The sequence below is a fragment of the Mus caroli genome, unplaced genomic scaffold (assembly GCF_978045245.1).
Source record: "Mus caroli unplaced genomic scaffold, Mus_caroli_1 scaffold_6, whole genome shotgun sequence".
NCBI lineage: Eukaryota > Metazoa > Chordata > Mammalia > Rodentia > Muridae > Mus > Mus caroli.
Window position 1 is genome coordinate 128,776,041 of NW_028227261.1, and position 288,358 is coordinate 129,064,398.

At 37.0% G+C, this 288,358-nt stretch overlaps 1 protein-coding gene, 1 non-coding gene and 1 pseudogene across 3 annotated transcripts; 2 read left to right on the forward strand and 1 right to left on the reverse strand.

Annotated features, from left to right (window-relative positions):
* The first annotated feature begins 18,511 nt into the window (after window positions 1-18,511).
* On the forward strand, window positions 18,512-18,614 carry LOC115031081 (U6 spliceosomal RNA). The gene has a single exon (XR_003836646.1). It is a non-coding gene; the product is annotated as a U6 spliceosomal RNA (small nuclear RNA).
* A 19,446-nt stretch (window positions 18,615-38,060) lies between these two features.
* On the forward strand, window positions 38,061-211,693 carry Fut9 (fucosyltransferase 9). Of its 2 annotated transcripts, XM_085839450.1 has the most exons (4): window positions 38,061-38,773; window positions 114,049-114,135; window positions 155,932-155,999; window positions 208,732-211,693. In XM_085839450.1, the coding sequence occupies exons 2-4, from the start codon at window positions 114,122-114,124 to the stop codon at window positions 209,817-209,819; spliced, it is 1,170 nt and encodes a 389-aa protein (XP_085695576.1). In that variant the 5' UTR covers window positions 38,061-38,773; window positions 114,049-114,121; the 3' UTR covers window positions 209,820-211,693. The 2 variants fall into 2 exon arrangements, with proteins under 2 accessions (XP_085695576.1, XP_021016966.1); XM_021161307.3 differs by lacking the exon at window positions 155,932-155,999.
* A 74,974-nt stretch (window positions 211,694-286,667) lies between these two features.
* The window catches only part of LOC110293800 (KRR1 small subunit processome component homolog), a 2,119-nt pseudogene continuing 428 nt past the window's right edge, over window positions 286,668-288,358 (reverse strand).

Sequence of the window (288,358 nt, forward strand, 5' to 3'; positions counted from 1 at the left end):
GATTTAAGATACAATTTGCTAAACGCATGAAACTCAAGAAGAAGGAAGACCAAAGTGTGGACACTATCCCCCTTCTTAGAATTGGGAACCAAACACCCATGGAAGGAGTTTCGGAGACAAATTTTGGAGCTGTGACGAAAGGATGGACCATCTAGAGACTGCCATATCTGGGGATCCATCCCATAATCAGCTTCCAAACGCTGACACCATTGCATACACTAGCAAGATTTTGCTGAAAGGACACTGATATAGCTGTCTCTTGTGAGACTATGCTGGGGCCTTACAAACACAGAAGTGGATGCTCACAGTCAGCTATTGCATGGATCACAGTGCCCCCAATGGAGGAGCTAGAGAAAGTACCCAAGGAGCTAAAGGAATCTGCAACTCTATAGGTGGAAGAACATTATGAACTAACCAGTACCTCGGATCTCTTGACTCTAGCTGCATATATATGAGATGATGGCCTAGTCGACCATCACTGAAAAGAGAGGCCCATTGGTCATGCAAACTTTATATGCCCCAGTACAGGGGAACGCCAGGGCTAAAAAGTGGGAGTGGGTGGGTAGAGGAATGGGGGGGGAGGGTATGAGGGACTTTTGGGATAGCACTGGAAATGTAAATGAGGAAAATACCTAATAAAAAATATTTTTAAAAATTTAAAACAAAAAAGAAAAAAAAAAGTAATGATGCACCAATTAAATTTTAAGCACGGCTGCCTGAATTTTAACCTTAAAATAATACCAGTGGACATGCAAACATTCTTATAAGGCACCACCCTGAGATAAGTAGCTTCCTGTCAAGTTATTGGTAAGAGAGAGAATCAGTCTTCATTGATGAGAACCAAATGGCTAACTTTAAACAGATTTATATATGAACAGACTAAATAGACTCAGGAGGTTGTATGCATATAAGCACAGCAGAAATAGTAATTAAAGAAGAGGTCATGGATTTGAAGAGGGAAAGAGTGGGATGGAAATAATGTAATTACAGTACTTGTATATGAAATTCTCAACACAAAATAAAATAAATGGAAAAAAGGAAAGAAAGTTAAAAAATGTTTTCTTGATTTGACTACAAGTCTTGAAATTAGACATCAGTTAACTTCCTGCATTTCATTAGCTTAGTGTAGGGCTTCATAGGTCCCTCCATTAGCCATGCTACAAAACTAGTGGGTTCATTTTATGCCAACAACCACATCTACTATCATTCCATACATATAATAGCCACATTGTGTCCATGATGCAGCACCTATACCACTCCTCCCCATCCTCTAAATCAAGAGAGGATGAGTATCAATACCGATGGTCCACTTAGAACTAAGTATTTAACAATAACTTAATCTCAGTACAAGCAGCAATTATGAATCTCTTAATTGACTGATGTGCTCTATACTAATATTTGCTCTGATTAATACTGGGAGCAAAACTAATCTGTCAGTATAAGCATATATATTTAGAAGGTAGTTTGACATGTCCATGTTTATCAAAAACTGTTCTGTGTTGCTCCTTAAGGCCAATGACCTATCTAACCACTTTAATATTTATTTATTTATTTATTTACTTATTTATTTCCAGTGTGTGGGTGATTTGCCAATATGTACATTTGTGAATGAGTTGTGTGCCTGATGCAGGTGGAGATGAAAAGAGAATAGGTAATATGATATATATATATAAAAAAAAAGATGCATTTGAGGAAAGACATAAGCAAAAGTATACACAAGCTGTCTGTCAATAAAAATAGAGAAGTACCCAAACTATGCTTCTAATATCCAAATTTCTCTGTTTCAAAAGCCTTGTAAAATGGAGCCCCAAGCTTTGACTAAAGTTTCCTTGTTACTCTGTACTCTGTGTGGACTTTCATTTCATTCTTAATATGAGGTCAAGGACCCGAAAATACCTGGATCAGATCCCAAACACTGGTAACACCAGGAATAAATTATGCCCTGTGGAGTGGGTTACTAATCCAGTAAGGTCAGTATTATATTATGCAGGGTCCACTATTGGATAAGATCATTGGTAATTTTTTTCTCCCAGTGTCCCACTTAGATTCCAGTCTTTACATGACATGAAAGTTTAAATACATCTTATTGTTTGGCTTTTCTCCTCCATCTCTCTCCTGGAAGTAAATATGCATATATAGCTCTAACAGGTCTTGTCTTTATGATTCTCCTGCCTTCTGCCTCAGCCTTTCCAGCAGGGTACATTCTATCATGTGCCACCATAATTCTCTCAACATATCAGTTATTTTAAAATGAGTTTACTATGATTAAAGCTACCTATCTTGACCAATAACAATAGCTTCTAGTTCTCTGAGAATTGTTGAAAACTTTGCATTGTTACATTACACCCTGTCATTATATACATGTTTGCTTAAACAAATAGTAGAAAGAACACTGTGTGATCCTTTCTTCGAAGAAAGTGTCGTATAATAAATATTATAAGTAAAGCATCTAAACAAATACTGTAGGTATGACAGATTCATCCATACTATTTGAAAGAGACTTTTTATGTAAATTCAATAAAGCCTATTCATATAAATTCATACTGTAATATATGATAAAGTTTCACAATATCATAATTATATTCGTATCACAATTTTAGAAGTAGAAGCCATTTCAGCCATTTATGAAAACTACAATACTGAATTTTGCGATTTGCTAATACTATTATTAGCAGCCTTTCTGATTTAATGTAAACAGCCCTGAAACTGTAAGCTGTAATTCAGTCATAATTTTATACTTTTGTATTTGTCATATTTTTATTAGCTAAAAATAAAGCTCACTAGTTATTGTCATAAGCTCAATTTACAAAGAACAATGTATGATAGTTATAGGCTGTGTTTGTTCTATTCTTACAGTTTATTCAACCAGATGACAGTGTGAATTTACATCTACAATGTATGTTATTGTATACTGCAGGCCAAAGTGGAGACCAGTTTTGGAGTTCAAAGAACTGGTGCAGACAAAGCATACCACTGAATGGTTCTGTGTATCTCAACAAGTGTAGCCATTCTCTAGAACGGCTGCAGAAGCAGACTCCAGTAGCACTGGTCTTGTGTATGCATGTGTTTTAGTAACTATAAATGTACATGTTTCAGAGACTGTCTAGTTAGGCAGTTATTGGATGTTGTGCGCTGTGTGATAATGAAACACACACAGATGAGATAGTTTTAGGAGAAATATGGATGCACTGTCTCCAAATCATCCACTGTCAGAAAAAAAAAAAGTTAACTTTCAACAGAAACATACTGTGCTGAAGGACGGTAGGTACTTCAAGCCATTTGAAAAGAAAAAAAAAAAAAAAAAAAAAAACAAATCAACTGTAATCATTATTGACAGTCCCCCCCCATTCCAAATTTCCATTGCTAGATTGATCATTTTAAATGTAACTCACAATACCTATCTTATTTGTTAAGATTAACATCAGCACTCATTAGTTTAATAAATAAATAAAACATCACATGAAGTGTATTGAGAATTTCAAAAACTATTTAATCACTTTGTCCATTCTAACCTAAAAGTAACAACTACAGCTTGCTTCTACCTTCATGTAACATCACCTTCAATGTACTCATAGAGTCGAAGAAGGTTGTCTAACATTACAACCAAGCATTTTAATTTTGGAGCAGATTTAAAATCATTCAATTAACTTTAAATTTTCCATTCAAACTAAGGACTACATCTATTATTGTATTGCAAGTATTTTCCTGTAACCCAACCTTTCTCCTTTACTTAAGTTCTTTATGAATGTAAGCTTAGAAAACTCACAATGAAAATGGGAAAGAAATGGAAAAGAAAGACTAAGAAGGGTAAAATGATAGCAAAGGTTTCCAAAAAAAAGTCATAAAGAATTATATTTAACTATTTATCTTATAAAGCCTATCACACATGTAAATCTATGTATACAAATATATTTGTAATTTAAATAAAAACTGTTCATATAGGCAGACAATGATCCCTCCAAGAACCAAAGACCATCTAACCAAACCCCCAAACCTAACTTTAGAGGCTCTCTTTGGGTCATTGTCACCCAGCAAACTCCTAAAACATACAGAACATACAGGCTATCTTTAGGGATATGAATGTGTATCTATATGTATATACATACATACACACACATATATATGGACATTAAGTTGAAAGAGAACAAGAAGAAGTACATGGTAAAGGATGGATAAGTTAATTATTTTTATTGATTTAATCATATGACACATTAACATATTAGAAGTAATGGTATATGGTATAAGTGTACATGTTTTTAAATTGTCTCATATATACCGCAAAATGCCAGAGGAAATTAGAATTGTAAACTAGAAACAAAAATGGAGATAATAGAAGACATCCAGAAGTCTGCCCACTGGACGGCCTGCCTGAAATGGAAGCCACTACAATGGTCAAGTGTTGTGGTGGAGAGATGGAAGAGAAAGAAAAGCAAAATGGTTTCAGCCCTATAAATAAAGACAGAACATAAGATGACAGGGTAATGAGGAATAGGTTAATGTGAGTAGCCTGTCCCACTACCTGAGATGATGGCTAACTTCTGGTTGTACTGTAGCTGAGAACAATGCCTGGTCTATGGCCCTGCAGCAAACTCCTAAAACACAGCACAGGTCTGTGTCTGTGTCTTTGGCCCATTTTGCCACCAATGGCCAGGCAAACATCTCTAATCTGGGCTGCTGCATGGTACCATATTGATGCCCAAGCACTGCACAGAGCTGGCCCAGTCCCTCACTGGATACCACAGGCATTCTGGAGAGCTGACCTTACCCCTTCCCAGCTGCATAACCTGAGAGAGTATCCCCTAGCCATGTCCTTTGTGTGTGTGACCTGACTTTGTTGTGTGTATGTGTGTGTATGTGTGTGGGGATGTGCATCAGTAAGCTGGTCTCTAAGGGTGTGAGAGCCTTGCTGGATGAAGCAATTGGGTGATTTATTGATGGTGTGAGTATAGGAAAGCTGGCAGGCTGACAAACTCAGCAACCACCCAGGCCTAGATGCAAGGCTTGGGGTTGGCCTCTGCCAACATCGTCTCCATCAATAAACTGCTAGAGCACAGGAAGGGGCCAGTCCTGCAGAACCAAAGCTATAGGATCTCCGTGACACCAGACAACAACAAGATATTGGAGAGGAGTCCTGGTAATTGATACTATAGCAAAAGCTAGAGACCCTAAACCAGGTCAAGGACTCATTGTAATGAACACTTGAATAAGGTTCATAACCATGACACTGACACACTCCATTTTTTATGGTAAGATTAACTGTTGTTGTTGTTGTTGTTGTTGTGTTCTTTTTTTTTTGTCTGTTTCTTTCTTTTTTCTTTTTTTTTATTTTTGCTTTACTTGGGTGGAGGTTGCAATGGTGAAGGGTAGATATGAAGGAACAGGGAGATATGTAGGATTGGAGGGCATGATGTAAAATTCCCAAAAACTCTATTAAAAGTTTCCAAATATGAAGATAATAAAATTAGATAATTTTTGAAATATTTGGTTAAAATGAAAATCAGGATGTGGATAGTGAAGAGTAGGAGATTAAAGATAATATATACCATCAAGTCAGAGGATGAGACAGAAAAGTCATCTTTATCCTGTGAGAAAGGTCTTTTAGGGAGGGGCACTAAGATTTAGAGATGAAATGAGTGAAATTTGAATAGAAAAAAATCAATCAAGCTGAGAGGAATGAAGGCACAAGGGAAAAAAAGCAAGATTTTCTTTTTAATAAAAGTAAAACTATTCTCTTATTTTTCCACACTAAAAGAAAAAAAGGCAAAACTGTAGGTACTGATGCTGAGAGTGACATCTGCAGTGAAGGAATCAGACTCTTGCTGTTTGCTTGCCTCCTGTATTCATTGGTGATTCCCTGAGAGCATTGATATGGGGCCTTCAGCAGGCATAAGAAATTTTGAAAGTAACACATCAAATATAATTCACTGACTGGATTATAATGCAATATTTATCGCCAAAAAGAAAATCAGTGGTCCTAGCCTTGTAATTTGTTATATTACCTTTCAAGTTATCAAAAGTAAATTATCAGGATATAGAATGTTTCAAGATCAAATATTATCAGTCCATAATATGACAAGTTATGTGATTTCTTTTTTATAAACCTCTTTTTATTCTTTATCTTACTATTAAGCAGAGTTTGGCATGACCATTTGAACACCGTCAATCTTAAAGCAAGTGCATTTAGAAGATTTGCTCTGTGTGTGTGTGTGTGTGTGTGTGTGTGTGTGTGTGTGTGTGTGTGTGTGTATGTGTGTGTGTATGTGTGTGTGTGTATACTAATGACCTCAATAGATTTGAGTGGGTATGTGTTTGCTGAATCATGGTCAAAATATTTCTAAAATATAACAACCACACATGTCAAAATAAACTACTGAGTCTAAGGAAAGGTCTGCTAGCCATTTTCAAATGGCATTTTGCTGGAATTACTATGACATTTTTCAGCCTGGACCTCAAACTGTGCTTATTGTGGTTGGTTGGTTGATTGTTTGTGTTCTAGGGATCACTCCCTCAGCTTTAAGCCTGGTGAGCAAGTCTTCTACTACAAAGCTATATCACCAGCCTCAGTTATTGACATATTTTATTGAAAACAGATTCATCTATTTTATTAATCAGGAATACAATATGCCCTGATTATAAATTGCCCCTCTCTACTTCTTCCAGTTCTTGCCCACCTCCCTTCTCTTCTGAATATACCTGTTTCTGTCTAATATTTAAAAGAAGAGATAAAAACTGAACATGACCAAATAAAATATAGTAAAATGAAACAAAAACTACTGTATTGAAGTTGGACATGTTGACCAAACAAAAGGAAGAGTTCCAAAACCAGGCAATAAAAATTTTATCAGTGAACCAACAGAAACATATACAACACAGAGGAAAACCTCATGTGAATGAAGCCAAGAACTTTTGTGATTCATGTTTTTGATATTGAAAATAAAACTAGATTTTAAGTTTATCAGGATATCTGAAAGGGATTCTTTTTTCTTTTCATAAGAAAATACATGTATTAGGTTAGGGATGTAAGGTAATTTATTCACCTAAGTAAAGTGTTTATGTATGTCTGTAGGAATATGTATATGTGTATGTATGTATACAGTTATTTTTGGTCAGTTTATAAACACATACATTTATTTGGTATCTTTTGTTGCTGTTTTAAACATTTTTAAGTCATCAAAATAATTTATAATAATTAAATGCTTTTTAAGTATACATGATATCTCCTGAAGGTAAAATTCATATGGACTCAACTGGATTTTAAAATCTATTTGGAACACTAAGCATGATAGAAGTAGAAAAAAACTATGAAATCCTCTATGAAAGGAAATTGTGGTAAGTTCCTGATTAGACATAAACCATTCCATCTCAGAGGGAACATGCACAGTGTACTTGGTGGTTTCATAGAATGAATTGGGTAGTGTTCCTCTGTTTCTAGTTTGTGGAATAGTTTGAAGAGTATTGGTATTAGGTCTTCTTTGAAGGTCTGATGGAATTCTCCACTAAACCCATCTGGTCCTGGGCCTTTTTAGGTTGGGAGACTATTAATCACTGCTTCTATTTCTTTAGGGTTTATGTAACTGTTTAGATGGTTTATCTGATCCTGTTTTAACTTTGGCACCTGCTATCTCTGTAGAAAATTGTCCATTTCATCTAGATTCCAATTTTGTTGAGTATCAGCTTTTGCAGTAGGATCTGATGATTTTTTGAATCTCCAACATTTCTGTTGTTATGTCTCCCTTTTCATTTCTGATTTTATTAATTTGGATACTGTCTCTGTCCCCTCTATTTAGTGTGGCTGAGGGTTTATGTATCTTATTGATTTTCTCAAAGAACCAGCTCCTGGTTTTGTTGATTCTTTGTATAGTTCTTTTTGTTTCTATTTGGTTGATTTCAGCCCTCAGTTTGATTATTTCCTGCCATCTACTCCTCTTTGGTGTATTTTCTTTTTTGTTCTAGAGATTTCAGGTGTATTGTCAAGCTGCTAGAGAAAGCTCTCTCTAGGTTTTTTTTTTTAGAGACGCTTAGAACTATGAGTTTTCCTCTTAGCACTATTTTCATTGTGTCCCATAAGTTTTGGTATTATGTGTCTTCATTTTCATTTAATTCTAAAAATGTCTTTAATTTATTTATTTCTTCCTTGACCCAGTTATCATTGAGTAGAGTATTGTTCAGCTTCCATGTGTATGTATGTTTTCTCTTGTTTTTGTTGGTATTTAAGATAGGCATAGTCCATTGTGATCTGATAGGGTGCATGGGATTATTTCAATATTCTTGTATCTGTTGAGGCCTGCTTTGTGACCAATTACAGGGTCACTTTTGGAGTAGGTACCATGAGGTGCTGAGAAGAAGGTGTATTCTTTTCCTTTAGGATGAAATGTGCTATAAATATCTGTTAAATCCATTTGGTTCATAACTTCTGTTAGTTTCACTGTGTGTTTAGTTTCTTTTTCCATGATCTGTTCTTTGTTGACAGTAGGGTGTTGAAGTCTCCCAGTATTATTGTTTGGGATGAAGAATGTGCTTTGTGCTTTAGTAAAGTTTCTTTTATGAATGTGGGTGCCCTTGCATTTGGAGTATAGATGTTCAGAATTGAGAGTTCTTCTTGGTAGACTCCTTTGACCAGTATGAAGTATCCTTCCTTGTCTTTTTTGGTAAGTTTTGGTTGAAAGTCGATTTTATTCAATATTAGAATGGCTACTCCAGCTTATTTCTTAGGACCATTTGCTTGAAACATTGTTTCCAACCTTGTATTCTGAGATAGTGTCTGTCTTTGTCACTGAGGTAGGTTTCCTGTATACAGCAAAATGCTGTGTCCTGTTTATGTATCCAGTCTGTTAGTCTATCTTTTTATTGGGGAATTGAGTCCATTGATGTTAATAGATGTTAAGGAAAAGTAACTGTTGCTTCCTTTTATTTTTGTTGCTAGAGGTGAAATTATGCTTGTGTGGCTTTCTTCTTTTGGGTTTATTGGAAGATTACTTTCTTGCTTTTTCTAGGGTATAATTTCCCTCCTTGTGTTGGTGCTTTCCATTTATTAACCTTTGTAAGGCTGCATTTATTGAAATATATTGTATAAATTTGTTTTTGTCATGGAATATCTTGTTTTCTCTATCTATAGTTTAATTACCATAGATAATTTTTAGAGTTTTGCTGGGTATAGTAGCCTGAGTAGGCATTTGTGTTCTCTTAGGGTCAGTATGACATCTGCCCAGGATCTTCTAGTTTTCATAGTCTCTAGTGAGAAATCTGGTGTTATTCTGATAGGTCTGCCTTTATATGTTACTTGACCACTTTCCCTTACTGCTTTAAATAGTCTTTCTTTATTTAGTACATTTGGTGTTTTGATTATTATGTGACAAGAGGAATTTCTTTTCTGGTCCACTCTATTTGTAGTTCTGTAGGCTTCTTGTATGTTCATGGGCATCTCTTTCTTTAGGTTAGGGAAGTTTTCTTTTATAGTCTTGTTGAAGATATTTATTGGCCCTTTAAGTTGGAAATCTTTGCACTCTTCTAAACCTATAATCCTTAGGTTTCATCTTCTCATTGTTTCCTGGATTTCCTGGATGTTTGGGTTAGGAGCTTTTTGCTTTTTGCATTTTCTTTGACTGTTGTGTCACTGTTTTCTATGGTATCTTATACCTCTGATATTCTCTCTTCTATCTCTTGTATTCTGTTGGTGATGCTTACAACTATGACTCCTGATCTCTTTCCTGGGTTTTCTAAATTCAGGGATGTCTCCCTGAAGTTGACCAATCAAAATGATTTCTTTATTGTTTGTATTTCTATTTTTAGATCCTGGATGGTTTTGTTCATTTCCTTCTCCTGTTTGGTTGTGTTTTCCTGTAATTCTTTAAGGGATTTTTGTGTTTTCTCTTTAAGGGCTTCTACCTGTTTACCTGTGTTGTCCTGTATTTCTTTAAGGAAGTTATTTATGTCCTGTGTCCCTGGATTCCACTGGCCTGAAAAAGATTTTGATGATAAAGTTGCCTCATGTGTAAACAATGAAGTGTTATGTTATTGATTGCTACTAAAATAAAACTCAAATTGATACAGTATTAATTTTAGCATATTTGGGGCAAATTATATACATACTAGACAAATTCACAGCAGGTCTAATTTAATATTGAGTATATGAATTAATGAGGTTTAAATATTTGGCAAAATCTTCAGCATTGTGATTAAAAAGTATTGTAATCTAAATTGAGAAAATTAAAGAAAGTTTTGATTATTATGTGTGTTTACAGTTTGTTGTAATAATGTTATAGATTAAATTACACTACACTCATCCATGTAAGATACAATGTGTTAAAAATATAATGGACTTTTTATCTAACATTATTAGTATCCATATTTTAAAAATGGCAATGTGGAACAGAGACACAGAGACTTTGGAATCAAAGTTGTGAATTATGCATCTTCAAATCATCAGCTGATATGAAGCTCCCAGCACACATACAGTAGAGGACTGTATTGAGGGTTTTGTCCAGGTGCTTCCTTTGGAGAACCTGGGTCACCTTTTCATTCGATGGGTTCTGGGTCTGCAAACTGGCTCAAGTCTGGATATTGATTCACAGCAACTTTCCCTTTGCCAAAATCCAATGTAGCCATTCTTTCCATTGTTTGAGATTATGTAGAGCAAACAAAAACTCAGTAGACTTGCTATCTATTTTATGCCTGGAAACACCATGATTGATTGATTAGCCAATATCATATGTTCACATGAGTCATGCCACCATATAATTCACTCCACTTGTGCTGACAATTATGACTTGGGCCATTATGAATATTATTTTGCCTGTGCTGTACATTACAATAACTATGATCACCTTGCCTTTGTCAATTCAGTTTGACTATCAGGCCCTGACATCTTGGGGCTCAATGAAACCTGTTGTATTTAATTTATCCAACTGAGCAGCAGTTTCTCTGTCCTTAATTTCTGGCACAAGAAAAGGGACAACAGCTAAGCTCTTCAAATGTCTTGGTACCACTCTTACCATTTTGCACCTTATAAGATTAGTGAAGGGTAGCCAGGCGGTGGTGGCACACTCCTTTAATCTCAGCATTTGGGAGGCAGAGACAGGTGGATTTCTGAGTTCGAGGCCAGCCTGGTCTACAAAGTGAGTTAAGGACAGCCAGGGCTATACAGAGAAACCCTGTCTCGTAAAAACAAAACCAAAACCAAAAAGATTAGTGAAGGGCATGTCCTCTGTCCATTGTGGAGGATTAGATTTTAGACAGCATTTCCACCTTAGTATTCTAACTACCTTGAATTTTAAAATTCCTTCCTCAACACTAAGACAAAGGATATCAGGCATCTCCAATCACTTTTCAGTATGCCATCTTTTGACAAATATTTTAATCAAATTTTCAAACAAATTTTGACACCTTTTTTTAACTGTGCAAACTCCACTCAGTGTTCTCATATTAGTAAACTCAGCCTGATCTCCATTTTATGTTCCTTCCAGTATTATCCCATACCGTTATAATCCATTCCCACACATATTCCCCAGTCTTCTTCTTAAATGAATTAAAACTCATTAAGCTCTTTAGCAATGTAATATACTTCCTCAAGGACTCCACATTCTACCTCCCCTTAAGGCCCATCTTGATCTTAATTCTGGTCATAGGTCAAGACAAAAATATTGGTGGGCCCTGATGAGTATCAATATTGTCTGACCTAACATTTCCTTCAGAGAAAGTCATTGCTGGTTTAGCAGACAATGAAAGATTAATTTCCTCTGTCAAAGATGAAAATGGCAATATTCAATAGGTAGGGCTGAGGGTAGAGAGACTATTCACACAAGGTAACTCCTTGAGTGTTTATCTCATGAGGTAAATCTGAGGGTTTAAAGTTTTCAGCTTTTACTGATGTTATGCAGTGCTTGTAGACAGGAGCCTAGCATGTTTTTCCTCTAAGAGGCTTTATCAACATCTGACTGAGACAGATGCAGATACTTATACCCAACCATTGAACTGAAGTTGGGCACACCTATAGAGGAATTAGGGGAAGGAGTGAAGGAGCTGAAGCAGATGGCAATCCCAAAAGAAGACCAACAGTGTCAACTAACCTGGACTCCCTGGAAGCTCCCAGCAACTAAGTCACCAACAAGGCAGCATTCACAGGCTGGACCAAGGCCCCCTGCACAGATATAGCAGAGAACTGCCTTCTCTGGCCTCAGTGGGAGATGAGGCACCTAATTCTGTAGACACTTGCTGCTCCAGGGAAGAGGATGCCTGGGTGGGTTCAACAGAAGGGAGGGTAAATGGGGTGAAGAACTCTGGGAGAGAGGTCTGGCATTGGGGGACAACATTGAGATGTAAATAAATAAAATAATTAAAAATTTTCAGCTTCAATATAGTCCTTCTGTACATCCCCATTCCAAGTTACAGTATCCCATTCTTCGCCAATTAATGTCCTTACTTTAAAGAGGTCCTGTGGCTGGGATTGGATTTTTTGCTGCAATTCAGCCAACCTTAATATGAGGGTTTTGGCTTGATTTTCCACATGTTGAGTTCTGTGGCTGCTGGAAAGAAGATTCTCTCCTAGTACACTCTTAGAAATCTTTACACTGTTTATGTACACCTGGAACCAGTGAGTTTTATCACTGATTTCACTGTTTTTGTTCAAAATATTCTGAGGTGCTAGACAATGGTTAATTTTATCACAGAGCTCATCCTTACCCTTTGCCAATGTATTCAGAGATGCTAAGACCAACTGACGACCACTGTCATTTTTCTTATTTACCCCAAACTGCCAATAGTTTTATACACAAAATCAACAAAGTTCTTGCTTCTCACAATTGGAAAATTGAGATAAACAAATGTGTTTATCTCCTTAAGGTTGTAAAGCATAATTCATACTAATGTCTTTTAGAACTCTCTGAACTCCCAGGAGAGGGGCTACAATAATAAAAAGGGCTTCAATAATGGTACATGTTAACTAATTGGAAATTTTTGGAGTTTGGAAATATTCCAGATAATTAAAATTTTCATCCTTATACTTTTCTTGCTCTAGAACCACTTCTGCATCAAAATCTGTATTAATCAAGGCTCTCTAGGGTAACCAAATATATAGGATGAATCTCTCTATATGTATATAGAAGAGGATTTATTAAAGTGACCTTCAGACTTCAGTGAATGGAAAGTACAAAATTGAGTAGTTGTTTAGTCAAAAGCCCAAAGGTCTGTACTGGTCTTCAGTATATGTTGAAGTCCCAAAGAAGTAGGCTCTAATGCCAGCAAAGGAAAGGACTTGATAGCAAGAGCAAGGAGGAAAAGAACAAAATACTTCCTTCTTCTGCATCCCTCTATAGAGTTCTAGCACAAAATATGGCTCAGACTAGAGGTGGATTTTCCCAGCTCAAAAGACCTAGATAAAAGACATGTCTTTCTTCCTCAAAGATCCAGATTAAAAGTGGGTCTTCCCTCTTCAAAATCAGAAAAATTCCCTCAGAGGTATTCCCTCAATCTTGGGTTTTAGTTAATTTCTTATGTTGTTGACAACTAAGAATTGCTATCACAGATAAGTACACGATATAACCATACCTTTACTCAGCTGTGGAGTTGATATTTATCGAATAAGAAAAAAAATATTCTTTCATGGGTTTGTTTCCTACTCAGAGAAAACACAAGGTCAAACCTCACTGCTACAGTTGTATTGGCTTACTAGTATGAAAAATCAGGTAGTGCATAGAAAAGGGCAGAATACCTTCAGTGAACACATTTCAGTTTCTTTGGATATACATTCAGAAGTAGAATTATACCACTACTGTTTTCCAGTAAAAATTAAGTTACATTTAATTAAAGATGCTAGCTTTTGTTTTATAGGTGTTTTTTTTTTTAAATCATATCTCATGATGCTGGTTATAGGGGTTTTTTAAGTCCTAAAAGATTGAGCTTTTTCCCAAGGTCATAAGATTGACCCAGAATGCTTGAGATTGCTCACACAATCATGCAAATACACACACACACACACACACACACACACTGCTACTGAAGATGTTTCAAAATTCCAGTGTCAACACTCAAAGAAATATATTTGTCAACCAAGAAAATAAAAGTCACAATGCACCTTCAAAATCAATGTATTAAAAAATTGGAAAAATCAAAATCCAGGAAGCACAGCTCAGGAGGAAGAGAGACGAAGACCTGCAGACTGTCTTGTTACCCATAGATATGCCCTCCAACTCACAGCACAGGTGGACCATAGACACCTACTTGGTACCATACTACATAGCACAAATGGAAAATATCACCCAAGGGCCCATCAGCAACATGACAGCCTTCAGTGGAAGACACCACAATATGTGAGTATATTGTGGTCTTAGGGAAGACAAAGAGAAGTAGAGCAGTTTCAGCATTATGAAGAGAGATGGAACTGGAAGACTCGAAGGTAGAGTGGAGTAACCTGCTGTGAGCCCTAATATCTGAGGTCATGGTGAAGTCACAGACCAAGGTGCCCCTCAGTGCCATGTCTGGGTCCATGGCTACACAGCAGCAGGGGTGAATGTTGATGATGTCTGTGACTTCCATTAACACTAAAGAACATTTGAACTTCCCAGTTAAGGAAGCTACTGGGGACCACATAAGTATCCAGTGCCTATGCATAGCTGGCCCTGCCCCTCACTGGATGTGGCACTCTGGAGACCTGGCATCAACTGGAGCTGATCCTTGTGGTGGGAGTATAGGTAAGCTGGCCGGAGGTCATGAGTGTGGGATACTAACCCTGCCATTTGTCTGCCAGGACCTGGCATCGGCACACAGTTGATACCTCTCATTCAATTTCCAGTCATGAACACAGGAGAACTAGTCTTGCCCATCACTAGCTGTGTAGTACTTGAGAGAATTGGCCCTGCACCTCAACTGGGCACCACAGCAGAGCAATGAATAAAGATTACGTTGGTAGATTTTCATATATTGAACCATCCCTGTATCCCTGAGTTAAAGCCTACTTGGTCATTCTATGAAGCCACCGCTACACTGATACCTAAACCACACAAAGACCCAACAAAGAAAGGTAACTTCAAACCAATTTCTCACATAAATATTGATGCAAAAACACTCAATAAAATTCTTGCAAAATGAATCCAAGAATACATCAAAAAAAATCATTCACCATGATCAAATAGGTTTCATCCCAGGGATACAGGGATGGTTCAATATATGGAAATCCATCAATGTAATCCACTACATAAACAAACTCAAAGACAAAAACCATATGATCACCTCATTAGATGCTCAGAAAGCCTTTAACAAAATCCAACACCCATTCATGATAAAAATACTACAGAGATCAGAAATGCAATGTCCATACCTAAATGTAATAAAAGCAAATATTCAGCAAACCAATAACCAACATCAAACCAAATAGAAACGTGAAGCAATCCCACTAAAATCAGGGACAAGACAAGGTTGCCCACTCTCCTCCATCTATTCAATATAGTACTGGAAGTTCTAGCCAGAGCAATTAGGCAACAAAAGGAAATCAAAGGGATACAAATTGAAAAGTAGGAAGACAAGGTATCACTACTTGAGGATAATATGATAGGATACATAAGTGATCCAAAAAATTCCATGAGAGAACTCCTACATTTGATAAACAACTTCAGCAAAGTGGCTGGATATAAAATTAACTCTTAACAAATCAGTAGCTTTCCTCTACTCAAAGAATAAAAGGACTGAGAAAGAAATTAGGGAAATAACATCTTTTACAATACTCACAAATAATATCTAATATCTTGGTGTGACTCTAACCAAGCAAGTGGAAGATTTGTATAACAGAAATTTCAAGTCTCTCAAGAAAGAAATTGAAGACTTCAGAAGATGGAAAGATCTCCCATGCTCATGGATCAGCAGGATTAACATAGGAAAAATGGGAATGACCAGCAGTCTAAACTAATCTGGACCCCCGGGATCACTCAGAAATTGAGCCACCAATCAGGCCACATACACCAGCTGATATGAGACCCCCAACACATATACAGTAGAGGACTGCCAGGTCTGGACTCAGTTAGAGAAGATACACCTAACCCTTGAGAGACTTGAGATTCCAGGGAATGGGGTGGAATGGTGGAGTGGGGTGAAGTTGGAGTCATTCTCTTGGAGACAGTGGTGGAGGTGGAGGAAGTGTGAGATATGGAACAGTCAAATGGTGGGCCAGGAGGGGGATAAAATCTAGACTGTAAAAAAAGATTAAAGGAAGGAAGAAAGGAAGGAAGGAAGGAAGGAAGGAAGGAAGGAAGGAAGGAAGGAAGGAAGGGAGGGAGGGAGGGAGGGAGGGAGGGAGGGAGGGAGGGAGGGAGGGAGGGAGGGAGGGAGGGGGGAGGGAGGGAGGGAGGGAGGGAAGGAAGGAAGGAAGGAAGGAAGGAAGGAAGGAAGGAAGGAAGGAAGGAAGGAAGGAAGAAAAATGGCCATCTAACCAAAAGCAATCTACAGAGTTAATGCAATCCCCATCAAAATTCCAACTCAATTCTTCAGAGAGATAGAAAGAGAAATTCTCAAATATATCTGGAATAACGACGATGACAACAACAACAACAACAACAAACAGGATAGCAAAAACCATTCATCCCTAACCTCAAGCTATACTACAGAGGAACAGTGATAAAAAGCCACATGGTATTGGTACAGAGACAGGCAATTAAATTAATGGAATAGAATTGAAGACCCAGAAAGGAAACCACACACCCATTTCTTTTTTATTTTAAGATAATAGAATTATACTACCACCATCACCTCCCTTTCATTTCTCCCTGGAAACTTTCCCATATACCCCTCCTTGCTGTCTTCAAATTCTTGGGATCTTTTGTTCATTAATTGTTGTTACCTGTTCATTAATTGATATTACATGTTGTTACTTGTGTAGGTATTGACCTGTGTGAAGGAGGGAAAAAGATTAAAGGTGTGACACAAGAAGGGATTAAGGGAGTGATGACTTCAGAGCACGACCACACCCATCCAGTTGGCAACTTATGAAAAAAAAATACTAAGGAAAAACTTAGAGACAGAACGGGAAGATTGAGGGAAGTAGATTTCAGATTTCAAGACAGTCCTAGTCTACAGAGCAATTTCTTCCTTCCTGCTGTATGAGAATATAGATGTGGATAGATCTCTAAATTTCTCTATAACACCCTGTCTGCCTGCACTCTACCATGACTCCTACAATAATGATAAAGGACTAAACCTCTGACCTGTACACCAGCCTATAATTAAATGTTTTCCCTTATAAGTGTTACTATGCTCACAGTGAATCCTCACCGCAGTAGAAACCCTAACTAGATACAACCACTGGCATTGGTGAAACACTGGAAAAGATTATTTTAAATATCTGTACCTGGTGATTTCTAACCAGTTGTTTTTAGTAGGAATATTGTTATCACATATATTCTTCCCTAAACTGAGGTTAGAGACTGTGTTTCACTTGTTTTTAAATTCTGTGTTGCTCTTCACACTGGAAGTTCACGAATGATATTTGCTCTACATGACTTAATAGTTCAAATATTCAATTTCTATGAACATTTCGCTCTATTCCTTGATAATAGCATTTGTTAAAATGTCCATAAAACTAGATGCTGGTGACAAGAAATATCAATCATTGATGAAGTAAGTAGAATGAAAGCGATTTTTGAATCTTTGGTAGGAATACCTATAAAGAAAGAGTCAATGAAAAGTTTACTTTCATGTTCTTTTTCCTATTGAAAAATAATTCCAACCTTTAAATACTTAATTTAAAATTTATTTTTATTCATTTATTTTATTTATTTGCATTCAACTTATTGAGATAAACAGGTGATGCTTTTACATATGAATGTGTCAATCATGGAAATCTATTCTCTGCCTAAGAGATTTTTTTTTTATCTTTACACTGAACCATATACAGTGATAGACCTTATATATGTATGTGAAAGTTTGTGTATATAAAATCTTTATATCTATAAAAAGAACCATATATCAATAAATATGTATGTTCTGTCTTGAGTATGTTTTGTGCTGTTGTCAGGTATAAGATTTATGTATTTGCCACAAGTAGTTGTCTTATCACAGAAAGCTTTAACTTAGGAAACATTTTATAAGTTCCTTCATCGACTTATTTTTATTGAATTGTGATGTTTCATGCTTCAAAAGCAGCTATGTCAATAAGGGAATGCACTTCTAAAATAGAGGCAGCATTTCATTTTTCTGGACTCTATCAGAATATAATCTTAACCCCAGGCTTTAAAAAGACTATAAAATATTAAAATAAATTGTTTTTATTATGTCCCACTAACATTCAACTACAACAGAAGAATTTTATTTTTGCACAAATCACAGATTTTCTTTTTAGAATTTCTATTAAATATTTTATTCTTATCTTTATAATGGAATATTACATGAATATTAAATGAAAATTAGGAAATCTATGGTACCTGCTAGAATATAAAAAATGCTTAATCATACACTAAAATACAAATTTTGCTTAATTCCATTTATATAAAATATATAGTGAAGGAAACATCATAGAAATAAAATGCACTGAATGCTTAGGCAGCACATATACTAAAATTGGAAGAATACAGAGAAAATTAGCAGGGCCCCTGTATAAGGATGACATGCAAATTCATGAAGCCTTCCATATTTAAAAAAAAAAAAAAAACAGAAAAGAAAAGGAATAAAATGTAGAATAAAACTGCAAATCCTAGGAGGAAGAATGAAGAGAGAGCTACAGGTATTTCTGAGATCTGTATAGGAGTTTATGGAAAAGGTTCTGAAAGTATATAACTATACTTATAAGCTAAAGCTACCATATTACTTATTTAAAACTGGCTAAAATATTAAACACTCTGTTGTATTTTCTACTACAACAAAACACTTGAAAATTGACATTAATGAAAATTAACATAGACACATTTTATTTAGTTTAATACGTGTGGTTATTCTGAGATTAATGCATTAGAAGAATGTGATTTGTACTTCTCTATGATTATAATCTATAAATAAGAATATGCTGTGTCTTTGTCTTGTATTACCTTGCCATTTTAAAGACATGTTGTCTTTTAGTATAGAAATTACAATGAAATTCCATGTAATCTATATGAAATATAATTCAAAAAACACTTTCATAAATATTATGGTCAGATTTTTTTAAAAAACAATGTCAATAATTTTGTTTGAAGAAAATATTTATTTGTAGAAGTTGAGAGTAAAATTATTAATAATACATTTATTGAGCTTAAAATATACTTAAATAATTAAAAATAAAAAATTAAAATATACCTAAATAAAATAATGAACATCATTAAGTAATGTACAAACAAGAAGGCTTGCCAATATTAAATTATGTGATGATGTACACCTCTAACCTGAGAACTACCCAGCCATTATTATCTTCCCAAGATATCAATATTCCAACGTGGAAGGATGAAGCTCATGATTTCTCAAAACCAGCAAACTAGCTGTTGTTAGTTGATAGCGTCTGAGTGAGAGAACATTCTTTTTTTTTAAGGGTGTGAGCTCTGGTAGATCAACAATGGTTTAGTGAATGACCACTAGTGAGCATATTAACAATAAAAATTAGACATTGTGAGTTACTTATTAAAGGGGACTATAATAAAATCTGGTGGGAGGTAGGGGGACTGGGAAGACTTAGAAGAAGCAGTGGGTTGATAAATATGCATGCTTGATATTTTAAATTAATAAAAGTATATTTTTGAACTATAACAAATATATAAGTATAAACATATAAATATATGTAATAACTAGTAATGCAAAAGGTCATGAATCTTAAAGAAAGTAAAGAAGTACATTTAAGAGGGTTTAGAGGTAGGAAAGAGTGGGAAGACATGAGTTATAGTATTATAATTTCAAAAAAATAATAGATCCAATTAAAAATAATAATACATTTTCTTAGATTTATGTTAATAATCATTATTAAATAACTGTGTGTTGATATTTGATCCTAAGAGAATTTTTAAAATAATGTGACATAGTTTTCAGTAAGAACAATTAATAAAGAAAGGCAATTAAAATAGAAGACAAGGACAGTGGATAAAATGTCATCACTACTTTCAATTTCACTGAGTCTAATCCTCCCATCTTCCTTTGTTTTCCCTTTTTCTCCCTCTACCCTCCTTGCCTTCCTTTTTCTTCCTTTCTCTTTACTCTTCCCTTGTCACTGTAACAATGTTTTACTTCATTTTTTTTTTTGCTAGAAAAAAAATCTGTGAAATTGTTTGAAAGATTCTGTTATTATGCAAGAAAGAAATACAATCTTATCTTATATACCCACCCCTTTAGGCCATTCATTTTTTAGTTTAAGCTATAATTTACGCCTATTAGAATTTAAAAGTTAGAGGGCTGATATCCAAAATATATAAAGAACTTAAGAAACTAGACATCTACAAACCAAATAAACCCAAATAGAAAATAGGGTACTGATCTAAACAGAGAATTCCCAACAGAGGAAACTCCAATGGCTGAGAAACAGGTAAACAAGTGTTCAACATCCTTAGTCATCAGGGAAATGCAATCAAAACAACTCTGAGATTCCATCTTATACCTGTCACAATGGTTAAGATGAAAACCTCAAGCAACAGCTCATGCTGGCAAGGATGTGAAGCAAAGACAGTCCTCCATTGCTGGTGCGAGTATAAACTTATACAATCAACTTGGAGTTTTATAAGAAAACAAGGAATAGTTCTTCAAGACCCAGCTGTACCACTCCTAGTCATATACCCAAGAAATGCTCCAACATACCACAAGAATTCTTCCTCAACTATGCTCACAAAAGCTTTGTTCATAATAACCAGGGACTGGAAACAACCTAGATGTTCCTTAACCAAAGAATGGAAGAAGAAAATGTAGTAAAATACAATGGAATATTACTCAACTATTAAAAACAGTGACATCATGAAATTTGTAGGTAAGTGGTTGGAACTGGGAAAAAAAAAATCATCATGACTGAAGATCTGGGGAGAGAGAAAGAATTCTGGGATAGAATCAGTCAGGGAATTCCCCTGGAAGATGTGACAAGAAGGACACATGGTATCTGAACACAGGTAACCAAGCATGTGGCTAAGTTATAGCCAGTCAGAGAGGAGCCTAGATAGATGGCCAAGATAATTGTAAATGTATTTTGATTCTGACTTTTATTTCTGGGAGCATGGAGCTGCAGCCTCAACCAGGCCTAACTTCTATAGATGGCACCCAACCTAATGGCAATTAGAATACAATCTTACAGCATTAAAAGGCACAGGTAAAAAGTGGGGGAAAGTCAGGCTAGCAGGACAAGAGGTCTGGTCTCTTAAAACAAACAAACAAACAAAAAAACAGATCAAAGCTAAAGCATCCCAGAACAACTAGAAAGGAAGTTTCTAGGCAAGGAGCAGGCACCTACAGAGAGACCGTATAGAAGGTGGCTTTTTAAAGAAGCCCTAGCTAAATTTAAAAGTAGAACACAGAAGTAGGTGCTTCATCCAAGGGCAGAGCCGCTGAGGGGGAGTAACCAGGCTCCCATTTACACAGGTAATGAACGCAGCAGATACAGAGGCGGAGAGCAGAACAGTGAAGCCTTAGGTTCTCTGCTGTGGCCAATTTGCCCTGTAAGCAATCAGTGTGTGTGTGCGCGCGCGCGTGCGTGTGTGCGCGTGCCCGTGTGCGTGTGTTTGGTCTTGGCCAGGCCCAGGACAGCATCTGGGCTAAAACTGAGAAGGTTAGGCTGATTCCATGACAGACTTCAAATTGGCAGTTAAGAAGAAGAGGCCTAAAAACTGGACAAGTCCAGGCAAGCCCCGGCAAGTCAATTACTGATAGAGAAAAACCCACGCTCCAACCTTCAGGCAGAGAAAATACAACGTACCAGCCACCTGGCCTAAAGCAATTTCCAGAATTCCTCAGCTACTTTCTCATTAACAGTTCTCAGAGTGCTCCTGCAAGTTCCCAGCCTCCACACCCAGGTAATGGAATGTTTAAGATGCACCCAACAGATTAACATAGAGGTCACCTACACCGGACCTCCCTAATATGCTTTAAATCAGGCCCATAAGCTCACTTGGGTGTCTATCTTGGTAATGGGGAGACCCCAGCATGCTGGACTTCTGCAGAATAAAATTATATTTGAGTCCAGGATGTCATTCTTCCGTGAATCACAGACACTTAACAAACACAGAAACACAGGAGACAGAGACAGGCAGATTTCTGTGCATTTTAGACCAGACAGGGCTACACAAAGAAGTCTGGACCACGCCCTCTGCTGATAAGATAAAGCCGATTGCAAAGGACAGTCTAAAATTCAAATTGAAACATTCCCCCGCCCCCCACCCCGGGTATGTTCTGACAAACATCTAATGCAATATTAAACAGTATAATTTCATACTCTTAAATATTGAATACTTAGCCCCAAACCTAAGGCAACAATTAATCTTTTTACTCTGAAAACTTTTCCTTTGAAATGTAGAATATAACTAGACTCACACGCCAAAACTATCCTCCCCCCCTTTTTTTTTTTTATACAATGTGCTATTTCCTCTGTGTGTTACAAAAGTTTGATAATCTACATTGATTTGGTATTTAATAATATCTTTCCTATGAGGATAATATTGTTTGCAAATTTTTTGGTCATCAAAGGACATCTTGGTAATTTTAGTCTTTAGCATTTATAAATAAAGTTTTAAATAAATTGGTTAAAAATTAAGAACACAATTGCTAGATTTTATAATGCCTATCTTCCCTTTTTATTTTTGCCCTTATATGTATTTCTTGTGCTTTCCCTTTTTGTATTTCTTTCTTTTGTTTGTTTTTGTCCTGTTCTGGTTTGTTTGTTTTTATATTATTACATATTATTTTATTATTTTTTTTAGATGCCTATTTGTTTTCTAATGAAAGAGAAGGGTTGTGAATTTGAGTGTGTGTGTGTGAGGGGGGGGGGGGGTGAAGACGACCTGAAAGGAGTTGGAGGGAACAGAAACCATAATTAGAATATATTTTATGGAAAAAAAAATCTATTTTCAATAAAACAGGAAAAAAGGTTTCTCTCTCTTTACTTATGAAATATAACATTGTGAGTATCTATATTAGGTGTCTCCCCTTTAATAGGAATTAGATCTTCATTGACTTTTGTCACTCAGGTTCAAAGTTAAGCATTTTTTAACAACAATTATTATTTCAGATAGCTTGAAAGTGAATGGCTGAAACTGATTTTGTTTTCTGTCAAAGAAACTCCTGCTACACTGGGGACTAAAACTTGGAGGCATAAGAATAACTCAGTAATAGAGTCATGCATTTTATCCACGGCACTTAACAAATGATCACGTAAAAGCTATTTGCCAAAGACACTACAATGGAGATTAAATTAATGAAGTATAAGAGACAAAATATCCAGCTCTAGCTTATTGAAAAATTGCAGATTGTCTTCAGTACAAATACCAAAAATTAAGATTCACAAATAATGGTACTTCTTTGGAACATAGAATAGCAAGTGAAAACACAGGCAGCAACAGAAGGTGCATTTGTGTGTCATTCATACTTTGCAGAGCAAAATATATTTAAATGAATATGCCTGGGAAGAAACAAAGAGGTTGAGACAATGAGACAGACAATAGCAGGAAGGAAAAATGTAAAAGCAGATCTCAACTATGGGGAAGAAAACGGAGTAAATGTAGCAGAAAAATTCTTTAAAGAGGAAATGAAGTATACAAAAGCTGCATGTGACACAACGCAATCAGTCAAGGTGAAATTGCTACAACCAAATGTTGGCAACTAAGTGTGTGCAACCTATCAAATTTGTCTAGAGCCTGAAGAATGAATCAGTTTGCATAACAGAAACAGCTATTTTAGAAAGGTAGATCTAAACTGAGAGTGATATGAACTCATTATAAAAACAAAGATAATTTATATGAAAATTTAAGCCAGGACATTAATCTAAATAAAGAATCTGGATTGCACAATCATATGATAAAAACATTAGTAAATATTAAGAATGAAAGGAAAAAAACTACTAAAATTCTGATACTGGGTGTATAGATGTTAAAATGTTTAGACTCAATAAATACTATCTTAGGCAAATTTGTGTATCTGTGGAGGGGTGGGTGTGTGGTGGCAGGGGGATGTTCATACACATGAAGCCCAGAATTCAGGGTTAACTCTCATGCCTCAAGAGAAATCCATCTTTGTTTCTAAGACTGAATCTCTCATAAGCCAGAGGCACACTAAGTAGGCTAGCCAGACTAACAGTGAGCTCCAGGCATCTGCCTGACTGCTCTTCCCCAGAACTGGGTACCAAGCACTTTACTCCAACACACTTGGTTTGCTTGATTTTTTTTTTTTTTTAATATTTGCTCATGCACTATCCAACTTTTTTTTCAGAGCACCAGAGAATTTACATTCTAAGGGTTAAGAAGAGTCACGTAAATAAAGTTCTCATGAGTCCAAGGTGGTATAAAACCTCAAGCCACACGTGGCAAAACCATATTTTTTCATACAGGCATATAAGTACCAACAGCTGAAGTAAAATTCTTCATAGATCTTGAAAGGACAATTTTCAGCCTCATACAGTGAATAATAATAGAACTACTGGAGGTATCAATTTTGATTGCAAGATATACTACAGAGCTATAGAAATAAACATGGCACGTTCTTGACACAAAAAAGACATATTGATCAATGGAATCAATTTGAAGATCCACGCATGAATCCACATATGTACGGACACCTGATTTTTGATACAGAAGCAGATAAACAAACCTAGCTTTCTTAAGTGTATTTTGGAGACAGAACCCACATCCTCATACTAATACAGCAAACACTACTGAATATGAAAAAAAAAAAAATATATATATATATATATCCATTAGGCAATTAAAATTATTTGAAAATATTGTATGTTGTTATATTTTATTATAAAATGTCTAATGTACATACAATACATTCTGATCATACTGGCCCCCTTGTTCCCTTTTCCCTCTTCTGCTCCCCCATTCCTTTCTTGACTTTCTTGTCTGTCTGTTACTTTTATGAGTTTTTAAATACCATCAATGCAATGAAATAAATGATACTTGTCTATGTAGGTCTGAGATGTGTTTGCTTAACATGCATTTTTATTTAATATTTTGAGCATCATTTGTTTAAGAACCTCTTTGCCCTAGAGAAAAATAAAAGACAAAAGAATAAAAGAAAAAAATACAAATTTTATACCTAAAATTAGTAAAGAAGTCACTTTTTCTTTTTTGACAAGGTCCCACAATGTAGGCTTAGTTGGCCTAGAACTTGCTATGTAGACTTGCCTTGTCATGAACTGACAAAAATCTGCCTGTCTCTGTCTCCACCTCCCTATCACTAGAATTAAAGGCATCCACACATTCATTAGGCAAAGAAAGAGTCTTAAATATAGATACATCACAAAACTGAGTAAATACTTCAAACAAATTCTATATATTAAAATGTATCTTTGGGACTCACTCCTGATGACTGTCAGACACTTGATCTACTCTTGGCCCCAAAGCCACATGAGCTGGACATACAGAACCAGTTTTCTTCCCCTACCATTGTAAGACTCTGGTGAGCCATAACTTACCAGTGAACCCTCAAGTGAACAACACAGAGCCAGGAATCAATGCAAAAGCCGGAGAAATTTTATTGTTCCGTCATGCTGGAGTGGTCATGCACACAAAGAAGAGAGAGAACGACCCCACACAGCATGCTTGGCAAGTTTTCATACAAATTTCAGAGCAGCAGCCATTAGGCACAATGTGACTGGAGAACAGTGTGACTTTTAAACTGATTGGTCTTTAGGTGAAAGAAAATGAGATTTTGTATCTTGTGATTCATGTAAAAGAGTTGTCTATGAGCCCCCTGGCCTGGAGCCAAGAACAAAGCAGAACAGACAGGGCTGTTGTTAAGACATTCCTAAGAACAGCTTGATTGTACAAGCAGGGCAATCTTGTATGGGTCAACACCACCTGGCTGGAACCTCCCCTCTGTCTACTGCCCCTTGACGTTGGGTAAAGTCATACATCAACTGGTTGCTATGTGAACAAAGATAAGTCCCCAGCCCACAGGAACAAAGTCCTGATGCCCTGTAATCTTTCTGTTAATGTTTGAATAAGCCAATAGTGTATAGCTATGCTGAATCCACACCCCTAAACCCCTTACCCCATAAAAACCCCTAGCTTTCGAGCCTCGTGGCCGATATCCATTATCTCCTGTGTGGGATGCATGTCAGTTCGGAGCTCTGTAATCAAATATTCTCATGTATTTACATCAAGATGGTAGTCTGTTCGTGATTCTTGGGTGCACGCCGAATCAGGAGTTGAGTGGGGGTTTCCCCACTAGGTTCTATCATAGGGAATGAGGTGGCAAGGACTTCCCTTGTCTGTAGATGGCCAATGGTTGCAGAAGGAGTCTATGTGCTCTGGGTCTCCCCCATCCCCTGTGGTCTGAGGAATGTAATTAGCCCCTCCCTTCCATTTAAATCTACCAAGTCAGCTCTACAGGATACACTAAAAGGAAAACTTCAGTCTTGGGTTAACAATATCAAAGAGATCAAAAGGAACAGAAAATCCCCAAACAATTAACCAGTGAAGGTCTAAGAAAACAGCAACATCACAACAAAATAATAGGAATTAATAAGCGCCATTCAATAATAGCACTAATGGTCATAATTCTGCAATCTGGCAGGCTAGATTAGAAAACAGGGTCCACCTTTTGGCTTCCTCAAAGAAACCTCACCATCAGAGATAAACTACAATGTAGGGTAATTGGCTGGAAATGGTATTCCATGTAAATGGAACTTAGAAATAAACCTCCCTAGCTATCACATTTTGATCTTGCCCACCCTTTGACAGGGATTTCTGTATAGACTTGGCTGTCCTGGAACTCACTATGTAGACTAGGCTAACTGGACTCACAGAGATTGACCTGCCTTTGCCTTCCAAGTGCTGGAATTAAAGGCATTCCCTACAACACCCAGCCTATCTAGCCACTATAACATCTGACAAAATGGACTTTAAACAAAAACTAGTCAGATGTAATAGTAAAGAATATTACATACTTATTAAAAGAAAAATTTAGCTAGAAAATATTTCAGTTCTCATTATTTATTGCCCCCAATATAGGCACCCAATTTTATAAAAATAACAGTTAGATATTAAATCATATATTACCCCTAACATGATATTAAGTGACTCAATGCCCCACGATTACTATTAGACACACAAAATCTAGACAAACTCTGGGGTTAAATAATAAAATAAATGACATGGACATCTATTCCATCCAAAGAGACTAAGGAATATATTTCCTTTTCATCAGCTCAAGGAATTTTCTTCAAAATTGACCACAAATTAACACATAAAACAAATAGAAGACAATTAAAATAACATCCTGCATCCCATGAAATCTCAAAGTAGGAAAGTGATGATCAACATCAAAAAATAAAAGAAAGAGTGAAAAGTAAACAGATACATGAATTCCAAACAATGCACTCCTGAAAAAAAATAGATTGAAAGAGAAATCAAGAAGAAACCAAATACTTTCTAGAATTGGGTGGGAATGAAAGCACAACACAGCAAAACATACTGGACACAGTGAAACTTCACCTCACTCAACACTTCAAAACCTGGAAAGACCTCATTTACTAACTTCATGGTGCTCATGAAAGGTTTCGAAAAAACAACCAATCATACCCAAAAAGATCAGTGCTAAAATTAATGAGGTAAAAATAAAAAGCATGAAAAGAATTAAAGAAACAGAGTTGGCTATTTGAAAACATTAACAAGATTGATAAACCTTTAGCCAAATTAACCAAAAGAAGGAGAAAACTGTACTTAATAAATTAGAGATGAGATGTAAGAAATTATATTATATTGAGGAAAATTTAGATAATTACAAAGATATAATGTAAAAATCTGCATTTCATCAAACTGAAACACCTAGAAGATACAGTTGAATTTCAGCAAACATACATTGTACCAAAGTTAAATTGAGAGGGAGTAAATAATTGAAATAGCTGAATAACATCTATTGGTGTATAACCAGAGATTAAAAATCTACCACCTCAGTGAGGAGTCATGAAACTGAGACAAGCCTTTTCAAGATTCACAGACATGGGCAGGCTAATGTCTGTGTGTCTGTGTGTGTAGACATCTATTGATGTATAACCAGAGATTAAAAATCTACCACCTTAGTGAGGAGTACTGAAACTGAAAGAAGCCTTTTCAAGATTCAAGAGACAGGGGCAGGCTAATGTCTGTGTGTTTGGGGCCAAACTAGTCTAGATACTGTGTTTCAGGAGAGCAAGAGCTAAAAGATGTGACCCCCCCATCTCAAAAAAAAAAAAAAAGAACCATTCTCCTTAAAAACAGCAATCTACCAGATCTTTGCGAAGGAACAAATATCAACACTCCTTAAAATTTCTTAGAAAATAGATTTTGAAGAATAATTTTAAAATTATTTTTATGAAGCCAGGTTTACCATGATATTAAAACCAAAAACTTCACAAAGAAATATATAGACCTATACATTGTAAAAATTTTCAAAAAAATATATGAAACAAAGTTAAAAACATATCACAAAGTTTATCCACAAAGATCAAATTAATTTTCTCATAGAGTTGCAAGAATATTTTGACACTCATTAATCATAATAATTAATAAACTTTATCATCCATAAAAGGGCAGAAATCACACCATCATATATTAGATGAAAAGAAGATCTTTGACAAAATTCACCTTTTCCTCATGTTAAAAGCAATAGAGAGACTAAATGTGTAATGGGTTCATTACCACCTAATAAAAGCAGTTTATAGCAAGGCCACATCCAATATGGTTAGAAGCTCAAAGGATATCCAAAAAGAACAAGATTAGAATATTCACTCTCTGTATACTTGCTCAATATAATGCTAGAAGTTAGCAAGAGGAATAACACAGTGAAGAAAATCAAATAGGATTTGATACAAATAAATATAGAATTCAAATTATTTTATTTGCAGATGATATAATTTTATACATAAAAGATCCTAAAGACTCCACCATGAGATTTCTATAGCTGATAAATACATTCATTAATGTATCAGAATTTAAAATAATCATAAAAACCCTACTTATATATAAACAGCAAACACTGAGGAAAAGAGTAAAGAAAACAATACAACCTCCAAATACGTAAAAACCTCTGTAACAACTCTAAGAAAATTAAAAACTTGAATAATAAAAACCTCTGGAGTCCCATAGAAGGAAAGAAATTGAAGAAGGCATCAGAAGATGCTCATGGATCAACATGATTAATTTTGAAAAACAAAAAAAGTCACTCTACCAAAGCAAACTACAGAATAAAGGTAGTGCCCATTGATTTTCTAAACAATTCTTCACACAAATGGAAAAAACAACCGTAAACTTCACAAGGAAGCAAATGAACAGAAAAATTCTGAATGACTAATACACTCCTGAACACTAAGAATACTGCTAGGGTAATAGCAGATTTTGCCAAAGAAGCTAACAATATACACGGGGGAAAAGACAGAATCATCAATGCACACACACACACACACACACACACACACACACACAGGGGTGTGTAAAAGAATGATACTGGATCTTTTATTCTAATTATGCACAAAATTCAATGATAAGAACTGTTATCTAAGCTATACAATGAGCACTCAAAATGCAGGATATAAAGATAAACAATCTGTTATCAATAAAAAGAAAAGTCATACTTCAACAAAGAAGATATATAAATCAAGTATTCATATGAACAGATCCTAAATATTGTATATTATCCAGATATAAAAATTAATGTAAAAATTAATGTAGTGATGATATAATGTTATGTAATTGTTGTTATGTCTCAAATTCAAAATTGGCAACAGAAAATTTTAGCATAGATGTAGAACAAGATGTGGATGTGGAACTTTCATTCACCGCTGCCTGGGAGAGATCAGGGTAGAGGATACCATGCGCCCCGAAATGAAGAACAGTAAAGGTATCAGCTTACTTGCAAAGCAGAATGCAGTCTCTTTATTCTTAGCCCTATTGTATCTGTTGCAGCTCTGATTACAAAATACGTAGTGTGTAAGGCAACAATGTACTAATGGTTGTCTTGTTCTCTTACTGGACAAAGAGTAGTCTTTTATACGTTACTAATTGAACTACTCCCCTTAAGATAAATGTGAAGAACATGACTTCTGGCTAAGAAAATACTTGCTGCAGTGTGAAGACAGGTTTTCTGTCAAACTCTGCAAACATTCCCTGCTTCATTTTGGCAAGTGCGTTTTCGTGGCTTGATGTCAGTTCAACAAGTCTCCTCTAGCTATAGCTAACCCAGAAAATTTAGAAAACACTTTAGTTTCTTACAGCACTAACCATATTCTTACCATATAGTCACCAATCACACTGAATAGTAATAAAGAGGGTTGAAAACAATGTCCATACAGCAACTGAATATGGTTGTTTATAGCAGATCCATTTATAATTCCAAACGTTTAATGCAAGAATTATTTTCCATTAATAGTTTAAACAAACTGTGGTCCATACAGCAAATGAAATGGGTGACAGATGAGATTCAAGCCACTAAAAGAGATGAATAAAACTTTAGTCTGTATGAGTAAAAAAAGAAACTAGTCTGAAAAAGCCATATACTGTATGGTTTCAAATATAAAGTAATTTGGAGAATGAAAGTCATCTTTGAAAATCCATGAGTAAACAGGAGTTTGTCAAAGTTTGGGAAGGAAGGAGCAATGTACAAAAGAAGCGCAGAGATGTTTCAGAACAGTAAAGTCATCTGTGTAGATATAACTACTGTTATGGACACATATCATTATAAAATTGCAAAATGCATACAAATACAATGTACGATTTTAACAGTCAGTCCCAAAACAGACTGTCCACATGAAGTGACAATGGTGTGTCATTGCAGACAAAAATATGGGAGATGATAAGAAGACCTGAAGGGGGAGTGAACAGAGTGAACTCTGTCAGTCTTGCTACAATTCAATGCCACTCCAAAAGATGGAGTCTGTTCTCAAAAGGAAAATGTTTAATTCACTCATATTACTATTATGAGTTAACATGGTTTTAAGACGAATAGTCTTAAGAACCCTGAATGTTCAAATTTTATTTTTATCGTTTGCAGGACCTTGGTAATAATGAAGAAAGAACAAAAGAGCTGAAAGCTACCCAAACAAGACAAAAAGTGAGGACAGAACATTAATAAACCCGTATAAAGAGTCAATTATTCAAGAAAAGAAGGAAGGGTTGATCCTGCTATCACAGCACAGTGGCTTAACATTATATGAATGCTGATTAACACAGCAGGTGGCATCTAGCAGAGACTTACACCATGCCCGCCTTCTTGCTAAATATTCAACATGTGATGCCTACATCAATCATTACTTTAAAAATTATGTAAGCTAAGTGCAGATATTTTATTTATGTCTTATTGATAAGACATATGAAGAAGCATATTAATATATATTTTGAAATAGAAGCATCCTTGCATTCTTGATTAAGTAGTAGATACATTGAAATGATATATTCATTACTGCTGTGATTCATCTATTATAGTTTAACTAGAATTTTTGAGCTGATGCATTCAACATTGGACTTACATGTATACATAATATTTCACCTTTAATTCTGTTAATATAGACACAGCTTAAAGCTTTCAGATTTCTGTTAATATTGGCTTGGCTTCTTTATCTGAATCTCTCTGTATCTGAGCACTATAATTGCTCATGTGGCAATGTTAGTGTTATTTTATCTAGGATGCACATAGTCATTTGTGTTTTATGTATAATAAAAAGTGTATATTTAATTATCTTGAAAGGCCTTTCTTTTTGCTGAACACAATTTGGCCTTTCTACAAGTTTGTCCCTAGTTGTTAGCAGTTCTTGTATACTTCTTGTGTGCATGTCAATTTTCTCTTTTTTAATCGTTTTGAATTCTCTTATTGGAGAAAAAACAGAACTCTTTTTTGTGATCAAATCTAGAAATATTTATTTTCCCATTGTATAGAAATAAAGAAACATATATATTTATTGATATGGACAATATTATTACTTGTAATTATTTCACTTCTTTTATGCTGCTTTTATTCCTTATAGCTCTGAATTCTTTTCAGTGTAGTTTATTTTCTATTATTATTTCTTTATATATATTTTTTAAATTTATGAAACTTTTATTTTGTACTTTATTATTTAACACTTATATTTTACTTCTTTATAAATTGAATACTGTTCTCTGTTTTTATAGGGTGCATAGGTTAGTTTACTAAAATAATCACTGATAAACATCAAGTGTTTGGTTCTGGGAGATAAATTTGGAGCTGGGCAAGTCACTAAAGTACTCACCACCCATATTTAAATAAAAGTTCAGATTCTTAGTACCCACATAACATACCTGTATTGCGTGTACTGTGATCCCAGCATCTTGAGGTGAGGGGCTTTGAGGATTCCAGGGACGTGATTGACAGCTATTCTAGCTGAGCATCAGAGCTTCAGGCTCAGTGGGAGACCATATCTCAAAAATAAGGTGGAGAGAGATTGACAAATTATATGACATTGGCCTATAGCCTACACTCACACACAGACACACACACACACACACACAGACACAGACACACACACACGAATGTGTGTTCATACACACACATGCACACAATACACTTATATGTAGGAACATGTATACACACAGAACGCTTCCTATTCTTCCATGTCTTCCTCCTTCAGGGTATATTTCTGCCATTATTTTGATTGGTTTTAGTGGCTTTAGGGATTTTTTTTTAATTTCTAACCATGGAATGTTCATCACCTTTATGTCCTATTTTCTTTCATGTTTCTTCAAAGTTGACTCAGATGTATCACTTTACAATGTGTGGATCAATGAAGCTTATATCCTAGTTTATTTCTTCATTTCTCATAGTTTTATAAGTTTTGGATCAATAGATAATTGTTTTCAATATAATAATTTGAACTATTAGCCTCTGATCCAACATATTTCTTTCTTCTATCTTAGAAAGCTGCACTTCCTTTTCTAGTTTAGTTTTTTTTTTTTTTCCTCTACAGGTAGGTTCCTGAGAATAATATTTCTGGAATTCTCACAATCATTTGTATTCATTATACTTGAAGGGTCTTTAGCTGAAAAGAATAAAAGAAAACTATAGCTGGTACTCTTTTCTTAGACTGCTGCAGGTTTTGTCCACTAATATTGGATGAAAAGACAAGCATGATCAATGCCTAGCCCAGTTGTAGTCAAAGAGGCCTCCACTGGTGGCTGATGAGGGCAGATGTGGAGACCCACAGCCAAACAGTAAAAAGAAAGGAAGACCAAATTGGAAATCTCTGCTGTGTCCATTCCCTTGAAGCTCTAGGAACCCCATGGAAAAATATAGGAAGAATTGTAGGAGCTAGAGAGGATGAGGACGCCAGGCAAACACAGCCTACAAAATCAAGTAGAACCCATAGGGGCTCATAGAGCCTGAAGCATCAATCACAGAATTTCCAGGGGCCTTCACTAGTTCCGTTGCATATACATTACGGTTGTTAGCTCAGGTTTAGCACTCCTAACAGTGGGTGTTGGTGGTGTCTCTGACTTTTTAATCTGCTCTTAGGACCCTTTCTTCCTACTGGATTGCCTTGCCTGAACTTAATATGAGCATTTAATCTTATTGCATCACTTATGCCTTGTTTAGTTCATATCCCTGGGAGGACTGCTCTTCTGTGAAAGGAAAATGAGAAGAAGTGGATCTGGGAGAGAGGTTGACATTGCAGTTGGATGTATTAAAAACAAAATGAAACAAAATAACAAAAAATAAATGAAAAGAAAAAAATGAAAGTCCCAGGAGGAGGAGGAGGAGGAGGAAGGAGGAGGAGGAGGATAATGGTATTTTTTCTTTAGAAGTTAGCATTCACCATTCTGAGGATATTTATCTGGAAATCATTGTTTCTGCCTAACATAAAAATTGAAATCTTTCATTTTGAACAAAGGTTTCCTAATATATTTAAAAATATTTCTTCTTTTCATTACTAGTTCTTAATCTTTTGGGCCTTCTTTTTTCTAAATTGGCTTGCTTATCCCCACTCATTCTTTTCCTATATTACTTCTCTGGCTTTGATTGTTTGTTTTTCCATTTCTCTCCTCACCCTTACCTTTACCTCAGTACCTACCTTTGCTGTCTTCCTACCATTTTTGTTCTATCTCATCATTGATCTTCTTCTCCCACTTCTTTTCTGAGCGCTGCCCCCTATATCACCAGTTACTATTTTTCTATCATCATTCTCTCAAACCTTGCATTTCTGTCTGTGGTTTTCATGCTTAGAGGCAAGTCCTTTGCTACACCTTTATAAAGATTCATGTCAGAATATTAAAACAGTTTTTCAACTTCTCCATAGCAACATTTTTATAGTATAACATTTTTAACAACTGACTTATTTCAGCTCCTCTCAAGGATTTTCTTGTTTTTCTATTGATACTGTGTCTATTTTTAGCTCTTCAACATCAACTAAATTAACATATTTTTCATCAAAGTGAGAAAAGGAATCAGTATCTCAGGATTTCCTAAGTCTCAATAAGCAGCTACTACTTGCAGTCAGTGCTCCTGTCTAATCATTACACATCCTGTGTCTTTCAGGGATTTACAGGTGGTATCTCATCTCTCCGATATTGTGGAGAAGGAAACAAGGCAGGTTTCTGCAACCAATGTGATGATCTAGCTTTAGCAGACTCCCCTGAGGCCTGTGCTTTTTCTTTTGTAGTCATGGACCAATTCTTGTTCATAAATATATTGTGCCAAGGAAAATAAATTTCCCATTCCCAAGTGAAATTCTCAGTTTCTGAAGTACAGGTCTGTCTGTACATTCTTAGAGAAGATGACATTGGGACCACTCTCAGCAGCCCCACCCCTTTCAAGTGACATTTACATTTGATCTTGGCATTTTTGATAATTTTTTCATGTCTATTCAAACAACCACTTTCCAGTTCCTGGCCCCCATAGGTTTGTACAAACACATTAATCTATGGGACCATACTTAGCTATAGTATAATGCAAAATTACATTTAGTCCAACATCAAAAGTTTCCATAGTCCACAACAGTCTTAAAGATGTAAAGAGTCCCTAGTTCAAAATCTCTTCTGAGATTCTTGCAATCTCTTAACTGTAAACCCCTATAAAATTAAAAAAGCAAAAAGCAGATGTCAGAATTCCAACATATCATGACACAGGGTACACATTACCAATCTAAAAGTTCATAGTGAGGAAATACTGGAATATATCAAGATCAAAAACCAGCTGAGCAACCTCCAGACTCTGCCTGCCCATGTCTGATGTCCAACTCCTTTCAGTTTTGTTGACTTCAACACAGTTGATTCTCTTTGGCTGGTTCCACACCCTATTAGCAGCTTTCATTATCATGTATCCCATAGCTCTGGCATCACTAATATCTCCAGTCTCCAAGGCAACTTCAATTTTACAACTACTTGTTCCAATGTATTGAAACTACACATGATCTTCTGGACTCCTCCAAGGGACTTGAGTGACTTCTCCAGCTCTGCCCTCTGTAGCACTCTAGTTCACTCCATTCTACTGCTGCAGCTGTTCTCTGTGGATGTTCCATGATACTGGCATCTCCAATACGCTGGAGTCTTTTCCTGCAACTAGACATCACCAAAAACCTCTTATAGGCTCTCCTCATGGTGCCAAGCCTCAATTTTTTTGCATGACCCCTTCAGTCCTGGGCCATCAACTGCAATTGAGGCTGTACCTTCACTAATGGCTGTTGCTGGCCTTTTACAGTGTCAGGCCTTAGCTGTTCTCCATGACCACTTTGTGCCTTCAGATCCAGTACCATCTCAAACTACAAGCAAGAGGCAGAGAGCACACTATAGATGGTAGAAGACTTTTTTAAAACCTCATGCCCACCCCTACTAACATGCCTCATCTAACAAGGTCATATTCCTTAATTCTCCCCTAATAGTTGCAACCACTGGAACCCAAGTATTCAAATTTATGAGCCTAACGAGGTCCCTCTCACTTAAACTACTACACTTATAAAAAACAAAATCAAAGGATATGAAATTGAGGTGGGGATAGGGTTAGATTATGGAAGGATTTAAGAGGTAGGGTTTAAAAATACAATATATTGTATGAAAGCCCAAAATTCTCAACTATATGAAAATTATATAAATCACTACATTAAAGTCGGGGATATCCTAATCATATATGAGGAAATTTGTATTTTGTTATTATTTTATTTATTTACAGTTCAAATGTTTTCTGCCCATGTGATTCCCTTTCCCCATTGCCTGGAAGTTTGTACTTTATTAATTCTCAGTAACCACAATTAATTAAACATTTGCATTCTTCATGATTCATCTCTGAGTAAGAGTGCTGAGTGGGATATTCACTTCATCAATCATTACCTTTCCATGTTCTTTAAATGATTAATAGTAGGTGGGTCTACCTGGTGTACTGATGTGTGTCCATGCTGGACACAGCAGCATGTGCTCTAGAAGCTGAGGCGTCTGGCCCATTGGCCCTTACTGAATAGATGGTCCTCTTATTCTGATCATCAAAAAGACATGAAACCAAATATTTTCATTGGCATGCATGCTGAACATGAAAACGTCTAACAAGTTAGAAACACTGTCAAATAGTAATTTATCACTAAAATGTAACTTTTATTTTTCTTCAAGCAAAACAATACAGGAAGAGATAGAAGGTTTTCAATAATATGTAAGGCTGGCTTGTTGCAGTAAAAATGTTTTTCACACTGCATTCATAACTGAGAAAGCATTTATTTTAATATGAGTACATTTGTTATATAAGGCATAATTATGTAAAGTAAAATGTCTAAATTATTTTAGAGACTAAGATCCTTTAGCACATGAAGATTTGTACATTCAAAAAAGCAGTGTGAGCCCATGTACACATGCTTGGTGCACATATCACACACACATGCACACACACACATGCACACACACACATGCACACATGCACACACACATGCACACACACATGCACACACATGCACACACACATGCACACACATGCACACACACATGCACACACACACACACATGCACACACACACACACACACACACACACACACACACACACACACACACACACACACCAGAACTTCCTTTCTCCAGTGCTCTGCTAAGAAGTACAGGGATACTTACTGTATTATTTGAAGAGAGTTTAACTAGAATACTTTTTCTACCTGTATCATTACACACATCATCCACTTGCTTCCTGTCTGCTGCCTATTTCCAATTAGAATGCGAAGATTATGAAACAAAATCAAGGTTCACAGAAATCAATCAGCGATACTCTGATTGTCGTTATATTTACTAAATGTGTGAATTTATTTCTTGATTCTTGAGTGTAAGAGGAGGCCCTAAATATACTTTCTATATGTATTTGAATCGTTGTAGTCTAAAAATAAATTTCGAGGATTGATTTGTAGTCCAACAAAATAAACAAAAACTCTGCAAAGTGGAGCCCCATCTATCTATTTATCTATCTATCTATCTATCTATCTATCTATCTATCTATCTATCTATCCATCTTTCTTTCTTTTCTTTCTTTCTTTCTTTCTTTCTTTCTTTCTTTCTTTCTTTCTTTCTTTCTTTCTTTCTTCCTTCCTTCCTTCCTTCCTTCCTTCCTTCCTTCCGTCCTTTCTACCTTTCTATCTTTCTATCTATTCATCCATGTATCTATCTATCCATCTATTTTTCTATGTGTCTATCTACCTATCAATTTATATTTTAATGTTGCTTACAGAGAAGAGTCAATTCTGAGCACAACACTGCCCTTCACATTTACAACCTTCCCAAATCACTGAGAATTTGGTTCCAGATAATCTGCCCCTCCTATTTTAGTTTAATTTTAATCACCCCCCAACCTGACCCTGGACTTTAGCTGGTCAACCCCAGCGAAGAACAAACACAGGCAGCAGATACAAGAGCTGGAGAAGGTTGCCCGCATTGAGCTCCCTGCTGTCGCCTTCTGGCTGGACAGTCCGTGCCAAAAAGCGCCTGGGGGTGGGGGTGGGGGTGGGGGGACAGCAATAAGGAACTGACAGAAGCGGTTGCCGAAAGTCCACAGTTTGACCTAAAAGGAGAGTGGGGAAGGGTGGCAGACTGATAGTCTACATCTCGGAGACGCAGCAATGGAACCAGTGGCTATGCGTGCGCGCACAGGTGCCACAGGCCTGGAGAGCAATGCTGTGTCTCTGCAGCCTCCCAATTCAACACACGCGGCGGCTTGCTGAAACTGCATCCGCAGACGAGCGTGGGTACTCTCAGGCACAGCTACCGGAGGAAGAACCAAAGGAAAGGGCGCGAAGGGGGTTAGCATGGAGTGGCAGGGTATTGGGGCAAGACCCACAGGCTCATTTCAGAGCTCCTCTGGTGGGAACCTGAACCCGGCTGCTATGCTCCTCCCTTCTCTTCCCAACTCTCGGTGATCATCTCCATCTCCCCTCGCGCATCCCTTCCCCCCCTCCCTGCTTTCTTTGCTCTCCCTCCCTGCCGCGTGCCTGCTCCCCTCCCCCTCTCCTGGCTGCTCTGGGCAGCAGCAACCTCGGCAGCCCCAGAGATGGGAAGAGAGCGCGCGGGGCGCTGCAGCTCTGGAGCCCTGGCTCTTTCCTCACCCGGTGCCCTGAGCCCCTGCCGCCGCTCTCGCCTCCTGGCTACCCCCGGACTCCGGCTACGCTAATAGGACAGCGCCGCCACCACCGCCAGCCCTCGTCCCGCCCGCGCCGCGCTGCCCTCACGCGCCCTGGATGGAGCTTTCCCTCGCTGGGATCGGTGAGTACCAGAGACTCTAGGGGGTCAGGCACAGGACTGAGCGCCCACCAAAATCGTTAGATGAGGCACCCCGACCACCTGCTGGGTACCCTCCTGGCACAGGTCCCCGGGGACATTTGGTTTTAACTCAACCAGCCTGGAACTTGAACCCTTTCTCTTCCAGAGATAGCTGCTTGTACATTAGTCCCTTGTCACCCTCCTGCCTTCCCGCTGCTACCCTCATTCCCCTGGCAGATAGCCTTCTCCTGGTGTCACTTCAAAGAGAGTCATTGCTGCCCTCGTTGTCCCCAGGTCTTTCTGAATTCTGTCTTCTGCCGAGCGTTATCGCTCGGACCTAGGTTTCTCCACAAAGTCCTCCCCTGACCCACCTCCCCTCAAAGCCTGACCACAGAGTCATTGGTCCTGCCATCCCGTTCCTCCTCAGAGACTTAGTGAATGCTGACCTCATTCCTTCCACATGATGCTGTCTTGAAGCTTTTCTGACACTCACCTCCAAACCCACACTGACACGCGGTGTGTTCTGTTTATTGTGTCTCTGCACCTGGGCTATTTAGGTGATAATCAACCATGGAAAGAGGACAAAAACAGGAAATCTTTTGGGACTAAACTTTTTGTCATTGTTTCAAAGTGCCCAACTATTTACATCGCTTAGATTCCTTCTTGTCTGAGGGGCTGTCCGCTGAACACAGGGAAGGGCCCTTATTATTTTACCTGTTATCCCACAATCTGCCTTTTTCTCAGGTCTAGAGCAGAGCACCTTACACGGTCCAGCTGTGAATCTCCCTAAGTTACGCCACCAAACCTCGGCGGCAACTTTTAAGGATAGGCAGCTTTTTAAAAAAAAGGTGGAACCAGACATACCGTTTACAACCGCTTTATTATCGTTGTTATGATTTTAAATTTCAATAAGTTAAAGCCCTTATTTTCTTTGTGTTTATTGACCTAAGAGCGGAATGTTGCACAGAGAACTTCCACACCAGGCACTTCAGGGGCGGTGTAGGTGTAGGTGTAGTCTCTAGCTATCCTAATGAGTTTCCTGAATGCAGCAGACCTTCCTGCTGGAATCAGGCTTATCATTTGTTTGTGGTTAGCTTGAACAAAAATAGGCATTGTGTTCAAAGAGTGAATCTGCCTGGGAGTGGAGGGTTGCTGTGAACAGGAAAGGAGGTGATTTAAATACTAAAATTTTTATTCAAGATTCCTCTGTGCTATAGTGAAAAGCAAGACCCATACAACTTATGATTTACATTCAAACAACTTGTAAAATATTAATTTTGTGGTGGCACCTTACTGCACAGAAGTGAACATAGGGTTAATGTTTGAGGAAAATTGGGAGTATTCAAAGAAATGTAAGAAACTTTGAAGGGGAATACCCTACTTAAGAATGGACTGTGTGAATAAGTTTTTTGATATTACTGTAAGCAATTTAAGGGGAGTGAGACTTGACTTGCCATTCTCCTGTTTGCAGTTGGTGGAGAGGATGATGTTTTCAGTCCTCTTCTTGAACAGGCAATTCTCCCTCTATATAAAATAGAAAGGGAAATTTGATCAAATATACGATGAGTTTGTTTACCAATGATTACCTTAAAAACCCCACATTTCCCATTGTTAAGCATTTTATTTCATTTTGCTTTCTTGGTAGTCCTTGTCGCAGGGCAGGAGCAAAGTGACCAGCAGTGGTTTTCAGCCAATGTGTTCAGCTGCACCAAAATTCACAAGGGCCAGGTGTACTACTGTTGGTTTTCTAAATACGGAAATTTGCCTAATTAACCTTACTGTTGGACTAAGAAAAATACTCAAAACTATGTATTAAGTTTGAAACTGCTGCAGACGTTCACTTATGGCATGCCGAGTGGACAATAGGTGACTTAGAAGATGAATGAAAGGATCTTTTACATTTCCCCCTGGAGATATTTGTATTTTGTTTAGCAATAGGGTAATTGGTATGTACAGTATATCCAGCAATATTGAGTCTTCACTGAATAGATACATCACAGTTGAACGAAGCAGAGGTTGGAGTAATGCTGAATGCTCTGTTTTTGTGGTAAGCAGAAGTTCAGATCAAAGCATTCTAACAGCATTGTAGTTTATGTCAAAATATTAACACTGCCTAAGAATCATCTATGAACATGAAAATGAATTTCTCATAAAGTAGAGCAGAGGTTCTTGTTATGGATTCTTATACAGAACTCAAAACCCTTCTGGATTTAAAAATCCTGTAGTTAGGAAGACTGCAAAATCATCAAATAGAACAGATGAAGAGACAGGAACACCAGTATTGGAATGGTGCATTGGTGAGTGTGTGATGCTCTTCTTTACATTGCTACCAAGAGGACAGGTGTAAAGTCAATATTTGCCTTCTCAAAGGGGATCAGCAGTTGTGTAAATGACATAGGAATTTCATCAACAAGTTGTCTGTAGTCCATGCATGGTTTTACTGAGAATGTAAGGTGAAGAGATAAAGGCTGAGGGAGATGAACATGGGGTGAAAATAAAGAACCTGTGACCACCAGCTTGAAACTTACCCAAATGAGGATAACTGAGCACAATCCCTATTATTTTAGGTAGTAGCTGTTTTCCAGTGTGATTTTTCAGAAGCCTCCTTTTTTATTTTTCAGGAAAAAAAACTAACACAACATTTTCTCTTTTTATGAAGTGATTATTTCTTTCACTAGAATCTCAGATGCAAAGGCAAACTCATGTAATCTGTCTAAGTGAACTGAGTTCTAAACAAATTTAAAACCAAGACTTTGGACAAGGAATGTATAAACTAATACTTAAATTTATAATGTTTGATGGAGGTAAATATCTCATGCTGGCTAATTTACATTGGTGAACATCTTACTCGATTTTATGTACATTTACATATGATTTAATTCACAAAAGTCTATATATTAAAACACACACACATTTTCTTAGCTGAAAAAGCAGCCAATGGAATGGATAGCAAGTCATTATATAAGCTTTTTTTGTAGTTTTTTTTTTCCTAGCTTCAGTATATACAGTAATATTTAACAACAAGCATTCTTAGAAAACAAAGACTGATCATTTCTACACTAGCTTTCTGTCTCAACCACAGTCTTACAGTTTTTGAGGATGCGTGATTATGACTTCTACATAATGGAATCTCATGTTTCATGCCTGTAATTCTGGTATTTGGGAGACTTGAGACTGGAAGATTTTTCTTTCTAAGTTAACCTGGGCTGTACTGGGAATCACTCATTCAAAATGACAAAAGGAAAGCTCAAACCAACAAAAGACATTTAAATTTTCTGGTGGGACTTATGGCTACTGGAGACCCACCTCCATTCATTTTACTGCAAATGGATGACATTGAAGTTAGGTGTGGATTAGAGAATTTGAAGAGCATTCTGTTTCTGTTATTTGAATAATGATTTACCCAAGGTTCCTAAGTACTTACCAGATTCAGAATTAGATTCCGGCTTCCTCTTTTCATGCTGCATCTGTCTTTCTAGAGTATAAAAACAAGCCCCTTCGTTGTTTCTGAGAAAGGTAATGCAGGATAATTCAGTTTCAGCATGAAAGAAAATGAGCAGGTAAACACAATCAAAGGTTTGGTGCTGCTCCAGGGTCATCTCAATGCTTCAACTTTACTCAGCATAGTTGATGGTAAGCAGCCTTCCCAACATTTAATTGATCACTTTCTTCTTAAAGCTTGGGAAACACTTTAAAATCTTACAGTTACAAGGCTACTTAATACATCCATTATTCTTTTCACTTCTTGTCATTAATCGTATATCATACAGTGTAAGTTTTGTTTATAGCAATATTATACCACAGATGTTTTTCATTTTAACTGGATTGAAAAAATTCCCCTAAGTAGGTGTTGGCTTCTTTAGGTATGGAACAGAAACGAATTTGGAGTTTCACTGGTCTGTTTACTTAATCCTTGCTTCACTGCAAAGAGAGTTTACATATTGGTGTGCTTATTTTCTACTTTGTTGTTTGTCTCCTATAGACTTGAGTAGCTTGGGGAGTTGGGGAAGGAAAATATGTCTCACAAAGTTCAAGACCACATCCTGGCATCTGTAAATTTATTTTCATCGATATGGGGATATGGGGTCATGAAAAAAATGACTATGTTAATGAGGAGCCATCCTTATTACTGGCTCAATACTAAAGTGCCAGAGGCATTCTTGAACATGGAGGCTCATCACTGCCACCTTCCCATGGAAAAAGAATGAATTACTGTGTGTAGATAACTGAGTCTTATCACTTGGACCACTATTGCTTCATCTACATGTGGCTAGATTGGAGTTATTGAAGAGAATTGGTTATGCTGAATTGCTTGGTAGCTTGCTCAACAGATGAGGGACCATGTCTTAAGGGTTCCTTGTTAAAGTAGTTGATCTTAAAACCACTCAAGATGGAGATGTGTCTAACAAGAGAATTGTATTTTTAAGGTTTCTGTGACCTAATTTCTTTGCAGCGCATTTCAGTCTTCATTAACTGAGATCTTACTATACTGTATGATCTGATCTGATGAATACAGACACATGAAAGCATATGATATAGGCTCTGACTTCAAACACATGACAGTTTAGCTGGATAGGCTGGATACACAGCTTGTAAGTGAAAAGGAGTGCTGAAATCCAGACTGATCTCAACCCAGGACTGCCCAAACTTCCTGAACAGATGATCCAAGAAAAAAAATAAAGAGAATACAACACAGGCATATCTTCATTGCATTTCCTATATGGAACTATGTTATTACTAAGACTTGAAATGAAATTAATGTCCTTCCTTAAAAGCATACAATTTTGTTGCTGCCTTTATTTAAATATAATATCAACCAAATACTGATAATACAGAAATTTATTATACATTATTACAATTAATATACTCGAGCATTTATAACTCTTACAAATAAACACATTAGATGATTAAGTTATAAGGTAAATTTCCAAGGAAAATGTAACTATTTTGTATACTTTCAATAAGTATACAAATTAGATTAGAATGTACACTTTTGCTTTCAGCAAACATTCACAAGAAAGTGAGCAAACATGGGGAAGAAAGCTATAAATAACCCCTATATTGTATCTTTAATACTTACAAGTCAATAAATGCCTTTAATAAGAGAGATATTTAAACTAAAGTAACTAAAATCTGTCTTATTTGATAAAGAGCATTTACTGAATAGTTACACCAGAATGTTAAAAAAATTTATTTGAAATATTAAAATGTATTCTTGGGAAATAATCTTGGAGAGATTTGTAGTGTAGACCAGGGACTGGAAGTTTATATTCATAGTTATCAAAATTTATGGTACTATTATAGTATTTTAGTTATTGCAAAGTAATGGTATGTAATAGCTCCTTAGGATACATGAATAGTTTTAAATGAAAAGATTATTGTATGCACATGAAGAATTTATTTCTTTAATGTTTGCTCTTAGTTTCCCAAGAGAATAAAAGAATCTATCTGATTTGTAAAAATGTGTGTGTGTGTGAACAGATCAAACGAATTGTTATAGCAAGCTGTAACCACGTGGAAAAAGTATATTAGAAACTTTGTTGCATGAATGTGATTTGGTCTTTTATCATAAGGGGTCTTAAGCAGACAAAAGCTTGCCTTGACAGAAACCATGAGCCATTCTAGGAGTTTAATCTGTGCATTCAATTGCATCAACAGCTGGGACTATGGGACCAACAGCTGGATTCAGTGGGAGATAATCCACTCTGAGCTAATAAAGTTTATTAACTCTCTCGCTGTCTCTGGAAAGCTGCTATATTAGGATATTGCCTTGCATGCTGACTTAAATTCTATAATTAGATCGGTGGTCACTTTTTTTCTCTATAATAATTCAGAAGTTTCTACAGAATGATATGGGAAGAAAACAAGAAGGATCAATTCAAGCTACTTTTGCCTTGTTACCATGTATCACATGTGTGTTTGTCCTTTTTTAAAATATTATTTTCTGGTACTTAACTGATAATATGAAGTAGGCACATGAAGTGCTATTTTCTATTATACAAAGTTATTAAACAGACTCACAGACTTTTGTCAGTAGAAGATCTCTGTTGAAACTCATTGAAGGTCCTTCATTTTCTACAAAGACAGGTAAAAAGGTGACCTGAGTATCTACATCCAACACACCCAATCCTCTTCTTCTGAAATCCCTGAACATGTACATATTCATTTAAAAAGATTAATTTTTATTTTATACCTTTTCCTGTGTAAAGTGGTATGTATGCATGTGTGTATTTATGTGTGTGTATTTGTATGCATCACATACATGTCAAAGCTTTTGGAGGACCTCAGGCATCAGAACCCCCAGAACTGATGTTATAGAAGGATGTGGGCTACTATGCAGGCAATGGGAACCATACCCAAGTCCCATGTTGCTATATTTTCATGGCTACAGAATCTAATAATTCTGGTTGAAGCAGTCTAGACTCATACAATAGTCACTTTCTTTTCAGAACTTTCTTTAATCTGTGGCATTGGCTGCTCCATTGTGTCAAAAATATTTAAGTTCTCACCAGCATCTGTCTTAGAAAGAGGAGTTATCATTTCTACATAGTGTTAGTGAGCCCCAATATCTGGATTTCTTTTATCATTCTGATTGCCTTCTGAATTATAACTGAAATAGACAAAGACACAGAGCACAAAGGCTAGTACACATGCACATGTGTCTTGTATTGATGATTTCCACAGTTTTGTTTTGTTTTTTTTTTTTAACTCAGGAAATTCCCTCAGAAGACAAAAGTTACTAATAAAACACATGCATGCGCGCACACACACAAAGAGAGAAAGAGAGAGACAGACAGACAGAGACAGAGAAAGAGGGACAGAGAAAGAGAGAGAGAGACAAGAGACAGAGAGACAGAGAAAGAGAGAGACAGAGAGACAAAGACATAGACACGGAAAAATTAAATAAAGCAATTTATGTGAACCTATTGTGACTTACAAAAGTTCCATGGTTGCCAAGATAGGATAAGCTTAGGTGGGATGTAGGCCTAGAACATTATATTTCTTGCCATTTCATTGTGGCAAACATATTTTAAAGAAATATTTTCAATTGTTCTTCTCACAGGAAACAATCAAGGTTCTAATGACTGACATAGTGAAGTCCTCATTCATCATGGTAGTATGTGTTCATTTTTGTTAATACTCTCAGAAATCCTGAGGATCCTACGTCTATCACGGACAAATCTTCCTGCTATTATTTCTAGGACTGCACATGTGTAGTTGCTCCTTCTACTGAAGAGGATGCAGTTCTGTTAACAGGAGAAATACAAACAACTGATAGCTGCATTTTACCTATTTTTTATTCATTATACTGAAACAACTGCATTGATTCTCTATGAATAACAGACAAAAAATTTAGAAGAACCATTTATTGTTCATTGTATGTTTGTTATTAACTCCTATAGATTCCCTAACATTTCATAAAAAACTCTGCAAGGGACCTCACCCACCTTCCTGCAGGAAGAGCAGGAGTGATGTCAGTCTTAGCATTTTATCTTTTTTGGCAACATTGTCAACATCTAAAGTTTGAGATTTTTTTTTGTTCTTGCACCTCAGTACAAAAGCCTGGCATAGTTTCATAGATGCTCTCAAAAGATTATAGATTTCTAGGTTAGAGGGAAAGGAAAGTTTGTTAGTCATAGAAGTTTCAAGCAGAATTAGCATTTTTGTACTGTTTGGGGGCTCAGTTTCCATAAGTCATAAAATACCTTCACATGTCTACCCATAAGAAGAAAGGCAAATCTTCAGAAATACAAATCCTTTGTAATAGTAACTATGCCTCCCTTTGTTCCAAAAGGTAATTCTATTTATCCCTTCTGAAAATTCTTGATTTACAAACATCTTCAAAAAAGAGTGAAAGCATGCTCGTTAGTGATCCAGACAATGCACAGAAACATGAAATGCTCATGAGAGATTATGTTCCAGTGATGACAAAGAATTTCAATAGATGCTTTTATCAGGGTCCTTTCCACCATATGCTAAATGTTCATCCAAATGATAAGATGCTTTTTTAAACATGGGATGCCTGAGATTTATGAATCACTAAACTTTTAGAAAAAAATATGTTGTGTTTGATTTTGAATTAGGTTTTAGATTATTTTCTACTGAGTATATTATAAAATAAAGATCGTGTCATTGAAAATGCTGTACAAGTTAGTACAAATTTGAGCTCTAACCACAGACGATAATAAATGTATATTTTATCTGAGTAGATTATAAATTAAACTCAGTAAAAATTTGCTATTTATTGCTCTCATGTCCTTAAAGTTTCCTTAATAAGTTTCCTTAGAAATTACATGAAAGTTTTCCAAATAATCAAAAGCTTAATTTTTGCTATCACTTAAGAATATTCTAATTTAAATAATGCCTTGGGGTTCATAATGACCATTTGTATAGTAATAGTCATTTAAATATATAAATTCTTTTTTTGTGACACAATGAACTTTTAGAGTTTTATTCCACTTTATATACTTTTATAAATTGAGAAAAGAATCTCAAATTGCAGGAGTGACTAGAAACCAATAACTTAAGTTACTCAGGATTGATGTTACTTTTCTGAATTTCTAAGCTGGAAATTTCAAAGTTTCGAACTTTTGCATCCACAGAACAAACTACTGATGTACTTTGCCCTGAGGCACAGTGTCTTTCTTTCTTTTTTTTTTTTTTTCTTCTCACTGTGTTCTTCTCTTATGTGAACACATATTCTGCTCACACATGGTTTCTTCTGTGTTCTACTCTTATGCTAACAGATGTTCTGCTGACACATGGTTTTGCAGTTTCCCACACCCTATGTCCATCACCAAGGCTCTGACTCTGCAATCTGCAGTAACTTTTTCTTATCTCTCAGGTACAGTCTTCCAGTTCGTCCCAGTTTGAATTGGTCATTCACAATCTACAAATCAAGTAAACACAACAGTAAAAACAACAACAACAACAACATCTAGCCTCAAAGGGACACAGTATTTTCTTCTGTGAGGGGAAGAGTTGAGGCTCTGACATGATGATGCTATCTTGTTCCCTTCGACTGGCTGCTATGGGCTGATTGTGTCGTCACTTAAATTCACACTGTGTACTTATTTTGTGTTCCACAGTATTATGGAAAGTTAAAGATGACAAGTTCTTGACATTATATTCAACACATTTTTTTTTTATAATGTTCATAATTGGTATGCCCTTAGCAACTGTTTTGTGTCTACATTGTCCCATTACTTTCCTGCAAGCTTATCAAGAAGCTACTTAATCATGATGGAATTTAGGAAAATACAAAGTGAATCACTAGACAATATGTTTCTGCTTGAACTATGAATGGTGAGGTAGTAAGACAATTGGTAGAGGACATGGTGATAACCTTGTGAAAATATGATTAGCTGAACATAATATGAATACAAAAGCTCCATAGAAGGAAGAGATGATAAAACCACCATTTGTAGCATGATAAAGACAAAAATCTATCTAACCTATATAGCTCTACGAAAACACTACTCTCTCTCTCTCTATATATATATATACTATATATATATATATATATATATATGAATTTAAATCTTATTTTAATTTATATTAAAGTACAAATTCTATGGACTCAAAATTGAATAGAATTACTAATTGAGAGAGTAACATCAAATTTTTTGGATCTATATGTCTCTTACTCCTTCACGTAAAATATTTGGGTGCTAAAAATGTACAATTAGATAACATTAGAAACTTCTACAGTACTAACACTAAATTCTCATTCAGCTAATGTGAGATAAAATGATTCAAGTTTTGCTTAAACAGGAAGTGATACCTAGATAACCCAATTATGTAGTTAGCAACTCTTGGGTCGGTAGGAAAATTTAGGTTTGATGGGTATATAGTAATATAAAAACTAGCATGTAATGAGTAATTAAAATATAATTAGAACCATATTTTTGTGAAAAAATTAAGTATGCCTTTGAAAAGGCAGTTTGCTCTTTTAATTATTATTAAGCTGCTATGGCCCAACATTTCTTACATTTATTAAATTCGTTAACTGAAGAAGAGCCTCTCTTGTTAAGCAATTCTGGAAAGAATATAAATCCTCCTCAAACAATAATAGTCAGAGGAAGAACAAACACAAACCTTTTCTGAACCCAATAAAACACTGAGCTCACTGGGCCTCCAAATGTTCAAAATTATTTAAAGGTCCATCCATGAAGAAATGAGTCATGAGTTTCTGCTGGCTCTGAAAAGCTTATAGTATGATCTGACCACAGTAGAAGTGCTGATAAAATGACCACGAAAATATCATCTGGCAATACACTAAAGTTTTGACAAATGATTGAAAATTGGACAGGAGATGTAGAGAAAGAGAATGAAACCTGAGTGGCTGCTTGAAGTGGCTCGTCCTGATTTTAATTGGATTTCTACTGGGTATTGGCTTGTGAGAAATAAGAAAGTGGTCTGAGAGCCAGAAAGAAATTTCTCTCAGGCATCAGGTCTGTCTACTAACATTGGTTCAACAAGAAAGCCCCAAGACCCTCCCCAAAACATCATTTTAAGTTCAAAGCAATGCAATGTACATAAAAGACTAACTTCTGGTTAGAGTAACTCACGTCTCCAAATAAAGGTGCTTAGACTATAAAGGTATAAACCATGTCCAGGCATAAATTATGAGTATAAATCTCAGTTTACCCTGCATTATAAATTTAATAAAATAGTTACAAAACAAAAAGAAATTTAAAGAAATAAAAGCATTGCCAAGAGTCTAAAACATTAAATTGGACTTGGAATAATATAGAAGTTGGACTATCAGGTGGATTCATTAAGGAGACTAATGAGAAAACATAGAGGAGTGAGGATAAGAAAGCATTGGGGTGGGGAGGAAGGGGAGAAGGAAGGAGCAAAAGAATGAGAGGAGAAGGAGGAGGAAGAAGAGGAAAGGAGGAAGAAATGAAGAAGAGGGAGAAGAGGAAAAGGGAGAGGAAAACAAACACATGAACAAAAATCAAGGAGCATTCTCTATGAACTCTTGGACCACATCAAACCACTACACCTATGTGGTGGTTTGAATATACTTGGCTCAGCAAGTGGCACTATTAAGAGGTGTGGTCTTGTTGGAGGAAGTGTGTCATTGTGGGCGTGGGCTTTGAGAACCTTCTCCTAGCTGCCTGGAAGACAGTAGTCTTGCCTGTTTAAATTCAGAACAAGATGCAGACCTCTCAGCTCCTCCTGCGCCATGCCTGCCTGGATGTTGCCATGCTCTCACCTTAATGATAATGGACTGAACCTCTGAACCTGTAAACTAGCCCTAATTAAATTGTTTGTTTTGTTTTGCTTTTTGTTTTTTAATAAGAGTTGCCTTGGTCATGGTGTATCTTCACAGAATGGGAAACCCTATCTAAGACCACCTGCAGTTGAATTTCCAGAGGGGGACGGGGGAAGACAGAATAAGGAAGAAACCCTGAAAAGGAAGAAGGAATATTTTTTTACAGAAACAGGAAATAGTCTTGACTTTTTCAAGTCCTGCAAGATAATAATCAAATCGTAATTTTAAAGCCTCAAGAGAATTAAAAACAAGGTAACTAACAATAACAAAGAGTTAAAATACACATGCCACTCTATGTTTGGATAAAATCAAATTTGAAATGAAAAATTAGGAACAAAACATACAAGGATATATATGTTAATGTTTCCTGTTGAATCAAAATAAGATCTAGACAGAAACCTGGTGTTCCCTAAAAACAAGAAGTATTCTAGGAATAGTAAACTAAAGATAAATGTAAGGATTTTTTTTTAATATTGCTGCTGCTTCAAATAACAGTTAATTGTTTAAAAATAGTAACACAAATTAAGGGCTTGTTATCCATGTAAATGTAAAATATATTATCCCTGGATTTAAAAAATATATACTGTAAATTTCTTTCATTTTACATAAAGTGGAATAATATTTATTGCTTTGATGCAGTCTGTGGTAGATTACTTTCATTTATTACAAAACTGACGTCCAGTGAAAATACCTTGAAGACATATAACTAATACACGAATGGTAGAGAGACTGGCATTACAAAAATGGAAGTAATACAAAGGTGAACAGGAAAAAAGGTAGATGTAAAAAATAGAAAGCAGTTACCATAGCTGTGAGGTAAAGTTCGTGAGCCACAGTTGAGCTTAGAGAAGAAGCTAGTGAACAGCTATTCAGCCAAGGATAAACTATTCGATAACAATCATGTCTCACTGAATATTAATCAGTTACGAGGCATGTTCTTGCCTGGTGGCTATACTTATAATGGTTTTGAATTTCTATTAAGCCTAAAGTTGCTGTAAAAATGATCTATTGACAGCGTATGAAATAAAAATTAAAGATGTGTAAAAGCAATTCATCAAAATTATTAACTAAATATTATGTTGTGAGTGAAAAATTATATTATGGACTTAACTCAAGAAGCAAAATTTAGCAGATCAGATGATACAGATAAATCTACAAGTCTACCTGAATATTTCAGATTTCTTGTCTCTATAATCACAGATGAATAGAAGTGATCAAGAATACATACAATGTCATAACTGTGAGTTATAAGACATATTCACTTAGGACAGATTTTTAAATATGTATTATAATAAACTAAATGCAGAACAACAAAGAGCTATCACAAGTCCATTATGGAGAAATGCATAATAAAATAAGGTACAAATTTTTGAGCACTCAATTCAAATATATATGGTTGATAAAGAAATATGTGGGGAAAAAAAACCTGTCAACATTTGTAGTCATTAGGAAACTGCACTGTCAATTAAAATCAGAGTAATATGCCACTGTACACTGGGTAGAAGAGAAAGCAAAAACAGCCCAAGCACCGATCCTTATCAAGGGCAAGGATGTGCAGAGGTTGTGCATTCCTAGACGGAATGCAAACTGATAAAGGCAAAACAGGTAAAAGCATCTTCATAAAACTGAACCATGCAAGACCTATGACTCAGGAATAGCATTTGCCTGAACTGATATTTACTAATGTAACATGACAATAAGTGTGTTGAAATCCCAAAATGAATGTCTGTATCCAGAGTTTGCAAAAAGGGAAACAGACCTAAGTGACCATAAATTATTAAATGAATAACAAATCAAAGTACTCACACAATATATTATTCATTGGTAAATACTAACTCTTGTACAGTAAAAAGTGTTCCTCAAAAAGACACGTGCTACAGTTACATTTATATGGCTTTTTTTTTTTGAAAAAATAACTAAAACTTAGAAACAAAACAAAACAGAAAGCAGTGATTTTTCAGGTTTAGATTGGGAGGCTAAAGCTGAATTTATAGCGAGAAGAGGAAAATTTCGGATGATGAAATTGTGCTACATCTTGATGCAATTGGGTGGATCATGGGCTGTCACAAACCTTTGCTCTACCATAACAAGTAAACCACAGATCCGTCATGCATCCAGACTAAACAATTGCCTTAGCCAGACCTAGCCTATAACTTGCCAGTTTGCAATCCTTTCTTTGAATAATCAAACATTTTAAATTGAAGGTGTGTCTTGGGACTGCATTCTTCTAACGTGTTCCACTACTGATCTAAGGAAACACACTTGACTGTTATGTTTTGAATTAGATTGAGACTTCAAGAAAAGTGTCGTGTTTTAAATGAAGAGTTTATGAAGATGTGTATTAGGATAATGTGCACCGTAAACGTTTCTGGACTTGATCCCCAGAATTGTCATACTTAGTTTCTTATGCATCATTTTGAATGATTAATTTTCTCCTTCTACGGATAGAGAGATCATGGCTTGAGCTTTTTACATGCTGCTCTATCCAACCATGGTCTTATGGTTGCATGGTTAAAAGCCCATTTCATTAGTAGTGAATGCCCCGCATTCGAGTCTTTATTGAAGGAAAGAGACCCAGAGGAAAGGCAGCAGGAAGAAAGAAATACGTCTAACTCAATGTATTTATTGTGTGCTGTGTAGTAAGGAGCTGAGTAAATTCACAGTATATTATTTCTTTAAATAGCATTCCTTAAGAAACTTTAAAACTTACATGTATATATGAGAATTAAAATAGTAAAAATAAGTGAAGTAATTTCATATAATTTTCTACGTAAGAAAATAGGCAACCAAATGCACCCATTTGTTCAAGGTTCAAAACCCCTATTATTAACTGGCTATGAAAACTGGAGGTCACTTTATTGTTGTCTCCACATTCATGTCATTTCGTAATGTTCAGGTCACAGTTGCATCCAGGCTCTGGCTGTTGGAGGCTGTGTAACTAGAGAGATAAGAGCATTCCATTGGGATAATATGCTTTTGTTTCTCTTGGCTACCTAAGGAGGGATGAACAGTATACATTATTAAAGCAATTATAGAAAAACTTCAGGCCAAATTTACATGTTGTTCAACTCAGCATGAAGGTGTTTGCCTCCCAGAAAAAAAAATTATGTGTTGCCAACGAGAAAACAATGAAATAAAAAGAAGTCTACTAGAGCATGTGGTTTGCAGCCCGCTACAATGTGTGATGAAATTCCATATAATGAATTAGATACTATTGAGAGAAAAGAAAGGAACTTTTAAAACAAAATATTCTCTTATAAAAGGTTAAAAAAAAGTTTAAACATTGTTACCAGTCATTTCCATAGTACTTTAAAGCTCTGCTCTAAATTTTCAGTGTGTTATGTATATTGTATTCCACTGAAGAAAGATTATTGTACTAGATTTCAGTATTGAAAACTTTAGTGTTAAGTTTCTAAACAGAAAATTTCTATTAAATAATAATTATTGGGCTCATTCATAGAAAAAAGGCATGTGAAGGACTAACCTCTCATTCCACTGAAGTGTTCATAAATAGACTAGTCATAGTTTCTTACATAGCCTAAAAGTTTGGAAAATTCGACAATATTGTACAAAGTCTATTCCCTTTCAGCATAAAGTTATTTTTTTGAGGCATAAAAAATCTTATTGAAATCGATCAAGAATATATGTATAAATATATAAGCAATCTACTTATTGACCTCTGCTTGTCATCCAAAATATAAGCCCACATAAACACAGTTAGATGTAAACATATTTATGTACATGTATAGACATACTATGCAATGTATAAAAAACTATGCAAGGTATAAAATATATATAAATATGCTTACATTCAAATGTGCAAATACATACATATACTTACATAATTACATATAGGTCTTCATATTTGTAAATGTATCGAGAGGTACATACATACACACTTATACACTTATGCCTAACTTACTGAAATGCTCATAGTTCCAGAAAAAAGCCAATCTTATGTATATAATAACAACAAAGGTTTTAACATAGGAATGAAAACCACAGAGATAGAAAATGTAAAACCACACAGTCCTAAACAAAAGGGATTAACTGGCTAATGTCAGTAGTGGTTCTCAGGTATGTTCATGTTCATTTTTGCTTCTTAGAAATCACTCTCCCTTTTGTCTTCTCCATTCCTACATCAGCCACTGCATGAGAAGGCACCAAGTAGAGGTAAGGATGGGGTTTGAGACAGGGTTTCTTTGTATAGCCCTGGCTGTCCTGGAATTCATTTTGTAGACCAGGCTGGCCTCGAACTCAGAAATCCGCCTGCCTCTGCCTCCCAAGTGCTGGAATTAAAGGCGTGCGCCACCGCCCATCGAGGTACGTTCTTAATAGGGAAACATTAGTACCACCAAATGTGGGAGAAACATGTACTACATCACGGATCAGTAACACAGAACACCATCACCCTGTCACAAGATGATCATGTGATCAGGCACTGTTCAACCCTGATGCCCACTTATTCTTTGCTGTATAGGGGAAGTGATATCCAACCTGAAATCCAACCTGCACAACAAAATGGCAGCAAAATGTAATCATAAATCAACATGCAAATGGGCTGTGACATACATTTTATGCAAAGAATGGTTTGATTTCTAATATAATTTCCTTGAATTACTGCCTTATTCAACAAACAGCTATTAATCTGTGTGTGAGCCTTCAGTATAAAATAAATGATCGTTGATTATCAAATGAATCAACTGACATGAATCAATTTGAGAAGCAATGGAATGAAATGTGTTTATTAGTCACTATTACTATGGGGCAGTTTGGTTCTGAGATTAGGAGCTGCCACCTGGAAATCTTGGTACTCAGCATGGTCTCCCCAGAGCCCCACATTTACAAAAGGCTGTTGCTTTGCTTTCATTTGTTTATTTATTTTACTTATTTATCCTAGTAATAAATATTAATTTCTGCTTTCTTCACAACTCCCAAGCCTCGAAGGTGGCCAAGATATCCTTCAGAGGGAAATAGATTAAAAAAAAATTATAGTATGTATGGACTATGGAAAATCAATCAGTAACAAAAGAAAATACACTAACAAAGGTGAAAGAGAATCTTAAGTGGATCCTGCTAATCTACTCTTTAATTAAAGCTATGTACCATACAAATCCAACCAAGTGGTTTCCAATCTGGAAATAGTAAAATTCCGGGCACAGTGAAAAGATATTTGACTGCCTGAAGTTTGAAGAAAAAGCGGGATAACCATGAGGCAGTGAAACATTTTCAAAAAAATAAACATTGGGTTTATATATTATAATAAGATAAAAACAACGAAACCTGAGTAGGACAAACAAACAAACAAACAAACAAACAAATCATAAACAAACAGTCAAAGAAAAGGCACAAGAAGCATCTATAGACAACGGGACACACATACTGGCTGACATAGAAATCCCAAAAGACACAAAATTGAAAATTACCATATATAATCAAAAGACCTTTAGGGTATGAAAAAAAAGGGGGGATTGGGAGAGGATGCTGAGATAAGGCACCATGAGACAAATACATAAATCAACAAAATAATTTTTAAAAACCTCCAAAAATCCAAAATACCATTGATTTGTGTGTGTGTGTGTGTGTGTGTATGTGTGTGTGTGTGTGTTGGCTATTTACTGCTAGGCCTGGACTTCAAAGTGGTTGTGTACCCAGTGAGATTCTGTTGTAGAAAACTAATATTTTGTATGCATGTGGTTTCTTTTACTTCTTTCTGTTTTTTGTTTGTTTGTTTTTTGTTTGTTTGTTCCTTGTTTTTCTGGTCTTGTTTCTTTGTTTCATGCAAATCTATCAGTTGGAAATAGCCTTGGCGTTAGGGATAGGAGCGGTGCCCACCTCCCTCTTGGCACTGGGACTCAATCTGATGAAGATCTGTGCAGGCCCTCTGCCTGCTCCCACCATCTCTATGAGTTCCTGTGCACTTTGTTTCTGCTGTATGTAGAAGGCTTTCTTTCTTTGATGTTCTCCATCCCCTCTGGCTCTTCTGTGTCTTCTTCCTGAACTATGTAGCTTAATGTGGAAACCTAATTTAATCATTAGATATCCCTTTAAAAAAGAATTTGCTTTAATTATGAAAAGTTCTAGGAAGGATCTCATATTGCTATAATAATAGATTTTGAAGACTGAATATATCCTGAAATTTGTTTCTCTAATTAAATCACATCCAGAGTTGTGCTAATTTGATATGTTGAAGTTGTCATGAAAGCCATAATATTATTGTGCTGCATGATTAAATAAGTTCTTCGCATAACTGGCTGTCATTATAGTTTCCTGGCCAAAGTAATTTGGAGGTTTCTTTTATTTTCCTTTCCATTTCATCTGTATGATCATTAATGAAGATGTCTTCACCTAATAATAATTCACAATTAATCATGATTATAATTAAATCAAGCATAGCACATTACAAAGAAAGATTTGTTTTCTTCTAGACAGTTCTTTTTATGTTTTTCATTGCTAGGCTTGTTATTTCACTATAAAACCAGAAACTCAGCTTCACCAACTGCTGTGGTGTGTCTGTTCTATAGTATCTCAAGTAGACAAGAGAAAAGCATTTTCAAATGTCCCCAAATATTCTTCTCTTTAACAGGCAGTGTCTTTAAAGAAAACCTTATAGTTTTAGCCAAACTTGACTTCTACCCGAAACACATCAAGATATTATTAGAACACAGATTCTGATTCAGTAACCTCGTATGAGACACGCGATTTTTGTATGAATTCCTGTAAACTGATGTTCAGGAACTATGCTTTAAGTAGCAAGGATCTGATAAACTATAAAGCAAAATCATCTAGCTCAGTGGTCCTTAAGCAAGACTTTGAGTGTCTAGAGCATTTAACCAGAGGATTTATTATTCAACAATTCATAAGACACTCATATGTACATAAATGTGAGTATTTTTCTGGAGTAGAAATTTTAATTTTTAGATTCTTTGAGAAGCTTATGGCTTAATTGTTTTTTAAAAATTTTCTTTACTTCATATATGTGAGTACATCATCTCTGTCTTCAGACACACCAGAATAGGGCATTGGATCCCATTACTGGTGGTTGTGAGCCACCATGTGGTTCCTGGGAATTGAACTTATGACCTCTGGAAGAGCAGTCAGTGCTCTTAACTGCTGAGCCATCTCTCCAGCCCCCTTATGACCTAATTTATGTGACTTCTATTTAGTTCATTTCATTTTAGATAAGCAAACTGAAGACCAAGGGGGCTGAGATATCTGTCACAGTTAGTCACAATTCTCAGACTTGCCTTCACTGTTATGTGACCCAAGCCAAAATAAATTGTAGTCCTATTAGACTGTCATAAAAGGCAGTATATAAGTGATAATAAAGAAAAAGTAAAATGGGAATAAAAACACACTTAAGCAGTCCAGCCCTTTAAGGATTTAAGGCCATTTGGCATAGATTAAGAAACTGATACAGAGTCATGAACAGATAAAGTCATGCATAAATAATGTCCTCCAAAGAGAAGGATAGAAAAAACCCAAAGACTGTGACTATGAATGTAGAGGCAAAGGAGTTCAAAAACAAAGTAAAATTTAAGGTCTAGGAGTATATTTCCTATTTGTTCCAGAGTTCAGTTTCAAGGACTGAGAAAAGATAAAGATGAGGATGTGAATGAGGAGGAAGAAAGCACACAGTTTTATAGACTAACTAACATGATATTTGTTCACAGGCACTACAAGATTTAACCTAGTTTTTATTTATATCTGATAGAAAAAAGTCATTTAAAATCTGAGAACTAGTACATCATTTTAAATTTCTTTTATATGCTTTGAGCCAGAACATTTATATTTTGGGTAGAGATTATATCTAATAACTCAAGTTACCTTTCTCTGCCTGAATAAAAAGCATAAAATTTTTATTGAATAATACAGTGAGGTGAAAATTTTTCTTTTCTTTATTCCAAAAAATGCATATAAGCATGATTTTGTAAAGAAAACAAACTAGCATAAATTCTTTGAAAGAAAACTTTATTACCATTTTAGTAGTATAATTGATGGAATTAGGTATATTTTCACTAATGTATATAAGGTATACCTATTACCTTCTTGCTTTCTTCTCTCCTTCTGTCCCCATTTTCCTATTTATTGTCTTTAAAATTTGTTTTGATTATGCATATGAGCAAAAACATGTAAAGTTTGTCTTCCTGAGTACAGTTTACTCTATTTAGCATGACCATGTCAAGCTCAGCCATTTGTGTATGTATTCTAGTACAATTTGAAAGCAAGCATTGTGGGATTTCCAGAGCTATTCACCTCTTGATCTTCAGTTCCTTTTGTAACAGTATGTATGCTCTTAAAGAATCCCTCCAGTGGTGGAGGAGGGGTTGCTTTAGTAGTTGTTTTGTCAGACTCCTGAGCCATACCTGTAAAAACTTCAAGCTGTGCTGTAATTCCAAACACTCTTAGATATTTCCAGGCAAGGAACCTCATTAGAGATAAAACAGAGACCTGAGACATGGATTCTCAGAGCAGCTCCTGCCTAGAACAGAGAAAAACCTTTTAAACAGTACCAAAGGTCAGCAGTCAGCGAGGAAGATCTGTAAGATGTAACTAGATTGCAAATGTAAAAGGAATGCAAATTTGAGATGCAAGAGTTCAACATGAAAAGTTATAGTTTCCCATTTAACTTCAAAATATTCCAATAAAATGAACTAAGAAGATTAAAGATTTTCAGGAAGGACATGTTGAGAGGATGTAAGGATTCATTGCAGACGATCCTGGCCACATTTAAGTCGTAGGAATTCCACTGATGGTGGAATCTAAAATGTGAGTGGTATCAGTAGTAGCACTGCCATGATTAAAGGGTATTTAGGAAATTCAATGAGTTGACATTGTTAAAATAAGTGTCTACCTGAATGGAAGTTAGGGAGAAAAAGCCCAGTGTGCTTCTACCAACTTCCAGGGACCTATTTACCATTCAATTCTTAGTGTGTCCTAATATTTCTCAGTACCTATCAATGATATTAAAATGTCTGGATAACATTTGAACAGCTAGTCTTGGTTTTAGTTTCTTTCTTGTTTCTTGAATATTTCTGGCTGGTCTATGGCTCATACTTGAAGCTTTAGTACACTGACAAAAAAAAGTGTGTTTCTTCCATGTGTATGGAATGAGCCTTTGTCTCTTCCTCTTATTCTTTCTCTTCTCCTGCTTCTGTTTTCATTCTACAAGGAGCAGTTTTAGTTCTGGATAGTTAACTCAGAACTTTTTGTCTTCTAGGAAACTCTCAAATTAATAGTCTAGGATAGGCAATATTTACTGTCACTGCCTCACCATGATTTGTATTGTTTCAAAATTATGCCAGCAAAGCTGGCTTTCTACCTACACTGAATAATCTCTAAGACATGGGCTTCATATTGAATCCCTAGAATCACATGGTAGGTGCCCATGAAATGATGTTTGCTTAATTGACATAGTTACCATTCAGTTATATGACTCATTAGTAGAAAAAAAAAAAAAGACATACTACGCTATGCCTTAGACCTTTATTGTTGTAAAGAGATATGACCACACAACTCTTACAAAAGAGAACATTTAATTAACTCTGGCTTACAGTTTCAGAGGTTTAGTTCATTGACATCATGGCAAGAAGCATGACAGCATGCAGGCAGACATGGTGCTGGAGAAAGAGTTGAAAATTCTGTACTTTGACCCTCAGGCAGGAGAAAGAGACTGTGTGCCACACTGGGTGAAGCTCTAGCATGAGACCACAAAGCTTTTACTCAGAGTAGCACACTTCCTCCCAACAAGGCCCACATATACTCCAAGGCCAAACTTCCTAGCCATGCCAGTCTCTATGGGCCAAGCATTCGAACAGGTGAGTTTAGGAGGGACCATTCCTATTCAAATCACCACATGCTGTTTATGTGAATTGCAGCCCTGAGTACTAGGAGAAACTTCACAGTTTCAGCTTTCACTGTCAGGCAAGTCTGTGCTTGCTAGCTACTCCATAACTGCTGTTGAGTACTTAAAAATTCCCCACCTGTCCCAGTGTCACTGAGCTATCCATCACTTCGACCTAATTTTATACCACACATTTTTTCCTCATTTTCATCCATTCCATTTAAACTTACCAAGATTTTTGCTACTTCAAGATGTAGGTAGGTGGTATCTCTCTTTCCAAGGTTCTTTTTCACTTCTCTGATTCCAAACTCAAATATTCTCTCTAGTTCATAAAGACTGCTCTAATCACCTTGTCAAAAGTAGCCACATAGCTTCTCCATCATTTCCTCTGAATTTTTGTTCTTTTATTTTCATAATACTCCATTTGAAAACGTATCCTAATTTTCTTGCTGTGTATGAGAGCAGTAGGATGACAGGCAAAAGCACTTGCCTCTTAGTTCAATATCTAGAACACAAACATAGTGGAAGAAAAGAACTATCAATGAACTCTCCTGACCTCTAAATAGGTACACTCACACACACACACACACACACACACACACACACACACACACAAACATACAGACATATTCAGGCATACATACACACACTAAATAAATAAATATAAATTAAATTTTAAAAAATACATCATCTCTAACTCTTTGGTGTATCTGTGCAAGGTGAAACAGTTCAACTACATAGTAAAACTATCAGCAAATATGTGTAGATTTAAGAGAATTAGTAATATTTTCTTTATTTTTGTGTTTCTATAAAATATAGTATAGGAATTTATTTTAATGTTATGTGAGAAAACCATATCTTATTTATTAAACTCAAGAACCCACCTCTATTTTTCCTTGTTGTTCTTACTGAATTTTCTCCTTTCTCTTCTTTCTTTTTAGTATTGATTTGGTTATAGTTACATGCTGTGTGTGATATCTTACATCACATTGATTCTATAGACCTACACAAAATTCTTCAGTCTCACAGTGCCCAGGAGGCATTGTGATTCAGAGCATAAAACTATTTGCCTTCATTTTTCAGATGTTCTTCAGATTTCAAGGACACAGTTGTTTAAAAGACCAATTCAATTAAGAACTACTACAAAACCTAGGCAGATAATTTTGGGTGTTGAAATACACTTTGACATACTGAACACTACCGAATTAAGTGAAAATAAATGCACTTATTCTGCCATCAACAGTATAGTGTGGTGTGTGATCTAAAACTTGTGTTGCCTATCAGCAAGGATTCCATAAGTGGAAAGGCACCAGAATACAAAATGGCACGTTCTCCGAAAAACAACATATACAATACCCACAATACCACTGATAAGGTCAGAAAACACTAATGTGATAGTAACTAAGCTTAAATATTATTTGTATTTTTTGGGAAACCAAGTAGATGGTTAAAGAAAGTCAACCTCAACACCGCAGTCCAAATGAAAGCAGTGAAGTAGGAGCAAAAAGCAGTCTCTTCAGCAAAATCTTTCTGGCATATGCAATAGTGTCTGGGTTTGGTGGCTGATTATGGGGAGGATCCCTGGGTGGTCTCCTATGAGACTATGCCAGTGCCTGGCAAATACAGATGTGGATGCCCACAGTCATCTATAAGATGGAACACAGGGCCCCCAATGGAGAAGCTAGAGAAAGCACCCAAGGAGCTGAAGGGGTCTGCAACCCTATAGGTGGAACAACAATGTGAACTAACCAGTACCCCCCAGAGCTCCTGTCTCTAGCTGCATATGTAGTAGAAGATGGCCTAGTCGGCCATCATTGAGAAGAGAGGCCCCTTGGTCTTGCCAACTTTATATGCCCCAGTACAGCGGAATGCCAGGGCCAAGAAGCGGGAGGGGGTGGGTAGGGGAGCAGGGAGTGGGGAGGGTATAGCATTATATATACATATATATATATATATAGCATTATATATATTATATATATAATATTATATATAGCATTTTCAAATGCTTCGAGGATAGCATTTGAAATGTATATAAATAAAATATCTAATAAAAAAATTTTTTTAAAGGGAAAAAAAAGCACAGTCTCTTCAAGGGAAGTCAGTAACAGACAGACATGTTGAAGTCTTAGGTCTCCAACTACAGCATGTGGGAACTCAAGGCCAACAAGTGATGTATTTGAATCTGGATTTGGGTTGGTACTGACATTCACTACAAAACGTTAGAAGGTGGAAAGGCTGTCAGGTCAATGTTTTAGCAGAGTTTTTTTGGGGAGGTATGCATAATCACCTTAACTATTATATTTGCTCTCTTATTACTATAGTAAGAGGCTGGAAGCAGAGCAGAACATGCTCCTGCAAACAGCTCACTTCTAGAAGCAGGATATTTCTTTTTGTTGTTGTTGTTGACCCCCTGCCTCTCACTGCACCTGTAACTGACCGTCCCTCTGCCTCTTGCTTATATTTAGCTAGTATGTTTTCTCTTAGTGTTTCAGTTTTATGTTATAAAACACAACATAGTGAATATGTTTTGTGTATGAATGCCCTTTCCTTGTGAACAGGGTTTGGATATACACTAAGCATGCAGCATAAGTCCTACCACATATTAAATATTTTCTTTAAAGTATTTTTACACTAAGAAAATCAGGGTGAAGGGTTCTGTATCACTTAATTCTCCACTATTAAACACAGTAAATTACATGACTCATTATATATATATATATATATATATATATATATATATATATATATACACATGTATATGTATAATGTGTGTAATACTATATATATTATATATTGCATATATACTATTATATTTGTATAATATTATATATTAATATATGTGATATATTATACAGTGAATTCAAATGCAGAATATTGAAACCCAGGCCCAGTAGATACACCTATCTACAAAACATTCTGGCCCCTAAAACTTAGAAATTACAGAAAGGAGGGCAGAAAGACTATAAGAGTTAGAAGGTCAGGGCTGTTGTTGTGAAATTGTGGCTCCTAGTAATATCAGAAGCTACACACCCATAAAGTCTCACCAATATGACTTTTGAAATGTTAAGTCAGGGTGTTTTGTTGTTACTGTTTGTTTTTGTGTGTGAGTTTTTATCCCATCTTACAGATCCGTTGAAAAAGCGTTATGACTTCCAATTTGAGGTTTTCATGTGATTCCTGAGTGTATCAATGTGTGTTTATCTATCTATCTATCTATCTATCTATCTATCTATCTATCTATCTATCTATCTATCTTATAGATGCTAGCTCTAGCTACTTTAACTGTTGCAAGTGTAGAATTTCCACTTTTATAAATCTATCTGACCACTAGCACACCAGAAAAAAAAATCCAATATCTTCTTGGATGATTTTAAATTAATCTATTTTCAAGATCTCCTTTTTCACATATGTTAGCAGGTAATATGTTTGCAGGTTTGGGGTCTCCTAATGTAGATGTATTATGAAGAGTGTTCAGTCAGTGTACCACAGTGGTTAAGTGAAAATATTTGTCAAAGCTATGGCACTAAGAATCAAATCAATTAAGTGGCCACTATAGTAATTCAGTGCAAATATTTGTAGAATGGGTATGGAATTTTGATGTGTGTGTTACTTAGTTAAAAAATTCTACTCAGTAGAGGAGTAAGTGGTAATTGTGTTCCTGCTGATTTAAGTTCGTGGAAAGATGACTGAATTCTGACAGTCATGGTATCTTATGGTTTTGATGATACTAAATATTTCATCTGAGAGAAGATACATGCTGTCTGGAAAACCTTAGGTTCAGACAAGAGAATTGCATTGGAAGCTTGCATTCAAATAATCCCTCACTCATCAAGCATCTCTAGACCTTTACTATGGGCAAGTTGTAAAAGGAAAGCAGGGAGAAGTTATAGTATGCTATTGGAGACAGGGTCTGGTTTCTCAAGTTGAGTGGAAGAGAACTGAAATCCTAGCTTCCTGTTCCCTCCTTTTTGACAATCTGCAGCAGATTAATCTTTCTGCACTTCACTTTTAATGCATATAAAATGTAACCCTCAAAGTTTTATTGTGCGTTAGTTCATGTGAAATATATGAAACATTTCCTGATATATAGGAAGACCTAGATAAAGACTAACTGTAATTGTTCAAAGACAAGGAGACATTATGGCAAAAAATAATTGAGAAGAAATATTTTGGGTGGATTCAGTTGGAAAGTAAGATATAGGGAATTATGTAGGAGTCAGGTTGTTTTTTGTTTCGTTTTGTTTGTTTTTTATTGGATATTTTAGGTATTTACATTTCAAATGTTATTTCCTTTCCTGGTTTCCCCTCCAGAACCCTACCATATTCCACCTATCCCATCCCTCCTCCCCTGCTCCTATGAGGGTGCTCCCTTCCCATCCACCCACTCCTCCATCTCCACCCTGGTATTCCCCTACACTGGGGCATCAAGCCTTCACAGGACCAAGAGCCTCGCCTCCCATTGATGCTAGATAAGGCCATCCTCTGCTACATATGCAGTTGGAGCCATGTGCACTCTTCGGCTGGTTGGTGGTTTAGTCCCTGTGAACTCTTTACGTGTCTTGTTGGTTAATACTGTTCTCCCTATAGGATTGTAAACCCCTTCAGCCCCTTCAGCTCATTCAGTCCTTCTCTAACTCCTCCATTGGGGTCGCCATGCTCAGTCCAATGGTTGGCTGTGAACATCTACCTCTGTATTTGCTATTCTCTGGCAGAGTCTCTCAGGAGACAGCTATAACAGGCAGAAGTTCTTAAAAAGTATTTTTCTTGTTGTAAGGACATATAAATTGTGTATATATGTGTGTGCACGCGTGTGTGTGTGTGTGTATGTCTGTGTGTGTATGTGATCCTCTGAAAGCCCTAGTTCCAAAACTGTGATTCTATACTCAAAAAATTACATAAGATAATAACATATATTCTCATGAAAATTTAAAAACCAATGTCCAAAAATATTAATATAACATATTATTCAAATTGATAATAATGAAATATTTATGTATAATTTAAATATATAGTTCTAAGAGAGGAATTATATATATTAGTCTAGGCATTCCAAAAGTATTTTCTTTCTTCTCCTGTGATTTATATAAGGTCATCTTGTTTCAAAGAATGTGATCAACCAAGGTAAAATCTTATACAGGGAATTGAAGAGAATGGGTTATTTTAATTCTTCCCCCTTTTCATGATACATTGGAAATAAGCTCTCTCATGACCCTAATGCTGGTACCATCAGTTTTCATTTTAGACTGAGACACTAGTTGAGTCACTATTTTGATTTTTACTTTGGATATATATGTTTTTCTTTTTGGCTTTTTGGGATATTTGCTCATTTCTCTAATTTTCTTTAACTTCTGTTGTATTTTTTTCTTTTTGTTTTTTTATATTGTTTCACTTCTCTAATTTTATTTTCAGAAAAGAGAAAGATCAGAAATTTTGATTCATAAAACCAATAGTAAAGTATGAAAATATCTCTCTCTCTCTCTCTCTCTCTCTCTCTCTCTCTCTCTCTCTCTCTCTCTCTCTCTCTCTCTCCCCCTTTCTCTTAGGAAAACTGTGTGGGTCTAAATGGGACTATGAAGGAAAAGGGAAAAACAAAAAGCAAGCAAGATATCCCACTAGTCCAAAGTATCCTGACTCAGTTTCTTCATGTACCTCCCCCATCTTTGTCACCAAAAGAAGGAAGATTATGTTCCCAAAGAGGAACTGCAGTCACACCTAAGACACAAAGTAGTGGTCACACTGGATCCATCTCTCAGTGAGAAAGCAAAACACATTTCAGCTCTTTGTAAATTTTTTTTATTGCTCAAACTCTGAGAGGGACCAATGAGGAATATGAGTACTGGTAATAGAGAATGCTTGTTTGGAGTTTCTTCAGGGACCTTGGAAGTTTTGACACATGAATGGTACTTGGAGAGCCATAGAGCATGGTGGGTAAGATCAAAGTTCATTGCACATCTGAATGAAAATTTCAAAGCAAAAACTGTCATTTACTACATAAATAAATGTATTGACCATTCAATAATAAAAATATAAAATCCAAGGAAATTGTTACCTACCTACACTAGACAGTTTTCTCAATATATGTGTTCTTTGTTTCTCACAGGCTCCCTGACACATTCACATCCCAGGACATTTTCTATAACTGTAAATTAAAGACATTGACAAGTCACGTTATTCTTCTGGACGGCCATTTCATTTTACTTCATAGTTTTTTTAGTTTTGGTTTTGGTTTTTCCTCTTCTTTTAAATCATGTGTCAGTGACAGAGGGGTTCTAAGTGATCTTCTGAGCTGGAAAACCACAAACAAAAACATTTTGGGTAGGGCAGTTCTGTTCTGTTATGCTATCCCCATTTGTCAGTAGGTAAAAACTGCCCAGTCCCCAGAAGGCAGTACCTCCTGTGAATAGTTGCTTTAGACAAGCCTCCATTGTTCCGAAAGCTGGATTTCTCACTGAGCAAAAACCACAGCATTGTAAAGATGCCAGTTCACTTTTTTTTTTTTTTAAAGCTTGGTTGTTTTAAAGCTAGAAAGGAACTCTCACTGTTGAGACAATCATGAAAGAAAACCTCTTTTCACTACCATAGAACAAGTGGATGAAGAGAGTAAGAGCCAAAGTGCAGACTGGGAACCTGGCTCTTCTCCAAAACAACAGAAGAGCCACAGTTAGAAGAAGTAATTGAACACTTTGGAAATCTCTTTGAAGACCTAATGCAGTGGAACTTTTTTTTTAATGAGTAAAATTTAAATGCATGATTATTCCATGTAAGATTATATAGGTGCATGTTTTAAGTGCAGAGTGATTAATTTATAAATGTTTAATGTAGCGAGACCAAGGTGTAGTGCCCTACTGTAATGCACATTGAGCATTAGCAACGCTAGGACTTGGAAGAGACAAATCAAAAACCCAGCAAGGTTTTACCTGTTACTATTTTTGTGCTCATACGCTTTGCTTAGTTTCTGATGATCACATTATCTCTATTGAGTATGCTTGCTTAGTAGAATTTTGTGCACCTGAAATAGAAATTTGGGCACAAGAAAAGTGGCACAGACATAAATATAAAAAATTTTCACTGTTTAATTTTGAGAATAATAACAACATTAAACGATTGTATGCATAACTTAAGAAATAATTCATGTTATTTTGTCTACCTAGAAAACTATAGAAATAGATTTAACCATATACAGAAAAGATGTTAGCACTCAATTAGTTTTGAATAGTCTTGTTATATCAAATCTAGGCATGAGAATCATCATTAAAGAATTTTAATGTAAAAATAAATGTAAATTGAAGACCATGAGGGCTGAAACACAGAGTGTACAACATTCTGAGTATTTTTCAGGGTGAAACAGTTTTTGTGTTTTGTGTTAGATTGGATATAAGCTGTTATATAGTTAATAAATACTACTAGGAACATTTCTTGAGAATTTCAGTAGTTATTTTATATTATTTTTCTTTAGCCTATTTCTCTGTTTGTTTAATCTGTGGTGACCTGATTTGTAGTATCCAGAGGAATTATTAAATTAACCACTTCCATATACACTTACGTACCCTCTAGTATTGTTTTACTATGTCTAGGGCTTTCAGAGTGTTGGGGCTTGCTAGACTCCTGAATACATACATACATACATACATACATACATACACACACACACACACACACACACACACACACACACACACACACACACACAGGACTATTATCATGGGAAAGAATTTAATAGTTACCTAGGCAACTCTCCATGTCATCCCACTATCATCACTCTGGGGAATCACTAACTGGTGCTGCTTAAGACTCAGGCTAGGACTTCTTTTGGTTTAGGTTTTAGAAAAGTCTCCCAGTTTTTCATATAATATCTTCCTTTAATGGGAAACAGTTACCTCCTTTTATTTCAAAATAAGACTATAAAGCAGAGAGGCAGAATTTCTTCTGAGTCATATCCTGTCTCTGAAAATGGTTCTTAAATTGGCATCTCTAAAATATTTCATATCACAGCAGCATGGTTGCCATGGGCTGATCAAGGTGGATGTTTTGAAGATTTTATGTCTTTTTTCCCCTGTTCTTGTTGCAGTGTTAAAGGACTGTGCTCACAGCCTTATGCATGCTAAGTAAGGCTGTACCACTATGTTACCCACTAGCTCAGGGTGAATGGTTCATACAGTGTTTCTGTATTTGTTTTGTAATCTCCTCTGTATGATCGTATGATAACTATAAAGGTAATATCTAAAAGATACAAAGGAGCACAATGTATCTCTTATGTATGTAGAAAAACAATCTAATTTCTTTAGTAGTGGATCTCATTTTATAAAAGCAGTACATGACAAAACTTCATCTTGTCATTAATTATCTGTATAGAACACAAGAGCCTTATCTGAATAAAAACTCTTAGTGATTATTGTCAAATTTAACAATACACACTCACATCTGGAGGGCTTTCCCCACAGATATAAATGTGTGTGTGTGTGTTTGTGTGTGTGTGTGTTTGTGCACGAGCATGTGAATATGTGTTATATATGTGAGAATGCATGTGTAATTAATCTTTAATTAATCTTCACCTTAAGTTTTGATAGAGAGTCTCTCACTGAACCTGGAGCTTACAGATGTGGACTGGCAAGCCAGCCATCTTTGGTTATCTGCCTATCTCTGCATCTCCAAACGCTGGGATGAAAGGCTGATGCTGCGGTTGCAGCTGCCTTTTTATATGTGGATCCCTGTGATAAAAGTCAGCTCCTCATTCTTACATGGTGCATGTCAAGCACTTTACAGTGTAAAGTTCCTAGCCCCAGTAATAAGCTCCTTAATGCAATAAATGAATATTCCCAAATATAAGCAGGATTCCCTCCCCCAAACCATTTCACCTTCCAACAAACATTTAGTAACAACATATAAAATTAATTTAATTTTATTATACAACTTATGACATGTAGAAATATTAGAGAATATATTAAGTTGCTATTATTTATATTATTAGTATAATACTATATATTGAAAATAATAATTTAATTAAACTCTTATCTTTCAATTTATAATAAAGACTACTTAAAGCCATCACACCTTTAATGTTTAAAAAGCTGGAAATTTAATGCAATTAAATAGTGAAACTCAATTTTAAAAAGTCAATGTCTGACTTCAAACCAGAGAGTTTAAGAAAGTAAATGTATTAGCATTGTATTTTGCTTTGTTTTTTTGAATAATATAAATAAACATATATTACCCTGTGACTACATGTTAAAATGTATTTCTCACCTGATGGTCATTAACACTGAGAATAATTCTATGAGCTTTCAATATCGCATTCTAGGAATAGGAGAAGAGCATACTTTTTCTGTATAATTTTTAAATTTGCCTCCTAGTCTATATAAATGATCTCTTTTATAATGGTAACAACGAAACAGGTTTTATAATGTACATAACTCTAGGATGGAACCACTTTTCAGAATGAACTTATTATGGATTGGTTTTTAACTCTCCAAAGGAATTATTTCAGCTATGCTTTTTCTGGAAGGAGTAAATTTTGACAATCATACTGTGTAACTTTAATTTAGAATTCATTAATTATTCCCTAGATAGTCCCAGCATCCCTAGCTTTTTCTTATCATTATTTACATTGTTATCCACACTTTTATGGGGAGAGAGGGGGGAGGGAGACCATGAAAATGCTTCTTGACACCTTAAAATTTTCTGGAATTTGCATGTTATAAAGTTGTTGCTATGACGATATACTACATGTGTCTCTGATGTCACCTTTTTAAGCTTTTGGTTCCTCTTCTCTCTAACAGAGTCAACTTTTTAACACTGTCATATTACAGATATAGTAACCTACCCCCATCAGGAGCTAGTTGTTTAATCACACTTAAGCAGAAATCCCTCTTCTCATTCTCTTTTTTGATCAAAGGCTTTCCCTGAGCACATTTTTTTTATTGGACTCTAAGGAGAAAACTGAACACATGCCTGTATTGAGTTAAAGAAGTAATGAAATTGATCTTGATCATTTTTTGTGGACTCTCTGTGTTGAGTAACTAAATGTTTTAACATTAAGATATGCCACCGTTATGAAAGTGTCATGATAGTATTATGATAGTACTCAAGAGGCCATCAAGTGAAATCATGTGTTGAAATGTTTGAGTTGAAGGGAATAATATAACCAGAGAGTGATCTACTGCTTGTCTCTCTGGAGTCAGAAATGGGGAGAGTTCTCGAGTCAGAGGTAAGTGAAACAAGTAATCAGGTATAGTTTTGCAAAAATAGAAGACTATGTCTCCTGGTGATTGCATAATGGTAAAGCAAGAGAGTCATCTTTTCCAGAATGTGTCTATCATTTAGACTGTGGAGTTTAGAGTTGTTTCTGGTATATAAGCCCAGATTTTGTAGAATGAAGGAACTTGAAAGATTATAAGCTTGTATATGTTCCGGGGTATCAAATGTGCATACCTAATAAACTGGATGCCCACTGATGCTTGAAATTCTTTGACAACAAGAAAACATCATATGGTTCATGAGGACGGTTTTAGTTCACAGTTTATAGAAAGATGGGTCCAACCAATTTACTTTTGGAAAGATAAGTTTGGCAAGAATCTTGCAAATGCCGTTGATTCTTTTCGCTCAAGCAGATGCACCAGTGTCCCTCATCAGCTTCATTAAGAGTATGACATAAAAGTGGTAAGCATGCATTGAAGCTGGCAAGCAATATACTGGAAGAACATCTGTACAGTAAACTCCAACATAAATTATTATTATTATTATTATTATTATTATTATTATTATTATTATTTATAGTTATTAGAAAAATCTTCAAATAAAATAATGACTCAGTTGGTTAGACAACAAAATTTTGATTACATTGTTAGGTTGTAGTATGAATAATCCATTTAGAAATTACAATGACTGCCAAACTGTACAGATTCATGATGTCTCAGCAGTAATGGCATTGGGCTGGAAACATTGGCTTGGCTTTACTATCTCAGGGTCACTCACTAGCGAGAAGATGCTTCTCCTTATTGACTGTGATGAAGAACCTATTAAGCAACTCATTGATTTTGGCAATATCTTCGTATTTGACCTGTTATCTCATAACTGTACCTGACTGAGGCATAGTCAGTGTGCTGGGGAGGGTGCTGTGTTTCTTCAAGAATAATCTTTCCTGAGAACCATACCCAATAAAACACAACTGACATGCGAGTGCCTGATGAGTAGCACATCAAAAAAGAGATGTTCAATTAGAACTGCAAGTCCTTAACAGAATCTGAGGGCCGCAGTTGCCAACTTTTGTTTGGCTTGCAGCACACAAAATAACCCATATGTATAAAACCCAATTGCATTTCAAATCACCTTGATTTCTTCTTCTTTATGGCATGGTTGTTAGCAAGGTTCTATCCAAACCTTTCCACATTTTCAACTTTACCTTATTGTGAATGTTCCTACTTATGTACACACACACACACACACTTCACTTCTCACAGTAAATAGTCTAAAGCTGAAAATCTAGTAAATCCTATTGTAGAGAAAACTAGCGCGCTGTGATAGCCAAAACCATGGAACGATTATGACTGTTAAAGTGCTGTGATCCAGAACAGTATTTCTCAAAGAATTCTCCTAGATCAGCTCTATGAGAAGCCCCTGAGCTACAAAATTGCTGACTCCTTAATTTACACTAGATTTGGGGAAAGGATAGGGATCTGTATTTTGGTTTGCTTTGTGGCTAAGTTCTTACCTGGATTTCAAAGAGTTGGTCGATTTTATAGTTCACTGGAAGAACAATTGCCTGGAGTTCAGGTCTGCTCAGTCAGTCAGTGGAAGAGTACTTGCCTGGTATTCAGAGATCTTTGTACCCACAAATGCTTTATTTTTATTTCAAACATAATGGCTTAAAAAAAACAACAACTTCCTTATTCCTGGCTTCCAGAGACCCAGTCTATTTTTCACTTACTGGAACAGCAATTGGCTGATGTCCAGGTCTGCTCTGTAGGTCAGTGGAAGAGTACTTGTCTGGTATTTAGAGATTTTGGGATCTTTGTACCACAAATGCTTTATTTTTGTTTCAAGCATAATGACTTAAAAAAAAACTTGCATGAAGTTTATGCAGCAGGATGACTAATGTTATGTGGCTGTTTGTTGGTTTTGTTTTAGTTTTCTCCTATATAAGTGGTCTAAGGGTATATAATAAAAATATTATTGACCTTAGTTTCCTCATCTTCTTATAAAACAACTAAAATGAATTTTCATAAATAATCTAGGTTTAGTTACTACAGTCCACTATTCAACTGTTCAGTATAAATGTTTCATAATGTAGAATCCTTGCAAACAGTGCTTGCTTAAAAGATAGTCTCTCTTCTTCCTTTCCTTGTTTGAGTGTCAATGTCTTCAACAGCCACAGACACAACAGTGCCCAGAAAATATAGACTTGTTGGTGAGAAGAATAGTGATGGTTACAAGTTCTTGGCAACTTGCTTAGTTCTTTAAGTCTCTCGCCATGTGATTATCCCACCTAACAAAATGGAGTGTCCTGTATTTTCATGATAAAGTTATTGTTATGCCTTATTGAATTGTATTATATAAAATTTTCTCATGGAATTATATGGATGGCAAAGAAATTTTCATGGAAAAGCTTTTATCACTTGTGTACTTCATATAAATATTCACACACAAAAACTCCATGGAAATGTTATGGGTCTAATTTTTTTCTTCTCTTTATTAGATATTCAGTAATCAAGTATACACTATGCTTTGATCTTTTTAAGCTAACTATACTACTTTCTCCAAGATCCTTCTCCCTTCCCCCTCTCACCCATTTTTAGTTCTTTCCATTTTAAAATCCATCAATAATACTTTACTCTGCCCTTATACTCTTGGATGTATGCAATTCCACTGAAATACAATAAACTAGTGGAAAACTACTCTGGAAAAAAAATTGGCCATCCTCTTTCCAGCACTTATGATCTCCTTAGCTAGGGGTGGAACTTCGTGCTCACACCCCATTCTGTATGTTGGGTTTGTATGTGGCTTGAACTTTCACAGGTTTTGTGCAGGCTGTAGCAACTACTGTGAGTCCAAATGAACAAACTCCTCGGCTGTGTCCAGAAAACACTGTTTTCTTAACATTACCAAGTACTGATTCATAGCTCTTATACTCTTTCTGCCTTTCTTCTACAGAGATCTTAGAGCTTTGAGAGGAGGGCATATAATGATTTCTTCTCTGCATTTTGACCAGTGGTATATATCACCGTTAATTGTCACATGTCAGTGATAAAAGAAGTTAAAGTAGAAAGAAAAACAAAAGCTCTTCTGATGAGGGTTGAGAGAGGCACTAATCTGTGGGCATGGCAATAATTAATTCATTAGGGGTAGATCTGATAATACTCTCCCTTAACAGAGATGTAGGGTCTCCTCCAGAATCTTTGACTAGTCTACCCATATGATGATATGAGAGGCTTGTATGAGATGGGTCTTAAATCAAATCAGAAAGTTATTGGTTACTCCTATGACAAATAATTCCACAATTTTACTAGTGGACATATGTTGAGAGACAGGTTATTATTTTATCCTTATAATGATTACTTATCCAATATATCCAATTTTCATGTATACCACACCAGACTCTTCTTTTTTTTTAATTTTATTTACTTAAAAAATTATTCATCCAAAATTTGAATCATCAGGAACAATAGAAAAGCAATGTGAAGTATAAACAAAGAGAAGCAGTGGTGCACAGCACAATGACAGTTAGGTGACAGGGATAATTTGAGGTTCCATACCCACAATGACTTTTTGTTCACGTTCTACGAGTCAGATATGTAGTGTCTTTAGCACTGGGGTCTTGCCAACAGTTCTAGAGCATAATCAAGAGCATTGGCAATAATCTGTGATTTTAGGAGGTGTATTGCTTTATTGTCCAACAACTCCAAAAGAGGTGAAGTATTTCTGGCACTGGGATTTGTATTTGTTAGTCTATGAGGATTAGCAGAGGCATTGTTGCAATGTTATAGTTAAGTTTATTTATATTATATTTGCTTATAGGTGTGAGTATATAAAGTGGGAAGCTTCTGAGGTGCTGAATTTCCATTTAGAAAGCTTCACATGAGTTTTCTAAAAGGTTTTTAGTGTTAGTTACCCATCCTTATATTTTCTTAAAATATTTTTTTCCAGAAAGTTTGGCATTTTTTTCTCATCGATATCAAAATTTATAGGAGAGTCAAGAAGAAGACTCAGCAATTATGAGTTGTGAGATAAAAGAATGGAACTGCTTGTCACAAGATAATGCCAGCTGACTGTGAGATAAATGTCAAGTCAAAGTCATTGCACAGCCTGGCAATTTATCAAAAATAAACATTGAAGGAAAGAAAGCATTTATCAAGCACCTGTTCGAAGTTTTATTTCTCCAGCCTAGCTAGCCTTTGATGTAGATGCTGTCACTGTACCAACCAGGTGTGTGTGTGTAGCTAAATCACCAGGTCACTGCTGCATTACTTAGGGTTTTATAACCTTGACTTTTGAGTGATCACTAAGGTTAGCACAATAAAAAAAAATCTTTAAAAAGTTAGTGATGATTTAATTTAGGTTTTTTTTCTAATCAATTTTTATGCATTCACCAATTAATGAAAAAAGAGGGCATGAATTTTAAAGAGATCAAGGAGGTCGAAATGGTAGGGTTTGGAGGGAAGGAAGGGAAAAGGTAAGATTATAATCTTAAAAATAAAATATTTACTCAGGAAAGCTAACATGCAATTGTATATTTAATAGAGAAATATTGTAGAGATTGATAGATTCTAGAACCAAGGAACACTATACTTGTATTAGTACAAGGTTATTAGTCTAATTAAGTCTACTGATTGCTCTATAAAATTTATACCTGGAAAGTATCATCTATTGAAATAAATGTGTGATACTTTTATTAGATACTGGCAGTCCTTTACCTTCCAAGCTAATTCTAAAATTTACATTTCATATAATTAAAAAAATATTTGTTTTCTTAATTTACCATGTTTTCCCATGTTTCAGCTATGATGAAGGACTCAGAATCCAGTGACTTTCTTCCAACCATAGTACACAAACCAGCTTTGTCATATTTAGAGCTAAACCAGTAAACTTATAAAGCATGTAGGTTTTTTTTAAACTCATATAAACAGCAGTGAGTGCTCATATCCTGAGATGTGAATGTGTTTTGTACCTTATTGCCAAAACTATGTTTTTGTAGCATAACTGAAGAAATTATCTAGCAAAACTTTTCTTCCATCTTCCCCACACAAATTACAAGTAACTCTAGCTTGCCCAGAACCTGAATCTTACATTACTCTTTTGCTTATGAGATTGACTGACAACAATAAAAAATATGCTTCCAAAAATATGATTGCCTTGAAGCTTTGCATTCTTTCCTTTATTGTTTCTTCATTTGTTTTCTCATAACAAAACCTCATCAAGGAACTGCTGGAGGTGAGGTATTTCTATTCTTATGATAAAAAACAATGGCTATAGCTATATATTTGTACAAAGATATACAGATTTCTGGAAAAATCACCATATATTCATGGGACTTTGAATATGTATGTATATATATATATATATATAAAATACATATATATGTACATATATGTACACACATGTACATGTATGCATACTTGTGTACATGTATGTGCTGACATTTAGGTAAAAATAAAATTTTGATATGATTGGAACCATACTCTACTTCATGAAGTAGATGCAACATGAATGACTTTGTATTGTTTTGGTTTTTTTTTTTTTTTTTTTTTTTTTGGTTTTTCGAGACAGGGTTTCTCTGTGTAGCCCCGGCTGTCCTGGAACTCACTTTGTAGACCAGGCTGGCCTCGAACTCAGAAATCCACCTGCCTCTGCCTCCCGAGTGCTGGGATTAAAGGCGTGCGCCACCACGCCCGGCATGAATGACTTTGTAAAGACCTTGTAAATATTCTTAAAATGAAGCTTTAATTTTGTCTTGTGAATAAATGTTCACAGTTCTGTTATATTATTGTTATCATGTAACATCATTATTATAGTGACACTACAAAGGAGATAGTTTATAAATAATATTTAATGAAAATTACTTTTTAATAAATTCTCACATGCATTGCATCCCTACCACAGTTCCCTGTCCACTTTGCTCAGTCCCTCCTGCCATACATTCTCTCCACCAGATCCACTCCTTCACCATTTCCTTTCAAAAACCAGAGCAGGGCTTATCGACTGAACATGGCATAAAAATTAAAAACTGAACTCAAACCCTTGTACCAAGGCTAGATGAGGCTACCCAATCGGAAGTAAAAGGCCCCCAAACAGAGGCAGAAGTGTAAGACACCCTCTCCCTAACTCCCACTGTTAGGAGTCCCACCAAAATACCATGCTACATAACAATAACATTTTCAGAGGACCTAGCTTAGACCTATACAGGCTCCATGTTTGATGCTTTTATCTCCACAAACAACTATGATCCTTACTTACCTAAATGATTTTGTGGGCTGTCTCCTATGTTCTTGTGGTGTCCTCAACTCCTCTGGCTTCTACAGTCCATCTTCCTCCCTTTCTGTAAGATTCATCTGGCTCTGCCTTGTGTTGGTTGTAGGTGACTGCATCTGCTCTCATTAGTTGGTGAACAATTGAGCTTGGCACCAATCTATGAGTATAGCAGAATATCATTAGAAATCATTTTCCTTTCCTTTCCTTTCCTTTCATTTCCTTCCCTTCCCTTCCCTTCCCTTCCCTTCCCTTCCCTTCCCTTCCCTTCCCTTCCCTTCCCTTCCCTTCCCTTCCCTTCCCTTCCCTTCCCTTCCCTTCCCTTCCCTTCCCTTCCCTTCCCTTCCCTTCCCTTCCCTTCCCTTCCCTTCCCTTCCCTTCCCTTCCCTTCCCTTCCCTTCCCTTCCCTTCCCTTTCCTTCCTTCCTTCCTTCCTTGCTTCCTTCCTTCCTTCCTTGCTTCCTTCCTTCCTTGCTTCCTTCCTTCCCTCCTTCCTCTTCTCTGCCCCCTTTCCAGTCATGCTTGGTTCTATTCTGGGTCATTTGGCTCTTGCAAGGGGTTTCCACTGAGCTGTGTTTCTACATAGCCCCTATAAAGCCTTCTAATTCCAGTCACCTCTCTCAGTAATCTCCTCCTCTGTTCCTTCCAGGCCCTGATTACTGGTCATTCAAGCAATGTCAGGCATGGGCTCTGTGGAATGGGTCTCAAGTTGGACCAGTCATTGGTTAGTTAGCTACCCCTACAATTTCTGTCTCATTACGCAAGCACATCTTGCAGACAGGGCATATTTTAGGTTGAAGGTTTTGTGACTCGGTTGATGCTTCAGTTCCACTGCTGGGAGTTTCACATGCTTATAGAAGGCTCCATATTCCCTATTATATGGAGACTTCACTAGGGTCACTCTCAGATTTCAAGGAGTTTCCATTGTACTGCATTTTCTACATAGGCCCTGTAAAGCCCTCCTGTTCCAGCCACCTCACCCATTATGGTATTTTTCTATCCCCATTCATTCGCCTGAAAATTTTCATGATGTCTTTGTTTTTTAACATCTGAGTAATACTCCATTGTGTAGATTTTCTACATTTTCTTTATCCATCTTTTGTTGAGGGGTTTCTAGGTTATTTCCAGTTTCTGTTGCTAGAAATAAAGCTGCCATGAACATTAAACGTGTATCCTTTAGTTGGATGAAGCATCCCTTCGTTATACACCCAAGAGATGGGTCTTGAGGGAGATCAAGTACCACTGCCATATTTATTTCCATAGTAGCTGTACTGGGTTGAAATCCCACTTGTAATGGAAGTGCTCTTTTTGTTCCACATTCTTACCAATAGGAGATCTTTTTTATATTAACCATTCCAATGTGGGTAAGGTGAAAACTCAATGTAGTTTTGATTAGTAATTCTCTGATGGCTAAAGATACTGAACATTTCTTTAAATGTTTCTCAGACATTTGCGTTTCCTCTCTTGAGAATTCTGTTTAGACCTATACTCTGTTTTTTTTTTTAATTATTTGATTTGTTCATGTCTAATTTTTTGAGTTCTTTATATATTTTAGATATTAGCCCTTTGTTGGATATGGAATGGGGGAAAATCTTTTCCTGTACTGTAAGGATGCCACTTAATACTAATGACAGTGTCCTTTGCCCTACATACTTGTTTTAATATCATGAGATCACATTTATTGATTGTTGTTAATAGTGCCTGTGCTACTGGTGTTCAGGAAGTTGTTTCTTGTGCCAATGTGTTCAAGGCTATTCCTACTTTCTCTTCCATTAGGTTCAGTATATCTTATTTTATGTTGAAGTCAGTATATCTGATTTTATGTTATCCACTTGAACTTGAGTTTTGTGCAGTGTGATAGACATGAATCTATTTGAATTTTTCTACAAGCTGACATCTAGTTTTACCAGAACCATTTGCTAATGATGGTTTCTTTTTCTTTTTTCTTTTTTCTTTTTTCTTTTTCTTTTCCTTTTTCTTTTCTTTTCTTTCTTTCTTTCTTTCTTTCTTTCTTTCTTTCTTTCTTTCTTTCTTTCTTTCTTTCTTTCTTTCTTTCTTTCTTTTTTGACTTCTTTACCAAAAATCAGATGTTCATAAGTGTGTGGATTTACTTCTGGGTCTTCAACTCAGTTCTGTTGATCAACTGGTGTGTTTTCATGCCAAAACTATGTGGTTATAGTTCTGTAGTACAGCTTGAAGTCTGGGGTAGTGATACTTCTAAATGTTCTTTTATTGTTTTGGGTTTGTTTTAGCTATTCTGTGCTTTAATTTTTCCATATGAAATTGAGTATTGTTCTTTCAAGATATATAAAGAATTGTGTTGTAATTTTAATGGGATTTCATTGACTCTGTTGATTGTCTTGGTGATGGCCATTTCTCTTAGGTTAATCCTATGTATCCGTAAGCATGGGAAAGTTTTCCATCTTCTGATGTCTTCTTTAATATCTTCATACAAGTCTTTCATTTGTTTAATTAGAGTTACCTGCAAGGTGTAATATTATTTGTGGCCATTGTGAAGGGTGTTGTTTCCCTGATTTCTTTCTCAGCCATTTTGTCATTTGTTGTTTTGTTTTTAATGTTGTTGGGGGTTTATTTCTTGGTTTCTAAATTAACCTTGTATCTAGCCACTTCACCACCAGTGTTTATTAGTTGTAGGAGTTCCTTGATAGAATGTTTGGGTTGCTAATGTTTACTGCCATGTCATCTACAGATATGCTTGGACATCTTTTACCATTATTATGGTTTTGATCTCCATTGGCTTTCTTATTGTTCCAGCTAGAACTTCGTTATTATATTGAATAAATGTGAAAAGAGTGGATTGCTATGTCTTGTCTTTGTTTTTAGTAGAATTGTGTTGACTGTCTCACCATTTAATCTGATGTTGATTATTGGCTTTCTGTAACATGCCTTTATTATATTTAGCTATGTCCCTTTTATTCCTAATCATCCTAAGACTTCGTGGGTGGGTGCTGCATTTTGTCAAAGGCTTTCCAACATCTAATGAGGTGATCTTTCTTTTTTCCTTTTAGTTTGTTTATATGGTTGATTACATTGACTGATTTTTCTGATCCTGAGCCATCGCTACATCACTAAGATAAAGTATACTTTGTCATGGTGGATTATATTTTGCATTTCTTGCATTCAGTTTGTGAATATTTTATTGAGTATTTTTACGTCTGTATCCATGAAGAAAGTTGGTCTGTAATTCTCTTTCTCTGTTGAATCTTTGAGTGGTTTGGTATCAGGTTTACTTTGGTCTTATACAATGAATTGGGCATGTTCTTTCTGATTTCATTCATTGAAAAAAATTTAAGAGTATTAGCCTTATCTCTTTCTTTGATAGTCTGGTAAAATTCTGTGCTAAAACTGTCTGACTCTGGGTTTTTTGGCTGGGAGAATTTTATGGCTGTTTCTATTTCATTAGTGATTAGAGGCTTATTTAAATTATTTATCTGATCTTGATTTTTTGCTTGTCTTTTCCTTGATTTCCTTTTAGGGTGTATTTATTTCTCCCCTAAATATCTCTAATATCTTCTTAAGGTTGGTTTTAAGGTTTTTTTTCTTGTACTTCAGCTGTGTTTGAATATTTGAGGCTTGCTCTACTAGAATAGATATGGTCTGGTCATATTGCTTTGTCTGGCTTTGTTTGTGTTCTTACACTGGAATCTAGAAATCTGGATTTTGAGTAAAATATGTGATGGTTAACATCTCTCAGTTTGTCTTTGTTAGATGAGTCTTTTTTCCTTGGTTTCTGTTTCATTTCTAGTCTTCTGGTGAGAGTGAACTGTGATTGAATAGAGGGTTTTCTCTGCATGAGTTGTGAACTAGACTTCTGACTGTTGGAAAGGTCTCAGGTCAAGGAGGGGATTTTAGCTTGAGTTAAGGGCTGGATTTCTATCAGCTTGCATAGTTTCTGGTCCAGCAGGGTGTTTCCTCTGGCATTCTGGTGGCTGTTTTGTCCTCTGGTGGCACTGAGGGAGTGTTGACAGTCTAAAGGCATTAGTGGGAAGGCTTACCTGGTGGAGCAGGAAAATCATTCTGTTTTAAATATTTCTCTAAATATTATGTGTATACGTGTTTGCCTACATGCATGTCTGTGTGCCATGTATGGTGCCCGTGGAAGCCAGGAGAGCATGTTAGATCCTCCAGTCTTGCATTTCCAGGTGGTTGTGCACCACCATATGTGTGTTCTGAGCTAAACCCAGGTCCTTTGCAAGAGGAACAAGTACTCTGAACCTTTGAAGCATCTGTCCAGCTCCATCAATCTCTCTTTTAGTTAATCAAATGTTTCAGAAACACAACCAGATAAATGGAACAAAAAAGCAAGTCATTCAAAGTAAAGTCTTTAGGTCTGAAGATGTTGGTTAGCAGTTAAAACCACTTGCTGCTCTTAAAGAAGGTTTCATTTCTTTAAAAAAAATAAATTAAAAAAAAAAAAACACCTGTGTGTGTAGCCTGAGAAAGAAAAAGAAATGAAAGGCTACACACAGAGGTGTTTAGTTTTTTTTTTTTTAATTTAATTTTTTTAATTAGATATTTTCTTCATTTACATTTCAAATGCTATCCCAAAAGTTCCCCAGACCCCCCGCCCCCACACTCCCCTACCCACCCACTCCTACTTCTTGGCCCTGGCATTCCCCCATGCTGAGGCATATAAAGTTTGCAAGACCAATGGGCCTCTCTTCCCAATGATGGCCTACTAGGCCATCTTCTGATACATATGCAGCTAGAGACACAAGCTCCGGGGGGTACTGGTTAGTTCATATTGTTGTTCCAGCTCTAGGGTTGTAGATCCCCCCCTCCACCCCCACCCCCACCCCCAACTCCCCAGCTCCTTGGGTACTTTCTCTAGCTCCTCCATTGGAGGCCCTGTGTTCAGTCCAATAGCTGACTGTGAGCATCCACTTCTGTGTTTGCCAGGCCCCGGCATAGCCTCATAAGAGACAGCTATATCAGGGTTCTTTCAGCAAAATCTTGCTGGTGTATGCAATGGCCTCAACGTTTGGAGGCTGATCATGGGATGGATCCCTAGGTATGGCAGTCTCTAGATTTTCATTTCAGCTCCAAACTTTGTCTCTGTGACTCCTACCATGGCTGTTTTGTTCCCAATTTACACAGAGGTTTGTAATTACCTTTAACTCTACTTCCCTGGACATAAGACACCTCCTTCATCCACTTCTCAGGGCATCAGTGGTTCACCAACATATGCATAAAAATAAAATACAGTAATATAGTTCTGGGAAGATATTTTGGCTAATATAACAAATTGGAAGTCAGCAATCACATTTTTGAGGTTATGCAATAATTTGAACTTAAGGGAAATATAAGAAAAAAGTAGAAATAAAACAATTGTCTAGAAAGGTGAGCAATAAAGCATCAGATTAAAGTCTATGAGGTCTCAACCCTACATAAAAAACTACAGGCAACGGAGGAATGCTGGAAGGAAGAGAGTGGTCAGGCCCACTTGATTTTCCAGTGCTAAGTGGTCAGCTCGCAAACTATACATACTAGTAACATTATATAGACTGAATAGGTTAAATTTACTGATATATATGCCTTTTTGTATAAATACTATCCAATAACATTTAGTGTTAAAAGGCGGCCATGAATTTCAAGGAAAGTCATGGGTAGGAATGCTTGGGAGACTGTGGAAGGAGGAAAGAGAAGGGAACATCAGTAAGTATAATGTCAAAAACAGAGTCCATCACAATATCTGAATTATTCCCTATACAGTGAAATAACATGGAAATCTGGTTATTGACAACAAAATCATAAAACTTGGTGAGAAAAAAGTGATGAAAATTATGTTATTAAAGATGTACATTGTTATTAAAAAATAATTGTAATGAATGAAGTAATAATATAATTTGACATTTAGAAATAATTGATAACATAAAAATCCATTTTCCTCATGTTCTTATTTATCTTAATTAGGGTAAGTAGAAAATAATGTTATGGTAATGATTGGAATTAAAATTACATTTCAAGGGTGATAGTGTCAGGATTGCACTGGCAGAGGCTGTGCTTTTGTAACAATGGAATTTTAGCTTTCCTTTACATTGAACTGCTTACCAAGTAAGCTTGCTCTCCAGCCTTTAGTCATACTCTTGTGACAAACAATTCAGATAGTTTTGTCCACTATCTGTCCACTGTAGATGGAAAGAATATCAAAATTAACTGAGAAAATAGTCAAAATTTTTATTTAAATAAATAAGCTATTTGAATACAAGGGAATAACTATCTGAAAATTTTCTGAAATAGGTAATATCTGCTCAAGTTCCACCCAAAATTATTATATTTAAAAGAATAACAAATATAATGGCTAAAATGAATACAGATAAAATTGCTGAGTTTTACATTATTTTGTATAACTTACTAGGTTTATAGAATGAAAGCATAACATCATGAATGAGAAAACTGGAAAATATGTTTATTTTCAATTAATATTGTACAATTTTAGGAAATTACAAAAAAAATCTTAAAATTTATATAAATACCCATCTTCTGCTAAGATCATTTTGAGAAAGAAAAGTGAATGAAAGTAATTATTAGAGTATAAAAAATCCAAAAACTTAAAATCTAGGAATCAATTTGAAATATCTCAACAGGTACCATTTATGAATGGTAAATTAAAAAACTATAAGTTTCATTAGTGTAGAAACAAAAAAGGTCATGAGTGACACACAATTTAACATTTTTAGTTAGTAAAAATAAGAGAATATGTGCATGTAATGATGGCGGATGGAGAGATGCCCTAGTGATAACAAGCATGATTTTCAGCTCCCACTTGCTTATTTGCAAGTTGCTATAACTCAGCTCCAGGACATTTGATTCTTTCTTTTAATAACTAAGCATACAAAGGATATATGTGATGCGCATAATTACATGCAGGCAAAACACTAATACATACAAAATAAAATAAGTCTAAAAAATACAATAAGAAATATTCTTGTATCTCTTTGATTCAAAGCTGATATGAAGTAAACCAGCTTTATGCTTGACATAAATAATTACATGGTTAAAAATTGCTTATTCTTAGTCTCAGTGATCATCTTTTATTTCTTATTGTAATAAATTCCTAATATAGAAAAGACATATATTTTAATATGTTTATTTGTAGTATCAAAATATTGGAAGCAACTGTGTGTGCTGATACCAGTTTTTTGTTGTTGTTGTTGTTGTTTTTTGTTTTTTTTTTGTTTTTTTTGGTTTGCTAGTGTCAAATAGTATTTAAAATCAGAGTGATTTCTTGAAATTGCCTAACATAATGAAATTAAGAGTGTGTTGTGAATATAAATTTTGTCAATATACCTAGCTCACAATTATCTACATGAGAGTCAAATTTTTAATTTAATTATGATACTTACAAAAGCTAAACTTATCCCAGAGATGTAGCACTTTTCTACTGTGTGAAACAAGTGGGATCACAATTATTTTTACCTCTTGCTTTATGAAGATATCTTATAAATGTAGATATTCTTTTGAACAGTATGTCTTTAAATCTGAGCATTGGAAACAATCCTGGTTACCAACATAGAAAACACATTCCTTCAGAAGAAATAAAAATTTTACTTAATCAACAAATCAGACACTAAAATTGTATAAAAAACAGCCAATGCATCAATGTGATAAATCTAAACTACAGATAGTGTATAAACCTACCTGTGTTTATATAAACGTACATATATATTCACCTATGTATCTGCTCTTTAGGAATTCCATGTTCTACAACATCCACATCAGAAAAACTAAAATTGTGTGTACTTTTCAGAAGTCAAAACTACAAAAGTCTTGCTTTCATATTGCAAACCCCAAATGGTATTTCTTAACCTAATCTGTTATGGTTTTAATTTCATATGTGTTACTGTATTTACATCTTTCTACTTCCTGCTTCTAGTCCTTCTAATATCTTGCTTACTTCCCTTCAAAATAATTTTCTCTTTCTCTCATTAGTGAGAGAGTGTATGTGTATATATCAGTATATAAATATGATCTGCTGATCATATTTATATGTATATATATATATATATATATTTAGTATATATGTTTTAGGAATAACCATTTAATATAGGATAAGAAATTACAAAGTTCATCTTTGGGGAAAACTAATTCTCTGACTCCAGAAGTCATTGTCTTCAGGTCTTCATCTCATGGTGAGGCCTGGTAGGATTTCCCTCAACTGCCTTGACATGTCAGCTATTGACATTTTCACATCTCATTAGGCAGTCGTGTTGTTCTGTACTCTTGGATACACCTTTCCTGGTGTATGTAAATAACACTTCTCTGGTCTTTTTACCTTCTTTTCCATGACATCTGCTAAGCCTTAAATGTAGAGGCTTTTTTTATATATGTACCAATTATGAACAGAAATCCCTTGGTTAGTAGTTCGTAGTATTTTGACTAGTTGTGGCTTTATGCAAGATTATCTGTCTCCAGATAAGGGGCAAGAGCTACTCTTATCTGCAAATATAAAGTTGAGTGTTTAGAGTACAGTTAGAAATTATAATGGTTGGGAAGATATTCTTCTTTTTTCTCTAAGTCTATATAACAAACTCATTCTAATCTTTTTCAGTTCCATCATTTACCTGAAAATTTCATGACTACATTTTTTCTTTTTTTTTCAGTACAATAGATTTTTTATTAGATATTTTCATTATTTACATTTCAAATGTTATCCCCTTTCCTTGTTTCCCCTCTGAAAATCCCCTATTCCCTCCCTCCTTCCTCTGTTTCCCAACCCACCCATTTCCATTCCTGGGTCTGGCATACCCCTATACTGGGGCATAGAGCCTTCACAGAACCTAGGGCCTCTCCTCCCATTGATGACTGACTAGGCCATCCTCTGCTACATATACAGTTAGAGCCATATGTTCTACCATGTGTTTTCATTGATTGGTGGTTTAGTTCTGAGGAGTTCTGTGGGTACTGGTTAGGTGATATTGTTGTTCCTCCTATGGGGCTTCAAATTCCTTTAGCTCCTTGGGTACATTCTCTAGCTCCTTCAATGGGGACCTTGTGCTCCATCCAATGGATGATTTTGAGTATCCACGCCTGTAGTTGTCAGGCACTGGCAGAGCCTCTCAGGAGACAGCTATATTAGGCTCCTGTCAGTAAGCTCTTGTTGACATCTGTTTATGGGATGGATCCCAAAGTGGGGCAGTCTCTAGATGGTAGTTCCTTCAATCTATGCTCTGAACTTTGTCCCTGTAATGTCTTCCATGGTTATTTTGTCCCACCTTCTAGGAAGGATTCTGAGCGACTTCATTTTTCTATACAACTCAATATTATTCCTTTTGTAGATTTATCATATTTTCATTATTTGTTCACCAGATCCAAGACATTTAGGTTGATTCCATTTCTCTATTGCTATTGTTAATAGAGTAGTAACAAAGATGTCTGATCAAGTATCTGTGATGTAGACCTTTTGTTATATGCCAAGGAGTGTTGTACTCAGGTCGATGGGAGATTTAGCTTTTTTGGAAATTCTCTGCACTGACTTGTAGAGTAGCTACACAGATTGCAATCCTAACAATAACAGTAAATGAGGCTTTCCTCTTCCTCACATGTGATGTCAGCCATTGTGTTCTCAGCCATTGTGATTCTGTGAAGATGGAATCTCAGAGTTGTTTTAATTTGCATTTTCCTAATAGCTAAGGATGGTGAATGCCTTTCAAGATATTTCTTAGCCATAATTTTATTTATTCTTTGAGAACTCTTATTGAGATTCATAGCCTATTTTAGAATTTTACTGTCCTTTTTTTTTTAATCTTTGTTTTTTTGAGTCATTATATATGCTGGATGTTAATCTCCTGTCTAATTTGCAGCTCAAAAGAGTCTTTCTTACTCTGTGGGCTTCCTCTTCACTTAATTGATTGTTTCTCTAGCTGTGTTTTAACTTTATTCCCCTTGTCAAGTGTAGGCTTAATTCCTGGACAAATGGGGTACCTAATTCAGAAGTCCTTTTCTACACCTTTCTTGTAGAGTACTGTCTATATTTTCTGCTAGAAGTTTCAATGTTTTAGGCTTCACATTGATGTCTTTGATTCATCTGGTTCAAACCTTTGTTCTGTGTGATAAGTATAATTTTATTTTTCCATGACACGTTCAGAAGAGGGCTCAAAAATATTCCATCAGAAAACTTATAGAAATAATCAATAATTTCACCAAAGTATCAGAATACAAAGTCAACTTAGGAACATCAATAGTTTTTCTGTGCACCACCAATGAATATGATGAGGAAGCTATCACTCTTATTGTTAATAGCCTCACAACAATGACATATCTTGGAATAAACATATCTAAGGAGGTAAAAGACCTCTACATTGAAAACTTTTAAATCTCTGAACAAACTGAAGAGGACTCTTAGCAGTGGAAAGACCTCCCATGCTCATGATTATAGGAATTCATATTGTCAAAATGACCTTCCTACTAAGAATTTCCAAATTCATTTTATTTCCAATCAAAATCCCTACAGCCTCCACAGAAACAGAAAAGGGTCCTTAATTTCATATGGAACCACAAAAGACCCTGGATTTCCAAAGCAATGCTGGGGGGGAAATGTTGAAGAAATTACTATTCCCAATGTTAAGAAGCACTGGAAAGCTTTAGTTACCAATATTTTCTTTATGATGTCAAGATTTCAGAAAAACCTATTTGGGTTGAATTCCGCTTTGAGACTAATGATTACTGAAACGATAAAGGAATGTTATTCAGGCTTTCTGTTCACATTGATGTCCTAGAAATGGTCAAAAACCTGGAAAAGGCAGGAAACCCAAACTCTTCCAATCATGTCTTTGATATTTTGCATCTGTTATAAAATGATGAGGCTTCTTTCCTCATAATGAAAAATTTCTTAACTCTCTATCATCTATCTATCTATCTATCTATATATCTATCTATCATATTTTTGAAACCATATTTCTCTTTGTAGCCCTGGAACTTTCTCTATAGATCAGGATGACCTCAAACTCACAGATATTTGCCTGCTTCTGCATTCCCAATGCTGAGATTTAAGACATAATCCATCCTTACCAAGCCTGAAGTCTGTTTTTTGACAAATAAAGGTATCGGCTTTCTTTGTTGCAAAAGCAGATTTGACTTATGAAAATATTCAAGTGACATATTATTTTTATTTTATTAATTTTAACTAATGTAATGGTTATACTTGGAAAGAATTAATTGAACAGATAGTATATACACTGTGGAATTTCTGTAATATAAATGTGTCGCTGGAACTAATAATAACTTTAAGGTTGGTTTCAATAACTTAGAGCTCGAAGTGATAGACTTACTCAGTCCAGAGCATCACTAGCTGATTCTTTGTAATCTCAGCTCTACAAAGGGATTTGCCAGCAGGTCAGGGAGGAAGGCCTGCAGAATTCTAATATGCATCTCATGAGCTAAGATACATAAGAGGATAACATCGCTTCTCTCCTCCTTCATGTGTTACAGTAGGTTTACCAAGTATTTATAGCCTCAAAGAGTGTGCTGCTAAAGCATCTTTTTTTCTTCCTCTTCAATGCACCACTAAAGAACTGGCTCACCAGCTGTGCTGCTCACAGCCTCTCACCCGCCTATCTATTTACTATAAGTAATGTGCAAGTGGTCTGAGGGAGGCTGGGTCTCAGGGCACTCAATTTCTCGGTGGATAACAGCCCATGAAATTCAGAAATAGAACCACAGGATCTCCATTTTCTTTCTTTAAGAGCTAAAACTAAAAAAAAGACTGCTTGCATGTTTGTACGTTGCCAATCCAAATTTGATTTTCTAAAATGATGTCAAGATTTCAGGGAACATAAGAAGACTTTTTGGATTTGGATTCTAAGTGAACAAGTTTTAATGAGATTATGAAGGTGTCTTTACAAATGACGAGGACAGTAGAACCACTTGATAGTTTTGTTGGCAAGGGCCAAGTACCTGAGGGATTGGAAGTGACTGCTGAATTGATCTACTCTACTTTGTGGATATTAATTACAGTTTTGCCTCATTGAATGAGACAAATATCCACCTATTTAAGGGGCTTTAACCATACTTGTTAAAATTTAACAACAACAACAACAACAACAAATCCATTAAGCAGTGCACTATGTGGGGAGAGAAGTGAGAAAGAGATGAATTTTCTCCTTCAGAAGATGGAATTATTGAGATGATCACACTGAGTATTGTCTTCTTTTATGATTTATATATTCACTGATTCATACTTTATGTTCATTGACATTTTGCTTGCATGAAGGTATCAGATTCCATGGAACCTGAGCTCCACATAGTTGTGAGCTGCTATGTGTGTGCTGGGAATTGAACCCAGGTCCTCTGGAAAAGCCACCAATGCTCTTAACCATTGAGCCAACCTCTCCAGCTCTCGGTATTGTCTTCATAAATACAAAATCAATTACTTAAATGAGGGCAAAAAAAGTTCACGGGAACATCAAAATGTATTCATCACGCCACTATTTTGTGCCTCATGATACCTTCTCTGTGAGTGTTCCTAGCAGCAGTTCCTAAGTTTCCACAGCTGTCACAGGAAACACTTCGCAACCATAAGTGTTGAATTCACTTTACATATCGAAACAAGTTTGTGTGATTTGGATTTCCTAGCTTTCAAGGGACTTCAATAAGAAAACCTGAATTAACCAGTGTTATTCTTTATTTTCCAAATTGTTTTGTTTTATTGACCCCATAGTTTCTCTCTTAGCCCTAAGTGTTCAGTGTGCCCATTACATTTCTGAGTACCCATTACTTCTTCTGAAGGGCCATCTACAGAAAGCAGCCAGATCATTCCCCATACTTCCATTCTGTCTTCAAGTCGCTCTGTTTTAATTATGTTCCTACCTCCAGAATTAAATACTGCTTACTAAACTACCTTTTAGTGGTCGGAGGCCGAACTGCTAGATCCTCAAGAATGACAAAAAGATGCTCAACATCTTTGAAAATTATAGCCAGGTGGTGGTGGCACACAACTCTAAGCTCAACACTCAATAGGCAAAGGCAGAGGGATCTCTATGTTCCAGGCCAGCCTAGAATAGAAAAACAAGTTTCTACACAGAGAAACCCTGTCTCCAAAACCAAAATAAACCAAAACCAAAGCAAAATCCAAACCAATAACCTTACCCACCCCCCAACCCCCCAAAAAAAGAAAGAACAGAAAAGCTCTTAAGATAAGTAATCGATTTAACACTTTTATTTTTCTTTTATTTTCATACACATATTCTTTGGTCACTTTCTTGGATTTTTATCATTGCAAAAGCATAATAAAGGTAAACATTAATATTCAACCAAATACTTGCCAAACATGTAGTTACCTGACAGTGTTCTACACTTTACCCACCTCATCCACCACTGCTGTGATTAGTGTCTGGCTGGCCATTAAACAGGTGTTATGTATTCTACCACACCAGCTAGGCAGGTCTAAGTTCATTGTGTCTTGAACATTCTAGTTTCTTTCATCTGTCTACTACCCCTCTTACACTCATTCTGCTCCCTCTTCCACAGTGAACCCGAAGCATTGAGAGGAAGAGAATGCGACATAAACATCTCATCCAGATCTGATCACTCTGTACTCACTATTTTCTTCATCTTGTCCAGAGTAAGCCTCACATCCATTGCCAGCTACTGAAACTGATGCTTCTCTGATGAGCTTTCAGAGATGTACTAATCTGTAGGTTCAACAAGAAGTAGTTAGGAGTCAGTTCTACTAAGAGTAGGATTTCTTCCTTGATGCCTATGACCTCTAGTCATAGACTCTTAGTCCCAAGACAGTATAAGAAATAGACTGGATTTTTATTTAGTGGTGAGTAGGTGTTGGTAATTGATGTCTTCCTGGGGGAATGCTCCAGTGTTTAGCCACATAGCAAAACAATGTAAGAATTCCTAATGGGACTTGTGGACACAATGTGGAGTGAGCATAGAATGGGGATGGATCTGGGAGAAACTGGAAGTTTATGAAAATGTGCAGAGTATGCTATTTAGATTTTCCAAGAATTAATAAAAATACTTTAAAAAAATTGTCCTGCCACTACATATCTATTCTCAAATAACTCAGTGGAAGTACACAAGGTTGGAGTTGTGGTTTCTTCTATAAAGAAAAAGTGAGTAACATTCTTACTTTTAAAAATAACAAACTAAAGTTTAATGTCACAAAAATTCTGAAGCTTGAAAGATGTTAGCTCTTCATTTCCTTTTAACAGGGGAAATAAGTTTGAGATGATTTTCCACAGAATTTTGTGAAAAAGAAATCTTTTCACAAAGATGTTCCCAACTTTCCTGGAAAGACCATCTGGCATGTCTCGAGCGTGTGATGTGTTATTTCAAGCTATAGACATTGCTCTCTGGCTGAGAGGAAGGGATTCGGGGTAAAGAACTAAATTCCCAAACAGTTGTTTCAAATTTTACTTTTCAGTTTTGTTCCAATTTATCCTTTTAAAAAATATTTTCTAATTTTTGAAATTATAATATAATTATATCACTTCATCCTTTCTTTCCTTTCCTTCAGAACCTGTCATGTACACTTTGCCTGCACCCTTTTAAATTAGTGGCCTCTTTTGCATTTGTTGTTGTTATACACACACAAGCATGCACACAAGCATCCCACACTCCTGGATATATAAATACAACCTGTTCAATTGATATAATGTTATTTGTAGTATTTTTCAGAACCAGCCATTTGACATTGGATAACCAGTTGGTATGCTATTCTGGGGAAGACCATTTCTCCTGTTCTGTGTTCTTTTGGTGTCCATAGTTCCTTGTATTGATCTGAGGCCCTATAACATTCCCCTCTTCCATGTTAGCATGTCTATTTGTATTATAATTGTTCAGAACGTGTTTTGGCAGCCAGGATAAATTCCTTGGTATGGCTTCCCACATTTTTAGGACACAAAATCTTACAGCAAACTTCTTTTTCCTTTGGCTCATAAATTTTCTAACTGCTGTTCAAAAATGATTCCCGAGCCTTGGATCCCAGACTTGTGTTGCAGATTTATCAGGAGTGGGCTCCACCATTCTTCTACATGCTTACAAGTTCAAAACAAAATTTGTCAAAGCTGTAAGGTGGTGACTTACCTTACAGCTGAGTAAATTTTCCAGAACACAAAGTTAATTTTATTTTATATCTGTTTGTGTCCAGTTGTTCTAATATGTAGCTACCAATTAGAGGCACATGAATACATGATTTGTTGAAACTCTTCTGAAATGTATAGAAGGAAACCATCAAACTCATAATTGTATGCTCAGTGAACATGGTTTGAACAGTATAGGTCAAAAATTATGTTGAACTCTCACATAGATACTAATAGTTCTATCCAGTCTGAAAAGTTCTTTTGAAAGGCACCCATTATATCCTTCTATTATGCATTGACATTTTCTCCGATGCTTAATATTTATCTCTATATAGATGTTTATCCTTGCAAAATATCTGTTTAGTGTTTGTGCCAAATTTTTAGTGTATATATAGGGATACTGTGATTGATAAAATATTATGCTGCTCAGTTTTCTATTTTACTATATGCTCTCTATGCAAGTAGTTAATATATGAATCATTTTCCTCAATTCGTTGTTGAAGAAGACAGACTCCACAGAGCACACTTGCTCAGTGTTTTATTTAAATGTAATGTGCACAGTATAACGAAAGAAATGGAGTACTGGCAATATGAAAAGCCCCAATGATATTCCAAACTGAAAGGACCCTAATTTGGAAAGCTCAAAGGATGTCTGGTCCTCATAAGAAGAAGAAGCTGACTCACAGTCATCTATAGGATGAGCATGGAACACAGGGTCCCCAATGGAGGAGCTAGAGAAATTACCAAAGGAGCTGAAGGGGTCTGCAACCCAGTAGGTGGAACAACAATATGAACTAATCAGTACCCTCCAGAGCTCCTGTCTCTAGCTGCATATGTAGCACAAAATGACCTAGTCAGCCATCATTGGGAAGAGAGCCCCCTTGGTATTGCAAACTTTACATGCCTGGCATTCCAGTACAGGGGAATGCCAAGGCCAAGAAGCGGGAGTGGGTGGGTAGGGGAGCAGGGTGGGGGGAGGGTATTGGGGACTTTTGGGATAACATTTGAAATGTAAATGAAGAAAAGATCTCATAATTTTTTTAAATTAGATAAAAATAAAAATTGATACAGTTTTAGAAAAAAGAGAAGAAGAAGAAGAAGAAGAAGAAGAAGAAGAAGAAGAAGAAGAAGAAGAAGAAGAAGAAGAAGAAGAAGAAGAAGAAGAAGAAGAAGAAGAAGAAGAAGAAGAAGAGGAGGAAGCTGCCTACCTTTCTCTGGCCTCTTATAAAGTTATCAGTTACATTGATGGAGGTCCTACTTATTGCCCAAAGTCTATGTTTTATAATACTATTATCTTGGGAGTTAGGGTTTCAACATTGGCTATGAAGAAACAAATTTAAAAGCCATACACATCAAAACACAAGTTTAAAAGAAGCTTTGGAAGAAAGAAATAACTCGGTTTGCCAAACACCAGTCAATAAAGTGACTTCACCAGGAAACATCGAATACATTGTAAATTCTACTGCAGCTAATTAGCAAAGTTCCAATAGCACCCAAAGCTATTTAGAAATAAGAATTTTCTGACATTACATTCATTAATTCATTGTTTCCGATTCCCTTTTAGCAGACATGAGTTTGTTCATTTATCATTTAATTGAACTCCTAGAGATGAGTGCTGATTTTACATCCAGTTTCACAAACTACACTGTGAGGTGCACATGGATGTCTTGGCTTGAGTAGGTTTCTTAGAGCAACACAGAGGTGTGATTTGTAGAGCAAACATGTAATGTTTTACTCAAATTGAACTTACTTGAGAATGGTAGGGCCTTAATAATTTTCATCCTACAACAACGCCAAACTGGATCTATAAAAATATATACTTGCTGCACACATACATGTGGAAACTTAAAGCTGTCATATTGTTAAAAAAATCCTTTTTGCATTTCCAAAATGACACTTTTCACCTTTAAATGACTAGTTTTGCATCTTAATGATGCAAGAGCAACATTCTTTGAACTTCTATGTATGTCTACTTATTAGTTAGCCATACATCTCTACTTTTGACTTGTGATGTGGAACTTTAGTTCGTTTCCCTTTTGTAAACATAGGTTGGTCTTAAAGTATATTTAAAGAAAATTCCCTCTCATTTTTAGCTATTCATTAACTTTTTTGTGACTAAAAAAAACCCTATAATTTTGAAGCAGCAAATTAACTAGTTTTTCATCTTTTAAGTAGAAATGTACATAACTTGATAAAGAATTGTTTCCCGATCTTAAGATACCAAAACAAATTCTTTCATGTGTTTTCCCTTCATATAATGTAGAATATAATCCTCTTGAATTTTAATGTCATTGCTAGTAGTAAATACAAACTCAACATTATCAGTTTTTCCATATTAAAAGCCCCATTTGAGGAGAGTCTCTTCAGACTTGCCTACCAAATATTTTGGCATTCCCTTGGTTAATTTCCTCCTGCTTGCCCTCTCTTTCAGTTCTTACAGGAAAAGAACCAGCTACAATAAGGTCTTAGGAGGCATATGATGATATGAGGACCCAGCTTCAGAGAAACTAACATTCCTAAACTTGCAGTTTAGGAATGTGCCACCTAGAGGTGTTTGGTTATATATGTGCCTCCTGAGTAATTTTCAGAGAAACAAGCATCTGAGCACACAGTGATAAATAATCAACACAAAAAGGAAGGATGGAAGAAAGGGAGGGAGGGGAGAAGGAGAGAGAGAGAGAGAGAGTCACTATTAGCTGATTACCAAGTCTTTGTTCCCAATATTATTTCATGGCTTAGAGCATATTTTTGAACCTTATTGCAATCAGCCTTCCAATGATACTGTGCCACTTCACATATAGTATAAAAAATTAGAATTTTGATCCCCTTTAAACCTTCAAACTATTTTTTGACAAACAAACCACTCTAGAGTTTAATATTGTCCAATTATCTACATAAAACAAAATAGAACATCATATTAGACAAATAGCACCTGTTGGGGATCGGTTTTAATGCTTTGATTTCATTGGAAATCTGAATTTCCAAATGCTGAAGGTCCTTGGCCCTAATTGGTTTTTGATTGATCAATAAAGATGTCAGCAGCCAAAGGCTGGGCAAAGAGAGATGGGGTGTGGGACCTTCACATTTGTGTGGGCTAGGAACTGGGAGAAAGAGAGAGAATTGCCATGACTCAGGAGAGAAAGATGAGATGTAGGAGCTGAAGGAGAGAAAGCCATCCAGTCTCCAGACAACCTTCAAACTATTGTCATACGTTTTACTTCTAAATATGTTATCACTCAATTATATATATATAGTCAAATAGCTTATTTCTTGGGCAGGTGTTCTAATGAACAGATAAAGTGTACATCATCAGCTCTTCTTACTATTTGTGTTGTTCATTATTGATCTAGTTATATATTGCCTCCCAGGATCCCTTTCTCCTGCAGCTCTCTCTTTAATGTATGTGCCACTGCCATTTCTGTGTCGGAGAAAGTCTTCCTTTGGTCCCTACTGGGCAAGATGCTCTCACTAGGAAAAAGGATTTGGGTTTCAACACATTATGTCACCCCACTGCTAGCTGCTTTCTTGCTTCTGGTTAGTTGTGTGCCTTTGTTTTGTTTTTAAAATAACTGTACTCTCCACATACTACATTTTGAATTTCTTGCCTCTGTATATTTATAATCATCACCATACTTAATAAGTTTTCATCAATGCCTATTAAAATGTTATCCTAGCCCTCATATCTCCTGCTTCTTTACAAACTTCTACTACACATGTGTCAGATGGCTTGAAGTTTTTCCAAAGCTATATAATGATTAGTTTATTGTTTGCATTTCTGTTTCAGATCAGATCATTGCTATTGTCTTATATTCAGTCACATATATTGTCTTTAGCAGTGTCTGGGACACAGATAACCTCACGTATTTTAGAAAGGGTGATAATCTTATCTCTAGAACTCAATTAGAGCATTATAAACTTCCGACATTTCAATCCCTCTTCTACCCATTCTTTTGAACACTTACATGACTATTTTGTATTAGATAGTATTTTTGTAATTTTTTTCATTTGTTGGATGCAGATATTTATATGTCTGTATAAATGGTGTAGTTTGGTTCAGTTCTAGAGTCAATTACAGTCTGGGACCTTTCCTTTTGACAGGCTTTATTCAAATGCTACCGACACCTCCTATGATATTTCGCACATTGTTTCAACATTTGATAAACTGTGGGATATTTTTCCATGTTGCCTGACTATAATGCTACCTGTTAATGGGTACATTGATCTCTGGAGATGCATTTCTGCTGTTTTTACATGATTCTTTGCTCTGTCATCAATACTATCTTGTCTATCAATTAATACTTAACAGATTGTAGTATGGTCTTATTGCATATACTGAGAAATTTTCTGTGGATATTTTTTCATCTAAATGTTTTTTTTTCAAGAGTTCCATTCAGCATCCTTTGAGTCCTTGTGTATGATAAACATGTTTACTGAGTTTTATTTATTCTTTACTTTGCAGAATAAGCATTATATAATGTAATGTGATTTTGTTTCCCTGCACAGTAGCCAGTAGTACAAATTCTTTGATTCTATTTATTTATATTTGGATTCTAGGTTCATTAAAATGTAAAACAAACATCAGGGACTCTGCCTTTTTATATGTGAGGTATAGACCCAGCTATACTTTGCCCACCCTAGAGTTCACAAACATTAAAATATTTATTGTGGGACAAAGGAGGTTTTACGTTTCTTTAATGTTACCTAATGACCGAGAAGTAATTAAAACACAATTCTGTATGTTGCAAAAGCAATAGACTTGTGAACTGCAGCCGAACAGATGAACATTTGAGGAAAGCTAGTTGAGTCTTCCTGTTCTAAACTACTGTTCCCTCAGAAGTAGTGCTGTACTCTGAAGAACTACAAGGTCGGTATGTTTTGGAAATGGTTGTGCCAGGTTCTCATTGAGTTCTAAGAAAACCTTAGTAAAAGAAGCCTTCCCATTGCTTAATTCAGCATTTCCTGAATGACATTTAAGCAGACTTTTTATGTTTTTAAATGTAACATATTCTTGGAAACTATTCCAGGCAAGAAGGAGCTATAAATGTGCCTACTCTTTTCTTTTTTTAATCTCTTACTTTTCTTCCTTCCTTTTTCTGTTTTCATTTTATCAGTTTTTCTTTTTTTTTTAAAAGAATGATTTTTTTTTTTACTTAGGTATTTTCTTATTTTACATTTCAAATGCTATACCAAAAGTCCCCAATACCCTCCCTTGCCACTCCCCTACCCACTTACTCCCACTTCTTGGCCCTGCATGTAAAGTTTGCAATACCAAGGGGCCTCTTTTCCCAATGATGGCCGACTAGGCCATCTTCTGCTACTTATGCAGCTAGAGACACGAGCTCTGGGGGGTACTGGTTAGTTCATATTGTTGTTCCACCAATATGGTAGCAGACCCCTTTAGCTCCTTGGGTACTTTCTCTAGCTCCTCCATTGGGGGAACTGTGATCCATCCAATAGCTGACTCTGGGCATCTATTTCTGTGTTTTCCAGGCACCGGCATAGCCTCACAAGAGACAGGTATATCAGGGTCCTTTCAGCAAAATCTTGCTGGCGTATGACAGTTTTCCTTTTAATAAAGACTTGCATCTCAGGAAGGCATTTCTAATGGGGCCATATTTTCATTGTTTTAAAAATCTTCCTGGGCTAGCTTTTTGCTAGAACACACAAGTACTTTTTATGATATATAGTGAATTCATATTTATGTACCAATTCAAATATCATATCACCTGTAGAACATTCTGCCTTTCAGTCAACCCCCTACCACTATAAATTCACATGCTTATATATAAATACATGAAAAATAATGTAATACAATAATGTCATTGATACCTGTCATTAATGAGCACTAACTACCCATCTTAAAGCATCACAAATCCAGGATGGTTTTGTATTTACTAGTCTTACAGAGAACTAAAGTTCAATTCCTAGAATCTATTAGGTGACTCACTACCATTTGCAACTCCAACTTCAGGAGGTCTGATACCCTCTTTTGAAATATGTAGGCATCATGTGCATCACATATATATTATTTCAAAAATAATAAATACTTAAAAATCAGTAATATCATTTAATATGTACCAAAGTCATTATTATTATAACTCTTGATTTGCTCCAAATATTCATAATATTCCTTTGAACCTCTAAAGAAAAATCCTTCAGTTGTCTACACATGCTGATTGAACCCTTTTCTCAATATTTCTCTTGGATTCTAATCAGACTTACTGCACCGTTCACCATAGTTTGTTGTTGTTGTTGTCTAAGAGCCATTTATAAACTGGTGATGCTAAGAAAAGCAAAGGACCAGATCCCAGTTTCCTTGAACTTTAAGCAGCATTTGGGGGAGTCAAACCTCCTTTAGACATCTTGTATGCTAAGACAGTACATTTTTATCGTTTTTTGTCTTTGTTTTTTTGTTTTTTGGCATGTCACTAGAACCCACTTTTGACCTTTTATCTAATTTATTCAATGTCTGGATCTCTGTAGCTTGTAAAGTGTATCACTTCCTGATTTATTTTATTTATTCATTCATTTATTTATTTTGGTTATCACACTGATAATTCATACTGATAATGTATTTTAGTATACTGACCCTTGAGGTAACAAGCAGTTGGGGGTGGGCATAGTTATCAACCTCTCCTTATTTCTATCTCAGCTTCTTTATTGGGGAAAATAAACACCCAACAACCTGAGAATTAGAGCAGTATCTACGATAAAACATTCAGAACATTAAATGAATTAATATCTATAAAAGGCCAAAGGTAAGGTCTGGCATTGCATGTGAGCTGGGATTTAATCTATACCCCAGTGACTTATAAAATCTACTAACCCAGATTTTCACAATGAAACTGTGGATCAAATATCCAACTACCTATATTTGGACTCTATGTTTCACTTCAGTTTCAATGTGCACTTCAAACTTTTATGCATAACATGTAAAACTTTATCAATCCAGTGAACTGACTCAATGCCAACAACATCCAAATGCAAAGGCTAAGAGAATTGGAAGCATATTTGTCTTTTCTTTTAAGGCCAACCAAGTAACAATCGAATATAAAGTTGTTTTGCCTTCACATTATTTTAGTTTACCTCAATCATCTGACGTCAAGGTCTAAACCATCAAAATACTTCAACTTATGTGTTGCCTAAGCTTGATGTTCACGTCTGAAACATTTTTTATATAAAAGAAAAATTTAATTAAATATTTCATCTGCTTAAAAAGTTTCTATGACTTCCTTTCTCCAAAATTCCGAGCTGAAATCATTACTCTCTCTAACAAGACTGTAACTTAGCACTACTAAGGGGAGTGTGAAGTAGCAGAGCAGCTAGGTAAAGCAGTGCGGAAGTTCTTAAAAACAAACAACACCCAAGGAGCTAGATAAACCAGATACCCCAATCCCGAGGTATACTACATAAAGTATGAAAAACATAGTCATGAATATAGAATGACAAGTACTTTGTGCTTTTACTCATAAAAATATTAAAGCAAACAAATAAATAATTATGTATATTTATGTATATATATACATATATATATGACATAAGTGTTTTGTGAGTGTGTGTGTGTGTGTGTGTGTGTGTTTGTATTTGAGAGTAGTGATTTACAACTTTAACTCCAGCACTTGGGAGGCAGGGGCACACAGATCTCTGTGAGTTCATGACCTGATTGCTAAGAGAGCCAGAGCTACATAGTAAAATCCTATCTTGAAATAAAATAACAACAATAAATATGTGTGTGTGTGTGTGTGTGTGTGTGTGTGTGTGTGTGTGTATGAATGAATGTGTGTGTGTCTGTTTGTGTGCATTTATTATTAGAGAAGAGTGAGCAGACAGAGGAGAGAGAAGGGAAATTAAGAGTGCAGTGAGGAGGCTGGATTTAAAGCATTATATCTACATGAAGGAAAAGGTCACACTGTAAACATTAATCCAAGCAACTGATATACATTAGTTAAAATAGAAAAATAAAAAAATAAAAATGAAAAAAAACATGTAAGAGAATCACTTCCAAATAAAGGCACAATATATTCCAGAGCAGCCCAGACGTTCTAAGTACATTCTTAGATGAAAGAACTCTCCCTGAAAATAAAAGAGCTTGAAAGGCACCCAGTAGAATCCCTGTTCCCAGTATGGATGAAACACATTGCTACCTTAAGAAAATGAAGATAAGATTTGAAGTTGGATAACTGGGAAGAATAAATGACTTTAGATGCCTCTTACTAGACCTTATTTTCTCAAAGTATTTTTAAATCATAGCTTCAAAGCTCACACATTCTCATCACATTCTCTGCTAGGCAGTGTTTCACAGAAAACACACTGATGCTTTTGCCACACTCACTACATACATTGTTCTTGCTGTAGTTCAATATTCCAGTAATATTTTAGGAGATATTTTCCCTCATGATACACAATAGTCTATCAGTTGGCTAAAACTATAGATTACTTTTTGTTTGTTTGTATGTTTTTAAGCAAGAGAATATAAACTGAATCTCCCCATTTCTCTATTCCTTAGCAAATTTCAGGCTTAACTCTGAATTCTTGCTTTCCAAATTCATTGTCAGTTTTGACAAATTGCTCTAGTCTTTCAGAATCTTTCAAAATTGTACTAAAGCCATCCCTAGATTTCTCAGCATGCCTTGTCTATGATTGAATTGTTTGCTTTTAATTTATAAAGGCAGGTTCATCAGTAAGGTATCTGTGACTTTAAAGTCTGGCCTGAGTCATTAACCACTTCCCTTTGGTAAACCAAAGTATCCCACATCACTATTAACTACACTACTGAGCTTTCGAATCCATGTGCATTTACGTGTTCCATAGCTATATCTTACAAGATATTTTATCTTACTAAACTCCAGTTGATTCAGATAAAACACAGACTCATGTGTAGAATATTTTCCCTGAGATTGAGTTGCATGCTTCCCCACTGTAGCCCATAGACCTCTCTACAAACTCCTGCCATAGACTTTACTAAAATGTACCCTGATATCCATTTGCATCTGCCTCACCTGTCTTTTACGAATGAGTTTTGGCTTCGGTTACCTCTATTATCAGAAGGTACACGTAGAAGTTACTCCATCAATGCTTATTAAATTAACGAGTAACAAAGATTCTCATCGTTTCATCTTAAATATAGAGTTCTACATAAATTTTACAGCTTTCTCTGAAATTATTGTAGGAAGCAAATTGCTAAAATGACTCACAACAGTCTGGGGGAAGAGAGACGCCAGCGAATCACTTAAAATGCTATTTTAGCTTCATGAACATATGGGCCCTGTCCGTTTTGTAACCAAAAGAAAGTTCCATTCTTACAAACAAAACTGCATGTTATTGTGATCTCTCCTCTGTTCCTACTTTTACAAAACACCTTTGCATTTCTTTATGAAATGTCAGGAACAGTATCTTATTAGCACCCATGAGACAGAACTAAGACTTGAAGTACCTTGGAGTACCTCACTTAAAATCAAATGAAAATGTCAAAGTGCAGTAAAATCATGCTTTTTTGGGAGTATAAATAACTTGAGGTCATTTATGTCTGCATTTTCAGGGCCAGAATCTTTTTTAAAAGCAAAATTCCTACAAGGAAAGGCTCATCAATAAATAGTCAGTGTCCCTGCACTTAGATTGAGTAATTAATTTCAATGGCAGACTAAAAAATTCAATGGAATGAGAGCACAGCGACCTTGAATTTTATATAGCATCTTTCCTAATTGAACTGTAAGCTAGCCCTTGAGATTGTTATTCAGTCTACTACAAAAAGGACGACGGAATATCAATAAATCTTCTCGGATTTGTGAATTAGTTTTCAAAAGGCTAATGTTGAGTGAAAATGGCTCGAATTTATTTCCAATACAATAGCAAAGGAAAAAATTACTTGTTCTTACTCAACCATTTGTATTTACAGGGAATACATTCACAAGGAAATTTGCAAGGGCCGTTTATAAAAGTAATGGTCACATTGGGAGTTGAACGTGTTTCTAATTTTTGTTTTAATCATGCAATGTCCTAAGCATTAATTTAAATTATGAAAATGATTACTTCATTTAAATCTCCTTTAATCTTAAAAACCTACTTGAGCCAATGTTAAAGCATAATATTGAGACTGTACAGTACAAGCTTAATTATAAGAAATCTTTGGACATGATATGCAATTAGCTATAGAAGAACAGAGGTTTGGGGATGAAATTTAATAAGCAATTAAGAGTTAAAATCTACACTAGAGGGTTAGTATGTAGAATTAAACAAGCCTTAAAGGAAGTACTAAGTAAGGGCAAAAATGCAAACAAAAGCTCTAAAAAAGGTAATTTGAGGATATAATGTGAAATGGTGGACAGACTTGTGTAATTGATTTGTGTTTGGAGCATACAAAGACAAGAAGAAAAGGACATATGTAGTTGAAGTTTGAAGACCATCCATGTCTTTCCAAATTCAACTGCTGAGACTTTAGCTCTAGTAGTGAGGAATTATGAGACTGTCTGAGTTTTGTAAATAGGGACAGGATGTGGGAAATATCTGTCACAAGAGAGAAGATGTAAAACACTTAAACAACCCAGTGCAAATGGCAGTGCAAATGGGACAGAAGGAAATCCAGAAACATATGACATGATTTCCAGTCAGAATTGAGATTTTCTCTTTACATGAAAGTGAAGCTGGATGTGGCAAGCATAGCGTGACAGGATCGTCTACTTTCCTCTCTGCCAACTCCTCCTTTCCTTTCTAGCAACCAACTTAGGGTCTTCAGATTCTCTCTCTGTCTCTCTGTGTCTGACTCTTTCTATCCCTCTCTCCCTCTTCCCCCCTCTCTCCTCCTCTCTCTCTTCCCCAGCCTCTCTCTGTCTCTCTGTATCTGGTTCTTTGTCTCTTGTCTCTCTCTCTCCTCCCCACCTCTCTGCCCCCCTCTGTCTCTCCTTCCCTCTCTCTCTCAAAAAAAAAAGAAAGAAAGAAAGAAAGAAAGAAAGAAAGAAAGAAAGAAAAAAAGAAAGAAAGAAAGAAAAGAAAACTAATAAACAGCAATAGAAATAAAGCAAAAGTCAAAAGTCAAAGGTCCAAACAAACACAACCCCTGGGAACATACACGTGAATAACCAGACATAGGCCAATCAAATTACATTTAGAAATGTATATGTGTATCCATATAATCATGTAGTAACATTTAACGGAAAAAGAAGACAGAGATTTAAAAGAGCAAAGAGGGGCACGTGGGAGGACTTGGAAGGAGAAATGACAAAGAAGAAATGATGCAGTTTTATTAGGATATCAAATCATTTTAAAATTCAAAAGCAAACACAACAAAATAAAATCTGAAGTCCATTTTATGTGAACCATCTACTCCTAGCTATAGGGCTTTCTTTGGCGTGTGATTGACAAAATAAGTGTCACTTCATTGGAAAAACCTGATCTTTTTTTCCTCAGTAATCAATTGTAAATAGCTTCTTGGTTAGGGGTGGGACGTTTTTGTGTGGTTTTGGTATCAGTAAGGGGATGTTGGTTAGAACCTGTTTGGGTCTTTTGGGTGTCATCACAGTTTTTGTTAGCTTATTTGCATATCAATCCTGTTGTGTCTGAAAAGACACTGTTTCCTTTGTATCATCCACTACTTCTTGTTCCTACAAACTTTCTTCACCTCTTCAGTGTACATCTGTGATCCTAGAACACATGGATTTGATAAAATATATCAGTCACAAAAGGTAAACTTACAATAGAAATGAAAATCTACATAGATTTTGACCTCATCTTACTCTGTAGTTCAGGCTAGCCTCAAACAAAAAAGATCTCCCTGCCTCTACCTCCTGAATCCTGGGATTAAAGGCATGCTACACTACCACTCTCAACTTAACTTGAACATCCTTAGTCTTGAAAAAATGATAAATATTTGTGTGCAAATGCTCACATGCACACACTAATCTTCAAGAATAAATCTAATGAAAGTCTTAAGAAAACAAATATGTACATTCCTTGTATATTCATTCTTGAGATGGCCATTTTTCTCATTGGAGAGAAAAGAAACATTTCCTCCTTCATACTCTCCCTTATTACCCAATTAACATCACAAAACCCAGATATTTTTTAGCCCACAATGAACTCAAAATGTTTAGGTATGAAGATATATGTAACTGATAAGCAGAGCTGTTAGCCCATTTGTTCCCATGCATGAATGTTTGTATCTATTGTATTAAGACATATACTTTTACAAGGTAGTTGGTAGATGTTTCTATAAAATGTCATGAAATTTCCCTGATTTATGTTCCTTTACATATATTGAAATACTCTCTAATGCCAAGTGTTTATATTGAAGTAACTAGACGTTCCATTACAGGGATCAGTTGTTAATTTGCCTGCATGCACAAAGGATGCCATTATCCACTGGAATGGCAAATCAGTACTCATCAAAAACTTTGCATGTGAACAAATTAAATTTGCCTTAATTAAAAACATACCTTTATATTAGTCAATCATTAACCAGAATAAGAACTCTGGGCCCTTTATTTCTTATTGAAAAAATTAATACATGATTATTTTTTCCTTTTATTAGAATCTTCTGTCATAAGATGTTTTGTAAAGTGAGAATTTCATGTTTAGGTACTTTTCTTCAAAATGTGCACTTTAAAAGGCTGGAAGATGGCGGAGTAAGAGGAAGATTGTTCTAGAGGATAAGAGTCTGGCTCCTAACACCAAGATCATGAGGTTCACAACTGCTACCATCTCTAGTTTCATGGAATCTTCTACCTTCTGCATGTACCTGCACACACACACACACACACACACACATGCACACACACACACACATGCATGCACACATACACACACATGCATGTACATACAAATTAAAAGAAGTGCTATTTAAATTCTCCTTCTCAAAGTTTCCTAGAGGATTTATAAATCTACTTTATAGATATGCTGATTCTATAATCATCTTTAATTTAGAGACATTTTAAGATTTCACTTGTCATAATTACATATGACTCATTGAATTTGAGTTCCACGTCAATTCATCTTAAGATATAGATAGATACTCTTGGTTCTAGGACCTAGAACAAAAATAGCAAAGTGAATAGTTAAGTTGACATTCTCCATTCAGCTGTACTAAACTGTGTGTCTGCATAACATATGCAATAACATATATGTAATAACATATGCAATGAACATCCATATTGAGACACATTTTGAGACAGCTGACAAATGACTTTGATGGTGAAGACAGTGATAAAGGCCAAGAGAATATAAGGCAACACCCAGGGTTTCTCTTGTTACCATTTAAAAAGTAACTGGAGGAGATGTATAGGCTACTGGTGCTCAGCCATGCAACCTATGCTGTTAGTCAGCTTGAGGGGTGAAAGAGGAGTTGCTTGTGAATTATTACAAGTAATGGCATACATAATGAGTTCATTTTGAGTCAAAAAAATTTACCTATATCAATGTCTATATCCTATCTATCTATCTATCTATCTATCTATCTATCTATCTATCTATCTATCTGTCTGTCTTTCTAACATCTGTCTACTTTCTTTATCTACATGAGGGCAGGTGTAGCGGTCTTTCTTAAATATATCCTTTCTCCCCATTCACCAGATTCTATGTTTTAGATAAACAAAATTCTTATCTTGCTTTTTTCATATGCAAGAAGCCAACATTACCACATTCAATTATTTTACAAATGACTTCCTTACTGAAATCCTTATTAAATCCATGAGAGACCCATTAATTTTCAGGTTTGCCTTAATAAATTAATTCAGAACTTAGTGGATTAAAAGGACCTTATTTTCTCACAATTTAAATGGAAGATTTAGCATGGCTCAGCTATTACAGCACCCCATAGGAGCAGTCTCCTTTGCCTTTCCTTGGCTTCTGAAGGCTGTCACCAACCCTTGAGATGTAGTATATCACCTATCTCCTTTCTATCTTTATGTATTCTCTTTCCATGTCTGCAAATCTCTGTCATTACAAGAACAGTTACTAGGGGGTTGAGGAGGCATAACAATCCAGTGTGATCTCCTCCTAATCTTAGCTTCACTAAGGTCATTCTGCTTTTATATTATTTTGCTGTGGTGGAAATAGCACCAGGCCCTGGTCATGCTAGGTAAACATTATTCCATTGGGCTGCATCATCTGCTTTATTGATGCATCCTTGGCAAAGGAAACTTGTATAGTTTCAAGGTATAGAGCCTGATGTTTTGTAACATAATTACCATAATCAAGCTAATTAACATTGCCACCTTAAGTGGACTACATCAGCAAAACCTGTATTCCCAAGAAACCTTAAGGTTCTTTAATGGAGTCTGGGAATGAAGATTTTAACCTGACATTTGTATGAGACATAGCTTAGCCCATATTAGGGCACTAATTGTGTGTTGATATTTAGCAGGAAAATCAGTTACTATAATTTTTATTTACATTTCATTAAAAAAACTCTAGTGTTCATTAGGTATCTAAGGATCTTTGTGTGACATAACACATGATCAGTGTACTGCAGGGACCAAGGTAGTCTTATATATTACTATTTTAGTCTGTTTATTTTTAAGTTATAAACAAGTATGTGTATTTGCACAGTACAATTTGAAGTTTTCATCTATGGACAAATTGAAGAAACAAGCTATTCACGAAACTATCCCCTTACCCCTATTGTTTTTGTGAAAAGAATTGAAGATATGATAAAGTTGAAGTATATAGCACATTAGAGAAGCTATACTCATTATACATATCCCACATTGTTTATGCTGTGATATATAACTTTCTTTCCTCACCTCCCATCTCTGGTAATAACTGTCCATTTCTATGATAATTTGTTTTTAAATTTACAAATAGAAAACATCATATAGTATATGTCTCTGCTTAGCTTTTTGCACTCAATATAATGCCTTTGGATTATACATATGGACATGTATATGTGCATATATAAACAAATATCACATAATTTTCAAATCATGCGGTTGCCCCTTTTCACTCTATTGTATTCTTTTTGATTGTCCGGAATGCATTCCTTTCCTTTAATCTCTGATCAAAGCGCCTACTTTGGAAAGATGCCTGTGCTTGAAGTGTGCTTTACGTCCCAGAGTAGGGAAGCTCACTGTTTTAGGATTTTATTGCTATGATGAAGACTACGACCAAAATCAATCTGGGGAAGAAAGGGTCTATTTCATCTAACAGTTCTAGGTAACAGTCAATCACTGAAGGAAGATAGGCAGGAGCCTGAGGGAGGAAATTGAAGCAGATCCCATAGAAGAGTGATGGCTTGTTTTCTGGTTGCTCTCAGCATTCTTACCTTCCAAGCTCCCATAGTACATTCCACCCATCTCTGAGCACTCAACAGCTTTTAAATCTCAAAACAATGTGTGGAGGATCTGATAGTAAAGGTGTTTCAGATTTGTTACAGTGAAATGCATTTCTAGTACCAATTTTTGTTTTAGTTAATGTTTCTACCGCTGTGGTTAAAAACAGAAAACAAAAAACAAAAACCTGAATAAACACAAAAAAATAAACAAAACCATCCAAACAAACAAACAAAAGCTGCTACTAAAAGAAAGTTGGAGAAGAAAATGTTGTTTACCTTAGATTACAGTTCCACACCATAGTTCCTCATGAGGGACTTTAGAAGAGGAACTCATGAGAAGAACCTAGATAGGGAACTGATATCATGGGAAGTTCCACTTTCTTGCTTGACCGCCCTTTCATGGCTTCCTCGGCCTGATTTCTTCCAGCATCCAGGACTGCCACCCCAGTGATGGCACTGCTCACAGTGACCTGTTTCTCCCACACCAATCACCAATCAAGAAGTGTACCATAGCCTTGCCCATGAGCAGATCTGGAGAGGACATATTCTTAATTGTGTTTTCCTCTTTCAAAATGATTGTAGCTTTTCTTAGGCTAATATAAAACTAGACGACGGCACTCTCATAAATTTTCCTTCTAAGGTCTTAAAAGAATAAAGTACCCCAATCATTCCCGAAATATCATGCTAATGTTCATGTTGAGACACTAAACTACATGTGCAAATTCATACAAATCAACTGGAAATATTTATTGCACTAATCTCTCACCTGTGACTCAATTGAATTTTAGCTCCCAAAGACAAAGATGCTCGGAAACTGAATGATTGCTCCTAATTCTTGTCTCCTACAGCCCAGTAAATAATAATAACCCACAATCAGGTATGACTTAGCCTCAACACATTTCCCTTCAGTTCATAGACATATGGAATACATTTACCTTGTTCATGAGGCTCAAGATGGATCAACAAGGCAAGTAGACAATAGGGAAGGGACAAAAAAATCCCACTGTTGAGAGATTCCAATTCTAAGTGATGAAAGTAAACTGGGACTTTAGAAGCTATTAGAATTCAGAAACACCTCCCATTGCCACCAGTGTTATCAAGATATGGACCAAGTGAGGTGATCTCTTGTCTATACAGTTCAAAATAGGCTTCAAAATAGAGTGCATAATTAAAATTCATTATTTCTCTCATTCTTCCTCTTCACCTGTTTTTGTGCTATTAGGGCCAGAAATCTTAGTCACATATTTGCTTAATATAAAGGTTAAACCAACATTTCTGTGTAATGAGGATGGTTTCTGTTGTTTGGTTTCCATGTTCATTATATTAGGGCCTGAAGTTTAGAGTATCACATGCTAATCATGAGGCAAGTCTACAAGTGAAGAGTGGACCTCTGGAATCCACTTTTCTGGATTCCACTTACTTGGGTGTAGCCATGCCAGTTACCTGTGTGACTTTGGTGTGGAGGTTTAAATATGAATTCCTCCATAGACATATATTTGAATACTTACAGAGTGCCATTAGAGCTGTGTCCTTATGGTGTAGGTGTGGCATTGTAGGAGGAGGTGTATCAGCAGGAGTGCATTTTTTTGGACTTTCAAATGCCGAAACCAAGTCCAGTGGTTCTCTCATTTCCTACTGCCTGTCAATCTAGTTGTAGAACTCAACTATGTCTTCAACATCATGCCAGCCTGTGCACTGCCATGCTTCCTGCCATGGCTGTAATGGATTAAACCTCTGAACAGTAAGCCAGCCCTATTAAATGTTCTCCTTTATAAGAGTTGTCATGCTCCTAGTATCTCTTCACATCAATAGAAACACTAGTTAAGACACTTGAATAAGCTCCTGGATTTCTGAGTATGTGGGAATAACATTGTCACATAGAACTGTTTACAGGACTGAATGAGGGTATAGACCATAGACCGACTTTTTCTCTTTCTCTCACTCTACACCTTCCTCCCTGCTTCCCTTTCTCTTTCTGTCTCCTTCTTACTGAAACACGCATGGACATACAACATAAAACTGCCTTATGTTATAGTTATTGTTTAATTACATGCTGCTGTTATTGTTGTGAGGTTCAAACTCTCAGGCCCTAGCTCATCTTCCCTGCCTCCTGCATGTCCTCCATTGTACTTCCCATGTCTCTGATCCACTAAAGTCAGATGATGTTTTAGTCCCAGACTCTTATTATCCTCCCTCTTGTCTGTGAGCATGCTGCACTGTGGGTTGCCTTTTAGCATTCACTGGGCACAGTGTATTTTCTATTAAGCCCCTGCCAGGGAAAATGGAGCACTGCTACATTTGTGTCCCCAGACAAACATTTTGTACAAAGTTCTTCATTATTCTTCCTTTTCTTTTTCCTCTAGATATGAACCTTTCAAGGGCGAGGAGATTGTCTTAGTAAAGTCTGGTATTCATAGCACCTAGTCACTCTTGGTTACATAGAAGGCATTTAGAAGAACGGTATGTTGAATTAATGTGGGCTAGTAGACCCAGTCTAGTAATTGTAAAGCCATAAAATTCTATTTAAAGTGCAGCCACAGGAATTGACTCCATGACCCCTTCTGGCTGCAAATCTAATGTATTGCTGTAAATGGCATAAAGTAATTGTCATTATTTGTTCAAAAGTCATTGTCCTTTAATCACATCTACTGATTTGAACCAAGGGGCATGTGTCCATTAACAGAATAAAGTTTTGAAGATACCAGCAATGGTAATAGCAGCATCATTTAATGTCCTCTAAAGTTTTCTTCTTTCAAGTTAGGTTTCCATTTCTATTTCTCTGTTCTTTTAATTTGAATATAATGCAGCACTGTGATTAATGATTTTCTGTCTCTTTGATCAACTAATTGAGCATGAATTGAAAAAAATATGTAAAAGTAATATTTTGCCTTTGGTAATTTTCACTCAAATGTACTATAGTGTCCTATATAAATATTCATTTATATTACTCAAGTAAACACATCTATATAGAAAAGTAATATATTGTGAGTCATCAAAATTTGGATCCATGAGGTATCAAGGAGGGTAAAGGTTTTTTGTTATGAATGTAAAGACCTGATTTTGAGCCTCTGAAACTGCATAGTGGAAGCAAAGAACCAGGTCACATAAATTGTTCACAGATCTCCATACACAGTCTATAGTACACACTCACACATGCACATACACACATATTCATGCAGATATACACATTCACATACAGTAAATCAGTCTAAAAACAAATATATTTACATTAAAGAAATGTTAAAATTGATGCTGGAGAGATGGCTCAGTATTTAAGAGTACTGAGTGGTTCTCCAAAGACTTAGGTTCAATTCCCAGCATCAATTTGGCCTCTCACAACCGTCTGTAACTCCAATTTCAGGATATCTGGACACAGTATACACTTTTGGCCTCAGTGGGTGACATGCAAACAAGCAGTAGGCAGATAGACGTCCAGGCAAAATACCCATACACATAAAAGAAAAAAAGAGTAAAAGAAAATGAAAAAAATTAATCAAATTTAAAATATCTCACAAATGCAAACATGTCCTCTCTCTGATTACCAATAATTTAACTGCCTAGACACAACTATTAAAATTGCCTTTGGGATGGTTTCCAGTTATCTATTGAGATTTGAATGAGTTCATGTTAGTTATTTACTGAAACTCTTTCTATCACATGGTGCTTTGAGAATCTGAGTTCCTTAGACTGAGATTCAAGCCCAACAAGGTGCTGAAAGAACCTAGTGGGGAGCCGGGCATGGTGGCACATGTCTTTAATCCCAGCACTCAGGAGGCAGAGGCAGGCGGATTTCTGAGTTCGAGGCCAGCCTGGTCTACAAAGTGAGCTCCAGGACAGCCAAGGCTATACAGAGAAACCCTGTCTCAAAAAAAAAAAAAAAAAAAAAAAAAAAAAAAAAAAACCTAGTGGGGAAGCCCCCACTTGTATCCTTGAGTCAGGGTGCACCCAAAGAATCACAAGAGACGTTCTTGATGCAAACACATGAGGTAGTTTAATGACTGAGCAGAGCTCAGGCTGACATGTATCTCACACAGGAGATAGCGGTTGTCACGCTCGAAAGCTAGGGTTTTTTATAGAAAAGGGACTGGGGCTGGAGGAGGAATTGTCTCGGTTTCACATGATTGGTTCATTTAAACATCAGCAGACTGTACGTGCAGATTGGGGTAACAGCAGAGCTTCTGCTTAACATTTAACCCATGTCAAAAGGGCAGAAGATAGGGAGGCACCCAGCTAGTCTGGTCTGGTTAACATTCTCTTTATCTTTATGGCCAAGCAGCCTCAGGAATGTCTTAACGATGGGCCTGCCCGGGCATGTCCTGGCCTGTTCTGCTATGTTCTCAGCCCCAGGTTTCAAAGCTCACAAACAACTCTTTGGGCTATTTGACATAAATTACATGAATCACAGGTCTCAAGTTTTGTTTTCTTTCAGTGCAATCCTCTGTAAGGTCTGTTTCCTGTCATGGCACCAACTACAGATATAGTCATTTTTTTTTTCTTGTCCTCTAATATGGATTATTTGTTTCTGACTTGTGGTCTTTGTGTCTGCCTTGCATCTTAGAAGGTCTAAAGTGTAAGGTCTGGATATGACCTTAAATTCAAACATGAGACTAGTGTTTCTGGGCTTCACCCTCCTCTTTATTAATATCTCTTGTGTCAGGAATTACAAATGATACATTGCAAGTTTCATGAAAATAAATGCTGATTTGTGGTTTTACCTGAAATATAGTTCAGCATAAGAAATTCCACCAAGTGTAGCACTTTATTCTTCTTTTGGAATTTGAGGTATTGACAATATTGAAAGTTGGCACCTAAGTAGAATAATGTGTAAAGTGATTCTCAGGAAGCAGAGTGCAATTGAATTTACAATTAAGAAACAGGCTTTGTGATGTCAGGGTTGTATGTGTCCTGTGACATGGGCATTCAACCTGTGCTCCTCAGCATCTCCCAATGTTTTTGATTAAGTTACTTATTTACCTTGCATCCTGTTTGCAGCTTCTCCTCCTTCCTGTCCTCCCAGACCTTCCATCTCATCTATCTCTTTTCTCCTTTTCCTAGAGAAGGGGAGGCTCCCAGTACCCAGGCAGGGACTGGATCATATTCAAGGTGAAAGTGAGGAAAGCAAACCTTTCAAAAAGTCCTGCTTAGAGCTCATTGCCCACAGTGCTGTGGGATAGCATAGCATGGCTCCATTTTTCTGCTACATTTAATAAAAACAAAACTAAACAAAAAAAAAAAGTAGGTAAGATTTTATTTTTATAAACAGTCAGTACATTTCTTTCTCTTTTTTGCCATTTTTTTCATATTTATTTTAATTTGACCTGGGGAAACTTAATTTATAGAAGCAAAATATGGGTATAACAAGATTATTGAACTTTAAAGATAACTTATTTCCTTGATTTTAAGATTAATATTTTAGAATCAAAATTATGGTACAAAATTAATAACATCTCATTTGGTTCATAGAGTAACATCAGAATGATTCCCTGTACCCCACATTTATCTTTTATTTCTTTTTCTTTTTTATATTTTATTAGATACTTTTTTCATTTACATTTCAAATGCTACCCCCAAAGCCCCCTATACCCTCTGCCCCCCCGCCCTGCTCCCCAACCCACCCACTCCAGCTTCCTGGCCCTAGCATTCCCTTATACTGGGACATATAATCTTTGCAAGACCCAGGGCCTCTCCTCCCATTGATGTCCGACTAGGCCATCCTCTGCTACATATGCAGCTAGAGACACAGTTCTGGGGGGTACTGGTTAGTTCACATTGTTGTTCCTCCTATAGAGTTGCAGACACCTTTAGTTCCTTAGATACTTTCTCTAGCTCCTTCATTAGGGGCTCTGTGTTCCATCCAATAGATGACTATGAGCATCCACTTCTGTATTTGCCAGGCACTGGCATAGCCTCAAAAAAGAGAGCTATATCAGGATCCTGTCAGCAAAATCTTGCTGGCATATGCAATAGTGTCTGGGTTTGGTGGCTGATTATGGGATGGATCCCCGGGTGGGGCAGTGTCTGGATGGTCCATCCTTTCGTCTTAGCTCCAAACTTTGTCTCTGTAACTCCTTCCATGGGTATTTTGTTGCCCATTCTAAGAAGGAGTGAAGTATCCACACTGTAGTCTTCTTACTTCTTGAGTTTCATGTGTTTTCCAAATTGTATCTTGGATATTCTCGTCTAATATCCGTTTATGCTTTCATTTTCTTAATATGCTTTAAAATGTGTTTTAATCAAGACTAAAATGCATACCTTAGGAAAGGGAGTACTAAAATTGACAGAAATTTGCATTATCTTTATCTCAAGTATACATAACTGAACACTTTATATAACGCCCTACTAAAATTAGAGAAAATTATTTAAATATACTAATTTCAGTGAAGCAAATTTTAAAGCTTTATGAAATGTGATGTTGGAACAACAGTTCTCTGTGTGTGCTATGTATGTATTTATGTGTATGTGTACATGTGCATAAGTGTGCATGCAAGGCATATAGCAAAGAGCCCTAAATGGCCTCTATGGATAAGCAACTTATTGATTCTATCATCAAAACATGTTTTAGGTAGGATGTAAGCCTTTGTAGTCAGATTTAAGGAGGCCTGATCTTTTCATCATTTAATTTGCATTCTCTAAGATAAAGATGTTTGTTCTGATAAATTGGTTACACACACAACAGTTATCCCAGTGCTGACTGAAGAGTGGGAAGCTGGAGCAGGAGAGTCACATTTGAAGCTGCTCTTAGCTACTCTGACAGTCTCTAAACTTTAAAAAAGATTGCTTCTTGCTCTCTAGCGTGACTCTAGGGAGTCAACTTCCCATCTTTTAATTAATGGTAATCTTATTCATAATAAAATGAAAATTCAAGAAATTGTGATAACTGTTCTCTTTACTTATATGAACCATGCATGTCGGCTTACAAATAGCAACTCGAAAATGAAAGACATTTATGCAGGTCACCTAGCCTTTTGACCTTAATTTTTCTAAGCACTCATACAACTGAAACATTTAGACAATTGAGTAAATTTATTTTACTTTATACTTTTTCCTGTAGGCACAATTTCTAATACAACATAAAATGCCTACTAAAAGCATATTGTGTATAAAATGCATGTATTTGATTATCAAGGTTAAGTGACTCCATTAGCGTTTTAGAGAATCCACTCTTTACACGTTATATAAATACCAATCACTGGTGGTATTTTGTATGTCTTTTGATAGCATTTGTCTAAGAACTAAAATGAAAACTATTTATTAGCATGAGATGATACTGTATGGAAAAGCTATTATAAGGTGAGGTGCACGATGTTTGGCCGCCTGGTCATTTAATAGCATGTGTAGCACACTCCACACACCTAACTAATTGCTTCTTTATCTTCAACAGCTTTAGAATGTGATAACTCACGTATCTGATAGCACCGTGGAGTAGTTCAGCACTCATCTCTGCTTTCCATGCTATGTTCTCTACACTGTAAGTATACATTCACTTCTTCTAAGCAGCTTGGTGGTATGGAAACACATTCAGTTTGCACATTGTTTAGGAAAAATTATAAGTTAGTTAAAGTATAATAAGTTTAGATGATCTGATCTGATCTGAGGATATTGTTTATAGTATTAGTCTTAATACTATTTCAACATTACAACATGAAGTAATTGCTATGGTACAGTAATATACTGACATTCAATCATATGTGAAATCTTTAAGTTTCTATGGTCTTTAAGTACCTTTGCATTCCTAGAAAAACATAAGTATTATATTTAGAAACAGTTGTGCTAAATTCTGAAAATTTCTTGAAATGTCTTTGATAGATGTTATTTGCAATGGACTTTTATGGTCAAGTCAGCTGCTTTTTTCCTATTTTTTTTTCCTCTATAGCTATCTATTGAAAATGTGTTTAGTAATATTCACCTGGTCAAAATTGGAAATATAGTTTCTATGTGAATATTAGTTTTAAACTGCTATAAACTTTCTAAGATCACAAATGGAACTACCATACATTAAAAATAATTCATAAGCTGGACAGTGGTGGCTCATGCCTTTAATCCCAGCACTCGGGAGGCAGAGGGAGGTGGATCTCTAAGATCAAGGCAAGCATCATATACAGAGTGAGTTCTAGGATGGCCAAAGCTGCACAGAGAAACTATATCTTGAAAAAAATTAAATTATGTACAAACATTACATGACCCAATAATTCCATTCCTATGTATTTACCCAAGTGAAGAGAAAACCCATTTTACTTGAAATGTGTGTAACTATTTATACTAACTTAATATTTATTCATCAAAATGTGGAAATAAGAAAAATGTAGTTGGTTGCAGTAACACATAGCTGTAACTCAAGAGACCAAGGCAAGAGAAATTGTCTGAGAGTAGTGTGGAAGGGTTTAAAGCCAGTTTGAATATATAGTTCTACTCAGTCACATAGAAAAAAAAAAAAACCAAAAAGCCAAATACTATATTTAACTGTTGTTGAAGAACAAATTGGAGTATTAGTACCACAGTACTCAACTATAGAAAGGATCAATTGGTTTCATGAAGATATGAATCTTAGTCTTTTCTATTCAATATTGAGGAATGAGTTCAAGGCCTGTGCCTGCTAAGCAAGGACTCTGCCATTTAGCTATACACCTAAGCCCCCAAGTATACATCCCAAAACCATTTGGCAATGGAAGAAAGAAGCCCTAAATGTCTAAGTATTGTGTGATACCAAGTATCTAAATCCTGGAAAAGGTACAACTGAAAGAGGAAGAAGTAAAACCATTGTTGTGTGGGACAGATGCATAAGATAACTGGCTACAAATACATTTCTGATTGCATCAGGAAATATGGGGATGACAACACTGTTTTGCATGGTACCAATTGCTGGGCAAATTGAATCAAAATGCAAAGAACTCTTAAAGTTCAACATTTGTATCTCACAGGTAGTGGGGAAACTGACAACTTTTTGTAATTAATTAAGAAGTAAGACATAATTGAGTGTAGCAGAGAGAAGGTATCAGTTTTATATTTTGAAAAGATAGTACTTTGTCAAATCAAATCTGAGGAGAATAAGACTAAGTGCCTAAGGAATAAAAGATATATTGTACTTCTATTGGACATTTTTCCCTCAATGAAGTATAGGTAAGCAGCTCTGAAACCAGTTTTATCTATATAGCGTAACCTATATGAGTAAATGAACTACTGGTAGAAGGACCAAAATTTTCATAAGAGAAGAAGCTATTCACAGAAAGAAATGGCTGCTTTGAAATATGCATGTAAGAACAACTAATGACCTAAGAGGCTATCAATTTTAAAAAGAACCAGGAGGAATATAAAGAAGTATTTGGGTATAGGGAAGCAAGGGGCGTGTAGCCATGAGTACCTATGGCTATCTGTCATAACACTAGCTGTATTTGTGGAATGTTCCTGGAAGCCATGACACTGTGTGGTGACAGTTGCTCTCCATGTCTGAGCTTCAACTGTAAAACCTACCTCAACCTCCAGGAAGTGATAGCTGACTGTTAACCAGGACAAGAAACATGCAATGCAATTCTGAAACATTGCAGTGCCAAAAAGCATGAACATAAGAAAAGGAGAAGAAAAGGGGGAAGGATAAGAAAGAATTCACTGGGACCTAACAGAGCAAAAGCCAACCAGTGAAACTGAGTGTAGTGGCTATTCCTGGTTGTCAACTTGACTATATTTGGAATGAACTACAATCCAGAATTGGCTCACCAGTGACCCTTATCTGGAGGCTTGGAGATCCTTATCTGGATCTTGGTATGGAGATCTTGAGCCATAGTGGCTATGGATTCCAGAAGATTAAATCTCCGAGTTTAAGGAGATTTAATCTGGGCTACACCTTTCATCTGGGATTAAAGGTGTGGTGGAACACACCTTTAATCTGGGCTACACCTTCTGCTGGAGACAATATAAGGACATTGGAAGAAGGGAGTCTAGCTCTTGCTCCTTCGCCTGCTGGCCGTGTGAGACTGAGTAACTGCTAGATCCTTGAACTTCCATTCACAGCTGCGACTGAACCATTGTTGGGAATTGGGCTGCCGACTGTAAGTCATCAATAAATTCTTTTACTATATAGAGACTATCCATAAGTTCTGTGACTCTAGAGAACCCTGACTAATACAGAATTTGGTACCAGGAGTGGTTCTAGAGTAACAGAAGTACAAGGATGAATCTTTTAAAATATTGGAATTGGCTTGTTGAGCCACCAGCACTTTCAACTACTGAAACCTCTCCAGATTCTCTCCCTCCTGGGAGCTCAGAGAATTTTGAAGACCCATGGTTGAAACTATATTTCAAACTTAAAGAAGCTAATGCCCTTGATTTTCTTAATGAATTAGGTGATTCAGTGCACAAAGCTTTCTACAAGATGGGGAAAAAATCAGAAAATGATTTTACTGGCTGGCTGCTCTTAGTATCTGGGGAAAAAATGATGAATGAAAGGAAGGAGTTGTGTGATAAAATCGAAAGGCTCCAGACACAAGTAAACGATCTAAAAGTTGCTAAGTGTGTCCTTGAAGAGAATCTTCTCTCTTGCAGCAATAGAGCAGGCTGAGTTTATTGACATGGGACCTCTGAGTAGAGATTCTAGGTTTAATATGGAAGCTCGCATGGTTAAAAAAGGTGTCAAAAGTTTGTTTGAATGGTTGGCTGAGGTGTTTATCAAAAGATGGCCTACTGGAAATGACTTGGAGATGCCTGATATTCCATGGCTTAGTGTTGATGAAGGGATTTTAAGACTTAGGGAAATTGCAATGCTAGAGTGGATATATTGTGTAAAGCCTAATTGTCCACAATGGGAAGGTCCAGAAGATATGCCCTTCACCAGCTCTATAAGACGCAAATTGGTGAGAGGGCACCAGCACATTTGAAGGGTTTTGTTCTTTCCCTTTTCCTTGTGCCAGATCTTAGCATTGGAGATGCTTCTGCTCAATTAGATGAATTAAATTCACTGGGTTTAGTTGGATTCCGAAGTTAACAAGAGCCAGGTGGCAGCATTGAATCGTCAGAGACAAGGTGATCCTAGTTATTATAATGGACAGCGTAGGCAAAAGAATGTTTATAATGACAGACCCAGTAACGGTCAGCACAGGAGAGGTGAAATTTATAATGGCATGACTCGCTTGGACCTTTGGTACTGGCTAGTCAATCATGGTGTTTCCAGGAATGAAATACATAAGAAGCCTACTGCATATTTGTTTGATCTGTATAAGCAAAAAAATTCTCAAACAAATGAAAGAAAGGCTACAGTAGTTCGTGGTAAACAGCAATCTCGGCCAGTGAATCAATTTCCAGACTTGAGCCAGTTTGCAGATCCGGAACCCCTTGAATGAAGGGGTGGCCAGGTTCCCCTGAGGAAGGATCCTGATAAGACACCCAAAGGTTTTGCTGTTACCCTTTCTCCAGTTCTTCCCCAGAGGGACCTACGGCCTTTTACAAGGGTAACTGTACACTGGGGAAAAGGAAATAATCAGACTTTTCGGGGTCTGCTGGATACTGGTTCTGAGTTGACACTGATCCCAGGAGATCCCAAGAAACATTGTGGCCCTCCAGTTAAAGTAGGGGCCTATGGAGGGCAGGTGATTAATGGAGTTTTGACTGATGTCTGACTCACAGTAGGTCCAGTAGGTCCCCGGACACATCCTGTGGTGATTTCCCCAGTTCCAGAATGTATAATTGGGATAGATATACTCAGAAACTGGCAGAATTCTCATATTGGTTCTCTGAACTGTAGAGTGAGGGCTATTATGGTTGGAAAGGCCAAATGGAAGCCTTTAGAGTTGCCTCTGCCAAAGAAAATAGTGAATCAAAAACAGTATCGTATTCCTGGAGGCATTGCAGAAATTACTGCCACTATCAAGGACTTGAAAGATGCAGGTGTGGTGGTTCCCACCACATCTCCGTTTAACTCTCCTATCTGGCCAGTGCAGAAAACAGATGGATCATGGAGAATGACAGTTGATTATCGAAAACTAAATCAGGTAGTAACTCCAATTGCAGCTGCTGTACCAGATGTAGTTTCGTTACTTGAGCAAATTAACACATCTCCTAGCACCTGGTATGCGGCTATTGATCTGGCAAATGCCTTCTTCTCAGTACCTGTCCATAAGGACCACCAGAAGCAATTTGCTTTCAGTTGGCAAGGCCAACAGTATACCTTCACAGTTTTGCCTCAAGGATATATTAACTCTCCTGCCCTGTGTCATAATTTAGTTAGAAGGGATCTTGATCGTTTGGATCTTCCACAAAATATCACATTGGTGCACTATATTGATGACATTATGCTGATTGGACCAAGTGAGCAGGAAGTAGCAACCACTTTGGACTCATTGGTAACACATATGCGTATCAGAGGATGGGAAATAAATCCAACCAAAATTCAAGGACCATCTACCTCAGTCAAATTCTTAGGAGTCCAGTGGTGTGGGGCATGCAGAGATATTCCTTCTAAGGTGAAAGATAAGTTATTGCACCTGGCCCCTCCTACAACCAAGAAAGAAGCACAACGTTTAGTGGGGCTATTTGGATTCTGGAGACAACACATCCCTCACTTGGGTGTGTTACTTAGGCCTATTTATCAAGTGACTCGGAAAGCCGCTAGCTTTGTGTGGGGCCTGGAACAGGAGAAGGCCCTTCAACAGGTCCAGGCTGCTGTGCAGGCTGCTCTACCACTTGGACCATATGACCCAGCAGACCCGATGGTACTTGAGGTGTCTGTGGCTGATAGAGATGCTGTTTGGAGCCTCTGGCAGGCCCCTGTAGGTGAATCACAGAAAAGACCTTTGGGATTTTGGAGCAAAGCTCTACCATCATCTGCAGACAACTATTCTCCCTTTGAAAAACAGCTCTTGGCCTGCTATTGGGCCTTAGTGGAAACTGAACGTTTGACAATAGGACACCAAGTTACTATGCGACCTGAATTACCCATCATGAGCTGGGTACTATCAGACCCTGCAAGTCATAAAGTGGGACGCGCACAGCAGCAGTCTATTATCAAATGGAAGTGGTATATACGTGATCGGGCCAGAGCAGGTCCTGAAGGCACAAGCAAGTTACATGAAGAAGTTGCTCAAATGCCTATGGTTTCTACTCCTGTTACAATGCCATCTGCTGCCAAGCATGCGCATGCGCCTATAGCCTCATGGGGTGTTCCCTATGATCAACTGACCGAAGAGGAAAAGACTAGGGCCTGGTTTACTGATGGCTCTGCACGTTATGCAGGCACCACCCAGAAGTGGACAGCTGCAGCATTACAACCCCTTTCTGGGACAACTCTGAAAGACACAGGTGAAGGGAAATCTTCACAGTGGGCAGAACTTCGGGCAGTACACATGGTATTACAGTTTGTTTGCAAGAAGAAATGGCCAGATGTACGATTATTCACTGACTCATGGGCTGTAGCCAATGGATTGGCTGGATGGTCAGGGACTTGGAAAGATCACAATTGGAAAATTGGTGAAAAAGACATCTGGGGAAGAAGTATGTGGATAGATCTCTCCAAATGGGCAAAGGATGTGAAGATATTTGTGTCCCATGTAAATGCTCACCAAAAGGTGACTTCAGCCGAGGAGGAGTTCAATAATCAAGTGGATAAGATGACCCGTTCTGTGGACAGTCAGCCTCTCTCCCCAGCCATCCCTGTCATTGCTCAATGGGCACATGAACAAAGTGGCCATGGTGGTCGAGATGGAGGTTATGCTTGGGCTCAGCAACACGGGCTTCCACTCACCAAGGCTGACCTGGCTACAGCTGCTGCTGATTGCCAGATCTGCCAACAGCAGAAACCAACACTGAGCCCCAGATATGGCACCATTCCTCAAGGTGACCAGCCAGCAACCTGGTGGCAGGTTGACTACATTGGACCACTTCCTTCGTGGAAAGGACAGCGTTTTGTTCTTACTGGAGTAGATACTTATTCTGGTTATGGATTTGCCTTTCCTGCACGTAAGGCCTCTGCTAAAACCACCATTCATGGGCTGACAGAATGCCTTATCTATCGTCATGGTATTCCACACAGTATTGCTTCTGACCAAGGAACTCATTTCACAGCCAGAGAAGTACGACAGTGGGCCCACGATCATGGAATTCACTGGTCTTACCACGTTCCTCATCATCCTGAAGCAGCTGGCCTGATAGAAAGATGGAATGGCCTTTTGAAGACACAGTTACAGCGCCAATTAGGTGGTAACAGCTTGGAAGGCTGGGGTAGAGTTCTTCAGAAGGCAGTATATGCTTTGAATCAGCGCTCCATATATGGTACAGTTTCACCCATAGCCAGGATTCATGGGTCCAGGAATCAAGGGGTGGAAAAGGGAATAGTTCCACTTACTATCACTCCTAGTGACCCTCTAGGAAAATTTTTGCTTCCTGTCCCCATAACTCTAGGTTCTGCTGGCCTAGAAGTTTTGGCTCCAGAGAGGGGAGTGCTCCTACCAGGAGCTACAACAAACATTCCATTGAACTGGAAGCTCAGACTTCCCCCTGGTCATTTTGGGCTTCTAATGCCCTTAAACCAACAGGCTAAAAAAGGAATAACCGTGTTAGGAGGAGTGATAGATCCAGATTACCATGGGGAAATTGGATTACCTCTTCACAATGGAGGTAAGCAAGATTATGTCTGGAGTGTAGGAGATCCCTTAGGGCGTCTCCTAGTACTACCATGTCCTGTGATTAAAGTCAATGGGAAACTACAACAGCCTAATCCAAGCAGGATGACAAAGGACGCAGACCCATCAGGAATGAAGGTATGGGTCAATCCTCCAGGAAAAGAGCCAAGACCTGCTGAGGTACTGGCCGAAGGTGAAGGAAATACAGAATGGGTAGTAGAGGAAGGTAGTTATAAATACCAATTAAGGCCACGTAACCAGTTGCAGAAACGAGGATTATAAAGTAATATGAATGCCCCATTGTAAATTTACAAATGCGTTTGCGATTGTACGAGGGATAGTTATATCATGTTAGGCGTATTCACAACCTTGTTATTGTTTCATGTAAACATGGGATATTATTTGTGTCAAGTTGACAAGGGGTGGATTGTAGTGGCTATTCTTGGTTGTCAACTTGACTATATTTGGAATGAACTACAATCCAGGATTGGAAGGCTCACCAGTGACCCTTATCTGGAGGCTTGGAGATCCTTATCTGGATCTTGGTATGGAGATCTTGAGACATAGTGGCTATGGATTCCAGAAGATTAAATCTCCGAGTTTAAGGAGATTTAATCTGGGCTACACCTTTCATCTGGGATTAAAGGTGTGGTGGAACACACCTTTAATCTGGGCTACACCTTCTGCTGGAGACAATATAAGGACATTGGAAGAAGGGAGTCTAGCTCTTGCTCCTTCGCCTGCTGGCCGTGTGAGACTGAGTAACTGCTAGATCCTTGAACTTCCATTCACAGCTGCGACTGAACCATTGTTGGGAATTGGGCTGCCGACTGTAAGTCATCAATAAATTCTTTTACTATATAGAGACTATCCATAAGTTCTGTGACTCTAGAGAACCCTGACTAATACACTGAGCTTTCGTTACTAACGTTCAACTGCAAGCTGCTACAAATAAATAACGGGAGACTAGAGTTTGGCTGAGAAAACACAGCCCCGGAATCCACACTCATAATTCTGTGTACATTTAAATAATAGTAAAGACAAATATTCTTTGAATATAATTTGCAATTATTGTATGCTGATACCTCATCTATTCTCCTGGAAAGGAAGCTTAATTCTGTTCCTGAGTGTAGTTCAACTTGACAACCCTTTTGTAGAGAACAGAATGTGGAAGCAAGTGTTAGAGAGCCTAGCAGGCACCACCTTCATGGTGCTATCGACATTAACATCTCTAATGGTAAACACTGTTGATAATTTCTACCCTGGTGATGAGGTAAGGGCATCACCCTTCTGTGATACCCTCTCTCAAAGCTCATATACTGAGTTTTCTCCTAACAACAAGTTAGGGAAACTTAAATTAAAAGGAATAAGTATAAAATGACTCACACAATCATGTGAATGTTCTAGGGTAATGATGGGAAGAATTGAACACCACAGTTGAAGATCACAACAAATAAACAGTATGACTTATTTCAATGACATATTCTGAGTTAGGGTCTGAAGGAAAGAAATGAGTAAGAGAGATACAGCTGACAAAATCTGTAAGAAGCCTGTGCCTTGCTTAATGTTCTTGTCTTAATTGAGTTTTGCAAACTGCGCTACACCATGTTAATTAAGGGAGAAACCAGAAAGTGGAACAGATAGTACTCTATACATCTTTATCTGCATTGGGGTTTCTGTTTGTTTGTTTGTTTGTTTGTTTGTTTGTTGTTGTTGTTGTTGTTTTCCGAGACAGGCTTTCTCTGTGTAGCCCTGGCTGTCCTGGCTGTCCTGGAACTCACTTTGTATTCCAGGCTGGCCTCGAACTCAGAAATCCGCCTGCCTCTGCCTTCCAAGTGCTGGGATTAAAGGCATGTGCCACCACCTCCTGCATTGGGGGTTCTATTCCTGTGTGACTATGAACAAAAGCAACTTGGGGAAGATAGGGTTTATTCGGTCTTACAGTTTCATTTCATAGGACATCACTGAATAAAGTCAGTACAGGAATTCAAACAGGACAGGAACCTGGATGCAGGCACTGATGCAGAGGCCTTTAAGGAGTGCTGGTATTGGCTTGCTCATCCTGGCTTGCTCAGCCTGCTTTGTTATAAAACCTAAGAACAGTAGCCCAGAGTTAGGACCACCCACAATAGGCTTAGTCCTCTTATACCAATCACTAACTAAAAAAAAAAATCTTCACAGACTTGCTCGTAGGGTGAGAGCATTTTCTCAATTTAAGTTTCTGCTTCCAAAATGACTAGAACAGAATTAATATGCCAATATAAATATATTTTAAAAATCCAAACATAAGAAAGCACTGAAAAAGGAGTAAAGGCATATGAATACACATCATCTGAAGATTAGCTAGGTAGATGCATGTATTTGGGTAATGGAAATAAAGGCAGTGCTTCTTAGAAATGCCAAGTCTAGAGTCAAAAGCACAGTGTGGAGATTAGAGTTCATTGTAGTCTATCATGTATATGCAAAAGTCATCTTAAGAAGAGGGTTATTAATTATACTGATTAACCAATAGATGTTATATGTTTGCATTGGACTATTACATTGGGCTTGATAAATACATAAAATTATTATGTGCTAATAAAAATAATATTTTTAAATGTTTGAGATAGGAATGTAAGTGACCCTGTTTGATCACTATCCACTAGATAACTGGTTATATGCCATGTTAACTAAGGTATAACACTAATATCCCATAATTTCATTTAATTAAAATTAAAATGGCAGTTCTACTATTAGGAAGGTCATTTTACATGAAATATAAGCTTTCTACTTTTTGTAGAAATATTTTGACATTTTTCCTGTGTTTACTGAAGTTTCTTTATTATCTTCCATACAGACTTCCTTTTGGCTTACAATATATTATTAAAGTTACTCACATATGTTTAGATTTTAGCAACACACTCTCCAAGCCATCTATCTAAATGTCAGATTTTATTTCTCTATAGTCCACTCGGCTCTGTTTTCTTTGACACTATCATCCTTCTGGACAAACAAGCACAACTTGGAAATCAGTATGATTGTCTTTCAATTTCATGACAACATAAGCAATAAAGGAGAAGATACATCCTATGGGGAAATTTTTCTATATCTTCAAAAGCTAGCAGGTAAAAGGGGACTTATAGAAATTCAATCTGGTCAGCCTATATTCAAATTTCCCTTAATACATACCAAATACAAAGGATACTGGGAAAATGATGTCCTCAAATCGACCACTAACTTAGGGCTCTCAGTAATTTCGTTTTTCCTCAGTAAGTCCCTGTTTTAATAGTAAGACCTATTTCACTTTTTTCAGCACTTTGTTTTCGTTTCATTAAAAGTTTACCCTAAAGTCTTTTGTACCATACTTCTTGACTCTGCTGTCTGGTAGATAAGACCCACTTAAAATAGTTGTCTTCAATTCCTTTTTTTATTTTTTTTTATTACGTATTTTCCTCAATTACATTTCCAATGCTATCCCAAAGGTCCAACATACCCTCCCCCCTACTTCCCTACCCACCCATTCCGATTTTTTGGCCCTGGTGTTCCCATGTATTGGGGCATATAAAGTTTGCATGTCCAGTGGGCCTCTTTTTCTAGTGATGGTCGACTAGGCCATCTTTTCATACATATGCAGCAAGAGTCAAGAGCTCCGGGGTACTGGTTAGTTCATAATGTTGTTGCACCTACAGGGTTGCAGATATCTTTAGCTCCTTGGATACTTTCTCTAGCTCCTTCATTGGGGGCCCTGTGATCCATCCAATAGCTGACTGTGAGCATCCAATTCTTTGTTTGCTAGGCCCCGGCCTAGTCTCACAAGAGACAGCTATATCAGGGTCCTTTCAGCAAACACTTGCTAGTGTATGCAATGGTGTCAGCATTTGGAGGCTAATTATGGGATGGATCCCTGGATATGGCAGTCTCTAGATGGTCCATCCTTTCATCACAGCTCCAAACTTTGTCTCTGTAACTCCTTCCATGGGTGATTGTTTCCAATTCTAAGAAGGGGCAAAGTGTCCACACTTTGGTCTTCGTTCTTCTTCAGTTTCATGTGTTTTACAAATTGTCTCTTATATCTCGGGTATACTAAGTTTCTGGGCTAATATTCACTTATTAGTGAGTACATATCATTTGAGTTCTTTTGTGATTTAGATGGCTTGGAGAGTGTGTTGTTAAAATCTAAACATATGTGAGTAACTTTAATAATTACTATATTGTAAGCCAAAAAGGAAGTCTATATGGAAGATCATAAAGAAACTACAGTCTTCTCCCAGAAGTAACAAGTATCAATAGACTAGGACTAGGAATGTTTGTCCAACTTCCTTCTTCATACTGATTTCATCTTGCCTGGTCTTGCACAGGGTGTTTACTATTTGGTTTAAGCTGTTACAATCACTCTGAGCTCATATGTTCATATACCCTGCCCTATCCAGAAGATAATGTTTTCTTGTAATCATCTAACATATTTCTCTGCATCTTGTATTTTTTTCTGCCATGATTTCATAATGATTGCTGTGTCTTGGCAGGGCAGTATAGTATACATATGTTTCTTTTGGTGCTGAGCATTCTGTCGTTTCTTACTTTTTTCATGTTGGCAAGTTGTGATGCTCTGTGTCAATCACTGTATACTTGTAAACAGATACTTCTCAGATCAGAGTTCAAAAATGTGTACATCTACAGATAAAAGTCAAAGTCATTAGGATTAGGTTCAATACTATGTCCACTTAGCAAAATAATAGAAGCAGTTTCTCTCCTAGGCCTTATGGCACATCTAGTCATAACTTTTTGGACCAAAAATGATGTTTGCTATGGGTTTGCTTTTGCAGCGTAGTTCAGGACTTATATCTAAATTGGAAAGTGATGGGTTACTCTTCTGATATTCATGACACTATTTCACTGGTGAGAATGGCTTCCATTATTGTGTCTCTCAGGCTTCATAGCTCAGTACCATTGATAATTACTTTTGTCCTCTGGTAGGGTGCTTAGTACTATGTAGAACTATCAAAGCTAGCCAGTGGCAATGAAGTTTTCAGATCCATATCTTTTTATTTTAGCCATGTACTTTGACTCAAATATTTTTGGCAATAGATCTTCCTGCCAAGTTCTGTGGGATATCAGAGAGTAATGGCAATAGCCTGGATATTTGTAGAACCTGATGAAGCAATGATTCAAAAAGAAGTGACCCATTCCCGAATCTTAGTTTTGTTTGTTTGTCTCTGGCATCTAATGGTGGAATATTTGCTTTGCTATAGGAGTAGATAGATAGATAGATAGATAGATAGATAGATAGATAGATAGATAGATAGGTGTGTGTGTGTTTGTGTGTGTGTATATCTGTATAATACCAATTTAAAAAGAGGCCATGAATTTGTGGGTGAGCAAGGGAGTTCATGAAAGGAGTGGAGGGGAGAAAGGGAACAGGGATATTGTGTAATTATACTACAATTTCAAAATAATGAACTTTATATTATATTATATATGATATTTTTGCATGCATTTTAAGAATCTTCTAACATAGGTTTTCATATATTATATATATTCAGAAGTTCTTTTACCCTGCACAGATTTTTCTAGACAAAAAAAAAAAAAAAAAACACAAATGCTGGCTGGCTTGATTATGGGGACAAAAGATCACGTATTTACTAAGGGTAACAATGTAAATTATTGTACTTAGTATAAAAATCTGAGAATGTTCCTCAAAATTCTAAAAGTACATCTATCATATGATCGAGCTATATCATTCTTGGTTATTACACAAAAGACTGCATATCTTACCCTAGAGAAATCTGCTTGTTCCTGCTTTTTGGTGGTCTACTCACATCAGCCAGGAAATGGGAATAGCTTTGATATTCATCAATTAATGAATGGATATTGAAAATATGGTATATTTGTGTGGCTGAATATTATTCAGCTACTACAAAAAATAAAATTGTGAAAACTGTAAGGAAGTTGATGTAGGAGGATATAATCATTCCGAGCAAAGTAACCCCAGCCAGAAAACACAAATGGTCTGTGTTCCCTCATCTGTAGGTGTTAATATTGGATCTTCAGATATATGTGTTTTATTTAGAATACACATAAAATCAGGAAATTAGCAAGGAGCCATAAGGAGGTGACTTCAAGGAGGAGAGGTAAAACACACTGTAGTAATGGATTAAAGGGGAATGATGGAAGGAGAAGGTGTAAACTTTGGTTTGGGCACAGAGTGCAGGATAGAAAAGGGAATATAGGACGGAATAAAGAACAGCATTTTTCGTAATTTCTTTCTATCACTTTTTAAAAGTCTTCATTTTCCTTGTTTTTTATAATGAGTGTTTGAAATCACTGTAATTTATACACCAAAGATTACAGGATATTAATTTAAATGTATAACTTTAATGTCATTAAGCTACCTCCCTCAAAACAAACAAACAAACAAACAAACAAAAACCCCCAAAAGAAACTTTGCATCGTGTACTTTACATGCCTTAATTTGGAATTCTGCTTTCAAAGGCAAGCACAATGCTGCTCTAGGATAGACCAAGCTATACTTGTGCTCAGAGCCTACACTGAAGACAGGACTTATTATACAACCTGAGGTAATAAAGTGAGACCATGTGCTGTCTTCAGCAGGAAATGAGAGGTGCTAGGCAGGCAAGAAGAGTTTTAGGAACATGACGGTCTACACCTCACAGTAGCTTCTTTGCTGTGATATGAGATCTTTTTCTCTAAATCTTTAAGACCATCTGCTAACCTTACAAATGTTGTATGTGCATGTTCAGGGAAAAAGTGAAAAGAAAGTTTAAGAGATACATTCTATATTCAGAGTTATACAACAAGAGGGAAAAGAATATTTATGTTCCAAAAGCCAGGTTGGAAATTTGGAAATAAATTTTCAGGGTACAGTCAAACACCCTAAATACTGAGTCATAACATGCCTGCAATTCTCAAAAATATTGTAGGACATTCGAATAGTCATAGAATATGTGATGTTTGAATAGAATTCTTGAATGAAAAAGTCAAAATGTATATTCACATTTCCTTTGTTACAACAAAAACCTTTAGGGAGTTATTAAAACCACAATCGAAATATGTTTCACTCAGAATCCAACCACATCAGAATTTATATAGTGATTTGCCCATGTTTTCCTTCTTCTATTCCATGATTATAATTAAATATTAACCACAGAATTCTCAGTTGCCAATATTGCCAACTTTCAATCTTAAGCAAAAATATAAAGCAGTTTCTTTTTCCTATTTATGAATGGAGGTAATAATATGCACATGGATTATCAGAGAAAATAGAACTGCTATCCAGGCCCTGGAGGATGAGTGACCTGCAGTGATGGCCTTGGGGATATGGATTCTATAGACTCCCTTTGTAAATACATGGTTCCTGAGCTAGGAATGCCATTGATTGATGAACTCTCAGAAGTGTGTTCTTTGGATCAACTGACTTTTTGAAGTTTGTTTTGTTCCTATCTGGTTGACTTGCAAATGTGTGTTCACTGAGGTGTACTGCCATCCATCCTTGACACGCGTGAGAAATCCATTCTGACAGCTTGCAGAACTGTCATTGATTAAGCAATCACTTTTAAAACTACTGCAGGTGACTATTTGCTATCATAGCTCAAAAAAAAAAAAAAAAAAAAAAAAAAAGATTGTCCCCTGGAAACATGGGGACATTCTGTTCTTGGGCTATTAGAAATAAACATATGAGAACATATGAGGACAAAAGTAAGGGACAATGAGGAAGAGTACCAAGCAGCAATCTCCACCAGGAAAAGCTGGAAGTAATAGAGATAGGTGCTCGATTAAATCATCTGATGGGAAATACTGTGGCAGGTATCAAACAGTGAGGTGAATGGGGGAAGTTACCCCCCACTGATAACACTATGGATAAGATAAAAAGGTAAAAAACACAATGAATATGCATAAGTCAAGTTGCACAAAATATCTTATGTTCTACTTTAGTGTAGGTAGGAAATGATACTTTTTTGAGATAAGGTCTAACTGTGCAGCCCAGTGTGGCCTTCATTTTAAGATCTTCCCTTCTTAGCCACCCCAAAACCTGGGATTATCATGTCCTTTGGTGTAATCATAAATATCATTATCTATCTTCTTAGTTCATAGGGCAGATTTTCTCTAAAAACATACACTACTGGGGTATTTGATGGGATTTGTTCTATGCTAATATTTTTTGTTTTGGACTGTCTCTTTCTCTATTACCAAGTTTATTGTTTGTCTATTCTAAAATGATCCAAAGTCCTTTCCTGTCTGTCATCTTCTTGTTCCCTTGTTCACTGACGTTTCAGTTTGCACCTCTCCTTTCTCCTTCTCTTTCTCCTTCTTCTCCTTCTGCTTCTCCTTCTGTTCCTTCTTCTCCTCTTCTTCCTCCTCCTTCTTCCTGTATTTTTAAGTAGAATTCTCTTACTGCAGTGTTGGCTTTCTTTCTGCACTTCCGACCTCTGCTGCTCTATAATACAGTGGTTGTGTTCTTCTCTTCTTCTCACTGTATTTTCCAAAGACTGCTCTTCCTTTTCTCCTTGAGATATATTCCAGTGAAATAATGAGCCTGGTTTAGCTCACATTATGCGATGTGCCCGGTTCTATCCCTCTTGGAAAACTAATTGCTGCACTACCAACAGATGACTCACTTCAATGTCACCCTTGAGAGGGAGCTTGAATTTGAAGATTAGACAAAATAATAAATGATTCCCATATCTCCCATTTACTGGCTGACTTGACATTTCCTGCCTAATTCACACTTTACAAGAACCCTGTTTTAAAAGATAGCTGTGACATAGTGAAATTATATAGAAAATATATAGCACACCCTTCATACATAGGAGAAACCATAAGAGAAAAAGATAAATCTTGTTTGTGTTATTTCTTTTTTTGTTTCACTAGGGGACTTATGAGACTTAATTCCAAACATTCTTTGTCACTACCTGGCTCTTAGATTTAAGTCAGGTTAATTAATTATTCTCATTTAAAATGATAATATCCCAAACTGAAAGACATCAGTAAAACAACAAATAATAATTAAGCCAGCAAACAATGTCAACCTGCATGCTAGGCATGTACTGCAAGTTGTAACTGGGATTAAGCTTCGAAAACACATAACTTAGATGCAATCTTCTCACTAGTTATGTGATTCAAGAATAAGCAGCTTGGGAAGGGAAGAGCGAGAAGTGAAGTTCCCTTAGCCAGCACCTCCATGTCCTGAGCTCTGAACTGGTCTCTGACACAGTTTTCATTTCCTGTTCACTGTAAATGATACTTGGCTATTACTGGAGTTAGGCTCCCTCAAGACTAAATTTGTTTCCAGAAGCTGCTATTAAACTTCCTCAGAGTGTTAGAGGATTACATCCTGCTTGCACTTACTTGAGATTACATTTCTTTCTTTCCTATATAAACAATTTACAATTTTGTAGTTGTATACCATCAAAGTTCATATTTGCCACAAAAACGAGCGAGAGAGATGCCTCGTGGATACTTGCTGCTCTTCCAGAGCATCTGGGTTCAGTTTCCTGTGTCCACTTGGCAGCTCACAACATGGCTAACATTAAGAAGCAAAGTAATGCATTACTCCAAGTGATCCTAAGCCTCCAATGCAGTAGGCAAAATATTGAGTGAAAATTTCAAAATTTACAGTTAAGAATCAGTAATGGCCACAAATAGAACACAGACATGTACATAAATACAGAGAAAACCATCACCAAAATGTATGAGAATGTCAGAAAAACCAACACACAAAACAACATTTAGAAATCTAAACAGACACAAGTAGAGGGAAAAAGTCATCCTATGTCATAGTCAGTATGCCAAAAATGCAAAGCAAAAAATATTAAGAGCCATCAAGGGGCCAGGTGTAATAGCTCACACCATTAATCCTAGTACCTGGGAGGCAGAGCCAGCCAGTTCTCTGCTTTTAAAGCCAACCTAGTCTTTAGAGTGAGTTCCAGAATAGCCACTAACAAACAGAGAAACCATGTCCAGAAAAATATTTTTTAAAGGAAAAGTCATTTTTCCAACAATGGCAAATGCATTATAGTGTTAGCTCTATCATTAACAACACATAAAACAAGAGAAGAGTTAGCTGGTCAACACATTTCAAGCCCTAAAAGCATGCCAACCAAAATTACTGTTTCTAAGAAAACTAGAGTGTATTTCAAGACAAGCACAAACTAAGGCAGTGCATGATCATCAAAGTAGCTGTATACTTCGTGGAGGAGAAAGACATTCCCAATCCCAAGAACAGGAGGGTTCATAAGAGTATGAAATGAATAAAGGAGATGCAGAAAAGAGTCCATCACCCCTATCTTAGAAGGCCACCCCCCTAAACCTACAGGGCAGTAAGATGCTGAATCTTTGCTCTCCACTTAAATCTGAGTCAAATAAGAGACATATCTTTGGATGATTCTGTAAAAGTGTTTCCTGGAAAGAATAACTAAAAGGAGTGAAAGTCTTTCCCAAGAGTGGGTAACAGCTTTCAGAAATAGTTCAGATAGTAAAAGGTCCAGGGGATGGGAGGAGGACTTACTGCTTTAATGCATATTTGCCTTTCCCCTTTGCTGGTGTGTACTTGTTCTGTTCCTCTATTGCAGTGGTTCTCAACCTGTGAGTCCCAACCCCTTTGAGGTAGCATATCAGATATCATATATATATTTGCATTTTTATTCATCACAGTATCAATATTACAGTTATGAAGGAGCAATGAGATAATTTATAGTTGGGGATCAGCTAAGAACCATTGTTCTAGCGAATCCTAACTAACTAACTAATAATTAAAAAAATACATAGCTACTAATCCAATTAACCAAGAAAGTGACAATTATTGGATTATTGGAGATAGATAGATATATGATAGGTAGATAGATAGATAGATAGATAGATAGATAGATAGGAAGATAGATAATAAATATATCCAATATTTACATTTATATTCATAACAGTATCAAAATTACAGTTATGAAGTAGCAGCAAGATAATATATGGTTGGGGTCATGAATTTGAAAGAGAGGAAGGAAGGACAGGGAAGGGGAAACTGATATAATTCTGATTTCCTATCTCAAATATAAAAGAAATATTTTTAAAAGTAAAGATAGTCTGTCTAACTGAATTTTTTAAAAAAAAATCTAAATTCAACTGTTCTTTGTTTCCAAGAAATAGACCTCATGTGTAAAAATACCTACAGAGTCAAAGAATGTAAATCAATTACCAAGTAAATGAATGCCAAAGATTTCTAACTCACATTCTCATATCTGATATAAAAAATGGAATAGATATTGATATGGATCAAGAAGGTGTAACAACTGAAAATATGTTTGAGTGGAATTGGTGAGTTCCCAATTCATAAAATAAATATTAATGCACACAGAAAGTCAGGTAGGTCCAGATGCAGTTCTAGTGGTGACTTAATATTCCAAATTCTTTTTTAGTTAAAAACCTCCAAAGTTATCCAACAAAGAAACATCAGATGTAAACCATTTCACAGGTTAGAAAGCTTTAAAACTTCTCTACAGAATACTAATTGCAACATCAGAGAATGCATACTCTTCCCAACAGCCCCTAGGAAACTTTGTGACAGACATCTCATCTGTAAACCAAGTTTTAAAGAAATGTAAGAGAACTGAAATCATTTCTTAATTTTTCACCTTGCTTTAAAAATTCCAAGTAATGATCATGGCAGCTTGTGTGATAATTTATCTATTCTTCAAACAATAGACAAGAAATAAAATGTAAATGATTGTGTAGACAGCATTTTATCTGAAAAACTCGTCATAAGCTTTATACATCTGTAGGTGAATGAAGCAAATGTATATGCCCGTGGCACTTAGATGATACAAGTGGAATTAAGTTGCCCAAATCATGTAAAACGTGAGACCTTTCAAAACAAATAAGATGAAAGACAAATGAACCAGGTTGTGAAAATTAAAGTTTCATGGTTTTCACCAGCGGCTCTTTCCCTGCCCACCATTCATCTTGACTGTCTCAATAACACAACATTTTATCTAAGAATTGCTTTTAAAAATAAACTAGACAATTATCCTATAGTTTAAACACCCTCAGGAGTTATTGGTTTTTGGACACTAAAGTAATGTAGAATAGATGCTATCGATAAGCCTTGTGAAGCCCAGTCACTTCAGCCTGTAAAATAATCGATAACAAACCCATTTTTCCCACATTTCTCTTAAGCACTGTATACAATTTTAGTTAAATACATTGAGTGTGTTTAAACATACGGTGAGGACAGAAATAATCATTATCCTGCCCTTCTAGCTTGTTCTCTGGCATTGTGTGTGTATGGGTACAGCTATTTCTGTAAATTCAGTGAAGAAAACCATCCTCTTCAGTGAGTAAACATGAGTATTCCACCAGACCACGTTGGCGCCTAGGCACAGGATTATGCAGCATCCTTAGCAAATCTGAGCTGACAGCAATATTTTGCTTGTGAGTTACTAAGTCTCTTTTCTTCTCATACATCGCCATAGCTCCCCCCTTTAATTTCAAGTCTATGCCATTCGTATTAACATGTTAAAATGCATAGAGAAGGTCCAAGTGATCCAAACTTCTGCTACCTAACATTTACCTTGTGGAGAAGAGGCTTGATTTTCCTGCTTCTAATCGTCTTTCCCTCTTGCTCTATCTAAGTGGCGGTAGCACTCAAGGAAAGATGTACTGCAGGAGTCCTGAGGCCACACTCTTATCCCCACACAGCCCTATGCTTTATATGTCTGATGATCGTAATCAATATTCAGCTATCATGAGGATTCTAGCATTTGCTTCAGGATTCTCTCCCTGAATAGATTTGCAGAGACCATTTCTATTCTGCCACTTCTAGGCTCATGGGCACATTCAGGAGATGCTTGACCGATCAGACATTTCCGGATGAGGGAAGTAGTACAGCTTCCACAGGATCGCCCATTGATTTCTCAGGGACTGGTTCTCACACATCCACCTAAGAAATCAAGGTCGACAAATGTATCCCATTGCTTTGAAGATATTACAAAAAATAGACAGAAGTCATGTTTCTTTTCTATTATATAGGAGATTTACTCTGTATTCCCAAACACAAGTATGGTCAATTCCCTACAAGCTGGAGACGAATTGAGGAAGTGAATATATGTGTTTGCATGCCTCTCTCTCTCTACCTCTCTCTCTCCCCCTTTGTGTGTGTGTGTGTTTGTGTGTGATATGTGCACCAAGCATGTGCAAATGGGCATGTGTGTTGGGATAGGGCAGGCAGGGTGATTGTAATGTGCTAGATTGATTCTAAAACATATCATTACATCAGTAGTTAGTTTTACCATTACTACAGTCTTATGAAAAGGTATTATAATCTACTTCTCATGTGAATAATTCTTTAAAGCTAGAGATTTGTGTACAATTCTATCTGAAATCTATGAGCCAAAAAGAGCCATTAAGCAAAGCTATCACCCTGGCAGCCTTCCTAGAAAAATCCATGTTACCTGATACATTTTTCCCACCCTAATATTATACAAATTGATTTCAGAACAAATATAAAAATCTTTCCAGTTATGTACCAGATATTTTTCAATAAATACCAATACCACAGTATTGCTTTCTGTACCACAGTAATGCTTCCTTGATAAAACTCTAGATTGTAAAATCTTTTATCAAGTGCATCACATTTGAAAGCAGCTGAACATGGTGGTAAGTGGCTATACATCTAGCAGTGGATAGACATATGGATAGAAGAATCTTTTGATCTAGGCAAACTTGAGTGTTCCTATCAGAAAGAACAGAAATGGCATGGTCTAGGGATATAGTAACTTGTAGTGCTCTTGCTTGGTGTGCACCAGGACCTGGCTTTGAGTCCCAGTAGTGGGGAAAAAAAGCAAAAAAAAAAAAAAAAAAAAGCAAAAAATGTGTACCGCTTAATGAAGCATACTTTTTTTCTTCTTCTCAGCATGATTTTAATCATAAGTAATTCAAAAAAGTGCAAAGAACTTACATCTTAGCTGCTCTTTCCCCAACCAGCCTTACCTCTGCTTCTCTCATGAAACTGCCCATCTCTGGTTTTGTTGGTTGGAAAGTGTGCAGTCCATCAGTCACAAGTTGGACTCGACAGAAGCTGAATTCTACTGTAGAGAATATATAATATAGAGTGTCTTCAGTATTTTTTCACAGCAAGGCTGTGAAGGTAGAAAAATATAGTTTGACAGTCTGTCAACACAGGAGCCATTTAAGCCACTTGAACTTTTGTATGATTTAGTGATTTGGACATAATCATTTCTTTTATGATTAAATACTTTATGATATGTCATATGGTACTTTAATAGAAGTTGTGCTAAAACTTAAAAGTTCTATTTTAATTTTCATGAGAAATCTTAATAACATTGTAAAGAAGAATTCAATGAGGAAAATTCCATTTTCAGACTACTGTTGTAAAATTCAAGGCAAATACCAAAAAATCATTTTGTTTGGTTTAGGGAATTTTTCACTGTGAGGGGTGTGTGTGTGTGTGCATGTGTGTATGTGTGTGTGTGTGTGTGTGTGTGTGTGTGTGTGTATGTGTGTATGTGTGTGTTCTAGACCATGATTATGTATACACATACTGAATATTAATGAATGTGGATCACAGTAAAAATAAATTTTCATTGCTATGAAACAATCCAAAAAGAGAAAACTAGAAAGAAACACTTTCCATATCTGAATACAAATCGTCTTGCTTCTGTGCTGGTTGATTTAAAGCAGGTAAGAGTACAAGGATTCTGCAAACTTAGCAAAACAGAGTAGCATTCCATCACAAATGTCTTAGTAGCCAGGGGCTGGGGTTTGCTAATGCTGTTAGTAGTATAAACATTTCTTAGGCCACAGCCAATAAAAGTTACAGTCAGATATTAACTCTAAAAATTTGCTGAGGATAAATGCTGAACAAAGTTGTTAACCAATTAGCTGCTCATCTTCAAATCTATGGTAAATATGAAACTAATTTCTTAAAGTAATTGGAAGAGTTAAGAGACAGTGGACATAATACCTTACACTTATCAAATTTCCAGTAACTGTGAACAGTTGGACCAACACCTCTGCAGTTCACCAAAAATTGTCTTCCTCATCCTTGCCTGTTTCTACAGGCCTGCATGGCTAATACTCTGGTAAAACTATTTTCTTCTTCTTTTTTTTTTTTTTTTAAGAATTAATTTTTTTATTAGGTATTTTCCTCATTTACATTTCCAATGCTATCCAAAAAGTGGGAGTGGGTGGGTAGGGGAGTGGGGGGGGGAGTGTATTTCTTCTTTTTTTTAACCACTACTTTTTAAAATTTGATATTTTCTTTATTTACATTTAAAATGTTATCCCCTTTCCTAATTTCCCCTCCAGAAACCCCCTATTTCCTCCCCCTTCCCCTGCTCACCAACCCACCTACTCCTGATTCCTGGCCCTGGCATTCCCCCACACTGGGGCATAGAGCCTTCAGAGGACCAAGGGCCTGTCCTCCCATTGATGACTGACTATTCAGCTAGAGCCATGACTCAGTCCCACCATGTGTTTTCTTTGGTTGGTGGTGCTCTGGAGAAACCGGTTAGTTCATATTGTTCCACCTATAGGGTTGCAAACCCCTTCAGCTCCTTGGATGCTTTCTCTAGCTCTTCCATTGGAGACCCTGTGCTCTGTCCAATGGATGTCTGTGAGCATCCACTTCTGTATTTGTCAGGAACTGGCAGAACCTCTCAGGAGACAGCTATATCAGGCTCCTGTATCAGCTGCCTTCTAAGTAGATAATAAGTTTTACTTTCTTGCCAAAGAGATATCACTTGAAAGAAATTCTATTTTCATGAGTTTTGGCTAGAAATAATTTTTCTTTTGCTAAATATTTTTTATAAAATATTAGTTGTTGAAGAAAATATGATTAAGATGGTGTTTCAAACTAATGAGCTTGTATTCCTTTTTTATCTCCTAAGGACAGAAACCGAGGAAATAGAGCATTGACAACATTATTGGGCATACAAATTTTCAATGAGTTAAGATGGAAAAATAAAAAGCAGAGACATTTTCAAGTAAAAATTCACTTTTAAAATAAATATTTTATGATTATAAAATTCACCCATGGTTTTAATGTCCTCTAAATATTTCCTTAACATACATTTTTTTCTTCTATTTCCCAAACTAGTTACCCAAAAGAAATACTTACCTGAGAAAGTGTTGAACATTGATTATGCACTGTTTGTGGAATTGTTACCATGGCACACGAGGCATTGAGGAACATTAGCCCCATTTTAAAAGTCAAGCAACAGAAGTTAAGTATGTTGTCAAAATTCCACAAAATACTGGGATTAAAAATGGGAATAACAATTTCCCAAACACATTTGTAGCTATTATTTAATTACGCTCCATCTCCCTGGTCTATACTCCCTGGTCTAAATTGCTATATGCACTTACTAAATTATTTTTTAAAAAAATAATTGGTAGTGAATAATCTAAAGTGTCCTCTATGGAACCTTATCAACAACTGTCTGTACTTTCAATTTTCATTTCTTTTCAAAAAAACCTACAAACAGCTCTGTTGCTGAGACAACCTGTTGAAAACTTAATGTATAGTAGTTTGTGTCAGTAGAAATCAGTACAGGATATCTATTATTGACAGTCAATGTGGAAGGAGAAAAATCATTTGTACACTCTGAGTGATATAGTCCTTAATAGATATAAAGAGATCAAAGATGTCTATATAATCCACAGTAAACATGTGGATGGTAACTTACATTTTGTTAGAAGTATTGCAGCCTTACATAAATATTCTGTTTGGATTAGAAATAATTTATATTCATATTTATATAATATACCATTTATAATGTTCCAAGGGAGTGTTTAAATAAGAGAAAATCAGAAGCTATATATTAACACCAATTCATAGAGTGCTTTCAAGCTAGAGAAACCAGTTTCAGGGCAATCTAATTAATTTTGTTCATCATTCAACATAAAAGAAAATAGTAAATTCTCATGATATAAAATAAGATTATGGATACTGCATATGACATGTAAGGATGTGCTCAGAAATGGTGACCCTCTGCTGTTCTTTTCTCCATTGTCCTAGCTCTTGAAAGGAAAGGCATCGGGCAGAGAAGAAAGAGTGCCAGCAGCTAATGACTATAAATTTGAGTTCTGAGAGCAGTCAACATATTTACTGTGAACTTATTAATTCAATACTGTGAGGTATTGAAACGAATGAGAGCCACTAGGCTCACTGTATTTCTTCAAAGATTTACAGATGAGTCTTTATTTTCTCTTACATACAACTCCAATTTTTTTCTTCCATGCTTGTTTTATTTGGAAGACTGCAATGACTTTACTATATTCCACTACTTTTCAAATAGGCAATTGATCTATGAACTTAGATTTTAACCAATTTCATTTCTTACAGTTAAGTGTAGAGTCACTTTAATTCCTTGATATCCAAGCAACAACTTTCTTATTAAAATTTTAAAGGTGGGGTGGAATGTTATTCAGTGGTAGAATACATAATTAATAGGGTAAGGGAACTGAATTTGGTCACACACATACATACATACACACACACACACACACACACCAGTTGTTTTGTCAAATGGATGCTAAGTGCATATCAAATTGGTTTCTAAGAATTTATGTTTATACCCATGGATTATAAGTGCTATTATCTTTGGCTAGTCATGTACAGTTGGCAATGACATCGCTAGAGGCTTATAACCAGCCAAGCTACTGGGGATAAGTAACTTTACCTATAGTATTGTTGCTCAATGCTCAGTCATAGGTAAAGAAAAAATAATCAGATATCTACATCACTCTCTCCAGGCTTAAAAGATCATAATGAAAGAGAAAGTAGAAATGGAAGATGGAGAAAGTACAATGGTACATAGTTACTTGCTTCAAATTGTAATATTCCCTACAGGAGTGAGAAAAGACTCAGAATACTAGGTACATAAAAAGGGCTTATAAAACTCTGGGAAGAAAATGAAACTCATAAGGCTAAGGAAGATCCTGAAAGTTATAAGATCTACAAGCTCCTTTCCTTAAGGAAAGTAATAGTAAAAACTGTTTAGAGAATGCACATTCCAATCGCCTGAGCCCTCTACAAGTTGTATGGGGAGACTTATGGATACACTTATCATGAATCATAGCCCATGTTGGGGTTTGTACTTTTCAATGATACAGCTGCCTTTATGTTACCCATGTTCCTGTAAGTAACCCTTCTCTACACTGAAAAGTAATGAGAAATAAACCTCACTAGCTCACTAAGCTATACTTGAGTGAAATTGTTCATTGGTCTCCTGGTCAGTGCAGCTTCTAGAATGAGCAACATTTGATCCTATTTCCAAGGAAAATAGACAAATAGTAGCAAGGTGCTGAAAAAACAATGTTGCCAATTTCAAGATGTTCCAGCCCCTCTTTGATTGAAAGTGGAGGGAGTGTTTTCTCAAACACGATTAGGTTTTATTGTATCTTTCTTTGTATTTCCACACTTTGTAGGCAAAAAGGTTCTAGTATCATTAGATGTATGACAAATGCTTTCAATTAATCAAGAAAATCGACCTCTTTTCTAGTACTTGTTTTCTGTTTAAAAATAGATATTCTCTTTCAAGACTACTTCACCTCAGTTGATAGGTTTCAAGTAAAATCACAGGCAGAAAATCTACAGGAGCTAGACACCAATTGAAGAAAGGACCGGTCCCTAAATTTATTAACTGATTATTGATTGCCTTCAATGTAGAAAGTATAAATCTAAATTTTCACTCCTTAAAACATTGACCAGTGGCTAAAAACTAACATTGAATGTGCATAGGGGCATCCACTGAAGCAGGACTTATACCTGTTTAAACAACAACACCTGACTCCCTCCCAGAAGCCATCAACCACCCATAACTTCACGGTTATAGATGGACACCCATGAACCCATTCTCAATCTAAGCTAGAGCGCTGACTGGCTTGATCTTGTGGAGGCAGCCATAGGAGCTGTGCCTTTGTGAGTGCAGTGGTCCTTTCATGCAAAGAGGACAGTTTTGTTCCGATCTTCTCTGACCTCAGACTCTGAAAATACTTTTGTCCCCTTCCAGGATGGCCCCTGAGCATTGGGCATGTCTTTGATCTAAATATACAAGATTTGGCTAAGGGCATAAAAATCACTTATCTTTCTTTTTTTTATTTATTTTTTAATTTATTTTATTATGTATTTTCCTCAATTACATTTCCAATGCTATCCCAAAAGTCCCCCATACCCACCCCCCCACTTCCCTACCCACCCATTCCCATTCTTTTGGCCCTGGCATTCCCCTGTATTGGGGCATATAAAGTTTGCAAGTCCAATGGGCCTCTCTTTCCAGTGATGGCCGACTAGGCCATCTTTCGATACATATGCAGCTAGAGACAAGAGCTCCGGGGTACTGGTTAGTTCATCATGTTGTTCCAACTATAGGGTTGCAGATCCCTTTAGCTCCTTGGGTACTTTCTCTAGCTTCTCCATTGGGAGCCCTGTGATCCATCCAATAGCTGACTGTGAGCATCCACTTCTGTGTTTGCTAGGCCCCGGCATAGTCTCACAAGAGACAGCTATATCTGGGTCCTTTCAGCAAACACTTGCTAGTGTATGCAATGGTGTCAGCGTTTGGAAGCTGATTATGGGATGGATCCCTGGATATGGCAGTCTCTAGATGGTCCATCCTTTCATCACAGCTCCAAACTTTGTCTCTGTAACTCCTTCCATGGGTTTTTTGTTCCCAAGCATAGGGTCCCCAATGAAGGAGCTAAAGAAAGTACCCAAGGAGTTGAAGGCGTTAGTAGCCCCATAGGGGGAACAATATGAACTAACCAGTATCCCCAGACCTCCCAGGGACTAAACCACCAACCAAAGAAAACACATGGTGGCACTCATGGCTCCAGCTGCATATGTAGCAGAGGATGGCCTTGTTGGTCATCAATGGGAGGAGAAGCCCTTAATCCTGTGAAGGCTCTATGACACAGTGTAGGGAAAAGCCAGGGCCAGGAAACAGAAATGGGTGGTTGGTGAACAGGGGGAGGGGGAAGAGGTAGGGGTAGGGTGTTTTTTGGAGGGGAAACCAGGAATGGGATAACATTGGAACTGTAAATAAAGAAAATATCCAATTAAAAAAAAAGAAAGAAAAAAAAAGAACAGCTGTGATTTTCTATATTCACCACCATCCATTGACTGAAAAATCTCTGACGCTTCTCTGTATTTATGGTTGGAGAGGGAATAAATTTAGAGGGCAATTGTTTATTAACAAATTACTAAACATTGATTTACCCCTTGGCCTAAGATCTATTTAGGCCAGAATTCTTGGCTAGATTTGCAGAACCAAGGGTTTTTTCATCCAAGCAGAAATCTTCCCTCATTACATTAAGACCATTATCACACTGATCAGCACATTTCACCACACCTATTGTTACTTCAGTTCACTGGGTTCTCGGGATAAGATAACATCACATTGTTGATGATGGTGGATGAGCAGCCTCCATAGCACCATCTAGTACTGTGGAAATTAAACAGAAGGGAAACTATCTGGTCACCCCCAAGTTGATTTCTCCATGTACTGTGACCAATGTGTATGGTGTCTTCAGTAATAAAATCTAAAACTGAAATTCTGGTGGGTAAATAAGATCAACGGCAATACCCTCTATTGCTTTGGAAATCTAGAATCCGTATGACCAACAACACAAGAATAGTAACCTACTGGGCTTTTTGTTCCCAGAGACCTGGGCATCTTATAACAAGAGGAGATCTTGCAAGTAGGTTTCTGTAAGATAAAAACTAATCTGTTAAAACAGAGAAGAAAGGCATGGGGACCCTGGGTCTATACCAAGAAAATCTCTAGTGAATGGAATTAAGAAGGGATAAGGGGAACTTGCAAGCAGGTTGCTACAGGTTTAATGGCCCTAAAGAAATCATAATGGAGGAAGAAGGATAGTGTGAATCACCTACTTTGGTCTCAATCTGATGTGGCCACTAGTGTTCCAGATAGATAGTGTATCTAGGTGTCAGAGTTGACACAAAGCATTAGGGAAGGTTAAAAAGGAAGAATGAGAGAATACACAGGAAAAAGAAAAGCTGGGTTTATACCAAGGTTTATGTGATGTTCTGAGAGAATGGGGTTGGGTGGGCTGGAGAAGGGTACCTGCAAGCACACGGACAGAAACTTCATGTAAGAATGTAGAGATTGTCATCAAGGACAGGAAGGAGAGTGAAAAACACCTTCAGTGGAGTCTCAGCCAGAAGTGGCCACCAGGGGGCCAGGCACAATGTTTCTATGTATGGATGACTGATATCAAGGAATGGAAAAAGGCTAGAAGGGAACGCTTCGAAGTCTACAGCACAAAAGTCGAACCAGCAGCAAGGTTCAGGAGAGTCTCCAGAAAATTGAGGTTGACAGTGAGGAGAAGCACTTAGAAGCAGTCTGCTACAGGGCATAGGTGTTAAGACTAAAATGACTGTCATGGATGTCAGGAAAGAGAGGGTTGTGGGAAGTTCTTATTTCTCCTTTAATTTCAATAGTTAATTCTTTCAGGTATAATACACTGGGTTGACAGCTCTCTTTCAGAGTTAGGAAATATATTTTGAAATGTATTTCACATCTTCAGGTATTTTGTCTGCAGGTATAACTTTGAACCTCATGCATACAGTGCCAGCAGAGGCCAGCAAGGGGACTGAGATCCCTGGAACTGAAGTCTTCCATAGTTGCTATCTGTCATGAAGGGGTTGGAAATGGAATGTGTGTCCTCCAGAAGAGGTACACATGTCTTTAGTCACTGGGCCATCTCACTAATTGGGGAACTTGGAATAGAACTTTACAAGCTCTTTGGGCTTTCCAAGTTTTGTTAAATAATCAAGTTTTATGCTGATGAACCTGATTTTATAAGTGGCTTAACCACTCTACCTTAGCACTGTCTTCACTATGTGTACTTAATGTTTTAATTACATGCTGTAGAAAGTTTGTTTTTGTTTTGCTTGTTTATTCTGTTTTTCCTAGTATTATCTAGGCATTATATATTGTTATCTAGACCTCTTGTAGCAGAATAGATAGCTCATTTTTGTGTTTAATAATGTTTCTCCAATGGTTTTAATGAAAATGTTTTCTATGCTTTGGTAAGGTCTTCTTAGTCTATTCTTATAATCTGAAAGTCAGTTCTTTTAAGCTCTGCAGTTTCCTGTTTATTTTCCTTTAAATTTATCTAAGAGAATGTACAAATAGCCTTTACTGGTAATCTGATTCACATACCTTCTGTTTGGGAATCTGTTTTCTATGTGATCCACTGTTGGTAAAGCTTTCTAAAAAGGAGAAATTGTTATACTTTTAATGTCATTCTAGTTTCAACTTTCTTCACCAATTCTATCTGTATTCTCAAATCTTGGATTGATTGCCTTAATTCACACATCACTTTCTTTTGTTCTCTTTGAGCATATTTATATTATCATATATATGATATATGATATATTTGAGCATATATATGATATGTATCTTATAACTATATAACATATTCTACATAGATTAGCTGTACATAGTCACTAATATTTTTTTTCAAATTCTTTGTGCTGTAGTTCTTTTAGTCATACTCATTAGATGCTCTCATTGTGGTGTTAGTGGTCTTAGAGGACACTCCTTGTCTTTCTGTTTCATATTGTTTCTATTTCTGCACTATGACTTATTCATCTAGAGTTTGTTGTATAAGGCTTTTTATTTTACTTTTTATAAGTTTTATCCATAAAATCCAAGTCACTTTTTTATCTTAGTGGTGGCATTTACAGTATTCAGTGGAGTACTAAGTCCTGCTAGGGTCCAAGAAGGCATCCATACTGGGCATGAAGTTTTCCATTGGAGTTGTGGAACTCTCTATACAGTTTATGGGTTTAACCAGAGATACGTATTATACCCACCTTCATCTTCATTCATCACTCATCACCTAAGTCATCAGCTCCCCTCGGAGGGTTCAGCTTTCCCCACACCTGGAGCCCCAACCTAGACTTTAAATTTGGATCCCAGCCTGTTTCTACAACATCCCTTAGAGTTGAATTACTCTCTAGCACCAGTGACTTTACCCCAGTTCAGGACTGGTCTGTCCTCTTATGTCTAAGAAATTATTTTATTATTATTTTATTTTCATGTGTGTGTGTGTGTGTGTGTGTGTGTGTGTGTGTGTGTGTAGATGCACGTGAATGTGTGAGTGCCCAAGAAATCCAAAAAAGCCATACTGGATCCCTTGTAGCTGGAGTGAAGCACAGTTGTAAGCTGTCGGAGGTGGATGCTGGTTACTACCTGCTATCATTTGAAAGAGCCCCAAGCACTCTTAACCACTGGACAATCTTTCTGGCCCCAGGGAATGTCCTTTTATGTCCTATATTGAACTTAGAATTACATACTACTTAAAATGCTCTAACTTCTATGTGATAGTGAAGATATTACATAATAAATTAGGATACATTTAAAATGAAGATCAGAAATAGACAGAATGGGAAATTTGTTCTTATGGGCATTCTCTATGTGTATTTGTGTATAGAATCATGAAATTCAAGGAAAAGACGTAGATTGGTGTAAGCAAATAAATTGTAACTAGAGTCACAGGAATGGAGAAGTCCCTCAGAGGCACCAATCAGGATGTGAAATAGAATAATAAATAGCAACAAGATTTAAATGCTAAATGCTAAATAACTAAGTAAACGTCACAGCTGGAATGACATCACAGTATAGGGACAAAGAGATTATCTAAGGGTTTCCATTTCTGTGGAGAGGCATCATAAACAAGGCAACTCTTATAAAGGAAAACAATTAATTGGGGCTTGCTTATAATTTCAGAGGTCTCATCCATTATCATCATGGAGGCAAGCATGGCATCATGCAGGTAAACATGGTGATAGAGGAGCAAAGAGTTCTACATTTTGATCAGTATGCATCCAGAAGGAGACTGTCTTAGATAGTCAGCCAGGAGAATAGTCTTCTCCATGCTGAGCAGAACTTGAGCACTAGGAGCCATCAGTGCCAGCCTACAGAGTGACAAACTTCTTCCAGCAAGGTTACATCTCTTAATAGTGCCCCTTTCTATGCAACAAGCATATTAACACCACCACAGTAAGTGTAAGAAAGCAAGAAAAAGGAGAAATTACCAATGTTACTGAAAATTTCAAGTAATATAAATATAACAAACAATGTAAATTGAGCTTAATAATGATTTACTAATTGCTATTTAAGTGATCACAACCCACTGACTTTCAGTGAAGTAACAGAACAAATCCCAAGTAAAGAAATAAGGTGAAAGCCAAAATGTATTCCAGATAGCTCATATATGTAATTATTTCTAAAACCTTTACACTAATGGAAAGAACAGTGCTAAGAGAGTGAGTGCCAGAGAAACACTGAAATACAAGGAAACAAATGGCTGGTTAGTTCATATTCATGAATTCACTTCATAGTATGGTATGTAGAGTCATCTTTTGTGATAACCAAAGCAAAAATGGTGCTGATGAAAACACAGGCAAGCATGTCATAGTTATAAATATGAAATATGGAGCACTTTCCACCTGCTAGACTGTATATTCTCTTTGAAGTAAAAAGTAAACTATTCTGTGAATGAAAAAAATTTAAGCTCTGGTGGTTTAGATGTAGGAGGAAAATGGTTTTGTTGGAGTTGAGTTGGGTAACCTATAGTAACATTGTATTGGTGCCTTATAGTCCGTGGTTGTCTTTGATTAAGGAAGAATTAGCCTGAAAATGGGAAAGCAGAGAGCCAGGGGTCAAGAATTGTTGACAACAAAGAATACAGGATAAAACAAATAATAAAGTAGCAGTAAAGAAAGTAATCCACCAAAATTGTAAAAACATCAAAACCAAGGACAAAGCACTCATGAGAAACAGTGCTAGGGAAATGTTGAAGCATGGACATTATGGAGCACTGAAGGTCCTCAGGAGAAGACAAAGAAGAGAAGGCCACTGAGGCATGGACAGAGAAGCATGAGGTTGAGACTGAATTGAGGAGAGAGTACACCAGAGGAAGAACTAGGTGGAGGGACTGAAAAGAGGGTCAGAAGCAAGCATTTAGTAGTAAACTGTGAGTGCTTTCAAATGGAACTCAAACTTGATGCAGCAGAGTGAGAAGCACTGGTCTGAGAGAGCTGTGCAGAAGTGAAGAGTGAAGTCCTTGCTAGGAAGTGATCCATTTATAGATTCTACTGTTCCATATCCTGTTAGAAGGTTTTGTTTATCAGATCTAGGCTAAATTCTTAAATTGAATTCATAACTCTAGTCTCCTTGTTTGTCAAATAATGTTCTTCATTTCCACCTCCAATCCTTTGTCTCCCTGACCTAGCAGCTCTTCACAGAGATTAGTCTAATATATATATATATGCATGAAAGTTTATTTTAATGGTGCTATTAAAAATAATGACAGTGACTTACATACATGGATACTTTATTGATAAAAATTTTCAAAGAAATTAAAAGATTTTTTTTCATTTTTTTATTAGGTATTTTCCTCATTTACATTTCCAATACTATCCAAAAAGTCCCCAATACACTCCACCCCCACTCCCCTACCCACCCACTTCCACTTTTTGGCCCTGGCGTTCCCCTGTACTGGGGCATATAAAGTTTGCAAGTCCAATGGGCCTCTCTTTCCAGTGATGGCTGACTAGGCCATCTTTTGATACATATGCAGCTAGAGTCAAGAGCTCTGGGGATTTTTTTTTAAAGTAAGTAATTTCTGAGATAGAAATTCTCTTTTTCTAGATAGAAAAAGAGATCTGTTTTTCTACCATGTGAATTTGAGAAATGGAACTCAGGTTGTCATACTTGACAGCAAGTACCTTTATCCACCCACCAGTCCCTCACTGTCAAATTCTATATTTGCAGTCTGTGACTAAAGGTGATTTCCATCCTTCTAAAAGTAAACAAGAAACCAAAGACCAGAATATCTGTAAGGAGAACTCATTACAGTCAGGGAAGACTTGTATTAGGAGTGACTTAAAGGTTAATTATGAGGGAACTTAGCACAACTTAATGAGCCTTATAAACCACAGCCTGTTTGTAATTTCACTTTGTCTCTCTTGCACCTGAATAATTCATTTTCACTTTGTCTGAATGAAATATGGAGTAATTTTTCAGTTTAGTAAGAAAATGTTACCAAAAAGCTGGTAGAACAATTGTACATTCTTTTTTATATGAGTCTTCAAATCTCACTAAAATTCTCATACTATGTATGAGGAGTGATATTTTCATATTAAGTAACTATCTATATTGTCTTGATACTGATTTCTTTTTATTATCAATAATAATTATTACCTCAAAGAAATCATAGTTAGCCAAGTGTAGTGCCACACAACTGGGATTCCAGCACCTTACTTGTGTTAAGAACTGAACTGTTAGACAGCAATGATCAAAGCATCAAGACATCCCCCAAATCCTTGTATCTGTAGGTAATTAACAAATCTTTAATTAAACCTAAAATCATCATTTGTAATTCTATGGCTGGAAAGGTCAAAAGCCCTAGAGGAAAGTCTACTACTACAATGTGTGTGTGTGTGTGTGTGTGTGTGTGTGTGTGTTTATTTATTTATTTATTTGTTTGTTTATTTATTTATTTATTTTTTAGATTTTTTTATATATTAGATTTCCCCCCCACAATTTCTTTTCATATTATATCTCATTGCACCCTCTTCCTCCTCTCCTCTTACTCATACCCCTGCAAATCTCTAACTTATTACCCCCTTCCTCTTCCTCCAGAAAATAGGAAGCACCCCCACCCCCACCCCGGGACAAGGCTTGATCCTAGATGACAAACAGGCAGTGAGCAGCTGCTGAGGGATGGAGAACCATTATTTTCTGGGTTGAGAATCCAATCCTAAGTGGTCGACCCTAAGCTCATTCACATAATGGCAACACTTACTGAACTCTGTAGGATCTCTCTTTCTCAAAAGGAAATATTTTTCATATTATCTTTATGTAACAAAAGAAAATTACAGTAGAAAGATCATGAGTTTGAGAAGCCGATAAAGGGGGGGTATGAGAGAAGCTGAAGAAGTGAAAAGAGTGGAAATAAAATAATTATTGCACATTTGTCTATGAGATTCTCAAGTTAATTAAAGAAAAAAGAAGAGTTAGAGGATAGCCTAGACCACATACTGATGCACTGTCGCAATATCAATGAAGAAACATAGCTCTGGAGAAAACATACAAAGTTATCTTATTTGGTTACAACTAAAATTTAAAATCACATACTAAAATCTTATATTTTGTAGTCTTCAAAATCGATTGTGACTTTGAGAAAGAAAATAATTTGAAATTGTGAGGAATGTATTAGAAACATTGGGGAAATCCTCAATGGACTTTTTTTTCTGTAAGCGTACATGGTATACATATGGCGAGCTAGGCAATGCCTTAGGTATTAAGAAAGAAAAACGTATCGTGTGTTCTTTTGTGATTGGGTTACCTCACTTAGGATGATATCTTCCAGATCCATCCATTTGTCTAAGAATTTCATAAATTCATTGTTTTTAATAGCTGCGTAGTACTCCATTGTATAAATGTACACATTTTCTCTATCCATTCCTCTGTGTTCTTTCCAGCTTCTGGCTATTATAAATAAGGCTGCTATGAGCATAGTGGAGCATGTGCCCTTCTCATATGTTGGAGCATCTTCTGGCTATATGCCCAGGAGTGGATCTTCTGGTAGTACTATTTCCAATTGTCTGAGGAACCACCAAACTGATTTCCAGAGTGGTTGTACAAGCTTGCAATCCCACCAGCAATGGAGGAGTGTTCCACTTTCTCAACACCCTCACCAACATCTGCTGTCACCTGAGTTTTTGATCTTAGCCATTCTGACTGAAAAGTGGATATTAGCCCAGAAGCTCAGTATTCCCAAGATACAATTTGCCAAACACATGAAACTCAAGAAGGAAGACCAAAGTGTGGATACTTCAATCCTTCTTAAAAGAGGAACAAAATACCCATGGAAGGAGTTATACAAACAAAGTTCAGAACAGACACTGAAGGAATTACCATCCAGAGACTGCCCCACCTGGGGATCCATTCCATAAACAACCACCAAACCCAGAGACTATGGATGCCAACAAGAGCTTGCTTACAGGAGCCTGATATAGCTGTCTCCTGAGACAGCTCTGCCAGTGCCTGACAAATACAGAAGTGGATGCTCAAAGCCATCCATTGAACAGAGCACAGAGTCCCCAATAAAGGAGCTGGAGAAAGTACTGAAGGAGCTGAAGGGGTTTGCAGCCCCATAAGAGAAACAACAATATGAAGTATCCCCAGAGCTCCTTGGGACTAAACCACCAATCAAAGAAAACACATGGTGGGACTTATGGCTCTAGCTGCATATGGACCATAGGATGGCCTAGTCTGTCATCAATGGGAGGAGAGGCCCTTGGTCCTGTGAATGTTCTATGCCCCAGTATAGGGGAATGCCAGGACCAGGAAGAGGGAGTGTGTGGGTTGGTGAACAAGGCAAATGTGGAAGGGGATAGGTGATTTTCAGAGGGGAAACTAGGAAAGTGGATAATATTTGAAATATAAATAAAGTATCTAATAAAAATTGTTAAGAAAGAAAGAAAGAAAGAAAGAAAGAAAGAAAGAAAGGAAGGAAGGAAGGAAGGAAGGAAGGAAGGAAGGAAGGAAGGAAGGAAGGAAGGAAGGAAGGAAGGAAGGATGAAAACATAAACCCTAAGAACTTTCTTGGCCTAAGAATGAGATTGTTTATACATAATAATACTTGCCAAATGACATTCAGTCATTAAATTATCAACAGAAGAGTGTGGTCTGGGGATATCAATAGTTTTAGGGAATATTACTTCTTTAAAAGACTTATTTATTTATTTTATTTATGTGAGTACACTGTAGTTATCTTCAGACACGCCAGAAGAGTGCATTGGATCCCATTACAGAAGGCTGTGAGTCACCATGTGGTTGTTGAGAATTGAACTCAGGATCCCTGAAGAGTAGTCAGTGCTTTTAACCACTGAGCCATCTCTCCAGCCTAGAAATATTACTTACAATGTGGGTCTCCAGACAGGAAGACTATGAAATGAAGCAATGAGAGACAAAAATCTTTCATGTGCTTAGAAGTTTGATGCTAATAGAGCAAATGTTGATTGTTAGAACAGAAAATGGTTTCTTTTTTTCTTAATATTTTTTTAATTACATATTTTCCTCAATTACATTTCCAATGCTATCCCAAAAGTCCCCCATACCCTTCCCCCCACTCCCCTACCCACCCATTCCCACTTTTTGGCCCTGGCGTTCCCCTGTACTGGGGCATATAAAGTTTGCTTGTCCAATGGGCCTCTCTTTCCAGTGATGGTCTACTAGGCCATCTTTTGATACATATGCAGCTAGAGTCAAGAGCTCCGGGGTACTGGTTAGTTCATATTGTTGTTGCACCTACAGGGTTGCAGATCTCTTTAGCTCCTTGGATACTTTCTCTAGCTCCTCCATTGGGGGCCCTGTGATCCATCCAAATCACATGGTTCCTTCCATACTCTTTTTCCTCCTTCTTTCTTCCTCTCTCTCCTATTTTTTCTTCTTCCTTCCATTTTCCTCTTTTCTTGCTTCAAGTTTACTTTTTATTTTATTTCTCAATCACAACTCCCCTGGCATTCTATATTTTTGTATTGGAGCGATCAATCTATGTCCAACAAGGTAATTTTAAAATATAAACATGAATTTGTTTGGTGAGCTGAAATCTTAGACCCGAGAGCTAATCTTTTTTGCACAAAGGGAGAATAGTGCTTTCTCGGACACTAGAAACTGGGCCTGAAAGAAGAGAGAACTAAGGATTATCACATGATTTATTTAAGATTTTCTTCCCACATGTCCCCAACCATCTAGGTTTTCTTTGCTTGATGTTTATTTAGAGAGAGTACAGCATGACTCAGTAAGCCCAACTCCAACAGTGTCCTAAGTAGTCTTAGTAAAGTGAACCTCACTGTCTCCTCTACCTGATCTTCCTCCTCTCACTGCTTCTCTGTTCACCCTTCCTGTTCAGCACAGTCACCTGGAAGAATGTTCTCAGAATGGACTGAAGGGATGGGCTGTACACACACACACACACACCACACACACACACACACACACACGCACACACACATTCCAGTGAGGACTATTTTGTTATATAACTCAGCTTTTGCTTTTGTAGGAAATCAATGTTTAAATTCTTTTGGTATTTTTTTTTCACAATTACCTGAATGAATGGTATTTATTTGCACCTCCCCATATTGTCTACAAAGTCTTTTTCCTACTGATAGAAGAAAAGAGAGACATGCCAGATTGAAATAACTGGAAAAACACACTGTTGAATTGTAAATTAGATACAATGAGCTTTACATGTCAGCAATTGGTTATTACTAGAAGTATTTGCGTCTGTGCATAGTCAATTATTGGCTGGCAAAGCTACAAAATCCATATATATTGTGATGATGGTTTGTATATTCTTGAGCCAGGGAGTGGGACCATTTGGAGGTGTGACCTAGTTGGAGTAGGTTTGTCTCTGTGGGTGTGGGCTTAAGATCCTCACCCTAGGTGTCTGCAAGCCAGTCTTCCACTAGCAGCCTTTGAATGAAGATGTAGAATTCTCAGCTCTGCCTGCGCCATGTCTGTCTGGATACTGCCATGCTCCCACCATGATGATAATGGACTGAACCTCAGAACCTGTAAGCCAGTCCCAATTAAATATTTTTTTTATAAGACTTGCCTTGGTCATGGTGTCTGTTCACAGCAGTAAAACCCTAACTAAGACATGTATGCTAAATAAATTTTTATTGAGATATAATAAAAGAAGAAATCTGTTTGCTAATTTGATAAGAACATGATGAGTTTCTGTTGTTTCATTTATTAAGATTCATAATAGGCAGCTAACTAGAAAAGGATAAATTAATGTCATATACAAAATCTATCATCAAAAGCTCCACATTCTAAGCATGAGATTATTGATAACAATTAAAAAATTCTCAGAACATAATAACTGGTTTATTCTCTTTCACATGGAAAGAATATTATATAACTATTTTATATATTTTTCATATATAAAGAATATTCCCTTCTTGAAAATTAAAATTATAGTGAACAAATTGGTTGTAGGCTGTAAGCTTAATAAAGATATACACCAAAGAAATGTCTCTACATTTATATTTTAGTACCTTCTCATTCATTCCATATTACTATAAAATAGCATTGCTTCTTGGTGAAAGTCTTACTGTGCAATTGTGAAACAAATATTGAATTTATTTCATCGTGCATACAAATCCAGCTAAAAATGCTCAGAGGTCTGCTTCAGCCCTGGTTTTTATTGCTGTTAATTGACAAGTCTAATTGTACAGCAGTAAATTTGGAGCTGAAAATTTACTGTCATTGAATGGAAGAAATTGAATTAGGCTTGCTTTAGCTCTCTTATTTTTTCATAATAAAATACAAAGAATGTTACAAGCCAATGCCTTTCTTCCAGACACTAAATAGAAGACAATGAATTTACAGTCTAGAGTATTGCTCAGTGCAAACAAAATTATCATCTCACGTAAAAATGAAGTAAATGGTGCCCTCTTCAAAAATCTTTTTGTTTTTGTTTTTTTTGGTTTGTTTTTTTTTTTTTTTTTTTGGTTTTTCGGGACAGGGTTTCTCTGTGTAGCCCTGGCTGTCCTGGAACTCACTTTGTAGACCAGGCTGGCCTCGAACTCAGAAATCCGCCTGCCTCTGCCTCCCAAGTGCTGGGATTAAAGGCGTGCGCCACCACCGCCTGGCTCTCTTCAAAAATCTTGTATTGTAATAACACTATCCCTTTCCTAACCTCCACTTGTGCATAGTATTTTCAGGCTTATTCTTACGAAAAGGGGGAGAGATGGAACAGCATGGGATAAAAAATATTAAAGTTATTAGTATTTATCTGCCTTAAGCCTAAAGACTGACATACACACCTTCTCATGCTTCATATCAGTATGATGCTTACCATTTGTAGCAGCTAGAGCGAGAATTTCTGGTCTTGCTTCCTTGCTGATTGAAATGAGAAAGTTGGTTCATCCAACCTTTTAGTCAGTGTCCTATTGGCTATGAAGACACTACTACCACAGCAATTCTTATAATTGGAGTTTGCATATATTCAAGGTCTAGTCCATTATCATTACAGCAGGAAGTAAGGTGGCACACAGGATAGACATAGTGCTTGAGAGGTAGCTGAGAGTTCTATGGCAGGATGGCCAGTCAGCAGGAAAAGAGATCCTGGACCTGGTTTGTGCCTTCAAACCCACAAAGCCCACTATCAGTGACACATTTCTTCCAACAAGGCCACACACCTCCTGATCTCTGTCAAATATGACCACTCCCTAAAGTCCAAATATTTAAATAATGATATTATGGGGGCCATTTCCTATTCAAACTACCACCTCTAGAAATCATTGTGTTATTCAAAGTGCAGTAGCACCACCTAGCCGGGGTGGAATCTGCCTGCCTAAATCACCCTCAAAAGTTCCTTGAAGATATGGAGAATGTGATGGTAAAATGACGTGCAGGGGCTGGGTGTCGTCAGTATTTTAGGAGAAAGTCCATTTGATATGGGTCCACATAGAACCAAGTGTAGGGAAGGACTATGTGTTGCATAAACATCACTTAAGGTAAAATGGCAAAATTAGTTTTAAATTCACCTGCACAAAAACAATAAATAAATAAAAGAAACATTTATATTTTGGGGAAAAAAGACAGGTACAGTTAATTTAAGGCCAGCCTTGCATTAGAAGTCATTTTTAACATTCCAAGTATCTCACAAACTGTAATGATTGTAATTATTTTCTAGCTGCTAATTGCTCAAATTATTCACTGAGCTAGGGATGCAAAAATCTCAGTTCTACAATTAATGATTAAATGGCCTTGAACTGAAGTGATTCAAGGGCTCAAATCCTTAACTGTAGAATGGGATGTAGGTCCAGGTGAGCCACTAGAGAACGCCTCTTGTATTTCCTTTGTTTGCTTGTTTGTTTGTTTTGGGTATTTTTGTTGTTATTGTTTCTTATTTTGTTGTTTTACATTTTGTGCACACCATAGAGCTCTGGGTGCTTTGGATGTTAGAAGCCAGTTAATAGCTGTCCTTAATACCAGAACAAATATAATTTAAAAATCACCAAAGTTTCTCTGTTAGGGAGGGAGACTTCAAATGAATAAGTATTTGATAGGGCATTAAACCAACTCTGACTGCCCAAGCTTTTCAAATTTTATACTTTTGCTTTAGTTAAAATTATACAGTAGCAGAGGCTGAGCATTGAAAATGAATGCTATTTACTCCTGAATCTTCCACATTTACATTGGCCATATGAGTGCATTTAAATAATCCAAACCCTGGAGCAGGTATGGGACAGCTTAAATTGTAAAATATTTCATGTATATACAGTTCCAGGGCCTATATTTTTTAAAGGACTGAGTAGATATTAAAATAAGAAACATGTAAGTCACCACATATACACTAGTATAAGTAAATAAAAATTTAAACAACTATTTCTATTCTGAGTCTAAAAAACACACAAACTCCCTTAAAATGTTGGTTCTCTGCTTTTAAGTGATTGTACTTTAAAGCATGGAGCACTAGACTTTGAACTACTTGAAAGGATAGATTGCTTTCATTACAAATATCCTAACAGCATCTTATAGGACCAATACTCCAAAGACTGTTAAATTAATATAATTCTTTATCAGTAGAATACATTCACTTTAATGAGGAACATGATTACTAACTTAGATGATGTGTAGTAAAGTTTCAAAATAATAAAAATGAACATAAAAGTGCTCAATGAAACATTTTGTGTATACAGTAAAAATTCCACCACTCTTTGAATGCAAACTAGGTATTATTTAATACTTGAAGCAAGTGGGTTTTTTTTTTTTCTACTCTCATTTCACTGCAGCTGAGAAATGAGCCTACCTCCAATCAAATATAGCATTTTTAGAAAAAGATGTAGTTTTGAATTCTAACAACAGGCAACTATTTTTACCTTTAATTTTAATAATTACATGTCTCCCACAGAAGATAGATCTTTCTCTCACGTGAACCCTGCTTCTCTGGAGACATAGGTCCAAGAATAAAAACACAAAAAGAGAAATGGTATAAATCAGAACATCAGATAAAGTCCTGTGAGAAATCCTCAGGTCATAATTTCTCACCGAGCGTCAGGATTATGGAGCTCATCACAGAGAAGGCATGGCTATGACGCCTGGGCTTTCAAACATGAAGGTTAAGGGTAGTGAATGAGGAGTTGTATAGTCCAGGTAGAGAGAGCAATGTGAACACGTAATACTTTTAATGTGTCCAATTGGGGTGCTGATCACTAAGCATTGGAGAGCCACCACATTTAGGGCTGGAGGGAAATTTTAATCTTCAGGCCTAAAGAAGGCTTCAAGGGTTTTATTTTATTACCGGAATAAGAGAGCAAAGGCAGTGTTTCAGATTGATTTGGCAGCTGTGTTTACACATGGATTGAAACAGATGTTGCTGCTTCAACAACTCCTTAAAGCAGAAAAAAGTTACAGCAGCAAACACTAATGCCAGTGCGAGTAGATGAGTCATTGACATGAAGACCACCTCCTTCTTTCTAGAGGAACCAGGAACTGGTAGACCTGGCTTGCTACAGATGACTGTAAGAAAAATATTGGAGTCAAACATAGTGCCAAACACCACCTCCAAATTCTCAGTGTAATCTCTTTTATGTTTTACACTAGATTTTCAAAGCTATATGATTCATCCTGTGGTTTGAACTATGCCATTTGGATACAGAAGGAAAAGTATCGTAAGTGATCCCATAATTAAGTTTGCAGTTAGTTAGAAAATAGAATGCTAATTCATGTTTTGGAAATACGGTTTCCTAAGTCATTAGGGCTTCATAACATCTAGAAAGCGTTTTAACATACAGTCATTTTGGAACGATACTTAAATAAATGTTAAATTTAGGCTATAAAGAAAAGTAAGGAGACCTGTACTTGAGGCAAAAATGCTTTGGTTAAATTTTATAGTATTGTTAGCCTTAGGGTAACTTCTACTTCATAGGACAGATCATCATAATTACATATAATAGAATTTTCTCCTGAATGCATTAAACTGTCCAAAGGAGATAATCTTATTTTAACACAGAGGGGGAAAAGAAATCTCTCAAGGAGAATGTAAAAAAATAAAATTCTACTTTTTGTTCTTTCTTTACTGCCCAAGGTGAATGGAAATTCTTTACCTGATGTCAGACCAAATGCACATACCTCGAGGGAACGACTTTCCCATCAGCCCCGACTTTCGACTTCCTTCATGGCTCTGTATACGTAGCCCCAGAGCACATTCATAGGTTCGAAGGAACATTCCCCACTATTATGCAGAACAAAGCTCCCCTAAATTCTCAAGAAACAGAGCTCTGAGCAGAGATGCACTCCATACAGACTCACAATCCACATTTCTCATGGGCTTTGAATTCTAGCTGGGATATTTTGGGCTTAAGGAATATATTATCTTTTCACTTTCTCCAGAGGACAACCTTCCAATATAATGTTATAAATATAAGAGCAGTTATGTAATAAAGACATAGTTGTGAGTTTGGAGGATATTTTAAATCACCAGAATGGGCTTCTCTTCATAAGACATTCTCTCAGTGTCCATAGTTTGACGGAGAAAACAATGAGAAACTTAAATAAAGTTCCCTTAAAACTTAAATAAGCTTCCATGTATTTATAAGTGGCAGGATCTTTAGAGATGAAATTAAGAAGAGTTAAAAGGTGGAATGGGAAGACACTTTATTTACATGTCCAATTAATGCCAGGGCCTGTGAGGAAAAAAAAATGTATGTATTTACTACCATTGAAACAGTATCCGTGGGGAGAGATCACTATTTCAGTGTGAATGGCCATAGGGAAGAACCCTGCCACTGTAAGGCTGGCACTTCCCAGTATTCGTTCATGCCATCAACTCCTCTCTTCTAGTGGCTCATCTTCCACTGGATTGTTTAGATGCTGGTAATGAAACATAAGGCAACAAATTCAGCCAAGACATCTTGCAGCTTGGATTTGAATAATGACCTACATTTTACAGATGGGCATCACTCCTAAGGCATCTGGCGCCCACCCTGGCTTCTGGGATGCTTTGTCCCACTTGCAGCATTAAGCATGAGATTCTCTCCATTCATACAGTGGTCCAAAAGCTCCAGGAGGCCATGTCCATTTTATTCTTTGAATGCTCTGATTTTGAAACAAAAGTAAATTAAATTTTAATAAATAAATCAATAGAGTGCATCTCGAATAATCCAGGGTAAGTTATATTTCACATGATCCTTCTCAAGTATTCTTCCATCTAAATACCATGTTTAAGAGGAAGAGACTTAGCTGGGTGGTGGTGGCACATGCCTTTAATCCCAGCACTTGGGAGGCAGAGGCAGGCAGATTTCTGAGTTCGAGGCCAGCCTGGTACAGAGTGAGTTCTAGGACAGCCAGGGCTACACAGAGAAACCTTGTCTCAAAAAAAAAAAAAAAAAAAAAAAAAAAGAGACTTCATCAGGACAGCTCTCTAAAGGCCAGTATGCCTAGGTGTGTGGTATACAGACCCACTTGCTGCATGCTTGTGCATTATCTCCATACCCTGCTAAGTATCAGTCATTTAGTATCCCTCACCACCCCACTGGTGGAATTATAAATATAAATATTACAGAAGAGCGTTTCTAAAAATGCATGTACCTTCAGGACCTGAAAATTATAACATCAAATGTGTTTTTATTCCCACACATGCAGCTAAGTGAAAGCTAAGCTTGACGTCACACAGGACATGCACAGTGCATCTTCCATGAGGAGAGTGTAGAAATCTGTTTGGGTGCAGCATTAATAGATGCAAAATCTCTAGGTATGAAAGAGACACTATTAATTCTTGTCAGAAAAGGAAGTGAGATGCCTTCGAAAAACCCATCTTTTCATTACTTTCATTTGCATGGGTTCTAAACTAAGCTACTTACACAATTTCTTAAGTGCTATTGGTAATTGACAGGGTAGATTTTCAGTTTTGTAGAGTAAGACCTGTGAAGAACTTCAGACCATCCGGAGTTTGGCTCCTTCCTTTGCACTGATGTACTCTGCCCTTTCACCTCACGCTGTTCCACTTCTCCTTCTCCAACACCCCCTTTTTTGAATTCACAAAAGGATATAATACATTGAATATTTCAAGTATTAGTCTATCTATTAGTCTTTATTATATATGTGTGTGTGTGTGTAGATAGATAGATAGATAGCCTCTAGTGCATCCTTTTTTCTCTGTAATTTCACCCCATTTACCAATTCTTTTCTTATGTCATATATTCTGATTCTAGTTTCGCCTCCCCCCTTGCCTCTGTCTCTCATCAGAAAAACACAGGCTTCCAAGAGACAACAATCATCATACATGACAAAATGAATAATAAGATGAAGTATGTTTCCATACTGGACACAGCAACCAAACAGGAGGAAAGAATTCCAAGAGCAGGGACAAGAGTCAGAGATCCACTTGTTCTCACAGTCAGGACTCACATAAAAATACTATGTGCAGATCCATGTAGGACCTTTGCTTAGCTGACTCAGGGTCCTTATTCTGCTGGTATCTTCCATCCCCTCTGGCTGTTACAATCTTTTTGTCTCCTCTTCTGTGGGATCCCCTGAAGTCTGTACTTGGACACCTTCAGACACTTTCTCCATGCAATGCAAGGTTGTGGGTCTCTGTATCTGTTCCTGTCTGCTGCCAGATGAAGCTTCATTGGTAATGGCTGGATAAGGCACTGATCTATGAGTACAGCATAATATCATTAGGAATCATTTTTTTGGACCAGTAGGATTTGGTTTTAAAAGTCCCTGCCAGAGTGCTGGCTACACTGCCTATTGCTGGGTACCAGAGCTACATTCACACACACACCCCAGAGTCAAGCTCTTCTACATGAAATCCCACTTCACATCATAGCTTTGGTGAGATTTGACCACCACCAATTCTGTTGGTAGTTTCCATCTGAGCCCACATCCTGGTTCTCCCATTCCCTTGCAACTCCACATTGTCACAGACTACTAAGCCAAGCTATCTAATCTCAGGTTCATGGCTACCTAAGCAGTGTTCAGTATGAATTCCTTCGTGTGGAGTGGGCCATAAGTCAAATCATAGATTGGTAGGCTACTTCCACAAGTTCTGTGTCACAATGGCCCTAACATATGTTTTGCAGGAAGCACAAATTGTAGGTCAAAGGTTTTGTGGCTGGGTTAGTTCCCATGTTTCTCTTTCTGTAGCCTTCAGAGTACCTTCCCTCACCAAAGAGACTAGAATGTAGGGGTGAAGGCTCCATGTAGGCACTGGCTCTACTACTCTATGTTCAATGAGTTGTGTGGGTGTTGTCTTCAGTGATGAGGCCCCACTGTCTGTTTGCATAAACACTGACTTAGCAACAGCTTGGATTTTGGGGCGATTTCCATAGAGCTGCTGTTGGCCCAAAGCTCATTTGAATGTAGCCTAGTCCTTCCATTGAAAGTCACCACTGGCAACAGAAGATGGCCTGTTAAGATGCCATATCCATCACTACTAGTAGTTCTCATTCAGAGATTCCAAAAGTTTCCATTGCAATAGTTTTCCATACCTTTTCCCAGAGTCCCCCAAATCCATCTATCTCTGCCTTCCCTGTTTTTCTTCACATCAGCTCCCTGCAACTTGATTCCTCAGCTCCACTCCCCAACCAATCCCCAATTACCCATGAAATCTATTCTATTTCCTCCTCCCCGGAAGATCCATATATCCCACCTGGACCCCTTCTCTTTACCTAACCTCTCTGGATCTACATACTGTAACTTGGTTATCAATTTCTTAATGGTTGATATACACGAATGACTGAATACATACATACATATCTTTCTGGGTTTGGGTCTCCTCACACAAGATTTTTTTTTTTTTTACTTCCATTCATTTGCTTGCGTTCTGCTGGCCTATAAGTTTTGGTTCCAGAGCAGGGAGTGTTCTTGATAGGAGCCACAACAAATAGACTCCCCCCTGGTCATTTTGGGTTTCTAAAGCCCTTAAACAACAGGCTAAGGAAGGACTAACAGTATTAAGAGGGGTGATAGATCCAGATTACCATTGAAGAAATTGGATTTCCTTTCTATAATGGAGGTAAGGATAATGTCTGGAGTGCAGAAGATCATTTAGGAATTTTCTTAGTACTACCATGTCCTGTGATTAAAGTCAATGGGAAACTACAACAGCCTAATCCAAGCAGGATGACAAAGAGCACAGAACCATCCGGAATGAAGGTATGGGTCACTCCTCCAGGAAAAGAGCCAAGACCTGCTGAGGTGCTTGCAGAGAGAGGGTTGAAGAAATATAGAATGGGTAATAGAGGAAGGTAGTTATAAATACCATCTAAGTCCATGTAACCAGTTGCAGAAATGAGGAATATAAGTGGTATGAGTGCTTCTGTTTTATTTTATTATGAACAAATTTGTGTAGTTATTTGTGCTTTCTTCCAATTTCTTTAACATCAATTAATAGAATATCAATAGGTATTTGAGATACTTTAAAAGATCTTCCCAAAGGAAAATTGACCTATTCTAAATTTACAATGTGTTTGTGATTGTATGAGGGATAGTTATATCATGTTAGGAATATTTATGACCTGGTTATTGTTTCATTTGGACATGAGATACGATTTGTCAAGTTGACAAAGGGTGGATTGTTTTGGCTATTCCTGGTTATCAACATGACTACATCTGGAATGAACTACAACCCAGAAACGGAGGGCACACCTGTCATTCAGATCTTGAGGCTAAAAGACACAGGCTTCTGACCCAGTCCTTTACATAGGATAATACAAGCTTTTCATCCAGGTTTTGAGGTATAGTGGCCATGAAAAGTTTGGGCCACAGCAAGGTAGTACATGCCTAGAATCAGAGAAGAATAAGGTAAGCAGATCTCTGAGTTCATGGACAACCTGGGATAGAGCAAGTTCTATATCTAGACATGGTAGTACACACCTTTAATTTGGACACCTTTTGCTGGAGGCCTCCATAAGGACGTTGGAAGAAGGAAGTCTCTTCCCTTCTTTCTTTCTTTGACTGCTTGTACTTGCTTGCCACTTATTTCTTCAGGATTCCAGCTTATACAGAACACTAACGGAAACAGCTAGCCTCCTGGGATTGAACAAGTACTGGATTCTCAGACTTCTCATTCACAGTTGCCCATTGTAAGGTTAATTGGACTGCAGACTGCAAATCATTACAATAAATTCACTTAATATATAGAGATTTTCTGTAAGTTCTCTGACTCTAGAGAACCCTGACTAATTTTTTTGTATTGATTCTAATTTCAGTTTTAGTTCTTGAGCAGTTTTATTGGTTTCCTCTAATTACTATTTGTATTTTCTTGAATTTCTTTAAAAGATTTATTAATTTTCTCCATTTTTTAAAGTTTTTTCTGGATTTCATTAAGAGATGTACTCATTTCTTCTTTGAGGTCCTCTATTAAGATCATATAGTTAGTTTGTTTGTTTGTTGGAATATCCATTGTTGGCTATGGTGGAATAGCTAAGCTGTAGTGGAAACATATTGCCCTGGCTGTTGTTGGTTGTGTTTTTATGCTGAAGTCTAGGCATCTGGGTTTGGGATGTTCCTAAGACTAGGTGATGATTTCTGAATTTTTTCATTGTTGGAGCATGATGAGATGGCTTTTTAAAGAGTTGGCGAATAGTGGTGACATCACTTCTGTCACTGAGTCACTGAGGGCTGTCTGGAGAAGCATCTGTTTGGTGGCAATTCTCTTTTGCTTATTATAAAAGGTGGGAAATAGGAACGGGAGTGGGGCACGAATGGGGCAGTGTAAAGTGCACTGTACTTTTACACTGCTTCCTGAGTTCTGAGAGCATCCATGTCTTTTAGGACACAAGAAGACTGGGCTGCTAGCCAAGTCTTGGAAAAGCAGGCTGTTTCATTTGTTATGCAGGATCTGTGGAACTATCTGGGGCTAGGAACCAACAAACCCAGTTGAAGCAATCTGTGATGCTGGACCATCTAGGGCTAGCTGCTTTGAAGCAATCCAGGATGCTGATTTTCAGGAATAGTGGATCTGGCAAGATACTGGAACATAAATTAGAGGCAGATGATTATATTTTTCTTAGGTGTACATTTGAAACTTTTAGGCCCATGGTCTTGCTAGTTGATGGAAGAGAGTCCTAAGTCCAGGGAAAGGGTGAGAAGTTCACATCCTCAGGAGTAAGTGGAAAAGGCAGGTAGAAAACTATCTGTTGATGGACAGAAGTACTTATGTGGAATCTATTTGACACATTAGAGTTGCATTCAAACCAATTTCTTCAATCTTACAAGAATTATTATTATTATTGTTGTTGTTGTTGTTTAATCTGTTTTTTAAAGTCCAGTCATTTTCCTCATCCTGGTCTGTCCTGTAACAGTTCTTCATCCCATTCCTCGTCCCCCTGCCCCCTGTCTCCCTCCTCCAAAAGAATGTCCCTAGCCCCCCCGGCCCCCACACCACCAGACCTCCCCACTCCCTGGGGTCTCAAGTCTCTGGAGGGTTAGGTGCCTCTTCTCTCATTGAAGCAGAGGCAGTCCTCTGCTGTATATGTGTCAGAGAACTCAGATCAGGTCATGTATGCAGCCTGGTTGAAGGCTCAGTGTCTGAGTTATCTCAGGTGTCCAGGTTAGTTGAGACTTGTTTTCCTATGAGGTCATCTTCCTCCTTGGCTTCTTCCAGCTTTTCCCTAATTCAACCCCAGGGGTTCCCGGGCTTCTGTTCATTGGTTGAATGTAAGTTTTTGCATCTGACTCTTTGAGCTGCTTGTTTGGTCTCTCAGAGGGCAACCATGCTAGGCTCCTGACTGTAAGCATACCATAGCATCAGTAACAGTGTCAGGCCTTGGAGCCTCCCCTTGAACTGGATCCCAATTTGACTTGCCACTGGACCTCCTTTCCCCCATTCTGTTCTCCATTTTTGTCCCTTCAGTTCTTTCATACAGAAACAATTCATACAGAAACAATTCTGGTCAGAGATTTTGACTGTGGGATGGCAACCCCATCCCTCCACTTGATGCCCTGTATTTCTGCTGGAGGTGGACTCTACAAGTTCCCCCTCCCTACTGTAGGGCATTTTTTATTAAGTTTTCAAAAAGACATAAGTTTTAGAATGCTACTGGCATTACTATTGTTTGTAATCTGTACTGAAATCAACATTGTGTAAAAGGCAGTAGATCCACACCTTTGAGTCATAGTAGAAGCTCAGGAAATGATTTGGGGTTAAAAGCATGAACACCCTTTATGGTGAGTCCAGGGAGAGCAGAAACCTTCTATGGAACAGAACAGCAAAAGCTTACTTGATCTTGATTTTCAGCACAAATACTGGCAATGGCATCAGGATATTTCTCTACCCAGAAGACTGGGTGTATAGAGAATAGTCAGATGTCTTTAGCACAATGAGAAGCACTTTTATGTCTATACGTAGAAGACAATCAAAAGGAATTAGGAATCTTGACATTGTGACCGTGCTAATAGTAGTCAGTCCCAGCCAATGCAAGATTAATAACTTCTTAGAATTCTACTGGTGAGTGATAAAACTCAGAAATTATGAAGACTTAAAATAACCATAGTGACGGAAAGAAATCTGAAACTTTTTTTTTAATTTTCATATACGGTAAGTTACTTTCTTATCACAGCATAAGCTTTCATACACTCAGACCTTACATAAACTTTACTCTTTTTTCCTATCTATCCTTTTGCCAGGAGACATTGGTTGATTATAGGGAGCAGTCATTGTAAAGTGAGTTTCTTTAAATAAAAGAATAGTAAAATGTTACATTGGAATCTATTTTGTGAGTTTCATCTCTCTCTCTCTCTCTCTCTCTCTCTCTCTCTCTCTCTCTCTCTCTCTCGTCTGGTTGCAAGTTCAGCTGTGTTCTGGAAAGTGAGACTTGTCATCTGAATTTTACATATGATGAGGACTTAGAGGGCCATTGAAGCCTTTGTTACTGCTATAAAGCCAAAGAAACTATCACTAGCCTCCTGATCAACACCATTAAAGATATGGGGAAGATAAATTTTACCAGAGTAAACAGGAAGTACAGACCAAGCACATTCTGAATTTATTAAAATGACAGAGAATACAGGCTGTCTGCACAACCATCCTAGAATCCTTCATGGTCACTGGGGACCAAGGACCTAGGACAGCATAAGTGCTTGTCATATCCAGATTATCTGACAGACTTTCTCATGGAGTAGCAGCGTGGGGGGTCTGGCCTAACTTGGCTAGGCAAGTAGGGCAATCAACTCCCAAGTGTCCTACTTCTCAAAGGTTTGGACAGTTCCCTGGAAGCAGTGAAGGTTGAAAGGGCTGTTTTTCACCCAATGGCCCCACCGCCCAAGAAGTTGTGCCTAACTCTGTATAGCATAATCTTAAATCTAAAGCAGAACAATCACAGAGATTGAGAGTGGAAAGTAGAGAAAGTATAGAGGAGAACAGTTTAGCTATAAGATATTTGTGAGAATTTAGATATCAAGCTTATTTATTTATTTATTTATTTATTTATTTGTTTGTTTGTTTGTTTATTTATTTTACTCTTGAGCTGTACCAAGGCCAAGCTGCTGTACTAAAACACAAGTGCATGGAGGATGAAATAGAGAGGGAGCTGTGAAGTTGGACACTGAGTGTGTGTTCCTACAAGCTCCAAGAGGGTGTCTGGGAGCTGAAGGGAAAGAACTGCAGGCTGGAGTCCAAGATAGCCAAGAGAGAGCAGGAAAAAATGAAGATATTCTTATGGGAGCAGAAGGCCACAGAAGTCCAAGCCACAGTGATGGGGAGGGCACAGCTGGCTATGGAGAAGCAGCAGCTGAAGAATAAGACTCCAGAATTTGAAGTCAAATTTACAAGCAAATGATCTGTGCATAACTTAGGAGGGTTAGATCAACAGCTTGGTTTGGAGCAGATGCTGCTGTGTGCTGCTGTGTGTGGGCTGAGTGTGTACAAGCAGCAGCTGGTCTCCTCCTGTGCCACTCAAACCTCTGTCACCTCCACCTCCCACCACTCGCAATCCTCCAAACCCTAAACCCCAAACCTCGATCACATTCAGGACACTTGTATTATTGTAAAATGTTCCCAGATAATATTGGGATTGATGGTATTGTTAGTCGGCCACATTTGAAAATCTAAAAGTTACTGAGGCCAGATTTGAGTGGAAAGTTTAAAGGCCACTAGGTGGGGACGTCTAAGATTCTCTGAGCAACATACCAAAGGGGAACAAGGCGCGGGATGATGAATTTCTCATAGGTGAGGTAGAGGGGAGGTCCAAAGCCTAAAGCCCAAGATGTCCAAGGATTTAGGGGGATCAAATGAAGAAGGCACAAGCCAAACAATGAGTCATTACAGCACAGTTGGGAGGCCCAGAGGAGAGACTCTAAATGAACCAGAAGGTGAAAATTGTGCTCAAATCAAAGCCTCAATCAGAGGAAAAGGTCAGTTGTGGGTACCACTGCCTCTCAGAGTATCAAAGACTTGTGGAAGCACTTACACCGACTGAGAAAGATTATTCATCAGTAGCTGGCTTGGCCTGCTGGTGGGCAAGGGTACCAGGCTCCAGGAAAGCCTATGATCTCATCAGCACCAATGTTAGAATTTAGTGAAAGTGTATCTTGGCAGTCTAAATCAAGTGTGCCACAGTCAGATCACACCACACAGCAGTTCTTATAAACGAGATTTATTAGAGGTGGAATGAGGAACAAATAACCCCCTTAATATGCAGACATGAAAGAAAGTAAGAGAAAGAGAAAGACAGAGAGATGGAAAGATAGAAAGAACACAAAAGAGCATACATGGGGGTGGGAGCACCTTTTAGAGGCTTGGAGACTAGTGATGACATACTTCTGGTGCCGAGTCCCTGAGGGCAGGCTGGAGAGCATGTTTTTCTATAGTGAGGCCTCATAAAATGTCTGTCATGGTAGATAGGGTCAGTCTTCCACATCCTTGACAGGGCACTATGAGCCATCAGTGAAAATAATCATAGTTCTCCCGACTTTCTTAACATTTCAATCGATTTCAATATACAATTCTCTTTTGTATATAAAAATTGCCTACAATCGGCACGGGTCATAATTTATCTTTTTAAAATATTTCAAATACATTTCAATTAAAATTTAACAACCCCCTCTCCTCCCTCCAGTCCCTCTCATGTCCCTTCCTTTACTACCTCAATGTCCTTCATATTTGTAAAAACAATAAGGAATTTTAAACTTTATGGCGATTAAAGTATACGTCCTAGTATCACCTATCTTTATTATTAACTCTAACTCTGAAATGTAAAAAAGGTTACAGTTTAGGAATTCACGGGAGGAGAAAATATAAGTTGCAGCAATTGAATTATTTCAAAGGGCTTTTCTTATCATTTTGAAGGGTCCATCTTGTAGCTGTATTGCATGTCCCTAATTTTTCATCCATGTGTTGAAGTCCCAGCCTCCAGCACACAATCATAATGAAAGAAGAGTGAATTAAAATGAGTTTAGTAGTGAGGTATTTTAATATAAGAAGAGACCTTGTGTTTGAAAGTATAGAAAATATGACCATGTGAAGAATTCTCAAGCCATCAGAGATGGCACAGAGAAAAGTCTACCCTGATCACACCATAATGTTTGACTGACAACCTCTAAAACTTGAGCAAGATTATTTTTAATAGCTTACTCAAGCTAAACTTTAAATTTTTAATAATGTGAAATATCTGAATATTGGTGCCATTCATTTTTGATTTCATTTAATTAACTTAGAATTTTATTGTATTTTTATATATGAGTATTATCCTTTGCTCATGGTCATTGCCATTACTCTGTCTCACTCTCCCCTCTCATAGTTCTCTTTCTTTACCCTGGGCAGCCCCTTCTATTTCATGTCATATATATTGTCTCGACATCACTAGAAAAGCATGGCATGTGTGAGTGTGTGTGTGTGTGTGTGTGTGTGTGTGTGTGTGTGTCTGTGCATCTGTGTGTCTGTGTCTATGTGTGTGTACACATTGCCTAATATGATGATTTCTATTATCATCTATTTCCCCAAAATGATATAAATCTGTTATTTATGGCTGATTAAAATTCCATTATATATGGGCCACATATTTTACCCATTGGTCTATTGTGAGATATTTTTTAACTATCTCTGGCAAGTACATTCTATTGCTGATTGAGAACTTTTTCCTGTAAGGGATTATGCTTTTCGGTTGTTTATTATTTTTTTCAGTGTTCTGTTTAGGCTGTCACATTTGTTGAGTGGTGTAGAAGAGAACTCTTAAAAATTGTTGTGAGGATGCTGAGTTGCTCTCCACAACTGATTGTTTCAGGCAGGGGTGAGTATGGGGAAGAATTCAGGTTTTGTTAAGGTGCTGGCCAACTGGAATTTGGCCATGCTCCAGTGAATGTATGGTCAACACAATTGGAGATGGTTGTTATTTTTAGCAAGTGGGGGTATGGTTCACAGGGTGGAGGCAAATGGGAGAGGACTAGGAAGTTATGTAAAATTCCCATAACATTTGTTCTACTAGTGTACTAGAAAATCTTGAGGGCAGGTTGATGTTTGAGGCTGCACTGTTTGTGGCCAGGTGATATTGTTGATTATCATTTTTCTTTCAAGAACTTGCACAATATCTTCCTGAAACCTGAATACTAGTCAGCACATGTGAGACCAGATCAATTTCTTGAGTACCAGATAAATTTCTTCATGTCCAATGATATAGTTAAACGGTGTATTTGGCAATAGGGTATTGCTGTTAGGTTGTGAAGAGTAAGCAATGGCCTTAGCAATAGACAGGTGCTCTGTGGGCTTCCTTTGAACAACAAATTAACACAATTTAACACATTTCTACCATTGGAGATTTTACTTGGTTGTGTAAATTATGAAATGAGGATGTGGTATTCTTCATTACACAATGATTCCATTTAAATCCATATATATATATATATATATATATATATTATCCAATATATATATATATATTATCCAATGGTAGAAATGTGTTAAATCTTGTATGTGTGTGTGTTTGTGTGTGTGTGTGTGTGTGTGTGTAAAGCTTCTAAGGTAGTGGCTTTTCAAAAGCTTTCTAGGGGCTTTTCAAAAGATCTTTAGTTTTAGTTGCTCTTCTTCTCTTCTTTGCTCTGCCCTTCCATCCCTCTCTACATTTAATTCTTCTATTCTACTTTCTTCTTCATCTCTTTCAACCACTATATTCCATCGGAAAATTCCATTTTAATCTCCCTTGGAAGATCCCCGCAATACATTCTTTTCTGGTCCCTTATTAGCTGCCTAACTTCTGTGGCTATTCTAAACAAAACACACATATCTAAAGCTTAAAACTACCATCCCTATATCAAAGAAAGTAGGAAAAGACTTTCTGACTAGTAAATAAGTAGCATAGTTAACCACCTGGAGCCCATTGAGCTAAAAAGTTTCTGTACAGCAAAGAAGACCACCATTCCAGCATACAAAATGTGAGTAAAGAAGAGCACCATTCCAGCATACAAAATGTGAGGAAAGAAGACCACCATTCCAGCATACAAAACGTGAGGAAAGCTTTAAAGACTATATATTTAACAAAAGATTGGTGTCAGAATATATAAACAAGCAAGCAAGCAAGCAAACCAACAAAAACCCCTAAAGATCGTGAAAACAAAGAACTTAATTAAAAAACAGGATATACAACTAAACAGCATTCTGAAATATATGGAAAATATACAAACAAGAAACACTTAGAATTTTTCAGCATCGTTTACTTAGGCGATAATTCCAATCATGACATCTCTGCCCTCACGAGGTACTCCTCACTGAAGGTTCCACTCCTTTCTGCTTCCATAGTCAGGGTTAGGAGATCATAAGCAAAAATCACAACAGGAAATCTCTAGCTCTAAAGTCTCCATTGAATTCGGATCTGTGTTATTCTTTCTACTATCCTGTTTCAAAATTTAAAAATCTAGATTTTCTCTGTTCAAGACGGCTCTATCTTTAATTTACAGGAAAGAAGCAGTAATTAGTTTTCCTTTTTGTAATAATAGCTGAGGGATATTCTATCTTACATTCTTACATCCAAACTCACTCTTTATCTCAGCAGCACCTGATCAAATTACTATTATTTTATTTCTACAATAATAAATATGTAAATAATATCAATTTAAAATGAAATGTAGCCATTATTATGAACACATTTACACTTCTGTTTCCAAGCTGCTGAAAAAAAACATAGTAACAGACAAAGCTGGAGGTAGAGTGGCAAAATTATTCAAACAGTAATTTCTACTATGACCTTCTATTTTCCCCAAATTTCAACTGATATGATGCAGCTGAGTAAATCAATAACTTGAACAACTTTGTATCACAACATATTTCTATCCAATGAGCCTGAAACTTTAAAAACCTTCATAAGAGCTTTCAGACACAGTACTCCAGTTACATTGAGCTCTGATTTTACTGTGTTGACTCTTGTGACTATTACAGAGATCATAGAAACATAGTCATTTTTATTCAACTAGAAACAGCCAGAAATGGAAGTTCTGCAAACCCAGACAGTTCAAATGTCTTCCATCACCACAAAAAATTAGTTACGGAAAGGATTGGGCAATCCAAAAATCTCTTTTAAGAGTTCATCATTGACAGACTTCAGGGTTTCCAATGTAATACAGTATGCTAAAATCAGTTACTGTGTTCAATTATATTAAAAACTTTGAATCAACTTTCAAATTGGAATCATGGAATATACTATATTTTTAAGAGATCAGTCAAGAAGTTTGATGGGCAATAGTCTAACCAGCCATTTTATCCCTATGTAGCTAAGGAGTGTGTGCCACGACACTCCAGTCGAGTCAGCTTGTCAGGCAGTGATGCCTAAAAGCCAGTCATGAGGCAGAGTTTCAAGGAAGCTCTCCTGGAGTCTGGTGTTCTCTCTAACCCATACATTAATTTTCCATTCCCATGTTAGTCTAGTGTATGGATCCACATGCTCTCTTTTAGTGCCTTTTAAGATTGAATTCTGATTTAGTTAAAGCCAGTGTTCCAATAGTCCTAAAACGTCCTTGAGCTAGACAGTGACATTCAGAATAGCCTCTGGTATTACACTATCACTTAGAATAAAAGCCAAGTCGCTCCCATATACAGGAATTTACAATGGTTTAGGAAGTAGATCGGGCTGTGGTTTTAGAGTATTACATTATTCATGAGATGGTTAGCTAGAATGGAACTCCCTAGTTAGAACCATGACTTGAGTGTGAAAGCCCTTGCCCTAGGAGAGTAAAGACCTCACACCTGGCTTCTAAGACTATAGCTGATTTACACCCATACACACGTATGGCCTAAGGGGAAGGTGGACTATACAATAGACTAAAATAGGAACTATGGCAAGCACATGAAGCCCTTGACCCTGGCTTCTAAGATTAATCGAATCTTAGGTGGAGACCTTGTTGATCCCAGTTGTTAACAATGAATTCTATCCCAGGTGGTTCCTGTTAGACCTTCTGTGTTTGCATTTCTCTGTTTTATGTAAGATTCCGGTTACCTGTTTGTACCTTGCGGGTTTGTCACCCAACTTCCTTATTGTCTTCTGCATAAAAAGTCTGATACTCGACTTGACAAAATACATTCAGATCCAACACAAACTCTCCTGTGTGCATCTGTCTGTCAATTCATCCGACACTTTGCCCACCCGCGACTAGAGACCTGTTCCACGCAGACAAAGGGGCCCAGAGGGTCTGTGACAAGTGTGCAGGTACTTCTACACTTCTCTGATTATATCTGATGTTCAGCCAAATACCTCATGGAATCTCACCAAGATTATCCAATTTCTACTACTTTTATGTTATATAGTAGTGAACATCATTCTTTGTACCTCATATGATGATTAAAAGCCATCAAACTGATATTCTATTTTAAAAGTACATAGCATAAGTGAAGTCAGTGGGAATATGCCCATTAATTATTTAACTTAGAACGATGTTTATATAGGATAGAAATTATAAAAGAAGAGCTTGGATAACATTGCTATAACCACAGATTGTATTATCTTCATAATTACAGGTTGTAAAATACTATTTAAAAGTTATTGTTGAGACCACCTCTAATTGTTTTTATAATAATATTTGTTTGATTACTAATAACTAACCATTGAATATTGTAATTGATACAGATAAAAATTTAAAGCATAGAGAAAAATATACCCTTAGGTAAATTAGCTTTGTTATTAATATATTTTGCAATATACATACATGGCAAATTTATATTGCCCTATTATACAGAGTGTCTGCAGCTCTCTGAAAGAAGACACTGGTAGATTAAAGGACAATAATCTCTGAGTTTTAAATGAAGGAAAATATAAGGAAAGATTCTATTTGATCATCAGGTACTGATAGAAATTAAAATTTTAAGACTGAGTAATTGTCAGCAGTACATCCATCAATTTCCTGCTTTTGAGAACATTTATATAAAAAGAACATTTATTAGCATTTCTGAGAATTAAATGTTTAAATTATCCTGTACTGTTTTTGTTTAGTAATATCTCAATTACTTTTTAGATATCATTACTTTTCTATAGTAAATTCTTTGCAAGAACTTTCAAAATGTCAAACATAAATAACTCAAAATTCTCTGACATGTTTATATCCCATGATCTCATGTATTTTCTTCTAAAACACAAGAAAAACATACTTTGCAAATTAATGTAAAATTTATGAAAAGATCCAGCATATTAGCATGTCACTTTATTTAGTGTTTATTTAATATATTATGAGTTGCTCAAGGTGCTACAATATTTTCAGTGATTTTGGTTATTGATCTGGAAACACAATATATATAATTATTACATCTTGCAACCACAAGAGAAATCCTAGCTAAAATTATTTACCCTAGTATACATACAACAGGAATCCTAAAAGAAACAGTATCTAGTTTAGCCTTTTCAGCCAGTCATGGTTTCATGTTTTTCTCTAGGGGTGATCATTTTTCACTCAGTTCCTTTGGGGAGAAAATTTAGTTGAAGTCTTTGCTTTTTACTGTCTTGGCTTTTTTGTTCTAACAGAGGAATGGAATTTTAATGGGAACAGAGGGAATAAAGAACATTTCCAACCAACCTTCTCTGACAGTTATTTTATTTAAAGCGTACTTTGAATTGAGCATACTTCAATTCTTTAGATTTACAAGCAGTAAAATTTACACGTTCAAGTTCCAACTCTCAGCGTACCTGAACAAGGGGCAGTTTCATTTACGCCCCGTAAACTGGTTTTGTGAGAGGATGAAAAGACAGGAATGTTTTGAAGGCAGAAGTGGGAAAGATGAGATTTTGACTTCCTGGCGCAGGCTGCCCTAAACAAAACCTACTTTTGAACATATTAAATAAGGCGTTAGTTTTGCATGGCATCTACAATGTTCATTTTCATATTATGTAATTATTTACGTTTTGTACCTTTTACTTGGAGTTTAGTTACATAGTTTGTTTAGTCACAAAAATCATAATTTACTTGAGAGCCTAAGAGATCACAAAACTCTCTAGCCATTTAATATTTTACTTTAAACAATTCTAAGTAAAGGAAATATTTGAAGTATATAATATTATACATATAATTTTTCTAATGAGTTTCTTTTCTCCTTACAACTCTTTTCAAGTATTACTATACAATGTCAGTGATCCCCAGAGTGTTGCTTTTACCAATTATACTTCTTCTCAAATCAACCTGGCAACAGTGGTGTGTTCCTTGCTATCTGACCCAATGTTCTGGGTTCACAAATCAAAGACACACACATGCAGCCTTATATTTTATATGCCTTAAACAGTTCAATGCCTAGCACCCTAAAACCTTCATGTCACTAACACCTCCCCTCCAACATTCCTGAGTTATTACTTACAAAAATCTCTATTCCATCGTTGCTACCCTAGACCAAATCGGGAACACTCTGGGACCTCTCTTCATCATCCCTTACATGATTGGCATGCTCTCTCTTCTGCACTTCTAAGATCTGGTCTTTACTCCTCTCCCAGCACAGAGTTCTATCTATTTCTTCCCCCCTCCTTCCCCTTACCCCTTTCTCCCTCAGTCCCTTTCCTGTGAATCCTAAAGTCCCACCTCTGTCTCTCTGTCCAGCCATTCGCCACCTGCAACTTTATTTGCCAAACAAAACCAACTGGGAGGAGGGAACCTCAGCATCTTACATGTGGATTCTCATACCATTTGGGAGACTCAAGTAACATAATACACGTGTTGAGCTCAATCCACAACACTAGAGCTGCCTGAAGAGCAATGAGAGGACTAGACAGTGAACCATTGCACTGTGCTTCCTTGGGACAGTCTCATCAATGGTTATAGCAGAGGAGAGAAAGTCAGAATGACAGAATCCTTTTTGGGGCATAAGCAACTTCCAATACCAGCTGTAATTCAATGTCTTTATCTTTCTAGATGTCTGGTTGTATCCACTACACTTCAATTTAAAAAAATAAATGCCAGGAATTCAGTGTGATGAAATATTTCATATCAATGGGTGTTTTCCTTGATAACAGATCAGTATGTTAAGAAACCAGGAGACATCTTTCTGATTACACTTAAAATTGCTTCACAAATATTCACTTAAGTAAATAATATATTTCCAGATTTTATTGTTTAGCATTATATTCATAAATTTTCCTTCAGAAATGTTTTGTCCAAGCACCCCTAACATAATTCTGTAACATCATGCTGTTGGTTTCTCAGCAGAGGTTTATGACAATCTATAGGAAGTCTCAAACTACAAAATCTGCAGAGCCTTCTGAGAATATGATGATGGGTTATTGATTAGAATTTTCATAGGCTATTATTTATTAAAAGGTTTGACAAAATAAGTCATGATACATAAATATTAGTAGAGTTCATCTAAGAGAACTAATTTAAGACTTTTGGTATTAGAGAGCGCAGAAGAGGAGTCCTAGGATAGTCTCCCAGGACTGCATTGCAGTGCCATACTGTCACGATTATGAGATCAACTTTTAATATGGCCCTTGTATATCATCATGTCCATTTTATGAGATCAACCTTTAATATGGCCCTTGTATATCATCATGTCCATTTTCAGTATGTAGAATAACATCAAAGCCGAAGAAGAAACTTAGGAGAGAAGAGGGAATGAGAATGGTAGCTATCACTTTATGAGATTAAGTATGAAATAAAATATAGAAGACTGACTAGCCCACATGGTGTAGTATTCTGCTATCAGGGAACAACTTCTAACCTTGAAAGTGACTGCTTCTGATGTAAGCACCAAGCCCTTTAGTGACAAGAATGAATGGAATCATTAGATTAAGGGAGTGTTTCACCTTTTCTAGGATCGGACAGCAGTATACGCTGAAGACAGATAGCTCCAAAGGAATTTGAGAAAGTTTGCTAAGATACCTGGTAGTGAAGCTGCCCTGATGATGATCAGGGATCTAAGAAATTAAAGACCAAGTTCCCAGGACTTTCAGTATAGCATTTGAAATGTAAATGAAGAAAATATCTAATAAAAAAAAGAAATAAAAAAAGAAAAGACTGAGTTCAAGTTCTCTGATTTGGAGAGAGTCTTAAAAGTATTTCATGAAAGTTCGTAGCTGTGATGAAAGGATGGACCATTTAGAGACTGCTGTATCCAGGGATCCGTCCCATAATCAGCTTCTAAACGCTGACACCATTGCATACACTAGCAAGATGTTGCTGAAAGGACCCAAATATAGCTGTCTCTTGTGAGACGATGCCGGGGCCTAGCAAACACAGGAGTGGATGTTCACAGTCAGCTATTGGATGTATCACAGGGCTCCCAATGGAGAAGCTAGAGAAAGTACCCAAGGAGCTAAAGGGATCTGCAACCCTATTGTTGGAACAACATGATGTACTAACCAGAACCCCGGAGCTCTTGTCTCTAGCTGCATATGTACCGAAAGATGGCCTAGTCGGCCATCAATGGAAAGAGAGGCCCATTGGACTTGCAAACTTTATATGCCCCAATATAGGGGAATGCCAGGGCCAAAAGAATGGGAATGGGTGGGTAGGGAAGTGGGGGGCGCTATGGGGGACTTTTGGGATAGCATTGTAAATGTAATTGAGGAAAATATGTAATAAAAATAAAAAAAAAAAAAAAAGAAGCCGAGAGCAGAAAAAAAAAAAAAAAAAAAAAAGAAAGCAAACTAGAACCTACTTGCTGTGGAAGCAATCTCCAGAAGATTAACATTGATTAATTCAAGACCCTCAGGATCCAGTCCTTCCCTATCAGTTGGATACTAAGCCAAGAGGCTTCAGGAAATGTTTCATATCTAAACTGTACCAGTTGACTCTAACAATTCCTGAAGAACTAGGTCCAGGGATACTAACACCCATAACTACTTGTCTCTCTTATATAAAATATAGTGGTATTTATATACTATCCATGCAGGTTCTTTTATCTTTTAGTTATACCTGGATTATTTATAGCCAATCCAATGTATGCCATTGGCACAGTATATTTATGTAACAATGACAAGAACGTATCTGTATATGTTCAGTACAGAAGCAATTTTTCCAAGGATTTTCTAATCCTGATTGGTTCACCACACAGTGTAGAATCTTAATATAACAACTAATGTTTACAAATTCTCTTTATAATTTTGGTACATATGGCTCTAAGTGACATTTGATGGAAGGTAGGCTTAGAAACCTGATAGTATCAATTCCCATGGGAGTAAACAGTATTTGCCTCTCTTTCTGTTTCCAGGGAATTCCAATATCATTGATGTGAGATTTTATAATGGGAAATAATTCTATGGTATTTAGCAGTAAGACATATTAGTGATTAAAGAAAAAAGTTAACATCAATAGATATCCTAGTCGATCATGGAAGGTTTTTAGATTCCCTGCTATAGTATAATAGTTTTCAAAGTTCAGTACTCATGGAAATAACCTGGGTGTTGCACATGATAGAAATATAGTTCAGTAGGTTTGGAATATGGGATAAATTCAATTGCAATACCACACTTTGAGAAGCAAGTAACTAAAACATTATTGCTCAGTGCAGAAGCTACTGATGCTGTTCAGGTCAATTGTCTTCATACAAATTTCTACTTGTTTTTATCTGTCAGTTATTGAACCAAGGACACTAACGTCTCCCACTACAAGCAAGGATGTGTCTATTTTCCCTGTACTCCTACATATTATAGTGCTCTGTTGTCATTTACATATGTAATAACTATTTCTATTTATGTTGTGCATCAATCCCTGTATTATTGTATATGGTTTTATATATATTTTTTTGAAGCACCTTGCACCTAACACAAAGATAGCTGTTTCAGCCTCATATTAGTCACACTTAACATAGCATGTCTTTCTCTATACCTTTAGTTTTAAACCACTGACATGTATATCTAAATTAGGATTTAAGTTAAACTAATATTTTTGTAAGAATTTCATACATGAGTATTCTAACTATATTATTTCTAACCACCTGTTCCCTCTCACTTTTACTATGGCCCCCAACTCCAGTTTAAAGTGACCTTTTCTTCTATAATCATCATTGTTATGCACACACATGCACATAGAGTATGGGGTTTTTTTTTAAATGAAATTGGGTGCACTACAGTTTAGTGCATGCGCTTTTAGGTATATTGTTTGTATGTTTGTATAAAAATGTATTAAAATTAAATTATTAAATTTAATAATTTAATTATTAAAATTATTTTAAAATTGTCACTTTCTCTCATTGGTTCAATTTCTCTATTTTATTTCAAGTTCTAATATTCTGCCATGATCATTGTACTGGTAAGATGTTCCCCTAAATTTTGTAATTGAGTCTTTAAATTTTTCAGTTTGTCTTCATTTTAGCATGATTTTGGTTAGTGTTTGTCTTTATTAAATTCAGTTTAAAGGTCTTGTATTTTTTGTCATTCCACTCACCCATTTGTTTGTGTTTCCTTTACTTAAATTTGTTTATCCTCTTTACATTCTTCCAGATGTTTACAGATACCCTCTTTGAATTCTTTGATTATAGTAGTTCTTTTAAATTCTGTGTTGTGGGTGTGTTTTCATGTAGGTAACTGTGCTAGTTTAAATGAAAATAACCCCCATAAGCTCAAGTAATTAGATGCCTGGTACCTGTTGGTTGAACTGTTTGAGAAGAATGAAGCTTGTGACCCTGTTGATAGAGGCATTTAGCTAGGGGTGCTTGATGTTAAGAAAAAAAAAAAAAGTTATCCCACAATTCCCATTGCACTCTCTCTGCCTCCTGCAGACTGATAGAAATGTGAGCTCTCAGCCACCATGCCCTTGTTGGGCAATCGTGTACTCTAATCCTTTGCCACCACAAGCCCAATTATTTTATTTCTTGTATAAGTTTCCTTAGGTCAAGATGTTTCATTACAACAATAGAACAATATATAATGCAGTAACTCTATTGGGGAGCATTTCCAAACCACTCATAATCCTTGGGAAAGTAACAAATGGCCAGTCTTTTACATCTGTGATTTTAGGACAGGACATGTGTATACGAATGTATTTCACTGGTTGTGTTTCTGATGTGAGATTCTAGCCTGCTTCTACTGAGTGAAAGTTTACTTTTGTGTTTTCTGCTATCTGAACTTAGTTGATTTCCTGTCAGGTCAGTCTTCCAGATACTGTCTTGAACATGATTTGAGTGATTCCAACTCACTGATTACTAAGGTGATATGCACGTCCTACGTTTTTTGGTAGGATGGTTTTGGTAAAATCCAAGAAAAAAGCCTGATAATGCTCCCAATTGGGTTTGAAAGTAGAAAGACAGCATGTGGTAAGGAACCAGGAATAATAACTATAAAAATGCCCACATGTTCATCTCAGATGTGCTTGAATCAGGAGGGCAGCATGTATACAGAGATGGAATATATCAGCAAGCGGGCCAGTCACATTTGGATCCAACCTGGGACTGGGTTGAGAGAGGGCAATGATCTCAATCTAATCTATGCCTGGAAGGGAGTATTGGTAGGCAGCACAAAGTAAGGGTTGGCAAATGCAGATCCTAGCTAGCCTTGCATCTGTAGAGGGGTGAAGTGGGAAGAAGGAAGAGTCAAACTAACGGAGGGAGCTTGTAGATGCAGCTTTGACCTGATTCTACAGGGGAAACATGGATGGACAAGCACAGGGAGGGTCCTGAGCCTTCCTCATCAAGATGCAGCAGTGTCGGTGGAGCATTGTTCAGATCTTGATCTGCAGGTTCAGAGTGGAGGGGGCTAAATTAGGAATTGTTAAGGTACCTTCTGAATCCTTTAGCTTTTCTCAAGGCATTTCTCTCTGTGCTTGATTCTCTGGAGTTGGAAAGTGATGCACTTGGTTTTTTGACCTTTACATAACTTGGTGTTCTCTGGACTTAGAGTTTTGTTTTGTTTCTTTCATTTTGTAAATTATTCTTTATTGTTACTTGAAATCATCAATTATTAAACTTATTACCTTTTCATGTTTCATGTTTCTTTTCTTTCTTTTTTTTTAATGTTTTTACACTCCATATTTTATTCCCCCCCACTCCATCTACCCTCTGACTGTTCCACATCCCATACCTCCTCCCCAGTCCCCGGTCTCCATTTGGATGCCCCCAACCCCCACCCCACCTGACCTCTAAATTTCCTGGATCCTCCAGTCTCTTGAGGGTTAGGTGGATCATCTCTAAATGAACACAGGCCTGGAAGTCTTCTACTGTATGTGTACTGGGAGCCTCATGTTTCTTTATTTAACTCATATTCCAGTTAAGAATATGAGTTGCTCCCTAATTCTCAATATTCTGGCTTTTTTCTTTACTTTTTCCTTTGTATTTGAATTTAGTAAATTTCTCTCTCTGTGTGCATGTGTGTGTATGTTTCTCTGTGTGTTGACTATGTGAGAAGATTTGCCTTCTAGAATTAAATTTTTTCTCCTTTTGGCTCGTCCTCCTATCTAGCATAATACACATCATGAGACTAAGTCCTCAATTTCAGAAATTACTTTTTTTGTTTTTGAGATGGAATCTCATATTATCCAGAATGGCCATGCACTTGTTTTGTATCTGTGATAATTAATCTTGTCTATTTGATGGGATTTAGAAACACCAAGCTAATATACTTCGAAGAATGTCTGAGGGAGTATGTGTAGATTAGGTTTGTAGAGATGTGAAGACCCACCGCAAACATGAATAGCACCTTTCTGTGGACTAAGACTGCATGAATGCCAGAAGTGATTTGAGCACCGCCGGTCTTCTCCACTACCTGACTCTGTATGCACAGTGACCAACCTCAACCTCCTGACACCAGGAGATCTCTACCCTCAGGGTCTATACCTTAGAAACATACACTTAGTTAGTATTTTTCCCCATGTTTATACATGTGTGTTCAGTGTCTGGAGAGATGGAAAGAGGGCGTCAATTCCCCTGAAACATGTACCTGGAGTTAGAAATGGTTGTGAGACACCATGTTGGTTCTGGGAAACAAGGGCTTGCACAAGGCTGGCAAGTGCTCTTAACTACTGACACATCTCTCCAGTCTCTCCTCTTCTTTTTCTAGTTGCTTTTGTCAGGTATTTTATTGCAGCAACAAGAAGCATAATTACTACAGAAGTTCCTCATCCACATGTATCTGCCTTCTGCTGCTGTGACGATTAACATGACTCTGACGTCTGGCTCTGAGTTGAGACACACATTTGTCTATAGAGTCATTGATTCTTTCCTCTCCGAGCTGCAATACATTTTAGAGTGTATCAAAGCCACTTTTCATTCCTGTTATGGCACCTCTGATCTTCAAAATTTTTATTGACCACTAAAATGTTACCGCTTTATTGCACACTTACAATATCATAGTGTAAATTAAATACTTTTAATGTACATTGCGTATCAAAATGTATGCCTTTGTTACACTATGTTTAATCATTTAAAACTTTCACTGTTGATCTAAAAGTTTTATGTTTCTTGCACACTGTTCTGGTATGCTTTCTATTGCTATGGTAAATGCCATGACCCAAAAACAGCTTAGGGAAGAGAGCATGCATTACATCTTACAAATTATTGTCTGATATGAGGAAAGTCAAGGCTGGAGCTGAAGGCGGAAACCTGATGGCTGCAACTAAAGCAGATGCCATGGAGGAATGAGGTGGATTCACTCTCTCTGGCTTGCTCAGCTTGCTTTCTTCCACCACTCAAGTCCATCTTCCCAGGGCTGGCACCACCCATTGAGAGTGGGATACTCACATATCAGTCATAAGTAAGAGAATGCTTCACAACTTTCTACCAGCCAATCTAATAGGAACATTTTTCCCAGTTGAGGTTCCCCTTTCCCAGATTATCCTAGCATTTGTCAAGTTAACAAAATAGTAGTAGTAGTAGTAGTAGTAGCTATAGTAGTAGTAGTAGTACTAGTAGCAGTAGTAGTAGTAGTATAATGAATAATAATAAAATAACTTTCACTCTTGATGCCCTGTCAACTTGACTCCCAAATACACCACTCTAAAGCATAACCTCCCTTCCTATTTGTTCCCCAAGGTCATGTTAATATCACAATATAAACCATACTACTATCATTTTAAAAACTCCAGTCTTTAACATTTCAAACATTTAAAATGTTTAGTCTCTTTAAAGTATCCAATGTCACTTTACAAGTTTGATGTGTCCTCCTAAAATCTGTAAAATCAAAAATGGTACGTAGTACTTCCAAGAAGAAAGAATCAGGGCACAGATATAAAAATCAAAGCAAAACAAAACTCGAGCAGTGTAAAATTAAATTTGCAACTAAGTGTCTGAATTTATAATATTCTGGACTTCAGGGGGCTTAGCCAGCTCAGTTTCTCTGGCTTTGTCATCTACCGCACACATAGCCTGCTTTCTATTCCAGGCTTTCTCAATTCTACACCTGCTATCATCTTTGCTAATTACTCCACAGTCCTGACATTTTCAGTATAGTAAGTCTTTACTGAAAGTAAGACTGCACTTTGACCAGTGGCCTCTCCTAGCCTTTCCTGGTGCCAAGTCTCAGCTATTCACAAGCTACTCAACCATATAATATAGAACCTTTCAACCATAAAATACAGAACGGGTTCTATAATATAGAACCTATTCAACCACATAATGGCTTCTATGCTATAAACACTACTACCACCTGGGAGAGTCCTATACATAATCAAAATTGGCTACCGTATTAATAGAAAATAGCCTCAGCTTCAATCTGGACCACAACTTCTGTGTGCTGACCACAAGGAAACACTTCCAGTTTTGTCTCTTCCTACTGACAGACCCAGCACTGCTTCCTGTTGTGGCTTTTCAAGTCCACATTTACAAATAGCTTCCACAATTCTTCTAGCATCACCATGATCAAGTTTGTCACAGCAGTTGTCACTTTGGTACAGCTTTCCATCCCAGTTTGCTGTCTATTACTGCAGGAGCATTACCAAAAGCAACTTGGTAAGGAAAGGATTTATTTTCTTTTTCACCTTGCAGTTAATTATTAAGAGCCGGGCGTGGTGGCTCACGCCTTTAATCCCAGCACTTGGGAGGCAGAGGCAGGCGGATTTCTGAGTTCGAGGCCAGCCTGGTCTACAAAGTGAGTGCCAGGACAGCCAGGGCTACACAGAGAAACCCTGTCTCGAAAAACCAAAAAAAAAAAAAAAAAAAAAAAAAAAAAAGAGAAGTCAGGACATGAACTCAAGGCAGAGACCTGCTCAGGGCTCTAGCAGAATGAGTGGCCATGGAGAAATGATGCCTACTAGCTTGCTCAGCCTTGCTCAAGCTGCTTTCTTACATTATCCAGCATCACCTGCTCAGAGATGGAACCAATCACATGGAAAAGGACTCTCCTAGATGAATCATTAATTAAGAAAATTAGACAAATACAGCTTTATGTGTGCACGTGTGTGTGTGTGTGTGTGTGTGTGTGTGTGTGTGTGTGTGTGTGTGTGTAGTCCAAGGTCTATATTATCTAAAACATTAGAAGAAGCACATTTAGTTAAACTATTAGTATGTACCTATGAAGTAGTCTCAATAGCTTGGTAATATTGCTCTTCTCTGAATGAGTTAACCTGCAAGGCATCAAAATAATGGGAAGTCCTTAGGTTAAAGCTTTTGTATGTTAAACAAGTTCCATCCCCTCATAAGTACTCTAACACTAATTTGGGCTGTCCCCAGTGACAAAGAGTTTTGTCTGTGAGTGAGCTGACAGTCTAGTTGGTTCCTATCCCTATGTAATACAGTCTTTGGGAGCATAGAGATGGTGTGTAAGACTCTTCCAGATGGCGATATCTATTTACACAACACCTGAGGGACTAAAGCACACAGATTGCTGTTTGGGACTCATAGTGGTGTAAGAAATAAAGGGGACAATGGATAGAACACAAGGATCTAGAAATCCTGGCCATACACATATGGCCAGAAACAGTTTGTGGCTCCCTGGGTATGATGCATGAGAGATATGTAGAAATGTGAACTCTGAAAGGATGAGTTTATCATGGAGTGAGGGAGAGGGGTGACAAGAAGAGTACATTTAGTAAGTGAGGATTCCACAATTTCTTCCATCTCAAAGCAAAGTCAGTATTTGACTTTTTTTTTCATTTGATGAATTTTCATTGATCTCAAAAAGAATTTGAGCTTTTTATGGAAAAGATAGATGGAAAGACCAAGTGGACACCTTTGTATCTGAGACTAGATAGCATTCAGAATGAACTGGAGATAAAAATGTTATTACTGATCATCTATTGATTTAACAGAAGAAATAGTAAATGGTAGGTACTGCTTTTGGGGATACTTGAGACTTCAGATCTTAAGGATGGACAGAATAGGAGTGACTAGTGCGGGAGAAAGAAAAAAACAGCAAGCACACATGGTTTCTTGGAGGACAGTTTGGGCTGGAGGTGGGAAGTAAATATTCCAAGTGCTTCTTATAAAGTAAGAAAATGAAAGGAAGACCCTGAAGAGAGATCACTGGTTCACCAAAGGAATTAAAAGATTTTATGAGGCAGCAAAAGAAAATGCCAGGTTATAATGGGTTCAAAAGAATTCAGGAGCAAAAACAGTGAAGAATATGAAAACACAGTGTAGTTCTGGGTGGACTGCAAGATACAATACAGGAAAGATCTGTGAGCAAGACAGACATGTCTGATTACTTTAAATGGGAGATCTCTTTGTATTTTGATGATGAAATCAATTTTTAAAAAATTATTTATTTATTTTTAACTCCAGATTTTATTCCCCTCCTGGCCCACCCTCTGACTGTTCCACATCCCATACCTCTTCCCCACCCTGTCTCCGCAAGGATGTCTCCCACCCCAACCCCACCCCACCAGAAAAATGAGTGTTGCTAGCAATGAGATCAAAATATTTATTTGGGAAATGGTGTTGGAAATCACTCTTTAATTTAAAAAGTGGCCTTCATAGGAATAAAGTTCACTTTGCAGAACATGCAAAGAGGCAAAGTACACTAGCAGGCTGCTGTATTGACTTCTTTGTGTATAGTTTCCATGTGGCATTGTGGAACTATTTCCTTTGAGCTGAAACATTTGTCTATGGACCAAGTAGGGGAATTCATCAAACTCAGGAAGTAAAAAAAGAAAGAAAAAATTATTAGATTCTGGAAGTCGGTTGAACTTTACAAGATGTGGGAAGCCACACACCTCATAAAAGAAGTATACAACAGAAGTAGAGTCAGACTGACTAGACAAACTGCCTGCACCTGGTGACACAGCTGCCTCTAAGTCAGACATGCTTTTTTAAGTAACCACAGTGGACAGACTCATTCACCACCCTACATGTGGGTAGAATTGTGGGACTCTCATCAGTACACTGTCTAGACTGAGTTCTTATCTGTCAAAGCTTAAAGAAAAGCTTTCTATGAATGTAGGAAATAGCACTCCGAGGTTGTTCAGTGCCAGGGTTGCAAAAGTTTCCGAATACTGTTTGGCCAGGGTGGCTGCCAATCCCTTATAAACCATTTAGATAATGTATGGATACCAGTTCCATGCCAGAGTTAGTAGGTGATACTTTTATTGCTAAGCTCATGGCATCTTTGGCTACAGGACATGGAGAAACCGAGAAGGGTCTGTGCTGGAAGATACTTAGTCTGGTATGGGTTCTTCCAGAGAAGAGTTGCCACTAACAGTTCTGCTAGTTTGTAGATTCTAAATGTTAGAGAACCAACATACCAGGCGTGGTGAGAAATGCCCCTCCTAGGCGTGTGAACGCATGGTTCCCAGTTGATTGGAGACATCTAGGACATACCGCCTTGTTAGAAGCCTGACCCTGGGGATGTGCTTTGAGAGTATACAGTTTAACTTCCTAGTTCCTGTTTTTGCTCTATACTTCATGCTTGCAGTTTGGAAGATGTGATCTCTTAGTTTTCCAATGATTCTGCCTTTAGTTATCTATGCTTCTGAAAGTAATTACTGAGAGCTGATTGGTCCACCATGCTAGACTTCCTGTATGTTTCTTTGGTTTCTCATTGTTTCTTACCTGGGATAAACTAGCCATTTTCAAATCTCCCCAGAAAAACTTACATAACATATAACCATGGAAAAAACTAGTGACTATCACAGTCTGCTATAGACTCACCAGAAAATAAATAGTTAAGATGATTATGGAAACAAGCATATGAAGTGAATATACAAATTTTAATTTATTTTATTTCTATTTGGATGTGTGTAATATATAGGTATGCATGTAATATATAGGTGTGCATGAGGGTGTGTGGGCATACCTGTATGTGAGTGTGTGGAAGCCAGGGGCTAATAATGGATATCTTCCTCAATCATTAATTTCCTAATTTTTGAGACAGGCTCTCTCCCTTCACATGGTACTCAATAACTCACCTTTGTTTACTTCTGAACTGTGTAACTTTTCTAAAGTGTCTAGATATTGTAATCCAGACTTTTCACTCTAATTTTCACCTCTTCTCTGAAATACAATGTGTTCTCTAGTATTTCTTCTTTGGTTTTCAAAATTGTTTTCATTTTATCTCATTTGGGGAAATTTTTTGTAGTACTCCAATTTTTATTATAGTAGATGAGGAAATTAATATCATAAGGTAATGATGAATTAGAGATGATTTTCCTGCCAACCAAACACATTGAAAACAAGTAACATCAGCCTGTGAAAGGCTACTTACTTCAGCATATGTTTATAGAATAAATACTCTTGACTTAAGGAGATAAAAACAAATCCTGAAAACAAATAGGACTCATCTGTAGTTCAAATTAAGTTTGATATTGAAAAATGCTTACATTCAGTTGTGTTTCGGAGTGTCTAATGGAATTACATATTTCAGAGAAGAAAATGTATATACACAGCATAACAAAATCACTTTGTGTTTGACATTTCTCTTATTCTTAAGTCAGTGGTATGAAATCATGCAGGATAATCGAATTTATACCCAAGTCTCACAGGATTAAGAAGTTTCAAGGGAAATAGAATATAAGCAGCTTACAATGTTAACTGCAGATCAAATAGATCTTGGGATCCCTGAGAGTTAAGTGATTTTCACTTGACAAATATCAAATCTTACTTTTGGCTGTTAGAATTTTTAAAAACATTATGTGTAAGTTTTAATGTTAAGAGAAGTTGTGTGTACTAACCACAAACTTGTAAAACAAAATCCACCTTACTGTATCAAGATCAGAGCTACATCATGTACAAATTAAATTGCCCTTTGCTGCTACTGAAAGAACTATCAAACTATAAAAACACTTCATTCATGCACACAGTTATATAGATAATTATAGATATAGATTATATGTGTCTGTATATGTATATATGTAAATATGAAATCATTACTTTATAGATTCATGATAATGGTTTCTGGAAATATTTGCTTTGAATTACTAAATGTCAATTAAATTATGATAATTGCAAATGACTCTTTGTGAGATGTAAAGAATATTTTTCTAGTTGTCTACTCATACACATTCAAAACACTAGATGCTGAAGTATGGGAAATTATTCCAAGTTAAATGAAAGTAGAAAATTCCAGTGATCTGAAAACCTTGTGATGATCCCTGTGACGCAAAGCAATGATTGGACACATAAATGAAGTAACCTTTTTTTGTGCAGGCAGGGCTGTGCCAGAGGTGCTAGGGTGTTAAATGTGGTTCATTTCTCCTCTGATTTTTTTGTCCTTATGTCCTTACTGTTTTGGCTTCAGTTGGGGTGGCAGTGGATAGAATCCTATAAGAGCAAAGGAAAGGCGCTGGGGAACCTGTAACTATTCTAATTCTAAGATGTATTATTAAGCTGACCCACACACAATTAAGTGGCACTCGAGCCTATAGCAATAACTAAGAGTGCAACAAAGATCAAAAACGAAAGCATTTGACTACCGAGCCCAGATGAATTTAGAAAAGGCTAAGGAAGGAGCTGTTAATTGGCCAGCACTTTTTTCTTGATCTTGAATGTATACCTGGGAAGAGTCCAAGACTACTATCCCTTGTTCAGCAGTCAAAGAGCTGAGACACTGCCCAAACTAACTCACCCTGGAGTCTGCCAGTTTACTACCTTAGGAGTTAGAGTTGGAGGGAAGGCTCAGAGTATGCCAAAAGAGGCCTTAGAGTTGAACACCCATCTTTTCCATAAAGTTGGCACACAATCATAGCTGCATAAATTTCACTAGTGTGACAGTTCTTCCAAGTTCAGAGACATTTTGCCATGCATCTTCTGATCCTCTGGAGCTTGTGTTCTTTTCACCCTCCTCGTCCATATGTTTTCTGAGTCTTGGAAGCAGGGGATAAAACACCTCTCCAGTTTATGGCAGAGTATCTCTTATCTTTGCAGTTCTGCCAGTCTACTGTCCACTCCAGTAAGAAACTTCCCCGATAAAAGCTTAGCTCACCACTTATCTATGGAATAAACAAGTGTGTTTAGAAGGCACGTTGAAAATATGGCTATTTATCAAAAACAGTAGCAGCAGCCCTCCACCCCCCACCCCCATCCCCCATGCCCGGCCTATGACCTCTCCAGCTAAAGACTCTTCAGCAGTTTTGCAGAACCAGGTTTGAGTTCCATCTAATAAAGGTGGCTTCACATTCCACCAGAACATTTGTTTCCTTTCTCTTCTTTCCAAATGCCTACTACTTATGGTATGCTAATCTAAAAGACAATTTCACGTGAATTTTTTTAAAAAAATCTTTTTCTGACATTCAGTATACCATCACATGGCTAATTAGCTAATCAAACCTTAATTTTTTTCTTCTGTTTCTTGAAGATAAAGCCTCAGTAGTGTGCTTCCACATAACCCTACTAGTGTTCAGAGATGGCTGTCAGAGATAATTAGGAAAACAGTCCTCTTGTTGAATAAAATGAGCAATCATTGAATGTTAAGGTGAACAATCGTTGAATACTTAAAGGCTGAGAACAAAAATACCCTGATTCTTCATTAAAATGAAGGATTGAAGCTTCTCTCTCCGATGAGAGGTACGCTAGCTAGTTTCTACAATCAATTTCACTCAGCCTGGAGTCACCTGATTAGGTGTCTCAATGGAGATATTTCCTAGATCAAATTTGACTGCGGACATATTAGGGTTTGTTTTGTTATTTGATGTCAGAGGGCCATTCCCTGGTCAGTTGCTACTGGAGTGTGTAAGGAAGCTAGGATAAGCATGAGCCTGAGAGACAGAGAGCAGTGTTCCTCGGTGGTTCACTTAAGGCTGAACTAAAAGTATGTGCTTGAATCCCTGCTAAGACTTTACTCAATGACAGACTATAACCTGCAAACTAAAATTAGTATTGGTCACTGTCTTTCTATTTGTTTTTGGGGGGGTTGTTTGTTTGTTTTTATCACAGCACCAGCATGAAACTAGATATCAGCTACATCACCGTTTTGTGGGGTTTGATTTTCCCAGACAGTTTCATTAGACAACTCTCCCTGACCTCAAGCTTTCTATTGCCAAAACTGGTCTCAAGCTTACAATCCTCCTGTCTCAGCATACAGAATGCCAGGATTACAGATGTGCACCACCATACCCATACAGATAGGTTCCATCATTTTCTTTGCTTCTTACCATATTTTTAGAATGATTTTTAAGATTGTCAGTTATTAATCTCAACTTCCTTTCTTTTCATGGAGCCTCTTTTTAAATATAGAATATCTGAGTCAATTCTACAGCCATTGTACTGCCAGGGTGATGCTGATTATGCTTATAGGAAAGGGTTCCCTTCTTTGGCCCTTTTTAAAGAATAAAAAGTCAAGGGAAAGGTCTCAGCGCTCAGCCAAGATTTGTTGAAAGTGAATCACATCAGATCATCCTGAGTGAGGTAACCCAATCACAAAGGAACTCACACAATATGTACTCACTGATAAGTGGATATTAGCTCAGAAACTTAGGATATCCAAGATATAAGATACAATTTGCTAAACACATGAAACTCAAGAAGAATGAAGACCAAAGTGTCGACACTTTGCTCCTTCTTAGAATTGGGAACAAAACACCCATGGAAGGAGTTACAGAGACAAAGTTTGGAGCTGAGACGAAAGGATGGACCATCTAAAGACTGCCATATCCGGGGATCCATCTGACATCCATGGTGTCAGCTTCCAAATGCTGACACCATTGCATACACTAGCAAGATTTTGCTGAAAGGACCCAAATAGAGCTGTCTCTTGTGAGACTATGCCGGGGCCTAGCAAACACAGAAGTGGATGCTCACAGTCAGCTATTGGATGGATCACAGGGCCCCCAAAGGAGGAGCTAGAGAAAGTACCCAAGGAGCTAAAGAGATCTGCAATCCTATAGGTGGAACAACAATATGAATTAACCACTACCCCCCCTGGAGCTCGTGTCTCTAGCTGCATATGAATCAGAAAATGGCCTAGTCGGCCATTAGTGGAAAGAGAGGCCCATTGGTCGTGCAAACTTTATATGCCTCAGTACAGGGGAATGACAGGGCCAAGAAGTGGGAGTGGGTGGGTGGGGGAGTGGGTGGGGGAGCGTGTGGGGGACTTTTGGGATAGCATTGGAAATGTAAATGAAATAAATACCCCCCCCAAAAAAAAGAAAGTGAATCACACATACACACACACACACACACACACACACCACAAGCAGGAATGTTGGGCCAAGCACACAACAAATAAATTGATTCCCAGGTAGACAGGGGAAATCAATATGGTGTGTGAGTCTGCCTGGACGACAAGCCTGTCATGTTCGGCTTAGGTATGATTTACCTTTTCCCACAGACCTGGCTGCTTTGGGCTTTAGCAGGGGTTTGAAGAACTAGACAAAAACCAAGAAGATGACTGGTTATCTCCACAGCAGGTCTCTAGTGGAAGATTTAGAAGTCTAGCCTTGGAGGCTAGCCAACCCCTGGGGATTGGAGGATATCAGATTTTTTTCTTAAAGAATAAGACCTTGGGCCTCCTCTGTCTTAAATGTTTAAGTGAAAAAGACATTAATCTTCCTAAGTGTTCCTTTCTCTATCTGCCTATCAGAGAGCTTTCTGATTCCTAGTCTTTCACAAAGCTTAAGATTCTCATTTTGTCAATAATATTTGTTCGGAGAAACTGACACAGTAGAAAGCAAAATAAGGAACCCAATTCTCATGCTACAATAGAAGACTCACATACAAAAATAGATGTGAAGTTTCCAAGTACTGATGAAATATTGTTTTTAATTGAAAGGGGTCCTTTTAATGAACTTATGTACAAAATAACTGCCTGGATTTGGAGAAGAACTCACAGACCATGGAGAGTTAGAGTGGTAGAAAATGGGCTTAGAAAAAACATTATTTCTTGGGAAAAATGAACAAGGAGTTGCACAGATACACATTCTTCTGCCCCATGACAGGGATGTTTTTCATTCCCCTCAGTTTCCCTGGCATTATGAAGCACACTCAATGTCTTTCTTTAACTATCCTCTCCCTACCATGGTATTTCTGTTATCAAGACACACACACACACACACACACACACACACACACACTATGCCTTATTTTCTTCATAGAATTTACCTGAGCTAAAGTTATCTATTTACACCCTTAACTTTAGTACATTTTTTTTTTTGCCATCCTCCATTGAGAAATTAGCAATGGGAGAAGTGAGAACTTGTTTTGCTTCTCTGCCTGCTGCATTTGCAACAATCTTTAAAGTTTTTGAAATTATGTCGGAGCCAATCACTTATTGAACATGTTGATCAATGACCATTTCTCCTTTCCTGGGACTTAGAATTGGTCATGTTCTTCTATCAGTTCACTAGAGTTTTTCTTGATCCATACTCTTGTTTCATTTGATATTTGTGTTTTAAAAATGTAAAATCGCTAACTGCTTTTTCTTGAGATAGAATAATCTTGTATCTATTTTATGAATTTGGCAAATCGTGCACCTGGGCTTTTACATGCACAGTATAATTTAGCATGTATTACGGATGTTTAAAAGAAAATTCCTACAGATTTTGTTTTGTATTCTTTAACATTTCATAATAGTTACTGTCTAGCTATAACACTGGTAAGAGTTTTCAAATGAATGTGATTGCCAGATGGTTGTGATTAAACATCTTTTAAGAAATCTTTTGCTTAGCAAAATGGTTACTAGTATGTCCTCATCATAGTTTTTTCTAAATACAGATGTGAAATTTTATTGTATGAACTAAGATTCTGAGAAATAATTAATTAATGGTAGTTCTAAATTACTAATATCTTCAATGGGTTAAGACAGATAACAGGTCTGCAGGTGCAGTAATTCCCTCATGCATGTGTGCAGATAGATAACAACATTCACCACTTTGAAACTTACAAACAACACATAGCAGGTGTAAGTAACAGAGAAGAGACTAAGAGTAATCTCTTCACTGGTCCCATAAAAGAGTCAAAATTAATATCCTAATAATCACAGCATTTTTATTTGAAGGTCAGCACATTATTGTGAACAGGTATTCAAGACACTTTATGCTGCTATTAAAGACAGGATAGCTGAGTGCTGCTTATAACTGTCTTTAAACACAAAGATGCTCTTTTTAGGAGTGACCAGCTATTTTCCATATACTACATATACATGGGAGGGAGTAAAGTTAATGGATGTAATTTGCAGTATGTTAAGAAAGTAAAGACAAACCACTCTGGAAATCAGTCTGGCAGTTCCGCAGAAAATTGGACATAGTACTACCAGAGGATCCCGCAATACCTCTCCTGGGCATACATCCAGATGTTCCAACTGGTAAGAAGGACACATGCTCCACTATGTTCATAGCAGCCTTATTTATAATAGCCAGAAGCTGGAAAGAACCCAGATGCCCCTCAACAGAGGAATGGATCCAGAAAATGTGGTACATTTACACAATGGAATACTACTCAGCTATTAAAAAGAATGAATTTATGAAATTCCTAGGCAAATGGATGGACCTGGAGGTCATCATCCTGAGTGAGGTAGCCCAATCACAAAAGAACTCACATGATATGTACTCACTGATAAGTGGATATTAGCCCAGATATTTAGAATACCCAAGATATAAGATACAATTTGTGAAACTCATGAAACTAAAGAACAAAGACCAAAGTGTGGACACTTTGTCCCTTCTTAGAATTGGGAACAAAACACCCATGGAAGGAGTTACAGAGACAAAGTTTGGAGCTGTGATGAAAGGATGGACCATCTACAGACTGCCATATCCGGGGATATTTCCCATAATCAGCCTCCAAATGCTGACATCATTGCATACATTAGCAAGATTTTGCTGAAAGGACCCTGATATACCTGTCTCTTATGCCGGGGCCTAGCAAACACAGAAGTGGATGCTCACAGTCATCTATTGGATGGATCACAGGGCCCCCAATGGAGGAGCTAGAGAAAGTAACCAAGGAGCTAAAGGGGTCTGCAACCCTATAGGTGGAACAACAATATGAACTAACCAGTACCCCCTGGAGCTCGTGTCTCTAGCTGCATATATATCAGAAGATGGCCTGGTCGGGCATCAGTGGAAAGAGAGGCCCATTGGTCATGCAAACTTTATATGCCTCGGTATAGGGGAATGCCAGGGCCAAAAAGTGGGAGTGGGTGGGTAGGGGAGTGGGTGTGGGAGGGTATGGGGGACTTTTGGGATAGCACTGGAAATTTAAATGGAGAAAATACCTAATTAAAAAAAAAGAAAGTAAAGACAAAAGGAGAAAAGGCCAGTTGTGACTAGAGAAAGAATTTAGCATCAGCAACAGTTACAAAATAAGATTGTCTTGGAAAAATAAAACCAAAAGTAAAAAGCAAAGACAAAGAGAAAGTGAGAAAGAGATCTCACCCATAAAGAGGGCCATTGAAGTAAGACATTTATCTTTCACTTCTAGAGATTAAGTTTTAGAACTAGGAGACAAAGGATGACAAGATTAGTGGACGCCACGATGTTTCCCTTGGTAGCAAAAGATTTATACATCTCCAAATACAGCAGCCTGATTGCTACCATGATAACAATATATCTACACTTGAGTTTTTCTCCACCATCATGCTTTTATTTGGAACCATGTGGTAAAAAAAAAAAAAATTAAACAAACACAAGTGTAATCTAGAGCATCTAGAGTAATGGGGTTGAGGAAATAGAAGTCAGAACTCATAGGCAAAGTGACCTGGGAGCAAGAGCCGACCTAGGGACTCTTTCTGTTTTATGCCTCCTTATTTTAATATCCTAGAGGAATTATGTGGAACTCCAAACCCCCACCAAAGTTCTCTAAAATTCAGTGCAAATGATTTCACATATATGCATTTTTCTTATTATCAAATTCTAAAATATTCATTTGGTCTAAAAGGGTATCTGACTAGATAACATTTCTGGGTGGTCGGCTTAATACTGCTATTTGCCATTGAGTTGCCAGACATGATCTTGCCTGCCCAAAGGAAGTTTGAGTGGTGTCCCCCTTCCTGGAACCAGACTGAAAAATTGTCCTTGATTTTATTTTTTATTTTTGGTGGGGGACTATTTAAAACTAAGGAATGCCCACTTTGGGTCTTAGTTCCCAAAGACTATAGTGAAGGAAAAAAATCCTAGAATTCATCATAGAGAAAGACTGCCTATGAGATGGCCACAGCCCCTGGTTCTTTCTCCCACCTAGCTTTTGCGGTTCTCACCTCTTGAGCACAAGGGAAGCAATAACACTGTCATTTCACCCCTCCACTGTTTCCACCTTTTATCTGAGTGCATTGCCATCTGCATTGGCTATTAAGCAATATGTGATAAACAGAGCCTTTTTAAAATAAACAGACGACAAATCTAGTCATCAAATATTATAATTTAACAATTTAAGAACACTGAAAATTAAGAGAATAAAAACAAATGGAAAATTACTTACTCAAAACGTCTTAAAAGATCTGTTTTCATAAGTGGGAGGTCAAAGCTGAGTAAACCACATCAGAGGAAATTGGTTTTTTAATCTCATGGCGCCAGATTTGCCTACTGAACATGCAGTTTATGACAAAATAATTGCCCGGTAATTATTCTAAAAGATGAAACAAAATCAAATTCAAATTGAGCCAATTAGATTTTTCATGTGGCCAATGGCACTGTAATGATGCAAGTAGCACTTGCTTTTTCTGAGAGGTCACCTACTGCTTCATAGTTAAGTGGCAAGGTTAAAGGTTGTAAAATTTCCTGTTATTCAGTCTCAAGAGAAGTGCATGTTTTTAGATTGCTACTGCTATAAAGACAATTTTATATTCAAGAATGGAATATCATTACTTCTTAAGCTCTATGTATTACATGTAACTCTGATTAGTGTCTATATTTACTGCTGGGAACTGTACAGCATTAGTTATTGCATATTTCATTTTATATACAATGGTCTAGCAGGTACATCTTTGTCTGTATGTTCAATGAACACTTGATATTGGAGTCGTTAAAAATCTTTCTATTGCATCAATGCTCCATAGTTAGAACCTCATTTAACCTTAATTACTTCTTCCAAGTCCAATCCACAAATACAGCTAGTGATGTTGATACACTCCTCTTGTATATGACAGAAAATAAGACTGCAACGCATACCTTTAAGAAGAAACATACAGAATGGGATGTAGGAGAAGTGGCTTAGGGATAAATCAGAGCACAGGGCTGGTGTTGGTTGTCACTGTTGCCTTTCAACAAATGCCACGCACAAGCAGATACAAACAATGGTACACATTCAAAAATGATACTATAAATAATTATCAGAAATACACTCAAGTGATATAAAAATAAAATTCATGTAGAAATGTCACTAAGTGCATTAGAAATGGGAGATCAGGTCCAATCAAGATTTTTCTAAAGGAAAGGTGACCTTTGCGAAACAAAAATTTCTTGAAAATACTACCTACTACATAAAATGAATATTAAAAATAATATTAGCATTTATGCTATACTTGCACTTAGTGAGGACCATTATAATGCCTGCACTATTACATATATCTCTTTATGTAGGCATCTTAGCAGTACTAATAATAAAAAAGAAAAGCTTGTGTAGCAAATTACAAATGTATATTACTCTGGGCTTGTATGTAAAAATTCCTGAAGTTAAATTAGTAATCGGTACTAATTTCTCCAGAACAAGATTTGTCTGTCAAGAAAAGTCTAGGAGTCTGTCCTTGACAGGTGTGCTGTACTCCCTGGCTATATCTGGACACTTAGCTCACCCACTGGCTTTCTCTGCTTCTTCCCCAGCCTAGCTTCAGGTAGGCCAGAAACCCACTTCAGTTATACAGCCAAGGGGAAAAGTTGGAATTCTCAGGTCCCTTTGAAAAGCACAAATAGTATAAAAGCCTAAAAAAGAATCTGCACTCCCTCACTACCCCCTCCCCCCCAAAAGCCTGCCATTCTTACCAAATAAAAACTACCTCGATAAATGCCAGGACACTGAATTTAAAAGAACAATCATAAATGTAATTAAATAGCTCAAGGAGTTAAAAAAGACATAAACAATAAGCCCAGTGGCCTTAAGGGGAGCAGCAATAACTGCCTGAGCAAGGGCCAAGGAAAGACAAATATGTAGCTGAATGAAATGACAAAGAGCTCAGAATTAGGGAACTAAAGTCAAAAGGGAGAGAAAGATGAAAGAGGACTGAAGCTAAAATAATATGGTGTTGAAAACTCAGTAACTCAAACTAGAAATCTAGGGGGAAGGCTGAACTTCAATATCAAGTAGAAGAATTGAATGTCTCAAGGAAAGAAAATTAAACATACAAAGTAAAGAGGCAGGAATTGTGGCACTCAAAAGACCAAATCTTCAAAGTGTAGGCATAGATGGAAGCAAAGAACCTCTCAGATCAATGGCATATCTTCAGTGGAATCATAGAAGAATATGTCCTCAGATTAGAGACATACCCATAGGTATACATCAAACAGGAGGGAAGAGAAAAAAAACTCCCCTTGCTGCATTTTAGTCAGAACACTAAACATACAGAGGTCCTCGGTGTCCAAGAGAGGACACTGAAAGTTACAAGGTGGGGGACAGGAGGGGGGAGAATTCCTGACAGAAATTTTAAAACCAGAATTTAAAATCCAGAAAAACATAGAGTGATCCTCAAAGAGAGGCTGATGAGATGACTCAGCAGTTGGGAGTCCTTTCTGTTCTTGCAAGATCTGGGTTTGGTTCATAGCAAACTCTGCAAGCACATGAAGCATGCTAATGGAATGAATTTAAAAAACAAAACCTATCTTTACCTACAAGAAACTCATCTTACCTTTACAGATAGGCACTATCTTCACTACAAATGAAGAAAAAAATAGTCAAAGTAAATAGGACTAATAGAAATAGTAATAGAAATAGAAAAGTAATAGAAAGCAAGCAGAGGCTACAACCCTAAAATCTGGAAAAAGAAGACGTCAAACTAAAACTAATAAAAAGAAGTAAAGGATTCTTAATTCTTAATTAATTTTTGTGTGTCTTTTCAAAATTTATATGACATACACAGAAGAATGTTGACTCTTTGACACTACTTTCAGGTTGCTGTTATCAACAAACTGCACATTCAAAGTGCACATCAAGTTAACTCCCCAAACAAATATTCATTAAACCCCTCATAACATCTGGGAAGTGTAGACTGTTGTGTTGGGCTGCATACATGGCCAGCTGTGGTCACATGTTGCCCATGAGCCACAATTGGTTATGTTTAAAGAAAGATACATAGTATCATATCTCATTCAGATCAGCCAGAAATTGGGTTCTGTCATCAAGCTTTACTAATAATTTAAAGGAAACAGAAAGAGGCAAAAATCACAAGACAGCCAGGGTAAACATAACCTCTGATCCAGAAAAACACAATCCCCACAGGAAGCTTTGAAGTTACAAAACATCCATCCTTCCAGGTTACACAGATGAATGGCCCTCCACGGAGCCACACCTTCTTCATCTGTGGGAGTTCAGTCTTGCTTACAGAATGCAGCACTAAACTAAGAATTGCATCAAAGTACTCCACGGATAAGGAGTCTCCTTCCAACAGACCTTATTAGTGAGTCTATTTGCTTACAGCTCCATATGTTATTTCATTTTCAGGTAGATTAGACCATGTCACAGATATCCCTCTCTGTTCTCCTGGACTTTCTTTTTAGTCAGGAGGAATCAAAGAGTAAATGCTGTAATTCCTCACATTACTTCACAATCTTTCAAAGGAAGCTATGTGTGGGAGTGCATGCTTTTGACCTATTTTTGAAGCCACATTAGAAGGATCACAAATTCCAAGCCAGCCTGTCCTACATAGCAAGCACATATATCAAAATGAGGGAGAAGGGGACAAGAAAGAAGAAGAGGACAAGGAAGGAGAAAGAGAAGCATAGACACAGACACGCACACGCGCACACACGCGCGCACACACACACACACACACACACACACAGGAAGGGCTAGGGAGGGAGGAAGAGACTGATCTCAAATCAGAGTGCTGCCTGTGATTGAGTGAAAATTAATCTCAGTTTTACAGTTTAGCAATCCGTTACAATAATGCAGGAAATATGATGTTACCAAAACAATACAAAAGGAAGATGTGGACTTCTGACCTCCACACGGTGAAGACACAGGTGACACTGTACACCCACTCACACCCATTCTCACACCTGCACAGAAATAAAGATATGTGAATTGCTTCAGATTATTCAGCTGTAAGTTAATTAAACTTACTTGCCAGGAATGTCTCTTTGGTTTTGCTTGTCACACAATGTCTCTTAGTCTTTGGACTTCTTGGTGACTCCTCTTTCGTATCCCAGTTCCTTCTGCCTTGTTTTCTCCCTGCAACTTTTACATGGAGGTTCAAGTGCTTCTCATTATCTACAGTGATCTGCTTCTTGTTAGACCTATACAACTGGTGCTAATTGGTTTTATGTAAGTTATAAAAAATGATCAGCCTGCAAAGTTTAGTCAGACCCATACATGTTATCATGGTCATACTTTCTGGAATGCAGATAACTCTGTAGGTAGATGGCCTGCTTACACCACTAAGAACCAGTTAGCTTTTGATTACATGATAGTGTTTCTTTTATAGTTTTGTACCATGCAGAGTTCTCGTGCATGCATTTTACAAAATAATATTTATTATATAACTACTTTTATTGGATGCTACAAACATAAAAATGGACCATAAGACATTGTTTCACATTTTTTTCCAAGGATGAGCAGTTTCCCAATCTGCCATCTGCAAAGCAGATGCCTTGGGAAAACATAAAGTCTAAGAGACAATGTCCAGTAGTGTGGATTTCATTATAGTTTTAAAGGTCTGAGAATCAGGAACATGGAAGACCATACACCAAGTCAACAGCCAAGCAGAAAGCAAAGTTAGTTTTTTCCTCTATTCAAGTTCCCAAACCACACCGAGGACCATTATTTACTCATCCCACCTATTATACACATTCCTTTGTCCCTAACGGCACCCTCCCAGATATACACAGTAATAAAGTGTGGCACCTACGCAAACTTTCCTGCTTAAACCGGTGAAACAAAAATGAACACCTGCCTCCACAAAAAGAGTAAATATGCTAACCAGAGTAGTACAGGGAGGAAGTGGGAGGAAGCAAGTGGTTTCTCACGGTTTCACTACTTTCCATTATAAACTGGATTAGAAATCCAAAGTCTGAGAGAAATGCGATCACCTCAGCAGAGTTAAAGCTGCTTTGTCAATGACCCATTTGACTCAGGTGGCAGATTCTGCAAGAGCAGCAGAAACCTAGAAACTAGCAGCCAGGAGGCTACAGTTCAGTGAAAAGCTGGATTTAAGACTCTGGCTCCAGATATTAAAAGGATATGAACAGGGATGAAGGTGAACATACAAATTCCCAAATTAATGGCAGTCAAATGATAAACAAGGCAACAATCTGGGAACATACCTGAAAACTTTTTTATGCAGCTAGCTGAGGATTGAGCCACTATGATATTGTCTTTTAAAATATATGACCTCATATGTTAAGATACAGTTGAAAGCCATGTATAGGTATATCTCTACCCTACGAGCCTACTTTCAGTCATCAAGGCAGCAATGCCAAATATAAATATGTGTGAACTTGCTCCTATCAAACAGTGAAAACTATAAAAAAGCATGTGTACTGGAATGTTATTGAGCTATTAAGTCTATTTGTGATGAAAATTAGGTTTGGTGTCACATGTTTATAATCCCTGCTAACTGATAAACTGAAGCAAAATGCCTGGACTAGAGAATGATCTTGAAGCTAGCCTGGGCAGTCTAAAGAGATCTTGTCTTTAAAAGCAAAATGAGTACTCGGGATATAGCTTAGTGATAGACCACGAAGGCCTAAGTTCAAGTCCCAGGGCTGTTATTATTAATTAATTAGTTAATTAATTAATGCCATTATAGCATATCCATAGTACATTATGTGGTGAAAGAGGAATTAGAAAAAAACATCTTGTACTTAGGCACTCTGATGGATAAGGAGTCTCCTTCCAGCAGACCTTATTAGTTTGTTTGGCTGCAGTATGTTGGGGAAGATCATTAGAAGTCTCTTCTCTAAGAATCTTCAGGTAGAACTGGGAAACCAAGCCTGCAAAGTAGTAACTCAAAGTAGAAGGAGGAAACCCTCATCTCACAGGCAGAGATGAGAACTGGTGTACCACAGGGACGAGCAAAAACATGCAAAGAAAGCATCAATGGCAAAAATGAGGTTAAAGGTGCTGACAGGGCCCCATCATCAGGACCTGTTTATGTCTTATAAGTCTGCTTTAAACTTCATCTTAAGCACCATTAGAATGAAGAAGCCTGAACCAAAAAGTATCCTGTGTCTAGAGGTTGGAGTATCACTTATCTGCACGAATTCTTGAACATCTGTGTTCACCAAGATTGCCTGCAGGAGTCTTTGAACAATAACTTTTCCTCACTCTCGTTTCTAATGTCATATATTGGTGCTTTGTTGGGAAAATATACATTTTGTATCCCAAGTGTTCTATAGAAACACACATCCTGAAAGATGATCAACACTGAAGTTCAAAATCTCTTGCCCAATGCTGACTGCATAAATCAAGGGAATCCTAGACATGGATATACAAATCCATGAGAAGGAACCTATTTTTATGTATAGATTTTGTGAAAAATGGGCTATATCAGAGACCTGATTGGACTAGAGGTTATGATCTAATACTTGGACTACACAGCAACCCTGCAAAGCCAGTCCCTTGAGATTCTTCTAAGCCCCTGAAGCATGCCCTCTTCATCATAAAACATGACCCTTCTGAAATGAGGATCTTCTGACCTACTAAATGACAGAGTAGGTCAAAGAATTGTTTTCAGCACCAGTTCCAGGATAGAATGGCAAGAAATATTAAAGCAATATTCGGAGGTGTAGTGTAGCTTGGTTTGAAAAAGGGGTTTCCAGTTTGTATGACTGATCTCCAGGGAAAAGAACTGTAGTCCCTATAGCTTGCTTTGAAGGGAGAATAAAAGGTGCTAAAAGAGATGAGAAGGGATCAGGAAGTCAGAGAAAAGCTTTCTTTCTAAGGTTGATTTTGAGCTTCTCGTTGGTGTGTTATTTTCTGAATGCCAAGATGCTAAAGATGAATTTTCTGGTATTCGAATCATGTCTTACAGACTACAAATGTGAATGAATTTGTGAACCAGTTCTAAGGGTTAATAGTAAGTACTAGCAGAAAGACAGATAATGCATGATCTTACATCTACCTCCTAGAAGGAAGGAGACAAAGACAGGGTGGCTACCTAGGGATACAAGGGAGAAGGAGTAAGAAAAATGGAGAAAGATGAATTCACAGCTATGAAGTTACTGCAAACTATGTAGAAGTTGCTAAGAGCTACTATGCACTGTAGAGATATGTAGTTCGGGAGCAGTATGGTGATACATTCAGGTACATCAATTATGAACTGGATATTTGACAAAGAAGAAAAGACTTTGAAGGTTTTCACCATAAAGAAATGGTAAATGTTCAAAATAGTTTTATCTGATTGAAACATTACATAATTTATTGAACGTTTTGTGGTAGGTATTCCGTTACCTGTATAATTCTATGTTTTTTACATATCATTTAAAGAAAAATTTTAAAAATTGAGTTTCAAGTAGGTGACTTAGAAGCAATGTCACTTTTCCACTCAAGAAAGAACAGGTGTCAAGAAGTGCTTGCTGACAGAAGCTGGATACAGCAGTCTCCTGAGAGACTTTGCCAGTATAGATGCAGATGCTCCCAACCATCCTTCGGATTGAGCACAGGGACCCCAATGCAGGAGTTAGGGGAAGGACTTAAGGAGCTGAAGGGGCCTAATCTGGTATCAAAGAGAGGGGAAGCCTTTGGTCCTGTGAAGGCTTGATGCTCCAGTGTAGGGGAATGCCAGGACAGAGAGGCAGGAGTGGGTAGTAGGGTGGGGGAGCACCCTCATAGAAGCAGGTTAATGGGGGATGTGATAGGGGGTTTGCAATGGGATACTGGGAAAGGGGATTGAAGAGGTTAGCTCATGACTCTAAAAATTCCACTGGACCCCTCCCCTCCTGGAAGAGAAAGGTCATAGAGCACATAGCCCCTCTGGAATGGAGGGGCTAATTACATTTCTCAGACACAGGGAGGAGGGGCTGAAACCGGCTACCTGCAGGTAGCGGAGGCCCAGAGCTCATAGACACATTCCAAGACCTTGGCCACCTATCTCATTCCCTAAAGACCAATCAGTTTAAAAGTCACACTCTTCTGCCAACCACATTGTGCCTAACGGCTGCTGCCTTGAGTACTGTGTAAAGGCTCACCTGACAGACTGTGCTTGGTCGTTCTCTCTCCATGTGCAGGGTGACCCCAACATGTTGAAATAATAAATTCCTCTTGCTTTTTGCATCAATTTCCAGCTCTATGTCATTCACTCAGGGAGTCCCCGGTAAGCTAAGGCTCACCAGAGTCTTACAGGATAAATGTAAATAAATAAAATATCCAATTAAAAAAAAGAGAAAGAGAGCAGGTGTTTTACTTAAATAAATGAAGAATAATCAAATGATGCAACAAATACCTAGAAGATATTTGGTAGGGGACTGGTGTCCCCCACCAAATGATGCAGGACTGTCAAAGTTATTTTCTCTGTCTTATCATTTGAATGTAAGGAAGTTTCATAGTTAAACTAAGAAGATATATTAATATACCAAAGTAAAATGAGGTAGCTGTGTGTGTTTGTGTGTGTGTGTATGTGCAACATTTCCTGGTGTTTCATGGGCTATATGCTCTGATTTAAGACCTGGCAAGAATCATAGGAATCATAGTGAATGCTGGCACTGACAGCCCAGTTATGAAAGACTGCTGGCCTCCAGGGGCACCACAAAGCATATTCTAGGAAGAAAGAAAAAAGTCATAAAGGAATCCCTTCTCCTGTCTACAGCATCCCCTAGGGAATATGAGCCAGACTATACTTGGGCTCTGTGTCAAATCTGATTGCTGTGACTATAGCTCAAGCTGGTAAATAGAGCTTCTAGAGTGAATAAAGACAGTGATTAAGAACTAGTGATATAGGAGAGAGAGATCGGATGAAAGCACAAAGAAAAAGAAGTTAATCCCTGAATTAAAACAAAAATTCAAAGGGAATGAACATAAAAAGCGCTGAAATAAAAGAGTCAATAGTGCATGAAAAACGGCATTTGGTAGCACATTTATTAATAGAAACAAACATCTGAAAGTGGAAAGGAAAGGGGGGCAGGGTAAAAAAAGTGTCTTTCACTGGGTTGCCTAAAGACAGACAGAACTCCAATGGAAACCATTCTGAAAAAGACTCAGCGAAAGGACCAGTGACATTGGGGGAGACCAGGTGACCCTGCACTTACTAGAGGAATTAGTAGAAAACTCCCCAGAGTCCCAGGAAGCAAAACAGAGGTTTACTCATGGAAACACCAGACTTTTTATTTAAGAATCCTTAACAAAGGGTCAGAGACACAATTTTGAGTTCATTCCAGAAATGAACAAGTGTCTTCTTGCCAAAAAGTAAACGGCTTCTCTCCGAAGACAAGAGGTGTGCAGCTCAGCATCAAATTTAGAGACCTGTGGGAACTGAAGCCAACAAAGCCCGGGAGAAAGGGAGGGCTTTGAGATCATTTGAAGTTTCAGGGGACCTTGAAAGAGAAGTCAAGAATGTATACAGCTGTATAGTATAAAACAGAGTACACTTTGGTATAGAATGAAGGAATAGTATTTTGTTTTAAAATGTCTAAGTATTCTTAGTGTGAAAATTGCAAGGAAAACAAGCAAACACAATTTTTCCTTTCTGCAGACAGTGGTGATCAAGGAGTCAGATGGAACATGGCAATTTGTATCTTTGGAGTTTGAGTAACCACAAACTAATATGATGCTATTAACAGATCATGATTATATTGAAAATGAGTAGTTCTCTGAACTTACTATGCACATACTAACTCCCATTTACAAACTGACAAGTTCCTAAACTTCACCTGGAGTTGGTAAAGGAATTTATACAAAGTAATATAATTATTCCAGTTTTAAGAATGTATATATTCTATACTTTTCAAAGTTTTAATCCAGATAATTATATGTTTTTGAAGGGTTCAAGATCTACACTTTGCATCTTGAGGGAAAGAGAAACGAATTGGTGTAAAGATTAGTTTATACAAAATTGTTTTCTCTGATTATTTGGAGTGGAGGTTGTTTTGTACTTTTCCTTGGGTTTGTCTACATCAAGTCATAAAACAGTTATAGCTAATCTAACACAAGTGAAACTGTTACATGGTTATAGTATCGCACTTGAACAGAAGAATAGCAAAGAAAAATGAACCCAGAGTAACTCTATTAATCCAGAATTCACCAAGGAGCCCCACTGTGATCTTCAGACCCAGAAATCACCATGGTCCAACTGACTCCTTGATCACCACTGTCTGCAGAAAGAAAAGATTTTTTTCTATAGTCCCTACAAGTTTTCCCAGCAAAGGTAATTGTCCAATATGAACCAGGATCCAGCTGAAGAACACAGCATGCACAAGGGTGTGTTTTATTCAATGCATAGGGAGGTGGAGGAGGGAGGGGAAAAGGAAAGGGAGGGGAGAGGAGAGGACAGGACAGGACATGACATGACAGGAGAAAGGAGAAGGAGACAAGAGTTTTATCCACATAATTAAAACCAACAAACATTTAGGATAATGTCCCTTAAAAAGGAAGTTTCTATAAACCATGAAAGCCTAATTATATTCCAGAATTTTACATATTAGAAATTCTACATACACACACACACACACACACACACACACACACACACATATATATATATATATATATATATATATATATATATATATATATGTTATAGTTAATGAGCTATATTTTGAAATTTAGAGAAGTTTATGTGTATGGGTAGTTAACTACAGATAACAGTAATCTACAGACAAGACCTAGTATTGTAGGAGTTTTGGCTAAGAACACTAATTCCTGATCTGCTATCATAAATTAATAGAATAACAACAAATTGATAATTATCACACTTTATAAGTTTTATTTCAAAAGGATTAAGTCAAAGGTTTGCTTTATTTTTAAACTATTTCTAACTTAGCCATACCATCAACTTTTCACTAATTTACTCTTGACTTTTTAATTTGGTATCGTCAACTTTATTCTTTTAACCAAGGATAAAGAGTTTTAACACACATACTGTAAAGTAACTATGGTTACACAGTGATAACAGACTATATTGAGTGAAGATCTTCTATTGATCTGACTGGTTCTGTCTTCCAACTTTACATCATGATGTAATGTGAGAGAGACAATATACTGTAATAGCCAGCAAATGGCTAGAGAGTGGCCAAGGGGTGAGATACAACCCAGGTAGCTGGCTTTATCACAGTATTAGCCAAGTATTCAGTCCTCTCTTATAGTTTGCTCAATGTTATTTCTATTTTAAAATTGAGATGAATACTAGTTAAAATAATATCCTGAACACCACAGATGCAGAGACTTACAGTAGAATTAATAGTCTCTGAGGAATCTTCCCATTTGCCTTAGTTTCTCATTTCTCTCCCAAGTATCCGGACATGAATCTATCATTTGCAAATCACAATTCTAAGTGTTTTGTATTTTAAAGTTTACTTCCATTTTTTAAAAGCATGCATTAGAGCAGTATTGAAAAATAGGAGTAGTTTTTCAAAATATTTTCCTATACCAAATCATACCAGAGAGCATTATTTTTACCCAGGATTTTGTTCTTTTCTTTAAAGCTTAAGTCTTTGTCATCTTTCACACTCTGTAAGGCCATTTAGAATAAGTGAAAAGTTTCGATTACTCTATATGGCTACAATTTCCCTTTTTCTACACATTCATTGTTGTCATTGCTATATGGCATCTTGGCTTAGGGGCTTTGAAAAATAGATTGGAGTGATTGATAGATCAAAACATGTTGAGTTTTCACCTGAATTTCAGTTTTGGGGAATAAGTGAAACAATTCCTGTCAAAGAAATGTCAACTTTGCTCTAGGAGGCAAACATTCCTGACAATTTCTGTGCATGGTAGGGGTCAATGAATAACTGCCCCATTGTTTAGTAATTAACCCTAGCAGCAGTGAAGAATTAGAGGTAGAACATATAAAGAGAAGAATCAACAAGACAAAATGCTTAGGAAACAGGAAAGTGGAACACAGAGCAGAAGCAGCATTGTTTTCTGCCAAAGGACCAAATCCTTTTTATTTTTATTTAACTAAAGCACACAAAAGGGAGGGAGGTGGGAGGGAGGGAGGGAGGGAGGGAGGGAGGGAGGGAGGGAGGGAGGGAGAGAGAGAGAGAGAGAGAGAGAGAGAGAGAGAGAGAGAGAGAGAGAGAGAGAGAGAATGGGAAAGAAAACAGACAAGCAAAGAGTGGGTAAAACAAGTATACTAACTTTGAAACAGAAGAAATTCCTAAGCTCAATTTTACCCAGTTTACCCAGTTATTTTCTACCAGCTCCATTGGTTTCCATTGTCTATATGAACATATGCTAAACTTATAGATAAAACAAATAAACACAAAGTTTCTCTTGGTTCATATTTTCTGTTTACAGTGACTGACACAGGACCTTCCACTCATCAGAAACTCTGTCGTTCACTCATTCATTCACAGGGCACATGGAACACTTATTAAGTGTTCTGCCCAGATGATAATGGTATGTCAGTGAAGAAAGAAAATATCACTATCCTATTTGCAAATTCTGCCTGCAGGGAGCATAATAGTACATCATAGAACAAAGTCATCACATGTTCATACCATGAAGCCAACAACCTGCAGGAGAACGTACATGCTGCAACTTCCTGGGTGACTAAACTTGGGCAAGCTGCATATTAGCCATTTTGTGCCTCAGTTACTTTTTTCTTTAGTAAAATGGTAATATGAGGTAATTGATGTGCTCATGTGTATGAGTGAGTAAAAGCTCTCAGATCAGTATTTGGCAATAATAAGAACAATGTAAGTGTGAGCTATTGTTTGATGGGAGAGCCTGATCTACATTTAAAATGGTAATAAATAGCTCTCACTTAAAAGGGATAGATGCCAGAGAAATCAAGACAATGAAACCCAATATAAAAATATGAACGGATTGTGAATGTATCATTTGCTTGGTGTTAACTGTAGAGCGCAGGTCAGTGACTAAGCTTGTTGCTCGTTGGATGTGTCTCTGTCCCCATTTGCTCATCTCTGAAGAAGGGGTGACAGATGGCATTCTCCACAGCCGCTCTCTTAGGATTGGCAGAAATAGTAGTTATTGCGTGCTGGCTGCTATCACTGTGACCTGGTCATATACAGCCTGATTGGTATATCACAGGAAAGCACCTTAGCATAGTTTAGCATGACTCTCATCAGAATTTCTTCAAACTGTTAAATGTGTTCTGACTTCATGGTTATCTACAGGAGTCCATGTAACTAAACTTCCTTCAATGTATTCTGGATTGTCATTCTGATATTTTTACAAATCTATTTTTGCTATCTTTGGTAAATTTTGTCTGTAACTTTAAGTAAAACTGGCCTTTTAAAATATCTTCTCTAATATATTGTTAACAAGATTATAGTTGGCTTCATATACTGATTTAACAACTTATCCTTAATTTTCTGTTTTGTAAAATGATTCCATTTTTAAAAGTGTCATAACAATCCGCATTTATTGAATTACTAATTTGAGTACTTCAGTCCTCTCTAAGCCTAATGTTTGCTCTCAAACGTTTTTCTTGAATTCCATTTCTTTAAAAAATCCCATTATTGATGGGTCCCCACTCCACCTCCCATAGGTCAATGCGCTTTTCTCAACTCACTCAAACCACAATCGCTTATTTTATCAAGATTTTTTATATTTCTTTATAAATACTCACTGGGCATTCCTAATTTTAATATACATTAAGTTAGTCATTATTTATACTTCTGTTATTAACCTAGATTTATTTTCTATCTTGACTGTTTTATTGATATAAGTAGACATTGGGATATTCTAATCAACTCAAATTTAAGCTCTCAACTTCAATGACTTTGTCTATTCTACTTCTATTTTCTTTGTTGTTTTTGTTGTTTTGTTTATTTGCTTCTTTTTTTTTCCTTTAGCTTTGTTCATTGTTCATTGATAGTCTTCTTGGGTTATTCAAATAATTAACTTCCTGGAAACTGTACCTCTAAGCTTCTTTTAAGTACTGTTGTTTGTCCACATACTATAAACTTTGACAAGTAGTATTTGCAATATCACTTTATTATAAATATTAAGACATTCTTTTTTGTTTTGTTTTGTTTTGTTTTGTTTTTTGAGACAAGGTTTCTCTGTGTAGCTCTCTAGCTGTCCTGGAACTCACTCTATAGACCAGGTTGGCCTCCAACTCAGAAATCCGCCTGCCTCTGCCTCCCAAGTGCTGGGATTAAAGGTGTGCACGACCACGCCAGACAAGACATTCTTTATAATTACTTCCCAACTTTCTCTGTAGTCTAAGGTTGAATAAATAATTCTTAGAAATAATATATGTGTGTTTTCTCTTTCAATTTATTTATTTATTCACTTTACATCCCAATTACTGGGCCCTTCCTCCCAGTCCCCCCCCCCCCCACACACACACACAAACCGTCCTGCACACCTCCTCCCATTCTCCTATGAGAAGATGGAGTCCTCTACCCCTTATCCTGCCCTGCCACATCAATGCTCTGAAAAGCTAGACACATCCTCTCCCACTGAGGCCATACAAGGCAGCCTAGGTAAGGAAGCAGGGTCCACAGACAGGCAACAGCTCTAGGGGCAGCCATTGCTCCCGTTGTTGGGGGACCCACATGAAGATCGAGGTGCACATTTACTACATATATGTGGGAAGCCTTGGTTCCAGCCTGTGTTTGCTTTTTCGTTGATGGTTCAATCTCTGGAAGTCCCCAAGGGTCCAGGTTAGTTGACTCTGCTGGTCTTCCTATGGAGATCCTATCCCCTCCATGGCCCTCAAATCTTCCCCATATTTCTGTAAGACTCCTGAGCTTAGCTTTAGGCCTCTGCATCTATTTCAGTCAGCTTCTCAGTGGAGCTTTAGCCATAAACTATTAAAATACAATGGATTACCATTCTCCATGACTTATATCTTTAACTTAAGGATATCAGCTATATTTAATTCTGAAAATTAAGCTTAATGCTCTAATCCCTAATAAGGTAGAGTTGCTTCTAATACCAACAATGTGCTTGATTATTAAATATTGCTAACTACTGAGTTCACTACCAGGTTAGTGAAACAAAATTTTCAGATAAATGTGAAATGTATAAATTAATAAATACAGCAGGATCTTTATTAATGAGGTTATTTATAAAAGGGAGGCATCAAGTCAAAGGCTATATTTTTCTCACAGGACTATCTTGATGCATTTAAATATAAATCATAAAAATAAATGTTTTCCCAGAAACAAATATTAACTTTTTAAAAATACTAACATTTTATTAATGTTTCTCTGTTGGTCAGATTATGCTACAGGCTTTTAAAATTTTTTATTCATTCCTTGAGAATTTCAAACAGAATATTTTACCATATCTTTTTCCACCCTCTAGTTTCTCCTAAATTCCTCTGTCCATCCACTCAACTTCATGACATCTCTGTTTCTTAAAAAGGAAACTTTTAAAACTGAAAGGGAATTACAGTTGGTTTCATGATTAAAATAGTCTTACTATTTCTCTTACATTGTAGTTATAATTTCCTCTTTTGTTTCTAAACTTACCTTCTTTTATTTTTCTCTCTTCCCCAGGAAAAATTATGACATCAACATCCAAAGGCATTCTTCGCCCATTTCTAATTGTCTGCATCATCCTGGGCTGCTTCATGGCATGTCTGCTCATTTATATCAAGCCCACCAACAGCTGGGTCTTCAGTCCAATGGAGTCTGCAAGTTCTGTGCTGAAAATGAAAAATTTCTTCTCCACAAAAACTGATTATTTTAATGAAACTACCATTCTGGTTTGGGTATGGCCATTTGGGCAGACCTTTGACCTTACATCCTGCCAAGCAATGTTCAATATCCAAGGGTGCCATCTCACAACAGACCGCTCATTGTACAACAAATCCCATGCGGTCCTGATACACCATAGAGACATCAGCTGGGACCTGACTAACTTACCTCAGCAGGCCAGGCCACCCTTTCAGAAATGGATTTGGATGAATTTAGAGTCACCCACTCACACCCCCCAGAAGAGTGGCATTGAACACTTGTTCAACCTGACTCTAACTTATCGCCGTGATTCAGATATCCAAGTGCCTTACGGCTTCTTGACGGTGAGCACAAATCCCTTTGTGTTTGAAGTGCCAAGCAAGGAGAAGTTGGTGTGCTGGGTTGTGAGTAACTGGAACCCTGAGCATGCCAGGGTCAAGTATTACAACGAGCTCAGCAAGAGTATTGAAATCCACACCTATGGCCAAGCATTCGGAGAATACGTGAATGATAAAAATCTGATTCCCACCATATCTACTTGTAAATTTTATCTTTCTTTTGAAAACTCAATTCACAAAGATTATATCACAGAAAAGCTCTACAATGCATTTTTGGCTGGTTCAGTACCTGTTGTCCTGGGTCCAAATAGGGAAAACTATGAGAATTATATTCCAGCTGATTCATTCATTCATGTGGAAGATTTTAACTCTCCCAGTGAGTTAGCAAAATATCTGAAAGAAGTTGACAAAAACAATAAGTTGTACCTTAGTTACTTTAACTGGAGAAAGGATTTTACTGTAAACCTACCACGGTTTTGGGAATCACATGCATGCCTGGCATGCGACCATGTAAAAAGGCATCAAGAATATAAGTCTGTTGGTAATTTAGAGAAATGGTTTTGGAATTAAAGTGTCCATCATTGTCACAATGAAAAAGATTAGTGAGACATCATTCAAGTTTTCAGGATAAGAAGAAACACGCTGCATTTGGGGCACAGTTTAATTTTTAATTTTTCCTGCCCTCCCTTGAGGACCATGTATATTTTGGTGAAATTTTTAAGAGATCAGAATTAGCAATCACTCAATTTGGTTTTAAATTATCCTGTATATATGTGATAATAAGCACTGGAAATAATTTATTCGTCACTCTCATTTGTAAACATTCTGTTTTTACATTTTATAGTTGACTGTAAAGTAAATTTATGATTTACTTGTTTCTACATCAATCAGATCTTTAATCTATTTGGGAAATATAAATACATATCCTAAAATATGAGAGACTTTTTGCCAAGTATTATAAAGTATAGATTCTAGCTTGTATAATGCTAACAAAGAAGAATTATTGAATCACTTAATTTTTAATCTCTTTGACTTCAAAGTTGAACACTACTGACAACTGGTATAGTTTTTACTTGTACCACATTTGTGAAGGGGGGCTAATTGATGTAGCAAATAAGAAAGATATGAAGCAGAAATGTTATTAGACTTCACATTCATTTTTATTAAGTTGTTTTGCAAATGTAGATTCTCAATATTTTAAGTTAAAGAAAACAAGAATTTTCAGACGAACAATTTATATAGTTTTAGGAAGATTTGTTTGTTTGTTTTGTGGGTTTAGTCCCTAATAATACCTAAGAGAATCTTTTCATAGTTCCCTTTCAAATCATGAAGATAATCACTATTTTAAAAATAAATAATTCCCTCTTATAACAATAAAAAATGAAATCTTCAAATACAAATAAATGTATAAATTATATCATTTATAGAACACTAGTTACTTCATTCATTTGAAATATTTTTTCCAACGCATCCATATTTAAGTTTTATTTTACTGTATTTGTTAATAAATAGAAGTAAAACTTGAAAGATCTATCTGATCATTTAAAAGAGTTTAAAATTTTTGCCAATGGGTCAGATATGTCATAAAACACAATAAAGTGGGAACCTACAAAGAATACAGTGCTGACCCAGAGTAAGATTTCAATATGTATTTACTAAATAAATTTTCAGTATTAAAAAAGTAATGGGTACATTTTTGTTTTTGATAAAGGAACAGTTTTAGCCAAGAGCTATTAATTAAAATTCATCATTTTATACCATTTAAAATAATATCCATACATAGAATATGTTGTTAATATATTCAGGGCTTTACACAACCAATGTAAATTTATTGCACTGAATTTGGGAGCATGTTATCTAGGAACTTTCATCTGCCTGCAAAATTCTCTTCTGTAAGTGCAGAAGAGATAACTGGGCATATGCAAATACAATAGATTAGGAAAAAAATGTGATTCTGAAGACTCTTACAGAAAATTTTTCTTTAAAGGGTTTCTAAAGCCTGTGTCCTATTCTGTTCAAAACCTACAGAAAAAAAATAATGTTCTGATGACATCTATTTGGATCTTTTGTGGCTCTTTATATTTCTCTATTATGTATTGCAATTAACCAAACTCAGGCTAATTCTCCTCATCTATAGAGAAGATTCATTTCAGTTTGAAAGCAGGAAGTATGTGCTCGATCAGACATAAGCTCCCTTAGCATGGGAAACATTTGAGCAAAGAAAGACCACAGAATTAAACGAGTATTAAAAGAGTATGATCCCATATTTATTTTTTAAAGACATGGTTACACAGACATGGTTTAAAGACATGGTGATATGGTCGATCCCCAACTGCCACAGAGGTAAAGATGAAAATGTGTTGTCACTGCAGGGTGACAATGGAGACTTAGTAAAAAAAAAAAAAAAAAAAAAAAAAAAAAAAAAAAAAACAACAACTAAACAATACTAGTAAATTTACCCCATTGTTTACCTGCTCAATATGTGTTAGAATGGCAAGCTTTGTCTACTCATGATCCAACATAGATTTTTCTCTAGATTATCTTTTTTCCACACATCATTTTTACATGTATACCAAGAAATCTTACATATACATAGATACTCTCCTAAAGGCTCTAATCATATATTTATTTGCTTAAAGTCAAATTCATGCATTTACTTGTGATTTTTTTGATCCAAAAATGGTAGAGAGCTAAGCATGCATTGCTAAATTTAGAGTATGCTCTCAGTGAAAGCTGGAAAGCATTCGATGTTGCTTTCATCTACCATTGCTATATTGGATGCTAAGAGACCTGAACACAGTTGCCTCTTTTGTTGGCTATGAATTTGAGCTCATTCTTGGACTGGAAGTACAATTAAATGCCAATAGTGTTAGCCAAGCCAAGGTATCAAGTATTTCACAAGTGCATCTACATATTTAGAACCTGATGCCAAGCCACAGAAAGTCTGAACTTTAAGTCCATAGTTACAGCTAGCTTTTTAACTAGAATATACAACAATATTCATAAGTCAACCTCTTTTTCCTTTCTGTAAACTAACTTGTTATTTATTTATGACATGTTTATTCCTGATATGTTGAGAGACAGGCATGTCAACCCCACATGTAGTGATAATAGAAATTAGAATTTAAGGATCCAATTGCTATGACTCTCATTTCTCTCTGCCCTATCCATACCTTATTGTACAAATATATCTCAATTCCTATAAATGTGAATATCACCTGGCATTATTTAGTCCCTGTAGGATGGTGTGTTCTGGGAGGACTTTAGCCTTTGGAAATATATTGAACAGAATTTGAGATGCTGACACTCTTTCTGATATTATTGTTTTAGCTGTTGAACTTTAGCAGAAGGAATGAGCTTCACTATGTGTGAGTGAAAAAATGTACCACTGACAAGATATGCTATTGGCTGCTCTGTTAATAAATCCTGTGGCTCATACTTTCTGTAAGCATATCTCTTATGAAAGATAGATTGATTCAACCAAATTGGCTTGCTGCTGGTATAATAAAAGCAGATAATATGCCTAGAGGTCAAAGATGGCTCTAAACAGGTCATGAACAAGTTGTCACCTAAAAGTGCAGAAAGTCCTTATCACCAGTGCTCTCAGTATTTAATTGCTATTTAGTTCAGGCCTTATTAATAGGAATACATTTTAAGCCTTACTTAAGAGAAATATACTGACTTATCTATTTAGCTGTATTGTATTTTAGAGAGCAAAGATCTTGATAGCCATATATTTTAGGACAGCCACTACCTGATGAAGTAGAAAGTATAAAAATACTCTCAGTGGGAAACCGGCATCAGCTTACAAGATTCCTGTTTACTGTGAAAAGCTCAGTCCTAGAGTGTACAAAGCTTGAACCAGAACTCTTGAGGTAAAAATGGACAGAATACTTAAGGAATTATTCGCTCAGTCTTTAAACTTTTGTCTTTAATTGGAGATTAAATAAAGAATGAATAAAAACAGGTAATAAGCTACTCAGAATTTCTTTTTTACTGAACTTTTTTCAGAGTAGACTTCATGGCTGTTACTCACCAAAAAAGTGTTTTGTGAGTTAATGTTTCAAAACATTTTAGTTCTCCACATTTTTGTTTCATGCTTTATGATGTCAGCTCCCCTCAACTCAAATCTCAAGAGAAGGAGGTTTGTTAAAAATTGCAATCAAGGTCTAGATATAAGAGATTTCAGAAGCTAAAAGATAAGCATTTATTCATACAGGAGGGGTTATTAATGGTTGCCTGGTAAATAATTACATCAATGAAATTAGTGGACATGATAGATACTTTTAATGTAGTCAAAATAACAGCTTCTTCATTTGAAATGGGGATAATCTTTTCTGTTCAAATTGCTTCTAGATTCAGAGAACAGACAGGTTAAGTCCTTCTTATCATATGTTTAAAAAAAAACAAAAGAAATAAATATTATGAAAGATTAAACTAGATTTGAAACTTCTTAGAATTCTATTTTAATATTAACCATTCACCAACTGTTAACCTAATAAAAATGAAATCAGGACGTGAAGAGAATTGAAAATGAAGCATCATGATAGGCAAATGTGTATTACCAAACTGTGGGGAGAGAAACAGATTTACCCTTCATTCTTGCCAATTGGATTTGTTGTATAGTGAACATACTGCAAACATCAGTCAATCAAGTGATTTTTGCTGTGGGCATCTCTCCTCTGGAGTCTTTATGGCACTGTGAAAATGGGTAAGCTCTGCTACTATCCAAAGTATGGTCCTGTGTAATTAATATTCAGTCCATCCATAGTCATAAGCAGTTAATAGAGTCTAAATGGTAGACACATTGTTGAACTAGAAATATGAGTAAGTCTACCCTAGACTATCATTGCAAAAAATTGAAGCCTTGAGAAACTCACTTGACCTCTCTGGATGACCTTGTTAGTAAGAATTCCTTCAGCACAACTGCTTTATAATATGAGGCCTAAATTGATATGTGCATATATTTGAGTTCCCTTGCCTATCCAAAATTATTTTTGAAAGTTAGTGCTCCAAATAAAATTCCCTTTCTTTTCTCTAGACTAATAGAGAACAGGTTCTTTACTGAAACTTACAATATAGTAAGTGCTCAATTAACTAATCTTTCTCCTTTATATTTTTCTTCCTCTTAGGTCTTCTGCAATATACAGTTTCTTACAATTAGTTATCTACAGAAAACAACCATATATTGAACCCTATTCTAAAACAATTCACATTTTTTATACTATATGTATTCTTAATATAATAATCTAAAATTATTTATTGATTATACTCAGGAATTCAGTGGAAGCATATTGAGTTCCTTCATCAACAGGAATATAGAGTTTGAGTATATAGGATTGACTATATTTAGAAAACTTATTCTTTTGACTCGAGGCTAATTTACTTTCATTCATTTAACATACTTTGGATATATTTTCATTTAAAAGTAAATTCCATACCACTAATGTTTTAAAGCATTACTCAAGGCACTGTTCCTAAGCCATGTAATCTAGAGTTTGCAGAGCTACTTATTAATAATACTGACACCTGGTCCATTTTCCATTTAATTAGAACCTTTTTACTTAAGAAAACAAAACAAAACAAAACCACAAAAAACAAACAAACAAGAAAAGCAAAAACAAACAAACAAACAAACAAAACAAAACAAAACAAAACAAAACAAAACAATAAAGGAAGAAGACAGAAACCATGGTATTACTACAAAGTAATCCTATGCCTCTCAGAGGTTCTCTGACTCACATCTGCTTTGAGAAATTGCTAGATCAGTGGCATAAGAATTATTTACATCATTTGAAAGATTGTCATAATACATAGGATGACCTAGGTCTGTATTTTTAATGAGTCCATAGACAATTCAAACATGTTGCTAGTTTTGGAAGTCTGGGTCCTGTCTATTAAATAGAAGTAATTCTATACTGAAACAATACAGGCATGAGATATTGCCTTTACTTAGCTCACTTGGGATCTCCTTAAATATATTGGTAGGTGTTACTATATTTCAAAGCCCAAGATGTTCAATCTTCGTTATGTCTTGTACAGTGGTGCTGCTCTTCAGCTATGATTTAGGGCAAACTATCATTTCCTGAAAATTATTTTTCACAATCTTTCTTAGACTTTTAAATGCACATTTTTTTTCAGTTTTAAGTACAAAAACAAAGGTAGGCAATTATTAGGATCTCTTGCAGCCATCAAAATTGTACATATTTGATCAATTTCTTTCCCGAGTCTCAGAAGCTTATTGATAGGTAGGATATGGCAACATGTTATAACACTTTGGATTATCCACAATCATGAATTCAATATTAAATGTGAGCTATTCACTCACTAGCTGACTCTCTGTGCCTGATCTCATCTCTGTTGTTATCATGATTTGTATGTGTACAGTAGGAGTAGCCTATTTTGAAAACAAATGAATTAATCTCTAAAACATTAGACAACTATATGTATGTGTATTCTGTGATGTTCTACCACTGAGATATATGCCTTTGGTTGTAAAAAAAAAAAGAGAGAATAAGAGAAATCTAGAATACATAAAAATTTCAGCTCTAACATCTATTGCTATTAGGCTGGCAGCTCAGCTCGTAAGAATTGCTGAAAATTTAAACAAGTCAAAGGGTGAATATTCAATAGAAGAGAAACAAACATAGTGTGGAAGGTTGCATTGACATCACTGAAATCAGAACGGCTACTCCTCGATAGAAGGGATTTACACAAACCTAGTGATGAAGCATGCGGTAACATCTACTGAAATTAGAAAGTACTGGGAGGCAAGTGGGGGTGGTGGCACTGATGATCTCACTAACCACATAGAGCATTTCCTAAAATAAACAGACCTAATCTTCACTGTTATGAGAAATCAGTAAATTAATATTAATTTAGCTTGCTAGCCGCTCATACAGCTGAAGTCCATGGACAGAATCACAGAAAGATTCTCAGAGATCATTTTCTGGTGAGAAAATTGCCCTTAGAAATATCCATCAACTTGACTAAATATTTCATGTCAACTGTTGGCTTAGGCACAGAAGCAGCTGAGGGTAGATTACAAGAAAATAGAGTCTCCCTTTACCTTTCCTTAAGATTTAATAAAAAAAAAAGGAAGAGTTCAAAAATGTGAAGATATAAACTCATTAAACAGAAATTAAATTGTTCAGTGATGCAGAAATCGAGCAATGAAAATAAGTTTAGGAGGCTGTGATTAAGACTCGACAAATTCTATGATACATAAGATTTTGGCATGAACAATCTCAACTGCATACTTATAATTTTTTAGTTGAATGGCCCCCAAAAAAATATTTAAGGAAAATTTCCACATGTAAAAGAGGATAGTAATTAAAATAGCATATTAATTATTTTAAATTATGTTTCTTTAAAAAATGCTAGAAATGTCATATTTTCATTATAACATCAAAATACTTCAAAAATTGAATTGGTTTACTGAATTCTCAGACAACCAAATGTTTTTAAATTATTTGAACATGTAAAGGACATGAAATAATAGACTTGGAGTTTCATTGCAAAAAACATACAAATTCTACTGGAAGAAAGTTTTACAGGTGATTTCTATACGATGTAAACTGGTAGAAATATGTTAATGTTTCTACACAGGCCACCATTCCCTTCGATTAATGAGGGTATAGCAGCTAGACAATCAGACTTGGAAAAATGGTTTGCAAAATCTCAGTTAACATCCAAGACCTAGTACTACTAATTATGTAAGAAATAGGAGCTGGTTACAATGCATCCCTCATCTCAAACTGGTCTCAATAACTCCCTTCAGCTCATGGTTAAGAAACTCCTAGAGAAGCCTTTCTTATCACTGTGAGATCAGCAAAGGTATACTCATATGGGTTCACATATGATGTGAACAATGGACAATATGAGATCCAAATCAAGAATATCCACTTGTCTACCTAAAACTGGACGACATGTACATTATAAGAAAACATGATTGGTCACAGATTCTAATGTCATGTTTTTTGTTTTTTATAAAATAACCAAGGGACTAGGATTATGTTTTTCCTCTTTTTTTCTTTCTATCGCTTAAAATCAGGTATGATAGGAGTCAGGGATTACAGAATATGACAATGTAAAAAAATTAATATTTTTGTAGACTCCTAAAAAATAAAAAAACCCATTGAATATGCTTTTAAAATTCAATTATCTTCTCAGTAGTTATGAGGCTTATTCTGCATGTGTACCAGCATGGGATAAAGGAGTACTTTTTAAAGATAAATGATAAAGAGCTTAAAAGTCTAAGTATAGACCTAGGTTTACCAAGATTCAGAAAGAAGAAAGCATCAAGAAGAAACAAGAAAATGTGAAACAGACTCATAATCAAAGTCCATCCGTTTAGCTCCCAGCACCTATAGTGTAATTTGCTAGCATTTCTGAGCCACAGATTTCTCATCTGTTATCTAAAGGTGATAGGCAGTACAGTAGATACACCTAAGAAAGTCTTCATAATAGCATTGATCTAAAACCCTGGTTTAAGTGTTGGACTGCCATATATTCTGAACTTTTCCTCCGTGTTCTCTTCTAGGGGGCTTTGTTCAATGAGTGGTAGGGAAGGGTAAGGGGGAAATTTGATACTGTTTTAAGTGCTGCTAAAGAAGAAAGTTGTAGAGAACTATCACAAAGGAAGAATGGAGAATGTGTCTACCATCTTGATTCCATTGAAGGCTGCCATACAGGCCATAGCCAATGCTTGCCCTGAGTGGTTTAAATAATTTTCATAGAGGATTTTATACTCAATGAATTGAGGGCAAAGCAATCACACTGGAATAAAATGTGCCAATTTTTCCAATATGCGAATTGTAATGATCAGTAATTCATAAAACTACTTTGAGAGCAATCAAATATTTTAGTATTGTAATTTGCACTATGATATTATGATGTTCAGGCAAACTAAAATACTCTGAAATCTAATGCCAAATGTACAGTTCATAGGTTCATGTTACTTCTTATAAGTGTTTCATTGCATTGTAAGAGTTGTTTAATAGCATTAACTTTCCCTGGGTGTGTTGTTATGATGCAGATTTAACAGGGTTATTGTAAGCACACTAATTAGTCATCTGGGGTTTTATAGATAAAATCATACATTGATCAGAAATCACTTTTCTACTTATTTTTTTGTAGAGTATTTTTCCACACTTGAAAAAACATGATTATTTTATATCAAACATCAGTTTTCCTTTAAAATCTTATTTTAGTAGCCAATGCATGTTTGAAATAAGATGTTAAATATTATATGACAATAGTAAGATTGTGTTTGTAAGTGAAAAATGCATGCTATAATGAATCATACAGCTTTGGTGGCATATTCTACTGCCACCTTATATGCAAGCTTTCTCTTAACCTGTGTGCATGGTCCACATGCTTTCAAGAGTCTTTTTTTGATATTTACAAAGTGACATGTGATTTTTTAGTGCTGATGAGCCAGTGAGCCAATATGCAATCCTGTTCTGCTTTCATTTTTCTTCTTTACATTATGTTGTAAATTTTCTCAGAAAACTTTTTCTTGGAGTTGTTGGCAATAAACTATAACAAATGAAAGAATTGGCTGGTAAATCTTACAGACAACTTACTGTTACAAAGCATGAAGATGTGAGAAGATCATTTTACAAGCTTCATTTTATTAACACAATACTCTGGCATCTTTTTGTATAGTTAAGAAGAGCTTATCGTTTTTGAAACACTGCCAAAGTCAGTACAACTGCCAAAAGGGAGGGACACCAAGTCAGACCTGAATTACACTAAACTGAATAATAACAGACTATCCAGACTGCCAGACTGTGTAGACTGCCAATCAGTACAGTAAAGTGGGAGGGATATACCCACTCTTCTGTTTCTTAGTAATTAGAGAAATGTATAAGGAATATGAATTTTGGCAACAGAGACATGGCTTTACATGCTGATAACTCATGGAAATATTTAAAATAAAACTCATTCCATTCTTAAAAAAAATATGCCCAGGCATTTTGTTTGTTTCAGAAATGTACTTGTGTTTTTGAAAGCTCTAATTTCAAACAAGTAATATATGTAGACCAACTGTTCCTTCTACAAATAATGTCATTTATTGTAACACATAACGATTAGTACATAGCTTTCAGTCAGTTATTTGAGTCACCAGTATAAATATTCATAATGTTTGAAGGTGATTTCACTGTGAGGTTATGAAAGCAATCGAAACCCTAGTTATTTGTTTGGGTTTTTATGTGTTTGTTTATAGAAAAATGCTTCTTTTAAGTCTAATTTTAACAACATCAACTAAGTTAATCTAATGCTAAGAAAATTGACTCTACTTACTATTTCAAGTCACCATCCTGAAACTGAGTCTTGCTGCAATCCAAAAATCAAGCATTGATTCAAATGATGAGCAGCCTACTCTGCCATGGAAAGGGCAGCCACAGCAGTCATGATATCATAGGTGTGAGCAAGGTGAAGAATTCCTGCACCATCCAGGACATTGTAGGTGTGTGAAAGTACTACACCATTCATGATACATACTGTAGGTGTGTAACACACAGCCAATATTTGATCTGGGCTCTCAGTTTGATATTGCATGCATCCCTTCATTTAATTAACCTGTAAATAACAACACTTTGTGGCAGCTAAGCAAATGTTTTAATAAGCCATGAAAGACAAGATATAATAACTCTGTACTTTCAGGTATTTAGGAAAAAAATGTACTTTCCATAAATTAAAGCAGAGTTGCTATTTGAAACTTCCTTCCCTTAAAAATATGCTGTAACACCATATGTTCATTGTTGTCTTTTCAGCCTTATAAATATATGATGTGACTACTACATCTTTGTGAAATTTTGTTTAACAATTAATGATTTTAACAATTTGAACAACAATTCAAGGCAGAAGTAAATGCATAAGGAATTTGAGCCTGTTTGTAAGAAGTCTGCTCCTTATGTCACATTTACTCTATTCAATGTAAATACCTCACTGATAAAACACTGGAGCTAGTGAATGTGTAAATAATTATGTTCTATTTGGGCCTAATGCATTCCTGTAATGTGAATATTTAAAATAAAAGAATTCAATTTAAATGCACATTTTCGTTTTTGTACAATGTTTGTACTCCATCTTATTCCCTCAGAATTTATTTTCACTCACATGCAAAACTAGATTTGCAGACATTGAATTAAAATGTTTAAATAAGTATACTTACCAGGTCACACATTCATTATAAATCTCAAACCAAACACCAAACCCAGTGTACACAGAGAGATTGTTGCAATCGTTGTTTTAACATGTTCAATAATGCAAGTAAACTGTTTAATAACTGGACTTCTGTGCGTGGGGATCAGGAAAATCTTTTCTCTGTTCTGATCCTAACTTTCAAGACCTGGCTTTCTGTTTTCTCCATTCTTTTATTCTCTACAACTCCCTACCTCGGTCTTCTAATTCAAATCTACAGAGTCAACAATAGCGACAATGTCAATATATATTTGTGTGCACATATCATTTCAGTCATCTGTTTGTATCTTCTGATTGCCCCCTGTCATCTAATAACTTGAACACCACTATGAACGAATATTAATACATCTCTCTTCTCCAGTCCTTTATGTAATGGTACTGACATAAATTGCATTTTTGAGTCAATGGCTGATTCTTTTTCCTTACAGTGAATTTATCACAAAACATTTCCTAAATATGACATTTCTCTTCTAATGTGCTGCCATTGGTTTCATTAAGATGATATAACTTTAAACAAATTTTTTCCTGTACTGAAAAACTAAAACATTTCAAAATCTATACTTGATACTATCTCTAATAATAGAAATAAATAACAAAATATGACAAAGAAACGTTCAACTAGAATGTGGCTAATCAGCAATCTTCATTGCCTCACCAGCCAAAACTCTCACATGTAATGGGATCTTTCATAAATTTGTCCATTTTTAGGTAAACTCCTATTTAGTAGCAGGACAACTAAGCCCTTTAGTATTTGGCTTCTAGCAAATGTTCTGAACTCTTCTTTGCTTCTCTAACTGGCCCTGCCTTTGATATTCCCTATGTCATCTACCTCCCAGGCAATTTCTCTTCCTGGTGAAGCACTAGCATAGTTAATATTATACTGAAAGAAAGAAATATTATAATCCAACATATATTACAGATATAAAATGTTTCAGAACATCCAAAAGTAAAAGAAAGCAGAAACATGGTTACTTTTTCACAGAAGTTAAGAATTTTTGTTCACAGCCAGGCTTGGTGGCGCACACCTTTAATACCAGCACTCGGGAGGTAGAGGCAGGCAGATTTCTGAGTTCGAGGCCAGCCTGGTCTACAAAGTGAGTTCCAGGACAGCCAGAGCTATACAGAAATATAGTTGTTTTGTTGTTGTCTTGACAAAAACAAAAACAAAAGCAAAAACAAAAACAAAAAAGAATTTTGTTCACAAATTAAATAAGCCCTTCAATGGAGAACTGGAGCAAAGCTGAGTGAAGTCTTAGGGAGAGAACCCAGTAAATAAGCTTTTTTAATTTTAATATTGTATTTATAAAAGATGAGAATAAGAAGAGCTTGACACACAAACTAATAACTGTAGACTAGGATATATGGTTGGAGCTGGATTACCTTGATTTGATTTACACTATAGAATCAAAAGTTCTTGAAAATTTATGGCCAGATGTACAATATGTGGAAAACACAATATGCATATTTATGATAATATAAATCATTTAAAATATAACCAGCAGTAAAATGTCATATAGATTCTTGAATGTAAATGCAAGGTATGTTAAGATACAGTGTGATTGTTTAGCTAAAAGTAGCACATGATATGGAAGCCCAAAATATCTGGGTTCTGGAGAGAGACCACTCATGTTCAGTTCTCTGTTCTCCCTCTTCTAATTGAGAAACACATGGACATTATCTCACCATTTCTACTTCTTAAACACTGGGAATCATAGCTCAAACTTAAAGTACTTAGCTTACATATATGAGAATCCTGGTTAGTCCCCAGTACCATAAAATACAACATTAAATATATTAATACACGTAATAGATTTACAAGAGTACCTGACTAATAGTACAAGTATTTCCAAACTGTACTTGTTGGTTTTGTGTTTTAACTTGACACAGGCTGGAGTTACCACAGAGAAAGGAGTTTCAGATAGGGAAGCACCTCCATGAGATTCAGCTGTGGGGCATTTTTCTCACTGATGATCAAGGGAGGGGCAGAGGTTCCATTGTGGGTGGTGCCATCCCTGGGCTGGTAGTCTTGGGTTTTATAAGAAAGCAAGCTGAGTAAGCCAGGGGAAGCAAGCCAGTAAGCAGCACCCTCCATGGCCTCTGCATCAGCTTCTGCTTCCTGACCTGATTGAGTCGCAGTCCTGACCTCCTTTGGTGATGAACAGCAGTATGAAAGTGTAAGCTGAATAAACCCTTTCCTCTCCAATTTGCTTCTTGGTCATAATATTTGTACAGGAATAGAAACCCTGATTAAGACACCAACACATCTTTTCTTCAGCCCTTCCAATCATTCCTAAACAATTTTCTGGTAAAATATATTGTGCTATTTACTCAATTACTTTTATGTTCTTGGGTAGACAGTGAAAGTGCTTTCATCATAGAGCTAGATGTTTCTGAGTGTCAGGAAAAATGTTGAATTTTTGATAACCTGCAGTCAGTCAGTGGTCAAATACACTAAAACAACAACAACAACAAAACTGGAAACTCTGAAACTCTGGGAATTACTATATATGAAGCAAGCTGGAGATAGTGGTAACTGTCATTTATAAGCATATTGATAAAATTTTTTGATAAATTTTTCTCATTAGTTTGAGAAAAATTAGGAACTTTTTACCATGTAGGAAATGGTCTTTAGACCCGCCAGCTACCCACGACCCCCGCCACAGGATTTTGAGACTGCTGGTGAGTGGAACACAGCTTCTTCTCCAGTCCAATCATGCGGGACCTGAGACTGCTCTGGTTGGGGAGAGAGAAATCCGGCCTACATAGGGCCACAAGCCTCTTCCGGTCAGAAAAGCACCTGGGTAGCGAGGGCACAGGGTCCGCTGACACTCGCCAGCTACCCACAACACCCGCCACAGGATCTTAAGACTTCTGGTGAGTGGAACACAGCTTCTGCTCCAGTCCAATTGCGCACGGTACCTGAGACTGCATTAGTTAGGGGAGCAGAAACCGGCCTGAGTAGGGCCACAGGCCTCATCCAGCCGGATCAGCACCGGGGTAGCTAGAGCGCAGGGTCAGCTGACACCCGCCAGCTACCCACGACCCCCGCCACAGGATTTTGAGACTGCTGGTGAGTGGAACACAGCTTCTGCTCCAGTCCAATCACGCGGGACCTGAGACTGCTTTGGTTGGGGAGGGAGAAATCCGGCCTACATAGGGCCACAAGCCTCTTCCGGTCAGAAAAGCACCAGGGTAGCTAGGGCGCAGGGTAGGCTGACACTCGCCAGCTACCCACAACACCCGCCACAGGATCTTAAGACTTCTGGTGAGTGGAACACAGCTTCTGCTCCAGTCCAATCACGCGGGACCTGAGACTGCTTTGGTTGGGGAGGCAGAAATCCGGCCTGAGTAGGACCACAGGCCTCTTCAGGCTGGACCAGCACCGGGGTACTGCCAGCTAACCACGACCCCTGCCACAGGATTTTGAGACTGCTGGTGAGTGGAACACAGCTTCTGCTCCAATCTTTAAACAGTGACAACGACAACAACTAACCCCAGAGATTACCAGATGGCGAAAGGTAAACGTAATAATCTTACTAACAGAAACCAAGACCACTCACCATCATCAGAACCCAGCACTCCCACTTCGTCCAGTCCAGGGCACCCCAACACACCAGAAAAGCTAGACACGGATCTAAAAGCATATCTCCTGAGGATGGTAGAGGACTTCAAGAAGGACTTTAATAACACACTTAAAGAAATACAGGAGAACACTGCTAAACAGGTAGAAGACATTAAAGAGGAATCACAAAAATCCCTTAAAGAATTGCAGGAGAACACTGCTAAAGAGTTACAAATCCTTAAAGAAAAACAGGATAACCTAATCAAACAGGTAGAAGTCCTTAATGAAAAACAGGAAAACACATCCAAACAGATGATGGAAATGAACAAAACCATACTAGACCTAAAAAGGGAAGTAGACACAATAAAGAAAACCCAAAATGGGGCAACCCTGGAGATAGAAACCCTAGGAAAGAAATCTGGAACCATAGATACCAGCATCAGCAACAGAATACAAGAGATGGAAGAGAGAATCTCAGGTGCAGAGGATTCCATAGAGAACATCGACAAAACAATCAAGGAAAATGTAAAATGCAAAAAGATCCTAACTCAAAACATCCAAGAAATACAGGACACAATGAGAAGACCAAACCTACGGATAATAGGAGTGGATGAGAATGAAGATTTTCAACTCAAAGGACCAGCAAACATCTTCAACAAAATTATAGAAGAAAACTTCCCAAATCTAAAGAAAGAGATGCCCATGAACATACAAGAAGCCTACAGAACTCCAAATAGACTGGACCAGAAAAGAAATACCTCCCGACACATAATAATCAGAACAACAAATGCTCTAAATAAAGATAGAATACTTAAAGCAGTAAGAGAAAAAGGCCAAGTAACATATAAAGGCAAGCCTATCAGAATTACACCAGATTTTTCACCAGAGACTATGAAAGCCAGAAGATCCTGGAGGGATGTTATACAGACACTAAAAGAACACAAATTCCAGCCCAGGCTACTATACCCAGCCAAACTCTCAATTAACATAGATGGAGAAACCAAAGTATTCCACGACAAAACCAAATTCACACATTATCTCTCCATGAATCCAGCCCTTCAAAGGATAATAACAGAAAAAAACCAATACAAGGACAGGAACCACGCCCTAGAAACAACAAGAAGGTAATCCCTCATCAAACCTAAAAGAAGACAGCCACAAGAACAGAATGCCAACTTTAACAACAAAAATAACAAGAAACAACAATTACTTTTCCCTAATATCTCTTAATATCAATGGACTCAACTCCCCGATAAAAAGACATAGACTAACAATCTGGCTACACAAACAAGACCCAACATTTTGCTGCTTACAGGAAACTCATCTCAGAGAAAAAGATAGACACTACCTCAGAATGAAAGGCTGGAAAACAATTTTCCAAGGAAATGGTATGAAGAAACAAGCTGGAGTAGCCATTCTAATATCTGATAAGATTGACTTCCAACCCAAAGTCATTAAAAAAGACAGAGAGGGACACTTCATACTCATCAAAGGTAAAATCCTCCAAGAGGAACTATCAATCCTGAATATCTATGCTCCAAATACAAAGGCAGCCACATTCATTAAAGAAACTTTAGTAAATCTCAAAGCACACATTGCACCTCATACAATAATAGTGGGAGACTTCAACACACCACTTTCACCAATGGACGGATCATGGAAACAGAAACTAAACAGGGACACAGAGAAACTAAGAGAAATTATGAATCAAATGAATCTGGCAGATATCTACAGAACATTCTATCCTAAAACAAAAGGATATACATTCTTCTCAGCACCTCATGGTACCTTCTCCAAAATTGACCACATAATTGGTCACAAAACAGGCCTCAACAGATACAAAAATATTGAAATTGTCCCATGCATCCTATCAGATCACCATGGACTAAGGCTGATCTTCAATAACAAAATAAATAATAGAAAGCCAACCTTCACGTGGAAACTGAACAACACTCATCTCAATGATACCTTGGTCAAGGAAGGAATAAAGAAAGAAATTAAGGACTTTTTAGAGTTCAATGAAAATGAAACCACAACATACCCAAACTTATGGAACGCAATGAAAGCATTTCTAAGAGGAAAACTCATAGCTCTGAGTGCCTCCAAAAGGAAACTAGAGAGAGCACACATTAGCAGCTTGACAACATACCTAAAAGCACTAGAACAAAAGGAAGCAAATTCACCCAAGAGGAGTAGATGGCAGGAAATAATCAAACTCAGGGGCGAAATCAACCAAGTGGAAACAAGAAGAACTATTCAAAGAATCAACCAATCAAGGAGCTGGTTCTTTGAGAAAATCAACAAGATAGATAAACCCTTAGCCAGACTCACTAGAGGGCACAGGGAAAGCATCCTAATTAACAAAATCAGAAATGAAAAAGGAGACATAACAACAGATCCTGAAGACATCCAAAACACCATCAGATCCTTCTACCAAAGGCTATACTCAACAAAACTGGAGAACCTGGATGAAATGGAGAAGTTCCTAGACAGATACCAGGTACCAAAGTTGAATTAAGATCAGGTTAATGATCTAAACAGCCCTATATTCCCCAAAGAAATAGAAGCAGTCATTAATAGTCTCCCAACAAAAAAGCCCAGGACCAGATGGGTTTAGTGCAGAGTTCTATCAGACCTTCAAAGAAGATCTAATCCCAGTTCTTCACAAACTATTCCACAAAATAGAAACAGAAGGTACTCTACCCAACTCATTCTATGAAGCCACAATTACTCTGATACCTAAACCACAAAAAGACCCAACAAAGATAGAAAACTTCAGACCAATATCCCTTATGAATATTGATGCAAAAATCCTCAATAAAGTTCTTGCTAATCGAATCCAAGAACACATCAAAACAATCATCCATCCTGACCAAGTAGGTTTCATCCCAGGGATGCAGGGATGGTTCAATATACGGAAATCCATCAACGTAATCCAGTATATAAACAAACTCAAAGACAAAAACCACATGGTCATCTCGTTAGATGCGGAAAAAGCATTTGACAAGATCCAACACCCATTCATGATAAAAGTCTTGGAAAGATCAGGAATTCAAGGCCCATACCTAAACATGATCAAAGCAATCTACAGCAAACCAGTAGCCAACATCAAAGTAAATGGTGAGAAGCTTGAAGCAATCCCTCTAAAATCAGGGACTAGACAAGGCTGTCCACTTTCTCCATACCTATTCAACATTGTACTTGAAGTCCTAGCCAGAGCAATTTGACAACAAAAGGAGATCAAAGGGATACAAATTGGAAAAGATGAAGTCAAAATATCACTCTTTGCAGATGATATGATAGTATATATAAGTGACCCTAAAAATTCGACCAGAGAACTCCTAAGCCTGATAAACAGCTTCGGTGAAGTAGTTGGATATAAAATTAACTCAAACAAATCAATGGCCTTTCTCTACACAAAGAATAAACAGGCTGAGAAAGAAATTAGGGAAACAACACCCTTCTCAATAGTCACTAATAATATAAAATATTTTGGCGTGATTCTAACTAAGGAAGTGAAAGATCTGTATAATAAAAACTTCAATTCTCTGAAGAAAGAAATTATAGAAGATCTCAGAAGATGGAAAGATCTCCCATGCTCATGGATTGGCAGGATCAACATTGAAAAATGGCTATCTTGCCAAAAGCAATCTACAGATTCAATGCAATCCCCATCAAAATTCCAAATCAATTCTTCAACGAATTAGAAAGTGCAATCTGCAAATTCATCTGGAATAACAATAAACCTAGGATAGCAAAAACTCTTCTCAAGGATAAAAGAACCTCTGGTGGAATCACCATGCCGGACCTAAAGCTCTACTACAGAGCAATTGTGAAAAAAACTGCATGGTACTGGTATAGTGACACACAAATAGACCAATGGAATAGAATTGAAGACCCAGAAATGAACCCACACACCTATGGTCACTTGATCTTCGACAAGGGAGCTAAAAACACCCAGTGGAAGAAAGACAGCATTTTCAACAAATGGTGCTGGCACAACTGGTTGTTAACATGTAGAAGAATGCGAATCGATCCATTCCTATCTCCTTGTACTAAGGTCAAGTCTAAGTGGATCAAGGAACTTCACATAAAACCAGAGACACTGAAACTTATAGAGGAGAAAGTGGGGAAAAGCCTTGAAGATATGGGCACAGGGGAAAAATTCCTGAATAGAACAGTAATGGCTTGTGCTGTAAGATCGAGAATTGACAAGTGGGACCTCATGAAACTGCAAAGCTTCTGCAAGGCTAAAGACACCATCAATAAGACAAAAAAACCACCAACAGATTGGGAAAGGATCTTCACCTATCCTAAATCAGATAAGGGACTAATATCCAATATATATAAAGAACTCAAGAAGGTGGACTCCAGAAAGTCAAATAACTCCATTAAAAAATGGGGCTCAGAACTGAACAAAGAATTCTCACCTGAGGAATACCGAATGGCAGAGAAGCACCTGAAAAAATATTCAACATCCTTAATCATCAGGGAAATGCAAATCAAAACAACCCTGAGATTCCACCTCACACCAGTCAGAATGGCTAAGATCAAAAATTCAGGTGACAGCAGGTGCTGGCGAGGATGTGGAGAAAGAGGAACACTCCTCCATTGTTGGTGGGATTGCAAGCTTGTACAACCACTCTGGAAATCAGTCTGGCGGTTCCTCAGAAAATTGGACATAGTACTACCGGAGGATCCAGCAATACCTCTCCTGGGCATATATCCAGAAGATGTCCCAACCAGTAAAAAGGACACATGCTCCACTATGTTCATAGCAGCCTTATTTATAATAGCCAGAAGCTGGAAAGAACCCAGATGTCCCTCAACAGAGGAATGGATACAGAAATTATGGTACATTTACACAATGGAGTACTACTCAGCTATTAAAAAGAATGAATTTATGAAATTCCTAGCCAAATGGATGGACCTGGAGGGCATCATCTTGAGTGAAGTAACACAATCACAAAAGAACTCACACAATATGTATTCACTGATAAGTGGATATTAGCCCAAAACTTAGGATACCCAAGATATAAGATACAATTTGCTAAACGCATGAAACTCAAGAAGAATGAAGACCAAAGTGTGGACACTGTGCCCCTTCTTAGACTTGGGAACAAAACACCCAGGGAAGGAGTTACAGAGACAAAGTTCGTAGCTGTGATGAAAGGATGGACCATTTAGAGACTGCCGTATCCAGGGATTCTTCCCATAAGCAGCTTCTAAACGCTGACACCATTGCACACACTAGCAAGATTTTGCTTAAAGGACCCAAATTTAGCTGTCTCTTGTGAGACGATGCCGGGGCCTAGCAAACACAGGAGTGGATGTTCACAGTCAGCTATTGGATGTATCACAGGGCTCCCAATGGAGAAGCTAGAGAAAGTACCCAAGGAGCTAAAGGGATCTGCAACCCTATTGTTGGAACAACATGATGTACTAACCAGAACCCCGGAGCTCTTGTCTCTAGCTGCATATGTATCGAAAGATGGCCTAGTCAGCCATCAATGGAAAGAGAGGCCCATTGGACTTGCAAACTTTATATGCCCCAATATAGGGGAATGCCAGGGCCAAAAGAATGGGAATGGGTGGGTAGGGAAGTGGGGGGCGCTATGGGGGACTTTTGGGATAGCATTGGAAATGTAATTGAGGAAAATATGTAATAAAAATATTAAAAATTAAAAAAAGGAAATGGTCTTTATTTCTCCTCTATTTTGTAGCATGAAAATGTTTTTGAAATGGTAATATATTCAACAATTGTTATGTTGCAAAGTTAACATAGCAATGAGCCCAATTTCCAGAAGCCTGTAGGATGTAAAGTCCACAGAGGAGTCTGGAAAAGAAAGACATATATTGTTATTAGAAGATCAGTATTTCTTTTACATTGCCAGATTATTCCATAAGGCCAAATATTAAGCCCCAGATCTATAAGCAGTTTTACAAGTCAAGATTTTAATTATTCAACCCATAAACTCCTCAAACATGTATACAAGTATACATCAATATTGTATAGTCTATTACTTTAGAAACATAACTTTAAAAACATTTATATGGCCATTGCTGTATGGATAACACCTCTTATTTGTTTAGATATTGACCATGTTGTAAATTGTCATTCATAATAAATGTTGTATGTTGAATAAGTTACATTCTTGCTGTTACTCATCATATGTAAAAATGTAATAGTGGTCAAAAACATTTTCAAAAGTGATTCATAAAATATTACTTTTTCAAAAAGTCAGTTAACATTTCAGAAAAATAAGATCCTAAACCAAGCCCCTTAAGACCTTCTTCTCTAGCCCACTGATGTTTCTTCTCTGGTTTCAATGTCATATGATGTCGAGGAAGACAGTCATCTTCCAATGTCCATCTTCTCTCGTGGACTGTGATGTACACTGATTGATCTGGACCCAAGAAGTCACAGTGATGCTAGTTGTTATTCCATGCCCCATCTCAAAATCAACACAACTGTTTATTTGATATCTTTAATGATACACTAATTATCAAGTTTAATAATATATATATATATATATACATATATATATATACATATACTGCATGTTTTGTTCATTTCTACCCCCATCTCTCTCTAATCCTCTTCGACTCCTGCTGAATTCCTCTTCACAGCAGGCCATCCTTCTATTTCCACACCTAACTAGCCTTTGTGTTTTGTTTTTATTTTAACCACTATGTTTTATATCTTTGCTTATATGGATAAATATAAATAGGGAGTTACATATTTGAGCATGAGCTATCTGTCACTAAAGAAAGTGATAAAGCTCTCTGTAATTATTAACTACCCACAGTTACTTAGCAGGGGTGGAGCTTCAAAAGCCTCTCCTCTGTATGGTGGAGGGTTGATGGGCCCCATCTTCTATAGGTTTTGTTTTGGCAAGTATATGTGAGTGGTATATGCGAATGTGCCCTTTTCACATGTATGTGAGCTTATGGCAGGCTTGAACTACTATAAGATAAGAAAGAGGAAGCAGAGAGAACACATACTATCCTGTGACATGATGTTTTCCACTAAACAAGATACATCAAGAAGACTCACTGGATGCCTACCAGATCCCAGTGCTAGTCTCTAGTACTTCTATACTTCATGAACCTTGACACAAAAGGAACTCCACTCTTAAGTAAATTTGCAGTCATGATTATGCAGCAATAGCAACAAAACATGGACCAAAACACTGCTTTATATTTCTTAATATAGATTATAAAAGTAATAAATATATCAACGTGAGTATATAAGGTCAAATTTTATTCATGAAACAAAATTCCACCAATATCCTTAAAAATTCCATCAGAGAATAGGGAAAACAGCTTGTTTTCAGGCAAGAACCAGAGGCGAAATTTACATAGTTTTAATGAAGGGTTTAATGCTTTAAAGACTTTTATTTGAAAAGCAAAGAAAAGCTTAAGAAAAGTTTGATTTACTCTAAATTTTTGATAAAATAAATACTATTTATTAATTAAAAATAGACCCAAGGAATCAGTTCTTTTTGAGAATTCTGAGCATGTATCCTTATTATATGTTGGAGCATCTTTTAGGTATATGCCCAGGAGTGGTATAGCTGGGTCCTCAGGTAATACTATGTCCAATTTTCTGAGGAACTTCCAGATTGATTTCCATAGTGGTTGTACCAGCTTGCAATCCCATCAACAATGGAGGAGTGTTCCTTTTTCTCCACATCCTCACCAGGATCTGCTGTCACCTGAGTTTTTGATCTTAGACATTCTGGCTGGTGTGAGAGTTGCTTTGATTTGCATTTTCCTAATGACTAAGAATGTTGAACATTACTTTAGGTGCTTCTAGACCATTCTATATTCCTCAGTTGAGAATTCTTTGTTTATCTCTGTACTCCAATTTTAATAGGATTATTTGGTTTTCTGGAGTCTAACTTCTTGAGTTCTTTGTATATATTGGATATTAGCACTCTATAGGATATATGATTGGTAAAGATCTTTTCCCAATCTGTTGGTTGAGATTTTGTCCTATTGAAAGTGTCCTTTGCCTTGTAGAAGCTTTGCAATTTTATGAGGTCCCATTTGTGTACTGTTGATCTCAAGGCAAAAACCATAACAACAGAAACCAAGGAAATTCAAAAAAAAAAACTTCAAATCCTACTACAAAAGCCTATACTCAACAAAACTGGAAAATCTGGATGAAATGGACAACTTTCTAGACAGATACCAGGTACTAAATTTAAATCAGGATCAGATAAACCATTTAAACAGTACTATATGCCCTAAAGAAATTGCAGCAGTCATTATAAGCCTCGCAAAAAAAAAAAAAAAAAAAAAAAAAAGCCCAAGGCCAGATGGGTTTAATGCAGAGTTCTATCAAACCTTCAAAGAAAACCTAACTCCAATACTCTTCAAACTATACTATACCACAAATTAGAAATAGAAGGAAGGCTACCCAATTTGTTCTATGAAGCCACAATTACTCTGATACCTAAACCACACAAAGACCCAACAAGGAAAAGAACTTCAGACCAATTGAGCTTTTGAATATTGATGAAAAAATATTCAATAAAATTCTCACAAACCAAATCCAAGGACATATCAAAACAATCATCCATCATGATCAAGTAGGGTTTATACCAAGGATAAAGGAATGGTTCAGTAAACCGAAAATCATCAATGTTATCCACTATATAAACAAATTCAAAGGGAAAAAAAACTCATGATCATCTCATTAGATGCTGAGAAAGCATTTAACAAAATTCAACACCCCTTCATGGTGAAAGTCTTGGAAAGATCAGGAATTCAAGGCCCTTATCATAGTAAAAGCAATATATACCCAACCAATAGCTAGCATCAACCTAAATGGAGAGAAACTTCAAGCAATCCCACTAAAATCAGGGCTAGACAAGGCTGCCTACTCACTCCCTACCTATTGAATATAGTACTGAAAGTCCTAGCCATAGAAATTAGACAACAAAAGGAAGTCGAAGAGATACAGAATGGAAAGGAAAAAGTCAAAATATCACTATTTGCAGATGATATGATAATATACTTAAGTGACCCCAATACTTCTGCCAGAGAACTACAGCTTATAAACAACTTCAGCAAAGTGGCTGTATATAAAATTAAACAAATCAGTAGCCTTCTTCTATTCAAAGGATAAACAGGCAGAAATAGAAATTAGGGAAATGACACCTGTTACAATAGTCACAAACAATATATAATATCTCAGTGTTATTCTAACCAAGCAAGTGAAAGACCGGTATGAAAGGAACTTCAAGACACTGGAGAAAGAAATCAAAGATCTCAAAAGATGAAAAGATCTCCAATGCTCATGGATTGGCAGGATTAATATAGTAAAAATGGCTATCATGCTGAAAGCAATCTCCTTCAAAATTCCAATTTAATTCTTCATAGAGTTAGAAAGAGCAGTTTGCAAATTCATTTGGAATAACAAAACATCCAGGATGGGGAAATCTATTCTCAACAATAAAAGAACTTCTGGGGGAATCACAATCCCTGACCTCAAGCTGTATTATAGAGCAATAGTGATATAAACTGTATAATATTGGTACAGAGACAGACAAGTAGATCAATGCAATAGAATTGAAGACCCAGCAATGAACCCACTCACCTATGGCCACTTGATCTTTGACAAAGCAGCTAAAACCTTTCAGTGGAAAAAAGACAGCATTTTCAAAAAATGGTACTGGCTAAACTGGTGGTTAACATGTAGAAAAATACAAATGGATCCATTATTATCTCCTTGTATAAAGCTCAAGTCCAAGTGGACAAAGGACCTACACATAAAACCAGATTCACTGGAACTAAGAGAAGATAAAGTGGGGAAGACCCTGGAACAAGTGGATATAGGGAGAAAGTTCCTGAATAGAACACATGTATAATTTCTTTCATTCCTTTTATTCCCACCTGCTGACCAACAGTGCCTGAGTACCCTGAAGTCAGAAGCAGAACCTGGAGAGCAGGAAACCATCTAATGAATTAACAATGTTATCCTCTTAAAAAGATCTCTTCAATGACAATTACAGTTGGCATCTGTCTTATTCAGGGTTTCTATTCCTGCACAAACATCATGACCAAGAAGCAAGTTGGGGAGGGAAGGGTTTATTCAGCTTATACTTCCATACTACTGTTCATCACCAAGGAAGTCAGGACTGGAACTCAAGCAGGTCAGAAAGCAGGAGCTGATGCAGAGGCCATGGAGGGATGTTCTTTACTGGCTTGCCTCCCCTGGCTTGCTCAGCCTGCTCTCTTATAGAACCCAAGACTACCAGCCCAGAGATGGTCCCACCCACAAGAGGCCTTCCTGCCTTGATCACTAATTGAGAAAATGCCTTACAGGTGGAACTCATGGAGGCATCTCCTCAACTGAAGCTCCTTTCTCTGTGATAACTCCAGGTGTGTCAAGTTGACACAAAACTAGCCAGTACAGCATCCAAATGTACATAGAGTGGGAAGAGCTGGAGGCAGCAGAGAGCAGTGTGAGGTGAAAACAATATAATCCTGGATCTCAAAAAAAATGTAAAACATGACAATAAAAGAAATTAGATAAAATTCCCCAGAGTCATCAGTAAGCTGCTGAGGGGATATCATAAATAGGTTTATATCAATAAAGTTTTCTATTTAGATGAAATGAATAAATTTCCTGAAAAGTGCATGCAGCAAAAATTATTTCCAAAGGAGAAAAATATTCTACAACCTCAACATGTACTTAGAGCTTCAGTTTATAGCTAAAACCCTTCTCACAAAAAATTAGCAGCGTAAGCCCTGGTGTCAATATAGGAGGCATGGGTAACTGAATCTTTATAGTTTGAGTAGTCTGTGTTAATGTCCATGGCCTGTGCTACCAAAAGTCTGTCAATGGTCTGCACAGGCCATCTGAAGCCATGTTGATGTTCAGGGCAATACTGTTGCTGAGGGCTCTATTGATGTGAATAGCCTGCACTGTCACCTGAGAACATGGTAATGTCCACAATCTGGGTTGCCGCTGATGGTCTTGTCTGGGTTTGAGGGCCTACTGAAGCTAGGATCTGTGTTTGTGGTCTGTTCTGTTACCAGATACGATGTGGAAGCCCATGGTCCATGCTCCTGCTGATTGTGAAGAGCATGGAAGCTACTTGTACAGTAATATTGTTGATGGCTCACACACAGTTGAGAGAGGGGTACATGGAAGGTTTCTGTGATAACCCCTACTCCCATGCCAACTCCCATTCCTGCAAAAGGTAGCAACTAAAAATCCATTGAAGAGAACTCTTAAGGTGTGATAAACATGCTGACCTTAGGTCTCCACAATTGATGCCTTCTGGTGGGGGTAGGGGAGAGGAATGACTAAGTTCTATTAAGGTGCAGGTCACTGACCTGACTGACAGTGTGTATATAGACAACAGAAATTGGACTTTTCCATTTTATTATTATTATTAATTAGTTTCTTGGGGGAAGATAACAAGAGTGGGTGCAGATATGGAAGGACTTGGAAATGAATATGATTGGGGTGCATGATGTGAAAGTTTCAAAGAATAATAAAAATATGTTAAAAATAAGAAAACTATTTTTTGGTCTCTGAATCAAAATATTAACTTCATTATGTTGCACAAAAAGTAGAAAAACAATGTATATAATAAATAATAGGAGAAATTTTATAAATCCTATTGCTGATATGTTGCAAAATTCTGTTGTTAAACGAAAGATTGAGCTGTGAAAACACAGATGCCAGTAGTGTACAATATGTTATAATTGTACTTATTTTTGAATGTATATTTATGAATGAGTGAGGCAACAAAGTCTGTCTGAATATGTCAAAACAAAACTAAATTTTCTACTGTTCAGAAAACATTAGCGATTCCTTTTTTTTCCCCTTTTGCTGCTATATTTGCTTTAAAGAAAAAGTGGTACTCGACTGTACATAATGTTTCTTACGATATAGATTCTTCTAATTCTTTGAAATAACTTGCTTCTAGAGCTGATCGATTTGCACATTCACACATATATACATTTTAATTTATTCATTATATTTTTATATTGTATCTTCCTGTGATGTGCGTGTGTGTTTGTGTGTATTCACATATTTGTGTGTGCTCACATGTATATGTACAACCATGTGTTGGTGGATTTCACAGGACATCTTGAGGGAGAGTTAATGGCTTTTATCATGTGGGGCTTGGGAAATAGAACTCAGAAACCATTTATGAGTCTTGGCAACAGGGGATGCCTTGAACCCCTTTATCTGGATTTCTATTTTCTTTTATTGGAAAAAAATAATTTTTATAAGATATTTTCTTCATTTATATTTCAAATGCTATCCTGAAAGTCCCCTATACCCTCCCCCCGCCCTGCTCCCCTACTCACTCACTCCCACTTCTTGGCCCTGGCGTTCCCCTGTACTGGGGCATATAAAGTTTGCTAGACCAAGGGGCCTCTCTTCCCAATGATGGCCGACTAGGCCATCTTCTGCTACATATTTTTCTCACACAGTACATCCTGATTAAGTTCTCTTCTCCCTCTCCTCCTCCCAGTTCATCCCTACATCTGCTCCCATGTGGATTCACTTCCTTTTAGTCTCTCTTTAGAAACCAAACAGGTTTCTAAGCATTAATAATAAAATAAAACAAAACAAAAGTTAACACACTGGAGTTGAAGAAGAGATTTGGGGGGGGGGTAGCAAAAGAGAAAGCACAAGAATCAGAAACCCATTAAAGAATCTCATAAAATAGTAAACTGAAAGCCATAATATATACACTAATGATCTATGTACATATGTGCACATATGTGTATGCTGCCTCAGTCTCTGTGAGTTCATATGACCTGTGATCATTGTTCTGGATAGTTTTATGTCAACTTTATACAAGCTAAAATAACCTGAGAGGGGGGATCCTCAGTTTAAGAAAATGCCTCCAAAAGATTACCCTATATAAAAGTCTGAAGGGCATTTTCTTAATTATTGATTGATAAGAAAGGCCAGGCCCATGGTGGGTGGTGCCAAACCTGGGCTGGTGGTGGTTCTGGATTCTATAAGAAATCAGGCTGAAAGTTCTAAAACAGACAACTGTGGATAGAGGAGACCTCTTGCCATTTGCTGATGGCTTCATCTGTACAAACCCCAAGGTTAGGACACCTCTGCTCTAAACCTTCAGAATCAAGTCTGTTCACACAGACAAAACCTGGTTCAAGGTGCACACACACACACACACACACACAAACGCACTCCCTCGCATGCACAAGCACACACCCACATACAGTTGCATATACATATGCACACATACATGGAAGCTATTTGAGTAATACAAGCTCAGGACACAATTGTTTGGGTTTTTTGTTTTCTAATGACACCCTGAGGCTCAGAAAATGAGGAATAAGAAAAGAAAAATGAAGAAGAAAAAAAATCAGGCTGAGTAAACCATGTGGGGCAAGCCAGGAAACAGCATTGCTCCATGGTCTTTACATCAGTTACTGCCTCCAGGTTCCTGTCCTTTTGAAATTTCTGTCTTGGCTTTCTTTGAAGATAGACAGTGATATGGAATTGTAAGCCCAAATGAATCCTTTCCTCCCCAAGTTACTTTCTTTGATCATGGTGTTTTATCACAAAAATAGTAACCCTAACTAAGACAATTATGTTGATTGGGTGGGCTTTGTTTAATTAATGTCCTTCAAACCTCTGGCTCTTATTCTTTTTGGGCTGTGAGGGTCCCTAAGATCTGAGTAGAGTGTTTTAAGGAAGATATTCCCTTTAGGGCTGAGTGTTCTAAGGTCTCTCAATCTCTGCATAATGTCTGGCTATTGATCTTTGTATATGTTCCCATCTGCTGCAAGAAGTAGCGTCTAAGATGATGGCTGAGCAAGTCACTGATCTGAGTATAGCAAAATGTCAATAGGAGTCATTTTATACCTATGTTTCTTTTTTCTTTTAGACTAGTAGTATTTAGTTATACCCTATGTCCCTGGGCTATCTAGTTTCAGGTTCTTAGACATTCAAGCAGTATTAGGTATGGTTCCTTCTCTTGAAGTGAACTTTTAGTACAATCAGATATTGGTTAGTTATTCCCAAAGCTTTTGTGCCACTGTTACCCTAGCATAACTTGTGAGCAGGACAGCATGGTCGATCAAAGAGTTAATGTCTGGCATAGTATTCATGTTTCTCCTTTGGTAATATGCAGACTACTTTCCTGTACCAAAGATACTACTACATAGAGTGAAGGCTCTATGTAGGAACTTCAGTAATGGGCCTTGCTGTCAGTTTGTAAGGAACAACCTAAAGTCTTGGAATCAGCCAATGCTGTTTGGGGATTTGCAGGGGACCCCTTTGACCAAGAAATCAATTAGATATAACCTATCCCCAGTACTGGAAGTTTCATTTGGTGATGAAAGGTGACCAGTTAGGGTTTTGTCTCCTCCACTTTTTAATGACTTTATTTAGATTGCCTTCATATACATATATATTCTAGGCAGTTTCTACTATATTAGGTTCCATACTACCTCCCAAATGCCAATTAATTTTAGCAATGTTTTCCTTTATTTCTTCCCTCTTCCCTCCCTTTCAGCCCCCCACTCATCTGTAACTGTCTATTAGATTTTCCTTTCCTGGAGAGACCTATTGGTCCCTCCCTAGCCCTTATCTTATATCTGTGGTTCTGCAGATCGTTACCTGGTTATCATCAACTTAACTGGTAATATCCACATATAAGCAAATACATCCCATGTTTGTCTTTCTTAGTCTGTTTTTTAAAGATGATTTTTAAATTTCCATCCATTATCTGTGCATTCCATGATTTCATTCTTTTTAAGAATGAAATGGCCGAGATACACTTGATTGTATAGCTTTACCACATTTTCTTTGTCTGTTCTTCTGTTGAGGGACATCTAGGCTGTCTATAATTTCCAGTTTCTGTAAATAGAGCAGTAGTGAATATGGTTTAGTAAGTGCCTTTGTGGCAAGATGAAGCATCCTTTGGGTATATGCACAAGAGTAGTGTAGCTGTACCTTAATGTAGATAAATTCCCATCTTGTGATATATTTTTGTATTAATTAAATCAGCAAGTAGAAATATAGAAGTATATGACTCTTTGAAGGGGAATGTAACTTTACCCAACAAGTACATGCCACCTGAGTTAATTGGCCATGAATATGCATATATAATAGAGGCAGTGATTTTAAAAGTTCTACTTAAGATGACTGCATTTGGTTTTATGCACTAAAAATAACATCATTATGACAAAACTAATAAAAATAACAACACATAGAAAATTGCATATCTACAGAAATTAGTATACTTTATTGCCAGCTAATCAATTCTCAAATGCAATTGCTTCCATTAGAATGTTTTTGCCTAAAAGAAAAATTAATCTCAAAACATTGAAACAAAATATCTCTCCCTGCACCCCATTTTTCACTTTCCTTCTCCCCACTTCTCTCTAGATCTCCCTTTTTTCTCTTTGTCTTGATATCTTTCTTTGTTTCTCTCTGTCTCTGCTGTTACTGTCGCTGTCTCTGTCTGTCTGTCTGTCTGTCTGTCTGTCTGTGTCTCTGTCTCTCTCTGTGTCTCTGTCTCTGTCTCTGTCTCTGTCTCCCTCTCTCTCTCTCTCTCACTCTCTCTCCCTGTATGCATGTCTTCTCTTTCCTCTCTCCTGTCTTCATCCTACGCCATCCAATACTAATCAGGTTCCTTTTTTGTAGACAGAGCAAACTCATCAAACATCTTTGGGAAAAAGCTTGGTCTGGAAATTCCAAATCATATACTACCCTTTCATTTCATAAAAATTTTATGTTTAACTCTGTAAAAATGTGTTTTTGTGAGCTTCCAAACCTGTTTTCATGCTAAGAAACATTTTACTCTTCCAGATCATCTCAACACTTTAAATCAAAGTGTTGCAAATCTCATACAATATTCTTATGTCTTCTTAGTTTTAAATCTAGAAAAAATTTACAATTTCCCCACTATGATTTCTATGAGAAGATTTATACTGCAGCATATATTATAGTAAAATTCATACCATCTCATGTACTGTACAGAGGAAAGATGTACTTCTAGGAAATACAAACCTTAATGAGGCATATTTTTATATAGAATATGACAAAATAAGCATGTATTGGGAAATTTAAGTTTGAGTCATCAACAGTATTACATTTTCTTTTGGTAGAAATACTGTATTAACTCTGAACTGTATTTTCTCCCAGTGTTTGGAAAAGATAACTTGGGTGGTTATTGCATTAAGCTTAAGTATAAACTTTGATTAATTTTTTTGATAAATTCACAGCTGGAAAGAATTTGGTCAACTTTAGAAAGAGTGATAAATAAATCAGTGTGTTGGACACGTGGTGGGGCTTATCTCAGCTTCTCACCTTAAGCTGCATTTACTGAACTTACTAATATGTATCAGAAGCCAGCTGCCATACTGGAAAACAGAATCAACAACAAACTAAAGCAGATAGCATCCTCCCATTTCCCAAACATGGGAACATATAGAAGTGAATATTTCAGAAGTAACGTGATATTTAAAAAAATAGAAGTACCATTTCTGAAAATGAAGAAATATATCATGAAGACAGATGTCTATAGGAGACCACAGACACACTCAGGGAGTAGGACTTACTGGAGCAAAGCCATAAACTAGGATGTAAACACAGAGGAAACCTGAAGTGCTGCCACTTACATAGTTAGCTTTTAGAATTTGACAGGAAAGAAAAGTTGGGCTTTAATGATATGCTTTACCAAATCTTAGGATAGTCCCATTTTATGCAGATACCAGAGGGTAAGATCAGCAAATATGAATCTTCTAGAATAGTGGGACTCCCAGCAAAGACAGAAGAAAAAAGAAATTAGTTGTAATATCACTTGGGCTATACACATACCAGTACCACCACACACACACACTCATACACACACACTACGCCATGTCCTAGACACTACACCACACCCACACAACATACACTACACTACATCACACCACACAACACCACACTATACCACACACACACTTACAAACTCAAAAATGACACATATACCACATACTACACCTCCCGTATACCTCCACACACATAAAAACACAGTGCAAACACCACACATACTCATAAGAACACACCACACACACACAGAGACAAACACATACAGACACACATACTACATACCATACCTCCCATACTCCCCAGATACAAACACAGCACAGCACAGGCACAGACAACACATAGACACACACACACACACACACACACACACACACACACACAGAGACAGAGGCAGAGACAGAGACAGAGACAGAGACAGAGACAGAGACAGAGACAGAGACAGAGACAGAGACAGGGAACGGGAAAGCAATGGAGACCATGCCAGAAAGATTCCTGTACATTCACTTTGTTGACAGTGAGGCAAATTTGTAGGATGGCCAGGACCTAGAGCACTACACAACCTCTAAAGTCTTCTCATCCAGTCTCCTTCCACATTCCATGAATTCATGAATTAACAGTTCAGAATTCTAGAAGTTTGTCCATATTTCAAGAGAACACTTCAACATGTTGTGGCCAAACCATTAAAAAGCAATGAACTTCACTAATGAGCCACAATAAAAGAACTATATCAAACCTAGAATGATAGCCTTCTGTTCATGTCTTATTTCTTAATACAAAGAGTATTTCACTTCATAATGATAATTCTACTACATTAGAAACAACTGGAAGTATTTGTTTCATAACAATAAATTATCTGCTTATTATTATTACTTATTATTATTCAACTTATTCCAAGTTCAATCATTTGCCTAGAATTAATGAAAGGGTATTTTGATAAGATCTTCTTTGGTATTATGATAAATCCTAATTTATGTACTTTAAAGTGTCTTCACATACAAGTGACAGAATTAAACAAACTCAGCATATTCACATTTTAGGGTGTTCAATTATTCTAAAAGAATGAGTGGTTATCCAGGAGCTCTTGACTCTAGCTGCATATGTATCAAAAGATGGCCTAGTAAGCCATCACTGGAAAGAGAGGTCCATTGGACACGCAAACTTTATATGCCCCAGTACAGGGGAACGCCAGGGCCAAAAAGTGGGAATGGGTGGGTAGGGGAGTAGGGGGGAGGGTATGGGGGACTTTTGGGATAGCATTGGAAATGTAATTGAGGAAAATACGTAAAAAAAAAAAAAAAGAATGAGGGGTTAAAAACCTTCTTTGACTATAGATGGGTATATACATCTCATTGGGCATAGCTGACATAGTCTGTGGGTACCTATTACTAAACAGTCAGTTTTCACATCTTGCTAGGTTTTTTTGTTCTGTTTTGTTTGTTTTGTTTTGTTTTGTCTAGACATTAGATACTATATGAAATATATAATATAAATTCAAAAATATAAATTCATCCTGAGTGGAGGAAGTGGGGTTCTTTAATATGAGAATGTATGTAGACCTCACATAAAGCAAAGAGGCAAGTATTCCAGTTCTTATGAGGTACTTGTAATATTGATACACACTGCCTGCTCTCAGGATTCAATGATGGGGTGAAGTTTCTCCACTCATTTTCAATCTAGCAACCTTGAGATTTTACACCACTTAAGTTTTATTACTTGGAAATTACATCCAATTTATCTACACAAATACATTGACATCGAATAAATGCAATGTAAATCAGTAATCAGTTGGCTTTAAGACCGCCCTTTAATTAGACCTGTGGTAATCTGTCTAGTGAATATATCACGATGCAATCAAATTAATGCATATAATAAATTCAGAAGTGGCTCCTTTGCCATTGGAAGATGGCACGGTGTTGCTGCATATCAAGTAGTGTCAGTATGCTCGATGGTCGGATGCCTTCCTACAAGGAGTGTATGTCCTTTAGCAAGGAGATAGTATCTTTACTTGGGTTCCATTTTTGTCCCTACCCTTGTACGAGTCATCCAAAGCCATAGTATTTTCATATTTATTCCCCAAATTTTCTATATGCCTTTCAAGTTATGCTTCCACTGATAGCATCACATCAAGCCCACAAGCCTGCTGATATTAAGACTGTCAGGAGCTTGTTTATAAGCCCTCAAAGAGCTCTTTGTCAGCCATCTGACACAGATGATGGTGATAGTCAGCAGAAAACGTTGATCAATAGCCCTTTTTGTACAGGAGACTCTGATGCCAAGACAAAAGCATGCAGTAGATTAATCCTTACTCAACACATGAAGCTTAGAAACCTGTATAAAGCCACCTTGTGTGGAGAAGAACAGTCTGTCTTCAGCTCTCAAGTGTATTTGCAATTTTCCTTTCCATTCCTCTGAGGAATCTTTAGAATATCTGGAGTTAATAGTTGTCTTTCACCATAAATTAATAAGTTGGTTCTTTTTTACTTAAATAAATAAATAAATAAATAAATAAATAAATAAATAAATCTAAAGGTATTCTTTCCTCCACAAAGTTTAAGACATCATATTATGCCCACTAGTGAAGTGTTTAATGGCTTATTTTACCAACAACTGACATAGTAACACTCCTAAGATTTGCTTTAAAAATTAGATAAAAGAAAGAGTTAGATAGATGATAGATAGATAGATAGATAGATAGATAGATAGATAGATAGATGATAGATAGATAGGTAGATAGATAGATGATAGATAGATAGATAGATGATAGATAGAGAAACTGTTGCTCTAGAAAAATGTACTTAACATAGGAAGCTTTTTAAAAACATTAATATTAACAGAGAATGATGGTTTCCCAATAAGTGGGGGATATCATTTACTTATATCCCGATTCTACTATTATTGTCATTTTTGTCTACATATAAAACTTTGGTATAGATATATTGTGTGAATACTGCTTATGTACATGATACTAGGCATTCCATTTATGCTGTCTTATTGAAGGTTGAAAAGTAAAACAAATCCTACCTCAACTTTTATTTCTGTCTGTTGTTCACGTGAGGTCTCACTCTTACTGATGCTAGTCTTACCACTGTACTTGAGCTCAGCATTCTCTCTCTCTTCTCTCTCTCTCTCTCTCTCTCTCTCTCTCTCTCTCTCTCTCTCTCACTCTCTCTCTCGCTCTCTCTCCTTCCCTCTTCAGTTTCCCAAGCAGCTGAGATCTCAGGTCTATACTACTGTGTTGGGATTCACCCATAAGAATATTTAATACTATTTTTCAGAGGTGGAAACTGAGTATCAAATACATTAACTTATCAAGAGACTTGTCCACATGACTGATAAGCATAAACACATGCAGTGCTATCTCTGTTCACCTGTGTTGGCACTTTCCATGTGTTATGAGGTGTCTCATTTAAGAAAACATACAAAACCAATATGTGGTTTTTCATATAATTTACATACAGATTTAGCAAATATGTCTGAGACAATCAGTGCCAGGCAAAAAGTGAAGACCCCTGGCACAATCAGTGTCTATCAGCCCAGACTTTACAAAAGCACAGTCATTCAAATACAGAGAACTGGCATGCTGTGACACATCCTATCTAGAAAGAGTAGAGTTTCAGAAAGATAGGCATGTCTACATCCTAAGGCACTGGAGTAAGATATTTTCTAAGGATGGAAAAGGGTTCTTTAAAAAACACTAGGTTGAGACAAGGTGAGTCTGAACAAAAGCATTCATGTGTACAGTCACAGAAAGGAAGAAACGAATTGCTCTGGTAGGATTCAAAAATTCTGTCAGGCTTCATACACTGAGCTACACAGTAACCCTTACAATCAGAAGTGGAAATTTGTGACTACCCATGTCCAGCGCTAGGAAAAAGAATAGCTGAGACTTTAATTTCATTCTTTCTTATCTGAAAGTTAATACACTCTCTTCAAATCACAACTCTGCCTGGAGATTTTCCTGAGTGGGCTGCTTCATGGGTAGCTATCAAAATAAATATTTCAAAGCTGGCAGAGAATTTGTACATGTCAGAGCTTACCTTTTGTATAGACAGGTGCAAAAAGATGTGGGGGCTGTTAAAACGGCAAGTCATATTCAAATTCATAAAAAAATGGATGTAAATTGAAAAGTAAAAAGCAAATTATCAGTCTTTAGATTGTTTTGTCATGACAAACTTCATTTAACTTATGGTATACTGCGAAAGGATTCAGTAGACCCACTTCAGTTCCAAGGAATGCTGCCAGTTTACCAGGACTCCACAAAACTACTGCAGACCTAAAATTCTAAGCACTGCACTATAGTTATGTCAGTAGCAATACATAAAGCCCAGGTCTGATACCACTCTGCTGATATTGAATGAAATTCATCTCTCTCTGAAAAGCGCTCAACATTACTCAAGGAAATGCAGGGTACTTTCATGAAAATGCAAAATATTTCTGCAAACATCTTTGTAAACTTCACTGTTGGAAATTCTCTGCGTGTTAGAATCACACTGTAATGTGTTTCACTTACTTAAATTCCAACTAACCGAAGCTCAGATTAGTGATTTTACAGAAATGATTCTCCTATAGTAATTTCTGAAAGACAGTCCTCATCTCTCAAGGTCACATCAAATAATGATATTTTAAGGAAATTTCACAGATATTACAGGCATGATTATTTTTTTAGCCTTTATATTTTACTATGAGCCACTCAGGCCTTTGCTTTGTTAATAGATTTATCTAATGTGACATATTAAAAACTTTTCCCATTTTCTCCACTTTCTAATTGGCAAATCTCTGAAAACCATTATGTTATTGTTTAACTTCCCTTTGTGGATTAGTGTGCTAAGACTGCCTTTGTTTGACTGTTGATTCTTTTTGTCTTAAGGATGTAATTTTACCTTATCTGTGTAAAGATATGTAAGAAAAAAGAAACCTTGATTTTGAGGTAGATAAAATGAGAAGGTACAGTTGACAAATTGGAGAAAGGAATGAGAAGGGGGAAATAATTTAAATGTGTTTTAATTTAAAATTTTTATTTGTCAAGTTGCAGTAGCACTGGGTACTCTGTTGAGGTGAGACCAAGGCCATCCAGTCAGGAGAAAGGGATCCAAAAACAGGCAACAGAGTCAGAGACAGACCCTGCTCCTGCTGTTAGTGGTCAACATGAGAACAAGCTGTACATCTCTTAAATATGAGTAGGGGAACTAGGTCTGTCCCATGCATGCTCTCTGGTTGGTGATTCAGTCTCTGGGAGCCCCCATGGGCCCAGGGTAGTTGATTCTCTATGGTTTCTTGTGGTATCCTGATCAGGATGTAAAGTAGACGAATAAATTAATTAATGAAAACATAGAGAAAATAGAAGATTTAAAACAAACAAAACAAAACTTTTGTTTTGTGTAAACTTTGTTATAAAATGATACAAATAACCACTGCTTTTAATATATTTTGTTAATTAAAGACCTCATATCACCTTGAATAATAAGCTGTATGGTGATTAAGTATATGTTATTGGAGTTTGTAAACTTATTTATTTACTAAACCAGGTGATCACTACATGAGGAGATGTGTGAGCAGAAACCTGAACAGGGCATTGAAATATGTGTAAGTGTAAGAAAGGACACTTGAAAAGCAAAGCAGCTAGTGAAAAGGGACAGAGAATGAGAATTCAACAACAAATTTGAGAAACACCAATCATTTTATTATCCCAACAGAAAAAGGAAGTGTAGAATAAGTGGAGAGTTGTCACAGGTACAACTGCAGATGATTTTTTTAGGCAGAACATATGCCATTTGATCAGCCATGGTAAGGGCTTTGAAATTCTATTCTGGTAAAAATAGAAAAGGATTTTGATGAGGATTTGTGTGTGTGTGTGTGTGTGTGTGTGTGTGTGTGTGTGTGTGTGTGTGTGCTTTGTTTACATGCTGGAAACCATATTTTAGCCTAGGCAATAAGTTGCAGGTTATAAAATAAATATTTTGCTACAATTCATGGGGGGAATTCAGCTTCCTAGAGAGAGTAAATTACTGAGTAAATGTAGTAGCAAGTGGTTGGAAAGACCACCTATGGATCATTGACATTAGCATTATGCCAAACCTATGACAAAAGTGTCCAACACCTTCAAGCACGAAACTTACAAATTAATTTAAGATGATTAACAAAATAGTTCAGATCTTGGTTCCCGGATCACTCAGAGACTAGTCTGCACAGGTGACAGGGTGGATAAAAGAGGCTACACGGCTTCTGGGACAGGCAGAAGTTACACATCTTCTGGGGCAGACCCCGTTTCGGGCTCCAGAGATCTGGGCACCTTCCCTGCCAGAGGAGAGGTGTCTGCCCCGCCTGGGAGGGCTTTGCCGCAGCACCTGGGGGAGCCATTTTGGTTACCGGGTCCCTCAGAGACTAGTCTGCACAGGTGAGAGTGAGGACTACAGAAGCTACACAGCTTCTGGAACAGACCCTGTTTCAGGCTCCAAACTTCTGGACAACGTCCCTGCCAGAGGAGAGGTGTCCACCCTACCTGGGAGGGCTTTGACAGAGTGCCTGGAGGAGCCATGTCTGAGATCTCTCAGAAACTAGTCTGCACAGGTGAGAGTGTGGACTACAGAAACTACAGAGTTTCTGGGATAGGCCCTGTTTCAGGCCTTCATCTTCTGCCAGGAGACGGGTACAAATGACAGATATCTGTGCACCTTCTGTGCAGGAGCTTACCGACAGAGAGTGCTCTGACTACTAGGACTCATGAGAGAGCTGGTCTCCCAGGTCTGCTGATGAAGGCTGACAGAATCACGGGAAGAACAGACTCCAACCAGAGACAACTATAACAACTAAATCCAGAGATTACCAGATGGCAAAAGGCACATGTAAGAATCATACTAACAGAAACCAAGACCATTCACCATCTTCAGAACCCAGCACTCCCACCTCAGCCAGTCCTGGACACCCCAACACACCCGAAAAGCTAGACCCAGATTAAAAAGCATATCTCATGATGATGGTAGAGGACATCAAGAAGGACTTTCATAACTCATTTAAAGAAATACATGAGAACACTGCTAAAGAGGTAGACGTCCTTAAAGAAAAACAGGAAAACACAACCAAACAGGTAGAATTTCTTAAAGAAAAACAGGAAAAAAAAAAAAACCAACAGGTAATGGAATTGAACAGACCCATACAAGATCTAAAAAGGGAAAATAGATACAATAAAGAAAACCCAAAGTGAGACAACCCTGGAAATAGAAACACTAGGAAAGAAATCTGGAACCATGCAAGCATCAGCAAAAGAATACAAGAGATGGAAGAGAGAATCTCAAGTGCAGAAGATTCCATAGAGAACATGGGCACAACAATCAAAGAAAATACAAAATGCAAAAAGATCCTAACTCAAAACATCCAGGAAATCCAGGACACAATGAGACCAAACCTACGGATAATAGGAGTAGATGAGAACGAAGATTTTCAAATGAAAGGGCCAGCAAATATCTTCAACAAAATTATAGAAGAAAACTTTCCAAACCTAAGGAAAGAGATGGCCATGAACATACAAGAAGCCTACAGAACTCCGAATAGACAGGAACAGAAAAGAAATTCCTCGCGACACATATTAATCAGAAAAACAAATGCACTAAATAAAGATAGAATATTAAAAGCAGTAAGGGGAAAAGGTGAAGTAACATATAAAGGCAGGCCTATTAGAATTACACAAGACTTTTCACCAGAGACTATGAAAGCCAGAAGATCCTGGACAGATGCTATACAGACACTAAGAGAACACAGATGCCAGCCCAGGCTAATATACCCAGCCAAACATTCAATTACCATAGATGGAGAAACCAAAGTATTCCATGACAAAACCAAATTTACACATTATCTTTCCACTAATCCAGCCCTTCAAAGGATAATAACAGAAAAAAACAATACAAGGACAGAAACTACACCCTTGAAAAATCAAGAAAGTAATCCTTCAACAAACCTAAAAGAAAACAGCCACAAGTACAGAATGCCAACTCTAGCAACAAAAATAATAGGAAGCAACAATTACTTTTCCTTAATATCTCTTAATATCAATGGACTCAATTCCCCAATAAAAAGACATAGACTAACAGACTGGCTACACAAACAGAACCCAACATTCTGCTGTTACCGGAAACCCATCTCAGGGAAAAAGACAAGCACTACCTCAGAGTGAAAGGCTGGAAAACTATTTTCCAAGCAAACAGTCTGAAGAAACAAGCTGAAGTAGCCATTCTAATATCTAATAAAATTGACTTCCAACCCAAAGTCATCAAAAAAGACAAGGAGGGGCACTTCATACTCATCAAAGGTAAAATCTACCAATTGTCCTAAAAACTGCATGGTACTGGTATAGCAACAGACAAGTAGACCAATGGAAAAGAATTGAAGACCCAGAAATGAACCCACACACCTATGGTCACTTCATCTTTGACAAGGGACCTAAAATCATTCAGTGGAAAAAAGACAGCATTTCCAACAAATGGTGCTGGCACAACTGGTGGTTATCAAGTAGAAGAATGCGAATTGATCCATTCCTATCTCCTTGTACTAAGGTCAAATCTAAGTATCAAGGAGCTCCACATAAAACCAGAGACACTGAAACTTATAGAGGAGAAAGTAGGGAAAAGCCTCCAAGATATGGGTACAGGGGAAAATAGTCAATGATCTGAATAGACATTTTCCAAAAATGCATAGTAGACACAAATATCCAGCTAGTGTCTGAGAAAATGTTGATTCTCACAGTGAAAGTCGCCATAAAATCCTAGTGAGATGTTAGCATGCTGCAGGTACATAATTATTACCTATAGAAAAAAAAAAACAGTATTGCTAAAGATGCAGAGAACCTATTGGACAGCATTTATAGGAATGCAGCTAAATACACTCTCACACTGTCTGAAATGTAATGACATGCATCCATTAGAGATAACCGTGTAGATGTTGTCCAAAACCTAGAAATAAGATTCTTATTATCCAGTAATTCTTGTACCTGATACACAACGAAAACAAAATGTATCGTGTCTATGTTTATTTCAACATTATTTGAAACGGCCAAAGTATGAAATCTACCTCATGGTCCACTAATGCAAGAGTGTATAAAGGAAATGTGGTACATTTACACAAGAGAAGAAACAGTTTAACAGTCCTAGCATAGAGAAATAGGAACTGTTTGAAGTAATATTAAATCTGATGTGATTATTATACAGTATTTGCATTTCCTGTGACGTCTCATTTTACTTTATAAATATACACAATTGGAAAATAAAGTATGAGGCGAATGAGGTTAGTACACATCTTTATTGTAGATATTTGAGATACCTAATAAGGCCAAGAGGATGATTCTCAATTTAGTCATGAAAATATGTTTACTTTAGAAAAACTGGTAGGGCTTACCATTATAATAATTCTTGGTAGAGTGGCTGGCTGGCATACATGAGGCTTCAGGTTGCCACAAAAATAAAAATGCATGTACTGTATAAACTGTGTCATGTATCAATGTAGCAAGAAATAGATCTTATTTTTTATCTAACATTAACGTTTTTAAGCTAATGTGTGCCAGAATTATCCAGGATTCTTTATTTCTATTGCATGGGGAATTCTAAGAATAGAAGAGAGACGAATAAATCAGAATCAAGAGGTAGAAGAATATTAGGTTCTGACCAAAGTCTTGAATACTTGAATCAAAATAGACTTTAGCAAATTCCACCATTCTCAATTGTTTTATTGGATACATATTTCTATATGACTAATTTTCCCTGAGTATTGAAGTTTAAAATAACAACACAAAAGTGTTATTTCACATCAGCTTTGAGAGTTAATAATGTAGAAGTGGATTAAATAGCAGTCTTTTCTGGGATCTCTCATAACGAAGAAAAGATGTCACATAATTTCTACCCAGAAGTCTCAGCTCTTTACTAACATATAGGAGGGCTTGGATCTTCACAACACAAACTCTACAGTGTGCTGCTTGAGAGCCTCCATTACACATCAGAGAGATCTCTCACTGTTGTGCAATCTGAGATAGGATACAAGAAACTACAAAACCTTTTATAATTTCTCCCCAAAAGTCATACACTATCATGTTTAGGATGTTTTGTTGGTCACACAGACCCACCATAGCATAATGTGGTAGGGAAAATTATAAAACTTTACTAAGAGGTAGATTCCATTGAGGCCCTCTCTAGATTAACTACTACAAGTGGATGAATACGAATATATAACTTTTAAATATTTCTCTTAAATCATTTGAATTGTATTTTTTACTACTGGCACCCAAAATATTGTCTAATCTAGTATGTACCAATCATCCTATATTTAATTACCAATCAAAAATCTTAGCAATCAGCTAATTAGCAACTACAACAACAATAACCAAATCAACAAACTTTCCCTATTCTTATGTGCTATTTTTAAATAAAGGCTATAGCAAACATGCTAAAAGGAAATAAATACATCAAGGTTTGATGCTGGGCAAGTCATAGACTTTCTGAACTCTATTTCCAACTAAACTAAATAAAACAAACAAAACAAACAACAACAAAACCCAACTCATGGGCCATGCTTTCTGCTACTGTAAGGATCAAATGAGCACAAACTGGTATCCTCTTTAAATCATAAACATGAAAGGTCACAAAAATTCATATATGTAGTTTTCTAGACCATGATTATAATAATACTGAGCAGTAGTACATAGGTCAGACATAGCTTTCAGATGAGGAAGTGGAAGAAAGATTATGTGAGAGCAATGTAGCCTAGCTGGTAGAGTGGCATAGCTATAGAAAAATGTCTTATCATTTGATTTGCCCCATGTTCTCCATCTGCACCATTGTTTGGGCTCGCCTGTCTAACAAAGACATTGTTACCTTTAATAAATGTGTCTTTCTTTTTCAGCATTATCTGCCCACTGTTAGCGTGGCTAAGCCACATTGCCTACTTTCATAAAGCCCAGCAACTTGCACGAATTTTATTCCAGTTCAAATATTAAGTTTAAGGTCTTCAGTTTTACAAAGTGGACACATTATATTGTCATTTCTACATTGTCTAAATACCACGTTACACAGAAAAGTATCAATATGTCACAGAACTAATGACAGGGAAAATAAATTACTACTTTATACTATAATGCATTAGAATTTAAAAGAAGTAATTCTTTCTGAAGAAGGCATGAGAATTGTCAGCAGAAGGCTGGCTGATGTTCTGACAATCAGCTGGATTTTACCATGTTCCATTTCTTGGCAAGGATGGAATATCTGCAGAAGAGAAGCCTAAAATTCACAGATTCATAGAGCATGGTTTGACAGACCTTCACTTCATAACATAAGCTTTCTTCACACTTTTCAAACACAAGTAAGGTATCAATTAAAGGTATTGCAACATGCAATGTAAGGAATTCCCAAACAAAGCTTTGTAGCATTAAATTTCTGATGTATGCAATGCACTACAGAAACCAATAAATAAAAGTTAAAACTTACATATTCTCAACCCTCTCTTCAGATATGAGCCATGTTATCTTTTTCAGTCGTTAATTGCTTCTGCATTTTGTTTTTGTCAAACCTCAGCTACTTCTTAATCTCCCCTTTAAATTTCCTTCACTTTCTCACCAAGAAAGCACTTTATTTTCCTGGTCCACAATAGCTGTCACACATTTTATATAGCATTATCATCCCAGGGGGATTTAACTCCTTTCTCACAAAATCATTGGAAATAGAAAAGAAACAGGCTGTTGATTGCCCTTCTATTTTGGTGGCAATAGCAATTTTTCCCCATTAAAAAGAAGGGATACAAAGAAGAAAATGTATGTAGTAGCAACCAGGAAAAAACAATGTACAGTAAATTGCACAGAAAATTATATGTAAACAGTAGGCTTTGCATGCTTTTATACAGAACAAGTGGAAGTCCAAGTAAATTGCAATAGACATTTTATTTATTTTAAGGTATATAGAAAGTCAAAAAGCAGAAAATATTGAAGAAGGTGAAATTTAAATCTTGTAAAATGTGTTCTCACCAGACTGTCTAGACTCAAGCCTGGTTAACAATCTTTTCTAAAGCTTCAAACTTGCATGTATTATTACTCTCTAACATATGGTGAGGTGAGGTGAGATAAAGTAGAAGCTTGAATGAAAGGAGGAGCAGTACAGAAGGGTATCAGCCCAGTCTGATCCAAGAAAGTAGGCAAATGGAACTTTGCTTTCCCATTCTTTCGTTTTATTTTGTGTTAGAGCACATGTGGGTGGTTCTAAGTGCCACAGTATATAGGAGAAGGTCAGAGGGCAACTTTCAAGAGCTGGTTCCCTATTTTCACCACATCGATGGGTATTGAACTCAGGTAGTCAGGCTTGGTGGCAAAAGCCTTTACCCACTGAGCCATGTCACTGACCCACTGGTGAAATTTTTAAATCCTCCAAATTAATAACATAGTATTAAAACATATGAAATGTAAAAAAATGAAACACTGTGGTATTAAGATAGACATTTTCACTCTTACTGAAAAAGATTCCTTTCTCATACACATCTCCACTCTTATTGAAAAAGATTCCTTTCTCATGCAATCTATTCTCTCTACATTTTCATCTCCCTCTACTCCTCCCAGTACTTCCCTCCTATCAAGATCCACCACCACCTTTCTGTCTCTCATTAGAAAAAAAACAACAGGCTTCTAAGAGATAGGAGCAAAACATAACACAATAAAATATTATGAAACAAAACAAAAACTATCACATCAAAGTTGGATAAAGCAAACCAACAAAAGAAAAAGAGTCCAAGAGACATTACAAGAATGAGATACACCCTCAGTAGCACACTCAAGAGTCTTAGAAACATACTAAACTAAAAACAATACTATATACACAGATGACCTGGTGGTACAGACTTATGCAGACCCTGTTCTTAATCAGTCTCTGTAGGCTTATATGAGCTTTTCTCAGTGGTTTAAGAGAGATTTGTGGGGTGAAGAGATGGCTCTGTAGTTGAGAGCACTGACTGTTCTTCCTGAGGTCCTGAGTTCAATTCCCAGCAACCACATAGTGGCTCTGACATCCAGATATATATGTAAAACACTGTGTACATAATAACTAAATAGTACTTTTTGAGAGAGAGAGAGAGAGAGAGACAGACAGACAGACAGACAGACAGACAGACAGACAGACAGACACAGAAAGATTTTTTCCTGGTATCCTCCATCCCCTAGCTCTTAGACACTTAACAACTTCTCTTCCATGGGGATCTCTGAGCTCTGAGGAGAGAGATTTTATAGAGAAATCTCATTTATAGCTTCATGTTCTAAAATGTCTATCTCACAGAATAGTGACTGGATAAAGGTCTCTGTGTTCCCATTTGCTGCAGGAGGAAGCTTCTCTAATGATGGTTGAATAAGGTACTGATCTGTGTTTATCTATGAGTATAGCAGAGTATCATTAAGAGTCATTTTATCACTACCTTTTAAAAGACAAGTAGATGAGTCTATGTGGTATCTAGTCTCTGGCTTTTGTTCACACAAGCAGTGTTGAGCACAGGTTCCATTTCATGAGGTTGGCCTGAGACAAGTCAGAAATTGTTTGGTTACTCCCATGAACATTGTACCATCATTGCCCTAAATAGTTTGCAGGCAAGACAGAATTGTAGATGAAAACTTTTGTGGCTAGACGATATATATGTCTCTTGGCAGCCTGATGAGTGCCTTCCCATATCAAAGACACAAGAATGTAAAGATGAAGGTTCTATATAGACACCAGCTTGATCTCTGCATGTTTAATGATTTGTATAGGAGTTGTTTTTATCAATAGGGCCTTGCTATTAGTTTGTGGAGTGCAACCTATTGTCTTGGCAACAATATGGGTTGTTTGGAGATTTCCATGAGACCCCTTTGGCCAACAACTCAATTAGAAATAACCCAATCCCCTGTTCTGGAAGCATTGCTTGGTGAGAAGAGATAGCCAGTTGGAATTCCATCTACTCTATTATTGAGGACTTCATTAGGATGACCTTCATATATTTTATGATGTTTTCACTCTACTGAGTTTTCATAATGCCCCTCAAATGTTCCTTAATTCTAGCTGTCTCTCTTCACATTCCCTCCATTAACCTTATCTTTCTTTCCCTTCTTACCTGATCCTCTTGTTCCCATTCTCCCACTCTTACTCTGACTATTAAATCTATTCTATTCCCCCTCCCCCCTCTAGAGATTCTTGCACCCCTCTAGTCCCTTATGCTATTTGTAACCTCTCTGTGTTGTTTGTAGGTTGATTATTATTTACTTAACAGATAATATCCACATATAAGTGAATGCATACTATATTTATCTTTCTTGGTCTTGATTATGGCATCGAGGTTAATTTTGTCTAATTCCATCCATTTGCCTGTGAATTTCATGATGTAATATTTCATTTCTTTATCCATTTTTCTGTTGAGGGTGATAAATATTGTTTCTACTTTCTGGCTACTGTATAGAAAGTAGAAATGAACATGTTTGAGTAAGAGTCCTTACAATAGTATGAAGCATCCTTTGTTTATATGGCAAAAAAAAAAAAATGGTATAACTGGATCTTGAGGTAGATTAGTTTCCACTTTCCTGAGAGAACACTACACTGACTTCCATAGTAGCTGTACAAATTTACATTTCACTCTCAATGAATGAGTGTTCCCCTTATTTGACCTTCACAGCAGCATGAACTGTAACTTTTGTTATTGATCTTAGCCATTCTAATGTTTGTAAGATGGAACCTCACAGTAGCTTTGATTTGCATTTCTCTGATGGCTGATGATGTTCAAATTTTCTTTAAGTATTTCTCACACTATTATATTTCTTCTACTGAAAGTGTTCTTTTTAGATCTGTACACCATTTTTAATTGGATTATTTAGTTTTTAATATCTAGTTTCTTTAGTTCTTTATATATTTTGAATATTACTTCTCTATCAGATGTGGAGATGATAAAAAAAAAACTTTCATATTCTGCATGCTGCTCCTTTGCCCAAATGATAGAGTTCTTTGCCTTTCAGAAGCTTTTTTTCAGCTTCACAAATTCGAGTTTATTAATAATCAATTGTAGTGTCTGTGTTATCGAGTTCTATTCAGTAAATTTTTTTCCTGAGCCTAAAAGTTTCCGGTTATCCCCCCCACACACACACTTTCTCTTCTATCAAGTTTGGTTATGTGGTTTTGTGTTAAGGTCTTTATACATTTAAAGTTGAGTTTTGTGCATAGTGATAAGCATTGATCTATTGAACAACAACTGGGATACACTCACGATCAGTTTTTGAAAAGAGCTTAAGCAAGTTTAAAATTGTAGCCAATGTATGTGCTTGGAAATCACTTTTTCAGGGAATATCATGAAAGAGGGAGCAGAAGGATTGTAAGAACCAGTGGTCCAGGAAGTTAGCATCAAGACAAGACTGTGTCTCCTGGAAATGACAGGGATACTACACCAATGATTACTTTCACAATATTACTTTCCAAACAAGATGTAAAAAAAAGGCAACACCAGTAAACATGCTAACATGGAAGGGAGAAATCTCATAGGGCGCTCGCATCTGACTGAGAACTACAAGTAGCTAACAACTGTTAAGAGAGAAACTTTGTCTTCCCTGGCAATGAACCTTCTAATTGGCTATCCAATGGCAGATGGTCAGTCCAAAAATCATACCACTAAATGGACTTAGTAGATTGTATTTATGTTTTTATAAATATATATGCGATCTCGCGCTGTTCCCGCTAAGGACTATGGCCTCGGATTCTGAGGAGACTTTGGACTAGGGTCGCCAGCTGCTAGTATTTGCGATTGCGTGAGAACCAACCCGGAGTAGAGCCTGAAACTTGGTCCTTCCGATGGGGGAAAGACAAAAAGCGATTTAGTAACGAAACTCCGATTTCAACCTGACGTCACAGGACATCACTCAGGATGTGAGGGTAAGAGACAATATTTAAGAGTTGAAACGTTCCCCTAAGGAAGTGGCGCTTCAGCTGGGATAAGCAAACAGATTTAAGGGCTCGGGCTCTGTGAGGAGTCAGTGAGAAGCTCCAACAAGAGACAGAAAAGCTATTTACGGGGGGCGGGTCGGGGGGGTGAGGAGGGAGGGAGGAAGGGAAGAGAGGAGGGGAGTCATTCTTTTTTAATGATGTCACCATCAGTAAATTTTCCATGATATATAATCAATCCCTCACCTATATACATGAAAGCAACCCTAATTAAACTCAATGTATTGTGGTTTTTTTTAAGTGACATAAAAGTGGGGGTGGGGTGCTGGGAGAGTTTTCTAGAGGGACTGAGAGGAAAATAAGAGTGTTCGTGATCAAAATGCATACATGTGTGAACTGTCAAAGAATAAAACCATGTAACAAAAAATAAATAAATAAATAAATATATATGCATGTATGTATGTGTAACAATAATAATTTTACAGAAGACCATTAATCTGAGACTGACTGAGGAGAGATGAGGGAGAGGTTGGAAAGAGGAGATCATAAAGGGAAATTATGTAATATTTTTTAATTTTTAAAAATTGAAAATAAAAAATGAGCAAAAAACCCTCTAGATACTAAAGGGAAAACTCACTGTTCTCCCCTGGAGCAATAGAAAATGGGACCAAAGGTAAATTGCTATTTATAAAAAGCCATAACTTTTGAAATGTAATGTAAACCATTTTTAAATAGGGATCCTATACTCAAAGTGCTATACTAAACCCTTGTTCCTGGAAAGCAATTACCTAGGTAGTCTGAACACAAATGCCATGATACAATAGTCTAAAGTGGCCAGGATCCAAGTCAATCTGGCAGCTGTACTAAACAGTATCATCTACATGGCACTAGTTTTTAAGCCATGAAAGATGTAAGTCTGATGAGCTATGAAGACTTGCCTCTACAAGAGTATCCTCAAACACCACCACACGAAGCTTTGAAATTGAAGCCAGAGTTGCAAAGAGAGACAGTTGGGTGTTGGAATGGTCAGGATCTTAGAATATTATCAAGTAACGCTATTGGAATAGAATGAAGTCAGCATAAGAGAGATGTCCTTTTTGTTGGCTACAGCAGAGCTGGAGCAATGGGGCTACCCAAGCTTTCTGAAACCTTGATGATTATATGAAGAGCTTCAGATGCCCAACATGATACTGCAGGTTTTCCTGTTTTCCCTGGTGTTAGCATCTTCTTTTGTTGCTATATGTTGATTCTCCTTTTTTGAAATGTGGATGTTTACTCTATGCCATTATAGTGTTGGAATTGTATATGTTTGTTGTTGTTATGGGAATTCCCAGTAAAGAAATTGCTTTGAATCTCACTAGGAACTAAACACGGTACTTTCAAGTCATGTTTGGACTGTTAAAAACTGTGAGAATGTCCTTCAACAGAGGAATGGATACAGAAAATATGGTACATTTACACAATGTACTCAGCTATTAAAAACAATGACATCATGAAAATCTTAGGCAAATGAATGGAACTAAAAGATATCATCCTGAGTGAGGTAACATAGTCACAAAAGAACGCACATTGCATGCACTCACTGATAAGTGGATATTAGCCCCAAAGCTCGGAATATCCACAATACAATTCACAGACCACATGGAGCTCAAGAAGAAGGAAGATCAACATGTGGATGCTTCAGTCCTTCTTAGAAGGGAGAACAAAACTCTCAAGAGAGGAAATACAGAGACAAAGTGTGGAGCAGAGACTGAAGGAAAGGCCATCCAGAGACTGTCCCATCTGGGGATCCATCACATATACAGACACCAAACCTAGAGACTGTTGTGTATGTGAAGAAGTACTTGCTGACAGAATCCTAATACAGCTTTCTCCTGAGAGACTCTGCCAGAGCCTGTCAAATACAGAGGCAGATGCTCACAGCCAACCATTGGACTGAGCACTGGGTCCCAAATGGAGGAGTTAGAGAAAGTACTGAAGGATCTGAAGGGGTTTGCAACGTCATAGGAAGAACAATAAGATCAACCAACCAGATCCCCCAGAGCTCGCAGGGTCTAAACCACCAACCAAAGATTACACAAGGAGCGGACCCATGGCTCTAGCTGCATATGTAGCAGAGGATGGTCTTGTAGGACATCAATGGGAGGAGAGGCCCTTGTTTGTGTGGGGGAGGAGACCGGGAAACATTTGAAATTCAAATAAAGTAAATACCCACACACACAAAAAAAAAAAAAAAAAACAGGAATTTTGACATTGAATTGAATGTATTTGACTTTATGAAATGTTCTGGGACTAGAGGAGCTGGAGAAATTTTGGATATTGTGGTTTAATATGAAATGTTCTACCTGGATCATCCATTTGAACCATTAATAGAAACACAAATTTGGTACTATTTGGGAAGGTCTTGGACTCTTTAGTAGATGAGTGTGACTATAAGGTATAGATTATTGGTGACAGGCCTTTAAATTCTTATATCCTCTACACCCTATTATATATATTTTTTTGCTTCCTGTGTACACTAGCTAATAGATGGCCTCCAATTCCTGCTGCCATGCCTTCCCCACTGTGATGACTGTGTCCTCTTAAACTAACTATAAGATAAGATAAAACATTTTTTTGATTAAATTACTTCTTGTCAGCACTTCCTGACAGGAGCCTGGTGTGGCTGTTCCTTAGGAAGTCTGGCCAGCTACTGACCAATGCAGATGTGGATGCTTGGAGCCATCCATTAGATTGAGTTTAGGGACCCTGGTGGGGGAGTTGGCAGAAGGACTGGAGGATCTGAGGGGTACTGCAACCCCATAGGAAGGACAACATTGGCTGGCTGGACCACCCAGTGCTCCCAGGGATGAGGCCACCAACCAAGGAGTGTACAGGGAGGGATCCATGGCTCCGGATATATATGTAGCAGAGGATGGCCTTGCCTGACATCAATGGAAGGAGAAGCCCTTGGTCCTGTGGAGGTTTGATGCCCCAGTATAGGGGGATGCTGGAATGGTGGAGCAGGAGGGGGAAACACCCTCATAGAGGCAAAGTGTGGCAGGAGAGGTTGGATGTGGGGTTTGTGGAAGGATAAATGAGAAGTGGGGTATCATTTGAGATGTAAACTAATGAATGATTAATTTTAAAAATTAAATTAAAAAAAACTAAAATGAAATGAAAAAATAAAAACAAACTACTTCTTGTCAAAAATCTTGTTTCAATGATGAGAAAAATAATCAGGTTATTGCTTGTAGTCCGTACAAAATAATTACCATCCTTTCATGATTTCCATGAAAACTTATCTGCCCAAACCTGCAATTCTATTTTGCTTTCTCTTGCTGTAATAAAACCATGCCCCAAAACAGCTTAAGAAGAAAGGTTATTTCAGCCTATAGGTTACAGTTTATCATTGAGGAAAGCCAAGGCAGGAGACTGAGGCAAGAATTCAAACCAGGAGCCTGGAGCATAAACCACACAGGAACACTGATTACTGGCTACTCCCATGCTCTCATGAAGCCATTTGTTTCCGTATAGCCCAGATCTACCTACCAGGGAATGGTACCACCCACAGCAGACAGGGCCTTCCCACATCAATTTGAAGTTAAGAAAATATTCCTCTCTAGCTCAATTGTCATCAGAGAGGCTTCAGCCTGCAATGGATGAAAACAAATGCAGAAACCCAAAGTCAAACATGTGACAGAGCTTGGAGAATCCTGTGGAAGAGGGGCAGGAAGGATTGTAGGAGCCTGATGGTCCATAGACACCACAAGAAAACCCAGAGAGTCATCTAACTTGAGCTCATAGGGTCTTGCAGAGATGGGACCACCAACAAGGAAGCCTGCATGGGTCTGACTTAGGCCCTCCACACATGTTATAGTCCTGTAGCTAGATCTTCTTGTAGGAGTACTAACAGTGGAAAGAGGAGCTGTCTCTGACTCTCTTACCTGCTGTTGAGACCCTTGCCCTTACTGGGCTGCCTTGTCTAGCCTTAATAGAAGAGGAGGTGCTTACACTTACTGCAACTTGATGTGCCTTGAATGTTATTCCTCTAGGTTGGCCCTTTTCTGAAAAGGGGGAGGGGGACTTGACGGGGAGGAGAGAGGGGGAACTGTGGTTCAGATGTAAAATAAAATTAAAATTAAAAAAAGAAACAAATTGTCTCTTGGATATTACTATAAGCAGAGCTGGTATGGATATACATGTGTGTGTGTGTGTGTGTGTGTGTGTGTGTGTGTGTGTGTGTGTGTGTGTGTGTGTGTACACATCCTTGCCAGAACTTGTACTTTTTTTTCCTGGTGTTGATAAGTCTGATTTCAATGAAAGGGAACTTTAAAGTTGTTTTAGTTTCTATTTCCATAATATCTTAGGATGCTGAACACTTTTTAGAATGTTTGATTGCCATTTATGGTTTTGCTTTATAACTAGTTATTAAGCCCCTTGACCATGTTATTGATCAGAACATTTCTATATTTCTGGTCTTTTGCAGAGGAGGAAGGGCATCTAACTTCAGTTCTTTGTACATCCTAGACACTAGCTTGTATAAAGTAAATTTGCCAAAGACTTACTCCTGTTCTGTATGCTTTCTCTGTATTCTGCTGATAGGTTATTTTTCTGTATAAATTTTTAATTTGTTGGAATTGCATTTGTCTAATTTTATTATTTACTGTGTTGTTAGAATTGAGTTCAGAAGGTTCTTTCTAGTCTCCAAACTTGTTCTGTATACCAGGCTGACCTCAAACTCAGAGATCCATTTTCCTCTGACTCCCTAGCACTGGGGTTAAAGTAGTGTGCCTCTGTGCCTTGGCTCAAATCTCTTTGCTATATATTAAACTGGTTATTGTTCAGGTAAGAGCAATGAATCCAATTTATTTGAATGTGGATGCCCAGGTTTTCCAATATCCTGAACTGGATAGGCTATCTTGTTTCTAATGTATGTTCTTGACATTTTGTGGGGAAAAATGAGTTTGTTCCTGGGTGCTATACTATATTTTTCCTGGTTTACATGATTTTTTTCCCTATGGTTACATGATCTCTGTAGCTCTAACTCTGCAGCTCTATACTTTGGTAGTGTACTTTGAGATAGGAATTATGAGACTGTTTTTTTCTGCTTATGATTGTTTTGTCTATTAGATATCTTTTCCTATTTCAAATTAATGTTATGATTGTGGTTTTAGTTTTGCAAAGAACATAAGGGTTTCATTGAATTTTTAGACCATATTGGTCTGTAGATTAATTCTGCCAATCCATGGTCATAGAATATCTTTCCAAATATTAATACCTTCTTCAGTTTGTATCTTCAGTGTATTTATTGTAAAATGCATTTCTTCTGCTTTTTCAATTTATCCTTAAGGATATTTTTAGAAGTTAATATGAATGAGATATTTCCATTCATTTCTTGCTTAGTAAGTTTGTTACTGATACATAGAAAAGCTACTCAGTTTTTATATTGATTTTGTTTTCTATCTTACAACTTTGATGAATGTATCAGCTTTTAAGAATTTTCTAGTAGAGTCCAGAGGGTTTTTAAGGTATAGGATCATATCATCTGCAAATTGAACATGTAGCACTTTTCTTCATTATCTGCAAACTTGTTGCTTCTTTTTGCCTGTGTTATTCCTCTAAAATTCTGAGTACTAGATTTACTTGGTTTTTTTTTTTTTTTCCATTTGAGAGGAAATGCTCTTTCTTGGTTTTCCCCATTTAGCTTAAAGTTATTATAATTGCAGATTGTCACATGTTTTTTGGTCTTACTGAGAAACTGTCACAGGAAGAGGGTTACTTACTTCAAAATACATAGAGTGGAGGGAGAAAGTACATTGTAGCCATTGGTGCTCACACCTTGGCAGGGCATTGGGATAAAAAGTGAATCTCTGACCTGCTCTAGAACTGTGGCTTGAATGTCTATGAAAAGGAATGGGCACAGCCACATCTTACAACCTGTCCACTTTTACCATCTCTATTGAGAGGAATTAGAATCATGAAATAAGTTCTCTTGCCTGCTACCGCTGAAAAAGGTCCTAGCTTTCTCAGTAGCATCAGTAAGTCCTTTATAATATAGATGAAATGCTTTTGAAAACAATCTTCATAAAACAATAACTTGAAAGTACAGTCGAAAAGGATGAAATTTCTGCTTGTAAATTATGAGCCCTTGTACCAAAAGTGTTTATAAAACAATATGCATAAAAGAAACATGAATCAAGTACCCCATAGCCTAGAGTTCCAAATCTGTGTGTGAAGCAATTCTGACATGAGCTCTATATTAATCTACAGAAAAAAATGAGTTTTGCTTCATTTTAAAAATTATTTTGAGGGCCAAGCATGATGGCATGTGCCTTCAAGAGTTTGATCCCAGCCTACCTCAAAACTTATTTGGGGGGTTGAATTGATGACTTAGCACCTAGGAACACCTACTTCTCTTCCAGTGGACCAGAGCTCATTCTTTAGCACTTGTATTTTCAGATCTTCTGATGCTTCTGTCTTTCACACTCATATCTCATATTCACACACTTATATGTACACATGCACACAAACACACACATATACACACACACACGCATGGACACACATGGACATAATTAAAAACAAAAAATAATAAATCTAAAAGGTATTATAAATATTTGGTTCACCCCAATATACAGAATAGTTACACCTGACAATGAAATTATTACTTACTAGTTACATCCCAGGAATCTACTGCCCCTTCTTACTTTGAATTCAAAAAAGCATAATTCAGTGAGTCAGATAGAGGGGACTTAAGGACCATGAAAAGAACTCTTCTAAAATGTTGTTCACGACAACATCATGGTTCTAATGATTCAAACACAAGTTAGGGAAATATTTAAAGACTTGTTTGTGTGTATGTGTGTGTGTGTGTGTGTGTGTGTGTGTGTGTGTGTGTGTGTGTGTGTGTATTTGTTTATGTGTATGTCTATGTCCATTCTGTATGTGTTCATGTCTGACTGACTGTATGTATGTATGTCTGAGTGTGTCCATGTGTGTTGGTGTGTGTGTGTCTGCATGTGTGATTGTAAAAGCTAAGAAATGTACTAGAGGAACCAGAATAGTAGGCATTTATGAACTGAACTCAGGTTCTAAGCAAACATATTAAGTAAACTTAACCATAGAACTATCTCCAGTCCCCAAATCAGGTGAAATTTATTTTAAGCTAGTATTTAAAATATAGAAAGTGCTTCTAAAACAAAGTGGGATTTTTTTTTCCTTTTTTGTTGTTGTTGGGGTTTTTTTTGGTTTTTGGTTTTTGGATTTTGGGTTTTGGGTTTTTTGTTTTTTGGTTTTTTTTTTTTTTTTCAAGACAGGGTTTCTCTGTATAGCCCTGGCTGTCCTGAAACTCACTCTGTAGACCAAGCTGGCCTTGAACTCAGAAGACTGCCTGCCTCTCTCTCCCAAGAGCTGGGATTAAAGGCATGTGCCACCACTGCCTGGCCAAAGTGGGATTTTGTTTAAAGAAAATGAGCACATCTTTTAAATATCAAAATATAAAGCAATTATATTTCAATTAAAAATTTTTAAATGCCGCTCTTAATTGGTTTCTTCCCATTTTATTGTCTGTTTGATTTGTTTTGTTTGAGAGAAGATACCAAAAAATCTTCTATTATTTTACATAATTTTCAGTGTGGAATTGGCAAGCAGTATAGACAGCTAATGACAGGGAAATGGATATTACCATATTAGTATATTTGAGCGTTTACTTTGACTGAGATGAATATTTTGTCATGGAGATGGCTTAGCTTGCTCTACATATGCCAACAGAAAGGATTTGTTGTTTCTAACACTGGAAGATACAGCAATCCACACATAGTCATCTCCAATATCCTCTCCTGCTTAGAGAGAATGTTGATAAATTAAAGCAAAGCTACACAGAGAGCCACAGAGAATGACTTTTGTATTTTATGTGCAATAATAGAAATAGTTTTGCTGAGTGAACTGCCAAAACATGGCAGCATTTATATGCTTTTAGTGTCTCTTTGAAAGAGTACACATTTCAGGTCTTTGAATTAAGCAGAATACCCAAGAAGCTTGTGTGATACATTGTCTGTACAATTCAAACTCTGGACCATATTCATCAAAGAAGAGTATGAGTGGGAAGGAAAGATCAACACTCGTTTTTGTAAAAGATGACATAAACCATTCTTCTATGTCACTAACGTTTTATCAAAGAAAATAGACACTCTTTATACTAGTGTCATGATCTTTGAACAAATTTCTTTCATCAAATGTGACCCTCAGCTGTGATATCCATCTAGGTACATATTGACCATTGCGAGGGTTACTGTGTATCTCAGAGCTAAGTGCAAACCTCCCTACCTTCTTGTAACTTAAGTAAACATGTGAAATGCCTATGATGGAAAATAAGCTTGCAAAGAGGTAAAAGGAAAGCCAATCCGTTGTCCTTCATTCTGACTGTAAAACAGAATAAAGTGCTATAGCATGTTCAAAATGTTGTTCTCTGTCATGATGGCTGAGATGGGTGATCTTGGTTGTCTGCCTGATGAGATTTTGAATTGCTTCAGAAAAAATTCTGAGCATGTCTAGGAATTATTTTTAATATTGTGTGAAAATATTTACCCTGATGTGGAGGCATCATTGTTGAATTCAGGTCTAAGATTACACAGAAGGGAAAACCTAGCTGAACATCTCTCTGGTTGAGCACCTCTCTGTGCTTACTGACTGTACATGTAGTATGCTTGAGAGCTGCCGAAGTGTCTGCTATGCATGATGGGCTATACTCTTGAACTGTGATCTGAATGAAACACTCCTTTTCTTCATTTGTTAATTTGCCAGTCTGGTATTCTGTCCATGTAATAAGAAAAGCAATATAAAACATGGTGCTGAGAGGTATGCCCTTTGATGCTGTAAACCTGACCATGTGGTTTCTAGCCTTTGGAACTGGTTTGAAGGAGAAATTTAAGAGTGTGAAATCCTGGGTTGCAAAAGCCCTAAAATACTGTAAACAGATTAATGGGTCATTCTATGGGAGCTAGGAAGTTTGCTGGTAAAAACATGGATAGTGGCTGATCACCATATGTTTCAAAAGGCAATAAGGATTCTGTTGGAGAATAGGCACATATACTAGGACACACACACACACACACACACACACACACATATATATATATATATATATATATATGACACATATATAATGTACATATACATTATCTAAAGGATAAGGCCCCCAATTTTATGCATATGTACATATATATATATATATCTGTATATGTATATGCAGATTTGAGACTTAAGGCATTGTCTTACTATATGGCATACTCTAACCTCAAATCTTAATCCTTTTGAGTGTCAGAGTTACCAGTGTATACAACCATGTTCAGCTTTCAAATTATGTTTCATGTAAGGTTATACATTTGACCTGAAGCTAATATAATAAGCATTTCCAGAACATCTGCCTGTTGACTGTGGCATATAATATGAAGTCAAATGAAAATTTTCCACATGGGTCACAAGGTGAGAGCTAAATAGTTCATTTTTGCAATACTCGGACTTCGAGTTTCAGACTAGTAATGTTTAACTTCTATGCTTTCAGTGACACACTATGCATTTTAACTTGGCCACACCTGTGTCGTGGTTTTAAGTCTGTTTTAAGTATCTTATTTTAAGCTTCGTGATTGTATAAGGAAAATGGGAGACAAAATAAAACATCTATATGAAAGAAAGATCCTGTTAATCTATAAATTCTGGGAGAAATACAGACTAATAGAGATTCTTGGAAATTTGGAAACATGCCAAAAGAGCAGTGAGAAATGCTGGGGAAGCAGAATGATCTCATAAAATAAAATGAAAGAGAAAGAGAGAGAGAGAGAGAGAGAGAGAGAGAGAGAGAGAGAGAGAGAGAGAGAGAGAGAGAGAGAGATTTTAATTTATTTTCTGCAGAAAGATAAGGAACAGGATTATGAAGTGTGTATTTAATTAACAGGCACAATGACTGAGGAGAGAAGTCTTTGTAGTCATCTACCTCCTCTGGCACATATGACTGTTATGACTCCTCTTCTGCATAGATACCGTCAACTTGAGGAAAGAGGTCTCATGAAGCGATAGCACTCAGGACTGCATGCTCTAAAACTTTCCACTCTGCTTCTAGACACAAAAGGACTAGTGAACATATGAATTCCAAGACTGACAGTACACATAAGACCAGAACAGGTTGAAACCAGAAAAAATCCCAACACTTAGAAGATGAAGTGGACACACATTTCTACCACTAGCCAAGAAGGTATTTGCAATTGATAACCACTGAAAAGAAGAGAAACAAATTTTCTCCAGTGGAGTGTCACTGGGTATATCAAGCATACTTTAAGGCAAACAAACAAACAAAACAATAAACAACAACAACAACAAAAGGACTCCTTATTTTCTGGTGTTTCAAAAACAAAAATAATACAAATTAGCTGATAGAGTATACACAAAAATTTCTTTATGTTTTGAGGTGTTATTGTTTTAAGTGAAACCATGAAAGACCTGAGAATGTCCCTTAGTTCAAAGGGTGAGCTGACAAAAAAAAAAAAAAAATGAAGAGGAATTGATGACTCTGAGAAGAAAATGTCAGAAAATAATCATACTCAAATGTGTGATATTTTACATGTTTAAATGACAATACTTTGAACTTACAATGAGCTTACAGAATTAAACACTACTTTGAACTTACTATCAACATCTTTCTGTAATTCCCATTCTTTGTAACATTTTATCTATTAGGTAATTTTGTAAAGAACTTTTGTCTAAGGAGGTATGAATTGCCAGAGAGAAGAAATAAAGTATTCCTGTTGGGTTCTCATCCTTCCACAAAATGTGTGTATAGGTGTGTATATGTATATGTCTATTTATATGTATGTGCATGTATGCATAAGTAGGAATATATGCATGTACACTTGTGAAATTGATGATGAAACAGGTGATCAGGCCTGGCCAGAGTATGTGTTGTTTTTCTTTGTGAAACTGATAAAAGTCATCAGGTGTTGGTCCCAGAACAGTAAGTTAAATTACCAGAAGCCAGAAGTTTCTGGCCCCTAAAACAGTAAGAGATAGCTAAAGGCCAGAGGTCTATCAACTTTGGCCTTTATCTGACACTGTGTCCCACCTCAGTACCTGATGCTATAGGGACTGGTCCCTGGCATATTGGGGTATACTAATGCCAATGTCTGCTTTATGCCTTCGTTTTATTTTCATACCTGATTAAATGTCATGCATAGCTGGAAAAATGTGCCACAAAAAACTTAGAGATTCTTATCATTTACAGGCTTTCCATAACTGTTAATTCTGTCCTAAACAATAAGCCACAAGAAGCATGTTTGTTATAACTACTTAATAACCCTCTTATGTTGTTACTCACTTCTGTTACTGAGGTATGAAATATGTTACAGTGTGAAACTTTAAATAATGCTTGTGTTAAAATAAACAGCTGTAACTGAAAGAATGATTGAAGTAGAAAAATTATCTCACAACATCTACTAAATCATGATATATTGTTTCAGTGTAATCCACCAATATAGATACATATAATATTTAGCTAGTAAAATTTTGCCATTCTGAATGTTAGTCAGATCTTATAAAATAAAATATTTTGTTCTATTTAAAACCTAAATTCAAATATTTGATACACAGATAATGTATCTGAAGCATAGGTATTTCTTCATTTCAGAAAATGTAATGGTTATTATTAGGTATACTTGCAGATACATGTAGAGGTGGTATATCTGCAAATGCTTTTGTCAATCAAAGCACATAGAGATCAGAAGATTTTGAATTATATATTTTCAAGAGTCTCTTATAGTGGCACAAAGTACTCTGAACAAGAATTCAATATTTTTCCCTATTAAAATTATACCTTTAGGTTGCCTGAGCATCTGCTGGAGACACCTTGGTTCCCAGATCCTGTGAAGACTAGTCTGCACAGGCTCCAGACATCCAGACACCTTCCCTGCCAGAGGAGAGCTGTCCACCCCGCCCAGGAGGGCTTTGCTAGAGCATCTGAGGGAGCCATCTTTGTTCCCGGATGCTGACAAGACTACTCTGCACAGGTAAGAGTGTGGACTACAGAAGCTAACAACTTCTGGGACAGGAGGGAGCCACAGAGCATCTAAGGCAGGCCCCGTTTCAGGCTCCAGACAACTGGGCACGTTCCCTGCCAGACTAAAGGTGTCCACCCCGACCAGTAGGGTTTTGCTGGAACATCTGCGGGAACCATCTTCTTTCCTGGATCCTGCCAAGACTAGTCTGCACAGGTGAGGGTATGGATGACAGAAGCTAACAGGTTCTGGGACAGGCCCAGTTTCGGACATTCATCTTCTGCCAGGAGGCAAGTCCAAACAACAGATATCTGTGCACCTTCTCTGCAAGAGGAGAGCTTGCCTGCAGAGAGTGCTCTAACCACTGAAACTCAGGAGAGAGATAGTATCCCAGATCTGCTGATAGAGGCTAACAGAATCATGAAAGGAACAAACTCTAACCAGAGACAACTATAACAACTGATTCCAGAGATTACCAGAAGGCAAAAGGCAGATGTAAGAATAATACTAACAGAAACCAAGAGGACTCATCATCATCAGAACCCAGCACTCCCATTTCAGCCAGTCCAGGGCACCCCAACACACCCAAAAACCTAGACCCGTATTTAAAGGCATATCTCATGATGATGGTAGAGGACATCAGGAAGGACTTTTAAAAAACTCACTTAAAGATATACAGGAGAACACTGCTAAAGAGTTACAGGTCCTTAAAGAAAAATAGGAAAACACATCCAAACAGGTAACGGAAATAAACAAAACCATACTAGACCTAAAAAGGGAAGTGGACACAATAAAGAAAACCCAAAGTGAGGCAACGCTGGAGATAGAAACCCTAGGAAAGAAATCTGGAACCATAGATGCGACCATCAGCAACAGAATACAAGAGATGGAAGAGAGAATCTCAGGTGCAGAAGAGTCCATAGAGAACATCGGCACAACAATCAAAGAAAATGAAAAATTCAAGAAGAACCTAACTCAAAACATCCAGGAAATCCAGGACACAATGAGAAGACCAAACCTACGGATAATAGGAGTAGATGAGAATGAAGATTTTCAACTCAAAGGGGCAGCAAATATCTTCAACAAAATTATAGAAGAAAATTTCCCAAACCTAAAGAAAGAGATGCCCATGAACATACAAAAAGCCTACAGAACTCCAAATAGACTGGACCAGAAAAGAAATTCCTCCCGACACATAATAATCAGAACAAGAAATGCACTAAATAAAGATAAAATATTGAAAGCAGTAACAGAAAAAGGTCAAGTAACATATAAAGGCAGGCCTATCAGAATTACACCAGACTTTTCACCAGAGACTATGAAAGCTAGAAGATCCTGGACAGATATTATACAGACATTAAGAGAACACAAATGCCAGACAAGACTACTATACTCACCCAAACTTTCAATTACCATAGATGGCGAAACCAAAGAATTCCATGACAAAACCAAATTCACACATTATCTTTCCACTAATCCAGCAATTCAAAGGATAATAACAGAAAAAAAAAAATACAAGGACTGAAACGATATCCTAGAAAAAACAAAAAAGTAATCCTTCAACTAACCTAAAAGAAGATAGCCACAAGAACAGAATGCCAACTTTAAAAACAAAAAATAATAGGATGCAACAATTAATTTTCCTTAATATCTCAATATTAATGAACTCAACTCCCCAATAAAAACACGTAGAATAACAGACTGGCTACACAAACAGGAACCAACATTCTGCTGCTTACAGGAAACCCATCTCAGGGAAAACGACAGACACTACCTCAGAATGAAAGGCTGGAAAAAAAAATTTCCAACCAAATGGTCTTAAGAAACAAGCTGGAGTAGCCATTCTAATATCGAATAAAATCGACTTCCAAACCAAAGCCATCAAAAAAGACAGGGAGGGGCACTTCATACTCATCAAAGGTAAAATCTTCCAAGAGGATCTCTCAATTCTGAATATCTATGCTCCAAATGCAAGGGCAGCCACATTCATTAAACTTTAGTAAAGCTCAAACCACACATTGCACCTCACACAATAATAGTGGGCGACTTCAACACACCACTTTCATCAGTGGACAGATCATGGAAACAGAAAATAAACAGCGACACAGTGAAATTAACAGAAGTTATGAAACAAATGGATTTAACAGATATCTACAGAACATTTTATCCTAAAACAAAAGGATATACCTTCTTCTTAACACCTCATGGTAACTTCTCCAAAACTGACCATATAATTGGTCACAAAATAGGCCTCAAAACTAATAGATACAAAACTATTGAAATTGTCCCATTCATCCTATCAGATCACCGTGGACTAAGGCTGATCTTCAATAACAACATAAATAATAGAAAGCCAACATTCACGTGGAAGCTGAACAACACTCTTCTCAATGATACCTTGGTCAAGAAAGGAATAAAGAAAGAAATTAAGGACTTTTTAGAGTTTAATGAAAATGAAGCCACAACATACCCAAACTTATGGGACGCAATAAAAGCATTTCTAAGAGGAAAACTCATACCTCTGAGTGTGTCCAAAAAGAAACTAGAGAGAGAACACAATAGCAGCTTGACAACACACCTAAAAGCTCTAGAACAAAAGGAAGCAAATTCACCCAAGAGGAGTAGATGGCAGGAAATAATCAAACTCAGGGGAAAAATCAACCAGGTGGAAACAAGAAGAACTATTCAAAGAATCAACCAAAGGAGGAGCTGGTTCTTTGAGAAAATCAACAAGATAAATAAACCCTTAGCCATGTTCACTAAAGGGAACAGGAACAGCATCCTAATTAACAAAATCAGAAATGAAAATAGAGACATAACAACAGAGCCTAAAGAAATACTAAACACCATCAGATCCTTCTACAAAAGGCTATACTCAAGAAAACTGGAGAACCTGGATGAAATGGACAAATTTCTAGAGAGACAAGGGGTACCAAAGTTAAATCATGATAAAATTAATAATCTAAACAGTTCTATATCCCCTAAAGAAAAAGAAGCAGTCATTCATTAATAGTCTCCTAACCAAAAAAAGCCTAGGACCAGATGGGTTTAGTGCAGAGTTCTATCAGACCTTCAAAGGAGATCTAATTCCAGTCCTTCACAAACTATTCCACAAAATTGAAGCAGAATGTACTTTACCCACCTCATTCTATGAAGCCACAATTGCTCTGATACCAAAACCACAGAAAGGCCCAACGAAGATAGAGAACTTCAGACCAATTTCCCTTATGAATATTGATGCAAAAAATCCTCAATAAAATTCTTGCTAACCGAATCCAAGAACATGTCTCTACTGGCTAGTTTTGTGTCAACTTGACACAGCTGGAGTTATCACAGAGAAAGGAGCTTCAGTTGAGGAAATGCTGCATGAGATACAACTGTAAGGCATTTCCTCAATTAATGATCAAGGGGGAAAGGCCCCTTGTAGGTGGGACCATCTCTGGGCTGGTAGTCTTGATTCTATAAGAGAGCAGGCTGAGCAAGCCAGGAGAAGCAAGCCATTAAAGAACATCCCTCCATGGCTTCTGCATCAGCTCCTGCTTTCTGACCTGTTTGAGTTTTAGTCCTGACTTCTTTTGGTGATGAACAGCAGTATGTAAGTGTAAGCCAAATAAACCCTTTCCTCCGCAATTTGCTTCTTGGTCATGATGTTTGTGCAGGAATAGAAACCCTGACTAAGACAACATCAAAACAATCATCCATCCTGAACAAGTAGGTTTCATTCCAGTGATGCAGGGATGGTTTAACATAAGGAAATATGTCAACGTAATCCATTATATAAACAAATTCAAAGACAAAAACCACATGATCATCTCATTAGATGCTGAGAAAGGATTTGACAAAATCCAACACCCATTCATGATAAAACTCTTCGAAAGATCAGGAATTCAAGGCCCATACTTAAACATAATAAAAGCAATCTACTGCAAACCAGTAGCCAACATCAAAGTAAATGGTGAGAAGCTGGAAGCAATCCCACTAAAATCAGGGACTAGACAAGGCTATCCACTTTCTCCCTACCTATTCAACACTGTACTTGAAGTCCTAGCCAGAGCAATTCGACAACAAAAGGAGATCAAGGTGATACAAATTGGCAAGGAAGATGTTAAAAATATCACTTTTTACTGATGATATGATAGTATATGTAAGTGACCCTAAAAATTCCACCAGAGAACTCCTAAGACTGATAAACAGGTCCAATGAAGTATCTGGATATAAAATTAATTCAAACAAGACAATGGCCTTTCTGTACACAAAGGATAAACAGACTGAGAAAGAAATTAGTGAACTAACACCCTTCTCAATAGTCACAAATAATATAAAATACCTTGGTGTGACTCTAACTAAGGAAGTGAAAGATATGTATGATAAGAACTTCAAGTCTCTAAAGAAAGAAATTAAAGAAGATCTCAGAAGATGGAAAGATCTCCCATGCTCATGGATTGGCAGGATCAATATAGTAAAAATGGCTATCTTGCCAAAAGCAATCTACAGATTCAATGCAATCCCCATCAAAATTCCAACTCAATTCTTCAATGCATTGGAAAGCGCAATCTCCAAATTCATCTGGAATAACAAAAAACCTAGGATAGCAGAAATTCTTCTCAAGGATAAAAGAACTTATAGTGGAATCACCATGCCTGACCTAAAGCTGTACTACAGAGCAATTGTGATAAAAACTGCATGGTACTGGTATAGAGACAGACAAGTAGACCAATGGAATAGAATTGAAGACCCAGAAATGAACGCACACACCTATGGTCACTTGATCTTTGACAAGGGAGCTAAAACCATCCAGTGGAAATAAGACAGCATTTTCTTTTCTTTTCTTTTCTTTTCTTTTCTTTTCTTTTCTTTTCTTTTCTTTTCTTTTCTTTTCTTTTCGTTTAGTTTAGTTTTTACAGTCTGATTTTTAAAACACCAGTGTTCCACTTCAGCCCAGTTGCTTGAATATAAGGCATTCTGGCTTCTACACTGAGTGTACACGCTTAGGGAACTGCAGTTGCCTTGAACGTAAATATTCTTTGACTGATTAGTATGAAAATGGCCCTTTCTCTCTGCTTTCCTTTGAGATACTGACATGAAAGTGACCAGGTAGATGCATGAATTATGTATTTCAGAAGAGAGATCTACTGAAATTGAAGATGAGTATACTTACTTTATATTGTTTTGTACTCTCCAGGCAGTGGATGTCTGCTTAAATCAGCTTGTTTAATTTATGAGGGCTGCCATTTCCCTAGTCAATCTTCAGAGCACAGAACTTTGTTCTTCCCACCTTTGTCTCCAGATAGTTTAGCTTGTATTCCAGGAAGCTGCTGATATGTGCCTCTTCATGAGGGTAACAAAAGCAATTAGAATGGTTATGATTTGTATATACATAAAAGCTGTGCATTCAATTCACATGTCTTTTCCATCCCGAATGACAAAGTGTTTAAATTCTGTAACTTAAACTCACTTTTCTCTTTTTTTTTTTTTAGGTATTTTCCTCGTTTACATTTTCAATGCTATCCCAAAAGTCCCCCATACCCACCCACCGCAATCCCCTACCCACCCACTCCCCCTTTTTGGCCCTGGGGTTCCCCTGTACTGGGGCATATAAAGTTTGCAATTCCAACGGGCCTCTCTTTCCAGTGATGGCCGACTAGGCCATCTTTTGATACATATGCAGCTAGAGACAGAGAGCTCTGGGGTACTGGTTAGTTCATAATGTTGTTCCACCTATAGGGTTGCAGTTCCCTTTAGCTCCTTGGGTAATTTCTCTAGCTCCTCCATTGGGGGCCGTGTGATCCATCCAATAGCTGACTGTGATCATCCACTTCTGAGTTTGCTAGGCCTGGGCATAGTCTCACAAGAGACAGCTATATATGGGTCCTTTCAGCAAAATCTTGCTAGTGTATGCAAATGGTGTCAGCGTTTGGAAGCTGATTATGGGATGGATCCCTGCATATGGCAATCACTAGATGGTCCATCCTTTCGTCACAGCTCCAAATTTTGTCTCTGTAAGTCCTTCCATGGGTGTTTTGTCCCCATTTCTAAGAAGGGGCAAAGTGTCCACACTTTGGTCTTTGTTCTTCTTGAATTTCATGCGTTTAGCAAATTGTATCTTATATCTTGGGTATCCTAAGTTTCTGGGCTAATATCCACTTATCAGTGAGTACATATTGTGCAAGTTCGTTTGTGATTGGGTTACCTCACTCAGGATGATGCCCTCCAGGTCCAACCATTTTGCCTAGGAATTTCATGAAAAGACAGCATTTTCAACAAGTGGTGCTGGCACCACTGGAGGTTATCATCCAGAACAATGAGAATTAATCCATTCCTATCTCCTTGTACTAAAGTCAAATCTAAGTGGATTAAGGGACTACACAGAAAACCAGAGACACTGAAACTTATAGAGGAGAAAGTAGGGAAAAGCCTTCAAGATATGGGTACAGCGGAAAAATTCCTGAATAGAACAGCAATGGCTTGTGTTGTAAGATCGAGAATTGACAAATGGGATCTCCTAAAATTGCAAAGTTTCTGTAAGGCAAAAGACACCATCAATAAGACAAAAAGGCCACCAACAGATTGGGAAAGGATCTTTACCTATCCTAAATTAGATAGGGGACTAATATCCAATATATAGAAAGAACTCAAGAAGGTAGACTCTAGAAAATCAAATAACCCCATTAAAAAATGGGGCTCAGAGCTTAACAGAGAATTCTCACCTGAGAAATACCGAACGGCTGAAAAGCACCTCAAAAAATGTTCAACATCCTTAATCATCAGGGAAATGCAAATCAAAATAATCCTGAGATTCCACCTTACACCAGTCAGAATGGCTAAGATCAAAAATTCAGGTGACAGCAGATGCTGGCGAGGATGTGGGGAAAGAGGAACACTCCTCCATTGTTGGTGGGATTGCAAGCTTGTACAACCACTCTGGAAATCAGTCTGATGGTTCCTCAGAAAATTGGACATAGTACTACTAAAGGATTCTGCAGTACCTCTTCTGGGCATATATCCAGAAGATGTTCCAACCAGTAAGAAGGATACATGCTGCACTATGTTCATAGCAGCCTTATTTATAATAGCCAGAAGCTTATTTATAATACCCAGATGCCCCTCCACAGAGGAATGTGTACAGAAAATGTGGTACATTTACACAATGGAATACTACCCAGCTATTAAAAAGAATGAATTTATGAAATTCCTAGGCAAATGGATGGACCTGGAGGGCGTCATCCCTAGTGAGGTAACTCAATCACAAAAGAACTCATATGATATGTACTCACTGATAAGTGGATATTAACCCAGAATCTTAGAATACCCAAGATATAAGATACAATTTGTGAAACACATGAAGCACGGGAAGAATGAAGACCAAGGTGTGGATACTTTGCTCCTTCTTGGAATTGGGAGCAAGGAATACATGGAAGGAGCTACAGAGACAGAGTTTGGAGCTGAGACGAAAGGATGGACTATCTAGAGCCTGCCATACCCAGGGATCCATCCCATAATCAGCCTCCAAATGCTGACACCATTGCATACACTAGCAAGATTTTGCTGAAAAGACCCTGATATAGCAGTCTATTGTGAGACTATGCCAGTGCCTAGCAAACACAGAAGTGGATGCTCACAGTCAGCTATTGGATGGATCACTGGGCCCCCAATGAAGAGCTAGAGAAATACCCAAGGAGCTAAAGGGGTCTGCAGCCCTATAGGTGGAACAACAATATGAACTAACCAGTATCCCTCGGAGCTTGTGTCTCTAGCTGCATATGTGTCAGAAGATGGCCTAGTCAGCCATCAGTGAAAAGAGAGGCCCATTGGTTTTGCAAATCTATAAAATTATCCATTTAACTTGAAGACACATATTTTGACTTTAAAACATAATATTTTGTAATATTCTTACTCAAATTTGGAAAGGTCATCAGATTTGAAATGATTGCTTTATGCCTTTTCCTATTTTTGTTGGGGGAGGTGGACACAATAAAAACAACTTGAGGAAAGGTTTAATTTGGGTACATGGTTGAAGGAATATAGTCCATTATGACAGGGACGAAGGGTGCAAGCCTGGAAGAAGTGGGCCATCCTGTCTACTAGGAAGAAAGAAAACATGACAGTTGTGCTGCTCAGTTCATGCTCCCTTTGTTTTCAGTCTAAGACCACAGTCCTTGTAGGGGATGCCCACATTTAGAGCAGGTCTTTTCCGGTACTTCAACTTCTCTGGAAATGACTTCCTAAATATGGCCAGAGATATATGCCTAGGGTATTCTAAATTTTATGATGCTGACAATGAAAATTAACTATCACACCCTTTCTAAAAAATAAAAAAATAAAAGTTGGTTTTTTTTTCATTTGTCAAATCCTGTAAATGTTTGCATAAGATAGCAGAAGTAGCCTGAGCCAGTAAAAAAATGTTCACATATACTTGTTTTACTTTGAGAAACAATACAGAGTGCTGCTTTAGCTATTGTTTCTCCCTTACTTCATATTCAAAGCAGCAATAAATGATATTTTGTTTTCCAATTCTTCTTTACAAATACACAGTACTTCAGTTGTGATGGTATCTCTGCAACCTTAAAGAGAAATTTAATTTATAGCTCCAAGCAGTAACTATTGCCCATTGCAAATAGAAACTTTTCGGACCGAGGCTGAGAACAGAACTAATCTATTGGGTCAAATAAGTATTTAGAAGGCAATATGTCACCATGCTCATATGGCAAATATAGCAGTATATTTCTTCCTAAGACCAAAGACCTTCTGAACTTCTTAAGCAAGCAAGTTTTATGAATATCATTCACATACATACACACACACACCAGGAAGTACTATTTGTTAAATGAAGTTATTTATATTGAGAACTCAATGTTACAGGTCCATCTTCCTTTGCTCACAAAACAACTCTAATTTAACAGGTGCCATGGTGTGAATAGTAACCAAAGTATTCATCCACACATCAGTTTAACAAACCTCCTGAAAATGATATGTGAATACTTCTTTGTTCTTTAGCAGTATCTCTACCTGCTTCTATCCCACATGAACTCCATATAGTGTTTCAATTTATTATCACCAAGAAAATGGCAACAATAAAAAATTTTCCCATACTGAAAAAAAATTTGATCTTTTAGACAATTAGAAACTGTCAGCTTGTCATTTGTTTTATTTGATTAAATTGTATAAAGTATTAGATTCTAATCTAGTCCAAAATTCTACTTGAAACATGGTCTTTTTCTCCAAATGATTAGTTTTCCAGCTCTCTGATATTAGGAATGACTTTATTTCAGAACAAAATTATCTTTAAGGCTATTGGATATAATTGAAATTTCAAATTGTCTCCTTGATCATTTCAATTTTTATTAAAAAATTAATATCTCAAATATTTTGTTTTCATTAAAAAATAAACAAAACAAAACAAACCCAAAAATATCTGCCAAAGAATGTAAAGTCAGATAAACAATACTGTTAAATAACAGTAACACCAGAAAGAAACTTACAAAGTCACAGAAGTAAACTAAAGAAGACAAGAGACAACAACTGTGCCCAGAGGACTCTCCACACCACAGCACACTAGAACACCAAGGATCTTAGGATCACTGATGAGTGGAGCACAACATATGTTCCAAAACAACTTGAAGGGGCCTGTGCCAGCAGGAGCAGAGACACAGGAAACCTGCCCAAACAGTGGCTGGGGTTGGACCAGGTCTGCTTGGGCACGAACACAGCAGAAGGTCGCATAGCCCCCAGAGGACCCGCCACTGCTCAGGCGCCCTAGCACACCCAGGATCTTAGGATCACTGAGGAGAGTAGGCCTCTAAAGAGGACTATGACCCCAGGATTTAGATGAGATCGCCATATTGTATCACTGGTCTCTCAGAGACCAGTCCTCACAAGAGAGCATGTGAGCTGCAGAAGCAATAGAGCTTCTTGGACAGGGTCCCTTTGGGCCTGCATATTCTACCAGGAGGCGGATCTGAGTGCCAGACCTCTATGCACCTTCCCTGCAAGAGGAGAGCTTGCCTGCAGAAAGTGCTCTGAAACTGGGACACAGGAGAGAGTTGGACTCCCAGGAATGCTAACATAGGCTAACAGAATCACAGGAGGAACAATCTCCAGCCAGAGACAGCTAGAACATCTAACACCAGAGATTACCAGATGGTGAAAGGCAAATAACAGAATCTTACTAACAGAAACCAGAACCACTGGGCATCATCAGAATCCACTAGCCTACCACAGCGAGTCCTGGATAGCCTAAAACACCCAAAAGCAAGATTCGGATCTAAAATCATATCTCATGATGGTGGTAGAGGATTTTAAGAAGGACAATAATAACTCACTTAAAGAAATGAAGGAGAACACTGCTAAACAGGTAAAAGCCCTTAAAGAGGAAACACAAAGTCCTTTAAAGAATTATAGGAGAACACAAGCAAACAGGTGATGGAATTGAACAAAACCATCCAAGATCTAAAAACAGAAGTAGAAATAATAAAGAAACACAAAAGGAGACAACTCTGGAGATAGAACCCCAAGGAAATAAATCAGGAACCATGGATATGAGCATCAGCAACAGAATACAAGAGGTGGAAGAGAGTATCTCAGGTGCAGAAGATTGCATAGAAAACATGGACAAAACTATCAAAAAAATGCAAAATGCAAAAAAGATCCTAACTCAAAACATCCAGGAAATCTAGGACACAATGAAAAGACCAAACCTAAGGGTAATGGGTATAGATGAGAATGAAGATTTTCACTTAAAGGGCCAGTATATATCTTCAATAAAATTATAGAAGAAAACTTCCCTAATCTAAAGAAAGAGATGGCCATGAACATACAAGAAGCCTACAAACACCAAACAGAATGGACCAAAAAAGAAATTCCTCTGTACACATAATAATAATAACAAAAAATGCACTAAATAAAGATAAAATATAAAAAGCAGTAAGGGGAAAGGTCAAGTAACATATAAAGGCAGACCTATTAGAATTACACCAGACTTTACACCAGAGACTATGAAAGCCAGAAGATCCTGGAAAGATGTTATACAGTCCCTAAGAGAACATAAATGCCAGTCAAAGCTACTTTACCCAGCAAAAGTCTCAATTACCATAGATGGAGAAACCAAAGTATTCCATGACAAAACCAGATTCACATAATATCTTTCCACAAATCCAGCCCTTCAAAGGATAATAAAGGGAAAACTCCAACACAAGGACAGAAACTACGCCCTAGAAAAAGCAAGAGATTCCTTCAACAGACCTAAAAGAAGATAGCCATAAGAATAGAATCCCAACTCTGACAACAAAAATAACAGGAAGCAACAATTACTTTTCCTTAATATCTCTTAATATCAGTGGACTCAATCTCCTAATAAAAAGACATAGACTAACAGGTTGGCTACATAAATAGGACCCAACTTTTTGCTGCATACAGGAAACCCATCTCAGGAAAAAGACAGACACTACCTCAGAGTAAAAGGCTGGAAAACAATTTTTCAAGCAAAAGGTTCAAAGAAACAACCTGGAGTAGCCATTCTAAAATCAAATAAAATCAACTTCCAACTCAAAGTTATCAAAAAAAAAAAAAAAAAAAAGACAAGGAGGGGAACTTCATACTCATCAAAGGTAAAACCTTCCAAGATGAACTCTCAATTCTGAATATCTATACTCCAAATGCAAGGGCACCCACATTCATTAAGGAAACTATAGTAAACCTCAAAACACACATTGCACCTCACACAATAATATTGGGAGACTTCAACACCCCTCTCTCATCAATGGACAGATGGTTGAAACAGAAACTAAACAGGGACACAGTGAAACTAACAGAAGTTATGAAACAAATGAATTTAACAGATATCTACCAAACATTTTATCCTAAAACAAAAGGATATACCTTCTTCTCAGCACCTCATGGTACTATCTCCAAAATTGAACATATATAATTGGTCAAAATACATGCCTCAACAGATACAAAAATATTGAAATTGTCCCATGCATCCTATCAGATCACCATTGTATTTAAAGCCACATCAAGTTCAGGGTTGTAAAGAATTAGAAACATAGCTTCTCCTATTCCTAACTTTTTTTTAATTCTGGTTTTACAGTTAACCCATGGTGAGATCAGGTCTCATGTATGAATGCAAACCTTAAGCCCTTTTCCCAGGCACCATGTAGGCTGGGTTAGCACAGCACAGGAAACTGAGCACACTCATCTTCGTTTCACAGGTTACTACTCTGTCGATTATCCAGACTGGCCTATATATCTACGTGACAGATACACGTCTCTCTTTCTCATTGCTAAGTCAGTTCTTCTATTACTGTCTGTTATAATTACCATTTAGGTAAATCACAAATATCCTAACTTAGTTCTTTTGGACTAAAGCCATGGTTGGGCGACAACTTATTCACATGTGGCTACTTAAAAACTTTTCAATAAAATATTAGTCAGAAGAACTTCTTAGTTTTCTAAGTCTACAGAGTTAACTTGTCTTTCGGCATTATGAATACAGACTGACCAGGTTGCCATAGCCAGGACTTCAGCAAGTAACGTACTCCCAGGAAAACAGAGAGATTTCCAGATCTGTAATCCTCATTTTGATAATTCTAAATCCAATTGCCCTCAAGAATACTTGCTGCTCTTGCAAAGCCCCAGTGTCTGATTTCCAGTCCCCACTTGTGGTCTCCCTTCCCCCCAGCCTGGAACCTGCCTGCTCTAGGGTGGAGCTACCGGCTCATTCGTCCTGCCACGCCCACTGCTGGAACCTGACCTTGCTGCCTGGAGGCACACACGTGTTCGTCCTGCTACTGGACCCTGAGTTACTTGGTGGGAAATTGGGTTCCCTCCCCCTTCCTTTATAAACTGAGTGTCTGGAAATATTAAATTGAGTCTTGATCAGAGTTTTGTCTTGACTCCATTGTTTCTTCCGCCCTATCTAGTTACCTCTCTTTGCAGGGAACTGCCATTCTCAGTGAACCGTTCGTGTTGTGGACCGCGGGCGGGCCGAAACAGTTGGTGCCAGAACTGGGACCTGAAGAATGGCAGAGAGATGCTAAGAGAAACGACTGCTGTGTGGAGCTCCACAAGAAAGGAAAGAATCGTCGTATCGGAGGAGCATCGGAGCAACGGACAGGTACACATGCTAGCGCTAGCCTAAAAAATTTCAGTTTTGTAAAATGTTGCTGAGGATGCGGTAGGATACGAACAAGTTTGAAGCAGTGCTGACCCAACACTGGTTCTGCTTGGGGTCAGCAGTTCGTAAATCGGAACTAGATACGGAGACAGGCGGTGTGCCGCAGTTTTTTTAGAAAACTGCTTAGGTGGAAGAAAGAAGGGTTCAAAATCATGGATCAGGCAATTGTTTTTAGTTTTCAGGAGTTGCTTAAGGAAAAAGGAGTAAGGCTTGAAGTACAATTAGTAAGAAATCTTTTAGATAAGATAGATAGCTGTTGTCCATGGTTCAAAGAAGAAGAAACGATAGATTGTGGAACCTGAGAGAAAGTTGGTGAGGCCCTGAAGCGAGTTAAAGTTTGAAATTAAGCTTCAGAGGCTGAGTCTCTTAAGATATTTCTAGTTTAGATAATGATTAATGTGGTTCCTATCCTAAATAGTAAAATTTAAGATAAGATATAAAGCAATGCCTCTTTATTAAAGCGTTAAAGCTTGCTTTAATAGGTATTCATAGGTATTAATTGATATCCAAACTTCATAATATGATAGTAATGCTTCTAATATTGATTTTAACAGTGATAAATTGTTTTAAACATAGGTTTTGCTTTCCCAAAGTTGTAGGTATTATCCTAACCTTGCACAAAAACTTAAAAATTATGGTTAAAACTGCCATTGTTCCATTGACTGCAGCTTGCAGTTTGATTGCAAATTTAAGATTGATGCTCAGATTAAAAAGTATTTTACCTTTGAGTCAATACAGGGCTCTGGGCAGTCCCAGAGCGGCTTGTGGCCTTTTCTTTTGTTTTGCAAACAATGCCTAAAAAAGTTTTTCCCTGTGTTCAAGAAAATTTCTTTTTAACAGTGTTACAGATCTATTCAGATGTTTAAAATAATGCTTAAATTCAAAGATTTTTGCTTCTAGTAAACTGGTAATCACTAGAAAATTTTGCCTCTATGTATGGCTAATATAGCTTTACATTATGTAAGAAAAATGTTTATTGTTTCTGCTTCTTTACAAGAAGCCAAAAGTTTTAATCTTTCAGTATATATTGTTTCCTAAGTGGAAAGTATTTTATTAACTAATGCTTCTCAAGGGAAGTTTACCTTAAATCCTTGCTCTCACCCAAAAGATTCAGAGACAGTATCCTTTTGTTATTTGGTGTTTTGGTTTGCTGCAAAAGGTTTTACAAAAAATAAAGAAAGCTTTTATAATTGTTGTTAATTGGTAATTAAAAATTGGTTGTGCCCAAGACAATTCTTTGGCCAGAAAAAACATTATTGTAAAGTCATTTTTCTCATCCTCCCAGCCGATCGTTTGGCCCACGTGGGCCCAACTAGCTGCTGTGGGGCAAAGTCTTAAGACACACAGTTGCCCCTATTCCAGCACAAATAATCTGGTTGTGTGCTGTAGATGGTGTTTTAAAATGCTGAACAATCAAACCTTAATTTATATATTGATAGTCAATGCTATATCTCTGAGCTCATAATTACTTAAAATTGTTCGTCCCTCAGATACTATTAATTCTCAAATTTACAATTGCTTATACATATTTCTAGTTAATAAATAAATAAATTGTGCACGTGTGACTCTTAATAACTTTTCTAGCCTTCTAGTTACAACCGTTCCTTAAGAAAATTAATTGAAAATGCAATTAGTCACTGCCCCTTTACAGCCAAATATTTAAAATGTTTTGTCCAAAAAGTTATTAATTCAAAAGGTTAGATATTGTAAAATTTTAAACTTTAACCTCTTAAAAGACAAAAGAGAGAAATTGTATCCCCATATATACTATTTAGTGCATTTCCATGCACACTATTTAAAACATACCTTTATTTTCAAAATTTGAGATTAAAATGTCAAATTTAATAAATGCTTTTTAGTATCTTAAAAGGATCTACTTATTGGCTTATAAATTGATCCTAAAACAGCTACCTTATTAGGAAAGGAAAAAACAGGTTCTCTCCACAGAACTCTACAGAAGCATATTAGTAATTCCTGTGCCGAGTCAACAGGTAAGTTAACTCAGTGTCCTGATTAAAAGGACTAAAAGATTAAATTCATGTTTTAGATCCATCCTTGCTTGTCATTTTTCCAGTTTAGACTAGCTTCTAGCCTTTTAACTTTATGGCAATAGTACATCAGAGACTGTATATTCAGACTTAGTAAAATTAGTCATTTAATAGAGTCATAATGATTTTTCACTCTTCTTCAGTGTGACCAGCCATTCTAACTCAATCTTAGACGGGTCTAATATTCAGTTCAATTATTAGAGATTCCTATATTCTAAATTACCTAGCAAAGTTAATTCAAAGCGTATCCCCCAAAGTCACCAAAGGCTCACCTTGCCTTTACCTTATTTGTCCTAAACTTTTTGCAAACTGACATTAAAGGTCAGTCTGCAGCGGAATGCCGCTGGCACCCAGTTACTTCTAATTTGAAACTAACTTTAGTTTTACAATTTGCATCTAAATAAAGTACCTTGACTTCTCCAAACAGAAAATTTACATTACTACACTCTAATTGTTTAGTATTCTTCCTTCTCTCAAGCAGGTCAATCTACATTCTCCGGTTCTCCGCCCCGCCCCTAAGAGCAAACAGGTGGTTCTGCTAATCTCCCTTCCAGGGACATCCCAGCATGTGGCTTTTCAGTCTAAGATAAGATTTAGATTTACCAGGAGAGCTAGGGAAGTAGAAATTTCATATATATTTACAAAGATTAGTTCTTATTTTGATAGATATAGGCTTAGTCCCTTAACTGGCCTCTGGCTTTTCACCCTTGCTGTTACTGCAAGGTGTCCTTAGTTCCTCAGGCTACTGGGAATAACAGGGATGAAGAGGAAAGACTTTTAGCTCCTATTTTAACCAAAATTAATGGTGTTAATAGTGACGTAATTCTTGTCTAGGCCTTGCTAAATCTGAGGTTGACAAGTCTCACATAGAGGCCTCGCAATAACTCAGAATTGCGATACTGATTCATAATCATATGAATACAGTATGGGTACCGCTTGGCGCAGGAGATCACTGCGGAGGGAAGGTCCAGTTTGACCGTTTCTGAGTTCCCTGTGCGACACACCTGATTTGAAAGAGGTTGGTATCTGACTCCAGCTAAAAACCAAAATACTTACGGCTCTGCCTCCCCTCCCCAAAAGATACCAAGAGCCACAGATGTGAGTTGTTACAATACTCACGGGAGGAATCAGGTTAATGTCCACCCAAGTCAAGGTTAAAGGCCCACTCATCTACGGATGAGAAAATCATTTGATCACCTCTGTTAAGCATTGCCTATTTAAACTTAATTAATAGGGGGGAGAGAGATTGGAGACCTTGCTGTCGTAAGGGCAAGCCCTTCACTGCCTCCCACCCAAAAAATAAAAAAGCCAATTGGCCTTGTACTAGGAGCCAGCCAGTCTTAATCGCTTCTCACTGTCCCCCTGCCTGTCACCCAAAATTGTGGATAATTATCAGTTCAGTGTTATTCTAAAATTGTTTAGCTAAACTCAGCCAGGGTTCCAACGCCCTACTTAAAAGGCAAAAAGGTAGCTACCTATTCAGCACTAATTAGCATTATAAAGTCAGAGCCTACAGCCCAGTAGGCTGCTAGTCAGTCAGTGCTTTTAAGACAGTCTCAGCCAGATACAGTTTACCATTAGAAAAGTTAGGGAATCCCACGGAAATAGGTTTTTTCTTTAGCCCTAGGAACTCAGGCAGAACTATTGAACATAGATAATTTTTCTGCCACAGGCCACCCCTTTTTTATTTTTGTTTTGTTATCTAATGGGGGGAAATGTGGTCTCCCTTCCCCCCAGCCTGGAACCTGCCTGCTCTAGGGTGGAGCTACCGGCTCATTCGTCCTGCCACGCCCACTGCTGGAACCTGACCTTGCTGCCTGGAGGCACACACGTGTTCGTCCTGCTACTGGACCCTGAGTTACTTGGCGGGAAATTGGGTTCCCTCCCCCTTCCTTTATAAACTGAGTGTCTGGAAATATTAAATTGAGTCTTGATCAGAGTTTTGTCTTGACTCCATTGTTTCTTCCGCCCTATCTAGTTACCTCTCTTTGCAGGGAACTGCCATTCTCAGTGAACCGTTCGTGTTGTGGACCGCGGGCGGGCCGCAACACCCACTGTCTCACTTCCACCTACACCTCTGGTTCCAGTGGATTCTATGCCCTCCTCTGGCCTCAGTGGGGGCAGAGACACACATGCTACCATGCAGGGTAAATAACCATATACATTTTTTTTCTGGTACCATTTCCTCAGTCAGAACAGTGACAGATTTGATTTAGAGGCCTTGGATTTTCTGTTTGTGGGTTGGTTTGTGTTGTTGTTGTTTTAATCCTGGAGTAAAATAATTTTAAAAAAGTGGAAATTTTGCATGTGTTTTGCTCAAAACCAAATGTTTTGAGTATTATAAAGACCAGCTAATGGCAACAAACATTGGATTTGATGACTAATAGTTTCCAAAAATCTATATAATTTAAAATAACAGGTATTCCTAAAACATCTAGGCAAAACTTGCCTGGGACCAGTTGGGCACGATGTACACATAGGTATCTACCACCTATGTATTTGCCAAGCATACGTCCACGAACTGAAGGAACTGGTCATAATTATCTAAGTTTGACTCAGCTAAAGCATTCACATCTCAAAATCCTTTACATAAAAAACAAAAAAACAAAAAACAAAACAAAACAAAACAAAACAAAACGACCTTAGAAAGTTCAGGATATTTTTCTAATGTTACTTTTTTCTTTTCTGCTTCATTTCATCAGCCTCCATCTAGAGCTTAACTTCCTCCCCTGTAAGAGCACCCAGTTTCTTGGCCTTTGCTTTCTTAACCTTTTCCTTGATAGCAGCCATGTTGATCTTAGTTTCAGTAGAACCTTCCTTTGGCTTCACAGTTGGTTTTTACTTAGGTGGAATAAATGCTTTGTTTCTTCCTTCCTGCCTCTTTGTTAGAGCTTGTGCTTGCTCAGCCTTTATTGCTTCCATTTTCTGCCGCCTCTTCAGATTTGCCTTCAAAAAGTATTCATTCCTGGCCAATTCTTTTTTCCCCCCACATTTTTTTATTAGATATTTTCTTCATTTACATTTCAAATGCTATCCCAAAAGTCCCCTATACCCTCCCCCTCCCCCCGCCTTGCTCCCCTACCCACTCACTCTCATTTCTTGGCCCTGGAGTTCCCCTGTACTGGGGCATGTAAAGTTTGCAAGACCAAGGGGCCTCTCTTCCCAATGATGGCCGACTAGGCCATCTTCTGCTACATATGCAGCTAGAGACACAAGCTCTGGGGGTACTGATTAGTTCATATTGTTGTTCCACCTATAGAGTTGCAGACCCCTTCAGCTCTTGGGTACTTTCTCTAGTTCCTATATTGGAGGCCCTGTGTTCCATCCTATAGAAGACTGTGAGCATCCACTTTTGTATTTGCCAGGCACTGGCAAAGCCTCACAGGAGACAGCTATATCAGGGTCCCTTCAGCAAAATCTTGGTGGCATATGCAATAGTGTCTGCGTTTGGTGGCTGATTATGGGATGAATTCCCAGGTGGGGCAGTCTCTGGGTGGTCCATTCTTTCATCTTAGCTCCAAACTTTGTCTCTGCAACTTCTTCCATGGATATTTTATTCCATATTCTAAGGAGGAATGAAGTATCCACGCGTTGCTCTTCCTTCTTGATTTCCTTGTGTTTTGGATGTTGTATCTTGGGTATTCTAGGTTCTGGACTAATATCTACTTATCAGTGAGTACATTTCAAGTGACTTCTTTTGTAATTGGGTTACCTTACTCAGGATGATATACTCCAGATACATCCATTTGCCTAAGAAATTCATAAATCCATTGTTTTTAATAGCTGAGTAGTACTCCATTGTGTAAATGTAACACATTTTCTGTATCCATTCTTCTGTTGAAGGACATCGGGTTCTTTCCAGCTTCTGGATTTTATAAATAAGGCTGCTATGAACATAGTGTAACATGTGTCCTTATTATCAGTTGGAACATCTTCTGGGTATATGCCCAGGAGAGGTATTGTTGGATCTAGCAGTAGTACTATGTCTGGTTTTCTGAGGCCAATTCTTTATCAATCTGACTTTCTGGCTATGGGCAATGGAAGGGCGTGTACTTCTTGACACTCTTCTTCTTTGGTTCCTTGTGTTTATTCACATTTTTGTGCTTGAACTGTGGCAAAAACCTTTCCCAACTTTGTAATTGTAACTTGGGATCTTTTGCCAACTCCCATTTAATCATCAAGGTTTTAATGTTATAAATTGGATGGATAATCTTCATGGTATCAAGGACTACTTTTTGAACCTCTTTGAGGTCACTGAAAGGTCCGATGGCTGAGACCATGTTCCCCTAAACCATAATGTAACAGTTTATCAGGATTTCCAGTGCCTTCAAGGTAGATCCTTTGGGACCAATAAGCTGCTG

Excerpts from the sequence above, each read along its gene's own strand:
- Fut9 (XM_085839450.1), top strand. Across the intron at positions 156,000-208,731 it reads GATACAGAAGGAAAAGTATC|GAAAAATTATGACATCAACA; the intron begins GTAAGTGATCCC and ends TCTCTTCCCCAG.